We start from the raw sequence: 288,358 nt of genomic DNA on the forward strand, positions 1-288,358 counted from the left end.
AAATCAGCAGTGTAGAAAACCTCTGGTCAGACTTTCTTAACATCTCTTGGAAAACTGACAGCGATGTAAATATTTAGAAAACCAGATTTGCATGAAACACAAAGAAATATTTGAGACTGGATCTTTTTTAGGACATGAGAAATCCAATTAGTCACTAACCCAGCGTTGACTAGCTTTTAGTCAATCCCAACAGAACTAATCTCTATTTCTCCAAGCTGAGGTTGTTCAAACAGCTGTCTGGGGGTGGGGGGGTGGGGGTGGGGGTGGGGGGGGGGAGGTACTAATTGTTCATAACCTTGCTCCAGAAACCCACTTCAAAACTCTGAACTTTATTAATGTCACAAACAGCAGGAGAGTAACGGTCTGACGATTTATCACCTGTTGATGAATTTGGCTGATTTCCAGCTGCTGCCTTGTCTTTTAACTATTCAGCCAAGATGCAGCAGGTTAGTACTAAATTTAGCTGCTTAGTAAAAGTAATTCACATGCAACATTCAGAGCAAACAGAACTTGAAGCATATTTATCTTCCCAAACAGCTCATCACATCCTCCCACAGAGAATAAACACAACATGCAGGACGACAAAAAAAAAGCTTTGATGTTTGTGTGGACTGAGACTCGCAAACACACCTCTTCCAATTACCCAGAGCTCCTGCATCATGCAGGAGGCGTCTTAACGCCCGTGCTAAATGTCATCGCTGTGTGTGTGTGTAGGTTTGTTTCTGAATGTGTGAGAGGACATCGCCCCACCGCTCCGCTCCATGTTGGGGCCAAAATCACAAGCGACAGGCCACTTTTCCCAGGTGCGGGGTGCAAACCATCCTATCAGCACACACTGCGCCCATTTGATGATGACAGACCCCCCGTTCTCTCACAAACAAACACACACACACTCACTGGATTCATATATTTATGTGGAGAATGAGGCGACAGCACTGGAGAAAAAGGTGATGCAAATAAACCGTTATTGCTATTAATTGTGAAAGTCACCTTCATCCTGAGGCCCAACCTGCACTGTACACACACACACACACACACACACACACACACACACACACACACACACACACACAAACACACACACACACACACACACACACACACACACACACACACACACACACACACACACACACACACACACACACACACACACACAGAAGAGTGTTTTTGCTTTGAGAAGCTCTGATCAGAGCCTGTGAGTAGGCCTCAACATTTACCAGGACCTACCTTCATCCAAAGAGTAGAGAGAGCAAAATTACCAGCGTGAATGTTTACCTGGTGTTTTTCATCACTGTTATGTGGTGTGTGTCTCACCTATATTTTTACCCAGAATGTTTCAAAGCCCCTGGTAGGGTCTCCCATGACAAATTGGTCTTAGGTGAAGGGTGAGACAAAGAACGGTTCGAAGGATCTTTCATGGCGGTTAAAACGAAGAGTCGGAGTACCCGGCCCGGAGGGTTACCGGGGTCCCACCCTGGAGCCAGGCCTGGGGTTGGGGCCCGTGAGCGAGCGCCTGGTGGCCGGGCTTTCGCCCATGGGGCCCGGCCGGGCCCAGCCCGAACCGGATACATGGGCTCGTCCAACTGTGGACCCACCACCCGCAGGAGGAACATGAAGGGTCCGGTGCAATGCGAATCGGGTGGCAGACCAAGGCGGGAGCCTTGGCGGTCCAATCCCCGGACAAGAAAACTAGTTTTTGGGACATGGAACGTCACCTCGCTGGCGGGGAAGGAGCAGGAGCTTGTGGCAGAGGTTGAGCGGTACCGGCTAGATATAGTCGGACTCACCTCGACACATTGCATTGGCTCTGGAACCCGAGACCTGGAGAGGGGTTGGACACTCTACTTTGCTGGAGTTGCTCCGGGTGAGAGGCGGAGGGCTGGGGTTGGCTTTTTGTTAGCCCCGAGACTCTCTGCCTGTGTGTTGGGGTTTACCCCGGGGGACAAGAGGGTAGCTTCCTTGCGCCTTCGGGTCAGGGAACGGGTCCTGACTGTTGTTTGTGCTTATGGGCCAAATATCAGTTCAGAGTACCCACCCTTTTTGGAGTCCCTGGGACGAGTGCTAGATAGTGCTCCATCAGGGGACTCCATTGTCCTGCTGGGGGACTTCAATGCTCACGTGAGCAATGACAGCTTGACCTGGAGGGGTGTGATTGGGAGGAACGGCCCACCTAATCTGAACTCGAGCGGTGTTTTGTTATTGGACTTCTGTGCAAGCCGCAGTTTGGCCATAACGAACACCATGTTCGAACATAAGGATGCCCACCGGTACACTTGGTACCAGGGCAGCCTAGGTCACAGGTCGATGATAGATTTTGTAGTCGTATCATCTGACCTGCGGCCGTATGTTTTGGACACCCGAGTGAAGAGAGGGGCGGAGCTGTCAACTGATCACCACCTGGTGGTGAGTTGGATCAGATGGCAAGGGAACATGCCGCGTAGACCTGGCAGACCCAAACGCATAGTGAGGGTTTGCTGGGAACGCCTGGCAGAAGAACCTGTCAAGACGGTCTTCAACTCCCACCTCTGGCAGAGCTTTGACCACGTCCCGAGAGCAGTGGGGGACATTGAGTCCGAGTGGGCCTTGTTCCACTCTGCGATTGTCGAGGCGGCGGTTTCTAGCTGTGGTCGTAAGGTGGCCGGTGCCAGTCGTGGTGGCAACCCCCGTACCCGCTGGTGGACACCAGAGGTTCGGGGAGCCGTCAGGCTGAAGAAGGAGGCCTACAGGGCGTGGCTGGTCTGTGGGTCTCCGGAGGCAGCAGAAAGGTACCGGATAGCCAAGCGGGGTGCAGCAGTGGCAGTTGCCGAGGCAAAATCTCGGGCGTGGGAGGAGTTTGGTGAGGCCATGGAGAAAGACTATCGATCGGCTCCAAAGAGGTTCTGGCAAACTGTCCGGCGCCTCAGGAGAGGAAGGCAGCAACTCGCTCACACTGTTTACAGTGGGGATGGGGAGCTGCTGACGTCAACTGAGGCTATAGTCGGACGGTGGAAGGAATACTTTGAGGAGCTCCTCAATCCCACCAATGCGCATTCCGAGGAGGAACCAGAGCCGGGAGGCCTGGGGATGGACTGTCCGATCTCGGGGGCAGAAGTTGCTGAGGTAGTCAAACAACTACACAGCGGCGGAGCCCCGGGGGCGGATGAGGTTCGTCCTGGGTATCTCAAGGCTATGGATGTTGTAGGGCTGTCATGGTTGACACGTCTCTGCAACATTGCGTGGTCATCGGGGGCAGTTCCTAGGGAGTGGCAGACAGGGGTGGTGGTCCCCATCTTTAAGAAGGGTGACCTGAGGGTGTGTTCCAACTATAGGGGGATCACACTCCTCAGCCTCCCTGGAAAGGTCTACTCCAAGGCACTGGAGAGGAGGGTCCGATCGATAGTTGAATCTCAGATAGAGGAGGAGCAATGTGGTTTTCGTCCTGGCCGTGGAACTGTGGACCAGCTCTATACCCTTGCAAGGGTGATGGAGGGGGCATGGGAGTTTGCCCAACCAATCCACATGTGTTTTGTGGATTTGGAGAAGGCTTATGACCGTGTCCCCAGGGGCACCCTGTGGGGGACGCTCCAGGAGTATGGGGTGGGTGGCTTTCTGTTAAGGGCCATTCAGTCCCTTTACCAGAGGAGCGTGAGTTTGGTCCGCATAGCCGGTAGTAAGTCGGACCTGTTCCCAGTGAGGGTTGGACTCCGCCAGGGCTGCCCTTTGTCACCGGTTCTGTTCATCACTTTTATGGACAGAATTTCTAGATGCAGCCGTGGTGTGGAGTGTGTCGAGTTTGGTGGCAGGAGAATCTCGTCTCTGCTTTTTGCGGATGATGTGGTCCTCCTAGCTTCATCCAGCTCTGACCTTCAGCTCTTGCTGGGTAGGTTCGCGGCCGAGTGTGAAGCGGCTGGGATGAGGATCAGCACCTCCAAATCTGAGACCATGGTTCTCGACCGGGAAAGGGTGGCTTGCCAACTCCTCAAGTGGAGGAGTTTAAGTATCTCGGGGTCTTGTTCACGAGTGAGGGTAGGAGGGATCGGGAGATCGACAGGCGGATTGGTTCGGCGTCTGCAGTGATGCGGGCGCTGAGCCGATCTGTCGTGGGGAAGAGGGAGCTGAGCCAGAAAGCCAGGCTCTCGATTTACCGGTCGATCTACGTCCCAATCCTCACCTATGGTCATGAGATTTGGGTAATGACCGAAAGAACGAGATCGCAGATACAAGCGGCCGAAATGAGTTTCCTCCGTAGGGTGGCCGGGCTCAGCCTTAGAGATAGGGTGAGGAGCTCGGACAATCGGGAGGGACTCGGAGTAGAACCGCTGCTCCTCCGGATCGAAAGGAGCCAGTTGAGGTGGTTTGGGCATCTGGTCAGGATGCCTCCTGGACGCCTCCCCGGGGAGGTGTTTCGGGCATGTCCTGCCGGCAGAAGGCCCCCGGGTCGACCCAGGACACGTTGGAGAGGTTACATCTCCAATCTGGTCCGGGAACGCCTTGGGGTCCTGCCGGAGGAGCTGGTGGACAAGGCCGGGGAGAGGACGGCCTGGAGCTCCCTAGTTGGGATGCTGCCCCCGCGACCCGGACCCGGATAAGCGGAGGAAGACGAGACGAGACGAGACGAGACGAGACGAGATGTTTCAAAGCACGCCACACTAACACCTCCAAGATAACTCTGGAATCTAATCATCAGGCAACTTGAAACTATTAACGTCTACAGGTCACACATCCAAGACTTTAACCCCGGCATCTCCAAAGGGAAAGCTGCTATGTGGACTCCAGAAATGCAGAAGCAGATGGAAGATATGCACTACGAGGTATGGATAAAAGGAGTGTGATATTTAAATATGCGTCTGCACCGATGGGGGTTTTGGTGATTTAAAATGACAGAAAATAACAGTAAAACAGGAATATATTGGCTAAATGGGGGGAAGCAGCAGTAGCTCAGAATGTAGAGTGGGTTGCTCAGTAATCAGACGGTTGTAGAATCAATCCTGGCTCTGATGTTGTGCCTTTGGGCAGGACACTTAACCCACCTTGGCTGCTAGTGGTGATCGGAGGGACCGGTTGCGCCAGTGCTCTGCAGCCTCGCTTCTGTCAGTGCGCCCCATCGCAACTGTGGCTATGATGTAGTTCAACATCACCAGCTTGTGAATGTGTGTGTGCATGGGTGGATGACTGTGTTGTGAAGCACCTTAGGGGGTTGTAGAACCCTAGAAAGTGCTATACAAATACAGGCCACTTACCATTTACTGGCACAGTTAATAGCTATTGCTGTAATGAAGGTAGAACCCTCCCATTAGCGTTCCTACCTGAGCCACAAAACTGTTAGGTGCTGTTTCTGGTCAGCAGAGAAATGCAGAGTTCTGTCCCATGTGAAGTTGCTCAAGTTTATGGCTCAACAACCACTGAAACCAGTTTAAAAACAGTAGCTTAAGCGTTAAAACTCATTTAGAGATCACTCATTAAAACTTGATCTTCTACTCAATCAGCCTCATGAAAAAAACATGGACAGCCAGTTGCTATAAAAGCAGAGAAGAGCTTCTACTGAAGCCCAAATGTCCAAACAGGAAGTCAGGAAAAATGTGTCTTATTAGGAGTGGCGATGTATGGAAATGGAACCCTTGAAGTGGTGTCATAACTGAAAATAAAAGATGTGTGTATACCACCAGTGTGTTTTACCTTAGTTCTGCCACCCTTCACCGACTTTTTATAGGTTTAGACTTCAGACGGGACACAAATAAGCATCATTCTGACAAAAGAAAATATTTGCAAAACAGAATCAGACATATTTGATTAATTACATTTTTACAGTGTTTTAAATCCAACAAAAAAATCTTAATTTGATTAATCTTGCAGCCCTAACAAGCAGAAAGAGTTGTGAGAAGAAGCCACAACAGTGTACATAGATTTTACAGGTTGTCACAGAAAGACGGATGTTTCAGGAAATATTCAGTTTAAAAAAAATCTGCCTTTTTTTTTGCTCATTTTCTTGAACTAATTTAAATTGATTGTAAGTCCTTCAGTTACAGACGCACCGACAGCAGTCTGCAGGGAAGGAAATTGATTTTTTCTGCTCATCTTCGACCCAAGGCCGAGTGTGAAGGTCTGGGAGAGAAGCGCTGGAACAAAACGCGGAGCGGACATCGTCACTTGTGACTTTTACATTCTTACCCTCACTTTACTGCTTTTCCCTAAAAGCAACAACAGAAAGAAAATACGTTTTTTTTTTAATGCTGGAGGACACGTTGTCTCCTCACACCCTCAAACACAAAGAATCAGCTGCATAAAGCCCAGACTCAAACACACACCGGGTCACATTCCTTATCTGTCAGCTGCCCTGTCAACACATTCGCAGGCGGAAAATTGTAAATATTGAGCAAACGCCTCATCCCTGAAAGTTGAAGCACAATAGCCCGAGGCAATTCGTACCACTATAGCTTTTTTTCCCACAAACTAATATGTTCATAGTTGTTGCTTCTAAATTACTCAATAAATATCCAATACATCCTTAGAGAGGCGGCCTTGACCCCGTTTCGTCTGTGAGTTTTTCCCACCAACGCACCCCCATCCCACCAAACATGCTGCGAGCCGCTTCCTGAAGTGGCAATTACTGCTGCGACATCAATTCAGAGCCAAATCAAAACCTGTCGTGTTTTCAAAAAGCAAAAATGAACAATTACAGAGACAAATAAAGTGAGTCACCAAGACTTGAAAACAGAAGCACTCCTGCTGAATAATATTTCAGCACAATTAAAGGAGCAGTGCATGCAGATGGGTCATGTAAAGCCTCACCTCCAAGGGAGTTAAAAGCACGATGGAAGTCTTTAGACTGACCTCCAAAGCTTCTTCCTCCCCCCTCCTCCTCATCTATATTTATATGAAGGAGCAGCACTAATTTTGCTCGGTAAATCAGTCTGCACATTTCGTTCTGACCTCCAGCTTGACACTGAATTAAACAATATCAGGGCCCGAGAAGCCCGCTTTAACAAGCCTTAAATTCCTCCGCCCAATCCATCAGCGGGGATATTTCTGACACACGCAGGGAAGAGCATGAAATAAGGCAATTATTGAACCCTTCAGTCCATTCTTACGGCTTGGCTGGCAGGCACGGTGTGGTGCGGCGCGGGGCAATGGAGATGCCGCATTTTTTTTTTGTCTCAAGATGACTCCTGGTGATAAGAGTGGTAAAAATGAATTCATAGCAAATAAATCTGAGCACCGAATAATTCCCTTCATGTCATCCTGTTAATGCAGGTCACTTGTGACTGGAAGGAAAACAAAGAAAAATGACCAGAGGGCTCGTTTGGAGTCTCCTTGACTTTGTCTAGTGAAACAGAACAAGTTACTGGTGTTTGAGTTCCAGTTTGAAGCTCACTTTCCTCCCAGTCTTCCTCTCTGGTGGAAACAGAAGGGGAACTATGTGTGTGTGTTCCATTGAGGTGGCAGTCGATCCTGTGAGCCTGGGTGTCCTCTCAGATTGCCCGACAGATAATCCATCAGACAGTCAGAGTGTCTGACAGGAAGAGGTCTCGGTCTTTCTGTGCCGATCACACGGGGTCTATGAAGGACAGTCGCTCCCTTCAAGCTTCCCTCCAGACGACACACACTCGAGCTTCATTAGAGGGACTGAAGACGCTTGATCTGGGGAGATTAAGTGTTTGTTTACACCCAAATGGACAAAAACAATAAATAAATAAAATATAAAAACAGGCAGAAAGACTCAAAGGAAAAGTTAGTGATGGTTTGGAGCTTTAGAAGTTTGTTTCTGTGGAGAAGTTGTGACAAATTCATATCCTACCTGTTGTAGAGACCTGATGGATTTCAGTTCAGAGAAACAGAGATTAGATCTGGTCAGACTGATGAGTTGGAGCAAATCCTTACTCCTGATTGCCCTCTTAAAGCCATACTATGCAACGTTTTCATATTTTTAAATCGTTTTCTTGAGCCACTTTCTTAACCCTTTACAGGGTTATTGAAAAGTCACTCAGCCTCCTCCACCTCTGTGGCCAGAATTCTGCATTTGCAACTTCAGAGTATTCAGATCGCTCCCCAAAGTCACATATCTTGTGTGAAGCAGTAACACTTTACGACAATCTATGTTTACACCTTGAAACAGATGAGGTTAGCATTTGTCGTAGCATGTTTATCACGGCGGAGCCTCAGAAGAAACACAGAAAACCTTTGTCTTGTGGGGTTACAGAAAAAGAACATCCAACCACACTACGGATCAAACAAGAATCAACATCAAGAGTATTTTGAATCCCGAGAGCTCTGACACAAATGAGGATTCAATCTGAATGCAGACCTATCCTATTGTGCTTCTAAATACAACTTTAATGTTTTGTTTGTGCATGTTTGAGCTTGCCATGTCTTTGTAATTATTTCTAAACAAGTTTTTCAGGCGGTAGTGATCACGTCCTGTTCCGTCACCCTAAGACACAAACAGGATTTCTCAGTCACTGATGCTTTCTCAGCTCTAACCAAGGTCCCGGTTTCCTCACACAACATCGAAATGTCAGCGTGCCGCGCGGACCTCGGCTGAGCACCGCTGCCAGCTGGCGCTCCTGGCTAGCCACTATAGTAGCTTGTAGAGTAACTTGCTTTTCTGATCACCCAGCACACTGAATCTGCATTTGGGTTTGCCGAAACGCTACAACCTTTCCCTGTGGTCACATGATTTCTGCTTTCAGGATCTTTGTCATATTTACCAGGAACTCTGTTAGTCAATAGTAATGTGGCTAGCTGACGTGCTAGCTCTGCAGTCTGCTTCCAGCACATTTCCTGCATGTTTACGATCATAAACACAGCTGATTTATTTAACGTAGTGATGAATCGTTCCTGTAGACACTAATGAAGGCTGGGGAGACATTTAAACTGTTAGATTAAGATGTTGAAAATATACACAGTGAGGTGGAGAGTTTCACTTTCTTTTTAAAAAACAAAACATGTTTGACAAAACAAAGATCAGCTTCACAGACTCATTGTGGACTGCGGATATTCTTAAAAGTGGTAACGGCGTTTGAACATTTCTATGATGTTTTTTAAAAACAGAAAAGCAAAACAGTTTTAAAGCATTACTGAGAAATATAGACATTCCTTAAACAATCAGATGGAAATTTTAGAAAACCACAATAACAGAGATGTTTATATAAATATGGGAAGAGTTTGATCTGAACATTAGACACAGATGTTCTCCTGTAGCTCCCAGTGGGAGACTTCCACATGGAGATGTGAAGGAGGAAGTGTGAGGATGAGTTTTGAGCTGTATTGTTTTTAGCCCTTTGTTTCTAAGGTTTATTGAAGAAATGTACAAGCATTTTACAAGTCTCATTGGCATTTATTGAACATTTTAGTGATTGTCCTTTTCTTTTTCTAAGTTTTCTGCACATGCACCCTGGCATGCTGCAGACAGGGCTGGTTTGTTAACTCACCTCTTGATCAACCACAAATTCAGGTCTGGAGACTTTCCTGGACATGAATCTGGGGGTTTTGTTCTTTGAACCACTTAGCTCTGACTTTGGCCTTATAGCACATGCTTCATCATGATGGAGAAGATTTAGTTAATCACAAAACAGTTCTTGGATGGGTATGAGGAGTTCCACTGGGAGGATGTTTAAGTACCATTACATTTCATGTCTATGTACCGAGTCCCTTTCCTTGGCTGAACAGCACCCCACACATACATGTTCTCAGGATGAATTACTATTGGCAGGAAACAGGACTGATGGGAGCTCTCATCTGTTCTTCTCCAGACTAAACATTCCCAGAGTTCTAAGCAGTCCAATCTCTCCAATCTTTAGCAGAACATCGTTCTCTCCCTGATGGTTTTCTAGAACTAGCATCTTTGCTGTTCGTCGACACCAGAGCATCCTCCAAATATCTGTTGACTGTTCCAAAATCAGACTGCTGCAGGTTGTTCTTTCGGCGGCCCGATCACAGATAGATCAAGTTTAGGAGATTGTTCTGGTTCTTGCAGGACTTTCTTGGAAACCTTAACATTTCTAGAGTTTTTGCAAAATGCCACCATAAAAATCAAACACATTTTTGTCATTCTCAAATGCATTTGGCCACAAGTTTATAACATGACGCACATCTCTCCTTGTTGAGCTGATTTTATTACGTCAATCTGAACACATCTGACCTATCAAGGATCGAGTGGACATGCAGGTCAGCAGATGCCAGAGGTGGAAAGAGTAATAAAATGTTGTACTTAAGTACAAGTATAATTACTTTCATGGAATTTTACTCAATTACAAGTAAAATTACCTGCCTCAAAATGTACTCAAGTAAAAGTAAAAAGTAGCTTATTTCAAATGTAGTCAGAGTAAAAGTTACTTAGTTACTTTTTTGACTGTGCAAGGACGGGCTCTTCTGAATAGTTAAAAAAGGCAATGGGGTATAAATGTCAAAGTGGCCGTTTTTTTAAATTAAATGAACAAATATGCATATTGAAGTACAAAGGCAGTTACACTGCAAACTAGGTTATAGTCACAAGCCCATGACTTTTCCCTGAATGCTTATTTAGAGCAGCTGATTTTTAAAGTTAGCAGAGTTCATCTTTGGTAGTGGGTTCACTCACTCATTTAAAGATATCGGCCAGAGGCAAAATTCGTTTGAACAGCATGTGTAAATGTGTATTAAAATCTCAGATGAAAAAGGTTTTTGGATTTTGACGGCTGGAATTGTAAGAAAATCTGATGTTTGTGACTGGCGCAGGAAAAACAGAAACTAACTTCCGGTCTAAGCCCTGGGCAGCAGTTGACGTTTCACATGGAGCTCTGCTGAAACAGCTGTAGTAAACAATGCCTGGCTCCGGTGTTACAATGTGTCATCAATCAGATGTAGCTTCTGAAGCCTCTACTAATCCATCAGATTTGTTTTTCCTCTGGGATACGGCAACGAGAACGGATGTTAGATTACTGGAGAAGTTCAACCGAACTTCGACCCTGCCAGCTGGATATCACTACCAGAGGTGCAGACATGTTTTAGACCGTTTGACTCAGAAGACCTGCAACCTGATTTGGACATAGAGGAGGATTCTGTTCATCTTCAGAACCAAAATCGGTACAGTTTGTTTACTTTTCTTAAATATTTCATTTCTGTGCTCCACTGGGAGCTCTAAGCTGACGAGTTCTCAGCTGGTCTTAGCTCCATCATGTGTCCCAATATAGTTCAGTAATCTACAGTTTTACTGCTGTGTGTATTTATTGACATAACTCTGGACAATAATGAACCTACAATTTACCAGAATAAATCTTCCTGATGCTGGAGTAACTCCTTAGCTCAACTCGTTGTTTGCACTAATCCAGGATGTCATGGAGGTTCTAATGTTGAAATATAGAGATAATCTTTTAGATTATATCTCTCTGTGTGTGTGTGTGTGTGTGTGAGAGAGAGAGTGAGTGCATGCGTGTGTGTGTCGTAGCTTTCCCAAAGGACTTGTTCTTTCCTTACCGGAGCTAACACGGTTAGTTTTGCTGCAGTCATGCTAACGGGACTCGTCTGGAGTCCAGAAGTAGCGGTGCGGTTCTAGATGGATTTATAGATGTAGGTTATTTTTAGATCAGACCTGTTATTTAAAAACGCATGTAGGACACAGACACATGGCTCAGAACTTTTGCTGCAGCTGTAAACGCAATTTTACGTAATAATTAGGAGCATCAAAGTAAACAAATAACAGTGATTCACAATATTAGCATCAGCAGCTAGCTTGTTTTACGTGCTGGAGTGATGTATGCGAAACACAGTTCTTCACTGTCTGGAGGAGAGGATTTGGATTTTCTGTAATCATTTATGACAAAAGTCCTTAATAAAATAAAAAACTGGACCCAGTACATGTTTATATAGATGGTAAAGTGTAGTTATTTTGCATTTCTACAATTTTAATGCCGAGCCAATACCTTTAACACTTCACCACTGAAATCAGTTTGTTCATTCCAATCCTCCTAAATAATCCTCCAATCATCCAACTGGAATCCTTAAGGGTCCCGTAACGTCCATCCTGTCAGAACAGGCCGTGGGAGCCCAGGTGTTATTAGAACTAATGGTGTCTCCTCACCAGCGTGAGCCTCCAAACTGTGAAGGTTGGTCTCCAAACATGAACTTCAAATTCATGCATTTATCTCCTCTTGTAACACTTTAACATGTTTTAAAAGGCTTGTATCATGATATGTTACACCTCCCAGACCAAAGATAGGTCCAATATAAGATAAAACATTATCATAAACACTGCAGAGACATCATTGTTTATTAAATACAAGTTATTTTCCTGAGCCGTTACTTCAGCCAAGATATAGGATGCATGGATTTGATGAAACCATGCTGTCTTATGCAGTCCTACACACACACACACACACACACACACACACACACACACACACACACACACACACACACACACACACACACACACACACACACACACTGCAGCATGTTAGAATCATTTGAATGACTAATTTAACTACACTGAACTGCTTTTGTAATAATTTAATCTCTTCTTCTGGAGTAAAATAAAGAAACAAGCTAAATCATCACATCTGTGGCATCAAGAAGCATCTTCTGAGTTCAAACAGGGATGGAGCACAATGTTTACACCTGAACAGTATCAGGATTAACTCACAGAGGCCTGCAGGTCTTCTGTTTTATGAGCAGAGCGCTGAGAATCCGCTTCTTAGGAGCGCTAAAAGTTATTTTGCCGCTTCCGTGCACGGTAAGGAAACACATTTCAAACACGGAACCGAGTCTGGTTGCCGAACCGAGCAAAATTCAGATGACGTCACACCGGTGCGCGAAGGTGCAGGTTCCAACCCACAGGAGAGGAGGGAGAGAGGAGGTAAACAGCGAGTGGATCACAGAACTTTTGTTTTTGAGCAAAACTGTGGTAAAAATGGCTGTTTGTCCTCATCATAAAGCGTGTAGCCCCCCCTCCCCGGTTTAGACGTGGTGCTCATGCAGGTGTCTCTTTCTGTTCCGACGCTGCTGCACGTAAAATTTTTAATTTATTAAGCCTACAATTTATTTTTACTCAGTAACGGATATGATTTAAAATGTAGCGAATTACAATTCTTTTTTAAAAACTTACTCAAGTAAAAGTACAGATTTTAAAAACGACTTAAAAAGTATAAATTTACAAAAAAGCTACTCAATTACAGTAACGTGAGTAAATGTAATTCGTTACTTTCCACCTCTGGCAGATGCACACGCCAACAGTAAAAGCTCAGGGATATTGTTGCCTGCCATCCACCCACATGTTCCACTTTCTGACCTGGATGATTAAATGGCATTTCCAAGAACAGAAACTTCTGTAAGTGTGGAGAAAAAGCTGAACAGATTTGTGTTTTCATGTGCCACACACTCCAGAAGTTCTCTAAATTATCTTGGGACTATGAACTTACCCCTGCTTCACACTGGAAACATCAGCGGCGCAGAATGTTGCTGCTTCAAATAGAATCCGTTATAGTCTACGGGGGTGATTCACACCAGCTGCGATGCAGAAATTTTCCGGTGCGTTCCTGAAGCGGCGCGTTGCTTCGGATGGAGTAGAGCTCTATTTTTGCCATGAGCAACTTCTGCAATGCGTTCACTTCTAAAGTTAACATAGGGCTCGACAGGAAATCACAAATGGTGTCAGTGTAAAACATCTCGTAATTTTCAAAATAAAAGCCCATTGCAGTGATGCAATTTCATATTTATGTAGATTACGTCAATGAATGTGACTCCACGGCTTATTTACTCCTTGCATTGTTCCAGAAGTGCAGCGGTGTGTTTTTCATGTCTTTCATCCTGGCAGTGGATAGGAACAACTTCATATAACAATATCAAACATGATTTCCTTCTTTTTGGTTTAATGGCTGATGGCATAAACAAACTGTGACCTTTGAAGTCTCGAGGGATGTTGTGATCTCAAAAGTCCAGCGAGGAGCACGGCAGAGAACCCGCTCTGCAGCTCAGATTCTCTCGGTGAGTACTGGCACGCAGCGAAGCTCACGAGGAAAACCGCTCTGCAGCGCTTCCAGTGTGAAGTAGGCGGTACAGACAACTGCTGTTAAAGTCTTTGCAACCTGTTCCACAAATGATTACATGTTCCTGAATAATTCTGAAGACTCTTTCTTCTCCTAATAGAACTTAAAGGTTGTGCCAAGCTTTCTGCAGCTTTGGAAGTCAACAGGACTCGGGGACACACACGCATTGAGGATCTTTTCTCATCTCGTTTTTGTTCTTACCAGATTCATCAAATTAGCTTTCACCAGAGAAAGCACCGGAGTCTATTACATTTTCCTTTTGTTCCCAGGTGTCCATCTGCTTGAAGTTTGAACCGAGGACACTCTTTATGTCAAGAACACAAGTGAGTCACTTGGATAGTTCTGTTTTTAATCTCATAGATTATTCACACACGCACGCATGCCTCAAGGCTGCTATCGGCATACATTCATGATTTCTATAAAAGATCATTCGTTCTTTCCAACATCTGAGTAACAAAACGTATTAAAAATAAAGTTATCATGATGATAGTTTAGAAACCATTCAGTCTTCAAGTTTTACGTACAGAACGACAAGGGTCACAAATCAAATGATTTCTTTAGAAATACAACATGATGTATTTCAAAACAGACTGTATAGAACGAAAAAAATCACAACTGTCCAACAAACGGTGATTTAAGAGCAGAAAATGGCTTTTCATCTAAAATTCAATACAAACATTACAATATCAAGAGAAAACATAAGTTTTTGCTCTGAACGACGGAATGTAATAGGATTAAAGAGTAAAGGCCATGTCTAATTGCTGACAGAGATCATGAAAGCGCCCAAAAATGTAATGTATCTCCTCAATCAGCTTGGATCAAATGAATAAAGTCCATTTGCACTGAGCTGATTTTTGCACTGATTTAAAATGATACAAACTTGAGAAGTTTAGGAGGTTTGTGTGTATGAAAAGGCCAGTGTCTTTCTATTTCCTGATGGCAGCCACCGCCTTCTTTGCAGCGTCGTCTAAATCTTCTGCTGCTGTGATGGGCAGGCCGCTCTCAGTCAGAATCCTCTTGGCTTCGTGCACGTTGGTCCCTAACAGACAGAAAAACACGCTTACAACAGGTAATGACTAAAAAGTCTCAACAAGGTTGAACCCAACGTGCCATCTGCAGCCGTGTTAAAAACCAGGCTGTGTGAAAGAGGAGGAGCTCCTCAGGAGGAATCATTCCGCTCACAGACAGATGGATGGAGCCACAGGTCAGTGATGGCTGATCCGAGAGCAGTTTCTACACAGAACAACCAACTGAAGGGCAATTTGTGTGTGTGTCGATGCTCCCTGAGCTGCAGCGAGGTCGGTGGGAGAAGGGGATGGGTGGAGCGCTGTGATCACAGCCCGAATCAATGGAAGCAACTGGAGAAATTGTGCTCAGACCTGAGGGCTGGAACACTGAGCCGGCTCCCTCCTGGCGCTGCTCAGCGACATAGCTGTCACAGCACGGGGCGGGGGTGCTGCTGTTGCTAGAATGAATCCAGCTGTTTGTCTGGAAGTTACAAATTTTACTCATGAATGTGATCAAAAAGTGAAAAAACAGCCAGACAGTGTTCTGCTTTCATCATTTAACAATTCAGGAGGGTTAGGGGTTTCTTTCCACCATTTATGTTCAGCAGAATAACCAAATTTACAAATAAAATTTAACTGACAAGCTCTATACGAACAGTTTCATTCATCATTTATTCATTTCTATGATTTTAGGATTTGTCTGCACTTCAATCAATGACTCTGCAATCAATAATAAATAATCTATCTTATAGGTCTGGTAGTATTTCAATGTTAAAAAGTCAGTTAATTAAATAGAAAAATGTAAACGAGATACAAATTTAGACCGGGGATGATCACTAGCAACATTTTTTAAGTGATAACCAATTTTAGGTAGCTACCACCACATATCTCCTATCATGCATATTTTGCAAAAATTAGGTTTAATGTTTAAGTTAACCCAGTTGTGACAAACAGACAAAAATATCTCACAAACTAAACATTGGATCTGTCAGATTTCACAGTTTGAGTGAAAGGAGAGGTAGCTGAAGAGTTTGTTGTACAATTTGTACAAATCTGTTGGTACTATTTGGTCAATGAAAGGTGTTCTTCAAACCTGAGATAACTGGAGCAGTTTGCTCATGAAGAGTGGGCCAAAATACCTGCTGACAGAGGCAGAAGTCTCATTGACAGTTACAGGAATCAAATGATTCCAGGAATCAAATGATTCCTGTTTCATTAGTTAATTTTTTAATAATTCAGTTGAAGCATAATTGAAAAGCAATGTCTGGCTTTCACTGGTTAAATTTCACAGAATTATTTATTTATTATTCCTTTTGTTAAATTCAAGTTATTTCTGTGACCATTGTGTGTTTATTTTTTTTTCATTGACCAAAGGGTACCGACGGTTTTGTCCACATCTGCACGTAGTTTGTAAAAAATGTGTTATTAATAGAATAAGACCAATAATTTCCTATTTTAATGCCAGTATTGGCGAATAATATCAGTAGTTATAATAGATATAAATAAAAACATTGTAGTCATTAACTGATTTACTTTTGGAGAAAACCACATTTAGGATGATCCAGTCCATTTTACTGCCAAGTTAAAATCTGATGTTTCATTTGATTAAAACTGCTATACAGTAATTCCACCAGCTTCTACTATAATGAGATGGTTTGATGAGTGAGTATGAAAGGCATGTTAATACTAGGTCTTAAATGTTACTAGGTCTTTAGTTACTGGTATGTACTTTAACCCTTTAGTGCATAATGGTCACTACAGTGGACAGGTACTCAAAATTGTTATTTATTTGTTTTTGCTATTAAGCACAGCTGTTGAAGACTTTATTGCATTTGAGCCCCTCCATTTGGACTTCAGTAAGCCAAGCCAACATATTTCATGCTCAGAATGCACACTGTCCACTGAGGTGGACATGTAATAAATTATTTGTAAATTATAAAATTTTACAAAAAATATTTGTTGAAATTTGTTTCATTCACACCTAAAGATGAATAAAAAAATTGTTAAAAAATCATGGTTGAAGATTTCATAATTCATGCATCAAAGGGTTAAGCTTAAACATGTCCAATAAATACATTTAATTGCTGTCAACACTTCTGTTTTTCAATTGGTTAAAAAAAGGACAGAAATTTAAAAGTTTGTGTTTCAGCTCTGATAAACCTCCAAACATCAACTTAGACCTGTTAAAGCTACTAAGTGAGACTGGGGTTTTACTTTTTATTACCAAAAATGAATAAATAAATAAATAAAAATAAAAAATATGTCTTTACATATCTAAATAAAATACATTATGAACATTTTATATATTTTATACAACCAATCGTTCAAGAACAGTACTCGTCTCTGTGGTTATGAGGTCCTACTGAACCCAAAGCGCCAGAAAAAGTAAAAAAATAAAAATAAAACTCCCAATAAAAACTGGTGTCTCAGGAGGTTTCAGCCGTAAACCAACTCCAGAGGTCTGAACTGTCTAATGACCAAATTAAAAGACATTTTTTTCCACGACTGAGTACTTTACACCAAATCAATACCTGATGCAGTTCTTCCAAAGAGTTATTAATAAGATTCAGATGCATGTTTCAGAATTAAGCAGCATTCGTCGCGATCAAATCTAAATAGGTGAAAATCACTGAGCCACGTTTGAGAGCTCATACGCTCACGGGTTGACCTCAGCTCCCCTGGATGGCGTGTAATTAAAAACTGCACGATACATGAATTCTCTAGAGGCCTGGCCACCCTGATCAATAGACCTTTTATGAGGAATTCCATTACCAGCGCCACTTAACGCCTAATATTTCATCTCTTTTGTCCAGCCTTATAATAAGTCATTCCAAACACATTTTCTGCAGGTTCACAATCCAAGCAATCAATTCTGCAATGTAATTAATTAGAATAAGAGCAGGAAGAGGCCCTGCTCTGGAGCAGAAACGGGGGTAGAGTGTCTCATCGGATGGCAGAGACTGGTCTCGCTGTGTTTGTGTCGGGATTGCTGCTGCGGTAACTCACAGAGCAGTGTGTACGTTCACACTGACCTCTGACCTGCGTTCTGATTGATGGGTCTGTATGGTTATGCTGACAGCCTAATCTGTCAGCTGATTAAAACAAACAACACTGGAATAAACTCACAGAAAACAGGACAAACATATGGATCGTGCTTGTAGGAGAACAAACAAACAACACATCTCATTTTTGTCACGTTTTCTATAAATATTCAAGAGCAGCAATTTAGATTTGAATGAACCTGTGAACAGTGTGAAGGGAGGGAGTGACACATCTGTGGGCGTGAGGTGGAGAAGTCCTGCATGTCTTCTGTGAGCTCCGCAGCTGATTGCAGTTCCACAGTGGGCGGTAGGGAGCAGTGATAGCTCGCAGCAGCGTCCAGAAGGACCGAGCCCTGCTGAATGGGTGTGTGTGAGTGTGTGGAGCAGTTTATGCATATTTGTGTGTGTGTGTGTGTGTGTGTGCTCGCCTGCAGCCACTAGGTGCTGCCAGAGACCTGCTCACAGACAGGGTTAGGAGAAAACAGGAAGGTGCACAACAACAAAAAAGTAGAGTCAAATAAAAGAGATAAAACTCCAAATAACTAACTATAAAATTTAAATCTGCTGTAAAATACTTATTTCCCCTGTAATTCTTTAAAATCTCAAGTTTGTTAAACAGCTCATTAGTCTTTCATCGCGGCTAAATGAGTAATTAGTATAAGAGGATTGGTAAGCGACCAAACGGTTGTAGTTAGCGGTGTGATATATGCTTCCACTCCACAACACTTTTCTGTTGGAGCGCCGCTCCAATTAGCCAACTCACTGGCGACAATTGTGAAAATGCCACTTTAATCTATGAGTCAATTACAGGCCACAACATTTCAGCACAATTCTAAGATCTGGGCCAGCACCAGAACTGGGCCTGGAGGAGTTCTGTTGCAGCTGCACAGACTAAAACCGAGACCAAGTCAAACTAACCATCATATGGAATTTTTTGACAGATATATTGGAAAACCTTTAACTGTGCTTGTGTTCAGATGTAGAAAAAGAAAAAGTTGGAGGCTAGATATTTTATCTTCTCCAGTTTCTGAGTTTGCAGGAAAAAGAGAGAAATCTGGGCCTCAGAGGACTGATTTCACCTTTCAGTTCACCGGTTCTCAAGCCAATTAATGGTTCTGACTCTGTTCCATTCTTCTGTTCATTCTCACTGGTGAAATAATGTTGAATAGTAGCAACTGCAGCACACACATATGTTCAAACTGTCTGATATCTAGGAACATAATGTGATGATGTCCCCTTTAAGTGTAAACCACTCTCCTTGGGATACATCAGACAGCGTTCAGCTCTTCAACAGGAATACCTAGACAATACATTTCCTTTATTTCTCCTGTTAAAGCCATAAAATCACATTTAAAGGAGCCAACATGTTGCATTTTTAATCCAGAATCTGAAAACTCCAGTTTAGACGTTGAAGTCCTGCCTGCTCCCCAGCAAACAGTAATATTTAGGAACACTTCTTCACTACGTAGAGGAGATTACATGCATGACCATAATCTAATCTTTATCTAGATATGGAGGTCTCAAACGACTCTCACATGACCTGAAAACAAACATTGTTCACCTTCATGGTTTAGGGGAAGGATGCAGAAAGCTGTCTCAGAGATTTCAGCTTTTTCCACAGTTAGGAGCATATTGGAAATGGAAGACCACAGGCACAGTTCAAGTTGAAGCTCAAAGTGGCAGACCCAGAGACACCTGGGATAAACATAAGCAAAGAATGGTGAGAACAGTCAGAGTTAACACCCGAGGTGGACGCATCGCGTCACGCCCGAGATTTTTAGAAGTCAAGCGGTCACACACAGAGCGCTTCACGGAAAGTCACGCGATAGTCAAAACACCACGCAGGACTTGAGAACAAGAAGCGAGAAGTGACTATTGTTTATAGGTGGCCAGACTTGTCATCGTGTTTTGTGAGACTCTAATACATTAACAATGAGTAAGTACGCTATTTATTAGGCTATTTTAGGATCAATATTACTTTAAAGTTATCAAAACTCCAGCTGGGTTCGTACCGGTGGTTGTGTTAGTGCCGTAAGGCCGTTCCGTGTCTTAATGCCTGTTGTAAAGCACTCCATAATGTTGGAAACAGCCGCGCCGCGGCGCTTGAAATAGAAATGGCGCCTATCTTCAGCGCCTAGGCACAGTGCTCCCCATGTGCAAACTCTCATGAACCAAAATGGCTTCTATTTAAAATGACGGCGCAATGCAGCACGTCTGCCTCCGGTGTGCCCCAGGCTTCACACCAAAGGCCTACAACTTCATCTTGCTGCAGATAGAGTCACTGTGCATTTTCAACTATTTAGTGCACTTTACACAAGGAGATGCTGTATGTGAGAGTGATGCAGAGGAAGCCTTTTCTCCACCCACAGCACAAACAGAGATGCTTAAGATTTGCTATAGTACATTTGGACAAGCAAGCTTCATTTTGGAATAAGGTGAATTGATGACACTAAAATTGAGTTATTGGGGAATAACAAGGGAGGTTATGCATGGAGGAAAAGGAACACAGCATTCCAAGAAAAATACCTGCTACCTGCAGTAAAACATGGTGGTTATTCCATCATGCTGTGGGCGGTGTGGCCAGTGAAGGGACTAGAAATCTTGTTAAAGTTGAGGGATGCATGGATTCCACTCAATATCAGCAGATTCTGGAGACCAATGTCCAGCAATCAGTGACAAAGCTGAAGTTGCACCAGGGCTGGATCTTTCAACAGGACAACGACTCTAAACACTGCTCAACATCTACTAAGGCATTCATGCAGAGGAACAAGTACACCGTTCTGGAATTGCCATCTCTGTCAAATCAGTAAACATTCAGATAATTTATTGTGCAGGTATTGGGTTAGATTCTTGCAGCTGCCGAGACCTCAGTTTCATCCATCATGGAGTGATTATTGATGACTTTGATTGCTAACCCTCCTAATAATCAGCACCAAGCAGAAGGAGTATTCCCGTTACAGTGCAAAATGAAGGAATCTGCTCCTGTGGGTTAAACATCAAATGGCTCTCATTTGGAGTCAGAGCAGGGTGCTCCTCAACAGAGCACACACATTCTCCTTTGAAGTGCTAGTCAGCATTTAATAGAAGTTTTCATATCTCTTAAACTGTCTAGACTGTTGTTTAAGAAAGAGACGCCATTGCTAAGACTACCGGGTCAAAAAGACAAAAAGTTGGATGTTTGGAATAACGTTTTTAGGTTTGTGCACATTTCCCTGGGAAATCTGCCCAGTATTTTCTTTGAGGACCTAAAACCTAAAGGTGAAAAGTGTAAAACCCAGCCGCTGAGATTGCAGATTTACTCATCTGTATTTACGGTTTGTCTACAGCTGCAGCTGATGGTTTTTGAAAGCTTTAATGCTTCAAATGACTGATGGAGCCATAAAAACCTCTTCAGAATCTATTTTGAATTAAATGAGAGGGTAACTTTAAGACGGATGCTCGACAGACAGCTGGGGATTGGTTAGGTAAATCAATAGGTTTGGCAAAACAGATAAGTGAATGCAGTCACCCTTTTCAATGGACCCTTAGGACTATTTAAAGAGGATTTTCTTTTCTTGTGGTAGACAACAGGCTCACAGTATACTTAGGTCTATGTCCATCCTGTAGCCAAAGAGGGCAGTGCTGCACTTGATCAGGCACCTCCTCCCATCCATACCTTAATTATCGACATACATTTGTGTATTTCTGGATGGACTTTATTTTAGTTTAATACGTTAATTAAACAGCTAAGCAGAGGAGGGGCTGGATGATGGAGCAGTTAGCTGCACTGTTGCCTGGTAACAAGAAGGTTGCTGGTTCGAATCCTGCCTGTGTAGCCTTTTTGAACAGAGTTGGCATGTTTTCCAAATGCCTATGTGGGTTTTCTCTGTTTACTCTGATTTCTTTCCACAAACCAACATACTAATCAGGCTGTTTGGACACTCTAAATTGCCTCTAGGTGTGAGTGAAATTATGACTGTTTGATTTGTCTCTGTGCGTCCTCTGACAGACTAGAGACCTGTCCAGGGTGTCCCTGCCTCTCGCCCGTGACTGCTGGAGCTAGCCACTGGCTCCCCATGACCCTAGTGAGAATGAAGCGGATCAGACAATTGGATGGATAGATAAGAAAATATGCTGAAGCTTACAACCAGTTACAGATTCACACATCTACTAATGTATCCTTAATAGCATCTAGCCCGCACGACCGTTCTCAACATTTGGGAGTACAGGACCCTTCAACAGTGCAAAAAGCATTGGTCTTAAAACAGTCCCTCCAGTAAAAAGTGTGCCTGGTAATCCATTCTGATCCAGTTGAGGAGTGTCGAGCCGTTCTCACTGCTCTGCAATCAGCCCGGCAAGCTGAGCTGATTGATTCTAAACCAATCCTCTGCGCCAGACTGAAATGCAGGATGTAATGACCCACGACTAAAGCTCAGACTAGGCCTGCGCCAGGAAAAAAGCAGTCAAACCATCCAATAGTCTTGACCTTCTACATCATTTGGTAGTTGGGCTGAATTAAAGCATTCTAAGGTGAGAAGTGGGAGTCTGGTTTGGTTGGCAGGTCTACAAAACCGAAACAGAGAGTAGTTTTGGTCTCATGAAAAATTTTAACCAAATCCATGTTATGTTGTCCCTGTTATACTCGTGCATCGGTTCTGATTAGAGGTGCAACTAAGGACTTTGTTTGATTTTGTTTTGATCTATGTGAAGCACTTTGTGATTCTATGTCCGTGATAAGTTCTATATAAATAAAATGTACTTACTTACTTACTAATGACTATTTGGTAAACGGTAAATGGCCTGTATTCGTATAGCGCCTTCTTAGGGTTCTACAACCCTCCAAGGTGCTTTACAACACAATCAGTCATTTACCCATTCATACACACATTCACACGCTGGTGGGGATGAGCTACGATGTGGCTACAGCTGCCCTGGGGCGTGCTGACAGAGGCGAGGCCTCCGAGCACTGGCGCCACAGGACCCTCCGACCACCACCAGCAGGCGAGGTGAGTTAAGTGTCTTGCCCAGGGACACAACACACAACAATCTCTGGTCGGAGCCGGGATCGAACCTGCAACCTTCCGATTACTGGACAACCCGCTCTACCTCCTGAGCTACTGCTGTCTGACTATTTGATAACATCTTACAACCGGGTCCCTTTATTAAGCTTTATTAAGCATGAATAAATTCTTAAATAAAGTATTAACAACTGTATAACCATATTATGTAATGCATTACTAATCAGACACTGCCCTGGACCTTTGTCCAAACCTTAAGGACACTTAATATTTAACAATAATGATAGCGTTAATAAAGGGTCCCTTACCGACTATTTTTATATCAGCTAATTCAAAACATTTAATATTTCCGCTCAAAATAAAAATCAGCTTTTAACAACCAACTTTTAGATTTATTGTATATAATCAAAATAACACGCCTGAATAATCAATCAGGTTCACACTTCCCGACGTTTAGACATGAAATTTAAATTAAATAGTCAAAAAGACATATTGATGCAAAACACTGTATTATAACTTTTAATATTGTACATGAGTTTATCTTAATTTACACAAATTCAATGATCTTAAAACTGGAAGTTGTAAAACTTAGGGCTCCATAAACCACCTTTTATTGTTTGAAGTTCTTCCATACTTAGACCCAGTCTTTGAAAGCTTTTATAACTCAGCTGTTTCTTCACCAAGGCAGAAACACAATCAGCTGTATTAGGGCTGCGCGATCCGACGATATAAGATCGTTAAAGTGATGACGATCACCCAAAACTCGGAGATCGTAGAGCCGTCTATTTCCGTTCCATCACCTGTGCCATTACTTCTGGACGCGTCTACCGGCACTTTTTTTCTCAGCTGAGTCATGCTATTTGCTAGTCTGCTTCTGTCGGCACGACAGACACACCAAGAGCATTTTTAAGGCAGTGTGTTGGTTTGTTTAGCTGGGGTGCTAAGCTGAATCCACCACGATAGGTTTGAAAATACTTCGAGAGTGCAATGATGACTGGATCTGAACGTGTTTAACGTGTAGATTAGTGGTGGGAGGAGAACTGTTGCTTCTACTGAAACATTTAAGAAATTAAAGCTAAAGTCAGAAAAAAATATATGTTGGTGAAAAAATATTGACTGACTAGTCACCGTAGTCAGAGCATGGTAACTATTTGCAGCAGTCAAGTTCTGAATAAAAGCTACCGGAGCGTACACACATGCACACTTTGAACTCTCTAGACACACCACTCAACAGGAACTTGACAATTAAGCAAAGCACTAACCCCTTCCACACACACACACACGCACGCACGCACGCGCACACACACGCACGCGCGCGCACACACACACACACACACACACACACACACACACACACACACACACACACACACACACACACACACACACACACACACACACACACACACACACACACACACACACACACACACACACACACACACACACACACACACACGAATGAGGAACATTAGCATTTGAGGAACATTAGCATTTACAGGTGAAAGGTGAGCCAATCAGTGCTGTGTCAACTGTTCCACTGACTTCTGCTAATAAGTAGAGCTGAATATGATGTGTACGAAAAAATGCAATGCTGCTCTGACAGACGATGTATACAGGATTTTCAGGACTTAGTGGAAACAGCACTGAAACACTGGCTGTAAACTTTGAGACAAACTTAGAAGGGCCTTCCTTTTTATTAATATATCTATAGAACTTAAGACATCATGGTTTGGTCACACAAAGCTGGTTCATAAGGGTTGAAGGTTTCAGTAGAATAGAACAAAAATGTACAAATAATGACCTTGTTGGATATATTTAACCTTTAGCTGGAGACCTTCTGTGTCACACAATAGAGCAAGACAACTAAATCAGTGAATAGAAGAGGTGTAGGCCTGGTTACATTTAGTGGCATTTTAAACTATCATCCAGCAAGACACAATTCTTATTAAAAGTCGAGAGCTTTCATTCCAAGCAAGATGGAAATCGATGCTCAATTTATCTGAGGGAGGAGGAGAGTCAACAGCAGATTACCCAAAATAGGTAAAACACAGATCTATGAGTGTGTATAAGGTGCTGTTTTACCTTCAAGTCTCACCACTAGTGGCACCTTCAGTTCCAACTCTCGACAGGCTTTGGTAATACCATTGGCAATGATGGCGCAGTTGACGATGCCTCCAAAGATGTTGACCAGGATGGCTTCAACCTTTGGGGCAAGAACATAAACAAACAATATAATGGCATTTAGTACACACCGCCGCCTGGTAAAAATATAATTTTTGGGGAAAGGTACAAAGACAGTCAAACTGATTTTGTTATGTGGAGACACAAAATCACAATAAGAGGCATCTGATTCTGAAATAATCCGTGACAAGCAGTCTGACGGTAGCTAAAGGTGAAAGACAAAATATAAAAATGTGGACATATGCTCAATTTCAGTGGCTGAAAACAAAACCTCACCAAAAGAGAAGACAAATCAGAAACCAATACTTCAAACAAAAAGGGGGAAGCAACAATAATTAGTGGTCAGCGATTAAAAAGTCCTTACAGTGTCTATGATGATCTGAATATCTTAAGATGTTGTTCCAGTCACAATTCCCCATTTCCATGACAACTACCAAGGACAAATTGCTGCCAAACATCTCATGCTTTGTACTATATTTACTTCAGTCGTGTTTCAAGTTGTTTGGAAAAATGTCTAAAACTTTGTCACAAAACAAGCAACTGAAACTGATCTTGAGTTTTCTGAAAAAACAAGGCGGCTAGTGTGCGTTTTTACGTGTATGATTACACTGACAGTCTAGCACTTGGTAATTACCCTGGCTGGCTTGGTGGAAAAGTAGACTTCGAGCACACAGGATTAATCCTCCATGTTTGTTTATAATCACTGCTAATCTGTTTGCGCCGATTTGGATGAGCAGCTTGTGGGGGTGTGTGAGCGTGTGCTTGCCTGTTGTGAATGTGTATGTTTCCAGCGTATGGTAATGATGTTTACAGGGAGAGAAGATCAAGGACTTGGATAGCTATCAGAGAGGCAGCCATGGCATTGTCCTCGACATGATATCCAAATGAGCATCTCCTTGTGTGCAGCAGAGAGTGACACACAAGACCCGGCGAAAGCTCGAAAACAAACACAGATGTAGACAGTATCATAACGACTCGTGGAGCTAACCGAGTGAGAAGTTAGGACGCACGGTGAATGCTTTGATTAAATTTATCAAGCAGGGGCATGAGAAGGGATGCGTGGAAAAACAAGGGTGTAAAGCTGGGTAAAAAACCTCAAATTAAGAACAAATGTGGCCCAAATGCTTTGACGAACAATGGCAATTATGGCATTTGATGTTGAAGCAAATAGTGGAATAAAGTTTGCCCTCCCTTGACCAGAACCCCCAAATTGTCAAGATTTATTTTCAAAAGCTGAATAAAAAATTAGATACAAGTGTTGAAAAAAAATAAAGCAGTACATTTAAAACTAAAATCATCAAGCATTTGAAGGGAATGTGTTTCCGCAACTGAGCTAATGGAGAACTATAATGGGCCATTCCCATCCGTACCGGGTCGGCCCGGGCCCGGTAGCCCCAGTCGGCCCCAGCCTGGCCCGGTTGATTCCACGCATCCTTGTCTTAAGCCCATGTGGGCTGATTCTACCCACCAATCAGAGGCTTGCTCTAATGGAAGGTGTGAATTTGCTGTCAGCAGTGGGTGTGTTGGCCCTGGTTGGCCTGAAGCAGACCCCCTCGAGAAGAGGGCTGAGAATGAGCCTTGGTTGGCCCGGAAAAATACCAGGCCACCCAGATATGCAAACAACCTACGCTACCCGGCCCGGGCCGACCTGGTACAGATGGGAATGGCCCATTACATAAGCTTAAATATGATCCGTAAAGAAAGTTTAAATGAGCTCTTTCTCATACGGAACAGGAGCTTTTAAAATGTACTTTGTAAATATGACAATCAAAAATTAAATTTAGAAATACATTTTGCTCTGGTTTTATTTTCCAGCTCTACATCCATCCATATAACTCCGGTTCAGGGTCACAAGCTTTGTATGTAGCAGACAGTGAAAAAAAAAAAAAAAAGAAATTATTCATGAGGGCTAAATGATGCTAAATGGAAATTTTCTCAAGATGTGACCTGCAGTTCAAAGACTTCATGGGTGTCTTTATTATTTTAAAGTTTATTCTATCTAAAGTTCTAATATTTATTGATGAATCATCTCACAAGGCCTCCACTTGGAATGAGCAGTGCATTTTCAATGAGTATAAAAGACATCAAAGAAGACATTGTGACATGGGTGACCACTTTAAAATCTCAGCATTTCAATGTAAAGATGACACAGTAGACACACCTTCAAACCACTGTGCAGTGTCCCACTGGGGGGCAGCAGAGATTCAGATGCTGTTTGCAGGCTAACAAGTAGAGCTCTATTTTCACCCCATATACAGTCTATTTTTCAGCTGTGTCTCTATAGGGAAGAGCCATATTTCTTCCATTCATGCATCTCCTATTGACACCCATGTATATTAATGATACATGAGACGTGATTTATGTTTCCGGGTGTAAGCATAACCGTAGTTTATAGAAATACGGATGCGAGAAAGACTAAGTTGCACTTTGCTGCAAGTTTGGTTTATTCCCCTCCTGGATTTCAGTTTACAAGAAAGTACATGCAGAGGAACATTATTCTCCCAGAAGAAAGAGATGTCTACAAAGGGGCAAAGATTTGCTAAAATATGAAATAATTTGCCACTTCTGTAAAATATTGGAAGAGAAGTAACTGAGAATCATTCACAATCAGATGCTTTGATGTGTCCAGAGTAAAATACAGTGTCAAGCATTCTTAATAAATATGGTAGCAATTGGTAACAATTCTTTGCACCAGTGTAGGGCATTGTATGATGCAAAAAGCTTTAAGAATGCTTTAAGACCTAAATTTAGGGGCAAATTCTCAGTTTGATGCTTTCGTCAATCAAAATCTTGCATTTCTAAAATGTACGAGCCCTCAGTACCTCTGAAATCCAGCTTTAAGGTATGAAAAAGCACAGAACACTTCAATTCAACTAAAATTGTCAGCTTCACATACGTACTGCAGCGCTCTGCCTCATGTTACAGAACAGCCCCTTTCCTTAAAGGCGTTCTTTTCAGGTGAGCCGAGTAGGCAGCAAGGTAGATTTCTCTCATCAGAGCTCAGTAAAGGCATCAGGTACAGTATAATGTGCCAGCTCACTCTTTGTCACAGGATCTTTGTGTGCTCTTTCAGGCAGAGTTACAAAATGAGCTGGTGCAGTCTACCTGGGTTCCACTAAAAAGAATCAAATTTTGTAAAATAGGATCACTGCTGCCGGCATTTCGATGCTGTGCCAAGGCTTCTTTTGCATCAAAATGACAAAAAGTGCCTTCACAGGAGAAACTAGCTTTTCTGCCTGCTTTTATTCACCCCACTAACTGCATTCAGGACAAAAAGAAACGTAACCCTGACAATTTGACATGCTCATGCAAACCTATCCTACTGGTTGTGTGCTTTTGCGACGGGTTTAGATACGTGTTGTTTGACAGAACATGCTATGTGTGCTTGCCCTGTGTCATAATTATGCATCAGTGGCCATCTGTATTGACTGAAATGCAGAGACAACACTGCAAAGCAACATTGCATATTACAGGATGTCTTCATATTCACTTCTGTGAAGCTGATGCTGCAAAACGCAAAGAAACATGTTTTACTTTTCTCCTCCAAATTCTAACCCATGGGAAAAGTAATGCATTGTATTACTTCTTGTATTTGTCTGCAAGGCTCCATCTCATGAGTTGTGCATGATTTGCTGAATTATCACAAAAATACACATTTTCATGTCCATACTCCTGGTAAGCGTCACCAATCTCTGCAGGAAAGAAATACGGGAACATATTGTTTTCTTTGTTACCAGAAAGGAGATTGGAGTAAAAAAATATCAAAAGGCAGGGCTGGAGATGGGTGTGTGTCTCTCTGTGGTCTAATAAGGACTATTGTTTTGTCTTATCTGCTGGAGACAGCCTCTATAGTCACCGCCTGCTTTGGCGGACCTTGTTTATTCATCTTCGATCTGCTGGGGGCCCAGTGATCAGCCCTCAAGCCATAGGTAAACACGTGCAGCTTCCAAAATCAAGGCTGGCTCTAATTAGACATCTTGGTGTGGAAAGACTGATGTTGGCAACAAACAAATGTGTTGCTTGTAAGGATGAGCCGGACACTCGTTTCAGACTAGTAACCGGTACGGATAAAGCATTTTTGACGAGTACGAGAATGAAACGAGTAAAACTCGTAAATATCTGTAATCAGTAAAACTTGTAAATATCTGTAATCAGACTTAAAATAACGTATTGATGTAAACCACACCCACTTCCAGTTAAACTACACCCACTCCCGGGTTAGGCCACGCCCACTCCGAGTACAGATACAGATAGTGGTGTACTCGCTCATCCCTAGTTGCTTGCTTTCATGTTTGAAGAAAGACAGTATTGAGTAACTCTGAAGTATGAAGTATGTGCTACCTTAAAGATCCATTGGAATATGTAAGACACAAAACACAACGTAGGCTGCTTTTCTGTAAAAACAAATAATACTCTGCCTTAAAGACCCATTACGTGTGCTGTACTGTGACATTTGGCACTGGTGGTTATACGATCTCCATTGTCATACAGAAAATCACTCTAGATGTTCACTTTCCAAAGATCACATCCTAACGGAACAGCAGGTTGCAGGTTGGCCCTTTAGTGGTGATTAAGACTTATTACAGAATAAATTAGAAACCTAAAAAAAATTCTATTATCCTTGTAGCGTGAAATCGATAGACTACAACATAACAAACCTGATTTAGATCATAAACTTGTAAAATATTTTTTATAACATTCAGAAATTTGTTTAACACGCATGTAAACACCAAATAGGTTAAGTTTTCTACTTGATTGGTGAGTCTGTGAGAAGAAGAAAAAAAACAGCACTGCTATAAAGGTGGAGAAGAGGTGTGTGTGGATCATACGTAAACACAATGTTTGTGTACTGTGAAAAAGTAATTTAAATCATATTTTTGTCAATTACAAAGAGTTCTGAACCATCAGGATGTGAAAATCAGATTGGATTAATCACACAGCCCCATGCCAAATTTTTATGATTGTACACAAAGGTTTGTTAAGAACTCAGGGGTTTATTATTCCAAAAGAAAAAGACAAGACTAATCTGGCACAATGCTTTTCAGTTCTAAAAAAAACAAGGACTCAAACTCTTAGTGTTACATCAACAAATAATGAACAATATTAGTGGCACCCATTCTTCAACATAGTTGTACTGCAGTTTGGTAGCCTGGAAAGCCATCATATGTATTTGAATTGTCTGGCCACGACCCATAGAGAGAGCTCAGTCGTGGGGCGGAATCTATGGTTGTCTTTCAAATTGTCTCTGCATGCTATCTGACAGCGCTATGACAGTAAGAGCAATGAACAGTGTGATGTACTTACAGCTACAAATGTCATTCAACAAGGAAGTCTACCATACACTGTTGAAGATGCAAACACATTCTTTTTCTAAATAATGGACTCAAGTACCTCAATCTGTTCTTGACTCAAAGAAAAGCCCAAGCCTAAATAGTCCAACGTTGATGCCAAAGCTGTTTCAAGCAAGCCACTGCCATCTTTTTGTTTTGCTCAGTTGCAGTAACATCCCGCCCACCAAACAGACAGAGCACTGTGATTGGTGCACCAAACCGATAGAGTGCTGTGACTGGCAAGACACAAAACTGTTTGGACCTGCTGGGGCTTCAGTGGAGCGTGGCCAGACCAATCTACAGAGCTAAATCTTTTTGCTTCTGCTATGGTCTGTCAAGATTTTAGGCTACCGACTTCCCACCTGGCCGTTGATGGAGCGTGTCGAGTTATCTATTGTGCTACATATTTTTATGGATGTAGTTGGCTCTGGTGAGAAATCCATTCTTCCCAAAGTTTAGACACCTTTCAATGTATTGTAAGGATCACTTCACAAAGAAAAAAGCCTTTAGACAGTTGAAAAAAAGAGCTCCACCTATTCACTTGTCTTCAGTCGCTGGTGTATAAAGTTCATACAAGTTAATCAAGCAATAATAAATGTCTGAATGCTAAATATTAGACCACTTGTTGACTGCATGTTTCTAGCTATTTCTCAGAATTGAAGGTGGATTTGGAACCATCTCAACAAGAAAAGGTAACTTCTCAATGTCTCTGGAATGCATTGCTATCTCAATTTGATTTATTTTTACTTCTTCTAACTTCTATTTTCTCCCTTTCTGTCTTTTTGCTTATTTCCCACCAATCAGTCCTCGCACAGATATTGAGAAACAAAAGAAGTATGCAAACGCTAAACACAACATCACACAGCATTTAGGATAGTGAGAAGTTGTACAAACTCATTTTATTCCTCATAATACTTTTATTTGTTAATTGTGATGTGACATGTTGGAAGTGTTTGTCAAATGCTAGAGAAACATCAAAAAAGTATGTAGTAAAATGTATATATGATGATCCTCTGCAATTTTGCAGAATATTATTTCTCTTATATTGTGTTTTTTTTATTTTATTTTATTTTTTGCATGTGCAAATCGACTTTTGAAGAACATACAGACAAAACAAAAGGAAAAGGATGATACAGGAGAAAGTTGAGGGAACATAGGATCTTGAAGTCAGAGGGATGAGTGAAGTGAAACAGAGGAAGAAGAGAGATGGAAAAGAAAACGAACAGCGCAAAGTGATGGGAAGTGGTGTGGGCCCTGGCTTCTATTGAAGGGGTATAGGATAGCCCTGGCAAGGAAGGATAAGAGAAAAATAATTATCCAGCTTGCTGAAGCGTGACAGCCCCTCGGTGGGACAGCAGAGAGACAGACTGAGCATTATGTCAAAGACTGGCCATGTCACTGACAGAGACCACTTCTGACAGACAGTTGTGTCTGAAGTTTTACGTGCCAATAAGAAAAGTACCTTAACTGTTCGCTGCACGCCTGACTGATTGATGCACACTAGACATACGATTTCTTGTGGAGGACATTAAAGTAATCTGTAAATCTTGTCTATTTATTGACAGGCAAAGACACCCCCCCCCCCCCCACACACACACACACTAGCTGGTTTGAAAATACACTTTGATCTAATACATTCTCAGTACAATGAGAAGTGTATTTGAATGAAAAAATGCCACTTCCCCGCTAGTGAAGTAGAGTATACTGAGAAAGAACATACCAAACTGGGTATTTCTACTTAGATTTCATCTATTTTACATATAATTAAAGACACAAACTGTTCCATTACTGATGTTTCCTCTATAGGGCAAAATTAACTGTGGACATTTGCATAACAGGCAGCTGAATCACTGAAAATTCCTGGATTATGTTCAGCATTCAGCGAGGAACTCAGTGTGTTCTGAATATCTGAGAAAAAAGAAACTGCTGTTAATTTATGACTTAGTTTAAATTTTGCTACAAATCCACAGCAAAGTTGTTTCTTAAAGATCTTAATGCTGCCCTTTAACAACACAAAGTATTTCTAGGCACAAGAAAAAGCACTCGGTTGTAACAATTTCCTGTGCTACACAAGGTATGTCAAAAGACAAGGACCATTTGTAGAGATACTTTGAAGACACCGTTGTTGAAAAAAGAACTGAACCAACAAAAGAGAAATAATAAACTGTTGTTTTCAGAATACAAGGTTTTGTAAGTCTACTTGAAGGACAAAGAACTGGAATTTAAAATGCAATCACTCCATGTTTCAAATCTTATTGTGAGGAAATCACTGGAATGTACTTGTTCAAACATTTCCACAGCTATTTAACTGGAATGAGATACATCCTACATCCTTTCACTGAGGCATTGGATTTATTCTTCTTCCCAAATAAATAGAAGGTTTTATAATTTATTTGCGTTTATACTTTACTCACTTTTTGCACATGCACACATTTTCTCTATCACTTAAACCATATGATGGGCTAAATGGAGTTAAATATTGCATCAAGAGTTCTGGGTTGTTTCACCAAACTTCCAATTTGTGCACAATTACTCAAGCAACCAGGGCCATAAGTGATATTTCTTTTAGGTTGAAAATAATAACCTCAGAGCTCTCAGCAACACTATTTTATGTAGATAAGAATCAATAACCCAAGCTCTCATTCATTCACATCATTGAGTCTTCTCACATCAGCCTGCCTTCAAGTTTTTTATGAGCACTCAGCCACCTCTAGCTTTCAATCTATTGGGATTCCACCTTTCGCTTCATTCCCACCAACAGAACCCAATCAAGGCAACAAAAGCTTTTCTTTGACCCAAAAGAGGATTGTGGGACTATAGGGAGTAGAGAAAGGGAGGAGAGGCCTGGTGAAACCTAGAGAATAGATCCCAAAGACGGTCTTAACCCTGAAACATCTATTGGCTAAATAATGTCATAGACTGACATTTTCCTTGTGGCTATGATTACGCAACCACTCTAACCTTTTTTTAAACAATGTCTGTTTACCTTTTCAACAATGATTATTAGCAACAATTGTAAACATAATGAACAACCAAAAACAAAACCCCTTCTTACATCCTCACCACTAACAACCTCCTCTAACATTTGACAAACATTTCCAAAAAGGAAAGCAAACATAAAACAAGTGACAAAGTGACACTAAATCAAAAGACACATATGACTTTATAAAAAACAAAACAACCATCACAAATTGTGAAAAAATTTCAATAGAAACACTGTAAAAAAAAAAAGAGCACATATGAACCCATGCAACATTGAATGTATGTGTTGAGCCACTGAAGAAGCTTACTCACACTCGTAAATGCTGCCCTGGCTTGGGTCACCTTTGCCGTGTAGTCGGGGAAGATTGCAATCAATGCCCCGTTGTAGCATAGCTAGCCACAGAAACATGTGTGGGTAAGAATATCCGTGCGTTGTTGATAATAGTGTAGCTAAGCAACAATAGCTCCAGGTTTGTTACTCCCCTGTTGGATCAGTCTATTTCTTGGTTTTGACTCTAGATGCAGCATTTCTTTCAACATTTTAGCCACAGCTGTTGTTGAATCTGAACATTGCATCTTCTAGACTGACTTTTGAGATCCTCACATTTAGCTTGAACTTCCGCAATGTCTCTCCTCAGCTCCCTTACTGTGCTCCGCAGGGAAATAACTTCATCAGACCAGGTGGAGGGTCTGCGTTTCACCTCTTTTTATGCTCGACTTGACCTGCTCCATGTCCGACCAGAGCTCAGGAGAAGAATTTTGCACTCGGCTCTTAGCGTTTGCAGCTCTTTAATCAAAATGAGATCTTCCACCACGGTACCTCTCTGTTTAGTCAATTCAGAGAATTCCCTGATTGTGCTATTCTTCAGGTTCAACAGATCCAACTCATCAGGTCTAGAGTCTAGAGACTATTTCCTGGCTTGTAACATGAGCATTTTTGCTCATTTTAGCATTGGTCACCATCCTATTAATCTATCCAAGAACCACAACGAGTATGGGCCAAAATGAATTGTTCTGGCTAGAAACCACTTTTAAAAGGACTTCTGGTAAGGAGCTCCACCACGTGCGGTAAATGCAAAATCCTCATTCTAACCTTTTTTGACCGTCACAAACATAAAGAAGCATTTCTGCACATTCATCCAGTTATTGGGCCATTAAGTACTTAAGTACACATAGTTTATGTTTGATTGAGAAGCTTTTAAATACACCAAATAGCCAAATACACATGTCTGCACAAGTGGAATGGGTAGAAACAAAACTCTGAACTCCCAAACTGAAATTTAAATAAATCAATGAGGAGCTGAATGCACATTGTAATTTCTGAGCCACTAATGATTATGATTTTGTTATAATGACTCGTTTGGACCAAATGAGATTAGGGCTCTTCCAGTCGTGCCAGTTGGTGTTGACAGTCAAGAGATAAAAATCACACAGCTTGTGCTGTTTAATGTTTGTAATCATTCGCCTTCCGAATCAGTCACTGCCAGGCGTCCCAATTAAAATTATTTTAAACATGTTTGACAGGTGTGATAAGCACAAATAACACTAAATTAACAAACAGACAAGTCTAATACTAAAAGCAAACAAAAACACTGCAAGGTGTTGTGACTGAAATTATTGTTTGTTGTTCTTTTTCTCCATCCTAAGATTTTATTCTTTTAAAACAAATGGGAACAATATTAAGTTTATTTTTTTGCCATACTTGCAACAGCTTGTAATCGCTTGGGATGTTGCTTGTGAATGTTTTTACTCTTGTTTCCACAGTCATTAGACTTTTATATGATTTGATAAATAAAACGAAGTATTGGAGGGGTTGGACACTCTCCTTTGCTGGAGTTTCTCCGGGTGAGAGGCGGAGGGCTGGGGTTGGCTTTTTGTTAGCCCCAAGACTCTCTGCCTGTGTGTTGGGGTTGACCCCGGGGGACGAGACTGTAGCTTCCCTGCGCCTTCGGGTCGGGGAAACGGTCCTGACTGTTGTTTGTGCTTATGTGCCAAATATCAGTTCAGATTACCCACCCTTTTTGGAGTCCCTGGGAAGAGTGCTAGATAGTGCTCCATCAGGGGACTCTTGCTGGGTAGGTTCGCGGTCGAGTGTGAAGCAGCTGGGATGAGGATCAGCACCTCCAAATCTGAGACCATGGTTCTTGACCGGAAAAGGGTGGCTTGCCAACTCCGGGTCGGGAGAGAGGTCCTACCTCAAGTGGAGGAGTTTAATTATCTTGGGTTCTTGTTCATGAGTGAGGGTAGGAGGGATCGGGAAATAGACAGGCGAATTGGTTCGGCGTCTGCAGTGTTGCGGACGCTGAGCCGATCTGTTGTGGTGAAGAGGGAGCTGAGCCAGAAAGCCAGGCTCTCGATTTGCTGGTCGATCTACGTCCCAATCCTCACCTATGGTCATGAGCTTTGGGTAATGACCGAAAGAACGAGATTGCGAATACAAGCGGACCAAATGAGTAACCTCCGTAGGGTGGCCGGGCTCAGCCTTAGAGATAGGGTGAGGAGCTCAAACATTCGGGAGGGACTTGGAATAGAACCGCTGCTCCTCCGGACCGAAAGCAGTCAGTTGAGGTGGTTTGGGCATCTGGGCAGGATGCCTCCTGGAAGCCTCCCTGGGGAGGTGTTTTGGGCATGTCCTGCTGGCAGGAGGCCCCCGGGTCGACCCAGGACACGTTGGAGAGGTTACATCTCCAATCTGGTCCGGGAACGCCTTGGGGTCCTGCCGGAGGAACTGGTGGAGGTGGCTGGGGAGAGGACAGTCTGGAGCTCCCTAGTTGGGATGCTGCCCCCGCGCCCCCGACCCAGATAAGCGGAGGAAGACGACGAAGACGACAATGACGAAAAAGAAGTATTAATGTTGGTGGAATTAGGTTATTACTCTACACGTGACGAGTATAGTGAACGGTTTTGATTTTAAAAACAGTAAAATAAATATTTCAGCTGTTTCTAGGTTTTTCAATTCAAAACATTTACTTTGATCAATGCAAAACTCAAATAACCCTATAATGGGTTTTACAGAGCCCATCTTTTGTGTTCTTTTTGTCTGTTTGAATGTCTTTCACTTAACCTTGTAGTTTCTCAAACATAGCTAATTATACATGAAAGACTAAAAACAACCACCACCGTGTTTAAGGTTGCAGCTCTGCATACGTAATGGTGTCTGAGATGAGTTTTGTTTCAATTTCACATTCATGATTTTTTTCTTTTTATATCTAAGACATAGAATGAAGGCCCCATTACAAGATAAAAGCTAGAGTGTGAATGGTCTTTACAAGATCTTAGCAAGGTCTTTAGAAGAGCAATTAGCATGCTCAAATGCTTCAGAAAGAGATTATGGAGATTTATGAATGTGTTTTGCAGTGTATCGAGGTCCTGGGTGGAGTGTGGGGTAGACAGCATGCATTTGCATGGCCATGTTGGTCTCATACCTTCTCTAATACCTGTTCAGTATCATTTATCTAGCCAGTTGAAGCAGATTTCACATTTTTATATTTTAGTTTCATTGACTTTTTTCTGCAAAATATTTCGTGTCTCTTAACATTTTTGAATTTTGTCATTTCCAAGCAGCATTTTTGTTTAATTACTCACCTCATATGGACTCAAACTGGCTAAATAAACAAAAAAGTAAAACAAATCAATCAATCAATCAATCAATCAATCAATCAATCAAAGCTTTATTTATAAAGCGCCTTCCGCAACCCTGTCAGGAAGCCCAAAGCGCTGAACATGGCTACAGTTGTAAGTAATTATACTGAATAAATCAACAATAAAAGAAATTCAAATTACAAAATACAAAATGGAAATAACAAGATAGATGAAACATTCCGGTAAAGGACAAATGTGTGAAACACAATTGGATTGAGTGGAGGGATTGAGTGTACCAATGAAAACTGTGGAATGGATTCAACATAATAGAGGGCCATAATCAAACATGTTCTGGAAACGCCAAGCGGAGGAGGTGTGTTTTTAGGTGATTCTTAAAGACTGTCAGAGAAGGGGACAGCCTAACTGAGGGTGGCAACTGGTTCCAGAGTAACGGTGCTAGGACTGAGAAAGCCCGGTCCCCACGGGTACGACACCTAGACCGAGGGACAGCGAGCAGGCCTTGGTCAGAGGAGCGCAGAGCGCGTGATGGGGAATGTTTGTTCAGGAGTGTGGCCAGATAGGGGGGAGCACCACCCTGGAAGAAATGATAAACAAAGACGAGTATTTTGAATTGTGAGCGATAGGAAATCGGAAGCCAGTGCAGGGAGGCCAGAACTGGACTGATGTGGTCCCGTTTCCTGGTCCCAGTCAGGAACCTGGCAGCGCTGTTCTGCACAACCTGTAGGCGACGCAATGTTGACTGACACAACCCTGCGTAGAGAGAGTTGCAGTAGTCAAGCCGAGAAATTACAAAGGCATGCAGTACCCGCTCCAGGTGGGCTCTCGACAGCATAGGCTTGATTTTGGCAAGGCGTCTCAGGTGAAAGAAACTGGACCGGATCACAGAGTTGATGTAAGCATCAAATTTAAGTCCTACATCAAGTTTCACCCCCAAACTGGTAACAACTGGTTTTGAGTATGGAGAAAGAGGGCCAAGATCAGCATAACGATCCACATTCCTGCTGTTGGGGTGAAAAACAATGAGCTCTGTCTTTCCCTCATTCAGATGTAGATAGTTGGACATTAGCCAAGACTTCACCTCATTAACAGAGGAGTCAATGGATTGAATAGAGTGACCTTTCTCCTGACACAATGGAGAGTAAATCTGGCAATCGTCAGCATACAGATGGAATGATAGGCCATGTTTACGAAAGATTGACCCCAGAGGTAGCAGATAAATGGCAAACAAAAGTGGACCAAGGATCGACCCCTGCGGGACCCCCCACCGGAGCCCCTCCCAAGAAGAAAAAACATCACCCAGTTTAACACAGAATGTCCTGTTTTGGAGATACGATCTAAACCAGTCCAGAGCAGACCCTTTGATCCCAACCCATCGTTCCAAGCGATCAAGTAGAATCGCGTGGTCAACTGTGTCGAAGGCTGCTGTCAGGTCTAATAACAGAAGCAGCACAGATGTTCCGTGATCTAGTGATAGATAGATGTCATTTAGGACCCTCAGTAGAGCAGACTCTGTGCTATGGCCAGACCTGAACCCTGATTGGAAAACCTCAAACAGATCAGAGTCAGCTAAATGTGAGACCAGCTGCTGATAAACGACTTTCTCAAGCAGTTTAGATGTAAAGGGCAGGGTAGAGATAGGCCTGTAATTTTCGATCACAGAGACATCAGCACCAGGTTTCTTCAGGGTCGGCCGAATAACTGCTGCTTTCAAAGCAGCTGGGACAACACCTGTGCTGAGGCTCCCATTGATAATCTGACCAAGTGAGGGGCCAGGGCACGGAAAGGCAGCCTTCCAGAGACGAGGCGGTAGAACATCAAGTGGAGAGCCAGATGGCTTCTGCCTCGCAACTAGCTTATTCAGCTCAGAGTATGAAACAGTATTGAGGGAGCTCAGGGTGGGTGGTAATGGAGGAACTGGAACAGGGTCAATAGAGTTACCAGAAATAGCTGCTCTAATGCCTGATACTTTATCAACAAAGAATTTGTGAAAAGCTTCAGAGTTTCCAGCAGCTGTAGGAGACATGGAGCTAGGCTCCTGATACACCAGAACTGAGTTTAGCGTTTTGAAGAGAATCTTAGGATTATTGGAGTTAGTCTCAATGATGTCTGCAAAATAGGCAATTCTAGCGGCCCTCACTGCATCCTGATAAGCAACCAGAGATGCTCTGAACAACTCACGCGAGACCTGTAGGCCATCCTTTTTCCACTTTCTCTCAGAGGATCTACACGCCCGCCTACAAGCCCGTGTGACATCAGAGAGCCAAGGCTCCCTCCTAGGCCGAGACTTGCAAAGCTTGAGAGGGGCAACCACGTCCAGGACCTGATTACAAAGTACATCAAAGTGTTGTGAATAGTGATCAACGTTAGATGGATCTGGGTTAAAGGTCTCTAACCTTACAGACATACAGTCCACAAACTTTGAAATAGTTTCTGCATCCAGGGCTCTGAACCTAGTAGCTGGAGCTTCACACACAGGGACAGGACATGGCAACGTAACATCACAGAGTATTGGAGAATGGTCAGAGAACACAGGAGGCAAAGTCACAAGGTTCATGATGGGTAGACCATTAGAGATAACCAGGTCCAGGGTGTGACCCCTGGCATGAGTTGGGGATGATACCCATTGAGTTAGATTGAATGACTCTAGCAAATTAAAAAAACCTTTAGCAAGCACATTATCAGGACAGCAGATATGGATGTTAAAATCACCAAAAAATAGGACATAATCATATTTTAGGATGCAGTCTGCCACAAGATCACAGAAATCATTAAGGAAGTTAGAGTCAGTCTTTGGAGGCCGATAAATCAGCACAACGAGCAGGCGGGGGGAGATGCACAGTTCAAATAAGCACAGTTCAAAGGAAGAAAATGACATGGTGGGTGTAAGCTGTTTACAAGGAAAGCTGGATTTAAAAACAACAACCAGCCCTCCACCTCTGCCCCGTGACCTGGGGATATTAAAACACGAGCAGCCAGGTGGTATGAGCTCGAGTAGGGAACTTGTGTCACCAAACGGGATCCAGGACTCACAGATGCAGAGAAAACCCAGGTCATGCTGAATAAAAAAGTCACGAAGAATAAAAGTTTTGTTCAGCACAGACCTGGCATTGACCAGACCAAACCGGGTCTGCAGCGGGGCTGCAGCACAGAGATCGCGCACGGACCCAGTCCCCTCGAACTCTGTGCCCGTAACCGAGCGCAGATTCTCCCAGCAAACCCCAGTCTGGCGTGATCTTCGAGCCGATCGGCCGTGTCGCGGTGCCGATACACCATCAGAGCCGGCCGAGTTCCGTGGGCAGGGCACCGAGTAATCCAGGAGACATCTCGGAACCATCGGGTCAGAAGCTGTTCAGGGATCCAGGCCGACGTCTCACGCGCCGGCTACCTCTCTTTCCTCGTCTTCTCCGATGCTTCCTTCTCGAGCTGGGGTGGACAGAGGGCCGACACATCACGGCTTGGGTGGAGAGAGCACGCGGGCAGTTCAACCAGCAGCATCGTCCGTGAGGTTCATAGCTCGCACAGCCCGGTTCCCAGCGCGCGCTGCCGGCTACATCAACAGAAGGACGAAGCCTCAGCAGCGCAGCTCGATCATATGTCAGCAGAGGATCCACACCATTCAAAAAAGGGATCAGCGACAAGAAAAGTGCATAAAAGCCAATAAAACGCCAATAAAAACCGATAAAATGCAAGGCATCAGTGCGTAAAGAGGACGAGCAGCTCGCAGCGTGACCGTGCGCAAGCGCCATCTCTCTCAAACGATCTCTAGATAAATAAACATATTAGTCCCTATATTTTATCAATAAAGGATTGAAAACATTATACTGGCAAGTGCAGCTAAAAAAGAAGGAAAAGTGAGTGCTCACACTGGGATGTGAACCTACGCAAAAGTGCATACCAACCCAGCATACTAACCACTGGACTACCAAGGCTGTTAACAGTTGTCTAAGCTACATATCCTGTGCTGGCCAGGGGGGACAGGTTTCAGACCGGAGACTAGCTTCTGGGAGAAGAACATGGCCGGATGACAAGACTAGTTATGAATGCTTTATACGGGTTTCAAAGTAAAACTCAAAATTTGCAGCTGAAGCAGGAAAATGCATGAGGAAATAACAATATCACATAGTAAAAAGCTCCAAAAGGTGGATTGTCCACGATATGGCCCCTTTAATATTTACAGGCATTTTCAGTATGTGATAGAGAAAAGTGAAGCAATCTCTCCAGGTTTTTGCACCTCGACTTTGGAAACAACTTAATGTATTCTTACATGGTATTGTCAGTCTGGACACCTTTAAAATGCTGCTTATGACCTCATTTAAAATTTTTTACTGATATATTCATTTTTCTTCAATGATCTTTTATTCATTTAGTTTTGGTTATTTTATTTATGTTTTAATTTAGATGTTTTAGTGAAACAGATTATTTTCTGTTATTAGTTCTATATAAACATACTTTACTTACTAACAAAAACCAAGTAAAAATCTGTTGAACAGAACCTAAGGTTTGCTCTTTCTATTCCAAATCATAACTTGTTAATCTGTTCTTGAGTGTTCTTAATGCCAAGAGGTTAAAATGTTATTCTCCCTTGACCCCAGATCTCTGATGTGAAGGACACCTAACATTGGGTTCAATTCCACACGAAAGAGAGGCACGCACGGTATCTATTGTCACAGTTTGGATTAACAAATTAACATTTAGTGTCTCGGGTAGAAGAAATGTTGTATTCCGCTTTCAAACTTTATAATAAAAATTTTTATTAGTTCATACAAAATCTGTTGTAACCAAAATGCTGGTAACACCAAGACACCAATAAACTTCCTTTTCAGTAGCATCATTGCGTGCGACTGTTTACATTTGCCTTTTATCATATATTTGAGTTTCCTCCAAGTCTGCAAGGTGCCTCCGAAGGTCAGTGTTACAAAATTGGCTTTGCCACACTGCACATCTAGTTAGTCATAGAGATGGAGAACAGTCATGCACAGTGCTGTTTTGAAGCCACAGGATCAATTTGTTGTTGAAGGGTGTCAAGGATCTGTTAACATAGCTGGATGGAGTTTGATAATCACCGAAGCGGGTACTGAGCACACAAGTGGGATGTCTGGGAGTCTCAGTGGGGAGTTTCAAAAGCATACTAAAGGTTTATTTTATTTTTATCATGAAATAAACAGCATTGTAGAAAAGCTATCAGCCCTTGTGGCCCGTACACCGGGGTAATCTGTACAGCTACCAACATTATGGATTATCTTTTCACTGCATGTTAATGAAGTGATTTTTGAATATTTATAGAATCCGTGGAATAAACACAACTTTCCTTTACTTCGGTGAAGCACCTGTCCAACATCTATGTGTGAGCTGTGAGCTCAGGAAGCACAGGTGATCGAGGTGAATGTGACAATAGTTTAATTACCTGACAGTCTCTGATTAGGTTTAGTAGAAGAACTTAAACTGTGACAAAGAAAGAAATTAGAAACTCTGCAGGCATGAAATTGTGATTTTAGGATTCAGTATTTTCCTCTGAAATAATATTCCTAGTTTTTAACAGGCGTCCACAAGATGAAAACCCATCTTAGTTCACAGATTTCAGGAGATCTAACTACACTTACACTTTTGCACCCCTTTCCCAAAACATTTATTGCACATTAGGAAATATTAATAGTAAACATATTAACCTCAACAAACACAGAAATGTCATGCATGATGCAGAGTTAGGGAAAGAAAACAGTCTCTGGAGTGAGAAGAGGGGCTTTCACACATGTCAGGGAGGGATGTACAACTTGTCTCCTGCTGTTCACCTCGAGGTATCACAATGCCCCAAAACCTCCAGTCTGCACACTAACCAACACACACAAAGCAACAATACCTGCAGGTGCACACATCAGCATGCACACACAAGCCATCCAGTGGTGAATTGAACTCAACAATTGGAGCCAGCATAGTGCAGGCATATTATTCATTCCCGGAGGGTGTCATGTCTCGACTGACAGGCAGACATAAATATTCCTCAACCCCTTCGCCAAGGGTTAATGGCTGTCCATCAGACACAAATGGCACATATAGGGCTCCGTATGCCTGGTGTACACACACATAGTAGACCAAGGTTATTAATAAAGACAAGAAATATGGAACAGCAAGCAGGTAGAAAAAGAAAAAAAGGTCACATGGATAAATAGTAAAATCAACAAAACTGAAATATATATTCATATACAGATCAATATTTTAATAAAAGTTTCTCAGCAAGTCGGATTAAAGCTTTACCTGAAATGTTGAGTATGATTCAGTGCGTGCGTTGTGCGCTACTCTGCCCAAAGCGAGACTTATTTTTATTAGGCAGAAAAAATGCATGATACTTGGGAAATGGCATACCTAATCACCTCCGAGACAGGGTTACAACAAACCAGCAGCTGAATATGAAAGAGCCAACATTTCCCACTTTGTTCCTAATGCTGCATGGCCAATCAAAATTAATTTATTTTAATGTATGCACACAGAAGGTCAATTATCCAAATGATTCCAGTTCAGACTGCACCTGATCTTGGGAGCCAATGAGCCATAGAAAGGGCAGATGGGTGTGCTTTGCAAGGCAAATCCTCAACCCAACCTTTTTTTTTTTTTTAGTTTCACCTCCCTCTTATTACAAATCTAAATGTTTGCACTGTTTGAAACCATGGCATCTTACTGTTTTATTCTAATATCGGGTGAAGCAGACTAGAGGCTAATGCTGAGCTAACTATGCTAACAGTAAATCAGATGCAAAAAGTCAGCTCTAAAAATATATCAAGCCACTTTTTCGATGACCAACAACTTGATATTACAGTTAAATGTATGTGTGAAGTAAGTAATGAGTCATCCATGGTGTTTCACTGCTTTTAATGAGTCGTTCAGAACTATAACAGCAAGCTAACAAGATGTCAAACAACCACACTTCTAATGCCAGAGGCATACTACTGTAATAAATGTAGTAAGTGCTCCCTATCGTGAAAGACCCAGAAATGACAATGTAACTATCTACTGATCAACTTATTATGTATGACTCATCTTTGTTTGTCATCTTGAGTCTTCTCGTACTGATCTGTAACTGGCAAAAGCCAAAAAACTCACAGAACGGCAGCGAGAAAGTAACTTATTGTTTAAAAAAATGAGATGCAGCAACCAAATTCGACCACAGGGTGACATTAATCAATCTTACGTAGAGTATACTTTTCACCATAGTTGTACACTAAAAAAGGCAGCATTTAAAAACAAAACAGGGGAATTTTGTAGAAATATTAAAGAAAATGTGTATGTAGAGAACTTTCCCAGATTTACGTTCAAACATCAAACCCCTCTAATACTACTAAGTTGTTATAGGAGATCACAAATATGGTTTAAACGTATTATCAAAATATTAGTCGTACTTTTAAATCCAAACCTAGCCACTGAATTCTTGTTTATCTCATCACAACAATGACTTTCATGTACTGGTTTTCTTATACTCATTTCGTTCAGAATAACAAAATGGTCCTTTCAATTACTGTGTGGTTTGGCCACACAATTTAAAAAACAGAGGGCTATTGTGCAAAAATAATTACTACAACTGGCAATACAGCTTGTGTGTGTGTGTGTGTGTGTGTGTGTGTGTGTGTGTGTGTGTTTCAGGGGGAGAGGAAAACCTTCTGAACACTGTTCACAACAAGGCACTCAGATACAATTTTGCCTGAGGTTTCATGTTTTTTTGTTGTTCTAGACAAAACAAATCAAACAATGAACAAATCGTCTGCAGGTGTAATAATGATAAGGTATATAAGATATAGATTGTAGATAGTAAAAAACAGAAACTTTAGATAAGAACAAAAGATTGGCAGTTGATATCAGCATAACAAATGGAGGTACAAAGGCTAATGAAAGACATGCCTCCACATATAGCACTGATTTATTTTTTTATTCTCATCAGAGGCTGATTCAGGTCAGTTATTAAAGAGCAATGACTGTGTCTTGCGCCCATTGAGTTTTGGTTAATGAGTAATTTAGAGACCGATAGAACAAACACAACTATCTCATGATTGTGTTTTTTTGTGTCTTCCTCTGAAAACCCTGTGGATTTCACATGGTCTGGATGAGTGGGTGCTACATTGTCACAAACATATGAACCCAGTAAAAACAGATGGGCACAATCAGGGTTTAATTTTTCTAAAAGCCCAACATGGATACATGAATTGATGGCACATGCAGTGTGCACACATACTGCCTCATTTCTGCACTGAGAGCTGTTACATGAAACATTTCCATGGCCACAAGTTCCATCAAATGGAGAAGTGGACTGCACTCACATGCAAATGAGAGGGATTTAGTAGTTGTCTAAGAGGAGAGGGGGCAGCCATTGGCTCTATGGCTGACAATTTGCCCTGCTGACTTGATGGAGCTCAGGAGTACAGAGCAGCATATCAATTAGCCATTAAGGGTTTGCTCGGGTATTAGAGGGATCAGAGAAACCAATAAAAGTCTCTGGAGCAAAGGACTGACTAGATTCCAGATCGATGGAGGTCCAGAATAAAAACTCACTCCATGGCATGGAGGTTATATGGGTTCAAAAAAAAATAAAAAATAAAAAAGTGGCCTTTGAACTCTTAGCACAAGCTGGTGTCATTAAACTAATAAAGATGTCAGACTTTAAATTTGCTTAAGGGAAAATGAGCAATGCATTTAATCAGAGTGGCAACAATGCATTTCACAAAGGCTAAAATCATTCATTGTTTGAGAATGCATCAAAACAATGCATATTCAATATAGAAAGGCATACAATTTAAGATCATCAACACATTTGTATATTTGGGAAAGAAAAAAATGATACAAACACAAACTTCTCAAACTAACTCTTATTTTACAGTAAATTACTGCAATCCAAAACCTGCTGTGATATCACAACAAGGTCTGTAATATCACAGCGACACATTAAAAATAGTAGGACTTTACAGCAATAAACAATATTATAACAATATAATGTTGTATTTAAATATGCCCTGTGTATATGACAAGCCATAAATAAAATTGATTATGCAGATTGGATATGTTTTACAGATATCTAAAATTACCTTTTTCCCAGCAGAAATTAACATCACAGATATCAATAAGATTCCTACTATGCAGAATGACTATTTCAGATATCTGAAATGTAATTCTTCCTAGAACAAATAATGTCATATTTCCCATTTGTGTGTATTGGGTTTTAGTGCATCCTATCCATAATGTTCATTCTTCGTATCAAGAATGAACATCTTATTAAGCATTTGAAAATGCACATCAGGGGAGGGATGGAAACTAGATGTCCATTTAGACTTTGTGACTGCACGTTTACACACATGATGACTTTTGCTTCACATATTTCCAGAAAGCATAGACGTGCAGATTATTCAGTTTTGGATGACCTTGTTTTAGACAGGTCTATTGCTACAGAGCCACTGCCAGGACCCAGTCAGTCATAAGACTTGATGAGAGATGGATAGTGGCACAGATAATGATGCTTTAGTCTGAGAGGGGCATTGGGGAAAAGCCTTGTCCTGTTGTCTATGTACTCATTTATGAGGAGTACATAAATAAATTTAACAGTGTTGGTTTAAAACATTTCCAATTTATTTCTCTTCATGAGATGAATGTATTAGCAGGTTATTCTGTAACTCAACTTTATGTTGAATTATTGGATGGTTCTCTGTTATCATTAGTTCTGCTGAGCACCATGATTAACTTTTTTTCTGTGAATAATATATTCTTTAAAGCCCCTACAGTCCTTCACCATTTTTTAGTTTTATTTGAAAATGATCAGTCATTCTGAGTTTAGCATGCAGGCTGAACATGAAGATAGTCTCCTGCATTAGCTTTGTTAAAAAACAGATGGGGAAAATGTAGCATTTGCAAAGTCTGACAGATCTACGTCACACTTTCACTTAACATTCATGGACTCACCCATCTTGACTCTCGACGGTGAAGGCTGTTGTTGGTTTAATAAGAAACAGCAAAACTTGTCTAGGCTAGTAGAAGCTAACATTAGCATTAGCTACTCCACTAAATAGCTAACTCCTCTAGGATTTTGTTATTTGTGGAGATAAAACATCAACAATGCACAGCAAACAGGGTTAGTGGTAGAGCTGCATTGTTATTAGCCAATCAGACGTGAGATGTCCAAATATCAGGAAAGACGACTCCAAATCCTGCCATCTGAAGCAACTTTCTCCTCTGGCTGAATTCTCTGTGCTGATACAGGTGGACTGGAGCCTTTTTCCCCCTGAGTACGACTTACAAGGCATTCATTCCTACTAGAAACCACTGCTAATGTATTAAAATATGAGTGAGGGACCTCTTTAAACTTGTTTGAATTTAGATATTGAAAACCAACTCTCTATTTGAGGTTCATAGACATTTAAAAGAAAATGCATCACATTTGTTTTGTTCTAGTTCATGTAAAACTCATTAAGCAGGTTAGTGTACCTTATGAGCCAGACACAAAGATCACCATAACTTAGCAAAGGAAGGAAGAGACAGAATCAGTCTTGCTCTTATAGTTGCTATTTAACCTTTATTACTATTTCTACATGTGTGCATTAAAGTAGATTAGATATGAATTGGTAAACCTGTTAATGACTAGAGTGGTGCTCAAACACTAGAATGACAAAAGTGAAATCTTCCTAAAGTCTTAAGTAATTCCTATCTATAACTGCTGCCGCTGGCCGAAGGAATCAGCTTTGCGATTTTTCACAAGTATGTTTTACGTATGATGAACACAAACACTAGCACTGAAGTGAAAGAGTTAAAGGGTGTGTGTGTGTGTGTGTGTGTGTGTGTGTGTGTGTAAAGGGTCTACCACTCGATGGGATAAAACTCCAGCTAATTCGTCTCCCCCACTCCATAAATCGTCCCACTGTTGCTTTAAAATCCCAAGTGAGTCCCTCACTCTCACCTTCAGTGAGCGAGCAGTGCCACACTCATCTGCTGTCCCCACCTCTGCAGATAAAGTCATTCACTTTTTTAAGAATAAACAGGACCACTCCCGTCTTACCACTCTATCAACCCACTGTCTCTTATACCAGTCAACCACGGATGACTCCCACTTGCCTGCTTTCGCGTGTTTGTGTTTGTGTGTGTGTGTGTGTGTGTGTGTGTGGCAGAGAGCGAATAGAAGTCGTCTTCTGCAAGATGAGCTCCAGTGATTACAGTCTGAGACAGTTTTCTAATTATTCTGTCAAACATCAATCCTGTGAGCTGATGCAGGCTGTCCTGTGGCCTGATGGACAATGTAATCACTGCAAGGACCCCACCCCCCATCCACCCTCCACCTTGCTCCACTCTTCCACCCACTTTACGCCTCCTTCCACCCATTCCCTCCCTTTCTTCTCATCTTCTGAGCTCTCATTTTCTTCTCTGCACTGCTCTTCAACATAACTCTGACTTATCCTTTTTCAGGGAATCATCATTCTTCTCCAAACTCTAAATTAGCTATCCTGACACTTTTTCCAACTTTAGACAGTTTTTAACTTGTACCAATGATTGTTAGAGATGGTCCATCCTAATTAAGATGAAAGGAAACGAACATACAAGTGTGTGCTCACAAAAAGAGGGGAGCTATTTATTTAGTGATTTCTAAAAAATCTTGATGCCTTTATGACTACTCAAAGTCAACAAAATGTTTTAACCAGTGACAAAGACCTTGCAAGAAAAAATAAAACAATATTTTTTCCCCAAAGACATTAAAAAGCAATGTTGTGGAATTTTATTGATGGCTGTAATAAAAACAATGAAAACAGTCCAGAAATACCAATATTAAGAACTTCAAAAAACATCAAATAATGAAACTGAACTGTAACATAACTGCTACAAGAGATTCACTAAACACTGGTTATAGATGGGAAATAGAATAAAAATGTGTAAGTCGTTATTGTTTTTGACCTTTTTTATTTATTTTTTTTGCTTCTTAGCAATATTTTTTTACATTTCTGTCAAAAACACCTGGATGACAAGTCTTCATTACAGATGTGTCGCCGGGCAGAAGCACAAATGTTTGGTAATCAGTGCTATCAGCTAATCTGTCTGCTAAAAGTTTAACAGTAATTAGTAGGGATGCGCAACATATTGGCATCAGTATCAATGGCCAAAGTCATTTTTTTAACATATCAGTCTAAGTAAAACTGGGTTGATATTAACAACCAATATTTTTTCCATCTTGTTTCCATTTGTTTATCAGTTTCAGAGGGTGAGAGGGGGTGATGTGTATTTGTTTAGTCATGTGACAGTCAGTGACTGTAATCATCTCAGAAGCGTAAATGCATGTGTTGTTTGCACATAATAATGTAAATTCAGCTATAATAATGTTCATTCTATACAAAATCTGCTGATTTTAGAAGCATTAATGTGAGTATATCGGTACCGGCAAATATTGGTTATCGGCCATAACAGTGATATTAATATCGGACATCGGTACCGGCATCGGTGCATCACTAGTAATTAGTTCTGAGTAATTTACAGCAAGTTGCTCCTGTTGCTGGTGGGTAAAAAACATTTTTTCTAAATTGTATCATAACTGTCAAGTCTTTACATAACCATTAGTTATTATTCACACCTGTCAGTGCTTTTCAGATGAATGGTCAATAAAAAGTGTCAAAGGCGCTCTTAACCTGAAATAACGCAAATTAGAGGTGGGTTAAATAATCAGCAGATTTTTAGCAAACATTAATCAGCTATGCCCTTTTTTTATTTGATTATGGAAAGGAAATGAAAAGGCCTATTTTATTTTAGTTTTTCATGTACACTAAGAGTTGGTAAACATCTGATAGAAAAAAGCTCTGTCATAATGATTTACATTTTATAATAATGTTGTATAATGTATATTGCTGTATGATATGAGTTCAAGTCAGTAGTTGTGTACTTAAACTCTGTCAACATGGTGATGTTCTGAGAAAAGCTTTGAGGTGTGATGGCTTGGCCTGCAGAGCCTGTTCACAAGACGTTACTGAATCCATTCCAATGGTTTCACAATAAGCCAGTATTGATAATTAAAGGAATATGAATTAAAAAATAATAATAAAACACAGATATAGTTTCATACATGAAATTAAATAATAGGTTGTTTTGTCTCTGATTGCCATATAGAGTAGACAAATTATGTCACTGATGAGAGGACAATCGACTGAAAAGACACATCCTTGAAATGGTCGGCGTGCATTTAAAAACCTCACAAATAACTTCTTAATAACATCTGAACAACATAGCTCTATCTGTGTAATATCTATAGCATTAGCATGTTGAGTTGTCTAGATGTTTTTATTGTATTTGTTGACCAAATCCAGCAAATGCCATTCCCACTGGCCTATCAGTGAAACACAACAGCTTTCCTGTTCACATCCTACAGATTCTTCAGGGAACCGACTGAATCAATATTAGTTCCATTTTAATTAAATCTAACTGTATCAAAGACAACAGAGAGCATTACATGTAGCAAAATGGGACTGAAGTGGGGTACCATGAAGGAAACTTGAACTTCTTCAACAAAACCATCAACCAGGATCCATTAAGAATCCATTAGGGAGAAAGAACATTGGGTACACTGGTCCACATTTTGATCTACACAAATCTCTGGCAGCCCGTTTTCTTCATCAGGCATTTTGTGACATTTCAGAGTACTGACATTGTGTGCTTTAATGATTACAATAAATCAGACTAAAAGGCCTGCAAGGTTGCCATCTTGGCAACAAAACCTCCATAAATTGAATGACCTACCACCCATGGACTCACAAGAATGGAATGAATGAGAAAAGATATCAGGGACAAAAGAGGAAAATCTTTTAAAACTCAAGAGCAATGTGAATTTATTGTTTTCTGAATGAACGCTGTATTAGTTCTTACAATGAAAAAATAAAGACCAAAGGAAAATCCCTAAAAGTGCCAAGTCTGAAACAAATCCTGACTTTATAGTGAGCTTTTATTGTGTAGATAGTTTGAGATTTAGTACATTTGGATTGGCAATGAAAAACTATTTCCTGTTCCTTTACAGCACGTCTTGGTTTCCTCCAGTGCAAATCTCTTGTCCATCTGTATCTTTCTCTGGCAGAAGCTGATTGCAGCTGAGATGATAGTGTAGGAAAGTCGTGTTCTACATTGCCTCGACTGCCTGGTGAACAAGGCAGACTGCTGCAGCAGCAGACAATCGTGTCAGCTTGCATAAAAAACTAGGGATTGAACTACATCATGCAATCTGATAACATTTCTTTACCAAAAGGCTGACACTTAAAACGAATTTAGCAATAATATGATCTGAATAACTAGTAAACAGCTACGTATTAAAAGCTCAACATCCTGGTGAGTCTGTGCATACCATGAAAAGTGTAAATAAAGCAGGACAAGTGGTTATTCATAATTAATGTTTACATTTAAAATGTGAGCATATTTCTTAAGTATGTTTGCAAGTAAAACAAACAATGTTTCCAAGCTGGGTTCGAGAGCGAGTCTTGTGTTTCCACACAGATGCACTGCCATCCATTGTGACCCAAAGCATAACAACCCAACATGGGAGCCGATTTCTCTGGAGACATGACATGGGGAATGTTTTATGTCAGCCTCATTGTCTTTCCATTACACTCGATAATAAAGGAGCGTGTGGATCAGACAAGAGGCTTATATCAAATCGGGCCTGGAAAAGCCAATTATAGTGACAATAATCTTTTGCTGTTCTGCTGCCGGCATGTCCTTCTATACAAAACTACAAATACCTGAAACAAGATGAGCTGGGAGGAGGGGAAAAGAATTGAGACAGGAACAATTAAACAGATAGAATGTGCAGAAATGCTTTCTAATTAGGCTTCACAGCTGGTAGAAAATTTTAATTTTTCTGAAGTAAGGGCTTTGGGGTTTTGGGAATTTTGATTCCTTCCAGCTACTTATTAGAATAATTAAAGTGTTGTGTGAATTTAAAAGAGGGGAAAAGATCATTTTAGAATGTGTATTTTCAACTTTTTGTGCATATTGGAAGTGTCTGTTAAGATATAGCAGCAATACTATTATTTCTGTCTTATTGGAAGTTAGAAACTCATGCAAGTTGTATTAAGTTTTCAAGGTTTTATCCTACAGACATGAAAGGTCATGAGGTGTGGCTCATCAATGGGTTAAAACTTATTTAGAAAAAAGGAAACAGTTTGTTCAGATTAAGGACCATACATCAAAACTATGTGAAATTAATTGTGGAGTGCCACAAGGGTCGGTCCCCGGAACAAAACTGTTCATTTTGTTTATTAACGACTTGGTAAATGTATCTAAGACACTCGTACCATTCTATTTGCAGATGATACAACACTGTTTTACTCAGGATAAAATATTGAGGAGGTGGCTAAAGTGATAAATGATGAACTGATTAAAATAAAAAAAACTGGTTTGATATAAATAGATTGACACGGAATCTTAATAAAACAAATTTTACACTGTTTAATGATAAAAAGAACAGTGATGTGTCATTGGAAATAGATGGGATTGAAATTCTAAAAGTAAAAGAAACTAAATTCCTTGGAGTTCTTACTGAAGACATGACATGGAAATCCCATATTAGTTACACAAAAGGTAAAATAGCCAAATCCTTAGGAGTATTACATAGGGTCAAGTTTTTACTGACTAATTCTGGTTTGTTGGCATTGTACAATTCACTGATTGTTCCATACTTGACTTATTGTGTAGAAATCTAGGGAGCGACATACAAAACTATACACAACCCTTATTTATTCTACAGAAAAGAGCTCTGAGAATCATCAGTAATAGTGGCTGTAGAGATCCATCGAACCCATTGTTTATTAAATATAAATTACTGAAATTTCGTGATTTAAAAGACTGGAACATCTTACAAACCATGTATAAAGCCAATTTAGGTACTCTGCCAACAAACATTCAGGGGATATTTGAAAAGAGAACTAGTAATTACATGCTGAAAAAAACTGATGTGTTTACAAAACCTAGATTTAGAACTAAAATTAAGGAGTGGAATATATCCGTAAATGGTGTTAAATTATGGAATAACCATGGGGGGTGGGGGGTGGGGGGGGGGGGAACTGTCATTTAACATATTCAAAAAATGTACCAAATTGAGTGTACTGCATTATTATGAAAATGTAAATTAAATCAATGATCGTGATCGCACTGGAATTTAGAACAGGAAAAAAGTTTCAAATGAATCTTTATGTGTGTCTGACAAATGGTAATTATATATAAATTGATTATTTCTACTGGAAAAGGGGGCAGAAATTATAAGATGTTTTTCTTCATTCTGCTCCTTTTCATTCAAATTTGAATTTTTATGTATTTCTTATTGTTTATTTGTTTTATTTGTTTTTATTTTGAATGAAATAAATGAAAAACAAAAACAAAAAAACAACCAGGCACAGGATCTATTAACTACAGCATCTGTATAATCTCTATTTATTAAGGTTCAGATAATAGTTCTAACAGTGCTGAGATTATTCACCATAAACAGTCCACCTCTGAGGGGGGGGGGGGGGGGGTTGGACTGAATATGCTATCTGATTTTTAAAGCACTGAATATCTCTATTCTGTCTCTAGTGGAATTAGGCCATTATTTTTTCTCCCCTTTTGTCTCTCAATGTAGTGTCTATGAGTTTATTTGGTTTTATCATCAGAATTAAATTTGGCAAGGTAAATTAAAGCCATGCATTTCTTATTGCCTCCACACAGAAATATGTTCTACGTCCTCAATGACCTGTTAGAACATAGCTGGATTGCAGAGCTTCCCTTTCCCAAAGGCAATGTAGGCAAATGCTAATAGTGCTGTCTAGCGGAGGAGGAACTGAAACACAAACGGGAAAAGAGAGAAACAAACATGTATTTCTTACTATTCTTACACTAACTACTGTTATTTCTCAATATGGAAATATAAGACCCCATTAATTCAACTTAAGCAAGGCAAAAAAATAAATAAATAAAAATGATACTTTCCTAAGTCCTCCAAGACTAATTTAGAGTATACCTGCTCTCTAGGCAGGGACAGCAAGGTCGATTGACATGACTCCAGAAAACAATAACTCAAACTCTCTGGAGCTCGGGGAAAGAAGAATAAAAAAGTAAATAAATAAAAACAAAGTACAAAATGAGAGCATGAGAAATGCAAGACGAAAAGATGCAGCAAATAATTGTGAGGCCTTTCTTTGCTGCAATTAATTAGTTATAAAGCAGAGTTTACTTTCCAAGTAGATTTTGAACACGGATAGCAAAAATTGCATTGCTCATAATGCATGAACATTATAGTGAAGCTATCCAAAAGAAAATTCTTGCCCAGGGCATTTCATTGGTTCGGGTCTGGATTGCTGCATTGAGATCAATTTGGAAAATCACCTTCAGTAGGAGGGGAATCATGATGCAGCGACTCTTTTACTAGTCACAACATTTTTCCTGTGTTTTTTTGTGTCCATGCTTTATGGAAGTCTTGCCATGCTCTACATGTCAGTAACATATTTCCACAAGAACCCAACTACATATTCCCATGATTTTCCCATATCTCAAGTCCAATCCTGCCACTAGTTTGTCAGACTTTGTCAGAATGCGGTTGCTGATTAGAAGACAGAGTTACGCTAATTAGAGTGATGACGTGATAGAGTCATAGAGTAACCACAAGTGTTGCCACTCCACATTGACACTCTTTATGCCAAAACGACAACACTGCTTGCATGATGCACATTATAGATATGGTCCTCACATCGTTCACCTAGGACCTCAATATGACAACTTATCACAGTCTGTCACATGTAATGGGGCAGACCAAAGTGTTCCGACTGGAAGTCCTCACCAAGACCCTGCAAACACCAACTGGCTGATGTTAAACATCATTGGGATTGACGGCAACTTTTATTAACCTAGAAATTCATCTGAATTCACCTCTTTTCAACCCTAAACAGCAATAAACACCTGACATATAATTAATGAAACAAGTAAAGGCTGATTATAGCTTTCAGGATCAAAACAAGGTGCACCCAGCATAAAGCTTGTTGCATCCTTATGACCAGAGAGAAGATGCATTGTTGTAACAATCTTCAAATTTTAAGAGTTATTTATTTATTTATTTATTCGTTTATCTATTTTTATTTTATGTTACATATAGGATGGTTATATCTTTTTGCTGCGACTGACTCGCTTAGAAATCTTGACAGACAGTGGTCAAAGCCAAATGATTTAGCTCTGTGTGTCAGCCTAGCCACGCTCCAGAGGAGCCACAGAAGGCCTACCATTGGCTTGAGCAGTATTGTGTTATGCCAATCACAGCGCTCTATCAGTTTGGTGGGTGGGATGATGAAACAGAGTGGAACAACAGAGATGGCAGCAGCCATTTGAAATGGCTTTGGACTTTTTAGATTTGCTCTTTTCTTTGAGCTAACAGCAGATATAGATACTTAAGCCCTTTATTTAGAAAATGGGTGTATTTTTCTTCTTTGACAGTATATGGCAGACTGCCCTGTTGACTAACATTCACAGCGGTGAGTGCTTCACGTTTGTTGTCAGGTAGCATCTGGAGATGATTTGACAGACATTCATTACAGGTCATAGATTCTGTCATTCTACTAGGCTATGTTTATGGGTTGTGGCCAAATTACATATTCACATGCATAGGATGGCTTGCCAGGCTACCAAATGAAACCATCAAGATAGTAAATATGGTAGACTAAAGCATTAAATAAAACAGCATCCTATTTTAGGAGTTCTGTCAAGTACATCTGTAGTTACAATAGAAAAAAGAATCTTGGAAATGGGACACAAGTACAACGGCTAAAAACAGTTCATTTGAAGGACCACAGCAGACTAAAAAGTTAGCAAACTTTGCTATTGCAGCAAAGTAGTAAGCAGATGCAGACGATCCACATTTATCTGATGGCATCAATTCTGCCTTCAAAAAGGGCAGCTGGAGAGACTATTCAAAAATAACTTTCCCTCAAGACTTCCAAAGAATTTCAAATGCATTCAAATAACAAATTTGGTCTTTTTGGAGACTTAAAAGTCCCTAGTGCGCTCTTTGTGCTGTGTCCTCATATCTAGGACACTGCTTTTGTTGGCCAGTCAAAACCTCAGCATTGTTCTTACAGTTTTTTTTCAATTGCTAAAACTCAAAAAGCAAAAACGAGGCACACTTTTGACAACCTATACTTCTGTTCCCAATTGCTTGACTAAATTTATCACTACTTAAGATTTCCTTATCATATTAGAACTCTGATTTTCCTCCTTTACACTCTGATGTCAATTTCACATCACCTTGCTGTCAAAACACAGCACACAATTTTCAGGTTTACACACGCTTTCCACATAAATTCTCAAAGCTTCAATCAACAACACACACATATTCAAATCTCTAAACTTTCGGGTCTGGCGAGCAATTTGCAATCAGGGACTGCAGCATAAAAGTAAGTTTCCACAAGGCTACCCAGGTGTATGAGTGGTTTCAGGACCACCCACGGTTTTCCGTTTTATACCTTCCACCTTATTCCCCCTTCCTCAATCCCACTGAGGAGTTTTTCTCAGCCTGGAGGTGGAAGGTGTATGAAAGGAATCCACAGAGCACGGCCCCACTGCTTCAAGCCATGGAGGCGGCTTGTAGAGATGTGGCCTTTGAGGCCTGTCAGGGCTTCATGAGGCACTCGAGGCGGTACTTCCAGAGCTGTTTGGACCAGGAGGACATCGCCTGTGATGTTGATGAGGCCCTCTGGCCAGACAGAGACCGGCGGCATTATGCCCCATGATTATGCTTTTTCTTGGGGGGGGGGGGGGGGACTGTAAAAATGAAATGTTTTGTCTCAAGATTTGTGTGACGTCTGATGTTTGTCTCAGAGAAAAGTGGGCACATACATTCAGTGTATAATTCATTGTGTTCCCTTTCGACAATTGTGTTTTCAGTTTTGCTCTTCAGTGTTCTTTCCATGCTTGGTAGTGTTCACCCAAAGGCTACTTATGTTTAAGCAATGAATGGTATGTGTGTGTCATGTGAAAATGTGGCTGTGTTTACCAAATGAAAACACGTGTTCCATTTTGGGAACATGTTACGATATGTGGTGGCAGGGTTTTGTTGCAAAGGGAAGCCACGGTTTAGGAATTTGTGTTATGTTTGGGGTTTTGTGTGTGCAGTTTTGAAAGAAACGTACAGTTTTGAAAAGTGCGTTTTAGCAATCGAAACAAACTGTAAGTAGCAGATTCACTGAATATAGCTTTAAAAGTAAATTCATTTTGAAATGGTAATATCAACTGCTTGTAAATTTTCCCACACCAACCATTAAAAATGGTAAGAGTTACAGCCCTAAATGTGAGTGACAATTATAACAAGCTGTATTTCATTTCATAATAAGACATAAAAATGTAATAAAATTACATAAACCATTGTCTAGGCCGTTCTCTAGCTATAAATATTATGCAGAGAGCAGCAAATCAGCTGTGTTTACACTTCGCCCATGTTTCTAACATAGTCAAGGACCAATCAGTCACTATATTGCCTCATTAAAGTATCATATACATACTAGTGTTCCTGATGAACTGCTTTTCTCCACTGTTCTAGTGTTTGAGATTCCTTCCATCCTCCACCCTTTCCCACATGTTCATCCCTTCATCTACCAACTTTCCATTTTCGACAACTTGAAAAATCAAATTCACAAGACGCCCTATGTAGGGCTGAGAGTCTTAGCAACAGAAGTGCCTCTGTTAGATACTCCCCCTGGAGCTTATGTGTGCCATGTGCACTTATATGAGGCTACTCCACCACTCCCCTGATGAGATCATTTGTGCTCCTCGAGCTGCATACCGACACCACAAACACAACCTTCCATTGGTGTGCTCATGGGCTGTTAATGTAGGTGATAGGCTTCTAAATTTGCTTGTTAATGATTCAAACACAAGTTAATTGCTTTTTAATGTTGTTGTAAATTAATTAGCACAATAAAAAATAATGTTGTTAAGCTTAGCAGTGTGCCAAAGCCTTTCCTATTTGGCTGAATGTGGTCAAAGTGCATCTCACACAATTAGCTGGAGGATTAAACACTGTAAGAACATTCATGGGGACATACTAAGTATGGTGACAATAAACTAGAATCATTATCAGTCTAAGAGACTGAAATAAACTAACATAAAGCCCTGTTTAGTAAAATGTTTACTCCGATTGACTCAGCTGTTGGAAAATGATATAACTTGTGTATAATGAAGTGGAACTCAGGTCTATTTCTATCCATTATTTATATATATATATATATATATATATATATATATATATATATATATATGTAATTCTAGGTTATATCATTCTTAAAAGTAGATGATTACACAGAGTTGCTCAGTCACGTGCAGATACCCTTTCTGCGACATCCAAAGGCCCTGCAGGAGCACTCCCCTTGCCCCAATGGTGTGAACCAGGTGGTGCGATGACAAAATGCTCCTGGCAGCAATAAGAGAACAGAAAGAGCTGTGCTCAATTAGCCTGAGCTCCAATCCCGGATCCTCTATTGATTTCCCACGGATGAGGAATGGCAGACAGGAGAAAGTTCAATCAGACACAACTGTGGGACTTGTCTCTCTCCATGTCGATATGTGTGTGTGTGTGTGTGTGTGTGAGAATCAACAGGGGACACGTTGGTGCCAAGACACTGTGCAGAAGTGGGGTGAATACATTAGTAATCCATGCTCTTTATGCAAACATGATGATTAAGTAATAGTGCTATGTTCAAAAGATGTTGTGGAAAATGACATGAGCCTTTAATAGCAGGGGTGCGTTGTCTTGACACAGATCAAACAGAGAAGGCGACGGGCAAGGCTTTAGCTCCCTCAAGGGCAAATCAACCTGACAAGTCTTCAGCTCTCTGGTACATCTCTGGCTAGATCTCCTCAGCAGTGTGTGTGTGGAGCTTGACAACATTGTTTGTCCTTCACTTACAAGTGAAACCTTCCATCTTAGGTGAAAATGTAGATTAGGGTCCAAATTTATGACCATTAATCGTAATAAATGGGTGAGAGTAGCTGCTTCATGTCAATCTTTAATTTGCATTTTTAACAACCATATCTGAAAAGGCTGATGGATGTTCTGACATGGCAAACATTTAACTGAGCAAAATGGCCAATACTCAAAAACATGAATGACCAATTAGGTCACTACTCCCAAAGAATTGCCTACATGAAAAAAAAAAACATCCAGATTTGTTGGTGTATGTTAATGGTAATAGTGTTGGTTCGCTCATCACTGCACTGGTTTTAAAAGTGTGTTTCCATGCGAAGGTTATAAATATTTCTTAACTCACCCTTTGTGGATAGCCTACTGATAGGTCTCTGATGAGGTCCTGAAGGTCCAATGAACCAAAGGCAAGTAAGTTGAAATTCGGAGCATACGGGTTAGTTTGACGATCTAAAGTACCGTAAAATGATATATTAAATCCTGACAAAATCTTACTGCCTGTAACTCTGGTTTACCAGTAAATAAGATAATGCCAAAGTGAGAAATAGTATGCAAGAAATGCTGTGCTTCATTTAATAGCTTAGATCTTTAAGGAAAAATGACCAGTGCTTTGGTATTTCAGTCCATCATTTCAATTTCCTTTTTAATAGAGTTCCTGCTAAACCAGCTGGTGAATCAGGTCTTTTAACATGTATGATAAAGAGCTAATAAATAAGATTAGAAAAAAATGGTAACAACAGTGCAGAAGAATGGAAAGCAAAACTAAAACAAGACGGTCAAAAAGTTGAGGATCAAACACACCTCTGGAGGGAATGGCACTTGCCGGCACCAGTAGCCTCTGTGGCAGAACAAGGAACAGCATCTGTTTAAGGAATACTGTGCAATGACCCTTTACAGCATTAATGAAAGGCCTCCCAGCCCCATCGCCCCCTGTGGCCAGTACATCACACTTGCCGGTCCGGTCTGCTGGGACTTAGAAAAAAATTGAGCTGACCTACCTGGCACTGCTGTCTGGCTTCAGCCCACTTCCTGCAATTTTTGGATCATGAACACAGTTGATTTGTTTAATGTAGTGATGAATCACTCCTCTAAACATGTAGGAACGCTGGGAGACGTTTTAACTGTTAGATTAAGGTGTTAGGAGATAGGTTTTGGTTTAACTCCTACAAAAGGACACTAGGGAGTGCTAAAATAAATCAAAACTGCCTAGTAGGCTTGGGCGATAATACCTTTTTAAAAATGCAGCTTATAAAAAGATGTTAAAAAAGCCAGCATGTTTACCTTTTCTAGCTTCAACCTCTGACTGCTACAAACCCACTTCGATGAGCTTGTGGCACCGACATACGGGTACTTTGGTGCTAGATAGGACATCTGGGGAAAGCTGGTAGCTTATTTTTCGCCAGAAAAGCACGTTGTTGTCTTTTAATAACAGGCTCCAGACAGAAAGGTGCTATTTCAGCTACGGTTCGCTCCTCTGCAGTTCAGACGAAGCGTGCATCTTTCGTGGTCATCTTTTGTTTGCACAAAGTACCTCATCAGTGTTTACCAGCTCTCTTTTTAAGTTTACTTCAAACCAGCAGAATACTCCCAAACTGCAGAAGTTGTTTTTAGACACCAGTCAGCTGATGCGCGAGCTGCCATTTTTCTCTTGTCGCGCCATCCTCCTCACTGTCACGTGGTGATATCACATTCATAAAATTCAAGGCCAGTCTCCAAAAGTTGGAAACAACATTTTAAACAGTTGAAGTAAAACTGAAAATTCAACCACACTTCTGTTTTGTACATTAAATAACTTTTATTTATCTTTTCTATTTAATTTTGCTTTTTTTTTTAAATCCTCGTCGGTTATTTTTATGACGGCATTGGAACTGACACCCTTGTTATTTTTTAATACCGGGTGTATATGGTAATACTGTAATACCACCCAAGCCTACAGCCCGGTCTCCCTTTAAGGTTTATTTAAGTGGCAAAACAAATAGTCATGAACTTTTACCTAATCACCAATATCTCCAGGTGCAAGAGAAACTGTGCATTCACAGGAAACGCATTACCAAATATAAAACAATCAGGACCCACATACCATTTGACAACTTCTAATGCTCAGGGTTATAGTGATCACAAAGAAAAATGAAGCAATCTTCTAATGAAACTGTATGTATATATATATATATATATATATATATATATATATATATATATATATATATATATATATATATATATATATATATATAAAATGCCAGGTTTTTGGAAAAGTGTAGCTTTTCTGAAAATAGGACTATATAATTACTAGATATGCCCTTGAGTTTACAGTGCACAAGTTATATCATGTTGCACTAACTGAGAATGTGTGCTTCACTAAAACAACACAAATGAGATTTGAACCACCGACCTTTAATTTAGAAAGAAATAGCCTTGAAAACTGCAGATGTTAACAATTTACTTAATATGGTAAAGTCGAATAAATATGCGATGACTGGCCAACGGCATTTCGCCAGGCTCATGGTGAATACATTTGAAAGACTAACACAGGGGTTAGTGTACTCTGGGATTAGCCTAAATATAAGCCTCCCACATTGCTAAGGTTGTTTTAAAAATGTACAGACGCAGACAATAATGCATACAATCCTAACCTCTTATCTGTCACTGTATGATTTTACTGCACAGTAAGCAAATCTGCAGGAAAAACCATTATATTAGGTAGAGCCTTGCTCCAATAATGACAAACCAATACAGTGACCAACATAACACATAATTGAAAAAGGAGGGGGGGGGGGGGGGGGGGGGGCATCAACCAGAACCACTGCTCCCTCAGAGCACACAAACTGTCTGCTTGTCAAAAGCAATGTTCTCTTTTCTTGTAGTTTGTCCTCAATATGGCAGCCCCAGTGTGTTGGTTGGACTAAGTATGTGTCCATATATGGCTGGCCCCCATTTAGTACTTGTGTAATACTCTGCACACCGGGAATGAACCCCATTATCGGTGTAGTTTGCTTTCGTCTTCCTCTCCTCACTTCGCCTTGCTTTGTTCATATTTATTACACAGGGGACCACAATCTCCCATAGGCCTTCAGCTCCTGACGCAGAGGTGATTTCATTCACTCCAAAATAACACAGTGAGGGACTTTTACATCACATGTGACTCTTGTGATTAAAAGTTGTTAGCATCCCAGGGGGGCTTTGTGTATTTACAAACATGAGTATGGTGTTAATGCGGCAATATGAGCAATGTATCTGCACCTATTTGCAACTCCTTAGGGTGAAACAGAGAGCTGTATGATTTCTAAAACATTCATGTACTTTGAAACCCAAATGAAACAGCCCAGTAAGGCACTGCTCCTGCGCTCTCGAGTACACAGCGATGTACTTCCCATAACAAAATTCCCCAGCTCACCTGGCTTGGACTGACGTCTTAGCCTTTCTGGGACACTATACATGTTGAAGAACATTAGACACGGGATCAGGCATCTCCTCGCTGGGGGATGAGAATGGCAGCGCCTGAGCTTCTGCAGGATTTAACTAGCAGGCAAGAAACTAAGGGGAGCTTCTCACATTGACTTTAACAGGATTTAGTAAGATGAAAGGCTACTGGGAAGAAAGGAGAGCCACAGAGGAAGGAGGTCAGGAGACGTCAGAAAAAAAAAATCTGAAGAGGAAGAAAAACAGTGGTATGGCTAACAAGGTCACCCTGAATCTGTCTATAAAATATCTAGATGCGTAAAGAAACAACCAACAACTCAAAGACTTCCATAATACAATACTAGTAAATGTGGCCCTTTGCCCATAGAGGGGAAGATGGGCTCAGGAGTGTCACTGCGAGGAGGAAAGTGGTTAAAGCGGGACCACAGGTAAGTTAAAGCAGGTTCACTGAGCTGGAAAGAAATAAAACAGTGTGTCGTTTTCTTTGAGGGCAATGTGGGATGAAGCACAGTGGGATGCTACACAAACACAAAGAGAGGATGTAAAAAGTACAGAGGGGCTTCTAAAGGAAAAACTACTAAACCCCCCCCCCCCCACCCCCACCCCCACCCCACACACACACACACACACACACAGAGCTTCAACTTGAGACCACACATGAATGTCAGTGGGAAAAAGAACTAACTTCACTGTGAGATTGGGCAGAAATTAGAACAAATACATGTGAACACACCTCTGTGATCGTCTGGAAGGTAGGTAACTTGGCTAATCTAATGCTAATGTCTGTGCTTATTTTACCTCAGAAAAGAGCCACATATGCAAACAATATATTACATACTGTAGCAGCAAGAAACAATACTGTGTTACTATCACATGCAGTAATGGACTAAGGCCTAGTCCACACGTAGCCGGGGTTTTTTGAAAACGAATATCCGCCCCTCCAAAAACTTGCATCCACACCACCACGTTTTAAAAACAAACTCTGTCCACACGTACCCGGATAAATACGTTGTTAAGGACATGCCAGACCTGTAGGCGGCAGTACTTCCCCCGTTCTTAACCTCGTCCTTCGTCTGTGGTCTTCCGCAAGGAGCAGTAATTCCGCTTGCAAAAGCAAACAAGCAGAAATCGCTTGGACAATTGATGGATCGGGTAGTGACAGAGCGCAGCTCTGAAGGCTTCCATGATGCCGGCTAGTGTAAACACAGGTCGCACACGTGATGTCAGCATTTTTTGTCGCGGAAAGTGACGTTGCGGACCTTAAAACTCCGGTTTTGTCTGTCGACACGCAGACACCCAAAACGGAGAAAACGCAGATCTTCACTTTGGCCGGAGTTTTAAAAAAGATCCGTTTTCGTGTGAAAAAACTCCGTTTTCGTGTGGATGACAGGCCAAAACGTAGAAAAATATCTACGTTTTGGCAGATCCCCGGCTACGTGTGGACAGGGCCTAAGATGAATAGTATCAATTCAAGCAGTCTCAACATGATAGGTTCATAACTAATGCATTGAATTGATTGCTGAATTTGTTTCTAACTGAGCATATACAACACAAACATGTGCATCAACCTCTGCTGCCAACATCAGTGCACCAAAGGTTGCTAAAGAGTGGAGACTAAATGAATATTAAACACACTTGTAGTTATTTGGTCAAGTCTTGAGAATAAAGTTATATGTGATCTCATGCATGTTAAGAGGTCTTATATAATCTTTTAACACTCAAAATATTTCTTATGATTTTTTAATTATCACCAAAACAAACCTTTTCTCAATATCTGTAAAACTGCGTTGTGGATATTTTCTTCCTTGAGATGAATTCTGGCGGCCATCCAATAGAGCTCTTCACCCATTTGGCCAATCGGGTGGGTTCTTAAAGGTTAGATGCCCGCCCCCTAGGTAGACGGTACTTATTTAGGATGGTTAGCAAACACCTGAATTAGCTTCGGTATGCTCTTTCTGCTGATTCAGCATTTTTTCCCCCTTTCCTCACATCTTTTGATCACAGTTTTTGCTTTTCCATGTTTCTTTGTTTTTGATGTATTCATTCTTGAGCTAAGTATTTATTTTTTTCAGTCATATCGTCATTGTATTACTAAACACAGTTATCGCACATCGCAGGTTTTCCTAATATCGTGCAGCCCTAATAAGAAGGATAACATGTTTTTTATGTTATTGAACAGAAACAGTTGACAGAGAACAAAAATAAAGAACTGGTCATCCAACCCTACTGTAATGCTGTTGCTAGCATCTGACCAGACTATCTAAATTTAGCGAATATCTAATACACTGTTGTGCTATGGCAAGAAAATGACCATGCATTTGAATTTTTCCTTTGTGACATTTTTTTGTTTTTGTTTTACATTTCATCCAAACAAATTCACAAAAGCCTTTAGTTCTGACAGTTGTTTGATTTGTAGGCAAGCAGAGTGTTTTAGAGAAATGCCAGCACATATTTAAACCCATAAAAAACACAAACAGCCTTAGGCATTGAGAACAAAATAAATGTCAAGTTGGACAAAACATCCATCTGCCACTTCCTCGACGGCACAGGCACAAGGCAATAACAAGCTTATTTGGTTGTTGGTATAGCTGCCTACTCCTGCTTTGTGCCTACAGGTGATCTGAACAAAACCTCAATAAATTCTGCCATTCTGTCAACAAACTGTTTTATATGGGGATATGAGGAAAGTGCAGCTATTTATTTCAACATGAAAAATAAATATGGCTTCACTAGAAAAGCTAGAGGGTCTTAATTCACACCAAGCTCAGTGGGCTAGCACAGCTGAGCTCCAGAAAACTTCACATTTTTGAAGAACAAAAATAATTTTTCTTCCTTTTAACTTCATTTTACTTTTCAGTTTCATTTCTACAGATTTGCTTAGACACACATAGTGTGTTCATTGCACTAGTTCCATTTTCCATCAGAAAAGGAAATTATAAAGTAATGAATACTTTTTAGGATAGATAGAAAAACGAGGCGTTGCCGTCTTTTTTTCAGTTCCAGCTGTACACTCGTATCACTTTCACTCTTCTAAGCACAATGAGCCAGAGACATCAAAGTACAATCTGAGAATTAGAGGGATGGAAAACCAGCCAGTGAGACATAAACAGAAGAAGGACCGTAAGAAGGCAGACACCAGAATACCTGGCTCTACTGTAAATCCCCTCTATAACAGTGGGATATGTGCGGCCCACTTCTCAGTTAAAAGGAATTTTACCTGGACAAAAATGTTTTTGCACATTTTCAAAAATGCTAAACTTTAAAGGTTGAAAATGGAACAAGGGCACCATGGCACCATCTAGTGTGTAGAGGATGTAGTTGCAACTACAGAACAATGTTTCCAGCTGCCAGGATGCCAGGTTCACTGCCGATATGTGAAGTGACCAGCCAGCACCATGCCCGGAGATGAATCACATAGAATGGGAAATCATTTGAATTTACAACAGTATTTACAGTAGAACATCTTCTGGGCTCAGAAGCAGCAGCTTAACTTGTTGAGTCCGCCATTTTCCACAGTACCAGCCTCGCTGTGATGAGTTGACTTTTTAGCACAAAGGTGCCCTCTATTGGCTGGTAGATGTAAACATAAGCCCAGTGTCGTGCCCGTCAAAACAAATATTTGATTATTCTGTAATTAAACTGTAGATCTTAAAGGGAGTACTGCAGCTTATTCTGCACAACTCTAAATCCCTGTGGAGGTATTATTTTAAAACAAATATAGCTTTACAGCGAGGAACATAATTATTTGAACACCTTGTGATTTTGCAAGTTCTCCCACTTAGAAATCATGGAGGGGTCTGAAATTCACATTGTAGGTGCATTCCCACTGTGAGAGACAGAATGTAAAAAAAATAAATAAATAAATCAGGAAATCACATTGTAATATTTGTAAAGAATTTCTTTGTAATCACATTGTAATATTTGTAAAGAATTTCTTTGTTTTGCACTGCTACACATAAGTATTTGAACACCTGAGAAAATCAGTATTAATATTTGGTACAGAAGCCTTTGTTTGCAATTACAGAGATCAAACGTTTCCTGTAGTTCTTGAGTAGGTTTGCACATACTGCAACAGGGATTTTGGCTCACTCCTCCGCACAGATCTTCTCTAGATCTGTCAGGTTCTGGGGCTGGTGCTAAGCAACACAGAGTTTCAGGTCCCTCCAAAGATCTTCGATTGGATTTAGGTCTGGAGACTGGCTAGGCAACTCCAGAACCTTGATATGCTTCTTACGGAGCCACTCCTTGGTTATCCTGGCTGTGTGCTTTGGGTCATTGTCATGTTGGATGACCAGCCACGACCCATCTTCAATGCTCTGACTGAGGGAAGGAGGTTGTTGCTCAAAATGTCACAATACATGGCCCCTTTCATCCTCTCCTTAATACAGTGCAGTCGTCCTGTCCCCGTCGCGGAAACGCACCCCCAAAGCATGATATTTCCAACCCCATGCTTCACAGTAGAGAAGGTGTTCTTTGGATGCAACTCCTCCTTCTTTTTCCTCCAAATGGGGCGAGTGAAGTTTAGATCAAAAAGTTCTACTTTGGTCTCATCTGACCACATGACTTTCTCCCAACCCTCCTCTGGATCATCCAGATGGTCACTGGCAAACTGCAGACAGGCATAGACATGTGATGACTTGAGCAGGGGAACCTTTCGTGCAATGAAACCATGACGGCATAGTGTTCTACCAACAGTGACCTTTGAAACTGTGGTCCCAGCTCTCTTCAAGTCATTGACCAGCTCCTCCCGTGTAGTTCTGGGCTGATTACTCACTTTTCTTACCATCAGTGATACCCCATGTGATGAGATCTTGCATGGAGCCCCAGTCCAAGGGAGACTGGCAGTCGTCTTTAGCCTCTTCCATTTTCTGACAATTGCTCCAACAGTGGATCTATTTTCACTAAGCTGCTTGGCAATTTCCCCGTAGCCCTTTCCAGTTTTGTGGAGATCCACAATTTTGTCTCTGGTTTCTTTTGACAGCTCCTTGGTCTTGCCCATGGTAGTAGTTGGAGTCTGACTGACTGTGGGGTGGATAGGTGTCTTAAAGAGCTCAGACAGGTGCTACTAATTAAGACTACTAAGTGGAGTACAGGTGGACTTCTTAAAGGCAGAGTAACAGGTCTTTAAGAGCCAGAATTCTTGCTGATTGCCAGGTGTTCAAATACTTATGTGCAGCAGTGAAAAACAAATACATTCTTTACAAATCATACAATGTGATTTCCTAATTATTTATTTATTTTTTACATTCTGTCTCTCACAGTGAGAATGCACGTACAATGTGAATTTCAGACCCTTCCACGATTTCTAAGTGGGAGAACTTGCAAAATCACAAGGTGTTCAAATACTTATGTTCCTCACTGTATATTAAATTCTTTCATATTCAACCTTTAATACCAGTCTCACCATCAGCTACGTATGTTTTGCTTTCTGAATAAACCGTGAGTGATTATTTTTCCTTCAAAAGAAACAGACATTTTAAAGCTGTGTTTAATTATGAATTTAAATTTTTAGAACTGGGAGTGTTAATTTATGAATCAGAAAAATAAATAAATGCAAATGAGCAGCTTGCTCAAATTATAAAATGATTAAGATTCCCTCCACAGATCTGAGCAGGTTTCTCTGCTACCCCTAGTTGAAATGCTAATGGGCCTTCCAGCCCTCTTTAATGTCAATCCTATTGGACTTTTTCCGTTAGGGAGGAGCTTCTGGCTGATATTTCCATACACAACAGCAGGAGGGACAGGCAGCAGGCTTACTCCCCCATCTGGATTTGGGGAGACGGTCCAGGATGAGAAGAGAATGAGGAACAGGAGGGCTGGTCCTCTCCTCCATGGAGTTTCTTTCATTCTGTCTGAATTTGTCTCTGCAACCCATCCTATTTAAAAATGTATTATAATAGCCCTAATGGTTTCATTTGGGGGATGACGGAAGTTCTTCCCCCTCCTGTTGATTGCATTTAAATTTTTTAGCTGCCAGATTAATTTTCCTTACCAATTTTCTGGTTGTAATTTAAATGACAAAACCGATCAAAAAGTGGATGTTTGACTTCAATGGTAGATATCCAACCATGGTGTTAAAGTGAGCAATTTTTTTTTTCAATTTTATCTACAAAGGTGTCCAACACTGGCCTGCCTACATTGGTAATTTAAGTTTCCTCAGTGGGTTTTCTTTTACAGCTACACACACACACACACACACACACACACACACACACACACACACACACACACACACACACACACACACACACACACACACACACACACACACACATATATATATGTATATATATAATTTTTTTTTACATTGTATGTTTGGATAGTCATTGCAACATTTTATGGTGTTGGTATTCATTCAAGTAAAGACATCTTTCATTGAGTTTTGTCAGAAACATTTTCAACGGGGGTGTCATGGTCACTGCTATTATAGTAACTGGTCAAATTTAGCTCCAGATCTCTGTTGTTGACCTACTTTGTGATACGGCACCAACTCTTTGCTGGGCTATTTTTATCCAGTGACTATTTTATGAGAAGCTGATGCCTGGCTTAAGAGACCAACAATGAAAATCTTGTGAGCGCCATTTATATAATCCCTGAGTTAGTTTTACTTTGGTTAGTTTAAGACAATATATACATATTCAAGATCATTTAGAGCTCAAATTAACATTGGAATGCCATTATCTCATTATCGGTCAACTCGCTGCAGTTTGTGTTGTTTTGGTTCTTTCTTTCTCACCAGTGACCAGTACTGGAAGTAAATTGGATCCAATCACTTCATGGAGTTGCTGTTTTCATACAATATGCAACGTTAATTGGATCATACAGTGCAATGTTTGAAAAAGTTCAAAAAAACTTAAGCCATCTTAATAAAGTAATGGTATGGCCTAACGTGAGGAGATTTTTAGTGTTTTCAGCAGATATGTGTATTATGAATAACATGATTCCATGTTACTGCATAAAAATACTATTACAGCTAATTTCAAGATTATATATTTTCATTTGTACACTTTGAGCTGCTAAAGACCGAAACCAGAAGGAATCAGACACTAAAACTTTGTCTACTTTTACCCACTGTATTTTCTTACAAAGACAAATGTGAAGATAAGACATAAATCAACTTCTGAAAGAATCCCGAGTTTCTCCACCACCAGTCAGCGTGTCGACATTGAGACTTATAAATATTTGAGCAAAATGCGCGTCTGGTGCTCACGACTCACAGGTGCAGAGGGAGAATGGGGACAACAAACAACAGAACATATAGATACCCTGATCACAAAGGAAAGTTCTCATTTTACACCTAGCATATCTAACATACTGGTATTAGTACAAAAGTCAACATTTCACATCAAGTTCTGTGACTGCCTTTTATTTAAAGCTATTGAGTTACACATTAGGTTTCTCTGAGGATGTGTTTTGACAAGTTCACATGAGGTGAAAACAATATCAGATGAGCTACCACTGCTAGTAATTAGTATGAAACACAATCTGCAGATCACTTACAGTCAAGTCAAAAAAAGACACTTGTTATAGTGATGAATACATTTATAAAAATTTGGACAGAGAAGTTAACTTTCAGTTAGCTTTTCTCTGTTTTCTCACGTATTAAAGGCCTGCCCGAGATGCTAACACAAAGGCAACCATAGACCAGGGCAGGGATATGGGAACGACAGCAGTGAGGGAATTAGAAATGTGATGACTGTCAACACACCATCAGCCCAGCAGTATAATTACAAGGCTCAGGTTGTTTAGTCTGGATTTATTAGATTTCTGAACATAGAGTAGAATAATTTGTAAAACGCCCCCAGCTGTCACTCACACAGAGATAAGACTCTCAGACGCAGGCTTTGATTGACTATGTTGTGTGTTAATATGCACATGACGATCTTCATCAAAATAAGTCTATAAGACACAAATTCATTGCACGGTAATGATTCGTCCTTGCCTCTGTCAGTGTGCCCCAGGGCAGCTGTGGCTACATTGTAGCTCATTACCATCAGTGTGTGAATGTGTGTGTGAATGGATGAATGATACACTGTAGTGTAAAGCACTTTGGAGTCCTTTCTCTGAGAGGCGCTATACAAGTGCGGGCCATTTATCATTTATCATGATTGAGCTAGTCTAAGAAATGAAGGTTTATATCAACACAGTAGCCAAATGCCAAGGACCTTCTCTCTACTGAGAGCTTCTGTCTCAGAAGCAAGGAGAGAACCACAAAGAGAAAGACTTGTGAATTATAAAAGAAACCCTCACCAATAAATGCAAACAAGCAATGGACACAATGTAAATTTTTCAGGGAATGCCTAAGGATGAGTTTGGCTTATGTGATCTGTTATTATGGTAAAACTTGAGAAAAAATAAAAGCCAACATGTTTTTCAGAAGTCAGCACCTACCTTAGGGTCAGCAGTCAGCAGCTTAAAAGCCTCATACACCTGCCTCTCTTTGACTCCACCTCCAAGGTCCAGGAAGTTAGCCGGCTTTCCCCCATGCAGGTCTATGATGTCACATGTTGCCATGGCCAAACCAGCTCCATTCACTGTTTGGAAAGCAAACATCCCAAAAAGGCCATCATTTTGTATTCCTCCATGGAATTCCTTAATAAATGACCAACTGAATGAATGAAGGACATGTTTTCCAAGAGGAAGAGGGTTAAGAGATCTGAGATAAAACTGAGATAAGTGGGTGATGACTGCAAATATTGTTAATTAAAACATTACTGGATTTAAATAGTTTAAGAAAAAGCCACATTTAGATCTACTGCAAGTCATCTAATAAGGAAAACAGTTAAAGAAATCAAAGAAAATGATACGGAATCCACCAATAAACCTCAGAGACAAGATTTGACTAAATGAGAATGCACTGTGCTTTTGTGGCCTGTATCATTTAACCTACTGCCAGCACTACTACCCTGCTGGGTCATACGTCGTACCTCATTTAGTTTAGCCAAGCTGAACTTGTGTCCTGGCAAGCTCCCCGACTGAGGTCTCAATAAAAGGGAAATTTGCCTTAACAGCTGTCACTTTGGTGGCTTACAGAGCTCTCACAGAAGCTGCGGGGTCTTAAAAGCTGTTGTTACTCTAAGAGTGTGGGAGCGGTGGATGCAGAATCAGCTGCGAGCGTATGCACGGAGGGGGAGTAGCGCTAACAGACATCTAATGTGTTTATGAGGCTATGGGGTAAGGAGCGAGAGCACCTGTTAGTGCTGCTGTACACTGTAAAAGCTTTGATTTATGACAGGAGAGGAGCCCTTTAATGAGAATGCTAACAATCTGCCTCACTAGAGACTTTCTGGGTGGATTATAGCTATTTAGAATGCATTGGTTATGGCAGTGTTCATTCTAGTCTTCAGAAAGCTGCTTGTAACATTGACGGGAGGAGAACCCGGGCAGCCTTTAGTTTGTCTAAGTTTTAACTGTGTCAGAGCTTTTACTTAAGCAATTAAAGAGGGGCATTAAAGTCCTATGCCAGAAGGTGAATGCTTAAGGAGGAGGATGCATTTATTTGTTGGTGAGCGTGCGTTAAAGGGCTTTGCAGTCATACCGAAGCAGGCAATGTTTCCGTCCATTCCAATATATTTGAGGTCCCACTTGGCTGCCTCCATCTCTGTGGGGTCACTCTCAGACATGTCATCCATGGCAAACACAGACTTCTGACGAAACTCAGCGTTATCGTCAAAGTTGATCTTGGCATCAAAGCAAACCACTAGGAAAAATACACAAGTAGATAAAGAGCTGGTTTGCATAATGAACAACAGCAACAACAACAAAAAAAGAGAATACAAAGCTGGCAATCATGACAAAAAGTATTAAGATATGAAAAGATAGCCCTGCACCTAAAGGACCTTCAGGCATCCTTTAACTCTGTAGTCAGAGACGCGAGGGTTTCCTATTTTTCCAACCTGGTGTCCCAGAGCAAAGGGAACCCCAAGGTGCTGTTTAACACCATCAGCATCATTGTCTCTCCTGCCTCTCCGACAGCCTCCATCCACTCTGTTAAAGACTGTGAGAACTTTGTCTTTCTTTGTGGACAAAGTAAATAAGGTTAGATCTAGCATCTCTCCTTCAGCCTCTCTCGACGCCAACCAGGCCCATCATCCTAGATAGCTTTGCTCCTGTTTCTTTGCCTGAGTTAACCAAACTAGTTAACTCTATGAAGACCTCTGCATGCCCCCTCGACATTTTACCCTCATCTTTGTATAAAAGTGATTTTCAGTCCATCGGTCCCAGCGTGCTCTCCATTATTAATGATTCTCTGGTTTCTGTTCAGGTCCCTGCTTACTTTAAGAACGCTGTAATCCACCCGCTTAAAAAAAAAAAAAAAAAAACGAGACTTGACGCCTCTCTCCATAGCTGCTTCAGACCCATCTCTTAACTTCCGTTCATCTCCAAGATCTTGGAAAAGGTTATGGCTAAACAACTCACAGCTGATCTTGATGAACATAACATCTATGATAGCTTCCAGTCAGGTTTTTGCAGAGCTCATTCTACTGAAACAGCTCTTCTTAGGGTCTCTAATGACCTTCTGACTCAGTGATGCAGGGGACTGTTCTGTTCTGGTCCTGCTGGACCTGACTGCAGCTTTTGTCACTGTTGACCATCACCTGCTACTGGAGAGACTGAGAGACTGGGTAGGCCAATCAGGAACTGCTCTGGAGTGGTTCTCCTCTTATCTTTCTGAGCGCTTCTTTTCTGTGGCTGTCTCCAAGTTTAGGTCTTCCACCACCTCCCTTACCCATGGTGTCCCGCAAGGTTCTGTGCTGGGGCTTTTGCAATTCCTACTCTATCTGCTCCCTCTTCAGCACATCCTGAGCTCCTTCAAAGGAATCTCCTACCATCTTTATGCAGATGGCATCCAACTGTACATCTCCTTTAAGCCCCATGAGATGTCTAAGCTGCAGCTGTTACACACCTGCTTAGACTATCAAAACCTGGATGGCTGGGAGCTTTCTACAGCTGAATGAAGATAAGACTGAGACCCTCATCTGTACCCCAGACAAGCTGGTTCCCAAAGTCAGAGACTCTCTTAGTCAGCTTGCTTCTCACACCAAACCTTCTGTCAGGAATCTTGGCGTGACCTTTGACCCAGCTGTCACCCTGGTTTCTCATGTCAGTTCTCTTGTTCGCTGTTCCTTCTTCCATCGCAGGAACATTGCTAAGCTGAGCCCCATTCTGGCCCACTCTTATCCACACCTTCATCTCCTCACACTTAAGACTACTGTAACTCTCCTTTCACTCGTCTGCGCAAAACCTCCCTGAACCGTCTACAGGTGGTTCAGAATGCCTGTGCTCAGCTTCTGACCAAGTCCTCCAAACAAACCCACATCACCCCGCTTCTCCTTCAGCTTCATTGGCTGCCAGTCAACTTCAGGGTTCATTTCAAGATCCTGGTTCTGGTCTATAGGGCCTTACATGGACAAGCACCATCTTACATTGGTGATCTTCTTAGTCCCTACACCCCCCAGCAGGTCCTTGAGGTCCAGTGATCAAAGCCTACTGGTTGTGCAGCGCACCAGGCTAAAGACCAAAGGTAACAGATCATTTGCTGCTGTGGGCCCCAGACTCTGGAACTCTCTCCCCCTGAGCCTGAGATCAGTAGACTCAGTGGTCTCCTTTAAAAAGCAGCTGAAGACTCACTTGTTCAAGCTGGCTTTTGTATGACCTTCTTCACCACTCTCTCTTTATTATGTTCTCCCCACTTATTCCACCTTCCTCAGGATCCACTGATTTACCTCTTTCCTATTCACTTTCTCTCTTTCTTAACATTTTTTAGGCACAATTGTCTATTTTTTGCACATTTTAAATATATTTTTAACCATTTTCTAAATTCTTTTTTATAGTTTTACATTTTTTTGTTTTTGTGAAGCGCCTCGTGATTTTTATCTTGAGAGGCGCTATAGAATGATATTTTCTTCATTGGAGTCTCTCTCAGGTGGAGGGAGTCTACCCTATCCAAACCCAAAAACTCCTATTATCCTGTTACCACTCCTAGTTAAGGGATGGGATGACATCCCCTTGCAAAACGTGACCAGAGGAGGAGGAGCCAAACTGTTGCAGCCTAGCTGGAACCTATGTATTATCGCTGTGTTTCACAAAAACATGATCCGTACAATTAAATCAGACACTAAATGTAACTAATCTGGTTTTCAAATGAAATAAAGATATATCAAATCTTTTAAAACAAACCAAACATAATCTCTTTACTTTTGTGCCAGACCTTCAATTTCTTCATGTCTCACAAGAGGGAATGTTGCTTCACTAGTGAGCCAGTATCAAAATGGATTAGAGTGGATCAACCCAAATGCATGGGGATTCAAGAGAATTTTGTTTGTAGATAAGTAAAGGCAAGATCCAGTCTAATTTCAATAATAGGGAAGCCATTGCTCCACGTGCTATATTCAATCAGGTGTTTATATCAATGTCTTCATGGCTGATAAACGACACAAGACAAATACAAAGTCAAAACGATGAACATAAGACATTTGGGAATATGGTTTGTTAGTGACATGAAGACAAACACATGTAAATAAATGAAACACACAGACACAACACACAACAAGCAGCAGACTGCCTCTCTTGAAACAGAAGCAGATATACTGTCTTCTTCAGGTAAAGAAGTTTCCCCCGCAATGCAGCTCATTTTATGTTAAAACATCTATTATTGCTAGCTATCGACAATATAAATTCAGCTATTACAAAACAAGACAAAAAAGGGGAAAAAATTGAGAAACAAAAGTAGAAATTTCCTCCCTTTGTGGAAATCTACTTTTTGATGCATGTTTGTTGAATGCCTGCTGGAAAATAGCTGGGTTCCCAGGCGACTTGTGAACAAATTGAGCCATACACTGAGTTGAGATTCATGTGAAGTCTGCTTGCAAAGCCTGCTTAAATCACAACACCCCTGCAAAGTGAAAAAAGAAAAGAAAGCATACTTCACACAATGAATCCAGCTTTTGTGAAGAAATTGTGTTCTTCATAAATATTCATAAGAAATCATTTAATAGCAAACACATCCTGTCAGTGTTTGATATGGTATACTTTGAACAGGAATCTGTTTTTGAGGAGACTAAATTACATTAAAGAAGCGAGGAATCTTCAGATGGAGTACACCTCAGCAGGACACATCACGGTCAATATCTGTTCAGCGTCAAAGAAAATACAATAATTCTGCTCCTTTTTTTACTTATTGCTTTGAAATGAAGCAATAAAACAAAGTTCAGCACAAGTTCAGCTAAAGCAACACCGCAGCAGCAGGAGTAATCCTTAGCCTTGATGTATGATGACTTTACCATGAACACTGAAAACTGCTAATTTTTTAACTAGTCATGTTGTGCAAAATTACTACATAGAGCATCAACGACAAGGTTACAATTTAAGAAATTGTTCTTTATTTTTTTACTTTAGGAATTATACTTTATCTGCTTTTGATCAATACGGACACAAACAAGGGGGTATTGGTTCAAATTAGAATTAGGGATGTCCCGATAAAACTTTTTCACTTCCAATATGATACTGATATTGCACCCTTCAGTACTGACCGATACCGATAGGAATCCAATACGAAATCAGCACAAATCACACATACTTTAACCTATTTTGTAGTGCGGAATGTATGAAAGGCTTGATCAAGTGATATTACTCAATCGGAGAACAAGAGCCAATAACAGCAAGTATGAGGAAAAAAAAAGAAAAAAAAAATGTTTTAACGAATTGGATGCAAAATTGTGAACCTTAACGAATGTTTATACCGTAGATTTTTGATGCCGTCCGATATAATCCGATACACTGTTTTTGGGATGATATCGAATAACTTCCAATATCAATAACAGGATGGGATATCCCTAATTAGAATGTTAACTTTTCTCAGGCTAAAACGTGGAACTTTGTGTGAAAGTTAATTAGCTGGCATTGACTGAATTTCATTATACTTAAAAACACATTTAAAATCCCAAATACAAGTATAAAAAGAGTAGCCTGCCCACCGGCAGAATGCTGTGAGTGGACCGCTATGGAGCCATCGTCATCTTTGTTTTGCTCAGTCGCACTAACATCCCGCCCACCTGACAGATAGTGTCAGGTGTCACTGTGATTGGCCCACCAAGCCAGCAGAGCACCAAGGATGTCAGTGAATGTGGCAGTCCACCATTACATTGTAGAAAAATACAAAAATACATAGTTTTTATAAATAAATGTCCGGTGATTGGCAGGCCACAACATTGGCTGGGGCTGTGGAGGTTCCAATGGAGCGTTGCTAAACTATCCTTTAGCTTTGGCAAACTGATGGTCCAGACTCCTAGGGTATAAAAAGAGGGCAGTTTAGGACCAAAAACAGCTAATTTTCAAAACCATTTGGGTCAGTTTTATGTCTGGTCAAAAGAGAAGCACTGTGCTTATAGAATAGATTTTAAAGGAACTGCATCATGCCATTTTAAACCTTTAAGAGCAACGATAAGCCCAAATACGATTCAAATATTACTATTTGCATATGAAAACATCATTTGTTTTCAAATATAAGTTATATTCTTGAGATATTTTATCAATCTGATCAATCCCGGTGGATGCCTGGTGGGATGTTGGGTCCCCGGCGGGGCTGGTCGCCCCTGGGTCCCCGGTCGCTAGGTTCTGGGCTCGGCCAACTTGGGGGTGGGAGGCTGCGGGCGGGCCTGTGGGCTTGTCGCTGATATCTCCCGGGACTCTGCCTGCTGCTGGTTGTGACCCCCCTGGGGCGATCCTCTGCTCCTCTCGAGAGGGGGCTGGGGCTTTTCTGGTTCAAGTCTCCCTGGGGTCCCTGTGCTCTGGGACAGCTCCTGGATCTCTGGGATTTGGAGCTCCCTCCATCTCCAACACATCTTTGGGGGGCAGATCTGTGCCCCCTCACACTCTCTATTGGACGCTCCTATAGACAAACCTTACATATACAAGCATGTGTATACACACAGGTGTTCACATTGTGCTCTCATAAGTATGGACTTGGGCACCTTCAACACATGTCTTAAGGCTGTGGTTGGCACTAAATGCACTGTGAGTTATTATCATGTGATTGTTCAGTAAAACAATGTAGATTTTATAATTTCTTCATCAGATTGATGCAGTGATAGCTTGCTTTAGTTGTAATGTTGTGTTACCACCAGCACTTAAGCACTCCATGTCTAGGTGACCCGGTGGGAATCTGAGGGTGTGAAGATGGTCTCAAAATTCTGAATTCACATTCCAGTTGAGCTGTGCACAAATGTCACCTTATCAGTTTACCTTTTCTCTAATCTTCTATTGTCTAATTTTGGGGAACCTGTGTGAATTGTAGCCTCAGTTTCCTGTTCTTGACTGACAGGAGTGGAACCCGGTGTGGACTTCTGCTACCGCTGCCCATCTGCCTCAAGGTTTGATGTGTTGTGCATTCAAAGATGCTCTTCTGTATGCCTCTGTTGTAATGAGTGGTTATCGGAGTTACTGTTGCCTTTATATCAGTTTGCACCAGTCTGACCTTTGTCCTCTGACCTCTCAACAAGGCATTTTAACTCACAGAACCACCGCTCACTTGAGTTTTTTCCTTTTTCGGACCATTCTCTGTAAACCCTAGAGATGGTTGTGTATGACAATCCCAGAACATCAACAGTTCCTGAAATACTCAGACCAGACTGTCTGTCACTAACAACCATGCCACGTTCAAAGTCACTTAAATCACCTTTCTTCCCCATTCTGAAGCTCGGTTTGAACTGCAACAGGTCGCCTTGACCATGGCAATATGGCTAAATGCATTGAGAGGCCACCATCTGATTGGTTGATTACTAATTTATGTTAACGAGCAGCTGGACAGGTGTACCAAATAAAGTGGCCGGTGAGTGTAGATTCACATCCATACACACTCCTACACATTTACATGTTATGTTATGAAACATGGTACTACCCCATATAAAGTCACACTTTTGGAAGTTTAGACATTTTTCACATTTCGAACTGAGTTCACCATTCTGGGAGACCTAACAACAACTCCTGTAGAGGCCACCGACTGGCTAAGGGAGAAAATAGCAATATTTAGCATCAGCACAAATCTCTACTTTGAACAGAACACATTTTAGTGTGTTAAAAGGAGGAAATTCAAATACTTTAAAGAACATAAAAGAAATGTGGTAAAAAAGATCAGTTGTTGCACTACTTGTGAAATGCACATGGAGAAACTTGCACCACTGGGGAAATCTGATCAAGAGTTTTGCATCCAGGCCTCTACACTTACACTAATGAGAGATTTGAAGTGAAGTTTATTACAGAAGCTGTTCCTACAGCAGTAACAGACAATGTGCTTGCTCTTTAAACACCAAATCATTTTTACCTTATTGTACTGCAGCTGCCGTGTAAAACTTTGTACCAATTTATCTGAGAATCAGTAAAATCCATGACTTACAGTCTCTATTGAGAGCTTAATACTAAAAGATAAAACCCACCTGAGCTAAATCTGTTAAGCTTTCTTCTATTTTCTACAAAACATAAGGGGATTCTTTTACATGCAGATGCATTTGTGTTCTTTAATTAGTTTTCACATACATTTTACTCATTTAAAGCAGCAAGCAGGGGACTATGCTTTACATTTTATTGTAGTTACACCAAATTATGATAATGACACGGATCCTGAATGTCCAGTAAATGGATCAAATTTCTAATTAGCTGAAGTTAATGTCAGTGGATTGAAACAGTAACAGGCTATTCGGTGAATTCAGAACTTCTTAACCTTTTAATTTGCTCAAATCTCCCTTTGATCCTTTCAAAAGGACCTATGCATTGGGAATAAGGGAGATTTCCAACAGAGGATTCACGGAGACGTTCCTTTTATCACAGACTGAAGTGATTGAATTTTAAATATAATAATCATGGAGTCCTGAATGAGGCTGTAAGGGCAAGAACTAGAAATTGTATGACTCCTAAATACAATTCAATTAACCTGGCTTAGGGTTTTAAAAGCTTAACATTTGCATAAATTTTACAGTTTTTCAAGAAAAAAGAAGAACATTATCAAAGACTGACATGAAGAAAAATCCACCTTAAAACAACCTGATTGGTTTAACGGTCTGGCATAAATATTGATTCTATTTCAGATAGTTTTGGGACCTAAACGCTCTTGTATTAATCTCATGAGTGTATTGAGAGGTTAATTTATCCAACGTGATGGATATCTGGGAGATATACTTTTTTTTTTAATGGTGGTGGATTTGTTCTTCATTCCTGCTTTCAGAGGAATTTCATATCTCCCTAAAAAAGATGAAACATCTCCCCTCCTTTTCTTTTCCTTTCTTTTTCACATCTGTCTCCGTGTCTGGTCGGAGTTACAAAGCATTCAAAAATAATAACAATAAAGTTTTAAGTATCAGGCGTGACATTAAAAGCAGACGCTTTAATGCTCCACCTGAGAGTAAATCTGTAAGGCTTGTTTCCAGCATGCAGACATCAATTCTGCTTGCTTCACAGCCAGACAGGACATGGTAAAAAAAAAAAAAAAAAAAAGATGAAACATTGACAAACATCAACAGGCTGTGAATGTAGAAAACTCTGCTCCCTGAAGCCATCTGTGTTTTGATCCAGACAAAGTGACGCTGACAAGAGGCTGATGTCGCCGTGTTACAATTATGGTACACTTACCAGTTCAGACCAAACAAGACTATCCTGTGCCTCACAATGTTTAATAGATGGCTGATTCTTCAGGCAAAATGAAATAAAATGTAATAATATAACACAGTAAATCACACAGGGCAGTAAACAACCACACACACACACACACACACACACACACACACACACACACACACACACACACACACACACACACACACACACACACACACACACACACACACACACACACACACACACACACACACACAAAGACAAAGACAAAGACAAAGACAACCATTTTCTGTGAAACAGTACCTTGTCCTTCGGGAGTCTCTCCGAAAGGATTGACTTCGACTTGAGTAGCGTCGACTTTCAGGAACAGATCATAGAGCCTCTTAATCTGATCTGCTGCCTGTAAAGTCCACAGACGACAGTAATTACCTGAGGGTTTGACTCTGAGCTCTCGGCCCCACTGAGGCCACTCAGCTCCACTTGCAAGCTGCATAAAACATCACACAAATCACAGTCAACAGCAGGCTGTCAGAGCTGGCTTAGTGTACCAATCCTGGGGAAATGTTATTTTACAATTATAACAAGGTGTGTCAATGACTAAAAAAGACGAGCATCGAAACAAACCGTGAACGGATTTTAGCAGCTGCAAGACAATTCTTGATTTTACACTGAATTACTTTATCCAGTATTATTTTCTTATTTGAAAACTATAATTCACATCTGCACTACAATAGGTATACCACAACAGGAATAATAAAAATAAGGGTTCCAGTTCATTTCTGTGAAACTTTTAAATGTTTATGTATATATATATATATTTTTTTTTTTTTTGCCCTTTCTGAAGTATTTTTGTGATAAATGTATTAGCAGGGATTCAGTAATGCTACACCTGAATCAAGATGCTCCACAAGTTTGGTGCAAAAGCAAAAAACATACAAATGCCAACTTTTTAAATTTTTTTCTTGCTTCGCTTTTTTGTTTTAGCAGTTATTTTAACAAAGTTTTGTTTTGTAAACTTTACGTTTCCTAAGTTTAAAATATTTCTTAAATAGAATTACCTTCCTTAGATTGAATGTAATCAGCTTTGACTTATGTAACCACTGTGTACCTCAATGTGCCAAAACATTAGTATCATGATGACTAATGTACCCAATGTAAAATAGCTTCCTGAATAATGTCTTCTAGGTTAAAGAAAACCGTTGTTAGTGTCCACTCATCACACACTTGAGTCTCAAAAAGAAACACACCATTTGAAATCACGGACAACAAGACGTTTGGACCTATGAAACGGCGACTGGTGTTTAGCACTATCTTGTTTCCTCTTGAAATGTGGGTGTCTGGTTCCAGCAGAAGCGTCTCAGGGAAAATACCTGAGAGGAGGGCGAGTGTTCCCTGACCATGCTTGCGTTACAAACCTTACAGATTGATTCATTACATTATGATTACTGTAACTATTTATTAGCCATTTAAATAGTTACAGTAGTTACAGTTTATTAGCCATAAGAGCCATTTTGTAAAGTTGTAACTATTTATACACTGTGCATGTCAAACAGCAATTATATCACATTTAATGACCACTAAACTCACTGTATATTTTAATTTAACAACTTCAAAAATGCCCAAACATTTTAGCAGGAACACACATAATAACTCATGCCATCAGACAGCCTAATAGAAACAGAAAAGGGTATTTTAAGTGCATCTTAATTAAATCGAACCGTCTGGCAGCTGACTCACAGCAACCAGGGGAAAGCACACCAACAATGCAAACACTTCACCAATCATTTTCCGTTTTTCCCCCTGCCCGTTTCAAATCAATGCCCTTTCAACATCCTGCGAACGGAACGATAACAAAATAATGGAATGCGACCAAAGCCAACTTGTCTTCAGCCCAAGTTTGCAGATTTATTTCTCTGATTTATACGTATTCCATGTGTTACAGTTTCCAGCTAATCTGATTTCTCATGCCAGGGCGCCCAAGGAAAAGAAAACAAATTAGTGATTTAATGCCAAGAGACAAAGAGGCTTTTGAAATCGACTCATCCAAGCACACAGACCCATTTGGACTGTGAAACCTGAGGTGCTTCTGTGCCGTGCTTCCCCAGCCTCATTTTATGAGCAAATGATGCTTGAACATGATTTTCACAACTTGAGGTGAGGAAGGAAATAAAGCATGTTTAGCTCACTGTGTAAAACAACAACAGCAATATTTAGTGCTTGTGTAATGCAAGATCAAAAAATACATTGATCACTAAATCTGTGTGGGGTCAAATCCCAGTGTCATTAGTGATGTCAGCTCCCAGAAACTGGCGCAAGGCCATGCAGCACTGCCAGCTACAACAATTCACCTCCTGGCAGGTGAGCCCTGTGTAATGACACTTACTTGCCTCTGGAAAACTAATAATAGCCAAAGTATGGTAGCTTTGTTAATGCACACGCTTCTGTCGGTGTGTGTGAATTGTAGAGCTTGCAGCTTAAAAGCCTTCGCTGCACCCATTACCTGTCTTTGCAGAGGTCCTTTGAAACCCAAATTAGCTGCCATGCGAAGCGCCTGGTCATCCTGCACACCTTTGAATATATCTATGACTTCCTGGAAGAATAACAGAGAAGAAGAGAGGACGACAGATAAAGTAAAAGAAGTGAGAGTAAAAAGAAGAATAACGATATGACAAAAACAGCTGATTTTACTTTTGTATTAACCTGGATCACAAGTAGCGACAAGCAGTCATACGTGCAGAAAGGGGAGTGTTGGGACTGGAATAAAGGATTCAAGATGACCAAGCCTCATCTTTAATTTCTGATGAAAACAAGCTGATTTATGATCCTTTAACAAGGATTTTAAAATGGCTGATGTCATTGTATGAAGTTGTCACCTTGGTGTGTGTCTCTCTCTGTGTGTGTGTGTGTGTGTGTGTGTGTTCAGGTTTTAATGTACACGATGGAGTTTGTTGTCAGTTGTTTATGCCATGATGATTGACAGTTTGAGGACTCGTACTTCATATACTCTCTTCAATAATGAATGACGTACAGAACTAACTCAAAGTTTGCAGAAGCTTTCAAGCATTTTGTTATGTTTCATATCCATCTTGAAACAAATGAACTAAGGCTGCTACAGCGAGCCATATCTGAGGTGGATTTATATTTTATCAAGGTCGCAAACACTCACGCAACGAGCGTTAGACACACATCTGACTGTCTCATGTGCTCGTTAATCAGGTTTGTTTATTAGTTGTTTTTAAAGGGGCCATTTCATAGAAAATCCACTTATTGGGATCTTTTTACCATGTGATATTATTTCCTTGTGAAAAAATAAAATAAAATAAAAAACAAAAAGCCATTTTTGGCTGCATTCAAGCATTTTCCTTTTCTAGCAGGAAGTTTAGAGTTTTACTTAGAAAATCCTGTAAAGTCTCAATGGGAACTAAGTGTGTCATCAGGCCCTGCTCGTCTCATGTAAGCTAGTCTCAAATCTGACACCTGCCTTCCCTGACCAGCACAGGATATGTAGCATAGGCGTCTGTTGTAATGTAGCAGACTTGGTAGTCCAGTGGTTAAAGTGCTAAGCTGGCATGTAGTTTTGCGCAGGTTTGCATCTCGGTCGCGGCAGTAACCTTTTTCTTAATTTTTTTAGCTATACTTGCCAGTATTGTTTTCAACCCTTTATTGGGAAACTGTTTAAAAAGTAAGAATCAATATTTCTTTTTTTATTTTGTTTTTTACTTTCTATGTTTATTTAGCCGGTGTGAGTCCATGTGAGGTGAGCAGAGTAAATGAAAAAATCAAAAAATCAAATAGAAAATCAACTTCTTGGAAATGACCAAATTCATAGATCTTTAGAGACAGAAAATATTTAGCAGAAAATCATCAATGCAACTAACATTTTAAAGAAATGAAATCAGCTTCAGCTGGCTATAACCGGGAATGACAAGAGAAGATGACAGTCAAATGTCTTAACCACTGGATTACCAAGGCCAAAACAACAGAAGAATGGCCTAAGACACTGTTGTCAGCTGGATTAATTCATTCATGTTTGTCCAGAAAGTAGACACAGCTAAGTAGAAAAATAATTTTTTTCTCAGCAATATTTGTTTTTGGTGTTTTCTGTCAGGCATCAATTTTTTTTTACTCAAATTTATCAATTGTCCACAGTTTCCTATTTATTATAACTAACTTTTATATTTGTCATTTGGGCAAATACGTCACAAGTGAGAACACAAGTGTTTCAGTCAAAAAAGGCAAAAATGGAAATTTGTTAAGTCGTCGTCGTCTTCCTCCGCTTATCTGGGTCTGGGTCACGGGGGCAGAATCCCAACTAGGGCGCACCAGACCGTCCTCTCCCCGGCCACCTCCACCAGCTCCTCCGGCAGGACCCCAAGGCGTTCCCGGACCAGATTGGAGATGTAACCTCTCCAACGTGTCCTGGGTTGACCCGGGGGCCTCCTGCCGGCAGGACATGCCCGAAACACCTCCCCAGGGAGGCGTCCAGGAGGCATCCTGACCAGATGCCCAAACCACCTCAACTGGCTCCTTTCGATCCAGAGGAGCAGTGGTTCTACTCTGAGTGCCTCCCGAATGTCCGAGCTCCTCACCCTATCTCTAAGGCTGAGCCCGGCCACCCTACGGAGGAAACTCATTTTGGCCGCTTGTATTCGCCATCTCGTTCTTTCGGTCATTACCCAAAGCTCATGACCATAGGTGTGAAATTTGTTAAGAGTGTGAAAAATAAAAGAGCATGGCAAAATAAACCAGTCATAAAAAAAAAAAATTTAAATATGGCTAAATAAAGGCTCCCTCCCACACTGGTTACTTGAAAGTGGGCATTTAGTTCAACACACCTGGTTTACACTCCACTCACTCAAATTAAACACACCAGTCAGATACTTTTATTTCTGAGTCATGCTAGTTTTATTAGTTTGTTTGTTTTGTAATATGTCCTCATGTTTAAAGAATCCTTTCTCTATCATTGGAGACACAAACTCCAAAATGCATATCAGAAATGATCAAAACTAATATTCTCCTTCTAAAAAGGTTTAGTTTGAACATTTCAGCTATGACAATTCGGGGGAAAAACTCTGAGAAGCCAAACTAAAAGTGTCCCAAACTTGTAATGAACCTCGTGTGGATAATCAACTAAATGGAATATTTCTGTTTGTTTTAGATAAATGAGTACTCCAAAACTAGTTTTTTACTGTGCCATTGTTAATAATGAGTAGACTGATGTGAAAATGAAATCTATTTAAAGGCCAGTCTAAAACCAAAGCTGTGAAAAACTGGAAAAGGTTCCATCAGCAGTGTGCGAGATCTATGCGGGAGCTTTATAACACACTGATCTATTCCCCTGCAAATGACTGAATTATAGAGTGGCACAATGGAAACATATGTGGTGTTTAAAGTGCACATCTGGTGACAATGACAGGAACATGCCAGGACGGTGAAATTTAATTAACAGAAACCTAAAACATAAGCAGATTACTTTGTATTTGCTCATGTTATGTTACAACATGAAGCTGTACACAAACCCAGTTTAATTATTCTCTACAAAAGGGATTAAAAAAAAGATCACATGAAGAAGATGAAGAAAATTTTAAAGAAGCAATGTGTGGTTTTTACCACTAATCACTGGAATCAGAATGTTACTGAAAGCAAATTAAATGATGCCCAAATATGGGCAGCTTCGTAACATAACGTGGAAGTGAGTCTAAGTTTCTTGGTGATGCCATATTAGATGCCATGTTTCCTTCTACGTGAGCCTGTGAGGACAAAATGCATTCACTGGTTTGTAACAAGTGGTTACTAAACTTTCACCATTCATAAACACATTTACCTCTTCATTGGTGCTCCCAAAGATTTTTGACCCTAATGGCCATCCACTGGTAAGGTCTTAAATCAAACTTGTACGTACTACCTTCTACACTGTAGATTTTATGCAACTAAGCTAAATAGCAAGTGAAAGAACACATTTGTTTTACTTTAAAAGGACAATAACCCAAGTCATTTCATCAGCTATCTCTTTGAAGTAAGTTACATGTTCATTATCCCAGTTTTCATTGTAAATATTTCATATTAAATTGATACTTGGTCGGAAAAATGAGTAAACATGCCTTAAAGATGAGTTCTGGGTTGCTGGCAGCCACCTCCTCAATATCCATACCGCCCTGGGGGCTTCCCACCATGACAGGTCCATTACAAGCACGATCCATCAGGATGGCAAAGTAAGTTTCTCTGCTTATGTCCAGAGCTTCAGCAACCATCACCTGGACATGTCACAGCAAGACAAAAGACATTTAAAACTAAGGATCAGTGTGTATGTGTCTGTTAATTTATTTTTGTTATTTGATCACAAAGAGAATATAAAGAACCATCCTTCGTCAAGCTTTTTGACAGGTCTATTGTTCTTTGACCTCAATGACCTTTTCCCCAAACCACATTACTTCAAACTTGACAGGTGATTGTTTTATGACCTTTAGTGATATGACCTTTAATGACCCGATATGTCAAGAAATACTTTGCTGTACTCGAGCCATTGACTGTGTTCAAGATAAGCCAGTTCTGCGCAGATTAGACCAGCAGTGATCGGCGAGCAGTGCATGCCAGTTAGATTTGTGTCCGACTTGACGCCGACTTGCTCTGACGTCATGCATACGTAGGCAACGATAACCTCGTGAGATCAAGGCGGCCGCAGATTTTGGAGCAAGGTGCTGCAGTTGCTCTCCCTCGGCTGCAAAACCTAGGGGATGACGGGAAACGCCTGGCTCTCACCTGATCTAAGATCTGAGTGGTTCATATTTTGATCCAAACATCCGGTGGTAGAACATGAAATGTTAGTTGGTCACATGTGTTCTGTAAATCATGTTATGTTGATGATGACAACTATATAGGCCATAAAGAGAACTGTTTTGTTTTCTTTTGTCACGTTTCCTATGAGCACACTGAAGCTACAGCTGATAACCTTTACTTATTATTACAGTCATGTTTTCATATAGAATATATGATATCCACAAGCACATGAGGATGTGTTTCAGCTGCTAACAGGCACCAGAATTAAAACTGAAAATTGAACAAGAGTGAACGCTAACGCGATATCTTCAGCCATCGTCACCCCCGAGCTACACATGTAGGGAAATCTGTCTGACTTGAAACTTTCTAATGCAAAACCTTCCTTTCAGTGCTTTTTAAATGAAACCAGACAATATAGAAAAACCATACAACATTCTCAAAATTTGAAAGCTGTCAAAACCATAAACTTATGTTCCCTGTTCAATATCATGTGATTCTTTGTTAGACTGTTTTGTTTTCCCACAGAAACCCCCTGACATTGTGCTTGTTATTTCTTTGTAATTGTATTATGTGCTTTGTCAATAAAGCATATTCAAGGGGAAAAAAAAACAAAAACAAAAAACAAAAATAAATCTGTCCGACTTAAACGCCGGCTTTAAGCCACTCCCCCTGCTGCTTCCGTCTGCTCTCGTCTGTTTTCCAGGCGAGGCGCTGCTCAACTCGAACACGGCCATTCTCTGCGCCTCCCGTCTTCTTTAAACCGCCAAGAATCATTCCACCTACGCACACGCTTCTCTGCTTCATACCGTTTCGAACTGTCTCGCTTCTCCTCACCAGTTTTAAAGCGTTTTGCCGGAGATTTCATCAAGAAATCCTATCCCTGTGGTGGCACCATCTTCCTGTGTGCTTGTGTGTTTCTAGCGTGGTTCCACTCTGTCTTTTAATAGTGAACTTATAGTTCACGTGACTATAACTAGAATCGTGCAGTACGTGCACGAATCGTACAAGTGCAGTACGTGGCTAGAGGTGCGCAGGTTCACGCGCGCGAAACGAAAACGGCGGCTTCCTACAGGGCGCGGCCATGATGTAGGTGAAAGCCGGTGTGTAAATGACAAACAAGGCTTGGGCGCCACCCGGGCGGTAAGTCATCAAGTATTTACCACCCGACGAGAAAATTTAGCGCCATTGGCGCTCGGGCGCTTTAAAGGTCCACCCCTGTAGATATAACCTGTGACAATGTAAAGCCATAGTTTTGTTCAACATATGTTTCTATGGTTTAGTGAAAAATAATATGCCATACATTTCAATGGTTTTTATTCCTTTATGCAAAAAGACTATTTTTTTACAGTGTTAGTACTTCTTTATGGAAACATTTAAAGTTCACACTACTGCCGTTACCTGAGCAAGCTTGACACTGGTGGGGCCTTGGTCCCACAACTGGATTATTTTTAGGACATTGTCCTGGTGCTTGCTTTTTCTTGGCAAAGAAGAACTTCGTAATTCATCATAAAAAGTCAATGATGCAAATTTTGCAGATACGATTGTCCGTTCCAAACATTTGTCCACATCTGCTTGTTGCAAGATTTAACTTTATGTTGGACCGTAGGAGTTACTACTGTAACAGACTCAACTCAGAGACGTACACCACGAAGACCAAACATACTGGTAAACAGTTGTGCCGATAACGTTACACACCCTGGTGGATTTAAAAAAAAACTTTGGTGGTGGTGGTGGTGGTGGTGGCAGTGGGGTGGGGGGTCAAAGAATATGAACAAAAACAATTTTTTTGTCCTACTCATTTACTCATCCATATCTTGGACATCTTTTTATATCAATTTCCTGTTTTATATAGATCAGTCATCTTTTCTCATAGATCCTGTGACAAATCTTGTGCTTTACTCCATGACTCAGAAAGTGGAAACCACAGTGCAGCGGTGGATGGAAGACATAAGTCTTCATTTAAGAGCCCAAAAACTCACACACCTTTTCTAATCACACGCTGATCGCAAGGAAACAGATCAGAGGTAAAGATGGTTACATATTGAAGCCATTCTAACCTATTTGTGTCGAGCTGTGTGCACGTTTCAGGCCAAAATCACATGGATATTTACATTTTGATGGGGTAATTTTGGTATTTTATTTTATTATGCTGATTTTAAATGAGTTCACACACTTTTTTTTTTATTTAAATGGCTTCACAGCATCACTGACCAACAGGTTTTTGTGTTTTCATTCACATTCTTAGAGAAATGAAAATGAAAATCAAAGCATCCACCAGGGTGTGTAAAAGTATTGGTACAAATGTAACATTAAAGGGAGAACAGGTAGCATGATTAATGCAATCACAATTGGAATAGAGGTAATGGATTCTACTCTGATTAAACTCATGGTTAGCGAAAAGATGATCGAAATAGACTATTTCAGACTCAAAAGGTATGAACCTGACGTGGGAGATTATAGGACAACTAATTTGCTGTGAGGAATGAATGAATGAATGAATGAATGAATGAATGAACGAACGAACGAACGAACGAAAAGTAAAGGTTTACCTTGTCAGAGACAAGAAGATCATTTGTAAGGGAGAACCCCTACAGGAGGCTAGCTCTGTGGTAGTTAAGGTTCAACAGGTTTTCTAGCTACAACATTTATGTGAACATGCACAAGTCCTTCGGCCCATCACCCATCTATTTTGAATGAGAACAGATCACCCTCTCTATCTATTACTTCTCGTCCAAACATTGCTTTCTCCTGTCTCAAAAGTCTCACATTCCATTTCAAATCTGATGTGTTTCTTTGAAACTAAACACCAGCTTAGTCCTTTCTTTTATTCCCCTTAAAGCCTGACTTTGTGCCATCCCGTCATTTTCTTTAGCCTTCGTCTATCCTCCTTGTCTCGTCTTCCCCGTCTTCTCTTGTCATCCATCTATCAGGGCTAGAATCACAAATCCATGTGGATGCTGAGGTGTTGGCCCTTTGTTTATGTTTTTTTTTTTTTTTTTTCTCGATCTAAGTGCCAGTTGAGCATGAGCTCCACTGAGTGCAATAACAAAACTTTTATGCCATTTGAAGTAGCTGGATAAGGTTGTTCTTGTATTCAATCCTTCAGGTCAGTCAATGGCTGCTCTTGTCAGGTCTAAATCCTGCAACATAGGCAATGTACTTGGTGAATGTCCAGATAAAGGGCATTTCTCCTCTAATTCAACTAATTAAAATTTTGTCCGGCTTGTTTGCCTTTGAAACGGTTAACGCTGAGCTTGTTTGAATGACTTCTCCTGCTGGTGCTTTCTGAAACGCACACAAATCTCCCTAAACTCTGCAGTAAGAGTGTGAGCAGGAGTTGTGTGGGTAGCATGGGAGGGAGAGATGTCAGAAACAAGGGCAAGCAGGACGTAAAAGACAAAGAAGAGGAGCGCAGAAACCACACACACTGCGAAGGCTTCATCACCTGGAAACGTCTGTTTTGAGCAGGTGCTGCATGCGGGCAGAGAAAATAATATGCCTGCTTGTTAGCGGCTCAGAGAAACAGTTGTTTACCAAACACTTTAAATTCACACTGGGCATGGCTCAATTTATGCAACAAGCCACAACACCAGCCAGCGCAAAACCCACAGTGAAAAACCACGGACAGCTTCTGTTTCAATGCAGCAAAAAATAAGAAAGAGCCCGACTGCCTCCACAGAGCAGTGATACTGGACTCAAAATGCCTTGAAATGAGGTCAGAGAAAGATGAGGAAAAGACTGAAACATTTTTGAAAACCTGAAGCAAAAGGAAAACAAAAGTTCTTCTAATTTTACTCACCGTTTTCACTTTCACTCCTTCTTTAGGCGTCTGCTTAGTAGTCAGGTTGAAACCAAGCATCTTTTTAGCCAGCTCACCGACCACTGCGGGGCTGAAACAGAGGTTAAATGTCAATCAATAGGATTACTGCTCTTTTATTGATCATATATATTTGAAAACCCACAAAAACAACATACACTATAATATCACCATATTTTAAAAAGTACTGAAAATGTGTAAAAAGCACTCTAAAGAACAAAAGGACTGCACCAACAGCAGAGCTAGCAGCATTACAGGGTTTTCTAGCTGTTCAAATGTTATTTATAATACACAAATCGACAAATAAAAATGTTTTTCAGTAAACAACTCTAACAGAGACCATAACCTGCTACATAAATAAATATACAACAGGCTAATTTCCATTAGCGGGAAAAAAACATGATGATCCGAGCAGGAGTTATGTTGCTCCAATTACCTCCAAATGCTAAATGCTTAAAAGGCACACAGCTTTGGCTTGCTTTGAGCACCCCCTAGTGTCTGTCTAGTAAAACCAACCGCAAACACCAAATATGATTTTCAAACTTTCTTTTTAAAACATTAACGTCCGTATGAAATTTTTACTCGATTATCATTACAACAGATTACTGCATCATCCCAAAATCTCACCTGGTTTACGAGCACGGTGAATGACTCACTTATATTGTCACATGAAATTCTAGCTCAATATTTGTAAAATTGACTGAAGTCTGAAGCCAGTTTAGTGCAGACTCATGTAAAAGGCCATTTCTCAATACCAGAGTGCACAAGTACATTAGAAACTTTATTCTATCGACTGTGGGAGTACGAGCACAGCATTTAGAACAGAACCATATTTGTTATGTTATGGCAACAAGTGCAGCTTTATGCTACTGAAATAAAAATAAAGGCAACACTGGTGTTATATCCATATCAAGTTAGCTAATTACCATTTTGTGGTTGTGAAGAGTCCACAAATATACAAGGTTACACACAACTATCTACAATAACAGACAAAGTTTTATTTATTTTCTCATACTTATTTGTACTTTTGATTTAAAAACACAACAGTTTTGAGCTTTCTCCTCTGCCATTCTTCCATTTGAGGTAAAACCGTTTGTTATGTAATGAATTATGGGAAACCTTTAAGGATGAAGTCTGCAGAAGGATGCACTGGTGCATCCTCGATACAATCGGACAGAGCAAGAATACGTTTGAGATCTTTGAGCGTACTTGCCAATGATATGTACTGAGGATTGTAACAGTCCTTGGGCCAATGTCGATGAAGCTTCACAAGTACGTGAAAACACATGTTCAGAGAAGTACGCATATTGAGAAACAGCCAATTAGTTGTGGCAGCCATCTTGAATTGGACAGGTTCCAAAGATTAATCGGGTGTAAGTGAGCATCCAGTTGTTATTTATGTTAAGCAACGAGAAATTTTACATTTTTATAAATTACTCGTCCAGATACGTGCAGTTCGTTTGGTAGCCATTCCCATCAGTACCTATTTGCACGCTCAGAGAGCAGAAATGCTGCTTTTTTCACTCACAAGTTTATAATCTCACTCGTATCACATTGGCACGCTCAGTGTTTATGTGTGTGCAGAAAGCGTGTTTTTTTAATTGTTAAACAGGAGTATGCGCGTAAAGGACTTGAAAAAAATGCGTTAGCATGCAATATGATATTTGTCAGCATTAAATAATGAATGTGTTATCGCAATAATAGCACAATTAGTTTGACAGCTGTAATATAATAATATATATACTGCCCTTTTTCGTTTTCCAACAGTGGACAACGATAAAAGATTGGTATTTTTTTCCTTAGTTTCTCATGATATTTGTATTTGTATTACATATATCACAGCACTGAGCATAGCTGCATCAGATTCTAGCTTTACACTGCTTTTCTGGGACTTCTTGGTCCTACTGCTGCGTGAACCTCTGCCTATTCTCTCCATCTGAAAGCAATCAGCATGCTGGAGCTGCCTTTGTAAGCCTGCTCTTGTTTAGTAAAAGAATACAAATGAAGCTGAGGGGGGGGCACTCTTTGATGAATCACAGTGAGGTGAACTGCACTGTTGTTTCACTGTCTGGGGAAAATGAACTTCAGCAGCTCACTTAAAGAAAACAAAGTTTGCGGACGATTTAAGCTAAGAGTGGTGATGCTCATACACGTCTGTGACAAATGTCATGAATCCCCGTTTTGCCTTTAAGGCTGCATTAGGTGGTAGGAGACTGCATTTCTTGTTGCATTTAAAGATGTTGGAGAGAAATGGAGCACCTGAGTAAAGAAAAGCTTTTTAAATTTGTTGTTTAACTCTTCTATTCGCAGTGTAAACTTGCCTTCAAAATTCCCTGTTTCAACATTTGAGAGCAGCTGTTAAAGACAAAAACTAAAGAAAACAAAATATGTATTTGCAGTACTTGAAACCTTTACGGTGTCTGTGCTTCAGGGGCATCTTCAGAGAACTCTTTACCCCTCTTCGCCATCAAAAGCTGCTGTCACTCTGGAAAATAACATGAATCTATCTCCTACAGTAACTCACAGTGTGAAATGCACATGAGGGAACACTTACTCCTTAATTAAATGCACTCCACCTTTAAGACCGCTGTCGAACACACCCTTGCCCCTGCCACCGGCCAGGATCTGAGCTTTCAGCACGATTTCCTTGGCTTCTGAAAGGTCGAGATGGAGAGGAAATCAGGAGAAAATCAAGAAAAGCTAGACAGAACACTTAAACACACCCTCGAGTCCAGCACTTATTTGTCCATATGACTAAAAGCAGAAGTGAAGAGGAAAGTAAATATGTGAAGAGAATAGAAATCACATCAGAGTATAATGTAGAAACTCTTGTGCAGAAATATTGTGACCACAAATAAAAATGTATCATAAACTGAGTTTTATGCTAAATTTGACACAAAACAAGCAGCTTTGTTTGAACTGAAATCAAGTTTACCAAATAACCCAGCAGGAAAAACATATGAGCATACAAATATATAATGTTTATCACCCAATATTAATGGGATTTCCTTACAATTTTGAGTTATTTAGCAGTAAAAAATAAAAAATAAAAAACACCTAACCTGGAAATGATCACAGGGTAAATATTAGGGCTCTTTTATGTCCATGACGTTTTAGTTTACAGTTTATATGAAACGTAAAAACATGGGCAATGAAACATTTCACTGTCAGTTTTCATATCATTATTATACAGGCCTATGAAACATTTATTACAAAGGTAACAAAATGTGCACAAGCTTAAAAGTCTACAGTAAAAAATTTCATAGAATTAATTTGAGTATGAAAATGAAGATAAGGTCTGTCCTTAACGGTTTTTAAACAGAAATACTGAGTATCAATGCTAACAAATGCTACAGACAAAATGGCTGAGTTGGCCATACTTTTTGAAAATAATTATTAATGAATAAAATTGTAGCAGGATGGATTGTTCTTGAAATATGCCGTCATCAAATAGTGAGACAGGCTGATAATATGCCAACTAGTTCACTGTGACCCCTTCATTTATGTGGGTTAAATGGCGGCCATGCTTTAAAGAGCAAGTCTGGTAGAGGGGCTACCAGAGTCTTAAGCCTGCATCCAAAAATAATGGTGCCACTTTTGTCGCAAAGCAAAGGCAGCATCAGGGAGCCAATGGTCACTCATAAGTGTCTAGTCTGTGGTGGTAATGTGGTGTGATCATGGATTTTTCACAAAACACTACGCAATGGCGGTATAAAGGGGGTGAAGGAGTGGTGTCCACGCTGTCGACACACTGTCACGAACATCCTTTTTCTCACAAGCTGCTCATAGTCAGGCCTCCATCTCTAGACCACATGGTCCAGAATGTCGCAGCTAGATTTTTAATAGGTAAAAGAAGGAAAAAGCCCATCAACCCAGGCTTGGCCATGTTGCACTGGCTCCTGGTCAAGTACAGAAGCGATTTTAAAACTCTTATCAACTTTGAAAGCACTTCATGCAATGGCTCCGTCATATTTGTCTGAGCTGCTTTGCTGTTACAAGCCTCCTTGTGTACTTTGATCGACCAGTTAGCTCCTGCTGGTCGCTCCGACAGCAAAAATGAAATCAAGAAGGGACAGAGCTTTTGCAGTTGCGGGCCCAAGACTGTGGAATGCTTTGCCGCTGACCATCAGAATGGCGCACTCAGCGGAAGTGTTTTAGAAAAAGGCTTATGACGCATTTTTACACACTAGCATTAATGTGCATTGCACTGTAAACAGTGTTCCCATTTCATGTTTTAGTGACTTTATTGTTTTAGTAGTTCAGTTTGTAGAGGTTTTGTTTTAGCGACCACTCCTAACTACTGTCATAGTGATTGTAAATGTTTTTATGTGTGTGGTGTCCTTTGGATTGTTAAAAGTTATATACAAATAAAACTGCTGCTGCTGATGATAATGATGATGATAATGATGATGTCAGTAAGACTCACAGTTATTGTCATTTTTGTAATTGTTGTGTTTTCTGTTGGCTAACGGTGGAGGCCATCACAAACTGGATTACGTTTACAAATAAATCAGCAGTAGATTTATATCAAATAAAGACTTTCTGAAAGTTTTATTAAAAACCGTCCAGCAGTTTATGAGGTAAGTTGCTAACAGATACAGGCTAAAAACATTATTGACCATTTTTCGCCTTTTGGCAGCAGCTGAAATTGATTAGTCCTACATGTTTTCTTAGAGCTCATATCCAGAAACAATGCCAGTGGAAGATAAACGGTAAGCAGCAGCTCAACAGCTAGATGTCTTTGCCTTGCCCTAGTTATAATGATGACCAAACTTCAACCCTTTGTTTTCTCTGTGCAAACATTCCCATAACAGGAGCAGGCCCCTCAGTCATCTTCTGTATCCAGCCCAAAATCCCATTTAATTTTAATGAAGCAAGGGCTGTCGGTCAAAGATAGTGTTTGACTAGGTTATTATTATCTGGGAGAGGAAGATCAACCACTGACAGATGGTTGCCTTCGTTGTGGGAAGTTGCTGTTAGGTCTGATCTGCTCCAGACAAGAAGACATCTTGACCTTGTTGTAAATACAAGCTCCTTCGTTGACTTTGTGGTAAAGAAAGAAAAAAAATGAGCACAGTGAAGACTTTCTGGGAGCTGGTGAGCAAAGAGAGCTGCAGAGACATTGTCTGTGCTCAAAGCTGTGGTAGTGTGAAAAGAAACCAGAGAAAATAATCTGAGACAGGGCGACAGGGATTTAACTAACGCTGTATAAGTGAGGCCTGCACTATGTGGTAAGTTAAGGGCTGAGGGGAGTGAAAAATACGACTGAAAAAACTGAAAAAATGAGAATATAGGTGTGCTCGGATGTAAAATAGTTATAATTGAATAAATATGTTAGAAGAGAAACTGCTACAGCGCAAAATTAAAGAGTTCAAAGCAAGCTGAGAAAATGTGTGCTGCGGGCATGAGAAGAAGAAGAAGACAGGGACAGCAGAGAGGAAATGACTTCCGCTAAAAAAAAAAAAAGAAAAAAAAGTGTGGGCCAGTAGGGAGATTGCACTGTTGGGATGAGGGAAAATATTTGACATGCTGACACAGACCTTAAAAAAAAGCAAGATAAGGGTTTTAAAGGAAAGAAGAACGGAATATATTACAAAGGCATGTAGCATCGTAAGGAAGGCAATGGGGTGAGAACGAGACAGGTGCTCATATCTGCTGCACCAGTGTTTGATAGCAACTCCGCTTATTACAAGGGTTATAACAATATACTACGGCAACATCAGCAATTATGAATGGGTGCAGGAAGAATCTATCTGCTGGTAATCAGAGAAGAAATGCATAAAGAAGAAACAAATGAAGAGGAGAAGGAATTACGAGAGTAAAATGTTCATGAAAATGTTCACACACCTGCAAACTTCTGCAAAAACAAGACCAAATTATGTGGTTCAACAAACGGCACTCTGGGTTGCAATGCGTGGAGACAATAATGATGTCCTCAAAGATCACAATGAACCCGGTGCATGGTAAAAGAGCAAGTTGACCATTATCTGCTGGTATGACAGACGGGAGATGGCCTCGAACGCTCACACAAAGGTTGGTCCGTAATGAGCACGGAGCAAAGTGAGGGATAGCTGCACAAAAAGGAGCCGCAGTATGTAAAAATCAGAAACGAGTCCCACTTTTATATTCGACCCAGACATGGTCGTAAAGTACAAGAGGAGAGAAGGTCACATGTCTGAGTTTAATCGTGGAAGACACCAGCGAGGGGTGTTGGAGTCAGAGCTGAGGGTGTTCAAGCGGTGGAAACAAGCAATATAAAATCTGTAAACTAGGAGGTCAGAATTAATGAAGGGTGACGCAGACGCGTGTCGTATCGTGCGGCAATGTGTTGTACATTCTGTCCGAGATGCTTCCTTGAGTGCATGCTCTCATTCCAGAGGGTGTGTGCACTGCGCAGACGCACGACGTAAGTGAATAGTTTTACTTGATGGAGCCACAACAAATACAAATACCTCCTCCAGAAAGTGGCCTGCTCATTAGTCAAGTGAGAACCCTTTTCTTGTGGAGATGGGAATGGAGGTGGGTAGTGGACAGACAATCTTGCATAATCAGTTCTCTACTTCCATTTGTTTCATGCATGGCCTACTATGAAGATGTAGAACAAGATTTTCATCTCCATTTATTTTCTATTTCTTGGGGACACAGGGGAGGAGATTAAACATTGCACAACATCTCCAATCACATCACACGCATTGTGAGTAATGCAGTCATCATCCTCGGGCCTTACTCATTTCCCAGTAATGAGTGCAAATCGACTTGCAGTCTGCTTGCCTGTGACAGCAGCTGGCAAGGAGGATGTTACTTCTACAAGAAGTACCTTTCTCCCCGTTTATTCCAGCGTGCTACTGAAGGATGTGCTCCCTTCTTCTCCCTCCTCCCTTCTCCCTCCTCCCCTGTCTGCGAAGCTCATTGGTGGCCGGCAGCACAGTTAGCTTTGGTCTGATATTTAACTAAGCCTTCGAGGCTGTGCCATGAGGGGAATGCTGGCTGGTAAGGGACAAATGCCGGCTATGTGCCAATCTGGAGTGAGTAAGATGATACTACCATCTGCAAGGAGAGAGAAATAGATCAGGGTAGGCCTCTACCGGTCTCTGTTTGTGCTGCAATAAAAGTAAAATTATGTAGGGGTAAAAAAAATATATATTATTATGACTACACTCTTGGAAGAAAGAAGAAAAAAAATGGGAGACTTCTAATGGATAAATCCCATTTAGATCAGTGGACAGGGAAAGAGAGGTAACTCTCCTTATCTTTCATTTAAATTCCTTTAACATGTTTTAAGTCTGTTCCTGAACATTTTAAATCTCAAATTTGTAACATTTGAACATGAACTCAGTTTTGAGAAATGGTGTTGCTTTTTGTTAGGACTAATGAGCTAACAGCTAGTTTTAAAAGGACATACATGTATTGCTGCAGTCCCAAAACAGCTCGAAACTCCAAAACCTCACAGCAATAATTGGGAATGTTATTTTAAAGTAGACTGGCAAGCCATCCTTTATATGTGAATATATAGTCCGGTTACGGTCCATTGGCGGCTCTCAGTCGTGGGGTGGGATCTACGGTTGTCTTTAAAACAGTCTACACATACAATTGAACAGCGTGACTTACTCATCGTTACAGCTGTCAATCAATGAGGCAGGCCGCCTTGCTCTGTCAAAGATGCAAATTCATCCTTTGTCTAAATAAAATTAGGTACCCCTTTCTGTTCTTGAGTCAAAGAAAAGACCAAGTCAAAATAGTCCAAAGCAAACGAGCTGTCCCCATCCTTGCTTTTTCAGTAACATCCCGTCAACAAACAGAGTGCTGTGATTGGCCCACCAAACCAACACACCGCCACAGACATCAGTCAATGGAGCAGTCCGCTATTGCAGTGTCATCAAACACTTACCTTTGATACAATTGATCATACAGTATTAATAAATAAACTTCAAAAACATGGTATTAGGGGAGTTGTTCTCAGTTGGGTTAGAAGTTTCTAGCCAATAGAAATCAATTTGTGCAAATAAATAATTATAAGTCAGAATAGCTTGGTATCAGCTGTGGGGTGCCACAGGGGTCAGATTTGGGTCCAAAGTTATTTATTTTATATGTTAATGATTTGTGTGAGGTTTTCAGAGCAATAAAATATGTTTTATTTGCAGATGATACAAATGTTTTTGTTTCGGGAGAGAATTTGCAAGATCTTTGTAAGTTGGTAACAACAGAAATGGCTAAACTGAAACTACGGTTTGATTTGAATAGATAATCATTAAACTTAAACAAAACTAAAGTTATGTTGTTTGGAAAACGTAAAATAAACACACATATGGCAATAACTACAAATGATGTTATTATAGAAAGAGTGTAAAAAAATAAATTTCTGGGTGCAATCCTTGATCGCAAATTATGTTGGAAACCTACATAAAATATGTTTAAGGAAAGGTAGCACGAAGTATTGGGGTGTTGGGAAAAGTAAGACATTTTGTGAATCAAAAGGCATTGTGTATACTGTACTTCACAATGATAGTACCATACCTAACTTACTGTGTTGAAGTGTGGAGAAACATCTATAAAACCACCCTATATGCACTTTGTACGTTACAAAAACGAGCCATAAGGTTGGTCAGCCATGTGGGATATAATGAACACACAAACAGCTTGTTTGTAAAAGTACAAACCTTAAAGTTCAAAGATTTGATAGAATTTAGGACTGCATTATTTATGTACAAAGCAAATTAAAAATAAAACACTGCCTGAAAATATTCAAAACTCTTTGCAGAAAGACAAGGTGGATATAAGTTGAGAAGAGAATTAAATTTGAAGCAGCATTATGCTCAAACAAAATTGAAAAGTATGTGTATTTCAATTAGTGGAGTTATGTTACGGAATAGTCTTGAGGAAAGTTTAAATATAGTGCAATTTATGAAATTATATTAAGAATACATTTTTTCAAGATATAGACAAGAGGATCATTGACTTCTATATGTATTGTAGTGATCATTTATATTAACGTCGTGGTAATTGATGTTGATACTTTTGAGTTGTTGTATTGTGATGTTGTGTTCAAAAGTTGCTGTACTGTGATATTTAAAAATGTTTTAGTATGAGTAAATTGATTTAGGGATAGGTGAGAAAAGCTATGCTTCTTCCTATTACTTTTCGAACAATTATGGTTGTGATAAGTTATCAAAGTTGGAAATTATTATATGTATCACTTGTAAGTTGCTTTGGACAAAAGTGTCTGCTAAATACATAAACATAAACATACATTGTTTTATTTGTTTGAAAGAAATAAAGAAGTCAACATTACATTTTAATTGCACTCAAGCACAGTTAAGGCCAACATTAAGAATGTGTCAGGGCCTAATGGCAAGGCAGCTTACGAGTTTATTTCATTAAAGAAGAACTGTAAAACTAATATTATCTTGGATAAGTTCAACTTTCCATAAACCTTTCCCATTTCCAATTCTACCAGACTGTGAAAAGGTCAGCAGGAGATGTCTCTAACTGTGCAGTGATCGGATGCGAAGCAAAAGGAAAATAAAAACTGTTTTGCATCTATCTTGACATATAACGACCTTGAATTTTTAAGCAAAGTGCATCTGCTGCTTGTTTGGTTGAGGTTGAAAGGTCAGTCGACACTGAAAGTTCTCTTCTTGCTACTGGTGTGCCATTCATTGCACACGGGTGGGTATAACGAGAGACCAACAAACACATTTGGACACCCAAAACGTCAAAGGCAACAACAATTTTGCCAGCCATAACTAAACGCATCATTACCTTCACACCATCTCATCTAGTTAAATCCACTGCCCCTTTGTATGACTCTGTATCTACAGTAATGATGGCATCTTAGTGCTACTCAAAGAGAGAGAATCAGTGTCCCAAACCGACAGTGACACCTTTATGTTACACCTCCTCCACTCACTGCTTGCATGACAGCTGAGTCCTCATTAGAGGATAAGTCCACCCGGATTTCAGACATAGAAAGCACCTCTAATGACAACCTGAGATGTCCTAGGTCTCAGACAGAGAGCAGCAGTTCAAACCCATGACTGAGAGATTGTCACTGCAATGCAACCAGAGGGGTGACAGTAATGATGATAGTGTGGTGGAAGGTGGGTGCTAAATGACCACACGGATGTCTGCAGGGACGATCGTTTGTGTCACAAGAAAAACCTGCACAAAAATGTGCACTTCTATCAAGCTACAATGTGAGACATTTAACCAGAAAAAGCCCAGTTTTACACTAAAACTTAACTAAAGCGGAAACCAGGAGTCCACACAAAATGAGCTGCTCATTTCTCATTATTGGGTGGACAGTTTTCATCAGTTCAGCATGAACAATAGAAGAAAGAAAAAAAAGTGATCAGAAAAAAGAAAGTACCAACATCTGCTGCAGGATTCTGCTGATGCATCAGAGGGCAGGAGGACTACACTTTGCAACTTCCATGGATGAGTAATGAAGTGTTGCTAATGGTCGGAGCTCCTTACAACAGAGCACAGTTTTTGTTCTACTAATGTTAATTCTACATGTCCCCCAACTTTACTGTTAATTTCTATGAGAAGAAAAACTATCACATTAGAGACGAACCAACAAATAAACTTCTGCCAGCATATAAGCATCATTAAGAAGCGGCGGAGGGGATGTGAGAGGAATAATTCAGAGTCTTACCCTGAAAGTGAATAGGTTAGGGTGTGTAATGAGGAGGTGGAAACACTAAGCTGCTTACAGAAATCAGCTCTTTGAGAGACAGGCTGCTTAACCCAGCAAAGCCTACTTACAACTGTTAAGACAATTTCAGACGCGCTGCCTTCTCATAACAATGCAAGACTGAAGAACCTGCTAATGTAAGGGATAACGACAAGTCTACAGAGAGGTCAATGTGTCTCTGGGCAGCTGCACTTGTCCTGTGTGATCTATGTTTGTAGATTTTTATAAGTCTACAATACAAGGATGTGCAGTAGCAGTTCTCCACACTGCAAGGGGTATCTACTCAGCCTGTATGTCGACCAGGCACGGGGTCTGTGTCAATAATTTTTTTGTTACACAACAGCCCCTCCCCTGTACTCTCCTCGCTGCGTGATATGGATGTTATCTTGGCAGGTAGCACAGGCTGAAAAACTGCAGGCGAACATCTGTCTTCCAGTGTGACATGCCAACCCCTACGGAGGGATGAGAGCTCTTCTGTCTATCAGAGGAGGCCTTGCAGGGAGTGGGAGGGTGAGAGATGCAAGCAGGTCACTCTGCTAAAACACAGCACTTGTTTTTACATCCTACAGTGTCATCAGACCAGCTAATGAGCACTATAATTATTATTACCCACTGTTTCTCTTTCAGCAGAGGGCAAAATAAATCATGAACCACAAGGTACACGCTACTTGCGAAACTACAATTAACTTCTAATGAGAATTCAATTCAAGATGGCTGCCACAACCAGTAAAATTAGCAAACCTCACAATGCCCATAACTTTCATTATAGATTAGATTCGGAGTTTATTTTGGTGTGGTAGTTCCTCAGAGTCAATTCCAACAAGAAAACTCACAAGTGCTCACAGATTTGGAAAGATCCAAGCCCCTTTTAGAGGACACACCATACCATCAAATCAGCGTAATACTGCCACCACGGCGTGTCTTAAGAATGTGCCATGGCAGCATGGCGATGCGGGAATTTTGCAGCATTGCGCTGGACTTGTGAATGCATTTAAGCCTTGGCGCAACAGAGGGAGGTGTCATGATAACGTGGCGAGTTACTGCCGAGCTCCGGAAGGAAAATATATTAAAAATGAATGTACACACAGGTTGTAAGTTTTGCTTTTGTAATCAGAATCAGCTGATAGGAGCAAAATGGAGCAATACAGATCTGCAGGAACTTTCCTCTGTTATAGCTGGAGCTCAGAGACTGCACAGAGACTTTGGAGGACAGACACCTTGAAGAGCTGCTTGTTAAATAAACTAAATGAGCGCAGCTTCAATGGTAATAAAAAGCAAGTGATGTTAAAGATGAACGGGAGTCTGAGGCATCACCGCCACCACCACCATACCAGTTATACCGCCATCACCTAATCATTTGTCAAAAGGACACACGGTTCACTGACGCCGCCATGGCGTTGCGCCAAATTGGCAACATTGTTTTCTAAAATATGCTTACGAAACTTTGCCAGTGCCCATCTAAGTCAACCCAGTTCAAGATAGCTAAACTATGCCAAAAACGGTCATACCCAAATCAGTTTTACATATATTATGATTGTTAACTCTGGTACTAGCACAGTCACCACTTTCACATATTTTGAGTGGTAAATATTCACACAAGATCTTATGATATTCCATAAGGACCTGCATAATTCTGTTTTAAAGATTTTACCAAAAACATATTTTTTCCAACATCATTTTGGCTTACATCTTTGGCATATAAGTGATATGCTAACCTTCAAGAAATGCTACAAAGTTGGTCCATGATGTTATTAAATCAAGAGAAAATTGGAGGAGCCTGCTGGAAATGTAAACAAAAGCAAAAATGAGTTATGGAATGAAAAAAATGAAAAAAATAAAATAAAAAAGAAAACAGTAAGGTTTAGAAAATCCTAAAGAAAGAAAGGCCAGAGTGTGTGGGTAAGAGCAAGAACAAAAAGCAATGTTGTGTTGACTTGACATTACCAGTTAATAGTTATGGAAATGAACCTCAACCCATTTAAAACATTATTACCATAATACTTGTTCCAAACCCTGGCCACGTAAACAGCAGCAAGGTGCCTAACAGGAGAACATTTGTCAAATGAATTTCTTTTAGAGTGCACACGACCAACAAAAATTCATATGACTGATACTTCAGTAAACACAGAGCTGACTGTACACAACAGGAGAATATAACACCTAAAAGTTAAATGGGAACATGTCAGAGGCATTGAAGGAAGTTGTGTTGCAGTAAGTGGAAGCTCGGTACGTGAACATAAACATAAATTCAATCTAAGTGAAACAACAGTTTTGATGCGGAAGTTCAAGTGTTTAAAGGCAGAAATGTATCTCCTCTTGAATATCTTTTCTTTCAACATGACATTTTCTTCTTAAATCCCTGATCTTATCACCATCAGGAAGCCGAAAATAACCACTCTGATGAAAATGAAATCGAAGGAGGAGAAGGGAGCAAAGATGCCAGCAATAGGAGTGCAATCTCTTGCAAATGACTAAAGCTGCATAATCCTTTGAAGTTTAAGAACCCGATGTAAGATCAGTCGCTTTGATAGCCAAGAAGCAGGCTGAATGTCCTTTTGTCCAGTGGACCAATAACAGGGAAAACTGCTAGAGGCCCCAGCTGGCATACAGATGCATACAAACATAAATCCAAATGAGTTGTAATGACTCGTGATACTTCAGTCAAAGACAGCAGTGAAAAGGATGTAGTGCCGCTTACGCTACCCAACGTTAACTGCTACTGTCAGCGCTTTCCACCAGAGACTTGGTCTAATTTTCTGAAGGGGGAGGAGATGAAAGCGGCCTTAAAAGTGCTTGAAATGTTGAAGTGCACAAGAAGCCTCCAGTGGGGATGGTGTGAATGAGATGGGAGGGGATTCACAGATGAGAGTTCTGGCCATGTTCTACACTTTCAATAAGTTTGACAGTAAAATATATTTGTTTGTCCCCGTCTGCCATGGAAGTGGGCCACACATGCACATACTGTGATCAAACCTGCTGTGAATGATTTATTTATTTTCCCAATTTTCAGTAATCACACTGTTCTATCGCTAGATCTGTCCAAACATGCATAATTGGTGAGATAAGATCAGTGTTACACAAAAGAATGAAGGATAATAGAATTCAAAGTCAAAAGACGTTGGTTTCATAAAACAGTGTTATCCAAATAAACGTACGGAAAAAAATATGGAAATGAACTGAAGAGGGCACAAAAAGAACGCAGAGAATAAGGAGAAAATAATCTTCATTACTTTTCCCAAATTCACTGGTCACTGAAGGATAAATACTGTTAATGAAACATGCAATGAAATAATATGTAGATAAAAGCTCCATCAGGGAATGAGTGTAGGGGAATTTTAAAAATAAAAACTGGGTCATGGGTAGTGCTAATGTGCAATGAAGGCGTATCAATAACCAATTAATTATATGATCTCTAAGGTAGTGAGCTTTACATACTATATGCAAAAGAAGTCAAGAGTTTTAATATGTGAGGAGTTCCTCAATGGACTCTTTTCATGACATAGTTTTAAACTAAGATCGTTTTATTTGGCAAAGCAAGAGGTTTGGTTATTTTAGATAACTCCTGTTCAGTAATGTCAAGCAACATCACCAGATCTCACACAATTCTTGTCATGTGTCTTGCCCATGTATGTCTGACCTCTGAATTGTGTGTACTGAAACTCTAATTTCCCTCTGGGATTAATAAAGTATCTTTGATTTGATTTATTTGATCTATAGCCCTCGGTTTTTGTTGTCAGAGATTCTCAGCTACAATGTTACAGCATTCTGGCTCAATATATCCCAAAATATCCGGGGTATCTATGTATTAAAGGTGCAGTGTATAGAAAGAAAGTAAAAATGACATTGTGTGGTAATATTTTGTTACTGCAACCACTTTAAACAACTTTGAAGCTTTTTGCTGGCCGTTGTCAAATTACAATTGTCGGAGCTGTAGTATTAGCTCGCAGTAGACGCAGCACCCCCACATTCACTGATAGTAAACAGTTAGGTCCCTTCTTCCTTTGTTTTGAAAGGAGAAAAGCTGACAATCCCCGCAGCCAGCTGGTTATGAAACATGTTTCGGTATAACTTTCTTCAAAATGAAACGATACTCTTTTTGGAATTTTCCCTGTAAAATTCTCACTATGTTCTTACACACTGCACCTTTAATTACACTTGAATAGCTGTGGAAGATAGTGGATGGATGGATGGCAAAAACAGGCAACAACTACACAAGAGTACAGCTCCCTAACCCTATTATGCTTTCTTTTAGAAAGTCAAGTTTGAAGTCACATGGTAAGATGTTTTTTGTTGTCGTTCCCATTTTAGCATCTCGAGCAGGATGTAGTTCCACAGCTCAATTATAGATCCAGAATCTCTAAAGGGGCTAGAACGAGTAGATGTTCCTCTTTTGTGCATTTATTTATTTATGCTATTTCTGTTGAAAACATTGCTAGAACATTAGTCATACCAGAGAGGAATCATATTAAGAGCAAAGATGAGCTGCACCTCTTTGTTAAGGCATTGGCTGAAGTGGTCCATGTGTCCATTAGTGATCCAGGAAAGACTCATCCATCTTCTCCATCAGTAATCACACTTATTTTATCAGTCTATAAAACCTTTAAGAAAAACATTTCAATGCTATTTCTTGCTCCACCGATGACTCTGTGTATTCATTAAATTGATCATTGTGTTTTGGCCTGTTTTATATTGAAGATGCTTTGGAGCGCTCACATGTATGTGAGTTGCAGAAACACAGGAGGAAATTGTTGCACCAGTGGACAAAGCATCACTGATGGATAAGGAAGTCATCTGAACAGTTTTTGGTAATGCCCCTACATGGGTAGGGGAGGGGCATTGCTGTGACAGATGGCACGTGCTAGACAGACTGTTGGGTAAAGAAACATATGGCACCTTAGGCACCGTTAGTCCTCGTCAGAGGTATAAATGCTTTTCTGCGACAAGCCAAGAAGACCTGGACCATTGTTCTCAGGTGCTAAACTGAATGTGGCACTAACATTTTATTGTAGAACAATCGCTCGTGTAACTACATAGTATAATTTAGGGTAGTTTATTGACTGCTTATGAGATAAATCACAGGTTGGAAGTCCATCAGTAATATTTTGCTCAGAGGTCAGTACTTTGAATCTGTCCTTGAAATGTTTATGTTCATGTATTTTGCAAACACTTATCTAAAGCCACTTACACAGAAAATAGGCGGTAAGGCAGGAGAGGTGTCTTGCCTAAGGATGCAATGGCAGAGACTGGGATTGAACCAGCAACCCTCCAATTGGTGTACTAATCAGTGTACTTCCTAAACAACTAAAAGTGAAACTCAAAGGACAGCTTGGATGTGTTTTTTTCTTGTTTTGATGCTTTCCTGAACATTTTGACCTTTTGTCTTTTTACTTTAATGCCTTCCTAAAAATATCAGATCAGGACTTGGTATCAGAAGATAATCAAAATCAGATGACTCGGAATCAGATGGGGAGCAAAAAACCGTTATGGGAACATCTCAAATTTTTATTTCAGTGAAGAGAGAAGATATTTGAATATTTTATGCTCCGTCATTGCAGAAATCATAAACATTTCCAAATCGGCAAGCTTGCATCCACATGGAGACACACTCATTCATACCTGCCTAATCACAGAGTCAACTAATGTCAAGGTAGCTTGCTATTATTCAGTGTGCCGACATATCAAATTAACCATCCTTCTAATAAGCACACATGAGATTAGACAGTCATGCATTAAAGCTGTTTATAATGAGTATTCTTGGCAAAGTGAAATAAATTTAAATGTTTTCATCTTCTGGTAATTGTCATTCTGGCAGCAAGGCTACAAGGAAGTAAAACCAGAAGCTTTGGTTTACAGAGATTAAAACTAAGGTAGTTTAAAGTAGATTTGCTGAAAAAATAAACCAAGAATTCAATTTTAGTAAAAGATGTCAACAGAAGACATGAAGGCGAAGAACAATGGGATTCCTTCCACCTCATCTCATTTGATAGCAAGCGTACGCGTATGAGAGTATGTTTTGCTCTCGTTCCTCAAAGAGGCTCATCATCCAGCAAAGGTGTCTTCAAAGCCAAGAATCCCTCAATCACCATTTTGTCAATGAACGATTTCAGTGGGAGGCAAGCAGGTACGTCAGACATGAGGGGCTATACTGCAGGGGGGAGAGGGGAAATGTGGTTCTGATTTAGAATTGATTTAGAATTCAGTCTGAAAATTCATCAAGATTTGCTCAACAGATGAATCTGTCATGTGAGTGGAGACACACAAAGTGGACTGCATAATCACATTCTTTTTTGCTGTGTTGGAGCTCAACTTTATATGCATGTCTGTTTGTGTGAGGCTGTGCAACGCTGCTTTGAAACAAGCACAAAATCTATATTCATTACTGCAGCTACTGAGGTATCTTAAACCTGTTACATAGCAACATGTGTGTAATGGGGTGGGGGTGGGGGGTGGGGCGTCAGGACCCACACACACACACACACACACACACACACACACACACACACACACACACACACACACACACACACACACACACACACACACTTTTCACAAGGCAGTTTGGATCCATTCATAGCTTCAACTAGTTTTACAGAAAAGCAGTAGAATGTTCGTGAGATCTAGCGACTATGCATTCCAAAAATGAGAACCGCTCAGGTCATTTATGGCCCCACACTTTTCAAATCAAAATTGCTTCCTTTCATGGCCACATGGGTACAACCTTGTCAAGATCCCAGAGAATGTAACTTGAATGAAAAAGTTCACATTAAGAGGTACAATTTCAATTTCAAAACAGTCTGAATTAACCACATGGTCAGCAAGCATACATAGTTGGGATTTCCCTAATAAACAAACCTAAAAAACAATTATGTTATGCCAAAGAAGTTTAAAGGTGCAATATGCAAGAATCAAGTTAAAAAACTACACACTGTGGTCAAATGTAGGTACCGCAGTTTATTTTTCTAAACAAAAACTCACGTTCCCACTACTGTTTTGTTAGTTTTACGGTTGTTGCCAGTTAAGCATCAGCGCCAGAAAACCCTAGATGACGAGCAAAAATAAGTCATACATATTAAGTTCATAAGAAGATACTACATTGTCAAATCTGGCGTTAGCACTCTTGGATGTTCTACGGTTGGGAGCACTTACTACACTTATGGTAGTATGCCTCCGTGATTAGAGGAAGTGTGTTTGTTTGCGGTCTTGCTGTTAGCTTGCTAAGAAATTAATTGTAATTTCTTTTCATATTGCTCAGTGGCGACGCCGGGGAGCGGGGGGGGGGGGGGGGGGGCCTAGGGGGCGCTATATCTACCCCTGGATTAGTCATTGAACCCCCATAGCACCCCCAAGTAAATATTAGACTTTTTTTTTTAATTTAATTTTAATTTAACATGTGGATGTGATAATATTTAACATACAAAACAAAAATCATCAGTAAATTATCATGTAGATAGTAAAAACTTAAACCAAAACAGGAAATTGATGTTAACCTTTGACCTCATTTTCCACCTGCGAACAAGTGAAAGGTAGAGCTAGTGGTAAAATGGATCGGTTTTTGTTGCCCAAATTTCCACGGGTTCAGTCAGAAACGAATGAATCTTTGGAAGTGATCTCAGACCCACAAAAACCCACGGATCTGGATGAAGAGAATCATCAAACTTCGCTGCGGCAGTCGAGGGTTGATTGTTTCAGGTGCAGGGGTTTTGTGCACGCATGTGTATCTGCTAGTGTTGAAGGTGTTTTAGAGAATAATAGGTACGCATGACCACTTCCTTCATTGCACCCTCAATAAAAAGACTAGCTCCTTCATAGCACCTGCAGAAAAAATATGTCTGGAGCCGCCACTGAGAGTGCTATATTAACTTGTTAGCATGTTACGAGAAGACAAGTTTATTAAAATAATTTTACCTGTAAATGCTTTGCTTTTAGCAGCTTGGTTCAATTTCTGGAGTAGCATTTGTTTTTAAAATGCTTCATTTAAATTGTATAACCAACAAGTTATTTCCAAAATAATTCGTAAACCCTATTTAAAAAAAAGATTTAGCTATGTTTTAGGCCCCGTAGTTTCCACGAGATTTCCACAAAGTTCCTTTGTTGCGTGCCGCTGTCCTTGGTCCTGATAAGACGGGAGCAGGTACTGTCCACAGTGCTGAACAGAAAGGGACAAAGTGCAGCAGAAACAGGCATTGTGCAAGGTGCTGAACTCCAACCTAAGGGATGGACAGGCGGAGGCCATAACACAATGACAGAGTTGGACCAATAAATTTAAATTCACTGGAAAATTGAGAGATAATTTGTTATCCAAAACATCTGGAACTAACCAAATTACCAATGAATGAGAAAAGCCAGGTAAAAAAAGTTGTAACATTATAAAAAAGTATTAAAAATAGAAAAAATGTAATTGAAGAAAAAAATCTGGATAATTTTTCTAATGGATTTGCTGGACCCATAGGTCCCACAGATAGATCCTTGAATAAATAAAGCAAATGCAGTGTAGCCATTTCAGAATACGAGTAAGAAACAGCCCTATAAAAAGTTAATGACCGAATTTCACACCATAGCTCCAGTGAAGCAGCTGCCCCTGAAGCCACATTTTAAGTCAATACAACATAAACTACTATTAGGAAAATGTTTTTCAACCAACCAAATGTTTTTAAATAGAGATGTCTTTAAGAAAATCAAAGGCAAACGAACAATATTGAAAAAGCTATGATGTATTTGTAATAATTTTGTAAGTGATATCAATGTGTTCTTCAGCCCTTAATCCACTGGGTCTGCATTGTGACTAAACTGTTCTTGAAGAATAACAGTTATCTGCTTTGAACTCCTGGTTTACCAGAGATCAAATTAAATTATGAAAACAAATGACTCAAAAAGTACTCCTCTTCCAGAACAGATTTCATTTTAATTTATTTACAAATAAATAAATTACAGGTATTTAATTATTAATTTATTTATTAAATTTTTTTTCACGTTTACTTGAGGGGAAAAAAGAGAAGAAAAAGAAAATAAATGTTTGGGCTCAAAACAGAACACTCTGGATAGGCCATACAATAATAATAATAATAATAATAATAATAATAATAATAATAATAATAATAAAATAATAATAATAATAATAATAATAACTCAGTGGGCTAAATTATTATCCATCTAACTTTATTATAAAACATTGTGCAGTGAAACTATATTAAAATCTTTCATGTAAAACCAAAGATAAAATAAGAACAGCATGAGTAATGAGAAAATGAATATTAAAAGAATGACTAATTGATATTTAAATGCAGTCCTAAATGGTCAGAGGTTATGCGTTATTAAACCAGAGAGGAAATGAACAACAAATCACATAAAAACTAAATATGACATGCTGCTGCTCAAACAGCACTGGATGTGAGGGTAGCTAATCTCAGTACTCATAAGGACATCTTCAAATAATTAGAACAAAGTAGCAGCAATTTGGATGATGAAAAGCAAGAAGAGGTATCCCTGTAACCATAGTAACTCACTGCTGCCTGTTGAGAGTGGATGGTGGAAAAACATTTATAAACCACAGACAACCTTGATCTGAAGAAACTGAATATGATGTAGAACCTGGAACAAAAAGCCATCACATACTTTGGGTGGAAATGGCTGCATTTTTTTTTTATACGCAGACTTCAAACTATTTTTTTTTCTAAAAAAAGTAAAAACATGTATGTCAGACATACAGGATAACGTCAGATTTTGGAGCTGTGCTGTAATAATAAAAAAGCTTCAAATGTGCTCAGCAAGTTTTGTATCCAAGTAAGAGACAGGAATGATGTGGTTTTACCAACACAGCCTGTGGACCAAAATAAGGGTGTCATTACCAAAAGAGCTGCCGAAATGCACTGCTGTTGTGAAAACAAAGAGCAGAAATATTTTATGGTGACTCTGACACATGTCCAAGGAAAACATCTGAAAAGTAGACTTTTAGCTGTCTGGAGAATTTTCTGTTATTTTATTGATTTCAAATGTCAAACTAATAAATTTAAACTAAACAAGTAGATGAAGCAGTTATAAATTAGTTATTTGCTTGGAAAACAAATTAATAATAACTCAAATGTAATAGTTGTAAACCTGACTGAAAAATGTCATGGATGCCATCAAACTTCTTCCATTTAAATGAAGACAAGACAAAGCACTGTCTTTGGAAATCAGAAGGATAGAGTGGAGGTTATTGCTTGTTTTGGCTCCAGAGGAATAAAGACAAAGACCCCGATTAGAAATCTTGATGTCATAATTTATTCAGACCCAAGCTTCACTTGTCACATTAAAGCTATAACTAGATCAGTGTTTTATCACCTTCTTCAAATAGCGAGACTCAGAGGTCTCATGTCCAGACAGATCTAGAGAAACTCATTCATGTGTTCAGCGCTGTGGAGTCCTTACTCTGAGAGACGCTATACAAGTGCGGGTCATTTATCATAAGGTCGGCTGGACTAGAAAAGATGAAGTAGTTAATAAGGAAGGGAAGTAATAATTCATCATTTCTGTTGATATGTTGATTTGGGGGCAGCAATAGCTCAACAGGTTGAGTGGGTTGTCCAGTAATCGGAATGTTGCAGGTTCGATCCCGGTTCCGGACAGAGAATTCTGCTGCTGTATCCTTGGGCAAGATACTTAACCCACCTTGCCTGCTGGCGGTGGTCAGAGGGACTGGTGGCGCCAGTGCTCGGCAGCCTCGCCTCTGTCAGTGCGCCCCAGGGCAGCTGTGGCTACATGGTACCTCATCACAATTAGTGAGTGAATGTGTGTGTGAATGGATGAATGATACACTGTAGTGTAAAGCGCTTTGGAGTCCTTACTCTGAGAGGTGCTATACAAGTGCGGGTCATTTATCATTTATCTACAGCAGGCTGGACTATTGCAATGGCCTTTTGACTGGTCTTCCCAAAAATCCCGTGAAGCAACTAAAGCTTATTCAGAATGCTGCTGCTAGAGTCTTAACAAGAACCGAGCACATCACTCCTGTTCTTAAATCTTTACACTGGTGATCAGTAAAGTACAGAATCGATTTTAAAGTGCCTCTATTAGTTTATAAATCACTCCGTGTCATGAGGCCAAAATACATGTAGGATCTCCCTACAGTTTATACACCCAGCAAGGCTCTGAGATCCTTTAGAAAGTCAGCTGGTAGAACCTCGGTTCCGAACCAAACAGGGTGAAGCCCCGTCTTTTTCTTTTTATATTTTAAATCTAAATTGAATTTGTGTGTATTTTTATTGTGCTGTTACATTGATTTGAATGTTCTTGCTTTTCTTACTAATTGGAAAGCACATTGGATTGCCTCTATGTATAAAATGAGCTATATAAATAAAGCTGCCTTGCTTTTGCCTTACCTTGCCTTGCCTAAACTTCTATGTAAATGTAAATAGCAAAACCTTGATTTAGCTATGCTTAATCGAGGCTCGATCAATCACAAACTGAACACTTCAAATATTTATAAATGATTGATGTCTACTGTACAGATCTTTATGAAACAGTTATGCAAAAAAAACTGTATAGAATCACATTCACATCAATGAAATTACTAATAATTTGAAAGTATTAATACCCAATGATAAGGAACATTTGAGATTTTTTTGTGTTCATTTTCTCAAGAGCATGCCAACACTACAATCCAAAGTTTAATTTCTTGAGCGTGGTATTGGTGAATGTGGGTTACTGACTCTGATGGACAGCTGTGGTAAATTTCCCACCCATTCAGTGTCCCAGCAGAGCACATTTTACAGAAGCTTTGAACTTGGTGATAACTCCCTGCTGGATTCACTCAGTGTGGCACCACAGAAATCAAACGCTTTTTTCCACGAGCCATTAGCTGGTTGTGCATCACCCATCTGCCACACTGTAAACTCTCCTCTTAGACTTGTCATTCAAGCAAAAAGGGACTCAATGATCCATGTCGGGCATGTTTTTTTAAAGAATGTTTTGATAGAAAAGGTGTTTGTCCTTTGCAGCAATAGAACAAATAAATTTGCGTCCACTTCAGCAAAGCTAGGCCATTTACAGAGCATAACAGTAAGGGGTGCTTCTATAGCGCAAAGCGGCAATTTAACTGACAACTTAACCAATCCATGGTTAAGTGAGTGTACAAGGAGTATGCTGGTTGGTGTGTGTGTGTGTGTGTGTGTGTGTGTGCGTGTGCGTGTGCGTGTGCGTGTGCGTGTGCGTGTGCGTGTGTGGCCATATAGGCAAGCACTGAATGCCATTCATCTGTGTCTGTGCTTCTGTGCTTGACTAGCTCTCTCCACTGTGTGCAAAAGGAACCAGGGGCTCACAGCAGGAGGCCTGCACCACACAGAAATCTGTTTGAGCTGTTCCCAGTCAGCTCAGATACACTAACCATGCACATCGCATGCACAGGGCAACACCATGTGTCCTCTACAGTGTAAAGTCATTAAACAGAGCTCCATCCCGGGCTGGCTCCACACCCCGGCTTCCCTTCACACCCTGGGAGTCAAAGCTTGGCATTCTCACTCTGCTTATTAGCTCAACTGATCTTGACTAAAAAGGTTGTTTATCTGCCTCTTTTTTCTTCACCCTCTATAGCATTCATGTATGACCTAACACGGCCCAAGAGAAAGCCATTCACAGACACAGCGTGAATCCGAACAAGTGGAGCATCCAAAGATGCTCACTTGCATGCTTTATTAGCGAGCCAGTGTTAAACACGGGACACAAAAGTGTGAGGCACAAACATGAACACCAACCAAAGCCTGGTGCACTGAGAGGAACAAAGCAGCAGGAACCGAGCTTCATTTACCAAGGTGGCCAAACATTACTGTGAATTTTAAGATTGTTATGCTTTAAGTTTGGCTGGGAAAAAACAAAAAGTCAAATTATCTCCAGTCCCAGAAGAGGAGGGTTAACTCGAGTGTGTTGTCCTAAGAGCGAACATGGTTCCACTTAAAGTGACAGTGTGTATTTTTTCTAGCAATTGGGGGCAGTAGATATCTAAATCGTTGCAAGCAAGCTGTGTTTTTGTGTTGGAGTAAGACCTTACCAACGGATGCCCATTGGGGTCAAAAAGCCCAGGGGGGTGCAAACTTCAACAATATGACAAGCAACAAGGCATTCCAAAGCCAGTATAGAAATGTAATCCCTCCAAATGTTCCTAGGTAAACAGGGTCTTATCCCAAATCCCCTCCACCAGGAGACGTCTAGGGGTGCATCCTTACCACATGCCCAAACTGCCTCTGTTGGCTTCTCTTGACATGTAGGAGCCACAGCTGTGTGCCTCCCAGAAGTCCGAACTCTTCCCCATACCTCTAAGACTGAGCCCCTTTGTTGAAGAAATTCATTTTGGCCACTTGCATTTGCAATCTTGTTCTTTTGATCATTGCCTAAAGTTCACCACAGGGGACTGCTGGAACATAGAACAACATATCTACCTTCCTGTTTAGCACAATCTCCCTTTTATTTAACCAGGAAAGAGTCTTGAGATTAAAAATCTAGTTTACAAGAGTGTCCTGAACAAGACAGGCAGCAGCTCAGCTCAGCTTTACTTGAGGTACGAACTCTCCCTCAATCTAAAGTCTAAAGGCAATCAACGCTTTCCGGTTAAGAACCGTAGCTTCAGACTGGGCGGCACCGATCTATCCCAGTAAACAAGAATAATTTTTTAATTTCATATATTTGATTTAGTGTGCATTATGACAACCTGAATCTATTACGAAAATCGTACAAACAAAATTGTGTCGCCTGATAAATAAATAAAGTGAAAGGATTATATCATGCAAAATCCTTTTTTTGGAGCTTTGGATCATGTTACATTGAGTGGGATGTGACAGTGAATCTTGTCTTTTGAGACTATAGGCTTAAAACTTTCTAATTTGATACGTCTCATGGATACATTTTGAGTGATGTCAGTCTAGGTTTGGGTGAGTGGGGGAGTAGAGGGCGGTAGAGTGTGTAGCAGGGAATACAGTAAAGATGTTTCTCTCTAGCCCTGCCTCACACATGTCTCCTAAAAGTTTAGATGATCCTGCATTCTCTCTATCTTTGTAGTTATGCTGCTATAGGCTTAAGAGTACTGGAGGACATACTGACCACTTTCCACACTCAGCTACTTTCCTCCAACTGCGTCTACTAGTCGAGAAGTTCTCTGCTGTTTCCTGGATGCTAAACCAACCGCCTCTCCCGTCACAAGCCAAGTTGGGTGAGTCCATGAATGTTAAGTAACAGTGTGATGTAGCTCTGTCAGGCTTTTCAAATCCTAGATTTTCACCGTTTCTATCAGAAGCTAATGCAGAAGATAAGACACAATTTTCATGTTCAACCTGCATGTTAAACTCAGAGTGACCAATCATTTTCAAAAATATATAATAAAAATGGTTTCTCAGTGAAAATCCTCTTTCATATAAAATCTTAAAAGTTGCAAGATCTTGTGCTATCTGTTAGCACCTAACGGTGAGCACTGAACAACTTTGAACATCCTCTAAAGTTGACAGGGTATAGTGATAAATCATATATAATCATTTATATTTGTTACATCAACATCAGCATGTACACTCCATCTGTGCCACTTTAATTCAGCTTTATAACTTTGTTATGAACATGCAGAGGTGTTGACTGAAGTCACATGACTTGGACTCGAGTCATTATTTTAATAGCTTCTGACTTGACTTGATAAAAACCTGTTAAGAGTAACGACTTGACTCGGATTTGAACGCCAATGACTTGCGACTTCAATCGACTTGCATCTGTTGGCTTGATGACTTGAGCATGTTTGATATTTTAGCACAAAAGTGGCACGACATGGACAAAAATCAAATCATTCTTAGTTCTGGGTTTGATCTTGTTCTTCTAAATGCAGCAGCACTTTGTTTATGATCAGCTTCAGTTGCACTTTCTGCTTGTTAGAGCAAATAAATGAAGCTTTAAGAAGCTTTATTTCTGGAATTTATTTATCATCATTGTCATTGAATTGAAGTTGGACAGATGACTTGATTATGACTTGAAAATTCAAAGTTAAGGACTTGGACTTGACTTGGACTTCCACATCATTGACTTTGGACTCGACTTGGACTTGGTTGTCTTGGACTTGGACTTGACTCAAGACTTGACTAGAAAGACTTGTGACTTACTTGTGACTTGCAAAGCAGTGACTTGGTCACACCTATGTGAATATGGACAGAAGATTAATGTCTTGCTAAAATCTAAAAAAAAAAAAAAATCCTAAGAGGTTCCCATAGGTTACCTGACCTGAGCTGCACTAAACTGTCTGTTGACTAGCAATTGCTCTGTCTTGGATTTTGGTTTCTCCATTTTGCCCCTTACACAGGGTATATACAGCAATCCTTAAGTAAAATTTACTACTTTTTAATACTTTTTTTTACTACCTTCAGAATTTTTTTAAAACCATCACAACACTAAATTGCAAGTGTTAATCAGCGACCTATTTACACATATTTTAACATATATAACATACAAAAAGAATAGACTTAGAGACTCACTGATGTTGACAACGTATTTATTTTACTTAGAAAATAAGCCAGGCACTTCTGTTCAGCGGTTCAGACAGTTGACCACGAGGCCTGAAATGATGCAGAACGACCACTGAATATGACGTCATCATTATGTGACCGGATATGCTAAAGTAGGGCTGCTCGATTATGGCATTAACAATATTCACGATTATTATGACTGAAATTGAGATTGATTATTTAAGACGATTTTTCAATTTATGTAGATTTTTTTATTTAGTCATAAAACTGCTCAGGGCACAATCAGGACAAAAATAAATAGGAAACAAGATGATCACTAAAATAACTCCTGGTTCCCAGTATAAAAAGACCAATATACTTATAGCTCATAGTTTATGATCCAAGGGCTATAGACCTTGGTTTACTAGTACAGACCCAAATACCAATATCTTGCAAATACTGACAGCAAGAATTATACAGTGGCATTTATAACAAATACATGCAAATAAATTGATGTTCACAAAATGTTGCATAACATTTATTTAGTCGTGTCAAGGTGCTGTAGGAGAGTGCACTAGCACTGTGTCCTCAGAGAGATTAGTTATCAGCGTGAGGAACTTATTTCTACCTTATTTATAAACTATTTACAGGTAGATCAGTTAATGTAATAATTGTCTCAACCACAGCTGCACCCCCCACCCCCCAACCCGGTCTCACAGCAATCAGGGGCAAGCTGCACGTGTTTAGTGCGCCGCACGCGCACATTTAGCTGTTTTTATCCGCTCAGGTGTCCGCAGGTACGGTGTGTGTCACTCACTCTGGTTAATCCAACATGGAGCCGGCTCCGAGAGCCGTTTCTTTAGCGACCAACGCATCACTACATCATTCCCTTTCCTAATGTCCTGAAGAACGGTCCGGAGCACAGGCGGAGTGTTTAGCTAACCTGCAGGAAATGTCAGCGACAGTTATCCAGAAAGTAGCTAAGGGTTACCAGAGATGTTTCTGAGGTGTTCGCTAGGTACTTTTAGATTTAAAAAGTCAAGAAGGGGGTCTGCAAAGCTGCTAGAAATAGCGTCAAAGTCGCCAAGTTGGCAACACTGTGGAGGAGCGCTTCATTTGCAACTCAGGGCAGCGCAAGTGGGAGGAGCAAATAATCGGCTTGATTTGTTTGTATAATCGTTCAAAACATTTCATTCGGAATATATTTCTATGTCGATGTTCAGAATACGACACCTGATAGTCTGAAAAAAATAATACCTAATTTGTAAAAAATAATACCTCTGAGACCAAATTTAACACTTTTAATGGCCTTAAATTTGACTATTTGTATTTATCACTTTTTAATACTTTTTAAAACCCCGCGGACACCCTGTTACAGCAATATAGGTACTGTCAGAAAAATATATCTCCTCTTTTTCCTATTCAGTTTATCATTTTCTGCATCATATCCGGAGCCAGTGAAAGCAGAACCCCAGGGTCTTGAGCCTCAAGACGTCGATTAGAGTGGCACCTTGCTGGCTGAAAACACACCTGGATGCATCATCAAAAAGCTGTTGCTGTATTTGGAGAGCACACTGAATAAAAAATAAATCTGAGTGGGACTATGTGCTGTAGGTGCTTGATAGTGGGGTGTGGTGAGGAAAAGAAGAAAACAGAAGAGAAAGTGCATACAAATAGACGTTAAACCATCTTTGTTCATGCAATGCATCCTCGAGGAATTGTAGAACAAGCAGAATTTCATCCCCCCCCCCCCCCCCCCCCCCCCCATTGACAGCTCGGCATGAGCATGAGCAGGCAAGAATCCAAACGGCACACAATAATAAACACTAAATAATGAAAACAAGAAAACAAATATTTTTTAAAAGCATGCAAAGCGTGAGAAACTCAAAGCGAGAGGTTGTGAAACGAATTAGTGCAGATGACTGCCGAGATGAAAAACAGAGCCGGCACAGCCACTAAGGTCAAAAATCCCTGGCTCATGCACAGAAGTAAACAGCATTAAGATGCGATTAAACTTGATAAAACTTCAGCCCTTATTAACCACAGCTACTTGCACATCCTGCAGTAGAGACAAGCTGCACTGCAAATAGGACTGTTATCATTTCAATGTAAACAGCAGTGTGCAAAAAGTCTACTATAAAAATAGCTCATTACTGGAGTACATAAATAATAAAGAGCTGTCTAAAGTCTGAGTACACGTGGTTTCAATGGAACTACAGAGACAATCAACTGACATTCAGTGTGAAAATTAGCACCTACACTAGAAAAATCCATCAGACACGAAGACTAATGTGGTTCTGCTGTATAAATAAAAACAAAACTGAATAAAAGTGCTGCTGATGGGCCTAAAAACAGAACACTACAAACTCATGCATGTCTGTTTTCTCATCTCATCTCTAATCTGAACTGAACACAGCACAGGGTGGAACCTCAAGTTGCTCCTTGTGTTAACCTAAATGTGTCAGCAGCATTAACAAGGTCTGAGTCAGATGTTACAGAAAAGGACATTCTGATGAGAAACGGGCGACTGGGACAAGAAACCACTGGATGAAAAGAGGGAACTTTAATCTGTTGGAATGCTAATGTGCGAGGCCATCTGGACATTCAGGCATTGTTGACAATTAAATCTGAGAAGAGTTGCTGCAGAATGTTCAATAAGGGAGCTGTCGTCAAAAAATGTGTTTTCAATGTACAAATAGAATTCTATGAAAAAACACTGAGACGTCACCACAGAGCAGCAACCAGCATTTAGAGCCTAAATCCAAACCAATGTGTCTTTCTGTGTGTGCTGTGTGTGTGGTCCACTTACTGAGTCTCTTTGCAGCCTCCAGAGCCTCAGAAGCTGTATGAGCCACGTAGAAACGTTGGACAGCCACACCACTGTCTTGCATCAGCTTCTTGCTCTGATATTCTTGTAGATTCAGCCATCTCCTGGGATTCAGCCAGGTGCACTAAAGCGAAAAGCAGAGCAATGGTACAATGTGTGAGAAAAAGATGATCAGCATGATGTGATCTTTGTTAGGACGTCCATCATAACTAATGACAACAAATTTTCCTTTATAACTTAACTTCTCTCTGCACCTGTATGTTGACATATTTCACATTATACAGCACAAAAACATGTCTTGCACCTGCCTCAGAGCTGAATTACAGTTAAGGAGCTGTTTGCTCCATCAGCAGACACGAGTCCTGTCAGCTCCAGCTGTTGTTGCTATTAAAGAGAAATTGGCTTTTTAATGGGAAGGCAAGACAAAGGCTGCATTTAGAGATGGAATCCCTTTGCAACAGCGTACTAGGTGCACAGGTGTGTGAGCACATAGCCATGTGTGCACGCATGCAAATGTTTCAAAGGCACAAAGTTCAAGGAGTCATTAACAAGAGAAAGGACAATAAATTAAAAAAGAAAACCCTTTTGACACGAATTAGGGTTTGATGTGTAGATGTTGCTAAAGTGTTTCTGTGTCATGAATCTGCAAAGAATTTACAGAAAAAAAACTGTTCAATACTTAATGCTAAATCTAGGGGAGCAGATATAAAATGATGCCTCCTGTTGCACCTGTTTTTGGCTTCGCAAGAAATATGCATGGAAATGGCTGGCACAAACACACAATACACCGCATAAGGCAAAAGCAATCAAGCCACACCATATCTGCATTCCTGTAAATTACCCCACAAAAACATAACCTGTAGATGCCATTTTAGCAGTATTGGAGATATCCTGGCTCAGCTGCCATAAGACCCTGTACTGTGCAGCTCAGAAAGGATTAAAGTTAAATTTTACTCCAACATAAAGTGAAAGCAAAAAGGAGAGTGCACACAATGATATTCTCTAAAACTCGCCTGTCTCAGCAAGCTAGAAACCAGTTGTCTTTTTCAAGGACCCCTTTTATATTGGATGACAAACCCGTTATGACGTAAAAAAGAAATAAAAAGAAAATCATAAAAAAAATCAACCAGGATGTAGACGGTCTTTGGAGAGTCTACTAAGAATGCAGTGGGCTTTTATGTGTCACGGATCCATGATAGCAAACACAAAACTTCTATAGTGAGGTTGTTGTGGTTTGAGGTCGTGGTGACAGTGAATTGGAACCTGGGGAAGCATGGAACCCCTGTATACATGACATGAGGCCCATGAGCACCAACATGGCTTTGTCTTCAAGGTGTTTAAGCAGGACTCAAACATGTTGTAGGCATCAAAGGAACTGCAAAAATGAATACACCCCACAACTAAAACTACTACATCTAGTATTTTGTATGACCACTGCGATTTTCAAGGATAGCACCAAGTCTTCTAGACATGGAATGACCAAGTGGAGACATGTTGCAACATCTGTATTTTTCCATTCTTCAAGAATAACTTCTTTTAGAGCCTGGATGCTGGATGGAGAGTGAGGCTCAACTTGTCGCTTCAGAATTCCCCACAGGTGTTCGATTGGGTTCAGATCAGAACACATACTTGGCCTACATACCCGGTCGTCTCTGTAAGATGGTTGCACTTCCACTTACTTAAAAATTAGGATCACTTTTGCTACAGTATTCTGACTGATATGTAAAGCTTTGCTGATTTTCTTGTAGCCCTCACCTTTTTTGTGTAAAAAAATTATTTCTTTCTCAGATTTTGTGACATTTCCCTTCCATGTGGAGCCATTGTTAACAGAATGAAATGGGAAGGGCTTTCTTTGTTAAGTAACACCCTTTTATAGTCACCTGTCTGCTGGACACTTCCTAAATAATCATTAGACTCAACTGTGGCTGCTAATTTGAATTTTGTGGCTTTTCTCCTAGGACTATAATTGGGCTTTACTCATTTTGCAACATGGGCTTGAATGGATTTGTTAGGAAAATCACTTTTTGGGTGTGGAAATTAAAAACTCTTGTTTGCAATCAAAGGCCCACATTTGTGGGAATATTTTATATTATGATATCATCTCACGGTTTCTTCCTGAAGAACAACAAGAAGAAGTGTTTTATTTAGCACCTCAAGATTAAAATCACGAGGCACTTCACAAGAACAAAAACTTAATAACAATTTTTTTTGGAAAATATTTAATAATATAAAATTGGGAAAAGTAAAAATTGTGATAAAAAAGTGAGGAAAGGGAAAGAGAAAATGAATAAGAAAGAGGTAATCAGTGGACCCCAGAAAATGCAGAATTGGCATAAAGAGCTGATTGAGGATAAGGTATTGAAGAAAAGGGAGTTTTCCTCTCCATGCTTGTTTAGTATGAGGATTGCTGTAAAGTCTCTGACACAAGTTAGTGACTCAATGCAATGTGCTGGGTTTCCTTACATAGGAAACTTTTCATTAATTGGCATAATTAATTCACTGCCAGCCGTTTCCTGATGGGTAAAGCCCTTCGCTGCCAGCGTTTCTCACCATTGTTACCGTTTTTCTAAGAGTCACAGAACATTGCACGCTAGGATGATGTTGATGCCAAAACAACCAAAACAAAGCGGAGACTCACCTCTTACATTAGGAAGAATCCGCGCATTTCGAGTATTATGCATTCTTTCACAATCCGTTGTTGAATTGTGATCAGCAGAAGCTTTTCCGGTTTGCGCCTCACTTTTTTTTACAGCAGCGGCCCAAAACGATCTCCAAACACATGGATTTTCTGCTTCCTGATCACGTGACGTGTGACATATGCGGATGAAGATCAGCTTTAGAGCTGAGATGTTTGTTCTCAGGGTGCAGGGGCTCGTTCCGATGCCCACAAGGTAAAAAAAAAACTGCAAATGACGACTATAATCGTCATTGGCAGTGAATGAGTTAAAGAATTATTTAATAATATTAATTTAATTTAATTTAATATTATAAAATAATGAACTGAACTCAATTGGTATGTTTACTTTGTGAAGTGCCTTAAGAAGACTCGTGTCATGATTTAGCACTATCCAAATTAAACTGAATAGCACCGACTGGTTGCAATGGCCATACACATAGACTACAACTCCATCACATAATCTTTGCGGGGTGATCTTGAAGCATGTAGCTTCATCTTGACCAGCACACACCTGTAGGGCAATGGTAGCTTAGGAGTTAGTAGTTCACCCTGCAGGTGAGTTGACATCTTAGGTGTGTTCTTGCTGTAACGTATCTCTAAATCCATGTTGTAGTTCTTTTTTAAAACAGAGCAGTTTTGTTCACCTGTTTTCCCGCTACGTTTCCTTTGCGGCTTCAAACTTCCTCAGGCTGTCGCACTTCTATTTAGAAACTAATCAGAACACAAAGACTTCATGTGTATCATTGATGCCGAAACAGTCACACTCCAATGACTTTTTCATGGCTGAAATAATTGCTTAAAACTTTCCTCCATTTAAAATAAAACAAAAACATACAGACTAGTGTATGTAGTTGTATGTGTGTGTGTGTGTGTGTGTGTGTGTGTGTGTGTGTGTGTGTGTGTGTGTGTGTGTGTGTGTGTGTGTGTGTGTGTGTGTGTGTGTGTACGCTTAATCGATAGAAGTAATTAAATAACTCGGAAATGAAGAATCACACCAACTTACAACAGGACACTAAATATAAACCAAAACAGCTAAATTAGCCTTCAACATGGTTGATCTTACTCTTTGGCCAAACTTTTTCGTTTTCTGAAGCAACAATAAAAGTGAATCAAAAGTCAAATTCACTTACTGTCTTAACAGAGTTACAAAACAGGTCTAGATTCTATTTTGAAAAAAAGGCACCAACCAAGAAGCAACACTGCCCAAAGAGTGTGAAATTGATGTACTCAAATAGCACAGGATCTCACACCTCCAGAGTGATGTGCACTGCGATAGTTTATGTACGATCTGACCGGTTTTTGACCCGACAGTTCTTCGACAACAACAAAACATTGTATGAGTCATAACCTACAAAAAGGTTGGACACTGTTCTTTGAGAATTGTTGTATTTGCTTTTTAATATTCTCTCTTTGATAAAAAATATTGTTTTAGCTGAAAGCAGAGTAGTCCTCAAATTTAAACTCTGCAATCCTCTGATTTTAGAAAAATCACTGCAGTTAAGTGGAAAAGGGGAAATATATTATTTTTAAAGAATGGAAAAGGAAACATTTTCCTTTTTCAAGCTTCCCTTATACAAAAACTGAGTTTGAGGCTTACATAGGTATTTCAAATGCATCATTTAGTCTTACAACCTTTACAAAACAAAGTGAGTTGCATTTTTTTTTGTAGAAAAATTTTCACTGACAGTTTGACTATAGTTCACAAATGATTAATGGCTAATGCGTTGAGACCATTAAAATCTAAAATACTGCAATAAGTCTATAGAAATTACTTTGATCTTACCTAATAGGACAACACATTCTCACACTCAAAGCATCAAAATGTGACTTGTGTGACCAAGCCTCAATATTTGACGATTCGAGAAGCCCCAGTGCGTAAGGAGAGGACGATCAGGGACCCGCAGGGACACGTGGCAGGGCTGGTGTCCGTATTTGACGCTCGCGGTCACACGGACATTATTCCACGATCTAACCTTCCCCCACCCCAATTCTAACCTCAACTCAGCTGAGTTAAGGTCAGAATGGGGATGAGGGGAAGGTTAAGTAGCTCACAAGTCGGTCTAATGTCCGTCTCACCATGGGCGTCGGACACCGACGCTCTGGGACAGTGCGTCCTCAATGCGTCCTCTCCTGACGCACTGGGGCACCCCGAATCGTCATATATTGAGGCTTGGTCACAAGCATCACATTTTGACGCTTTGGTTGTGAGAATGTGTTGAATAGGATGCTATCAGAACCTTCTCTCCACACCCTAATTTTGAAAAAGGGTGCTATTGTGAGAAACAACAGCTAATAAAGGCTATATGACCCCTAAGCAGGGTCCTGGAGGTTGAGTGGAAGTGTGCCCAACCAATCTGCATGCGCTTTGTGGACTTGGAGAAGGCGTTTGAACATGTAACACAGAGAGTCCTGTCAGAGGTACTCTGGGGGCGTATGGGGTATCTGAAATTAGTTTTCTTCACAGGGTGTCTGGGCTCTCAGAGAAAGAGTGAGAAGCTTGGTGATGCGAGAGGGGCTCGGAGTAGATCTACTGTTCCTCCACATCGAGAGGAGCCAGTTGAGGTGGCTGGAGCATCTGGTTAGGATGCCTCATGGACACCCCCCTGGGGGGGGGGGGGGGGGGGGGATGGGAGGGAGGGAGGGAGGGAGGGAAGGAAGGAAGGAAGGAAGGAAGGAAGGAAGGAAGGAAGGAAGGAAGGAAGGAAGGAAGGAAGGATGGATGGATGGATGGATGGATGGATGGATGGATGGATGGATGGATGGACAGACAATGAACATCTTCTGAATTTGCCTGCATCCAATTAAGTTCTAATGAGTCATTAATACCCTAGCAAGGCATGGTAACCCAGTGGGAAGGGGGTCTTAGTGGAGATATACAGCAATATAGTTATCACAGTGTTATATTACTTAATTTGTTTGATTTTCTTTGCTTCATGCCAAAATGAGAACCTACAGTCAGTATAAGTGCCTCTTACAGTGAGCAAACACAGCTCTGCCAAAGAAAACAAAACCAAAGGACAGCAAACCAGATCAAGTTGATCTGCTCTCTAGTTGCAAGCATGGAGCTGATATTAAAAGAGCTTCAAGTCAGAACAGCCTGCTGAAAAAAGGGGGGGGGGGGAAAGCAAAGGAATTGTCTACTATTGTAGATTTCCTGTGCATCTCCAAAAGAAAACATGTATATTTATGATCTTGAAGTAAAAATTTTACTAGTTTTTTTTCCTTTAACTTCTTCCTTCTTAAACTCCACTTAAACATACATAAAGTTTGTCCACAAAAATAAACAATCAATGATGAACAAAGTCTGCTTCTAGACCTGCAAAAGGAGAAGGGAAAAATAAGAAAAGGGACACAACAATACAACAGGAGCAAACTATCACTGCGTCAACCTGATGAGAAAATATTAAATCAACATTGTTTTACTGAACAATCACAATAATAAATCACAGTGCAATAAGTGCCCACCACAGCCTTAAGACGTGTTGAACGTGCCCAAGTCCATACTTATGAGAGCACCATGTGAGCATCTGTGTGTATACACACGCTTGTATATGTAAGGTTTCTCTATAGGAGTGTCATAGAGAGTGTGAGGGGCCACAGATCTGCCGCCCCCCCCCAAAAAAAAAAGATGTGTAGGAGATGGAAGGAGCTCCAAGTCTCAGAGATCCAGGATCTGCCCCAGAGCGCAGGGACCCCAGGGAGACTGCAACCAGGAAAGCCCCTGCCCCCCTTGAGAGGCGCAGAAGATTGCCTTCGGGGGCCACAACCAGCAGCCGGCAGAGTCCCGGGGGATATCAGCGGCAAGCCTACAGGCCCGTCCGCAGCCTCCCACCCCCTAGCCGGCCGAGCCCGGGACCCAGGGGCGACCAGACCCGCTGGAGACCCAACAGAGCCCAGGGACTCAGATCCCACCAGGCAGCCACTGGGATCGATCAGGCAGACTCCAAAAATCTTAAACCCACTGACCCGGGAGCCGCGAACACTCAGGCAGACCAAGGCACCACACTCCACACCAGGTGTGGTAGGGGGAGAGAGGCGAAAATGTATAGCAGCAAAAGAAGTCCCAGGAGAGGGGAGGAGTCAAAGGCCCCACCTGACATATACAGTCATACACAAACACAGTCACACACTCCCTCCCTCATGCTCACACATGCACATACAACCTAGGACTTACAAAAATGAATGCCAGACACCCACTCATGCTCCCCATACACACCCTATTCACTCTGGTCTCGGTACTGCTACACAAAAGGTACAACCATTACCGGTTCCCAGAGTTCGACTCTTTCTGCTGGGGTACTGATGAGCAGACTCCCCCGCCCAACGCTGAGCAAAGCAATCCATCACCCCAGACCCCAGCTAGATGTATGCCTAATCCAAACCCCTACCCTAACCCTAACCAATGTATCCCTAAACCTAACTGTAATAAAAACTCATTTCTCATCTTACCTCTACATCTCAGTCCTAAGCCTAAAACAGGGGCTCCATCACATTAGGACCGGGTTTTGGTTCTAATAAGGCCCATCGGTCTTCAGAAGATTAGTGAATATGCCAGTTTTGGTCTTAAATCGGATAGTTAAACAAGTACACACAAGTTTGCACGCACGCACGCATGCACGCACGCACGCACGCACGCACACACACACACACACACACACACACACACACACACACACACACACACACACACACACACACACACACGATGAAATAAAACCAAAGGAAAACTGAAGCAGAATTTAGGGAGAGCTAAACCAAATTTGGGTAAAATATAGCTGCCTGCATTTGTCACAGAGAAGAGAAATACTGGTTTGTATAAATAATAGAATTCATTCTTTCTCTGTCACTTTTTCGTGCAGGTTCACTTGAGTGGAACATATTCACATGGCCCTAACAAGCCAAGTTACAAAACAGGTTTTTCCTGTTGTGTCGCAGTCAGGAACCTGCAGGGTCTTCTCTCTCTAACAACATTTACCTCAGTCTTCCAAATGTTTGGCTCTGCTGCCTGGATGAACATTTCTTTCCACCATCACTTTGGTTCTTTCAAAATTATAGATGAAACAAATTTATCATAATTTCGACATGACAAGGAATAAAAGTAAAAAGGTTGTTGGTTGTGAAATTAAACAATTACTGCACATGAAATAATAAAACTTCAGCATAGCTTTTGAAATGTGGCAGTAGCAGTAGTATACGGTTTGCATTGAGGGTCATGAAGAAACTAAATTAATCACTTGATCAATCCTGAAATTTCTTCCAAATAGTCGTTCTGCTTTAGATCAGAAATACGTATCATCCAATGGAACACTTGTATCTTCATTTAAACTGACATTTAAAAGTGACAAGAGCTTTTAAAGGAATTATTGATGATAAAATATATAATTGTCGACTAGGGCTGCAACTAACGATTATTTTCATAATCGATTAATCTGTCGATTATTTTTCGATTAATCGATTAATCGGTTTGTTATTGTTTAGCTATTTAACCTATACAAGTGATGAATACATTTCAGTTAAGAAAAAGAAAAACATAATAGAACTGTGCAGTTGACTGCAATCTATTTTATTGCACATGAACACAGTCAGTGGTGTAAAATGAGCTAAACAGTGCAGAATATCAGTCCAGAATAATTTTTGGCATCAAAACATAGGAGGGAAATTCCATAAAAAATAATGTAGAATTGCTGGAGGGTGAGTGTCTTGTTCCCCATGTAGTTGTCCATCGTTGCTTGTTTTTTTCTGCATAAGAAACACAAATAGACTGAAATAAGTGCACATATAAAATAAAGCAGCACACACACTACAACACTAAATCAATATTATATTATTTGAATTAATTAACAATATACAGTGATCATTTATTTAGACAAAAATGTGTTGTGAGGCGTTTTACAGCGTTAGATAGTAAAACAGCCTTTTAATAGTAAAAAAAATTACTTTCTGAGTTTCTTCTGTATTTAAAAATTGAAAGCGTACAACTATGCCGCGTTATATTCACCTGGACACAGCTCGTCTGTATATTTTTCTCCGCGGAGTTGTCCTTTTTTGAATGAGGAACATAGTTATGGGTTTGTGCCGTTTTTCTCTTAACGAGAACATTCTTATAAACAGACGTGCTAAATTTGGCAAGCGCATGACACACAACACGGAGGAGATTCACGATTGCATCTAGTCAATCAGAAGTAGAACACCGTAGACTGACGCGGCAAAAAAACATGTTTAACATTCACTATAACGAACTCAGCTAAAACACTAAGTCTCAAATTTGATCTGCGTGTAGTGATGGACCACTATATTTAGCTTGTGTATTTTCTGTTACTTACCGGGCTGGCTCTTCCTCTGCTGTATCTGCCCCCACATGTTTTCGTCTCAAACGTTCACTTAGGGACGTCGTGCTTCCGTGCCATGCTAGATGGTTTTTGCATATTTTGCAGGTCACCCGTCTTTTCATGGCATCTAGAGTGAAGTGCTCCCATACTCATGAGGTTTTTGTCTGGGGTTTCTCTTCAGTTTTGTCGCTTCTATTTTTCTTCCGTATTTCTTCTTGTTCCGCCATCTCTCACAGCAAGATGCACGTCAGTAACGTGTTACGTCATGAAAACCAAGGCCACTTATTGGCTCGTTTCTTTTTCTACGGCTCCACTGGTAGATCAGTGGCTCATTACTGCCACACACTGGCGGCAAATTTAACAGCTTGTAACCGATGTCAGATTGTGGTAAAAATAGACTATATGCGGTAAAATGTGATTATTAAACAACTAATCGATGACTAAAAAAGTTGTTAACTATTTTAATAATCGATTATAATCGATTAAATCGATTAGCTGTTTCAGCTCTATTGTCGACATTATTGAAACCAAAATAAGCACTTATGTGATATCAATATCATAATAATGCATGTACACCCTTTAAAAAGCAACACTTAAACCTTTAACATTGGAATGTCCAGAACTTCTAAATAAATAAACCAACAAGAAAATAAATTAAAAAAGGGCTTTCACTCCGTTAGAAAATATTGCACCAAAAACAATAAAAAAGTAATAAATACAATGGCCTATCCAGTGTCAACAACCAAAACCGCACTTGAATAATGATAAGAAATAATACTAATAGAGTTGTACATTTCTTAACCTCAATATATTGAGGCTGGAAAAATTACTGAGTTAATTTTCATCTATCGTACCATTAACTGATTTATTGATTATCGTCCCAGCCCTACTGGACGGAGATCTGATTTCAAGCCCTCCATCACTGAAACTTTAGAATAAGATGGAAAACACATTCAGTCCTGATTATATTAGATGATTGCAGTACACATCCCAAAAATGTTAGATTCCTAAAACAATAATAGGGTGACTTCATGGCAGGAGGCTCTCAGCTAAATTACCTTAAAGTCCCAAGCATTCCTATAAAGATTAAAATCACTTGCAATAATTTCTGCTAAAATTGGGACAATCATGTGTGTCTGAAACTCAAGCCACTGCTAACTTCTATTGCTTCTCTGTCATCTGAAAGTGACAAAAGAGGAGCAAAAAGTGAAGCAGACATCCCAAAAAAACAGCAGCTTATTGGAAAGGTCAGGTGGGCTTGAGGTAACCCCCCAGGCAGCAACAATTACCTGGGGCAAGACACCAGAGAATGGAAAGGAACCTAGGGCACTGTATGTACCACAGCTAAAGAAAGGCAGCTTGGATCAAAGAGCAGGTTGTATGAACGCCAATAAAATGTGTCTTTAGATTCAGTCAGAAAAGGACTTCTCACAAGCACTTTTCACTTACAACTGCTACATGTCTATATATTATCATCAATGTTCTAAAGCATTGAAACTATAATTTATTATTAGTAAACCTTATTCATGCCCTTGCATATGTTACTAATGCAAGTGCAATGATTACAATGGCACATCTGCAAAAAATGCTAGCTTAAAAAATATTTCCCTGCCTCTTTACAACGTTTTAACATAGTACAGCCATTAACATTTTTTGGAGATTAAAAAAATAATAAGAAAATAATAATAAGAAAATAATGAAGTTATTCTCTTGAATTCGTCTAAAATCTTCAGCTCATGGCTCAGTCCAAAACCTACGACTGGACCATGTGGTTGTCGGTCTCAGCGAACCACCGCACACCTGCAATGGTGTTTAAGTGTGTGTTGCCAAATTTAGGTTGGGCATATGTAAGCATATGTAAAGATAAGCCATCAATTTGATTATCTAAAAGTGGCTTGAAATTATGTGATATTTTTTATGCGTGAGAAGTATTTTAATGTGTTTGAGTGAAATTATCTAAAGTTACGATCCTATTAGGTAAATATGCTTTATTGAAGAATATGCATGAAAATATGGTGAACATTGGATTTCTTCAAGTCTTTTACTGTTTTTTCTACTCAACAAATGCATTAAAATGGTCCATTCCTGCAACGTAAAATTACAATATTGACCATTATTCTGAGACCATGTTGTCTCAGTTAGCATAGTTAGCAATGCTCAGTTTATCTTCATTAAAACTCTAGATAGCACACCTTGTCTTGGATCTGCAGCTGATGTCTAAAGCACCTGGATGCCTTGTGCTGAGATTCTGGGATGTGACAGACATGCTGTTCCTAACTGTTAGCTTAAAGCTACACTAGCTTAGCGCTAAGCTAGCAGTCTTTTCTTTCGGCTTCAGTCTGAAATATTCCCACACGTGGGAACTTTTTGCCGTTTTCTCTGTGTCGTCATCCATTTTGCGTTCACCCTGCTGCTCGCTCTGGTAGCTGTACGACCTGCTGGAGTTGCAGAGCAAGTGCACTTGTTGTGTCACGTAACTGGAAGGTCACACCGAAAGGAGATTAAATAACCCAGAAGTAATAAAAAAAAAAACAATGTGTTGGTATAAAAAATATAAATCAAACATTTTTTCTAATCGATTTAATGGAATTACTTGAGTATTCATTTCAGCACTAATTGCACATATAATCCGACAAGATGAAACAGACCACTACTTAGTTCCTGTTTCTCTTGCATTCAGTGTTATCAGATAGGAATGTCATAATACCTTTGAGGTTTTGAATGAAGAACAATAATCTGAGTGCTCCATGTTTGCCCTGGAAGAAAACGGTAAGTGGTAGCTGACAGATTGGCAGAAAGGCAGGCAGCTCGCCTGCTGTCCCATGAGACTCTCTCTCTACAGTAATTATCATCACCAGCACTCCAGAGACAATCGTGCACAGTACACCTAGCTATTGCTCCACTTACTCTCATGCACACGCATGAAGACCAAAAGGAAATACGCACAGAATCTGCTTTACACAGGCACAACAGAGCTGTGTGCCAAGGGCCTGAGATGGGATGAAGTATTCACAGCCAATTCTTATACACACAAAAGCACTTAAAATCGCTCTGATGAATGCATCCCAGTGAAGAGAAGTGGGACACAAAAGGCAAGAGAGACGTAAAGAAGTGACAATGACAAATACGTCTTTGTCATGTTATTTAGGTAAGAAGGAAGGAGAACTAATAGTGCTCAAGGTAAAAAGCTACCTTCTGACCATTCTAGGTGACAAGTTGCTAATTTGAGTATTTTCTTTCACCTTCTCTGTTTTGGCCCCAAAAATGGCCTCATAGAAATACCTCCAAATGTTTTAAGTAACAAAACATATTTTCATTCATAGCCATTGATAATCTATTTATCTAAATGTAGTTGTGATTACCATTACAGTTAGCTGAAAGGCATGAACTACACCTCACTACAAAGTTCAAATAAGGTCAAAACAAGGAAGATAAAGTTATTCCTAGGAAGCCCCTAATCCATGAAAGACTACCATTAGCAAGCTCGCGGCAATTCTCTTCATTGACGTTCAGCAAGTGATCACACAACTCTGTACAAAGCAGCAGAAATGCATTACCTTCATATTTTTATTTTCATAAAAAGTTTTGTAAGAGCCTTTTAAAGCCCAAAACAAAAATCTTTCTAATGCTTAAATATTAATGAAGCTTTTCATTCTTGTTTCTAATCAAAATTGCTAAATCTGACACAACAAAAACAGCCTTGCTCTGAATAAAAGTCAACCACAGTTAAACATACTGGTGTTTGAGGTTATTTCAGTTAACCTGAGGAGAATGTGAGATAAACAGAGCATAAGGGTTATTGGGAAGGAGGTAGGAAATGTTTTCATTTGGCTGGAGATGAATTGATTGATGAATAGTCAACATCAAATTAAAAGCGGGGTTCAGTGATTGTGTTGGTAGAACTTTACCAACTTGACAGACAGCCCTCTGCAGCCCTCTGTTGACCAGAAACAGTACTTATTAGTTTTGAGGAGCGGGTAGGTGCCCTGCTTAAGTGCCATTGGCTATTTTCTGGTAGCTAATAAAAGGCAAGCAGTTAGATATTTCAGTTCGCCCAATGACAATAAAAAAGACAAGGAGAAGAGTGCTTATTTCTTGGCATCACGGTGGAGCCGTGGAAGTAAAAGTCAGAGAGTACTGTTTTTGGAGGCAAAGCAAAGAGCTAAAACCAGAGTGAAAATCGGCACAGCCTACACTGTTATGAGAAAGCTAAGGGAGGCCATGAAGTCACGAAATGACGGTGACCTGGCTTTGTTGCTGCTGGACTTGTAAGTAATAATATTTTTGTCCAACAGTGTGGATCTTTTGACTTTGTGGCTTATTTAGTAAGACTTGTCTTATGATAGTGCTCGCTATAGCAGGCTGCTGCAGCGTTGTAATTCCACTTTCATCCAATAGAGCTGAAAAGCTGGAAACGGTTTAGTGTTACCTTAAGTTTAACTTTAATACATTTTTCAGACTTTAAATATGAATCGAGTGTTTGATAGTTAACATTTCACAGCCATGTGTAAACATCCGCAAAACATTATTATAAAGAGGCTATCTGATTTTTATTGCTTTGCATTTGTTTGCTAGCTGTACACAGTTTTGAATAACAAGCCTCTTGCTTAAAGGTAGAATGGCATTCTGGGTAGGTGTTTTTGGAAAGTTTGTGGTTTGGTGAAAGAAAAGAGGTGAAACACATTGCTGTGCAAGTCAATCTGTTTTTATTTTCTTCCTGATGTGGGAGGAAGTACTCTGTCTCCTTCTGAATTCATAATGAATGAGTGAGTTGTCACATGAAGAGCAAGATGCAAACTTAACACCTGAGAGAGGGAGCTCAAGAGGAGAAAATGAAACAACGTTGTGTACAAGAAAAACATGCAAAGCAACCAACATGTAGCTTAGCTCTTTCACAGAAAATTACTATTAAACTACATATTTCCTAAGTCACTAAAACATGAGCTTTTAAAGCTTCAAGACCCAACTAGATCTATGAGATCAAATAATCAAACATTTCTTGTAGTCCTTAGAACTAAAGTCCCAGGGTGGTGGTCTTTTTCAGTAGCAGGTTCCAGATTGTGGAATAGTCTTCCAACAAATTTTAGAGTGGCTCAGACTCTTGAGTAATTTTTTTCATTTCACTAAAGACATTTCTATGAGCCGGCTTTTAACTACTAAACATGTTTTACTTAGTTCACTTTGCTTTTGTATCTTATTTTACTCATTCTGGTTTATTGTTGTATTTTAACCAGCTTTACCCACCCTGGTAAGTACTTAGGTCAGCAGCTGTTTTAGCAGTTTTTTTTAATTTGACATCAGTTTTTTGCTCTTGTGAAGCGCCTCGTGATTTTTATCTTGAAGGGCGCTATATAAAGGATTGGTTCTTCTCCTCCTCCTCCTCTTCTTCATTTGGCTGGGAAACAACCATATTTTCCCACTGTTTCATTCTTTGCTTGCAACTGCTGGACTTGATGCATCCTGGAAGGCTAGCACATAAAAATCTATCAGAGCAACGCTTCTGGGACATGTTGAAAATGCGATGCTTAGCTGTGTATTATGCTTCACGGGCATTATGTGACAATTACTGTACATATCCGGTGGAAAGCAGAAGTTATTCTAAAAGACTATTGAGGAGTTTTACCAAGAACCATATGATATTAAGAAGCCTTCATTGTACTTTAGAAAACCTTGGTCAAGCGGGGTGTATTGTAAAAACAGAAGATTGGATTTCTAAAATATTTGAATCATTCTGTAATCAACTGACCAGTTTTTATATGGAACTAGGATTGGGACAATATTACATGTAACTTGTACAAAGTTTTGTATCTTTCAGTTGTTGTAGTGTTATAATAGGTGTAACTAAAGAGGCTTTGGGAGGTGAAACTTAAGAGTGGATTTGCCCGTTCCAAAGCAGGAACCAGAAATTGGAACCGAAATCAGCTTCTTAAGAACTTGACCGAGTTAGGTTGTTGTGAGCAGAACAGTGGCCAACACCCATTGACCTTTGCCCACCTCTAAACCCACTATGACTGGACAGAAATCTGAGTCATATTATTGGCTGATAAGCCAAAGCCTTTGCAACTTGTACATTGATTCTTTTCTGCAAATTACAAAATTAAAGTTTCCCGTTATGTACCAAAGTTACATGTTACAAAATGAGAATTACATGCTACAAAACAAAATTTATGTGTTACAAAACAAACGTAATGTGTTACAAAACACAAGTTACAAGTTACAAAACAAAAGTTAAGCCTAATTTATACTTCTCCATCAGCTCCATGAGGGAAAGACATGCATGTACGGAAGAAGACAATTTTTGCCCTCATATTTCTCATTTCGTCTTCTGAGTGTTTCAAAGCAATTCCCTGCCAGGACAACAGAGGGCGTAACGTTGTTCTGTGGTATCCAGTCATGTATGCGGTCCAAGATAGTGGATTTATATTGTGTATTTTTTTTATTTAAGAGACTTTTTAACAGGGACAAATTCGTCCCTCATCCTCCTCCACCTCTTCATGCACTCGCCACCTCTAAACCCACGTATCCCGTCATTTCCATCTAGGGATGAGTACCGAATTCGGTACTTTTTAAGGTACCGACCGAATTCCATAGTACCGACCGAGCACCGATTCACGTCATTTCAAACGGTGCCTCGTTTCGGTACCCGTCCTTCTTAACGAGAACTTGCCAAGACAGTAGCGCATGCGCAAGAGCGTTATGTCGCCGGTCCCTGCGAGCTAGTTGTAAACAGAGCAGCATGGTAGAAAGAACGCACGCTAAAGCTTGGGTCCACTTCACTAAATGTGATGGGTAACTGGATGAAACCAGCGACAGACAATGATCTAAGTGAGACATCCTCATCTTAATCTTCTCCGGTAGGTAAATAAAATGTTTAAGATAACGTTACCTTGATATGTTAGCTTCCGTTTCGCTAATGGTGCGTTCGCTTTCTCCTCGGAACTCCGAATTTCCGACTAGATGAACATGAACGCGATCTAAAGTTTGGCTTTACTTTACTAAATGCGACGGGTGATTGGGTGAAGGTAAAACCAGTGACAACGATCTAAGTGTGAGGCATCATCGTTTTAATCTGCTCCAGCAGCTAAATAAACTGTTAAAGATAACGTTAGCTTGATATGTTAGCTTCCATTGCCACCGTTATCAGCTAATGGTGCGTTCGCTTTCTCCTCGGAAATTCTAACTTCCCAGTAGGAAAAATCAAATGAAAAAGGACGGTAAAAGGAATGAAGATACACAGTAAATTTAGTTCACAGTAAAGATGTTTGCTTCAGTTTAATTATCAGCTTATAAAACTACAAGGATGATGCTAAAATACAAACAGTTGTATGTTATTTATTGTGATATTTATCAAATATGGTTATATATTGAGAAAAATAAATATTTAATTATAAAAGAGAATTAAAATAATAAACACTCAAAAGTATCGAAAATTAGTACCGTTAAGTACCGGTATCGACTCGTAGGTACCGGGAATTAGTACCGGATCGATTCAAATGTCAAAGGTACCCATCCCTATTTCCATCCATGAAGTCTTTTCACTTCTCCAATCACAGGTGAATAAAACATACATGTTTTTAAGAGTTTTTCCACAAGGTATTCTTCAAGCTTCTCCGAGTCTGCCGCTAGATATCCTCAGCTCTATTTATGTTTTTGAGGGCACAATTGCGGCGCCGTAGACGACAGCGGCGTCCTGACCAATCACAAGCTTGCATTCTCTGTCTCGACGGACAGATGTTTAGAAAAGAGAGCTCTACTTCATCTGTCCTTGCAAGGGCTCTCCAGCAGGCTCGCAAGGATGGATAAAGGCATTGCGTGTGTCTGTCCCGCAGCAGGTGGAGAAAAATAAATTTGACTTTACAAAACTAAAGTTACGTGTTACAAAATGTGAGTTACGTGATACAAAATGAAAGTCACAGTTACAAAACATGTTACAAGTTACAAAACTAGGGCTGCAACGATTCGTCTACGTTGTCGACAATGAATTTCACTGTCCACATTGTCGCCAGACGTGTTTTTTCCGATTGAGTGAGGCATCTCACTTCATTAAAATCTCTGCCGAGAGTCGCACATAAGCAATAGCTTCTCTGCTGAGCGTAAACTAACAGAAATGGAGGCGTCCAACACCACAGCTACGCATACCAAAACATCAAAAGTTTGGGAGCATTCTAGCCTGGATTTGGCGAATAACAAGATTACCTGCATTATTTGCAAAGTAGTCCTTGCATATCCCGGCAGCACCTCGGTGATGAATGAACACTTAGAGAGAAAGCACGTCGGACAGTTGAATGAAACAGAGTCTGACTCACCTCGGTAAGACTTAAATAACACGAAAGCTAATACATTTTGTTTTGGATGTACATTGTACATTTTTTAAACATATTTTCACTTTTAAAAAAGAGGGCTTTAATGTTATGCCTGACTGTGCCTGACAAAAGTATTTTAATTTTATTTATGCATTTGTGTCTATACTGACAGAGCACTAAGCCTAATTGGTGTTAGACAGGGCATTTTTATTTACTTTTAGTATGAATTGGCCTATCAGTAGCAAAGTTCAATAAAATATGCATTTTCCATTGAAGTACCCATCTTTCTTTTGTTTACTATAATTTTTCACATAATTAAAGCAATCTAATGCTACATTTATGAAAAATTTAATAATTATCTGATTAGTCGACTAATCGTTTCAATAGTCGGTGACTAGTCGACTAGTAAAATAGTCGTTAATTGCAGCCCTGTACAAAACTTGGTTCAAGTTCCATGTAATAGTGTCCCAATCCTACTTCCATATTTTTAACGTTGTAAAAGTGTACTTCACAGCTGACTATGTACAGCTGCTGTATTTTCAGAGCAGCAGATGCATCAGATTGCCATGTCCTTGTCATAAGTAAACTGATGTACAAGTAGCATTGAAGGACAAACTCATGGTATACGCTGCTACTCTCAAAACACTCCTCTGGCTGGACCATATGGTATTCAGCACAGCATCGTGCAACATCAGGACTTCTCTTCCTCCTAAGAGGTTTGAAATTGTGCAGTGTCCTGTTTGGTTGAGAGCAGAATGCACAATGTCAAACTACACTTGGCTTTGAGAGGTGTCATCACAGCGAGGCAATGTCCGATCTTGGCACTTTGCAAAGTCATTTCATGACATGTCACTACTTTATCACTTGCCCTTCTCTTAAACGCAAAGAGTCAATATCCTCTGGCTAAATTAAAGCTGTTGTCTTTATCACTATGAGGGAGTGAAACAATGTCAAAAAGTGTCTGCCTGACAGGGAAAGGCTGCCTGCCTAGAAAATGTATTAGAGCTGTAATTTTTGTTGGAAGGTCACAAAGCAGACAATCACCTTTGATCAGGTCCATAAAGAGCAGTCAGTGCTACACTCTGTGTCAATCTATCACCAAAAACCAAAAGGGGTTGCCACCGCAGGAAAAAAAGAAGAGCCTGTATTAGATATCTAAGTATAACAGGGAAAAAAAACAATGAACCACACACAAGCTGACATGTCAAGAGCATGTATATATAAATAAAATAAAAATCTAGTTTTAAATAGCTGATGATTTTTAAATCAATATGCTTTTCTGATGATTTTAGCAATTTTGATTCTATAAAGCTTTCCAGTTAGTTCCGCAAAACATTGGTGTAACTCTTTTTTTCACTTCACAATACTGTGGTTGAATATTGTTTAATCTGTAGCAATAAGCATCTTGAACATATGCAGTATCTCTTGTTTTTATACATTGTAGATCAGGTAGGGGGTAGGTTTAATTGAATTATTAAGGCTTAATGTAGATACCTTGAACTAGGGCTGCAACAACAAATCAATAAAATCGATAGAATTCGATGAAGAAATGCATTGGCAAAGCTTTTTGTCATCGATTCGTTGTGTTGTACAACAGTACCATAGGTCATTCATCCCCTCTGCAGTAAGTGTATAACTCCGCAGTTTAAATGGTATTATGGCATTATCCTGCTACGCAATAACACCAATGCAATATTAGGTATGTGTTTTACACTTGTGTTATATACTTGTGCAATACCAGATATACATTAGTACGTTTGTTTCTCTTATGCTGTATAGTTCTAGAAACCCAAGTTTCATTTTTAATCATTGTTTTTAGTGGTTGAAAGTTACAATAATAGCTTCCTGCCTTTGTGCGGGCTGTTTGCCAGTAATTTTTTTAATAATTTTCTACTTCATTTTTCTCCAAGTGTATGTGCTGCTGTAGCAAGTGAATTTCCCCACTGTGGGATTAATGTCTATTCTATTCCATTCCATTTTATCACCACCAGTGTGTGAACGATGAACATATTTATACTAGAGACCACTGCAGATGCATTGAAAAAGCAAGTGAACTTGGTCTCTGCAACACAGAAAGAAATGTACTTATAAAACATTTTGAGTATAAACTGGACTGACAAAATAAATTGACTAAAATGAAACATATTTTGAATGGGCAGAAAACTAGGTACATCTTCAATTTCATGAGGATATGGAGAAGCTTTCAATAACCCCAAAGCCCAAATAACAGCATTATCTTCATTGCTACGTATATAAGGGTTAACAAAAACCAGTTGTGACTAGATGTGATTCATGTGTTTGAGCAAAAGATGGCAGTTTGGCAGAAGATCAGTAAACAGTGGTGCCTATTTACATTGCCATATGCAGTGAAATATTTATTTAAGTGTAGTAATTCGTCTGTGATATAAAACCTTGTTTAAAACGTTTGGATTTATATATGATGAATGCAGATAATAACATACAAATGAAGAACATGGTTTGGGTTGAAGGGAAATATTGATTTGCATTTTTTGTTGGCAACCAGCAATCACTGCAGAAAACAAATACACACTCAAAAGCAACTCCAGGCAAAGGACACTAAGAGAATAATTTGCCCTTAGTTGAAAATAGGTTTAATGATTATGTTCTATTTTGTTCTATGTTCTATTCTATGAGCAGTACATTACCAACACTTTTTATAGTGGGGACCGTGTGCTGCTGACCTCTACTCAGGACGTTGTGGATCGGTGGGCAGAATACTTCGATTCAACCGACACGTGTTCCATTGAGGAAGCAGAGTCTGGGGACTTTGGGTTGGGCTCTCAAATCTCTGGTGCTGAGGTCACTGAGGTGGTTAAAAAGCTCCTCTGTGGCAAGGCTCCAGGGGTGGATGAGATCTGCCCAGAGTATTTTTAAGACTCTGGATGTTGTGGGGCTGTGCTGGCTCTGCAATATCGCGTGGACATCGGGGGCAGTCCCACTGGACTGGCAGACCGGGGTGGTGGTCCCCTTATTTAAAAGGGGGGACTGCAGGGTGTGTTCCAACTACAGAGGATCACACTTCTGAGCCTTCCTGGTAAGGTCCATTCAGGGGTTCTGGAGAGGAGGGTCCGTCGGATTGTTGAACCTCAGATTCAGGAGGAGCAATGTGGTTTTCCTCCTGGCCGTGGAACACTGGACCAGCTCTATACCCTTAGGGGGATCCTGAAGGGTGAGTGGGAATTCGCCCAACCAATCTACATGTGTTTTGTGGATTTGAAGAAGGAGTTTGACCGCATCCCTCGGGGGGCCTTGTGGGGGGTACTCCGGGAGTATAGGGTACCAGGCCCTTTGATATGGGCTGTTAGGTCCCTGTATGACCGGTGTCAGAGCTTGGTCCGCATTGCCGACAGTAAGTCAGTTGGGAGGGCGGGCACGCACGCACGCGGTCAGCAGCACACGGTCCTCCCTCCCTCCTTCCCTCACTCACTCACTCACACAGAAGTCTTCAAAACGACTATCTGAATCATTGCTGTCCTGATTGCAGCTGATTGTCTCACTGTTAATGAGGTGGCACTTTACTACTTAGTGACATTTCATAAATTAGACACGCACAGAGTGTTAGTGTGTAAGTTGTAACAGAGGTGACATAAAATCAAGGAAATAAAGAGAAGACAAAAAAAGGCAGTGCTTCCAGATAAACGTGTCAGCACAATTCACTGAGATGTGCCCACCTAAAACCAGACATGTAGCAAAGGGACTTCTCATGAGGCATCACTTTTTTGTACCACCAAAGTACTTGTGTTGACGGTGGTAAAGATACTTCCAAATATTAGTCAGGTCATATTAGCTGCTTTTAAACTGTTTTGTGCATGACATAACTTGGGCCAATTGGGCAAAATTTTTTGTGTTTGCTCCTAAAAGGGTCTAGGTCTAGGATATATTTTCATAAAGCTTGTGTTATACATCTTAGGGTTGTCACGATACTAAAATTTCAAACTCGATTCGATACAGGGGGGGGGGGGGGGGGACTCGATACTCGATTTCGATACTATTTAAAAACACCAATTTACTGAACAAGTTTATTCAAAAAACAAGGCCTTGTTTGGTTGTAATGCCTTGTTGAATGTGCTTTATAAATAAAATGGTATGGTAAAAAATAACATTCCTCAATTCATATTGCAAAAATTAAATGTTAAGAATTAAGTGTATTAAGTGCTTAAACCTTTCAAGTATCAGCATTTTTTAAAACGTGCATACAAAAACTGGCAAAAGTTAACACTTTAAATCATGAATTGTCTCACTATATAATGGCAGAGTGATGTTTTGCTGCTTAAACTCTGTTTAAGGTGCATTTTTGTCATAAGCTGTAATGCCATATGTTTTGTTCTGTACTTTTGAACAACTCTGTTGGTCAATAAAGGGAGAAAACGAATTTCTCCACAGTAGGACAAAGGTATATCTAATCTTAATGAAAACAGATTGGTACACGGCAGTGACGTCATTAAAAGCGCTGGTTAGATTAGCCGCGGCTAGTCTATTTACGCCTGGAAATCTCAGACCCGCTCCAAATGAACAGGGGAATCAAACCTTTCGGCATTGAGATGTTTTGGTGCAGATAATGTCTTATTCGAGACTGCACCATGGGTGCCCGTCCGCACCCGTTATATAGATATACACTGACGGCGATTCGCCAATGGATCTAAATACCCCGGGGAATCCAAGTAGCACCAAAGTTGTCAGCGTGAGTAAACAAACGTACTGCATGCTAGAAATTAAGTCCGGGTTGCAATAAACAGGAGTTTCCTTTAAGCATATAAGCGTGAATATACAACTACGTGTCGGACTTGGTATGCTAATTAAGTTGGGCTGTGAAGCGCCTCCCAAATTCTCTGTTGCCATTATTAACAGAACTTGGATCGGAGACAACTCGCGCGAGAAATTGCAATGTAGCCATGCGGCGTCATCTTCTTCTGTTTGTCCGGGAGGCGGAGGCTGCTTTAAGGCATCTGGCTGTTGTGCGTGTCGTTGTACTTGAAGAAGGCTGTGTATATGTTAGACTCCATAATATCGATACCACAGGGATGGAATATCTAATTTAGATACCACTTTTAGTATCGATTTATATCTAGGTATTGATTTTTTTGACAACACTAATACATTTACATACACTCAGTCACATTTTCAGTTGCTTGTTAAAGGTGCAATATTTAGAAATGAAGTAAAAATTACATCCTGTGGTAAAATTTGGTTACCGCAACTACTTTAACCCTCCAGCTGTCTTTATGGGTGACCCCGTGAGGAAAGTTGACCATTGAGCAGGATTGATGGTTTATCCCTTGAGGTCCATGTGGCAGGGGTGAGGTGGTGCTCACTCCTCAACCCTGCCACGTGGACCCAAGGGATAAACCAGCAACCCTCCTCACTGGTCAAATTTCCTCATGGGGTCACACCCATTAGGACAGTGGGAGGGTTAAAGAACTCTGGAGCTTTGTGCCGGCCGTTGTTAAATGATAATGATAAATGACCTGCACTTGTATAGTGCCTCTCAGAGTAAGGACTCCAAAGCGCTTTACACTACAGTGTATCATTCATTAATTCACACACATTCACACACTGATGGTGATGAGCTACAATGTAGCCACAGCTGCCCTGGGGCACACTGACACAGGCGAGGCCGCCGAGCACAGGCGCCACCAGTGCCTCCAACCACCACCAGCAGACAAGGTGAGTTAAGTGTCTTGCCCAAGGACACAACAGCAGAATTCTCTGTCCGGAGCCGGGAACGAACCTGCAACGTTCCGATTACTGGACAACCCGCTCAACCCGTTGAGCTACTGTTGCCCTGTTAAATTACAATGGTCGGTGCTGCAGTATTAGCTCGCAGGAAAAACGGCAACCCCACACTCACTGATGGTAAACAGTAGTTAATAGGGATGCTACAATCCAATCATGAGATCGGAAATCAGGCCCAATCACAAGACTTTCAGAAAATCAGAATTGGTAAAAAAAAAAAGATCGGATTTACCCATACAAAACAACAAATATGACTTAAAATTCATGCTGAGAAAGAGATTTTCAAACAGAACAACAATGGCTTCGTTTTAATCTCAACAAGTTCCTCTATATCCGTTTCTTGGAATAAAACAACACCATTACCTCACACAATTGACGGCAGGCGAGGATTCAGGTAGGTATGGTGTTCTTGGGATGCAACTCAGTATTCTTCTTCTTCCAAACACGAGTTGAGTTTATACCATAAAGTTCTACTTTGGTTTCATCTGACCACATGACATTCTCCTAATCCTCTGCTGTATCATCCATGTGCTCTCTGGCAAACTTCAGACGGGCCTGGACATGCACTGGCTTCAGCAGCGGAACACATCTGGCACTGCAGGATTTGAGTCCCTGCTGTTGTAGTGTGTTACTGATGGTGACCTTTGTTACTGTGGTCCCAGCTCTCTGCAGGTCATTCACCAGGTCCCCCGTGTGGTTCTGGGATTCTTGCTCACCGTTCTCATGATCATTTTGACCCCACGAGGTGAGATCTTGCGTGGAGCCCCAGATCGAGGGAGATTATCAGTGGTCTTGTATGTCTTCCATTTTCTGATAACTGCTCCCACAGTTGATTTTTTTCACACCAAGCTGCTTGCCTATTGTAGATTCACTCTTCCCAGTCTGGTGCAGGTCTACATTTCTTTTCCTGGTGTCCTTCGAAAGCTCTTTGGTCTGGGCCATAGTTGAGTTTGGAGTCTGACTGTTTGAGGCTGTGGACAGGTGTCTTTTATAAAGATCAGATAATGAGTTCAAACAGGTGCCATTAATACAGGTAACGAGTGGAGGACAGAAAAGCTTCTTAAAGAAGACGTTACAGGTCTGTGAGAGCCAGAGATTCTCCTTGTTTGAAGTGACCAAATACTTTTCCACCCTGACTTACAAATACATTCTTTAACAATCCTGCCATGTGAATTCATGGATTTTTTTTTTCATATTCTGTCTCTCACAGTTGAAGTGTACCTATGATGTAAATTACTGACCTCTGTCATCATTTTAAGTGGGAGAACTTGCACAATCGGTGGCTGACTAAATACTTTTTTTGCCCCACTGTGAGTTGCCTTCAAAACAAACAACTTTGTCTTGCGGGTCTCCTTTGGCTTATTTCTCTGGCGTCGCCACAGTGAACCACCAGTCTTCGTTAAGTCCCAGTTCACAGTGACATCTCTAACAGAAACATGGAGCCAGCCAACAGTGAAAGATGTGTTAATAAACACAGAAAAATTGCAGATGGACAGCTAAACCTCATGGTTTCTCATTCTGCAGCACCAGAGCTGACTGCACCAATCACAGACATGAATACGTAGATGTGCCATTAAAGGGACTGTACGTGCACACTCCTTAACGAAAATAACAGCTGAGGCGAAGCTCTGTGAAGCTGACGGGGGTCAGTTTCACAGAGCTCTGAGAGCTGACAGTCCCTTGTGGGGTGGAGAACGCGCAGGTAATTAATTAAATAATTTGGTTCTGTACCTTTTCTCTTCAGCACAGCTGACAAAGGTTTATGATGGGTCAGTCTTCCTGCATGCTCAGATCATGCCCTTCCCTTGCTTGAAAATTTGTTCCAAAATGAAAGTTGAACCCATATTTTTTTTATCTGTGAATTCAATGCCGTTCTGCAAGTCTCAAATAAAAACTTGGGCATCTTACTGTAAAAAAAATATACCATTAATGTAAAAAAGAAACTAAAAAAACTGTGTTCTCACCCAGAATCGAACCCGGGTCTCCAGCACAAGAGTCCGACATTTAACTAGATGAGCTAAACCACCACTGACATTTTGGGTATCTGTAATATTTATATCCTTGATTACGGCTAAAACAACGTTCAAACAACGGTGCAGAGCGAAAATGGCTATTTTGTTGCTAATTTGCAGGAAATATCTAGAAGAAAGTAGCTAAGGGTCCTCAGAAATGTAGCTAGGTTCATCACTAGGCATTAGAAACAGCGACAAAGTCGCTGAGTCGGCACTACCTCACTCTCTGCTGCTAAAGCTACTGATAGCAAATGCTATGGGCTATGCCTGAGCGTGAACGTGCATGAAGCAGCCTGCTCGACCCAAGTAGCTCAGCTCAACTCTCTTTTTCTGTGATTTTACAGAAAAACAGGCAATCACAGTAAAAATGCCAGGGCTCATTCTACAGGAGCAGGGCATTGCAGGAGAATGTATGTAGGGCTGGGGGTAAACGATTATTTTTAAAACGATTATTCTGACGATTATTTTATCGAATAGTCGACTATTCTAATGACTATTTAGACAATTAATCTAATGATTATTTTTCTATTGCACAGTTAATAAAAACCAAAAAATCTCTAATAAATTCCTCAAAAAAATTGATAAATTGTTACTGTAAGAGAATAAACACTACAGGCCTTCCATTTTGTAAAACACTGCTTTTATTGTGTTGCGGTTGGTTATGTTCTGGTGACGTGTAGAACTTGGGAGTGCAGGCTGCTGCCTGAGAGGTGGTAGAAGATGGAGTGTCTCCATGCTGCTTGTTTTGGTCAGTAATGTGCGTTAGGCGAGTGGTGTTACGACCCTTCCTGGGGAGTTTGGCTCATGTGCAAAAAGGAAGGGACAATAACGGGATTTAAAAGTTAAAATGATGATCAGGTTTATTTACAACTACAAAAAAACATAAACCTTTCCATCCACAGGTTGGGAATAATAAAACTAATTCTGCCTGTGGGGAATTAAAACAAAAGTACAAATAACTAGGGATGTCCCACTGGGCAAAGATTACAGGGTTCTGGACCAAAATAAGAATCTCCAAAGGTCCAACTCTAAACTGGGTGGTTAAACCAAACTGAAGGTGACATCTTAAACGAAACCAAAACCCCACAACACTCTAAATGTAATAAAAGGGAGATCTACGCCACAAAAAAAGATGAACTCTAAACCAAAACGTAACAGCTTATCCAAACGCAAGAAGCTGTTAGCGAATATGCTAACAGTGGCTTTACCAACGTTAAGTTCAAGTTACCAAGTTTAAATAAACCTAAAACGCCCAGCAGCAAACAGACCAGCACGGAGGAGAGACTGCTACCACCAAAACAGCTCTCCTAATGTCTGAAAGAAGCTCCTTTATGAAGGGAGAAACGTTCCCGGTGATTTTCTACATCTGCGGTAGGGACGGAGCAGCGCATCTGACCCCGGAAGTTGTTGTCCGTTGCCGGGAGATGAAGGCGGGCAAAACAGGAAAGGAATCTAGTAGCGGACGGACATTGTTCCGGGTCTTCGGCATTTGGCGGAGATGTTAGTGAAGGTGGAGAAGAGGGCGAACTAGAGGAAAAACAGGCAGATTCCTCCTCTATTTACAAACTCCTGTGGATGCAACAAGTGGGCGCGGTGCGTCGACTACCGGATCTGACGTCGACAAATTTTTAGAATCGAGCCGTCGACGTCATTGAGGCGTCGCTACAGCCCTAAACGTATGAAGAAGAAATGTATTATTTCTATACATGTTTTGGCTGTCAAACTTCCATAATGCGCCTTTAAGCTTGGTTTATGCTTGACACATTCACTTTCCGCTTGGTGATGCGGCTCACGGATGGAACAAGCTTCACATCTCGCAGCGTTTATTGTTCATGCGCCTTGTCTCTGCAGTGAGCCAATATTCTCCCAAACTGAACGGGGCAGCATGGAGCTCTACAGCATGCATCCAACACTACACCACAGTAAAGTAGAAATTACTGTTGTTTACAACATGGCATTCCAGCATTTTTAACAGCGTCCTCGTCTTTTCCGACAGTGCGAGCTATTTCTCTCCAAGAATTATTAACATCATGTTGATCCCTCCCCCAATTTATCCTCATGTAATCCCCTTTTCATCTAATTGAAATGAGCACCGTTATGGCTGCTCTCGTGGTCTGCCTGTATCTGTTTTGTCTACGTGTGTGTGTAATCTTGGTCAGGCTGTGCTGCGGAGTCAAGTTCCTATGCTCTGGGTCGCTGGAGCGCTGGCAATAAAGCTTTTTCTGATTCTGATTCTGATCACGGTGATCTTTGAGAGCTGAATCATACAAATGTCTGTATTTACAAACCTCTGCCATACTAGTTCTTGCCGGTCCGCCATGTTTTTCTGCGTCCAACCGTCCACGTGGTTAGAAAATTTCCTAGGTGCGCGTTGCGGAAATTTTGGGCCGTGCGGAGGCGTGGTGGAGGGGCGTGGTTGTTAAAATGACGCAATTTCGCCGCGCGGACCTCGCGGACGCGTCAAGCATAAACCAACCTTTAGGCACTGGATAGCGTAACATGTATGTATGTATATGATATTTGTGGTGCCCATAGCTACTGGTGTTATGCAGATAAAAGTTAGCCTGCTGGCTGTGGCGCCGTGTGCCATGCTAACAGTCCAAAACAGCATTTCAATATGGGCCAGAACCAATAAGGAATCTTTCCAACGCCTTGTTGGATCTATGACGTAACTTATTAAGGCAGTTTCTAGTGCAAAAGTTGACCCATTCTGATAGTAGCTAATAAAGTGCCCAGTGAGTGAGTGCAAAAAAACACCTATTTATTCTTACTTGGGCTGTACAAAGCAAAATTTGCAATGCATGCTTATTCATTAGTTCCCTCATTTGTAAAGTACCACAATTTTCTTACAGCTCTGTGCACGACATAAAAGATGCTCTCATTTCTGCTAATATGCACTTGTACTTTTGCCTTTTAAGCTAAAGGTCATGCCCAGACTATGACTGGAGAGAAGGATGTGACATGTGCCTGTTACAGAGTCAGGGACGGAAAAAGAGCAGAGGAAGATGAGGCGAAAGCACTAGAGCATGGCTCCAGGATTTAGATCAGTGAGATTTGCATCACTGGAAGGTCTTTAAGCAGGGCGCGGCTAATCTCTTGCAGACAGGCTTAAGAAAGGAAAACCTCACTGTTGTGTCTCTACAGATGGGGATTTTAGTAATTAGCATAGGTAATCAGACACAGGTGGAAACAGTCAAATTTAAAGGTGTTATGTGTAGAGTAAAGATAGTGAAGTCATAAGTAGGTAATCCAGGATGCAAAACTGTGTCAAACTTAAGTCCTATAAAGTAGACTTTGCCACAGGAAAACACCTAAGTACTTTTGACTTTTCTCGACTTTGTGTTTTTTGTCTCTTTTGTCATATTTGTTGGTAAGAGTTGTCTGAGGGACTGAGAAATGACGTTGTAGATATTGTGCAAAAGGTGAAGCCTGCATAACCAGGTTGATGGGACTGTAGCCACATCATTTCACATATAAGGAAATACAACTGTAACTCCACAAAAAAGATCCAACAGAAGACATTAAAACATGAAAAAAGTACAGAAACCACTACAAGAAAAAGGCAAAATAACAGAAAAAATGTACAAACACTGGACTCCAACAGCAAACATAATCCCAAGAATCTACGGAACCCCAAAAATACGTAAACAGAATACCCCACTAAGACCAATAGTGGACAGCCAAGATACACTGACATACATAACGGGAAAAGAAATCAGCTAAATCATCATCTAACTATTAGGTAATGCAGACCAACATTGAAAAAACAGCACAGAACTGGCAAAAGAACTAAAAAAAGATTATATACGACATACTAATCTCACACAACGTTACATCCCTGTTCACAAAAACACCAACTCAAAAAACCATTCAAGATTCAAGAAGAATTTATTAATCCACGACGGGCAATTAACAACATAGTTAACAAAATCAGATAGCACAAAACCTTACACAAAAGAACAAACCTCACAGTAGACGACATAGCACAACTGGTAGAACTGGTAGCAAACTCCACATTCGATGGAACAATATACAAACAAGTGAAAGGCTTCGCCATAGGTAACATTATCAGCCACCCTTTGAGAGTTCTTCATGGAGAACCTAAAACAAAAATCCATAGCCACTGCAAAACAAAATTATGGAAACCCTATGTGGACGACATATTAGAAAATAGAGGCCGACCGATATATTGGCTCGTGATATATCGGTGGCACAGTGCCAAGCCAGAGCCTATGTGGTGGGAACACTTCATGAACTTATAAATTATTTGAAGCCTAAAGGTGTCACAGAGCATTACGCATTCATGACAGAAGATTATATATATATATATATATATATATATATATATATATATATATATATATATATATATATATATATATATATATATATATATATAATTTTTATTTTTTTGTCATTTTTATGAGGGGGGACCATCATATATCGGTATCGGAAATGATAAGTTAGACAACAATAGATATTGGTAAAAAAGCCAATATAAAGCATCTCTAATATATACGTAATGAAACTTTAATATGTTTTCACTAAGCACAGAGGACACACAAACTCGAGCAATAAACTTAATGTAAGTGAAACATCAATTACCTCTTGGGGCTTGTGAAGATCATATGGAAAGACCTATAGTCTAAAATGATGACTTAACTGAAAGCAAAAAATGTTGGCAACATTTCCGAAGTAGACATTAAAACCCTAAATATTAGGTATTTTAATAGAAGCGCTAATTGTTTCATTTTAATTTTGAATGGCAGTATTGATCCCATCCATTGTGGCTAGTTTACTAGAAAATTATTTGATGCATCACAACACTCCCAGCTTTCCTTAAGTAGTTTGCAGGTGCACACACTAACACACCACTGTTGTGCAAATAAAAAGTGTATAGAAAAAGCAAAAGGCTTGATATAGCTGTTGATATGTTGAGTGTATAATTATAAAAATGTTGAGCATAGACGTTTTAGCTTCATCTTCGGACCTTGTATAGTTGTTGTATAATTTCCAAAACAGAACAATAGCCGAAATTAAGCTGCTGGTAGCTCTGCCACATTCAATCACTGCATTCCTCATTTTAGATGCTGGGAACATTTCCTAATGACTGCAGCCATTCTAAATTATTGAAAAAGCCAAAGAACCACATCAGCTACAGAAATGGCTATTAACCTTGGAGAGTGATATTCAAATCCAGTAAGATCGAACTCCGTCCTCCAGTGTCCCTTGCGGGGAGGAAATGTAAATGTGTTCTAGCTGAAACAGATGGGAAAACCTTCCATCGTTTGAAGTTCCAGCAAAAGAAGTCGCTGCAAGCAGAGGGCTCTCCACCCCCTCAATAAAATATTCAGCACCAAGTCTCACGAGCCACCTTTCCCAGTGTGACTTCGCAAGACAATGGACTTCCACACTGCTGGATTATTACTAAATATGGGCAACTTGCAAGACATTAACTCTTTTAAATGTTTACAAATTCACCACTATACAGAGAGTGAAAAACAGCCTGAGGATTATCTCACTGTGCACAAAGAACTCTAGAGATCTGATTTACGAGTGAGAGAAAGAAACATCATCCCATGACTCCTTGAGGAGCATTTTGGAGCCTAAATATGTGAAAATTGTGATGTCCTCTGTATTGCTGTTTACACACCACCTCAAATAGAATTTCTCAGCTGAGCTGACACACTGTCAGACCTGATTTGATTCTATTGTGGCGATACCTTGCTGTCAATCATTTCCTTCTCCGATACTGTGCTGTGGACCAGAGAGAATCCTTGATTATTACTCTTATCACTTTACTCAAGAGAGACCACGAGACCGAGAAAGGGAAAATGAGTGGGTGATGAGTTGAAGAAGAAGACCAGAAGGTACAAAAGCCTGAAGTGAGATTATAAGTATGTAAGAATTACTTTTGAAGACCTTTGAATGGATCAAACCACTAAAACAGAGTGATTCTACCAGATTCTTCTGAAGCACAGTAGAACCAGGATTTTCAATGGAACCAGCAAGACTCCAAAATCTATTTTATGACCAGAAATTCCAGCTGAGATTCACTACGTTTTTATATGGTTTCTAAACATAGAACAAATCAGTTTTAACTAATTATTTTTGGAAAGCTGGGCTTTTTTAATGCAAAGAGGGGGTAGACCGATTTATCAGTCGGCCAATGTGTCCGGCCGGTATTTACCTTTTTTTTTATGTATTGGCATTGGCCAATTATCTACTTGGTTGAGCCAACTTAAAGTGACGTGTGTATTTTCCCCAGCGATAGGGGGCAATATTTACCTAAATCATTGCAAGTAAGCACACACACACACACACACACACACACACACACACACACACACACACACACACACACACACACACACACACACACACACGACGACCCTGCATGGATAAAGTGGGTTCAGAAAATGGGTGGATGGATGGATGGATGGATCTCTATAGTGATTGCTATTAATGATTCTCAATGCTCTTCTGTAGAATAAACAGTGATTGTGTACGAGTTTTACATGTGGATCCCCATATTTCTACACAGTAAGTCAAGTATGGAACAATTAGTGAGTTATACAATGTCAGCAATCCAGAACTATTCAGTAAAAACTTAACTTTATGTAGTACTGCAATGGCTTTGGCAATTTTACCTCTGATATAACCTATGTGTGACTTCCAGGTGATAGCTTCATCAATCATGACTCCTAAAAATTTCGTTTCTTTCACCTTTTGAATGTCCATTCCATTTATTTTTATTGTTACATCTTTGTTGTCTCTGTCATTAAACAATATAAAACTTGTTTTATTAAGAGTTAAATCCTGCTGGAATATTTTGACAAATGAAAACGGTAATCCAATATGGCAGATAGCCGTTATTAACACCTCATAGATATTAGATCATAGGGCAAGAGTTAACCTTTGTACTGTGCTTATCTAAATGAGGTTATAGTGCAAAACGCAGAGCTGCAGTGTGTTCTAGGAACAGGGTACAACGTATCATTTGTCAGATCTAAAGCTGTCTTTAACTGCAGGTATTATTTACGACAGATTATAAAAGTAAATGTAACACGTAATATACTCAATTTTGATATTTTAACCGACAAACACACAAAGTTAACACGTTGTAGTATGGGCAGAAACTCTACAAAGGTTAAGCTCCACTTAACCTTTGCAGTCTGATTAAGACCAAAGCTAATCAAGACTTTAGTGAACGATTTTTCAGAAAAACTCCAGCTGAAAAGGTATAATTTCTAGGAAAACACTTGTTGTAAGGTGTTTTCAATTGCAGTGATTAATACTGACCCAGCGTGTCACCACGGAGCTGTCACATTGCTGAACTGTGATCCCTAACTCTTCTCTCACACATGCTAACACGCTAGCTCTACAACTACTGCAACCACGGTGACAGCGGTCCAACACCGCCATAACCCGCCGGAGAGGGTAAAAAGCGTCTGTGTAGAGACACGAGCAGTACCGGTACCTTTAGTTTGTCCAGAAGAATGTGTTTTGATGTAGCTGCCCTCAGTCTTCTAGCTGCAGCCTGGGATGCCATGGATGCCGCCATGTTGACACGCAAAACGAGATGACGTAGTGGCCAGTGAGAAGAAAATGTTCATTGATTGACAGCAGGATGGAGGCGGTCCTTAAGGTGGAAACACCCACATCCACTCATCTAGAAAGATGTGTGAAAATGTTTGTTCCTAATCTTTGTAGCTCTGAATTTAGTAAAAAAAAAGTGTGTGTGTGTGTATATATACATATATATATATATATATATATATATATATATATATATATATATATATATATAGATAGATAGATAGATAGATAGATAGATAGATAGATAGATAGATAGATATGTATGTATATATATATATATATATATATATATATATATATATATATATAGATAGATAGATAGATAGATAGATAGATATATATATATATATATATATATATATATATATATATATAGATAGATATATATATATAGATATAGATATATATATATATAGATAGATTTAGATAGATATATATATGTGTGTGTGTGTGTGTGTGTGTGTGTGTGTGTGTGTGTGTGTGTGTGTGTGTGTATGTGTGTGTGTGTGTGTGTGTGTGTGTGTGTGTACATATGTATATGTATGTAACTTTTTGTATTAATAAAGTATTAACGTAAAAGTTTTCAGAACTGTGTTACATTTTAGATATTCATGGTAAGTCTCTGATTATGGAGTTTATACAAAGGTTTCCAAGCATCTTAGCTGAATTTATTCTAATTCCACACTGATGCAGGCATTAGATCTACATAGGTTAAACATTTCAAATGCTTTGCTGTAGATTTACACACCTAACACTTTATTACATACACCTATTCAATTATTACCCATTCAATTGCTACTGGAAATACATCATCAGGAAATGGTAGCATTGCAGCAACTTGCAGAATTTTTACTATCAGAATGAGGACAATGGAGTATTAAAGTTGTTGTTGTTGGGTTTGTTTATTTGTTTGTCTGTTTGTTTGTCTGTTTGTCTGTTTGTTTGTTTGTTTGTTTGTTTGTTTGTTTGTTTGTTTGTTTGTTTGTTTGTTTGTTTGTTTGTTTGCAATGGCATGGTTAATGGTACCAGAAGGATGGTCTGAGTATTTCTGAAACACTGATCTATTGGGATTTGTACCTACAGACATGTCTTAGATTTTAAAAAGGATGGTCAAAATAAGATAAAATTTTCAAGCGAGCTGCAATTGCAAAGATATAAATATCTTGTTGAAATAAGAGGTCAAAGGAGCAGACTATTTTGAGATGAGAAAAACATAAGAGTAGCTCTAATAATCACCCCAAGGTCTGTCGATCTCAGAACACACATCAAAGCAGATGGGCTGCGGCAGCAGTAGGTGTCACTCCTGTCAGCAAAGAACAGGAAACTGAGGCTAGCAACCAAGCATCATTTAAACACCACAGCCTCCCTGAGAATTGTTGCTTCCAGCAGGAAAATGGCCAGTGTCATAAAGCTCAGATCAACTCAACCTGCTTGTTTGAACATGATGATGTGTTCACTGGACTCCAGCAGGCTCTACAGTCACCAGAACTCAATACAGTCCAGAACCTTTGCAATGTGGTGGAAAGGGAGATTCACATCATGTTTGGTGCTGTCATGTAAACGAGGACCAGAACCTCTGGATAATAAATGAAGAATTAAGCAGTTCTGGTGGTAGAAGAGGGTCCAACCCAAAAATACTTGGGGTTTCCACAGGTGTACCCAATAAAGTTGTTGGTGAGTTGATTTGCACTTAAAGTCCTCACAGTCAGTCAGTGACAACTGCTAAACTGAAAATAAAAAAGTGCTAATAATAAACACTTAATAGAACTTTGAAGTAATTTCTTCCTATTTTCTCTGGTAAATATCTTGTGAAAAAACATAAAGCTGCACACAAAGACACACATGCAAACGTTTTTACACTTGGCCATTAGAAACTGGGAATTAGACTGTAATTAGCACTCTAATAACAATCAGCCAGAAAACACCCATGTTCCTAGAGCTATCCCTTCATTTTAGCTGCAAACCTTTACATAACAAAAATTAGAAGTCCTAATTGCACTTGGCAGTCTATTCTAAGAATGTGCCACACTTTGCAACTTGTGAAAAAGCTACCTTCTTTTTTTATTTATTTTTTTCTAATATTTTAGCATTTTATGTGTGCATATAAGATGCTTGCAGTTTAATAATTACATTGTGGACGAGAGATTAAAGGTTTTGCTAAGTTCGATATGAAAGCAAGTTCTTTGTGGGTGTAAAACACACAAAGTTATGATTTATTTTCTCAAAAGAAAAATGGAACAATTTACTTAAAAACGCACCAGTCAATTCTTTTTTATCATAAAAATGCACGAGTATAACATTTATAAAATAGTTATTGGGCCGAGACTTATTTATTCTTTGCATTGTTCTGTCGTTTTTACCTTCCTATTGTGTCTGCAGCAGCATATTAAATTTCCATATTAGTCAGGAGAATCTGAATTATATTCATTTTGATCATGTAATCAATTTACATGAGGTAAGTCAACACTAAACGGCCCGTCATAGATGTTGGATGATGGAGCCACCCTGGCTCCATCCAGCACCTGTCACGTTGAGAGCCAGGGGAGTTGGACCCAAAGTGCAGATACCCAGAAAAACACAAAGCAGGAGCAGATGTGAAAGAAAGCATTCCTTTATTAGGATGAAAAATAAATAAATAAAATCCAAGCAGGGCACGAAGCCTAATAACCTAGAGACCTGGAGACCTAGAAGGGCAAGAAGCCAAAACCTAGAGACCAAGAAGGAGGAGGGGGGACAAAACAACGCTGACACAAACAATGGACCAACAAACACAGAAAGAAGACAGGACAGGGTTTTATACTCAGGGGCTGGGTGATTAGGAGGATTGGGCACATGTGATACCAATAACCAAGAGGAGCAGCGCAGGGCAGGTGAGGAAAACCCTAACTAAAACCTGTTAAACAAAGCTACTGAACTGAATAACTTCAAACACTTGTAGAAATAAGACACTGGAGAACTAAAGATAATAAAACTAATGGTCTAGAAGTAAGAGAACGAAAAACACCAGAAGACAGGGGAGGATGATACCTAAAGAGAGAAACGAACTAAACAATCTACAATGACAGAAAACTAATGAAGAAAAGTGGGGAAACCTGGAGAGAACCTGGATGGGGTTGGGGACCACAGGGAGGCACCTGAGGGGGGATGCAGACAAGGAGACACATGAGGAACACAAGGAGACACATAAGGGGAACCTAGAGAGGGATGGGGAACACAAGGAGACACATGAGGGAGATGCAGAACGCAGACCATGACAGCACCGTGACCTTGTGTCCCGGACAAATAACCACTGTGCTCAGCTGAAAGGTGTTAGTCGGGAGTCGACTTAGAGAGCGTGGGATGTGTGAGCTGGTCTTGTCTGAATAGCTAAATAGCCCTCTCACGTAGTCCTCCAAAGCCCTCATTACATGCCACATCTTGAAAGGGCAAAGAGGGCAAACCGATCATAAAGAGCCGTGATTATGACAGAAGGAGAAAGATACTTGCTTAGAAACCATAAGTGTCAGCAGGCTGCAGTGGACAAGACAAGAGGGGAGGAGATGATGATGAACGGCCACAGCCAAGAGAGCTTTTTTCTGAATCCTAATATGCTCAAATAACTATAAGTCCACATGAGAAAACCTTGGCCAAGTTTGAGCAAGAAGACCCCACTCTGATGTCGACTGCTTCATGTTTATTTGATCCTTTTACTCTTAGCTTCCTTCTTCTGGGTGAGAGCTTCTGATAGTCACTGATCCATATTCCACACAGCAAAAATATTCTTTGGATGTAGCCAGTTTAACATAATCACAGTAAGAGCACAAATGAAGTGAAGAGGGCTACACTGGCTTAACATTTCAGCATGTTAACAAATCCTGTTGAATGTATAAACTGCCTGCCCTGCCTCAGAAGCAGCACGCTCGACTTAAGAATAAAAAAATCACCACGAGCCTGAGCCGAGCAGAGTCACCAGCGGATGATTCATTCCAGCATTCCTAAGGTTTTGTTTCCTTTATTGTTTTTCTCACAGTATATATCTACTCTTTTACTCTGTCTCTGTTGTTAGGTTGTTCGATTTCAGGAGGAACACATTCTGCAGTCAAGTGAATGTAGAACTGTTTAAGTAACTAAAACCCCCGTCAAAGGAAAAAATGGGTAGAAAAAAGAAAAATGCAATAACTGATATTTTTTATTTGCAAAACCATGTTCCATCCATCCATTCATACATTATCTGAACCCGCTTGTCCATGCCATGCAGGGTCACAGCGGGCTGGTGCCTATCTCCAGCGGTCAATGGGCAAACTAGCAGGGTACACCCTGGACAGGTTGCCAGGGTAACACAGAAACAAACAGGACAAACAATCATCCACACACACACTCACACATAAGGATAATTTAGACAGACCAAATAACCTGACAGTCATGTGTTTGGACTGTGGGAGGAAGCCGGAGTACCTGGAGAGAACCCACGCATGCACAAGGAGAACATGCAAACTCCATGCAGAAAGATCCCAGACTGGGATGTGAACCCAGGACCTTCTTGCTGCAAGGCAACAGCGCTAACCACTGTTATTGATTGCTAATTTGAACTAGTACTTTACCCATATTTCTAATACTTCTGCAGTGGTCTGTAGTGAGAACTATTGCTTTACAAGTCGTACAGTGTAGCTGTTTCAGGAACTAGAAGTGAGCCAGATCAAAGTTGAGCTTCACACGACAGGGTTTGGAGTCTTAATTCCTGATATTTGGACATCTTGCCTCTGATTTGTTAACAGCAATGCAACTCTACCACTGACTCTGCAACATATATCCACAAATAACACAAGCCTGAAGGAGTTCTGCTATGTGGTGGAGTTGCTAAGGCGATCGGTTAGCTTCTACTAGTCGATATGTTCTCTGCTCTTTCAAGGATGCTAAACCAACAACAGCATTCCCCATCGTGAGACAAGAAGTGAATGTTAAGTGACAGTGTGACTTAGATCTGTAGATCTCACCCTAATCCTTTTCAAATCCGAGAGGCGGATTGGTGATGCTTCTGCAGTGATGCGGGCATTCTCATGTATCATGTGAATTTCAGCAGAACAAATACTTCTAAAAATAATGAAGAACGTTTAACATTCAAAACTTATTAAAAAAAACTTTCAAGTCATTTTCATGTTGTGTTCTGATTCTTTCTTCAAACAACACAAAAATCCTCAAAAAATTAATAAAGATGAAGATATTTAAAATAAATACAGGCTAAATGTGATGAAAACATAATATTATAAATTATTTAAACTGAAGCAAAAAAAAATTCAAACAGAAACAACATTTCTTCCACCTTTGCTGATTCATTTAATCACTTCATGTTTTTCATTTTATCATTGAAGTTAAGTGTTACTTCAGTAGTGAATAACTGCAGGTAAAATGATGCTAGGCTGCACTTTTTAGCTGACAATATTAAATAAGGTTGGAGGTTTATTCTTTTTCCCTGCCTCTGGTTGAGCGACACTCTGATCAGCGGGTCTGGGGTTATTAGAGGTCAGATCCACAGTGCATGGGGTGAGAGAAGCTGCCGAGCTCCATGAAACCTTGGCGTTTTAACGAGAGAAACAGCTGCAAATGGATTTTTTTTCAAACTAAATCACAGGACATGCCCAAAGTTTGGAAGCCTGTGTGTACGTATATCGTGAGTTAAAAACAAATGGCATTTCAGAAATTAGTGTTAACGAGCAATTAACGCAGATACAACTTTACTCTTGCCAGGTTTATTTACTAATGGTGTTTCTCTGTTCATCATCAACCCCTGGAATCCAAATTAGGTCTGTATAACCAACGTTACTACATCTTCAGCACTTCACTCACTCTGCGCTGCAGCAGCTTCCAAAAGTTGTGATTGGCCTGAATTGATAATATAACATTAACCATATATTACCATACATTATTTTATTTGAGTATTCATTAAGCACAACACATCCCAGCCCAATTTTTGTCATTATATAATAATAATTTTCCGCGTACCCCCGTAATGCGCTCATGGAGGCATGTACGTGGTTGGCAATCCCTGGTGTAGGAGACTATTTTCATGACACACTTGAATTATAATCAGAAATAATATTTAAAAGATGCTTTTCAGTGAAGTACCACTTTAACAATGTGATGTGCAATTGACTAGCTTTCCTGAGTGTTTCCCCTCCTATTTTCTATCAGCGCCACAGATAATATAGGAAATAGGGGTAGAAGACTTTTCACATTTAGCCCGCATGTTAAACTCAGTGTGAATGGTCATATTAAAAAAAAGAACTTGTAAAAAATGGGCTCTCTTCTCCATAAACTTAGCCTTTAAGGAAACACCTAGGAAAGATGTTGATTGGGGAAATTTAATTCAGCGGACTTCAGTGATAACCTTGCTTGTTGTGACAGTTTTAGTGGCCCTGTGGGTTTGAATTGCGTAAGTAGCTTCCTCTTGTCCTGTCTTGTCCTTTCTTCTGCTTCCTTCCCCACAGGAACATGAGCTAATGTGGTGGCAGAGCAACTAATTTGTGGTTTCCCCTTCAATAATCTACTGAGTCTCAGTGAAGCTGCGAGTCATCAGAGCACCAGAGATGAAGAGCCACAGATCCCAGCAGACTGTGTGGTGAACTCCCATCTCTGTGTGTGGTGAGTTCTGTCTTTTACTTTTCATCTTTACATCAGGTGTGTATTGTTCCATGTGCCAATCAGGTTTTGTTAAAAAAAAAATTTAAGTTTACATATTTTTTTTGTCTTTTCCCTTTTTTGGTGTCCTACCTGAAGACTACATATGAGTCTAATTGTCATTCATGATTCAAGGGACTCTTTCAAATGTCACTGAGAGTAAATAAAAGGCTTTACACATTTCAGGAATTCAAAATCTGAATATTTCTAAGATTGCTTCTCTGCATGAATGCAGAAACATCCAGTTTATTTTATTCATCCTGCATCACTCAGCCTTTAAGGAAAGGCGGGGGGCCAGGCACTAACGTATCCGGTTTGACCTCGGTGAATATATGTACATAATGCACCGGCCACAGGAACCATAGGAGCAAAAGGCCAATAAGCTGAAAGAACAGGCAGTGAATGCACGAGTGAGGGTACATATGTATGCACGAGTCCTAAAAATGTGTATTCAGACAGAGGATTGGATCCCTGTGAAATAGGGTTTAGGCTTTTTTTGAATTTGCAAACGGATTTATGTGGATTTAGCTAGCCAGAGGATGGTTATAATTTCTAACAAATAAATAGAAGAGATGGGGAATTACTGTACTTAACTGCTGAGTCAACAAGCAAGAAATGTGGCAGCTTACAGAGACGGAGAGCAGACAGCATGGCAAGGAAATTAGAACAGGCAAGAAGGATGTTACCGGGAGCTGAGAAGAGATCGGACAAAACGAGAAAGGGGGATGAGGGGGTGACGTTGCCACCCTGCGCTCAGCACATCTTAACAAATGACAGATGGTGAATGCAATTAGTCATCGTTTTTCCGTGCTAAACCTTGGAGTTCACAATGTCATCCCAATGCATATGTATAAGTCTAAATCCTGCCTTCATTGGCTCCTAAAAAGTTTTTAAAGACCTCAAAATGGAAACATATTCTCCTCCAGAAGGACAGGGCAAACCTCCTGCAGTGTTAGCTGCCATGCCTCTGCGTTATCCACCACAACTTTTGCTGTTCTACCCTAAAATCCATACAGGCAAATACAAAAACAAATATGCATAACACAACGTTGCCCATAAGCTTGGTTTGTGTCTGCTCTGAATGTCAGTGGTGGAGACTGAATCAATACGGTGACAGAAGCTGTCGCATCTTAGCTATCTCGCTCCCACCAGATGCCTGTCAGCCTCACGCAGCTGGAGGCCTCATATTAACGTGCTGTGGAACAACACAGTCAGAACCATGCTTGGAGACAGACGTTTCAAACATCGCTTGCAAAGAATTGGGTCTGTGACTGTGTGATGTTCCTGTAGGTTTTGCAGGGGGTTCCCTAGATGGAAATTACCAACTCAGATCAAAGCAGGGGTGATATAATATTGTGATATCACACGAAAGCTGCATTAATGGAGGTGACCGATCTGTTAATCAGATATAAGTGTGAGTTAACACATCTGGCATTGAAGGTGGGCCCTCAGAACCTATGTAAAGCTGCAGCACCATGCAGATCCAGCGCTTTAAGGGGGTTTCACTGCACTGCAGTGGGAGGGAGGTTAGAGAGGCTTTCTTGTATTCTCACAAAGGAAAACAAATGCTGACAAACTCTCAACTTCAACAACACAAGGAGAGGTGACATCTGAAATGCCGGCTTCAATATCGGCTCTGCTTTATTTACACTTTCTCTTTTCTTCAGGTATCTGTATCAAACACTGCATGACTCATTGCACAGGTGAGTGCTGAATTTAAAACTCTTCCCTCAAAAAAAAAAGTACTCATATCTTCCTACAAACAGAAGTGAAAGGTAAGTGAAGGCTTGGAAACTGCTTAGATGTGTAGATGAGAGTGAGCCAGATTCCTCCACAGGCTGGAGTCACCTTTGTCACTAAAGAAAAGGACTGGGTCATGCTTTAAAATAAATTAGCCTCTCCTTGACTTTTTCTTACTAAAAAAAAAAAAAGACAAAAAAAACCTCAGGTATAGGACTTCTGAAAGTGCAACAAGATGCCTCTGGTCCCTTCCCTTTGATGGCTGAGTCTTCAGACAAGATGTGCAGCCAGAGCAGCACTGGCCACTTTCTAAGTCCACAAAATAAACACAGATGCAGCCCACGGAACACCAGGCATGCAGCGGCAGATAAGGCATGTTCTTTCCGAGTGTGCTCTTGATGCTAACATCTGTGGATGTATTCCCTCCATGCCGGGACAAGCATGAAAAATGCATGCCGCAAGAATGGTGGGAAATGTCAATAAAGAAATCAAAGCAATCAGGATGGTACCAAAGGGGATATTGGTGTGATAAATCATGTTCTTCCTGACGAAGGTCGCAGAGGTGGAGAGAAGGAAGGAGTAGAAAGTGGGGCACCAAAGGCAAGGTGTGGCGTGCTCAGACGCGCCTCGGGGAGTGACTCGGAGACACTTTTTTCAAGGGTGCGATACAGAGTGTGAATCCTGATGCAAAGTCATTTGTGACACCATGACCTTCGGAGGAGCCCCATTCACTCTGTGTGCTATTTCTTTGATTTAAGCCGTGTGCTGCTGTCTCTTTCTCTTGGGGAATGATGACAGATACACCCGTGGGCCTCAGATTAGCTCAATAGAACATTATTGGCCATATCAGAAAAAGGTGCTATGCTGCGAGATCATTGATGGATGATGGTTCCTAAAATGGTTTTCTGGGCAAAATGATATCCAGATGCATTTTTCAGTTGCGAGAATGTTTTCTGCACACCAGCACACAATGATTCCACATCTTAGCTCTCCTCATGCAATGAAAGAAAAAAAAGCAGGTACTTGTTTACAGTTCTGCCGTTTCCCATCATCATCTACTGTATTACTTAAATAACGCATTGACATCAGGTTGATGCAAATGTCTTCTTAATGGCTAATATATACAGTTTATACTCCCAAACAGCCCTTCCATCTCAAAGGCTGACACATAACTTAGGCTCAAAGAGGTATGGATGTGTAGAGGTGATGGAGCAGGACGGAGGGAGTTATCCAAGGCTCCATTAACCTTGTTTTGTGGAGGCACCTCCACTATCCTGAGCACACATTGAGTGGGAAACCCCAGGAGACCCTCCACTAATTAACCTTGTGGAAATACCCTCAGTGAAGGGAGGTTGGCACCGGAATAATAAGGAAGCCTTTGCCAGGCCATTAGTGGGAAGATTAACACATTCAACTTTCAAGTAGCTTTTTGACACAAAACCAATATTTGTCCGGACCGGTTTGGACTGTGGCGTGACAGGGCTGAATCCAAAGTGGCAGCTGTGATTCAATCTTTTGTAAATCCTATTCATCACAGTGTTTGTCTTTGATGGACGCTTCATGAAGAGATCTGAGATCATCTAAAGCATTTTTAAATCAATGCAACATTGGTGATGTGTTCACCAGCAAACAGATTGAAGCGGAAAGATTACAGTTCACCCCATGTTTATTGGAGCTGACAAATTGTACAGAGGTATGGTGTACAGCACCGCAAAGCAAACTGGAAAAAGGTTTTTCCCGAGCGGCTGCAAAAGTGGAAAGACATCAATGACATCATGCCAAAGTTGCACACATGTGCAGTGGGCATTGCTTCACCTCAAGAATCTGAATGAGTGTGGATGTCAATCGGAATGATGATCGGACAAAACTACCTCTCTCAATCGGAATGGACTTTCGTGCCGTATCGGATCAGAATATTCTGACTGACATGCTTACACAAAGAATTTTTGATCTGATAGGGCATTCATTCCAATTACTTTTCCCCATGTAAACATAGCTAGTGTATGAAACTTGAATCCTTGTATTTCCTGTTAAAGGAGAATAAACTGTAAATGTAAATAACAGTCAATTTCAGTGACCATTCATTCACTCAGCTTTTCAACTGCTTATGTTCCACCTTAAAACTCTCCAGTCATCATTACCTTTTCCATCTTTACTCCTCAGTATGATGGAGACAGTTTTACAGGTTAATATTCTCATTTTTGCACCGGGCTTTAGTTCAACAGGTCATCACTGTACTATATCCACACATTTAAATGTTGGTTAAATACTCAAAATATGTTTTTTTATTTTTAAGTGTTTTTGACAATGCATATTTTTATATTTTTGGATACTTTCACTTTCACTAAAGTCATTTGTTTTACCCCTTTTTCATAACTCTTACTCAAAGATAGGATATGGAACATGAACTCCAAAGCAAAATCTAGTGTGTGGAGGTTGTAGTTGCAACAATAGAACACGGTTTCCAGCCACTGGATTATCAGGTTCGCTGCCGATACGTGAAATGTTTTATTTGGATCCATATGTTGTGGGCTTCACCTAAACTCACTCTGTTTCAGATCTTTTATGGTAGCTCCCCTTCTTTGAAGGATAACATCTTTTGGGCTCAGAAGCAGCTGCTTGACTTGCCGAGTCTGCATTTTTCCACAGTTCCAGTCTTGCTGGGAGCAGACTCTTTGGCAACCTGCAACGTTGCCCTCTATTGGCTGGTAGCTGTAAACGTAAACCCAGTGGCATGCCGATCAAAATAAATATTTGATTTTTTAAAATTAAAATCTAGCTTTTAAAGGTAATACTGGACCTTCACTCTGCAAATCTCTAAATGTCCCATGGAAGTATTTAAAAAAATTAGATTTTTTGTTCCATGTTCGATCAATCAAATAAATCCAGTAGTTCTTCCAGCACCACTGCATTTACTCTCCCTTGGCAGTGGAACCTCTAGACCTTTATGTTGGCCGGCTTTTTTTAGTTTTTAGGGAAACGTGTAGATCATCATCATCATCATCATCATCATCATCATCATCATCATCATCATCATCTTCATCATTTATTTATAAAGCACCTTCTTGCACTTATCATGCCCAAAGTGCTTTACATGATACAATTAAAAACACATCAACTTTATATCATTTCATTAAAAATAAGTTAAATAGAATAAAATGAAATAAAAAGATAAAAAACAGTAAAATCTAAGAAATTATAAAACCATCTCATACAATAGCAGTAATGACAATAAAATACAGAGAATAAAACCAGACTCACCCCAACTCCTATAAGAAAGCCATAATTTATTCCATTCCATAATTTAGGTCCAAGAAAAGAAAAAGCCCGCTCTCCTCTGGTGACCCGATTTACCTTTGGAACTTCCAAAAGGCCCATTGTATTAGATCTAAGTGACCATGATGGAACATGATGGAACGTATCAGGGTAGAACATTACGCAGATGTGGTGGTGCAGTTCCCAGCAGTGATTTAAAAACAAAAACAAGAATCTTAAAGTAAATTCTAAAACGAATAGGGAGCCAGTGCAGTGATTTCAGTATGGGAGTGACATGATCTTTTATTGACTCGCTCTTTTAAAAAGATGTTCATTCAAATAAAGTGACTATAAAAATATATGATATTTTGACCTTTTATGAAACTAAAACTTTCAGATTTAACTAAATAAAAATATTCTCTGAAAAATAAGTTGTTTTTGATGATCATGTGAAACGTTTAGGTCTGGCTGAATTAAAAACCTTTCTCTCAGGGCTAGGGTTATGTCTGCGATGCATAACAACAGTTCTGTTGTTTTTTGAATGTTTGCATTTTTGAATTTAGAAGGAAAAGCGTTATGGAAATTTTATGTTCCAATATTTCTTGATCATCATTCCTAGAAGCATTCTCACACTCAGACACACCCACACATTCTTGTTCTTCCCATACACACACACGGTCTCCCTACACTGTGACCTCACTCACTCACACACACACACACACACACACACACACACACACACACACACGCACACGCACACGCACACGCACACGCACACGCACACACACACGCACACGCACACACACACACACACGCACACACACACACACACACACACACACACACACACACACACACACACACACACACTGTCTCTCCCATGTCTTATCTTTTGTTCTTGTATAAATAAATTCTGGGAGCAGAAGTTCTGCGCAGTTACCTGTGACCTTTTGCCCCTGATTGCAATCTGGTGACTGTCTGCGTATTTGTTATGCTGATGCATAGCAACAGTTATGTTGTTTTTTGAATGTGTGTATTTTTGAATTTAGAATGAACTGGAATGGAATTAATTCTCGTTCTTCAAATTTCTGCTGAGAATGTTCAAAACACATGTTCTTGGGTTTTCTAATGTACGTCAAAATGAAAGACCTTCCAGCCCGTGGGACCATTAGGGTTCGTCCTGGGCCCAACACGGTCATCTTCAGGACCATCCATTGTCCAAAAGTCTGCTGGAGTGATGCTGGAAAAGAATTCAAGCAGAAAGATGAGGTGATAGAAGATGAAACTGTGGTTGTTTTTCTAAAAGAAGAAAAGGCAGAAAATGAAGCCCATGTTGAGCTTTCAGAAAAACAGAAGAATCAGCCGAACTCAGTTGGAGAAAAAATCCCAACCAAGGAGTTTCTAAATCTACAGCTCACCTCAGCCACGGTAGGAGAACCTGCAAACCCAAAAGAGAAACCCATTCATAGAAGGTTCCTGACCTGGATTGATGGTGTCGTCCATGACCACTACTGCAAGAAGATCAGGAGAACCTATGTGAGAGAGCAGGAGGAGCGTGGCCAGCTTTATCCACGTAAGAATTCAGAAAACATCTTCATCGTTTGGAGATGACACCACACGGCTGGAACATGCTGATCTTCTTTCTTCTTTTTACTCCCACAGCCAACTTTTACATCTTCTATCAGGAAACCCGAGGTCAGAGAGAGAGGCAGAAGAGAGAGATTTGGCTCAGCCGTGACAAACAGAGGCAGAACATTAAGAACTGGCTGGATGCCCACTGGGAGAAGAAGCGTGAAGCGACGGAGGCTCTCAGACAGAAAGAGGAGGAGCGTTATGAGAGATGGGTGGCCCAAAACAACACCAGCATCCCTGACTCCTCACAAGGAGGCCCAAAGAAGAGGATGGGCCTGTGGCAGAAAAAATCCCTCTGGTGAATAATCATGAGACACAGTTTATGAACAGATCTGCTCTGAAGTCTGATCACTAACTTCTAAAATGTTTCTGTTTTTCAGAGCACAAGAGTTCCTCTTCCACTGATGGAGCTCACTCCACCAACAATGCTGCTTCCTCTCCTGGCGTAAAGTTTAAAAACAACTGATTTTTGCATTTTATGTACATCACTTTTGTTTGTGTATTTCTCTAATAAAAATGAGTTTCTTCAAATTGTTTTATTTATAATTTTTAAAAATCATCTATGGAAGAAATCTGATGAAATAATAACTTTTGTTTGAACATCTCAGATTTTTTTTAGTTCCACTAATAGTCATAATTTGTTGAGTGACTGTGATGTGAAGAACGGCAGAGGTTTAAATATAAAAGATGTTAAATGATAAAAATAGATAATATTTAAAATAGATCAAATTAAAAATTATTAAGAAAGAGAACCTTAAAAAAAGCTTCACCGTTTTCTCTTGGCTACCTGCCGTCTGAGCCAAATATTTTAGATGGTTACTCATTAGTTCAGACGACTGTTTCTGGTGTTTTCATACACCATTCCCCAGCGAGTCACCTGGCTGTATCTGCTTAATGGATGAACGACCATCTGAGCAGATGTGTGCAGGAGTTAAAGGTTCCAATGCAGAAGCAGATCAGGGAATACATGGAGTTTAGGGAGCTGCTGGACTCCAGCTGGAGTCCTAAAGGAGACCTGCTTTTTCTATGTTTAATAGGTAAATGTATATATTTAAATATATATACTCATTACTTTCTGAACATCCACATTGAATTAACTCCTGACACGACTGCCCAAAACATGGGAGGAAGCTGGGATAAACAGACAAACAGCAGGTTTACATAATCTGAGAAATAAACTGGGGAAAAATATGAATCAACAGAAAACAGAGAGACTTTTGTAAAAATTGAGAAAAAAATCTGTCACAAATTGTCCAAATGTCTGTCATTTGATTCATTCAAGTGTGGGAGTTAGGATCACAGGAGTCAGACAACAGCTGTGCAGCAACTATCCATTATGGAAGCATAAATGTATGCATTTATTAAATTGCAGTTTGTGTAATAATGTAAATTTCTATGGTTGCATTAACAAACAGGTATTGGGATTAGGTCCAGCCACACAGAGCTACAGCAAACCAGGTATTAAAGAAAAGTTGCTAGAAGACAGAAAGCTTGGACCACATGGTGCATTTTTCAGCAGGACTGCTTCGTGCCACACTGTACAGACTCTGGAGAGGTGGCACACTGTTTGGTCCAAAATTTCAGCAAGCCAAACTGCACATCTCGTGTTAGCAGGACATGCTAACGTCACGAGCGTACTCACTGAAAAGCACAAGTTACTTAAAGCCGACAGACACCCAAGACAACAATGATGAGAAGAGAACAAAACGCCACTTTCTGAACCAAATTCCAAAAAGGGATGGTCCACATGTTCTTACAATTAGCATCAGCAGATGCTAATGTTGCTAATGCTATTCTCGCATTGTGTTCTCATCAATAGTTTTTCATGTGAATCCCTGGGTGTGTTCTCATTGGTCGGTTGCTGAATGGAGTTGTAGATATTCTGACATTACTCGAAGGCTGTTGGAAGCTGAATTTGTGCTCAGAAAGCTGTCGCTGGGCAGATCACACTGGATGGCCACAGACCTGCAAACCACCCTCACGTTCTCACATTTTTGTCACAATTCTGTTCATTACAAGGGATTTATCTAGAATGGCTGAAAATCGCACAGTTCGGCCTGGAGCAGACCACTCCTCAACCATGCCTCTAATCACCTGGCGAGCCTATTTGAAGTTGTCCAACGTTTTTATAACAGAGAATTTTGTACTCTACCCCGTCCTCTCTTTTCTATTGTCTTCACTCCTGCTCCTTTCATCTCATTCATCTCTACACCTTCACGCCTTTTCATCCCTCTCATCCTTCATCCCTCACCCTTCACCCTTTCCTCATCCCATTTCTTCTCCTTCTTCCTTTTCATTACATTCATTCTTCTTGCCTTATCTTAACCCACCTGCTGAAATAAACCACAAACCCTCAGCTGAACACTCATGTCTCCTGGTCTTCTCTGATGTTCACAGATTTGCTCTCAGAATATGAATAGAAGAGTTCTTGGGGTCCTCTTAACCCTTTAAGACCTGCCACAGAACAATATATTTAGATTTTTACATGCTGCGGGGCCATTTTTTGGAGTTTTTCAACTTTCTATACATTGATACAACCCTTACATTCTAAATTTTAATTATATGAATGTAAAATGTTAATAGCAACAAACCATTTTACTAAAAGTGCAATTATCTATACAGAAATTGAAAATCGTTCTTTGTTTTTACACATATCTTTCATTATACAGAAATGCCACAGCTTTATTCCTCAAAATTGTCAATGGAAAAAAGTTTCACACAATCCTTTCAAACAATCACAAATTCATTTGAAGTGCTTCCATAAAATTGTTTCTGAGATACACTCATTTATATAAACTGTAACAAAAACAAAAACATAAAAAATAATAATCTACAGGAGTTTAACATAATAATGTTGAATATTTGTAGGTAATGTTTCAATAGTATATAGTTTTCCTTTTCTCTCTCACTAATAATAATAACAATAATGAAGAATATTGCATGAATATATACGTGAGGAAACTGAAAGTGAAACTTAAACATCCTCCGTCACTCTAAGGGCGTCAACTACTTTGAGGAGGGAAGATGCACCGTTTGGCGGGTCCGTGAGTCATCAAAACATTCGTAGTGGTGTGTGAGTGTGTCGGAAGTTTGTAGTAGTGTGTGATGTGTGTAGGATGTGTTTGTCTAAACGTATTATTGCGAAAAAGCACAAGAAAAAGCAGAAAGACTGGGACTACAAAGAACTACAATTCGCAGGAAAATTACGTCAAAGCAGGTGATTGGGTGAGTGATAATCATGTGACAGTACACGTTGCCAATGTGATGATGTTTATTCTAGCGTGTGAAGCCCTGTGAGCTGCAGATCAGAACAAAAGTGAGTGCGTTTACATGCAGCCAGTAACCCTTTTAAAACCCGAATACTCACAATAACCCGGTTCCGCACGGCCATGTAAACACCGCCAAAAACCTGAGTATGCTCATAACCGGGTTTTTTAAAACCCGGTTACTACACCTGGGGTAACCCTTTTTTAACCCGAATGTTTGGTCGTGTAAACGCATATTGGGATATCCCCATCAAAGCGTGCGTTCTGCGCATGCTCTGTTCGCAAGGAATCTTGGCCTTTTGAGTAGCCAGACGTCTTGTATGCGCCAGAACACCGGAAGTAAACAACAAGTTGGGAGCAACATGGCGAGTCGCTGCACAGCACCAAACTTTTGGAGTGACGAGGAAACTAAAGCGCAAACAAACGCAGTCGCTATCTCTTCCGAACTGGGAAACATGTTGTTGTTTACATGGATACCAAAGCAAGAAGAACCGGAAATGACGCATTTTGCGTCTGGACGTAGTCCACACGTCCTGATGCTACCCCAACGTCCGCATTTAAATCGGGTTGTGCAAGTTAGAGGTAACTCTCTATTTATGCTTGTAAACAGGTTATTCTGATCAACTCAGAAACCCGAATGCCAACCTTAACCCGATCATAACCCGGATATTGGCTGCATGTAAACGTAGTCACTGTCTGTGTCTGAATGAAAACTTTTCTTGTTTGCGCATTTTGGTTGTTTTTTGCAAGCTCTTTAGCGGAAATACGCAGCGCTCTGGGACATGTTCAGTGTGTGAGATTTAAGTGTAACTCCTCTGGTTTAATATGCAAAAAACCCATTTTTGTTCTATCTTATATAGTTTCAGTTCTACAAGCAGATATGCAAATGGAAGCGCCGGCACTCCCTCCGGTCTTACGGGGTTAAAACTATCTGGGGGTCCCTAATGTAGTCTCTGTGAGTCTGAAAGACCAAGAAATGTGAAACAACTTTGGGAGGAGTTGGCAGCCAAATTGCAAATAATGTGAGGTTAAAAAGCCCCTTCCAGACTTCCAGGGCCACTTCCACTCCACTCTGCGCAGTCAGTCCCAGACCACCCCAACCTGGTTGGGTTGTTTACACACATCCTTCCACACATTATTAGGAATGCAGACGTGACTGAGCATATGGGTGGTCTCTAAAAATGGCACGAAAAACTGGCACATGTCCAAGAACATGGGTGGGACTAAAGATGTGCGGAGAAGTCTGTGGTGCCGCCCTTAAATTGAACAAAGGTGGCTGTGAGCAGTGTTGCTTTTGGAGAATCTGACTCTGATACTGCATCCTGCTCTGCATTGTTGGTCCTGGTGCAGCTCAGGCCTAGCAACACTATCTGTGTGTGTGGATTTGTGCCTCAGAGATAGACAGAAAAAAGAGACGGACAATCAGAAGCGTTGTTTACTCCTCAGTATCCAGAATGCTAATGGATTATGCATGCGGGAAGCTCCCCGTCAACCAACGGCTCCCCCTAATGGTAGGTGGGAATTTGAGACGGCAAATCAATCGGCAGTAGAAGCAGACTGCCTTGGGAAGAGGGCTGAAAAAACGACCGGTTTGTGAGCGGAACAAAACAAAAACTCCAGGCTATGTGGTTGTAAACACTCCCTACCCTGTAGGCAGAGTAGAGCCAGTGCTCGTGTGGAAGCCCTAAGTATGAACAAACTGAGACCTAACTGAGATCAAGGCCGGATTATAATGCGGGCAAACTGGACACAGGCCCAGGGGCCCACAGCCACAAGGGGGCCCACGCAAGCAGCAGTCTTTTTTTGTGTGCAGCAGTCTTAACGTTGGAGAAAAATGTTGACTAGTAATTAAAATTGTGCCCACATTTTCTAAGTTAACACACATTTCTTTTAACAATGGTAGTTTTTGCATCTTTACTGCCTGCTTCAGCTCTCTCCCCGCTCCCCCTGCGCAGCGGCCGCAAACTCACTGATGCGCCTGCAGCCTCTAAAAGTTCCTGCTGATCTAAACATTGAAAGAATAATTAAATTTTCTGTTCCTCACTTCTGATTACCTTCAATGGTGTCTGTTGAAACCACCAGGTACAAAAACAAACTTGTTTTTATTTGACTATTTTTCTGTCCTGTCTGTTTATTATCTTCCTGCATCGCCTCTCAATCCTCCCTTCATATATATTCACCTTATAAGTTACCTTTTAACTGCAGTTAAAAAAGATCTACGGACCGCAAATATAGGGGAGTGTGCACTGCGCGCCGGCTTTACCGGTGAGGTGAAGTCACTGGGGGACGAAACAGGTTATCCGCTCCGCAGCAGTAAAACGCATCAGGCACAAATAAAGACAGAATGCATGAAAGGATATGAGCCGACATAAACGATCGCATGTTAAATTTGTTTATGAGGTGGCGACACTTTAAGAATGTTACTGTGGCCGTGCTCAGGACGCACCTGTCTGGAGCGCATCAACGATCAGAGCTCTGCACCTCTCAGCTCTAAATAATCCCAGCAGAGTCTACATGAATAGTGTAATACAAATATAACCATGATCGTTTACGGGCTAAAATATAGTCTACAGTCCATCTTCCCTAAAGTGTTTGTGGCCCTGTGGATTTTTCTAACTCTACCTGCACTTCTTATATATACCCCTCAACGTAGGTCTCTTTCATAAGGGTACCGCACCATCAGTTACGTCAGCCCAGACAAGAGCAGAGAAAATAGAGACAGAATAGAGGATAATTCTGTCAGGATGTGGATGGAGATTACATTTTACAGCAGCCTGATCATCATTTAATTACATAAACTATGACCTGGCTTCTAGTCCACGCTATCAGCATTATTTTAATTGGTGTGTGAGCGTTTGTGTGTGTGTGTGTGTGTGTGTGTGTGTGTGTGTGTTTTCTTCTTCAAACACTGGTCTAACCAACCAGACCAGCGTGTGCAGTAACATTAATGTTACAATTAAACAATTTCACTCCATGTAGGCTAGGAACATTTCACCTGCCGTGGCCCGACCGCTTCTGCTCCACATAAACTTTGTGCGTGATCAAATGTCTCTACAGGTGCTTTCTCAGCTGAAGAGGCTATTCTGCCTCAGTCTGGATGCGTCATGGATCTCCATATTGGAGATGGGAAAAAGCGCTATTCAGCCAAAGTTTCATAATCAGCAAACATTTTTCCAAGTGACAGATCTCTCAGAGGGACAGGGTTTCCAGACCGCTTCAGTGGGAGGAAATCTTATCGCATGCGCCGTGGTTCTGTGCTGCGAACCCCTCTACAGATCTTCAGCTCACTGTCCACTGTGTGCGCTGCAAGCTGAGCTGAACACAGTGTCCAGTATAAAGCTCTGATGTTGTGATGGGAATCTTGTCTTGATTGATTTAGTTACCTCCGTGATGTGCGTAACAATTTAAATGTCAGCTCATCTGTGTGTGCATCAGAGTGCGTCGGGGTAATTCTTTCATAACAACCAGCATCCTTGAGTTTATCCGTCAAAATAAACTGTCAAATGGAAATATCTGTAGCCTACCATTTAACTGTTTTGCCTTCTTGTGAAGATTGTTGCAAAGAGAAACAATTAAACTTCATTAACCCCAGAGCCATGCGCACTGCGCTGTACTCTGTGACTGTAAAGGAGGGAAAAATATGACTTCATCGGATCCTTTTCTTACCTTTTCAATGTGATTTAATGTAAAGTTTCATTCAGTACAAACTTTAGTCGCACCAATCTAACGAGACAGAGCCTGGATTTGTATTCTGAACAGTTTAAACATGTTTAAAATGGAGACATGCGTCTAAAATTCACACCTGCTCAACTATTATGGAAACTAAACTAACAAGATGAATAACATAATTATTTTAGACAAAGACAACATCCCCCACACTTTTGAAAAGCTTGCAACGCGCCTGCTACCAGTTACAAATTGTGAAGGGGAACAATTTTCACAAAAGGCAAGAATAAAAATGAACTGAGAAAAACACAAACTCAACAGCTCATCAGTGCACTGTCACTGATGGTAATTGAGTCTCAGCTTTTCAGGAATCTGGACTTTGATGACACTGTAAATGAATTTACTGATGGAAAGGCCAGAAAGCAGTTTTTCTGAAGGCAAGAGAGGAGACCAACAAGAGGAAACAAAAAGAAGAGGAAGGAGCCAAGAGTCAAGATGAGGAAGGAAACAGGAGACAAGAGGAGGAAGGTGACAGGAGACAAGAGGAGGACGGAGACAGAGGACAAGAGTAGGAAGGAAACAGGAGACAAGAGGAGGAAGGAGACAGCAGACAAGAGGAGGAAGGAGACAGCAGACAAGAGGAGGAAGAAAACAGGAGACAAGAGGAGGAAGGAGACAGGAGACAAGATGAGGAAGGAGACAGAGGACAAGAGGAGGAAGGAAACAGGAGACAAGAGGAGGAAGGAGACAGGAGACAAGAGGAGGAAGGAGACAGGAGACAAGAGGAGGAAGGAAACAGGAGACAAGAAGAGGAAGGAGACAGGAGACAAGAGGAGGAAGGACACAGGAGACAAGAAGAGGAAGGAGACAGGAGACAAGAGGAGGAAGGAAACAGGACAAGAGGAGGAAGGAGACAGGAGACAAGAGGAGGAAGGAAACAGGAGACAAGAGGAGGAAGGAGACAGAGGAAAAGAGGAGGAAGGAAACAGGAGACAAGAGGAGGAAGGAGACAGCAGACAAGAGGAGGAAGGAGACAGCAGACAAGAGGAGGAAGAAAACAGGAGACAAGAGGAGGAAGGTGACAGGAGACAAGAGGAGGAAGGAGACAGAGGACAAGAGGAGGAAGGAAACAGGAGACAAGAGGAGGAAGGAGACAGGAGACAAGAGGAGGAAGGAGACAAGAGGAGGAAGGAAACAGGAGACAAGAAGAGGAAGGAGACAGGAGACAAACAAAAAACATGCAGATATTTCATCTTTGCAAACTTTTCAATAACTGTATAATCTTTTAAATAATCTGCATTACTTTCTGTTGTAGTGTGACAGTGGGCTCTCTTTTACAGCAGACTCACTTGCCCCCACTGTCCCACACATTGACAACATTTTTGTTATTACAGACAGAAGAGAAGACAGGAGCACTGTGAGGAAGAGAGAGACAGAAAACGAGGAGAAAAGAGAGAGGACAGAAAAAGAAAGACATATAAGTGAGGCACAACAGGAAAATCCTCAGGTATGAGTGTTTGTGATTAGGTTATAAGACAATTTTGACCTGGAGGTAAATGCTTTTGTATCAACAAAAGTAAGCAATTTTTAATATTGACAATGTTATGAAATCTTTAAAAAGTGTTTCTCCCTGACTGAGATGCTTAGGGATCTGCAATGTTGCAGTTAATTCACTTACCCCTCAAACCATGTATAGAACCTTTAACCATCTGGAGGCAGGCGTTTTAGATTTGCAACGTTAAAACCTACCTACCTGGTTACTCCACATACGTATTTAATGAGCATTTTTTTACCCAGAAGTACCCCTGAAGGACTTAGTTGTTCATCCTTTTATCAAAACTTATTTTGAGCCTGAAAGGGTTAATGAGAATATCATATGTGTCAAATTTATTTGATTATTCAGAAAATGAATATATTCTCACAATTTGTCTCCAAATTGTCACCAGCAAATCGCGCCTGAAAAGACACTTTTTCTCCCTGGCCTTTAACTCCTAAACCATAAAGCATTAAGTTGCACTTTGTCATCCTCCTTTCCACCTTTAGATGAAATCTGTGGATTAGTATATTGTAGTTCCACCTTGTTAGTTTTTTTTTTTTATTATTTCTTCCTATGTTGTTATATTATGTGGTACGGTACGGTACGGTACGGCACGACACGGCACGGTAAGGTAAGGTATGGTATGGTACCAGCAGTCAGTTCAGTGAGGCACTTCATCACCAAATGGTAATGTTGACAACTAAATCCCAGATGGAACAGATCACATTTTGCTGGCCCCTAACAGACCAAGAGCTCTTTAATGCAGCCAGAAGGTGCGTTTTTATGCATCAGACCAAACTGCTGGAAGGAATTACTTTTTCTTTTAGTTCATGTCGATTTTTGCACTGAAATGTTTTGCTTCAAAATATTCCTTCTTTTTATATTTGCTGAGTCATCCCCACTGAAACTCCTTTTTGGGGAATATAGGTTGGTACAGTATGTGCAAGTCATTTGTAAAACTCAATCCTAAGAAAAGAAATGACTGGACCTGAAAATGAATCATTTTTCATTTTGCATATCTTTAAAAAAAGGAGACAAAATACAATCCGCAAGGATTTTAAACTGCCAGCATGAGAAACGGCTGGATCGTTGACTGATTATTTTTTATGTATTGGGATTTCTACAAAATACTGTGTTACAAAAACGGCAACAAAAGGTAAGCGTGGCTTCGTCTCACTACTATTCAGATGCACCATCACATAACTTGTTCTCTGTGTGATCTGGCTTTACCTTTGTCGTTTTTATTTTTAGTTGCCCTCCCTGCTGTGTGTTTTACTCCATCTGCATGTTTGGGTGCTTGCCACATCCTTATCGTGTTCCTCTTTACTAAACTTTACAGCAGAATAAGGAGGTTTTGCACTTCTCCCAAACAGAAAATCCACATTAAAAAAATGCAAGACAGCACTTTAAGACTTCAAAAGAAAAGAACACAGTGCATTTGAATATCTTTTATAATCCTCCCCATGCCATTTAAAATTTCAATATTTACCCAGAGTAAAAGTATCTAAAGGGTGACACTTTAATATGTGTGCTGAAGATGTGGCCGGGTCTGAAAGCCACCTTGTAACCTGCCACTGATTTGAATGTGTTCAATTGTTTTATGCAGCTCTGTGTGCAGCTGGAGGAATCGCGTTGTGGCAGCATCGTAAGGTAAAGCTGCGCGACAGCATGGTGCGTGTTCGGAGACCTTCTGGGCCTCATGCATAATGCTCTTTGTGTTTCCTGTGAAAGATGGACGAGTGACAGGGCGGACTGACTCCTTCCAGAATATCAAATGGATCACTTTCTCCCTGTTGCCGTCCACGTTTCCAAACCCTCTCTTTCTTTTTTATGCTGTTTATTGGAAACATCCAGCATCCTTGATGTGGCCCTTTCCTGTGTGTGGCACAAGAACAAAGAAGCGGCACTTCCTTAGCATGCTCCTGTCTTCTATTTCTCCAATTCTTTTTTGGTTTTTATCTTCCTTCCTCCCTCTCCCTCTCTCCAATCGCTCCCTCTACCTTCCTTTTATCTCTTGGTTTTAATGATTTATTTTGCTAGAGCGTCTGACCAGTGGCGAACCGAGTCTTAAGTGTCACTTCAAAAGAGTGTTTCATGTCATTTATTTCCATCGCAAAAACTGATGGACACAAGTTGAGATGGAATATTTCTTGAGGTGAATGCTCCTTCTTGAGAAACACTTTTCTACAAACATAATTGCCTCTGCTATTACAGTTCATCATGGTGAATTTAAATAAACTTGACACGAGTTGGCTTGCTTCCATATTCATTAGATACCCTCTCTTTTACTACAAGGGTCACATCATATTCCTAAATTTTATTATGCTTTGCTTCATTACATAACAGCACACTGCCCATTAGCCCGCTGCTCCCACATACACAGCTTTATGAATTATGAATCAGTCTCCTTTCATCGCAGCTGGAACTTTCACCCTGATGTGCAAATTACATGGAGGCAAACAATTACATCCCAAGGAATGTTAGTCCACTTCAAGCCATATTCCCTTCAAACGCAACATGAAAATGAAAGAAAAATAACATTAATGTGATGCAATGTGCTTCACTGGGCACCATCACATTCAGTCCACTGGACATATTCAAGACAACACCTGTTTTTAAAAGTCTGAACGTTTGCTCTATCACTGACAGTAAGTTAGAGTTAATAGATTAACGCAGTCCCCAATGTGCCCTTAGAGGTGGCTCTCAGGGCAGAAGACGTATTAACATTAGATGTATACTCGCAGCGCTGCCCTGTTCGTACCATTTCTCAAAAACTCAGACTCCCTGTGGTGCTTTATAATGCTCGCAGACAACTGGGTCAGCCACGAGCAGCTTCCACACTCACTCCATGCGAGGCCACTAAAAGAGATTAGTGAAACATAAATCAGAAAAGTGAGAAAGGAAAAAGGGCCCCTGGTGGAATGCAGAGGTAATTATGAACTGAAATGGGCACTCTTTTCAATAAAAACATGAAATATGAGCTGGCTTCATGATAGCTGAAAGCTGCTTACAAGAAAGTTAATAAGAAGTGTTCTCTGAAGTGAAGGTGCCATTATAGGTTCAACTTTTGAATGAAATAAGTTCAAGACTATGAAAGATGGACACATCAAACACAGTTTTTTCTTAATTATCCTGAAGCATCTATTAATAAATAATGGTTGATTGGTGATTAAAATTATGTGGGCATCAACAGTAAAAAAAACAAACAAAAAAATCTAATGTTATTTACTTAGCTCAATGTAAAAAATATAAACTATATAGGTAGAAGGTTTTAGAATCAAAAACTGGTTCTTGTAGAGAACCGGTTCCCATTATTTAAATTCCTAGGAGTGGTTTGTCACTTTTGCAAATGATTCCCCTTATCAATTCCAGTCAGCAGAAATGACATCACCACACACGTCGCGTAGCTTACAGAAGCAGGAAACATGGCGTCTAAGTGGTACAAAAGCTTGAAACTTTGGTTATACTTTACAAGAAAGGATGACAACAATCTTGAAAAGTAGATATTTCATCAAAGGGAGGAAACACTACAAACAAGCAAAAGCATTTTGGCACAAAATACGGAACAAAGTTTTTGACGCGTTTCGACCCACTCCGGCACCCAAACTGATTCCAAATGAGCCCTTGACAGCGTTGGCTTAATCTTAACAATACAAAACAGGAGCACACCACCGCTGAAACTTGGACATCAAAGCTCAACAGGTTTCAGATACTGAGACTCTACTAGGCACTCCGACGTAGTGAGAAGTCTGGCTGACAGATTAGTTTTATTTTCATCAGCTCATTTTGGAGATTTTTGTTCTTTATTCAGTTGAAGGAAAAATTTGTCTCCAGTCAAGTTTAGGACACTGAGTCCAGAAATGGCATTTTTTCCTTCAAAGACCCTTCCACTTTAAACCAAATTTCTGACACAACCAAAGCACCCCAGATCACCACACAGCAACACGATTGTCAAATCATCATCATCATCATCATCATCATCATCATCATCATCATCATCATCATCATCATCATCATCATCATCATCATCATCATCATCGTCATCATCATCATCATCATCATCATCATCAATTAGCTTTATTAAATGACTGATTGGGTGAACAGCTCAACCGGGAGATCGATGAAAATAGAAATCTTTGCAAAAACGTAGATCTTCTGATTAATTGCAGTCGTTAGTAAAATGTGCTAATGTGTGTTTTTCATTTAGAAACAGAATTTCCTGATTACACCAGATATGACATGTCAGACACCAAGTTCAACCTGTGCACCAAGAACTGATTTTTGATGAAGGAAAACTGAACTCATACAGGTCAGACGGTTATATTTTACTGTGCAACACATACACAAACACAGCTGGTAAAAATAAAAGATAATTTGCAATGGCAGGCAGATAATGGTCCCCCTTCAGACTTGAATGCATACATTTTATTAGCTGTTCAAGTACAGTGGGGCTTTCAGTCCAGATTTGTTTCATTTCATACTGAACTTATGGGAATGCAGGTGGTACTTGCCGGCAAAGTAGCCCAGCACTTCAGAGACCTTATTATTGGGGAGAAGTGCTTCAGGGGTGACATGAATAAGGTTCTTGGTGTCAGTGATCAAGACAACAAACTTTGGTAAACATATAACACAGAGAGGAAAATACATATTTTTATTACTCCGTCCATCCATCGGTCTGCCTGTCTGTCAGTTCATCCATCCATCCATTTTCTACTGTGTCTCCAATGTCGAGTCATGGTGGCAACAGATCCAGGACGGAAGTCCGGGCAGCACTGACACTCTCCATCAGGTTAAGATATATAATATCTTCAGTGAATTCTAGGTCTGCCCTGCGGTTTCCCCCGACAGGCCCAGGACAACCTCCAGAGAGGAACGTCAAGAAGCATCGTAACAATAATAATAGGTTTAATTTGTATTTGTCTTTCAGGACTCAAGTTCACCGAACAAAAACATGATAAAACTACTAATAAAATAATGATAAGGTCAGCTATTAGGAATGACAGAGCAGAGAGTTTGTAGACTACAGAGTGTAAGCCAGTTTGAACAGGTGGGTTTTGAGATTTGATTTGAATGTTGAATAGAACAAGACTGAAGGAAATCATGACATCTGGGTTGAAATCCTTCTGTTAATTTTGTCTTGTTCTAAATTCGATCACCATAGATCACACTACAACTTAGACTGATCAATAAAATGAGAGGTTCACCATTTGACTCTGCTCCTTCTCCATTACTGGCCATCAAATGTTTTAATCGAAGATAAAGCCCCAATCCTTTTGTCTATCTCTTGCCATCACTAAGGCACCTAAACTCTAGATGAGACAGACTCCCTCCCAAATCAGAGGGACTACTTCACTTTTTTTGACGAGCCGGCTCTTGTCTTGGCTGCTACAAACAAATGTTATCCCATCCAGTGCATATCTGAAGGTTGTGGCTAGAAGACACCAACAGAACCACCATATCTGCAAAAAGCAAGTCTTCTAATGCTCTTCTCTCCATTGCCATAGTCCATGAACCCCAAAAACCACAAATGAGACAAGGGGTGGTCCAGCCTGCAAAGTCAACAAGCCTAAAGCTTCTCTTTGATTGTACAGGGACAGGATGAGCCTTGAGACTAACCCTGGCACCATTTTCCAATGTGAACATCACATATTCTTGCCAACTGCATGACTCTTAAGCAGTACATGTTGATTCACCAGCCATGACACATACACCCATATATGTGCCTATTACTGAAGGGAGGCCAATGTAAGCCACACAACTGCTGAAAGAACCAATAGATCTGAGGAGCAAATTTTAATAAATACAACAAACAAAAAATATGCTAAGAAAAAAAAGAAAGTGTGACTTATGGTGAATGAATGGAGGAGAACGATGAAATAAAAAATACTTCCCTAAATAGCACATAAAATACTAAATAGCTATTAAGGTGCAATCATTCAGCATGAGCAGTAAGTCTTGTTATACTGATCTAAAGGACAGAGAAGGAAGCAAAAACAGAAGGATCCCTCTGTCTTGTTTTACATGTATATACATATATTTTGTGGTGAGGGAACTTTTCTCTGGAATAAGATTTAGGTTAAAATGAAAACAGCAACTTGTATTGGATCAAATGATCCAGTGATGCAGAGATCAAACAGGAAATATGTCCTTGTTTGACGTTAAGTTGGTTTATTTAAGGCATCGAAATGAATCAGCTCTATTTTCTTTAGATTTATTTCTTTTTACTTGTCATACAGAAGGAGACGAAGTTGAGATCTGAATCTGTTGCGGCTCCTCCTTGGTTGGACTCGGACTCAGTGAAACTGAGCACAGAGACAGACACACAATGAAAGCACTTCACACTGGACAAGCAGGCACCTGCTGACTGTGGCTTGGAGCTCTCTGTGTAGATCTGCAGAAACAGACAAAAATCACTGATGTTGATAACACCTGGTGATGAAATCCAGCCAACGGCGGAACAGCCGGTCACTGCAGAATGAAAGATCACTTCCCACCATTTAAGTAGAACACCATTTTCAACCAGAGTGTGTTTGTCACTCATCAAAACAACTTCAAATTGGACTCTTGTTTCATTTTGGTCCCTCAGTTAGATTGATAGATATGAAATCTTGGTGAGAAAAGCAACACACATGCACATGCACATCTGAATTTTCCTGTGATTAAGGGTGCAAGTGCATTGAAGTACCCATACTATTCAATTTGCAGTTCTGTGAAAATTTTGGTCCAGTTTTAGTCACTTCAGCTTATTAAAATTAAGAATAATGTAAATCTTGAGTGGTATGCAATGGGTTTTGGTTGCATTTCATTTTGTTTGCGATATAAACAAAATTTATAAAATATTCTTATCTAAAAATAATAGAAAATTGCTATGTGCTTTTCTGATGTCAGTAGTAAAGTCAAATTGCTATTAGCCAATCAGAGGTCCAAATTTCAGGAAATAAGACTCAGTTCCTGCTGTCTGAAGCTACTTTCTCCTTTGGTTGAATTTTCCATGCATAAACAGGCAAACAAGAGCTTTCTTTCTCCAGTGTATGACTTACAAGGCATTTAGTCTTGCTATGGACCACTGCAAATGTATAAAAATATGTGTGAAGGAGCTCTTTGAGTATCTTGAGGTCTTGTTTATGAAGGAGGAAAAGATAGGGCGGGAGATCGATAGGCAGATTGGTGCTGCATCTATGGTGATGCGGGCATTTTTCCAGTCATGGTGAAAAGAGAGAGAGAGAGAGATTTACCAGTTGATCTACATGCCAACCCACATTTATGGTCACGAGCTTTGGGTAGTGACTGAAAGAATGAGATCACGGATACAAGCGGCTGAAAATAGCTTTCTCTAAAGGGTGTCTGGGCTCTCCCTTAGAGACAGTGATAAGCTCAGTCATTGGGAGGGGCTTGGAGTAGATTTGATGCTCCTCCACATCACGAGGAGCTAGTTGGGGTGGTTCAGGCATCCAGCTAGAAGGCCTCCTAGACACCTCCCTGGTGAGGTGTTCCAGGCATGTCAAACCAGCAGGAGACCCAAGGGAAGACACAGGGTATGCTGGAGGAACTGGCCTTGGAATTTCTCCAGAGGAGCTGGCCAAAGTTGCTGGGGAAAGGGAAGTCTGGACCTCTTTACATTTATAGATTCTGATTCTTTCAAGAGGTAGGGTCAAAAAACTTTACAGGTTATAAATGAGCCATCTACCCATGACTCTTAGTTGATGAAGTAGTCTAAACTTCTCCATGAATTCTAATTGTATGAACTTTCTAAATCAAAGCTACTAGGGACAGTCAAAACTGTTTTTAATTAATTCATCTATTTTTTGCTTTCAGTCACTGATACCAGTCAAATGGCTTGGCCCTAAATATTCTCTGTAGTTTTAATGAGTGCTTGTTACAGCCACTGTCCATTGATAAGTGGGTCATCAGCACCATGGACAGCACCTGCTGAAGCTGTTTGTCTACTGCTCCAGCATTACAGACAGTGATAGTTCCTGCTTCCACACACAGCTCAGGACCTTGGAGAGAGGCACTAAATTTGAGTCCAATGTATGGAAATTGTGTAGAAGCTGTAGTTTCATGTTTGTACCTCCACCCTCTTCAGCTCCCACTATGTCTACAGGATTTTTTTGTATTGTTTCTTATCTTCGCCAGAGTTTCACAGAAGGGCCCACTGTATTTACATGCCACAGCAGTACTGATAAAGTGATGACACACCGATTTTCTCCACCATTGTATGATAATGTGAAAAGGTGTCCTCCTCTTCTGCTTCTTCTAAAAATAACAGCTAAAATGATTGAACAATTATCTGTATAAAAACCAATAACTTTGCTGAATGGACTCCTTGTAATTTATTTAAACATCAAACCAAACTAAACAGACTGAAGTTCTTTGTGTCAACAACTCCAACTTCTTCCTGGTGCTGTCTTGTGTGTTTGCCAATGTTCTATGCATGGTCTCTTCTTTACATCTTATTTTTTCTTCCTATTTGTCGCATCAACTGCAGTTATGGACTAAACATTGATTGCAGCACAGGGTATATCGAAATCTAATCTTCATAATTTATAACAAAATAATGGTTATATATCAGGCACAATCTGAACACATATCCTTGGCAGCACTTTGGTAATTGTCATGGGAAACATTGGTAATGCTACCAGAGATCTGCTTTTTTTAAACTTTATTTTAAGAGCTATTCCCCTATTGTTCTTTCCAAAAATAAATGTGCTAATGGTTGATTAAAGGGTCTAATCCCTATGATAATGTGTAATATGGCTGAAATTGCCCCTCATATAAACACCTCCAGTTTCTCCGCAGCCTTCCACGATGCTAAATCTGGCATTTCTGCTTTTATTTTGGCTAAACTCACCAGCTATCCCACATACTAAAACCAGATATTGTTTGGACAGCTGCCAATCCACACAGCCCACTGCTTCTAGAGGCTGAGTTACAGATACTATTGTTTTTCAAGGAGGAAGAGCCTGGAGCTAGGTGATGAGCAGGGTCAGCAGCTGAACCAGCCAAGCGTGCTGTCATGTTGGCCTCTCCACCACCACTCAGCTTCAGCTGCAGCACAGGCCGATAAATGGGCACATATTTGTCTTCAGGCTTCTGTCAAGAGTTGTATGATTCTCTACTTCACCTAACAACATTTAATCATGAGGGCGTAAAACTTAAAATGAGATAAAATAATATATTGTGCATGAATAAAAATGTTTAAATATGAACATAATATCATAAGATGCCCTGGAATAACATTAAATGACAGAAAAACATCAAAGCATATTAAGAGCAGAGGTCATTTAGAAGCAGAAGATGAGTGGCTTGAATTTAATCTAAGCTGCTGTGTCATGATCGCAGGAAGCTTCCTGACCCACATGAAAGAATCACAACAGGCAGGAGGTAAAAAATAAGAATATTGTTTTATTAAAAGGAAACGTAATAAACTGAGGACGCAGCTCCAAACGGTGCTGGAAAAACAAACGGGAACTATGGGTGCAACTTCAACGAAGCGAGAACCGGGCCGGGGTCTAAAAATAGAAAACACATGGAGGTCAAAACCAGGAACGAGAGAACCAGATGATAACAGAGGGAAGGGGAATCTTACTGAGCCAGAACTGAGGATGGATGTGAGGAGAGGCTAGGTCAGGTCTGGTCGATGGACAAGTGGGATGAGGCAGGAGGGATGTGGCTGACGGGTATCCAGGGCAGGTGGCCAGGGCAGATGAGTGACGATGTACATATACACACTCCAGGGAAGCAGAAAACTCAGGCAGAGATCCGGTGGTTGATCTGGAGGCAGGACAGGCAGTTTAAAACAGGACAAGAATGCAGAATTTCACGAGAGTTCGGGACGAGGCTGGAAGCTACCCAGGTGAGAGTGTCAACCGGCGCTGGAGTGTGGATAAGCCACTCCTTTAATCCTCTGGCCTTGCTGATGGGAAATCAGCAGCAGCTGAGGCTCTCCGACACGCCCACCTACAAAGAGACTCAGAGGGAAAAACAGTAGAATCATGACATACTGACTCCAAGGACCGTTTTCTATGTAAGGTTCTTCAAGTGATTTGTATGTCTGATCTCAGAATTGAGTGTACTGAAACTCTAATTTCCCTCTGGGATTAATAAATTATCTGAATTTGATTTGAATTTGTTAGGAGAAAAGATTTTCAATCTGTAGATGTCAAAGATGGTAGCAAGGGTGCAGAGCTTTTGTTCTCAAAAATATCCACTAGCAATACTTGAAGTGCTGCCCCAATACCTACATCAGACGGAGAGAAATAGGGAATAATAAAAAAAACTGTTTAAACATTGATTTGAGTTCATTTATGAGGTGTCATGTCTCAGGCAGATAAATGTGTGTCTGAATCTGTGAACAACCAGAAAAGTCTACCTTCTCAGCGTGTTTCAGGATGGAATGTTAACACTTTCCTTCAAAATTTATTTTCTTTATCTTTTCATTCAATATTTTTTAGTAAATGTTCACTCTCATTCTTTCAGACAGAGACTGAGCATTTTTAAAGTCCAAACAAGGTGGAGTATCTGATTCTTTACAAACCGATGTTAGAAAGAAAATGATCATTTGTATAGTGCCTCAAGATAAAAATCACGAGACACTTCACAAAGACAAAAAATTAAAAATATAAAAATTATTTCAAGAAATGATCAAAAACATGTTTAAAATAAGCAAAAATAGGCGATTGGATTAAAAATGCAAAGAGAGAGAGAAAGAGAGAGAGAGAGAGAGAGAGAGAGAGAGAGAGAGAGAGAGAGAGAGAGAGAGAGAGAGAGAGAGAGAATAGGAAAGAAGGAAATCAGTGAATCCTGGTTAAAAGACTCATGAACTCTGACTCTTCAGATGCTTCTTACATGTTTACTTTCTGATCTCATATATTCATTAATGACTTAAGTTTGCATATTTATTAGATTATCTAGTTGATTTATTTTAGCCTGGTCTGAGTAACACATCTTGTTCTCCTGGAACTCCAACACATTTTTCACTGACAATAAAAGTTGAAATTGAATCTGAATTTAAAGAGACGAGATTAAAATGAGTGTTTCTCACAAATGCAAACATTCCCTAAGGGTTTGCAATGTAATTTTGCAACACTTGCCTTTATGCATATGTATGTGTATTTGTGTGTGTGTGTGTGTGTGTGTGTATATATATATATATATATATATATATATATATATATATATATATATATATATATATATATATATATATATATATATATATATGTCCATTGTCTGAACCCGCTTGTCCATGTAGGGTCGCGAGGAGGCTGGTGCCTTTCTCCAGCGGTCAATGGATCATCAGGCAGGGTACACCCTGGACAGAGTGCCAGTCCATCGCAGCATATATATATATATATATATATATATATATATATATATATATATATATATATATATATATATATATATATATATATATATATACAGGTGCTGGCCAGTAAATTAGAATATCATCAAAAGGTTGAGAATATTTCAGTAATTCCATTCAAAACGTGAAACTTGTACATTATATTCATGCAATGCACACAGACCAATGTATTTCCGATGTTTATTACGTTTAATTTTGATATTTATAGGTGACAACCAATGAAAACATCAAATCTGGTATCTCAGAAAATTAGAATATTCTAAAGGCCAATGAAAAAATGTTTGTTTCTCTAATGTTGGCCAACTGAAAAGAATGAACATGAAAAGAATGTGCATGTATAGCACTCAATACTTAGTCGGGGCTCCTTTTGCCTCAATAACTGCAGTAATGCGGCGTGGCATGGACTCGATCAGTCTGTGGCACTGCTCAGGTGTTATGAGAGCCCAGGTTGCTCTGATAGTCGTCTTCAGCTCCTCTGCATTGTTGGGTCTAGCGTATTGCATCCTCCGCTTCACAATACCCCATAGATTTTCTATGGGGTTAAGGTCAGGCGAGTTTGCTGGCCAATCAAGGACAGGGATACCATGGTCCTTGAACCAGGTGCTGGTGGTTTTGGCACTGTGTGCAGGTGCCAAGTCCTGTTGAAAGGTGAAGTCTGCATCCCCATAAAGTTGGTCAGCAGCAGGAAGCATGAAGTGCTCTAAAACTTCCTGGTAGACGGCTGCATTGACCCTGGACCTCAGGAAACAGAGTGGGCCAACACCGGCAGATGACATGGCACCCCACACCATCACTGACGGTGGAAACTTTACACTGGACCTCATGCAACGTGGATTCTGTGCTTCTCCGCTCTTCCTCCAGACTCTGGGTCCTTGATTTCCAAAGGAAATGCAGAACTTGCTTTCATCAGAAAACATAACTTTGGACCACTCAGCATCAGTCCAGTCCTTTTTGTCCTTGGCCCAGGCGAGACGCTTCTTGCGCTGTTTCTTGTTCAAGAGTGGCTTGACACACGGAATGCGACACCTGAATCCCATGTCTTTCATGAGTCTCCTCGTGGTGGTTCTTGAAGCGCTGACTCCAGCTGCAGTCCACTCTTTGTGGATCTCCCCCACATTTTTGAATGGGTTTGTCGTCACAATTCTCTGCAGGGTGCGGTTATCCCTAGAGCTTGTACACTTTTTTCTACCACATTTTTTCCGTCCCTTCGCCTGTCTGTTAATGTGCTTGGACACAGAGCTCTGCGAACAGCCAGCTTCTTTAGCAATCACCTTTTGTGTCTTGCCCTCCTTGTGCAAGGTGTCAATGATTGTCTTTTGGACAGCTGTTAAGTCAGAAGTCTTCCCCATGATTGTGGTGCCTTCAAAACAAGACTGAGGGACCTTTTAAAGGCCTTTGCAGGTGTTTTGAGTAAATCAGCTGATTAGAGTGGCAGCAGGTGTCTTCTATATTCAGCCTTTTCAGAATATTCTAATTTTTTGAGATACCAAATTTGGAGTTTTCATTAGTTGTCACTTATGAATATCAAATTTAAATGTAATGAACATTGGAAATACATTGGTCTGTGTGCATTGCATGAATATAATGTACAAGTTTCACGTTTTGAATGGAATTACTGAAATATTTTCAACCTTTTGATGATATTCTAATTTACTGGCCAGCACCTGTATGTATATATATATATATATATATATATATATATATATATATATATATATATATATATATATATATATATATATATATATATATATATATATATATATATATATATATATATATATATATATACACATATGGCAAAATGTATCTTGTACATGCCACAAAAATGTTTTTGTTGCTTTTAATTTGTGATTATTGTTTTTAGATTTTTTCTGCTGTCTCTCTATATTTGCTGCAATGTAGGAGGACCTGACAGAAAACAAGATGGCTCATCTCAAGTGTTTTTTATGCTTGTAAAATTTAAGTTAACTAAATAAAGAAATGTGTAACTATTTCAGTGCAATGAAAATAAATCAAATACAATTTCTTTAATTGACTGTTTTTATTTCCGCGCACACACACACACACACACACACACACACACACACACACACACACACACACACACACACACACACACACACACACACACACACACACACAGGCGCAAAATAAAAACTGTTATTTCAGAGACTGATGCTATTATTTTGCTCGTTTGATTAATAAAATACTTCTGAAAGAGAATCAAATTTTGAAACTGAGAACTGAATTTAAATCCGTAATGGTTCTGGTGAAACGAGTTCTGCAGTTTTGTGGTGTGTCTTGAGAATCCTGTAATGTTTGCCTGAGGCGGTGGAACTGAAACTGATGGAAAGTGTAGGAAAATCTTTTAGGATGTTTGATATTTTTCTCAGTCGGGGGGAAGAGTTTTTTCCAGGGCAGGCAGGAATGTGTTTGGGACATTTTTGTCGGCTGCTGAGCTGTTCCCAGACATGCCAAGATGTCGCAACACCCTCAGCGGAGCAGGTGGTGAAAGAGCTCTTGTATTTGCTGGGAGACGCTTACCTTCCAGACATTTCTCCATCAGTAGAGATGCAGTTGTGTCTTTTTGACAAGATGGTGATGTTCGGGGTTTCCTTGAGCTATGATAATATTTGTACACCCTAGAACTTTCTGCACCATATTTCTCTTTATTTAGGTGATGGTTTTTCCTCTTTTCTAGGCAAAATCATTTCAAATGATAGCAAAGGCACACACACACACAGACACACACACAGACACACACACACACACACACACACACACACACACACACACACACACACACACACACACACACACACACACACACACACACACACACACACACACACACACACACTCACAAATCTATTTAAAGAAGACACATTAGGAGTTTTTTTTAAGCTATATTAGTTCTTTGGTTGATAGGAAACATGTTCATGAAGTTTTTTTTTAACTAAATCCTTCTCACATAAATCAATTTCAGCTGTTTTATTCTTGGCAATTTCAGTACCTTTCAGAATGAGCTGTTTCAGGGCTCTGCCACTTTAAGATAACAAGCTGGAGCTGGCCACGCCCATTCATCCCCTGCTCAGGCTGCTATAAGCTGAGAAGCTCTGATACCTGGGAAGGGCTCAGAGTAGAGCCACCACTCCTCCTGTTTCTGCTTTTTTTATCATTAAACTTTTATTGAGTTCACTTTCCTGCATACTGCTCCATCACCTGCACTTCAGGTCCAAAACTAACCAAATCATGACAACCAAATCATTGCAGTAAATTAGAATTAAATATGAAATGTCAAACCTAAAAAAATAAAAAAGAAAAACACTGAAGGTCCAAGCAAAAGCAACAAAGTAAAAGTAATACAGTTTACATTGTATTCAAAAATGCTCATTGCACATGTATAAAAGCCCATGCTTGCAACTCCTTTCCTACTTACAGATTTTTCAACAGATTACATGCGATGCATCACATAATTTTACCACAGAACTTCTTAACAGCCCTGAAGTCATTACTTTTCCTCCTGAATTGCTAACTTCTTTTCATTTCTCCTCAAGTCTATCAGCTACTGACCATTAAAAGTGGCCAGTGTGGTTACTGCGACTCCTTCCTCTCAGCACAATCCCTGCTCGCAACAGCTTCCCTCTGGGAAGTCACATTCATCCTGCTCTGGTGGAATGAGAAAAGAAACCAGAAAACACTTCCCACACAGCAGTAGACTATCCACCAGGGCCGAAGAGACTAGTGTGTTACCTTTACTTGACCTGCTGTGGACCAAACTTGCTCTCAGCAGGCATGGGTCAGGCCCTGCTGCTAGAAGAAAAGGAAATACTCATTCTTGCGGCATAGCCTCTAAAAGCCCAGAGCAGCACACTGTCAACAGTGGGAAGACAGTCAGTCATTTCCTCAGGTTTACTGAGTGGTCATACAGGACTGTACAGGAATTAATGATTGAGATGTATTAGCTGTGTTAGCATCTTGTAGACCGGAATATTTCATCAAGCATGAAAGGGAATTAAATCATTCATTAACTACTTGCATCCCACTGGACGGAATCTTCTGGTGACAAATTTCCAAAACATCTTAAAATGTTCACGAGTGTTCTCAAATGTCTGTAGTGAGTCGCTTGTTTTGAGAATTTTTCAACAACAACAAAAAAAGGCAAGACAAATTTTGTTTTGAATTAGTGTCAGAGTTGTTATAAGCATCTGTAACCTTTATATATATATATATATATATATATATATATATATATATATATATATATATTAGGGGTGTGCCAGTATGCCTGACATCCCGGTTCGGTACATACCATGGCTTAATATTACGGTTCGGTACATTTTCGGTACAGTAAAAAAATTTAAAACGCTTTTCTTTTGTGTAAACAGTAAATTCTTTATTTACATTTAAGTTGAACATTTACTTGCATTACATTCTGCGAGCTATTTCCAGTAAATGAAAATTAACATATATAATGTTTAACATAAAAATAAATACTGGTTTCAATATTTTATTATTGGAAAAATGCAGCATCAACATTTGACTTGCTCTTTTTTATTTTTTATTTTTTACCGTGTCCTGTCTGGCTGTGAAGCAAGCAGAATTGATGTCTGAATGCTGGTAACAAGCCTTACAGATTTACTCTCAGGTGGAGCATCAAAGCGTCTGCTTTTAATGTCACGCCTGATACTTAAAACTTTATTGTTGTTGTTTTTGAATGCTTTGTGACCAGACACGGAGTCAGAGGTGAAAGAGAAAGGAAAAGACAAAAGGTGGTGGTGGTGTTGGGGGGGGGGGGTCCACAAAAATAAACAATAGTGAACAAGACAAAAAATAGAAGAAAAAAATGGGACACACAACAATACATCAGGAGTAAGCTGTCACCCCGTCAACCTGATGGTGAAATATAAAATCAACATTGTTTAACTGAACAATCACACGATAATACATCATAGTGCATGTAGAGGCAACGACAGCCTTAAGACATTTGTTGAACGTGCCCAAGTCCATACTTTTGAGAGCACCATGTGAGCACCTGTGTGTGTACACGCGCTTGTATATGTAAGGTTTCTCTATAAAAGTGTCCAATAGAGAGTGTGAGGGGCCACAGATCTGCCCCCCAAAGATGTGTAGGAGACGGAGGGAGCTCCAAGTCCCAGAGATCCAGGCGCTGCCCCAGAACACAGGAACCCCAAGGGGACTGCAACCAGAAAGGCCCCTGCCCCCCTCAAGAGGCGCAGAGGATCGCCCCGGGGGGCCACAACCAGCAGCCGGCAGAGCCCCGGAAGATATCAGCGGCAAGCCCACAGGCCCGCCCGCAGCCTCCCACTCCAGGCCTAGGGCTTCAGTGCAGGGCTCTACAAGTTTTACATCTAAGCTGCTTAATGTGAAGCTTGTCCAAAACTCAGAAATCTTTCTGGACACTTGACATGAATAAGTTATCTGAGACATAAATGAATGAATGGCTGAAGCACATTAATTTTAATTTTGGTGACTTACCACTTGTAATTAAGAAAAGAAAAGTTGCACAATAGTCAGAATTTGCAACAAAATCCAACTGATGATGCTGGGGATCATCATGTCCAAGCCTCTGTCCTTGATAACCAATAACATCCATTACACCTGATCATGACTCTTCTCCCTGTAGGTGACTGGTCCACTTACAGGTGGCTTCCTAGCCTAGAAGTCTAGACAGATGGTAGCTGAAGCAAAATGGGTGTGCTCTGTATGCTGGTCATGCCATACACCATAGGAGCCTCTGCAGGTCTACCATTGGCCTGAGCAATATTGTGTTATGCCAATCACAGCTCTTTATCTATTTGGTGGGTGGGGTCATGCGACAAAGAGGTACAACAACGATGGAAGCGGGTCATTTGAAACGGCTTTGGCATCTACTTTGGACCATTAACATTTGGGCTTTTCTTTAAGTCAGGAGCATGTATGAGTATGTGAGTCCCTTTTTAGTGTTTGTGTCTTCTTCGACGGTGTATGGCAGACTGCCCCTTTGACTGACATCTGTAGTGTTGAGTTTGTCATCCAATAGTTTGCAGAGACAGTTTGAAACGGTTCCATCCCATGACTGAGCTCTGTCTATGGGTCGTGGCCATACTATATATTCACATGTATTTGATGGCTTGCCGAGCTGCTTATTTTGTTCAACCACGAGATAATCATTGACAATTTCCCTTACCAGAACAGATCTACCAGTTTCTCTTTAAATGTGCTGTGTCCTGTTTTCATGGTCTTTGAATACCTCTTTCTCTGAGAAGTCCTGTCCTTAGATCAGTCTGCTATGGGAGACCCTACCAGGGACCAGCATCCCAGCCAACACAACCCCAAATCATGGCATCACAAACCCCTCCAATCACAATAAAGTCATTCAGGTGTCTCATTTGGATGCTGCCACATATACAATGCACCAATAAAATGTCACATACCTGTTTAGTGTGATTTTAACAGAAATAAACTGATTTTCCACATATTTTTGTGTCTCCAACTGTAACTTCTGTGAGTATCTGGCTCAGTGGAAGCCAAATACACAACCTGCAAAACAAATCACTCCAAACATGGCCAAAGATCAAAGTCACTAAAGACTATATTTCACATTAAAAATGTAAAAGATGAGTTTCTGCGTGCCTCATAAATGCCCTTTTTGACTTTCAAACGAGACTGCTCCAGGCAAAGGTAATTTATGCCAGAGAAGAACAGAAAGACACTTTTGTGTAGGAAGGAGTGCTGTGTGACTCACTCTCTGCTTTTCACACACAGACACACACACATGCACATATAGACACTTTTTAACTGGGGCACATATCACTCATGCATAGCTCTATATCCCATAATTTCATCTGCACTGGATTGATATGAACAGCCTTGACTGATTGGGTAAAATGCTCAGCACCAAGTTTCATTCATTCAGCTTTTGTCTTCATTCATAACCGTTATTACAAGCTCCACAGCAGAAAGGACTTTGAAGGCTTTAACGTTTTTACATTTAAGTTCAAATCTATATTTTTAATGCATAAATATATACCGTAAATGAGGAACGAAAATAAAACTATGAGCCTTAAGCACATTCATGGAGCCGCCAACCCAGTTTCTGCACAACTTTTTTGTGCTTTAAAGAAAACATGCACATAGACACATTAATGCAAGCTTTTTGTTGAGAATTATCCCAGGAAAATTATGCAACATTTGCCCTGACAATTTCATTGTCACAGAAAAGAAACACGACTGTCTCCGAGCTCCGGATCTTCTGCTGCTGCGAGGTTCTTATGCTTTCAGTGAAAGAGAGAAAGCTTCCTTCACTTTTGGCTTCTTGTTATTTTTAAAGGTGAAACTCTCTTTTACTTGCCTGAGGCATTGAACAGGGAATTAAAATGTTCAGAGTAAAAAGGGATACAGAGATGGAACTTTACACAAGGTTGTAGAAAAGAGTCAGGATCCTCCAGGCGCTCGGTAATGTTCTGACCTCGGTGTAAATCCATCACTGCCATTTTGTTAATGAACTGATCTATGATTTAAGCCGTCAGCGCGGCTCAGTTCCTGCTGTCGCCTCCTGCAAATTGCTGACGGAGCCTCCCTGTGTTCAGTGGGCCTTTGTGTTACTGTGAGTAAGCTGATTTGTGTTATTCATCTTTAATCCCCAACCCAATCTGTTTGTTGGTTGATAACACGGGGTCACTGCATACATAAAGGAGAAGAAATACTTTTCGGGAAAAGTTTTTTTTCAGTACATAAAGCCAATTAATGAACCACTCTGGTTGGAGGGTGTTTACACACAGGTCTTCCATACATAATTAATTATGAGTGATTAAACTGCTTTGTGCAGCAAACCGAATATTTACGACAGTTACTTAGCATGCAGAATTAAAGTTTGAAAATAATCCGTGTCAAAAAGGACTTTATTTATTTATTTTTTGGTAGAATCAAATTCTGCATGGTTTGCTGAGAAAAAGGTAAACGCTCATGCGCAGCACAAATATGCTAAAGTTTTAATGAGGTTTATTGTTGAGAAAGTTGATCCTGTTTGTGTGTAAATAAAACCCACCCTCACATGTTTTAGTAAAACAAGATTAAAAAGAGTAGAAAAATAAGATTCTAAATAGAAATGGTGAATAGGTCATGAATGGTTAATGAATTTTGTAGAAAGGTTTTCCGTTTCCTGTCCTGATAAATCTTAAACCGAGAAAGAGAAGCACTCAGTAAATTAAGCAAGTACACAATAGACACAAAACATTAACTCAGGAGTTTATGTAACATGGGTTGAATATGAACATTTAGGTCCTGACGTTGCATGTGTCAGGATATCATAAAACTACTTCTGACTACATTATCAGACTTAGATACAAGTAATTACAAGTAATTAGAACAAATTACTTTGCAACAGTCATCCAAATCATGGTTAGTCTGAAGCAAAGGTAACTAGACTTCCCCTCCAGGGTAGAAAGTTTTGTGTTATGGCGGGTGACGACGGGTTGCCTTGGGAAAACCTGTGGTGGTGGTGGGGGTACCACAGGGTTCTGTCCTGGGCCTGCTCCTCTTTGCAATCTATTTACTCCCCTTGGGTACGTTCTTGCGCAACATGGTGTTAAGTTTTATCTATACGCAGATTACTGCAAGATTTACTTTCTCCTGTGTCTGGGGGCGGGAGGCTCCATTTCTAATCCCCTGATTTGTTTGGATGAAGTAAAGTTCTGGCTTGCAGCTAATTACTTCCATGTGAATGAGAGCAAGACTGAAATTATCACTTTGCTTCCTACAAACAAGGTGGGTGTGAGTTCTGCACTTGATTTGGATGATCTGTCACTTCACCGGAGGTCAGTAGTCAGCAGCCTTGGGGAGAGACTGGACTCAGAACTCAGATCAATATGGTTGTGAGAGCCTGCTTCCACTTGCGACTCCTAGATAAAATCAAGAATATTGTCTACAGCACATCTTGAGTCTGCTGATTGCATTTGTTTCATCCTGGCTTTTATTGTAATGCATTATACTGTGCTGGACTGAGTTAGACAGCTCTCAGATGGTTACAACTGGTTCAGAATTTGGCAGCTAGATTCCTGACAGGCACTTGGGAAATGGCACACATCACACTTGTGCTGGCTTCATCCCACTGGCTCCCTGTAGGTTATCGGGCTAATGTTGAGATTGTGTTATATGTCTTCCGGCCTCTTCCTGGTAGTGCACCACCATACTTGGCTGCATTACTACAATGGCATACACCTTCATGATCTCTTCACTCAGCTGAGCAGGAGATGCTGATTGTCCCATGTTGTAGGTACAGGTCTAGAGGTGACTGGGCTTTTTCTGACTCAGCTCCTACTCTCTGGAATGAGCTCTCACTTGTCATCAAACAGTCACCATCACTGCAGGTCTTCAAGACTCACTTGAAGACTCATTTTTATTGTTTGGCTTTTATGTAATATGTTTTTTGTGTTTTCATTGTCTGTGTTTATCTTGTTAAGTACTTTGTAAATGCTGCTTTTATTGTTTTATTGCTCTCTGTTTTTAATGATTTTAGAGTACCGTAATTTCTGGACTATAGAGCGCACCTCAATATAAGCCGCACCGGGCTAAAAGCCGCAGATATGTACTGAATTGAAAACGTAGTTTAACTGAATGTAACTGAACTGATCAGTATCAAACAAAACAGAAAAGTTATTGATTAGTTTATTCATCGTCCTCCTGCGCACTGAAACCACTGAAGTCATCTTCTTCAGTGTCGGAGTTGAACAGCCTCAGAAGAGCTTCGTCACATACCTTTCTGTGGCGATGGCAGTGTCGCTGTCCGTGTTGCTGTCATCATCCCGGGGTGAAGCTGGGAAAACAAACAGCGCAGTTTTACTGTGAAAAAAATCCTCCTGGGTGCTTTCCGTAGCACTCCTTTAACCATTCCTTCATTAGACTTTCCAGCATCCATCCTTTCTGGTTGACTAACGCCGCACCTCATTATAAGCTGCATGGTTCAAAGCATGGGAAAAAGGGGCTTATAGTCCGGAAAATACGGTATGTCATGTTAGGTGCCTTGGGCTAATGCAAAGGCGGTGGAAGGTGCTATATAAATTAAATTTGATTGATTGACTTTTTCTTAATTTGTGAAAACTTTTTACAAATATCCCAATCAAGCAAAATAAATAAATAAATAAATAAATAAATAAATAAATAAAATAAAAATAAAAGATCCTAAATTTCAGACTGTAGGGAATGCCCTATCAATCTCATGTCTGAGGATCAAACCTTCTCTTCTGGTTTTGTAGAGTGTAGCCTTTTCTACTCCTCTTTCAAACCACCAAAAAAGAAATATCTTGTAACCTGTTTATCTTTTCTTTTTTATTCAGTGCTGTTGAACTTTTTATATTAATTAAACAAAGTCTCAGTTACTGTGGGTCTGAAGGCAGCCTTTATGTGTTTCTGGTTCTGTTCCTTTTCATTTTCCTCTGTTTTGCTGAGTATGTGAAGCAAAATGTCTTTACAATTACTAGAAAGTCAAGTTTTCTTCTAAAGAAAATGGCATGTAAAATAAAATGTAAACAGTAAATTGCCTAGCCTTGAATAGTACTATGGTAAATCCAAGGACTATAAAGTGCCGTCACACACACACACACACACACACACACACACACACACACACACACACACACACACACACACACACACACACACACACACACACACACACACACACACACACACACAGAGCGAGAGCAGCCATCTAAGGCGCTCATCTACTGTACAGTCACAGGTGGGATGGGGATCTTGGGAGAAGCGAAGAGCACATTGACTCCTCCAGGTGATGACCTCGCCAGGCCGAAGTACACCAATCAGAAGGTGTGTGTGTGTGTGTGTGTGTGTGTGTGTGGGGGGGGGGGTGTTAGGTCGGGTTTTCACAGCATCTGTCTGCTTTCCTTCGTGGGGGTTTTAGTTGCTTGCAGCTCAAGGCTACCAGGACATCAGATTCAGATAACAAGCGTTTGATTGGGTCAGGCTGAGATAATTTTCCTCTCTACCTTCAGTCTTTAAACTGATCATTTCCAGTCCTTCAGTGAAGCCAATTTTGGGTTTAAACTTGTCCATACCATCCGGTGACCCTCTCTGAGATGACACACATTTTGCGCACTAATACCGGTATCGCAGCTAGAACATTGTTCAGCTTACGATTCACCTCGAGTAACATCCCAGTCTCCACACGGACGGTGCTTTCCGTGGGTGCGGGTCACCCTCCAATCGCTCCCGTCTTCCCAAATTTCAAGAAAACCAGATATCCTCCCACTCCAATCAGGAGAAATCCAGTGATCATCAAACCAAACCCACACGTCTTCGGTCTCCTCAATGGACAGCTGGGAGAGGCATATGATCTTCCACTCCTTTCAGGAATCCAAAATATATCCCACCGGGTGCGTCCCCTGTGGACATGAGGGAGCCCCATGCTCCGTTCTCATAGTTGAAAAAATCTTATCGATGTTATAACAACATCGGTGCTTTTCCAGATCACAGCTATTAATTTGATAAGTAGATGAAAAAGTAGACTCAGTGCTGCAGGATTTTGCAAATGACAGCAAGCGTGCAGGTTTTAATTTCTAAGATCAGTTGTTCTGAATATGAATTTGCCTCAGAGTATGGAAGCTGAATGCTGCTATTTTGTTAGAACAGAGACAAACCATGTCCATACTCGAGGGAAGGATTCAATGAAACAACAGAAAAAATGGATTAAAAATCAAACATATGAATGCAGGGCATTCAAGTTTGCGAGTTTGTGCCTGATTGTTCAAACAAAGTGCCAAAATCCCACAGACTTGTTCCATTTTTCCAACCTGAGGCCAGCTTTCTGAATGGCAAGCACAAGCTCAGGGCCAATATCAATAATTCCAATCCCCTCGTCACATGAGGCGGAGACAGAGATTTGTGTGTTTTCATATAATCTTGTCCTAGGGTCTGATTTCATGAGGTTTATTTCATTGATTGTTTCGTTTTCACCCACAGAAAGCCTGTGATAAAAGTTAATAATATGTGCCCTGTCTTCCCACAACACTATTAATTATTTTCCCACCGTGGGTGGGGAGGTCACGGTGTGATATGGCGCCATTCCAGCTTGTTTGATGGATTTTCTTAATAGACAGACGTTGTAGATGATGCATTTGTGATGCGGTGATTGCATAACCACTTCATGATCAGCTCTTATGATATAATGACAGGAGCTCCGTGAGTATTGAGACATGGCATCGACTCGGAGGAATGGCGATGGTGATCCAGAAACCTTTGTTGCTGCTTGTTGTCGTGTCCCTTTCAGCCTTTGCTGCACTACCTTCACACTCACAGCCAGACGCAGTCAGACTCGTGTTGCTTGTATGTGAACCTCGAGGATGAATGGTCCTGAGCGTTCACAATAGCTATAATTTTATGACGAGGGAGAGGAGCTGTGTGTCTTTACCCAGCGAACCTGATTACAGGCATTTCCTTTGCCTTTGTGAACACACAGTGTAATCTAACAGCAACACCTGGGCTGCTAGGCAATGCAAAACAGACAACATGCCATGGTTCTGGCACACCCTCGAAATGAATTAAGGTGGACTATTCAGGTCTGGCTTGACCTTGGGGATGTGTACATTTTTTTGCTTTTGGACTGACAAACTGAATGTGGTCTTTTATTACTGAGGCACTGTGAGATGTGTAATGTATGTTAATCCATCTTGGGGCAGAGAAGCAGACTCTGAGGAGACAGAAAGATGGCATTGGGAGAGAAGGTGAGAGCAGAGAAGAGAAGGATGCTGGTTCAAACGGGACAGTGAAGGGAAGCAGCCGAGTGGAGGTAAAGTTACAGAAAGGCGACAGAATCATACCCCAACAACAGCATACAGAGTGAGGAAATACAGATGGAAAGACAAGGGCTCATTCACACTGCAGCTGAAATTCTCATTTGGATTTTTGTCACATGTCATGTGTGACACACGTCAGAATTTTTTTTTCTGAATCAATGTGATGCGAAGTACAGCATCACTTTTTTTTTGGCTGTGTGTGTGTGTGTCCTGAACCCCTGCAGTACAGAAAATTCAGGTAGAAATGTTCAAGCTTTGATTCAGGCTCAGCTTGACACTGCTTTAAGAAGACAACAAGAGGAGGAGAAACAATCTTTTACACAACAGCTCTCAAGATAATAATCACGAGGCGTTTCACAAGAACAAAAATTAAAAAGTTAAAAAGACATTAAAAATTATTAACAAACAAGACAACTGACATGAGAATCCAAGGTAAAGCTGGGTCAAAGGTCACACCAAGATTCCTGACAAGGGGGTTTGGTGTGAGAAGCAAGCTGACCAAGAGAGTCTCTGACTTTGGGAACCAGCTTGTCTGGAGTACAGATGAGGATCTCAGTCATCTTCATTCAGCTGTAGAAAGTTCCCAGCCTTCTAAGCAGAAGTGTAAAAGCTGCGACATTGCATGGTGCTTAAAGGAGATGTACAGTTGGATGTCATCTCCATAAAAATGGTAGGAAATTCCTTTAAATGAGCTCAGGATGTGCTGAAGATGGAGCAGATAGAGGAGGAAGAGTAGAGGTCCCAGCACAGAACCTTGTTGGACACCATGGGTAAAGGAGGTGGTAGAAGATCAAAACTTGGAGACAGCCACAGAGAAGGAGCGCTCAGACAGATAATAGGGGAACCACACCAGAGCAGTTCCTGATAGGCCTGCCCAGTCTCTCAGCCTATCAGTAGTAGGGGACAGTTAACAGTGTCAAAGGCTGCAGTCAGGTCCAGCAGAACCAGAACAGAACAGTCCCCTGCATCACTGTCGATCAGAAGGTCATTAGAGACATTAAAAAGAGATGTTTCAGTAGAATGAGCTCTACAATGTAAATAAGTGAAGAACATCAGCGACACCAGACTGTATGTCTGTATGTTCTGTCTGCTTCGCTTAGTTGACATTAAAGTAAATACAGTATATGTACGGTTTGAGTTAATTTGTGGCATCTTTTGTACTCATACATGTAGCTCCATGACAGGCAACACATTCTCACACCCAAGGTGTCAAAATATGACACCTGTGACCAAGCGTCAATATATGATGATTCGGGATGCCCCAGCATGTCAGGAGACGACAATCAGGGACAAACAGCTGATGCAGCGTCCCAGAGCGTTGGTATCCGACGCAGGTGTGGAGACGGACATTAGAACTACTTGTGAACTACTTAACCTTCCCATCACCCCAATCCTAACCTTAAGGTCACAATTTATGGACCTTCAAATAATGTCCGTGTGACCGCGCGCGTTAAATAGTGACGCCAGCGGAGCCACGTGATCCAGCGTGTCCCTGATTTTCGTCTCCTGACGTGCTGGGGCGTCCCGAATCGTCATATGTTGACGCTTGGTCACACGCGTCATATTTTGACACCTTGGGTGTGAGAATGTGTTGTGACAGGATATGCACTCTTCAAACAGAATGAAGACAAAAATCACCCAGAATGCAGCTGGTTTTGCAGAACTCAGTGGGCTCCTCATTTAGTTTGGTAGAGTGGGTGACTATTTTGACAATGCACCAATCATTCGCAGTAAGAGTGTGGTAGAATACTACAATCTTGTAGTGTTTAACTACATCCCAACATGGTCGAAGCACCTGGGTGGGGACCAGGATGCCATGAAGACTTCTTCCATGTAGGAAGTGGTATGCAATGAGCTTGCTAAAGCAGTTAATCCCAGGGGTTGAAAAGAGGGAAACCACACCTAGAGCACTCAGCTGTGATTGCTAGGAGACCAAATACATCTAAAAAGTTTGTATTCTTTCTATCTGAATGCAGTTAGAGAACAGCGCTGGGAAAAGGTTTATCAACAGTAGAAGGGTAGAAAAAGGGTGAGGGTTTAGAGTAAGCTGCAGTCTTCATCAGATAAATGGCTCCTTCAGCTGCAGTCCATGCACCAGTTGGCTCCACTTTTGTTTCACTCCAGGGTAAAGAGCACCATCATGTTGAGGTGTTTGGGAAGAGTCAAACCAACACATCATAAACAGAGAGACACTATCTGGTTTCTTTGTGTTTTCTAAACAAAGTTTCCTCTGAACCCAACTGGATGCCTCTGTCAGTGCGCCCCAGGGCAGCTGTGGCTACATCGTAGCTCATCACCACCAGTGTGTGAATGTGTGTGTGAATGGATGAATGAGACACTGTAGTGTAAAGCGCTTTGGAGTCCTTACTCTGAGAGGCGCTATACAAGTGCGGGTCATTTATCATTATCATTTATGCTCGGTTTCTGAGTTAATTATGCAGTACTACTGATGCCTGTTACCAAGCTCTGTTTCTGCCCCACAAGTCCCATGAATGGGCATATTGTTCACATTGTGTCAGCTCTGTTTCTGCTTTGGTTACTTGAAATTAAAACTTTTTAGCATTTCCCTGCACCCTCCACCCCCCCCCACCCCCCCACCCCCCCAACCCCACCCCACCATCCCCTCCCCACATACATCTGAACTGAGAAGCTGCCTCACATGGTGGCATCTTCATGAGAAGTACTGCTGATTTGTAGAGCATAGTGAGAGTGTACAACACATTAACCCAACTGGGAGAGTAGCAGAATCATGAAGATTTTTCTTATACTAATAATTTGATGGAGTGTATAGCATCTGGTCCAGACTTGGTTGTAACAACAGTAACAGCAGTGACGAGAACATTGAGCTGCTGGTGGTAAGCTGCCGTCCCTACTACCTCCCGAGGGAGATCTCCCACATAATTGTAACTGTTGTTTATATCCCACCGTCGGCCAACGGAAAGCGAGCTATAGAGACAGTTTCTAAAGTGACACATAAGTTACAAAGCTCTTCCCCGGATGCACTGTTCATTAGTACAGGGGATTTTAATCACTGTTCTCTCTCCTCTACGCTCCTGTCCTTCAGACAAATGGTTAAATGTCCCACGCGGGGGAAGCGGATCATTGACTTATTTTATACGAACATTAAGGATGGTTTTTATTCGTCAGCCCCACCCCCACTTGGTAACTCTGATCATAATCTTGTGTTACTGAGGTCCAGGTATACACCCGCTGTACAGAAACAGCCGGTTACGTTTAGGGCGATGCGCGTGTGGACGGAGGAGGCGTGTGAAACTCTGAGGGGATGCTTCGAATGTACAGACTGGTCTGTTTTTACTGAAGGATGTGACTGTGATGATGTTGATGACATTGCAGACAAAGTGACTTGCTATGTTAATTTCTGTACTGATTTGGTGCTGCCTTGTAAACAAGTTAAGGTTTTTGTTAATAATAAACCATGGGTGACTAGAGAGGTTAAGGCAGCAATTAACAGGAAGAAGTTTGCTTTTTACAGTGGGGACCCAATGCAAATTAAGGTGGCACAAAAGGAGCTTAAGACACTGATCCGACGAAGTAAGCAGCAATATAAAGATAAAATGGAAACCTCTATTGATGGTTCTAATTCGAAGTGTCTTTGGGACAGGATGAAAACCATGACTGGCTATGGGGGTAAAACAGGTTTACACAGCACCGGGATGGATGTGAATGAGATGAACCAGTTTTTTGCCAGATTTGATGATTGTGATTTTACACATGAACACGACAAACTTAAATCAGCACTTGCCACGGATCAGGTTGAGAATGCATGCTCAGAGATTAGCTTTAGTGTTGAGGATGTCCAGCAGCAGTTTAGTCAGCTTAAGCCTAACAAGGCAGCAGGCCCTGATGGTGTCCATCCATGCATCCTTAAAGTTTGTGCAGAGCAGCTTGCAGCTGTCTTCCACTACATTTTCATGTTGTCCTTGTCTGCTGCCAAAATACCTGTAATGTGGAAAACCTCTTGTCTTGTGCCGATCCCTAAGAAAACAGGTGTCAGCTGTACGTTGTCCAATCTTAGGCCTATTGCGTTGACATCACATTTAATGAAATGTTTTGAGAGAATTGTCCTTAAATGCCTAAGAGAACAAGTTGTTTCCTTCCAAGGCCCCTTGCAATTTGCATATAGGAAGGCTGTGAGTGTGGATGATGCCCTTCTGTATCTGCTGGACATTATTTATAAACACCTTGAAAAAGCCAGCAGTTCAGTGCGACTTATGTTCTTTGATTTTTCTAGTGCTTTTAATACCATTCAGCCCCATATTTTAGGAAATAAGTTATTGGATTTTAAGCTGCACAATTCCACCACTGCCTGGATTTTAGACTATCTCTTAAATAGGCCTCAGTTTGTGAGGGTTGGGGGTAAGTGCTCGGACTTGATTTTTACGAACTCTGGTGCACCACAGGGGGCAGTTTTATCTCCTTTTTTATTTACATTGTACACAGCTGACTATAGGCACAGTTTACCATCTTGTCACTTACAGAAGTTCTCTGATGACACTGCCCTACTGGGCCTGATCTCCCGGGGTGACGACCTGGCTTACAGGGAGGAAGTTAACTCCTTTGTTGGATGGTGTGATGCAAATTTTCTACAGCTCAATGTTGGCAAAACACAGGAGCTGGTTATTGATTTTAGAAAGAAAAAACAAACATTCTCTCCAGTGGTCATCAAAGGCCAACCTATAGAAACTGTGGAGACATATAAATATCTCGGGGTGTACCTCGACGATAAGTTAAACTGGAAAAGGAACAGTGATGCTGTTGTTAAAAAGGCCCAGTCCAGATTGTTTTTTCTTAGGAAGCTAAGATCTTTTGATATAAGTAGGAGGCTCTTGAATGTGTTTTGTCAGGGGATTATGACCAGTGTGTTGTTTTATGCTGTGTTGTGTTGGGGCAGGAGCCTCACTGCTGAGGACAAAAACAGGATCAACAAAATGATCAAGAAATCTGGCCCAGTGGTTGGGCAACACTTGGACTCATTTGACATGATCATCGACAAAAAGATGAAGCGTAAACTTAAGACAGTTATGACTCTGGAGGATCACCCCCTTCACCACATTTTTAAGGATCTCAGGAGCTCTTTCAGTGGGCGAATGTTAATGCCCCGGTGCTCCACTGAACGTTTTAGGAACTCTTTTATTCCAGCTGCAGTGCATTTTTACAATGACCATTTCGTATGATTGTATATTTGATATTTTCATATTTTATCAGGACCAGTGAATGTTTTATTGTGTGGATATGCATGTTGTGTTTACTTGTCCAAGGCAATTCAATTTCCCCCTTGGGGATTAATAAAGACAACCTTGAACCTTGAACCTTGAACTCTGTATGGTGATCCCATTGTAATTGTAAACAGAAGCTATACAAGATTAGACAGTGTTGTTGTCCAGCAACAGTAAACAATGTTCACTTTTCTCATTAGTGAAGCAAACCAAAAAAATGTTTCTTGGGATGCTGTTACAGTTTAGCTTTGCCTAAATCAGTGACAGTTAAGCGTAATTTCACACAAACACAATGATCAATTATACATTTCTCTGGTCTAATTAAGGCTAATATATTGCCTAATTAACACTAATAGATCAAATCTTACATCGTTTGTTTACAGCCGTGCACCAGTTCCATCTGCTTTTTGACACATCGGTAGATCAGTAGATCTCAGTGACGGATGTTCAGAAATTAAAACATTTTAATACAATGAGGGATGTGTTCTTGTCTTGAAGTTATGCTTTTATATAGCTTAGGTTCAGTTCAGACAGAATAAAAGGTAACACGTTATAATAAAAGTTATTTGATGCCTCAGTAAGCATTAGTAAACTATTCAATACAGTATTAACAACTAAGCAGACCCCCCCCCCCCCCCCCGCCCCACAGCCTTTTTTGTCTGAATCTTGCAGACACTTTAGTAAAGGGACTCTTTGTTTATTAATGCATAATAATGCGCTAAATGATGTTAGTAATGGGTTCATTCATCCATTGTCTATTCCCACTTGTCCATGCAGGGTCTCAGGGGCCTGGTGCCTATCTCCACAAATCTCTGGGCAAACAGGAGGGGGCACAGTCTTGACAGGTTGCCAATCCATGAAGGGCAATGCAGACACACACACACACACACACACACACACACACACACACACACACACACACACACACACACACACACACACACACACACACACACACACACACACACACACACCGAAGGACAATTTAGAGAAACAATTCAACCTGGCAGTCATATTTTAAGACTGTGGGAGGAAAACATGAGTACCTAGAGAGAACTCATGCATGCACAAGGAGAACATGCAAACTCCATGCAGAAAGACCCCAGGTTGAGATGTGAATGCAGGACCTTCTTGCTGCAAGGCAACAGCACTAGCCACTGTCCCACCTTGCAGTCCTAATAAAGAGCCCCTAACTGTATAGTGTTACTGAATTAGATAGAGTTTATACTGACAGATTGTTTTTACCAGGTAGGAAATTTGGACCTTTTGACTCTAAAAACAGCTGGTACACTGTGAAATAAAAAAGCCACAAAAAAAAACACACCCAGAACTGCTGACCAAATCATTTAAAAAAGGACTGAACTTGGATGACTCGCATACAGAATTCTTGCAAATAGATGATGCAACATGAGGGTAAAACAACCTCAGACTCTGATATATGAAACCTGTTTTGAATACACATTTGAAAAGTTCTCATATTTTTCAAAAGTCCAAAATAAAGCAATATAATTTCTATCCAAATTAGCTAAAATGATATGTGTTAACATTTTTATATAACCGGAATGAATCCCAACTCTCTTGAATCATGTTTGCATCTCACATCCTTCTCAGGTTTGTGACGAATTGCCTCTGAAAACGGGTCTGACCAACCCAGACTATGAACAAACACCCAACTGACTGATGCAGTCACATGACTCACACCAGCCCTTCCTGTCTCCACCTATTGAGTGGGACAGTGAGAGGCGCCTGGGCAGAACCAGCAGCTGTGGGATCAGGTGACTTCTCTTCCTTGGACCTAAAGCAATACGATCCAGTCCCCTCGTCCTTCCGTCCTCGTTTTTCTAACAACTTATCGGCACACATGCTGTTTCACACCCTGGCTGGCCTGCCAGGTAGGGTGAGTGAGAGGATACTCTGTAATCTACGACTGTCATGATGACTTTGAGGAACCCAGTTGTCACCTCCCATTTCCACCCGCCTCCCCCTCTTCCCCACACATAATCCAGGAGCTGTCAGCGAGCTGAGACTTATTCTCTGAGCAGAGAGAGGGCATTTTGTCACAGAAATGAAAAGTGGGGGGGAAAGAATGTGGGCCACTGAGACCCATAAACCTGTTTTATTGCATTGCAGAGAGGTGCTTCAATTGAGCACATGCTTTTAATTAATGATGGCCCCACCTGACACTGGCACCGCTTTGTGCCAGGCATCTCTCGAGCAGCACGGACGTCGTGCATTCAAACTGAGGAGCAGGCACAAATATAGCAGTAATGGGAGAAAGTTGGCTCACATTTGCAAGACTAAAAGGATTTCAAAGCAGGAAAAATGGTGTTTTATTCAAAATATCATTTTCAAAAACATTTCTGATGAAACCTTGTCCAGTTTACTCCCTCTCTCAGCTCCTGCTTTCTTCACTTGGCACTGTCATTTTTCACATGGACAGTCCTCGATTATCATAAACTAATACTTTTGACAGCACGGTGTTTGAATACAATGTGAATGCAGCTTGTCAGAGAAAGTATGAAAAATACATTGCATTCAGGTAAGAGGGAGAAGCACAGGCTAACATCAAAGCCATCGTGCAACCGTCAAGAGGACCAGCTGCATGAAATATTGATGAGGCACTCAAGACTAAGATTAAAAAAGTACAGAGGAAAACAAAAGGAATCCCATATAAGTCATCATGAAAAAACAAATGGGAGCCTCACTTCCACAAGGTAACTCTTAAAAAATAGATTGGTGCATTTGTGACCCAGAATGACCATGCTGCGCTGTTCAACGTCTGTTTGCTCTCAGCCTCGATATTAAGTCATGTATTATGCATTTGACAGTGCAAGGAAGTAGGAAGAGCTCCCTGCCTTCAGCTGTTTTATTAATCAACCCCATTTGATCTCTGACCTCTGATCAGGAATCTTTTTGGGAAACACCAGTTTGGTGACTTGCAAACAAAAAAAAAGAGCATGAACAAAGGTTGTTGGTGCAGAAACAAAAAGACTCTTCACACTATTAGAAAGGTGAGTCCCTGATAGGATGTATGGAAGTCTCTGATGGCATAAGAGTGAGGATTTATTGCTGCAAGGGGCTTCTTTGAAAGTGTTCAGACAGTTTGGTGCCTGGTGAGTGATATCTGTGATATCAATACTGAAATTAGACCCCACACTCTCTTTGCAGCCCACACACACACACACACACACACACACACACACACACACACACACACACACACACACACACACACACACACACACACACACACATACACACACACACACACACACACACACACACACACACACACACACACACACTGACATGTACCTAGAGCTTGAATCATTGGCTCACCAGGTAAATGTATCTGCTGCTAAAATACGAACACAGCCTGGATGGATTTCAACCATCGCTACAGAAAAATCTTTCTGGGGACGGCAATGTTTGTCACCCAGTCAGGACAACATGCCTGGGATGTCGCAGCACACACTGAGTTCCACTTTGGTGAAAAAAAAGTTTTATGAGGGTTTGTTGCATTGTATTTATGAAATCAGATCAGTTCAAAACTCATTAAATAAAGTTTCAATACCAAAACATTAAATCTATTTTTTGTCAAAACAGTCCAGAGTTGCCATGGCTTTCCACTGGACGTGAACATGTTGGGAAAAGGCCGCAAAACATGCTTTGTTGCAATTAGCTGGGTTCCTTTCCACCGGCAACAAAGTACAATTTCAAAAGTGTCCCAGAAGTGAAGCGACGCTGTCAGAATTTTGTGAGTCAAATTTTTACATGCTAAATTTCCAAACATGTCAAACTCCACAGTTTAGATGGGGCTAGATAGGAAGTCAAACACAAAAGCAGTATAAAACATCCAGAAACTGTCAAAATAAAAGTCACGTCTAGACAAACGTAAGTCATTTCTTGTGAAACACCGTAGCCAATGTAAACAAAACAGAACATAAACCGCAGAACTGTTCGGATGCGTGCAGCTGTCTTTCTCCTTGCTTGTTACTGAGCAAACTTCTGAAATCATCCATAGGTTTGCAATTTTCCCGTGATTTGGTCACTTTGCGGGACCAGCGGATTGGAACGCTTTTGCTCCTGTTTTGTGAAAGCTCAATGGTAAAACGGTTCTATTTTGTTCACACACCGCTGTCACGTCTGGTGGGAAGCCGGGGTGAAAGCCGTTTGCGTACATTTGGCTAATATAAAAAAATCTGTATGTAACAAAGTTATCTCCAATTAAACCAGCAAATTACATCAAGATTGCTCCCATAAAATCCCCCATGCTGAGCAAGCACTATATGATGGGAGACGGTGGAAAGGGACACAGAAAGAAACTTCTAACAGAACCAGAACCAGGCTAAAAAAGGGCCCCTGTTTGAGAAGAAGGCTTTATCTAGTAGATGCCACTTCTATGAACAAAAAACTGAGAAGACAGAGTTTATGGCACAAATGACAAGAACACTTGATGAAGACATCTCTACAACATAAACATTCAGTCAGAACTTGGATGGACCTTACAGAGGCTTGGTGAGGTTAGGTGTGTATTAGGAAACACGGTATAAGCTTTCAGATCTACTAGTCATAGATCTACAACGGTTTAAAGGAGACATATTATGCCTTAAAACCTTTTAAAAGGTTTATGGTCTGCACTAAATCCCTCCCACAGAAAGCACTTTCAGCTGTTTTATTCGTGCCATTTTCAGTACCTTCCAGAATGAGCTGTTTAGGGCTCAGCCACTTTAAGAAAACAAGCTGGAGCTGGTCACTTCCACCCATCCATCATCCACCCAGGCTGCTACAAGAGGAGCAGCTCTAAACATCTGGGAGAGGTAGAGCTTCTGCTCCTACAGCCTGTACCCATTTGTGACATCACACACCTCAGTAGAGATCTATATGGCGGCGCAAAAGATGCAAAAGGTGAGTTTTGAATAAAATGTATTCTTTAAAGCAAGCACAGCATTTCTGTGGCAAGGTCAGTGAGGGCTATTCTCCTTTATTTTTTAATGCTTCTGTGTGGACTCAGAGAACCAAGGTGACAGTGGGTGTCTAATAAGGGCATTGAATGCAGGTTCAAATTATGATTCTAGACCTCCTTTAGATTCCCTATGACCAGTCCATTCCAGAGCATGTGGGCCTTTTGTCATTCCCCCTCAGACCTTATTATAGAAGGTTTAGTGAATGCCTAAAACCATTATGGATGTATCAGATGCTATGATGTGTAATGGACAGCCAACTCTTTTATAAGTGCTTCCAACTTTGCCAATAACCTGCAAAGGTCTTCATATCTTAGTAGATTTTTTTTGTTACACCATAGGAGGTTCTCATCCAATGCAAAGCAGACAGCAGTGCCACTCATGCTGGCCTCACATCTGAGCCACAGCCCCATCACGCAATCAGCATCATGTCATTAAGGTCTTGATCATAGCTGCATCCTGGCACAGGCTGAGTGATGCCAGAATGGGCCCTGGACAGGGTGAGATCATGGTGTTGTGTGGGAATGTGCTGCTGACATACGGAGTTTGGAGATTCAGGAGAGCATCTCAGAGACATGGAGAAGCAGGACAAAGTGCACAGGGTCATGATCACAGTGAAGGAAGTTTTCCAGTATTTTTCCGAGACAGCCATATTCTAATAAACCATAAAGAGCTTAGCTGAGACTTAATCCAGCGTGATGTAGCCTTCACATGGAGAGTAAAGAAAGTAAAGGCAGCAGAGTGAGGGAATGTGGTCAATATGTCCTCCCGCAGTTGAAGTTGACAGCAGCATAACTAAAAGGATGATGCGGGATAACCCAGGCAAATTCTAAGTATCAAAAATAAATGTTTTAGTTAGAAAAAGCATCAAGGGTCTCTGCCTGGCAATTTGGAACCTGGACTAAAGCTCTGGCAGGTTTTGTTTCCATTAAACGGTGGTTTCCTAACTATTAAAATACTATAGTCAAAGACATGTGATACCAACACTTTTGCATTTATATATATATATATATATATAATTTCTAAGAAAGCAAAAAACAAAAAGCATCATTTTTAGAGCTTTGATCATATTTTCTGTCCAACTTTTACAACTCTTTTTCTAATTTTAAGAATTCTAGCCAAGCAAGTTTTGCTTACCCCACTGGCAGATTTTTTTACTCAAACCCAAAAATTTGGATCATATTTAAGAATATTAACATTTTTTAAATACTATTTTTCTTGAGAAGTTTTGTTTCATTTTGGACTAAAATAAGATAGACTTTATAAAACTGAGACTTTTAAAAAAGCTTTCTTTAAAATATTTTTTTGCAGTGCAATCAAAAGGGCTCCAATGCAAAGTTTGGTAGGCATGGCTATAGCTGCAGCAGCTGGTGGAACTAATTAGACTATTGTTTCTCAGTGTGAAATGCATATTTTAGGTTTGACACATTAAAAGGGACTTCCTGTATGCAGTTCACATTATTGATGATGTCCATCACGTGAGGCATCTTTTCAACTCCCAATTAAATTTTAATAATAAAAGAAGCAATTCTGGAATCGTTTGACCTCTGAAAACAGCTTTACAAAGCAGTCAGATTATGTGAATCCTTCATTATCTGTCAGATCCTCTTCTCCTTTTCCCATTTTACCTCTTTCATCTAAACACTCCCCTCAGAAGCTTCCCTACGGTAAACAGAACTCACAAACAGCTTTAATTTTGTTCATCATCAAACTCGGTCTCAGCGCTATCACCTACATTTATTTCCCGTTTCCCTGTGAAGTATTATTTAGGGAGAAATAAAAATAAAAGTTTGCTAACATTGACTGTTAAATCAAAATCCTTGCCAGCTTGGTTTTATGTTGCACCAAAGGGGGGGGGGGGGGGGGGGGGGAACTGTCTGTAAATGGAAGTATTGACACACAAGAAATGTGCAAAACTCCCTTTTATCCTTCATGTGTGGAGTTTAAGGTGAATCTCATCAAACTACATAAAAATGCATAAAAGTGACCAATTTTATTCTAATTGAATTGATCACCTTGCTAAAGTGCAATTGTTGTTCACACATCCAAAAAATTTTTCAACTAAAATCATCAACCGTTTATTGTATTACCAGCGTTTCCCTTGGTCTCTGTCAGAAAAGAATTATCAATGTTTTACCTTCAGGTGAGCGGATCTCTTCAGTGCACACGGCCCTTGACCACCTCTGGAAATTGGGTTTAATTCCTTTAAAAGAGGCAGAGAAAAAAATAATTATTCTCACGAGTCTCCACAATGCCACAGGAGAGTGAACCACTGAAGGACTGAGTGTGCTGGAGGTGAGCCCAATCAGAGAAAACACATGCACATGAATGAATATTAATCATTCCTCTGTTTTGTTCACAGCTGGAGACTGACCTCAGTCAGGTCCAACAAGTCTAATTGATCAGGATCTCAATCAACACATTTTCCTTTTCCACCAAATTCGGATTTTGGTTCAAACAGGCAGCAGTGCCCAAGCGTCCTACAATGCTAACATGATCCTTGCATGCCAACCCTGTAAAGGCTTAATTCCCTCAGATCATAGCAGATAGGAAAACGGTTATCCAGCCGCCGAAGCTGGAATGAAACTCATGTATTTTTAATGAGCTTGTGGTGAGATCAGACATCAAGAAGAAATAAAACGTCTCTGGGATATTTAGTTCCTCTTGAAGCCATAAATGAAACGAACAAGTGTTTTGGGTTGAGAAGTAAACAGCAGCTGTGGGAATGGGGGAGTCTTTGGGGGATCTTGGGGAGCTGATGGTGACCTTTAGATGGTTTCTATAAGACAACAGGGGAGCTGCTGCTGTCTCCAGGTTGCCTTTTGTAGTAGAAAGTGTGTAAAAACACAAAAACGCAACTGATGAACAAGTTTTAATCTTCTTTAGTAAACAGATGGGTGACGCATACTGCTTTGGGTGAATATGAAGGGTATTATGTTGGTTTAAAATTTGCACCAGTGTTGGACTTGGAAGCATGAAATAAAAGGAAAACACATTTCTTTATATGTTTTTGGCTGTAGTTTTGTGAAGACTGCAATAAAGAAGAGCATCAGGAAAAAAACTCTCTGACCCTGGTTCTCTGGTTTTTGTAACTGTTTGTTTGTTTTTGTTTGTTTGTTTGTTTGTTTGTTTATTAAGATCCCCATTAGATGCTGACAAACAGTGGCTATTCTTCCTGGGGTCTCATCTCATACAGTCATTACATTTTATGTATATACACATATTGTGCACATCATTCATTCATGACCATACACACACACACACACGCACACACGCACACACACACACACACGCACACACGCACACACACACACACACACACACACACACACACACACACACACACACACACACACACACACACACACACACACACACACACACACACACACACACACACCCACACACATACACACACCTAATTTCGACATAATATTGCAGTGTAGAAAAAAATCACAATTCAATTCTCAAAAACCCAAACATAACAGAATACATTCTTAAAATTTAAACACAGCTCACTTCAGAAGATGTTTAGCTTGACATTATCTTCGGGAAAATGAAAGTATTTGGAGTTTTTTTCTGAAAACATTTTTATCAATTTCCCTCAACAGAAATCCTGGTAGTGCATTCCATAGCACCGTTGCACGATAGACCACAATTCTTTGCATTTGATTTGTTCTGCACGTAGGTAACACACATTGTTAAACAATAATAGTTGTACATTGGGTGCTAAGTATAAAATAGTGCATCAAAAACTGTTCGATTGGACCCATTTAGTGTTAAATAATCGGGTTAGAGATAAATGTTTATAACTAAGTGTTTAAATTTAGATAAAAATATTTAGAATCAGATAAAAATGTACATTTTTCACATAAACCGTTACAAAATGCAAATAGTCTACCACATTAAAAGCAAAGTGATGAGATCCATTATCTAAAGCTTCAAAGGTTTATTTGATGGCAAAATAACACAAATTGGTTAAAAAGTGGATCATTTAATCACCAAAATGACTCCAAAACCTTAGACGGGATCTCATCGCCCCACTTTTATTGTGGCAGACTACTTGTTTTTATCAGCAGTCTGTGTTTGCACTCTTTATTTGTTTAAAACTACCAGAATTTAAATATTAGCCTTTTTTTTTTACAAAAACAATGTCATCAATTTGACACAACACCATGGCGGCATCAGCGAGCCTTAGGTTGTTTATAAGTCAGACCAGGGCAGTAATGTTGTGCAATCGTGTCCTTTTTACAAAAGATTGCACGATGGCAGCATAAAGGGGGTATGGGGGTATAACTTGCTTTTCATTGCTATCAAAGCCGCACTCGTTAAGTTTTTTAACAAGCCGCCAGTAAAGGTGCCTGTCCTCTACAGTCCCTGTGCAGTCTCTGGTGATCTGACCTCCAGCTCTAATGGATTCTCAGCTGAATCTGTTTACAAATGCTAAACTTACGGCCAGTTTTTACTTTAATTTTCAATATTTCAGCCGGAGCTCTGCAGTAACTCCCCACGTGATCATGACACCACCCTCTGATGCTCCAAGGAGCAATCTCCGTTACAAGGCAGACAATTACCGCAATATTACTACCAAGCAAGGTGGAACAAATGCAGCAAAATGTGTGCATAGCAATGCTGGCATGGCGCGTTTATAAGACACACCATTGCAGTAATATTACGCCAGTTTGCAGACATGGTGTGTCTCGTAAAAAGGGCTAAAGATTTCCAAATTCAGGAGAATTTTAGCTGGATTTGTGTTTTACGAAACATTACTTTACAATTATGTGCAAAGTTGCTTCGAGATCCAAAAATACCAAGATTAAATTTGAAGAATCTGTCGGGTTTCTTGAAGATTAACTTCACTGAAAAAAATTTATTTAGCCAATCAGATGTGAGATGTATCGGTTTACAGGTGTTATAGAAACAAGACTCCATGTTCTGCCACTTTTTCCCCCTGTTGGACTATATGTCCTCAAACACGAGCACCAGAGTTTTCTTGCCCAATGACTTACAACACATTCATTTCTTCCAGAGACCACTGCAAATGTATTAAACATATGAGTAAAGTTGACATTTCATGGTAGAATAGAAATGCAAATGTTTAGTTTTGTAATAGAAGATGCAAAATTTCCATGAACATTTAAGTGCAAACTGATTATAATAATTTAGTGTCTTTGCAGATGACAATAACCTGTGCGATTGTTGTTCTGCATGCAGCATCCACAGAAAAAACCTAATGTTTAAATGCACAATTGCTGTTCTTCAAACGGCCACTTTGGGCTTGATTCTAAACCATGGAGCATTGGGTGTCTGCTGGTAACCTTGGTTACAGCTGTAAAATAGCAGGAAATTAACTTTAAATTATTACTGTTAAATTAATTATTAATAATTCAATCTGGAACCCATTTGCTTACAGCAATATTTAAAAGCTATGTCAAGTTTTTGAAGTCAGGGCAGTGAGAGAGCTATAGCATAATGAATAACATACATATCTAACACACGTCTGCTTGTAAAAACACAAAAAGACAAAGCACTTCATGCTGGGGAGGTCATGTTTTATCATGGAAACTATCACCAGCCCAATACATATTTGTGAACGTCTTAATAATAATAGTATTAGAATGTTTCAGACTTTATTCTGACTCGATCCACCACTCTCACTTCTAAACAAGTATTTTGTGCTGGTTTCCATGTCAGAGCGACCTCGTTGTCTTCCTGTGGTCAAGAGCAGCATGGGAATAAGAAAAATAAGAGATATTTTATAATAAAACATTACACAGATCAACAGTTGACAAGTCAAAAGTAGTATTTTTTAATGCTAAATGTAAAAGTGACAGATACAGTGGGGCAAAAAAGTATTTAGTCAGCCACCGATTGTGCAGGTTCTCCCACTTAAAATGATGACAGAGGTCAGTAATTTACATCATAGGTACACTTCAACTGTGAGAGACAGAAAGTGAAAAAAAATCCATGAAATTACATGGCAGGATTTTTAAAGAATTTATTTGTAAATCAGGGTGGAAAATAAGTATTTGGTCACTTCAAACAAGGAAAATCTCTGGCTCTCACAGACCTGTAACGTCTTCTTTAAGAAGCTTTTCTGTCCTTCTCTCGTTACCTGTATTAATGGCACCTGTTTGAACTCATTATCTGTATAAAAGACACCTGTCCACAGCCTCAAACAGTCAGACTCCAAACTCCACTATGGCCAAGACCAAAGAGCTTTCGAAGGACACCAGGAAAAGAATTGTAGACCTGCACCAGACTGGGAAGAGTGAATCTACAATAGGCAAGCAGCTTGGTGTGAAAAAATCAACTGTGGGAGCAATTATCAGAAAATGGAAGACATACAAGACCACTGATAATCTCCCTCAACCTGGGGCTCCACGCAAGATCTCATCCCGTGGGGTCAAAATGATAATGAGAACGGTGAGCAAGAATCCCAGAACCACACGGGGGGACCTGGTGAATGACCTGCAGAGAGCTGGGACCACAGTAACAAAGGTCACCATCAGTAACACACTACAACGGCAAGGAATCAAATCCTGCAGTGCCAGACGTGTTCCGCTGCTGAAGCAAGTGCATGTCCAGGCCCGTCTGAAGTTTGCCAGAGAGCACATGGATGATACAGCAGAGGACTGGGAGAATGTCATGTGGTCAGATGAAACCAAAGTAGAACTTTTTGGTATAAACTCAACTCGTCGTGTTTGGAGGAAGAAGAATACTGAGTTTCATCCCAAGAACACCATACCTACTGTGAAGCATGGGGGTGGGAACATCTTGCTTTGGGGCTGTTTTTCTGCTAAGGGGACAGGACGACTGATCTGTGTTGAGGACAGAATGAATGGGGCCATGTATCGTGAGATTCTGAGCCAAAACCTCCTTCCATCAGTGAAAGCTTTGAAGATGAAACGTGGCTGGGTCTTCCAACACGGCAATGATCCCAAACACACCGCCCGGGCAACAAAGGAGTGGCTCCATAAGAAGCATTTGAAAGTCCTGGAGTGGCCTAGCCAGTCGCCAGACCTCAACCCCATAGAAAATCTGTGGAGGGAGTTGAAAGTCCGTGTTGCTCGGCGACAGCCCCAAAACATCACTGCTCTCGAGAAGATCTGCATGGAGGAATGGGCCAAAATACCAGCTACTGTATGTGCAAACCTGGTAAAGACCTATAGTAATCATTTGACCTCTGTTATTGCCAACAAAGGTTATGTTACAAAGTATTGAGTTGAATTTTTGTTATTGACCAAATACTTATTTTCCACCCTGATTTACAAATAAATTCTTTAAAAATCCTGCCATGTGAATTCATGGATTCCTTCTCACATTCTGTCTCTCACAGTTGAAGTGTACCTATGATGAAAATTACTGACCTCTGTCATCATTTTAAGTGGGAGAACTTGCACAATCGGTGGCTGACTAAATACTTTTTTGCCCCACTGTATGTGGTGCATTTATGTATTTGTTCTGTTTTGTGTGTAAAATTTAAAATCTTACTTTCTAGTATTACATTCCTAGTTTTGTCTCTGCAAACACACACTGATTTGATCAACGATTAGTCGTCTATCAGGATGTTTTAGGTTCCCACAAACATGAATAAAAACAAAACACTGAGTGTCTCAGGTGAAGGACCCTGCCGTTTCCATTGTCTACACTCAGAGATGTACTTGTGATGACTTTCTTTTCTAGATAAAACAGTTGAAACAGTTCCAATGCCGCTGGGCTTGTAAATTCTCCATCAGTATGAGCGCAAAACGTGTTACCTTTTAAGCAAAGGCTTTCTTGCTCTGCCCCAGGCTACACTTGCCACTTTGCTTTCTTGTCAAGACAGAAAGGAAATACACATAAGAAAAAAAATGCGCGCTGAGATGAAGATGAAGGAAAGACGAACGTTGATGACAAGTTTAAACTCTGACAAGTCGCACGTGGAGCAGCTGATAGCGTTTTTATTTACATCTCTGGGATGTGTATCTACATCTAACATTTTGCATGGATTACTTAAAAATAATAATTTATTCATATAAAATGTCATCAGTTGCATATGGGAATATAAGTAAAACATAAGTAATGTGTTATTTGTTTATTGGCTTTTACGACATGTAGACATGCATGAGCACAACGAAGGATCAACATGACTGTTAGATGTGTCTCCACGATTGGAACCTCACAACATGCAAGTGGGTCCACCTTTTTTTTTAATTTCAGGAACCAGCGGAGTACCCGAACAGGGGTGGGTACTCAGAACGGCTCAGTAAAGTTGCTGAGCTGAACTTCTGCTCAATTTGCGCTGATTAGTTGTAACTCAGTAGGACATCAGCATACATTTGTTATGGTTGGCAGTTGTATCAGGAACTGGCACAACTAGGCAAGAATTCCCTTTCAAACCTTTATTCCCCTGGTAGGGTCTCCCATGACAAATTGGTCTTAGGTGAAGGGTGAGACAAAGAACGGTTCGAAGGATCTTTCATGGCGGTTAAAACGAAGAGTCGGAGTACCCGGCCCGGAGGGTTACCGGGGTCCCACCCTGGAGCCAGGCCTGGGGTTGGGGCCCGTGAGCGAGCGCCTGGTGGCCGGGCTTTCGCCCATGGGGCCCGGCCGGGCCCAGCCCGAACCGGATACATGGGCTCGTCCAACTGTGGACCCACCACCCGCAGGAGGAACATGAAGGGTCCGGTGCAATGCGAATCGGGTGGCAGACCAAGGCGGGAGCCTTGGCGGTCCAATCCCCGGACAAGAAAACTAGTTTTTGGGACATGGAACGTCACCTCGCTGGCGGGGAAGGAGCCGGAGCTTGTGGCAGAGGTTGAGCGGTACCGGCTAGATATAGTCGGACTCACCTCGACACATTGCATTGGCTCTGGAACCCGAGACCTGGAGAGGGGTTGGACACTCTACTTTGCTGGAGTTGCTCCGGGTGAGAGGCGGAGGGCTGGGGTTGGCTTTTTGTTAGCCCCGAGACTCTCTGCCTGTGTGTTGGGGTTTACCCCGGGGGACAAGAGGGTAGCTTCCTTGCGCCTTCGGGTCAGGGAACGGGTCCTGACTGTTGTTTGTGCTTATGGGCCAAATATCAGTTCAGAGTACCCACCCTTTTTGGAGTCCCTGGGACGAGTGCTAGATAGTGCTCCATCAGGGGACTCCATTGTCCTGCTGGGGGACTTCAATGCTCACGTGGGCAATGACAGCTTGACCTGGAGGGGTGTGATTGGGAGGAACGGCCCACCTAATCTGAACTCGAGCGGTGTTTTGTTATTGGACTTCTGTGCAAGCCGCAGTTTGGCCATAACGAACACCATGTTCGAACATAAGGATGCCCACCGGTACACTTGGTACCAGGGCAGCCTAGGTCACAGGTCGATGATAGATTTTGTAGTCGTATCATCTGACCTGTGGCCGTATGTTTTGGACACCCGAGTGAAGAGAGGGGCGGAGCTGTCAACTGATCACCACCTGGTGGTGAGTTGGATCAGATGGCAAGGGAACATGCCGCGTAGACCTGGCAGACCCAAACGCATAGTGAGGGTCTGCTGGGAACGCCTGGCAGAAGAACCTGTCAAGACGGTCTTCAACTCCCACCTCCGGCAGAGCTTTGACCACGTCCCGAGAGCAGTGGGGGACATTGAGTCCGAGTGGGCCTTGTTCCACTCTGCGATTGTCGAGGCGGCTGTTGCTAGCTGTGGTCGTAAGGTGGCCGGTGCCAGTCGTGGGGGCAACCCCCGTACCCGCTGGTGGACACCAGAGGTTCGGGGAGCCGTCAGGCTGAAGAAGGAGGCCTACAGGGCGTGGCTGGTCTGTGGGTCTCCGGAGGCAGCAGACAGGTACCGGATAGCCAAGCGGGGTGCAGCAGTGGCAGTTGCCGAGGCAAAATCTCGGGCGTGGGAGGAGTTTGGTGAGGCCATGGAGAAAGACTATCGATCGGCTCCAAAGAGGTTCTGGCAAACTGTCCGGCGCCTCAGGAGAGGAAGGCAGCAACTCGCTCACACTGTTTACAGTGGGGATGGGGAGCTGCTGACGTCAACTGAGGCTATAGTCGGACGGTGGAAGGAATACTTTGAGGAGCTCCTCAATCCCACCAATGCGCATTCCGAGGAGGAACCAGAGCTGGGAGGCCTGGGGATGGACTGTCCGATCTCGGGGGCAGAAGTTGCTGAGGTAGTCAAACAACTACACAGCGGCGGAGCCCCGGGGGCGGATGAGGTTCGTCCTGGGTATCTCAAGGCTATGGATGTTGTAGGGCTGTCATGGTTGACACGTCTCTACAAAATTGCGTGGTCATCGGGGGCAGTTCCTAGGGAGTGGCAGACCGGGGTGGTGGTCCCCATCTTTAAGAAGGGTGACCTGAGGGTGTGTTCCAACTATAGGGGGATCACACTCCTCAGCCTCCCTGGAAAGGTCTACGCCAAGGTACTGGAGAGGAGGGTCCGATCCATAGTTGAATCTCAGATAGAGGAGGAGCAATGTGGTTTTCGTCCTGGCCGTGGAACTGTGGACCAGCTCTATACCCTTGCAAGGGTGATGGAGGGGGCATGGGAGTTTGCCCAACCAATCCACATGTGCTTTGTGGATTTGGAGAAGGCTTATGACCGTGTCCCCAGGGGCACCCTGTGGGGGACGCTCCAGGAGTATGGGGTGGGTGGCTTTCTGTTAAGGGCCATTCAGTCCCTTTACCAGAGGAGTGTGAGTTTGGTCCGCATAGCCGATAGTAAGTCGGACCTGTTCCCAGTGAGGGTTGGACTCCGCCAGGGCTGCCCTTTGTCACCGGTTCTGTTCATCACTTTTATGGACAGAATTTCTAGACGCAGCCGTGGTGTGGAGTGTGTCGAGTTTGGTGGCAGGAGAATCTCGTCTCTGCTTTTTGCGGATGATGTGGTCCTCCTAGCTTCATCCAGCTCTGACCTTCAGCTCTTGCTGGGTAGGTTCGCGGCCGAATGTGAAGCGGCTGGGATGAGGATCAGCACCTCCAAATCTGAGACCATGGTTCTCGACCGGAAAAGGGTGGCTTGCCACCTCCGGGTCGGGGGAGAGGTCCTACCTCAAGTGGAGGAGTTTAAGTATCTCGGGGTCTTGTTCACGAGTGAGGGTAGGAGGGATCGGGAGATCGACAGGCGGATTGGTTCGGCGTCTGCAGTGATGTGGACGCTGAGCCGATCTGTCGTGGGGAAGAGGGAGCTGAGCCAGAAAGCCAGGCTCTCGATTTACCGGTCGATCTACGTCCCAATCCTCACCTATGGTCATGAGCTTTGGGTAATGACCGAAAGAACGAGATTGCGGATACAAGCGGCCAAAATGAGTTTCCTCCGTAGGGTGGCCGTAGGGTGAGGAGCTCGGACATTTGGGAGGGACTCGGAGTAGAACCGCTGCTCCTCCGGATCGAAAGGAGCCAGTTGAAGTGGTTTGGGCATCTGGTCAGGATGCCTCCTGGACGCCTCCCCGGGGAGGTGTTTCGGGCATGTCCTGCCAGCAGAAGGCCCCCGGGTCGACCCAGGACACGTTGGAGAGGTTACATCTCCAATCTGGTCCAGGAACGCCTTGGGGTCCTGCCGGAGGAGCTGGTGGACAAGGCCGGGGAGAGGACGTCCTGGAGCTCCCTAATTGGGATGCTGCCCCCGCGACCCGGACCCGGATAAGCGGAGGAAGACGAAGACGAAGAAGAAACCTTTATTCAAACCTGCGTCACATGTAGCATTATCAGGCATCCATGCTTATGTTCATTTATTTGGCAGACGCTTTTATCCAAAGCGAGGTAGAATTGTTAACCTATAGGGCGTGTTGTGATCTGTGGGTGAAACCGGAGTACCCGGAGAAAACCCAACCCAACCATGGGGAGAACATGCAACTCCACGCAGAAAAACCACAGTCGGATTTTGAACCTGCAACCTTATTGCTGCGAGGCAACAGTACTAACAACTTTGCCACCATGCAGCCCAATAGGGTTTCCTGCAGTGAGCTGGGATTGATCCTGCAACCCTTCAACTACTGGACAACCCCCTCTACCTCCGGAGCTACTGCTGCTCGTTAACTCCTCTAAGCTCTTCTTCTCCCCTTACCTACGTTCTCTTATCCAATGCAACCCCCTATTGGTAGACACAACCACATTGTCCAAAAAATCACAAGAGTTTTTTGTGAAGCAGAATGGAAGCACAAGCAAATAAACACGGTTTGTACTGCTTTAAATTCACAACAATGTAATTCACAGGGTTGTCTGGTTTTACAGGACAACGTAAAAAAAGACACTTCTTTTGGTCCTTGAACGCCACATTTGCATTACCCAGCAGCTCCCCTGGTCCTCTGAATTATTCTGTATTTCGACAGAATAAAACATTTAATGTTATTAATGTTACTGTGGATGCTTTTTGGCGCTGATCAGTGACATCGCTCACTGCAGAAGCAGTCGTGATATGCTGATGTCTGTGCAAAGTCCTGAAGGGGCTGAATTTGAAAGGAGACCCATCAGCTGAAAGGACCGTGCCATCGTATCTCCTAGTCAACTTTCCCCATCCCAGAATTTATCCTGAAGTTCCAAAAATGGAATCGTGCCCATTCTGCTCAAGACTGACCAAAAACCATGCGCAAAAACTCTACAGAAATACAAAGAAGCAGCTTTCATATCAAACTTTGTGTGTGTTTCCACACATTTTCAACGAAGAACATTATTTAGAGCACGATTTATTTAATTTTTGGTTTTAAAAATTTCCCCAGAATATCTATCCCCATATTTAGATGCTCACTGCATACAGATTTTTTGGTCCTTTTTTAGTGACATTATTCTATAAACATATACGTATGAATGAAACTGGCTGGAGGGACACAATCAGGCTGTTACATTCCTCTGTTTCTGGAGGATGCTTGTACATACTGGAATGTGAATAAGTCAAGCAGATTTAGTGAAAAGTGAAATTTTCTGATGGTTATGATGAAACATTCATGATACATTTCCTGTGAGTTGCATTATGTTCATGTTGGGTGAAGCTACAGGTCAACAACACTGAAATCTGCTGAGTTATAGTTGTTTTGCTGTGTTCTCTCGATGAGGTGTTTTGTTCTTACTTGTAACGTTGCTATAATGTATCCATGATGTACACAGGATGGGATGAAGGGAAGATCTACAAAGCTGTTTAAGGGAGGCTTAAGTGTTTTGAATCTTTAAATGCTAAATGGATGTTTTAAAGAATAATGTGGAATTCTGAAGGGTGCTATGTGAGTCCTTGTTGCATTGATGCTGCTGAGGTGGTGACCAGAGAGTAACGTGTTACTAATTTGTTATTTACCCAGTATGAGAGTACCCAGAAGCAGTGGCTGCAGATGTTCCATACACAACACCAGTTTGGCCAACGACTCCAAAGAGAAATGAGCCACTGGCTGTCCTAAAATTCGCAAAAAGATTAAGTGATGAAATCTTCTAATGCATGATTGAATTCCATTTATCGTCTTGGCTTGGGATTAGCAAAAGCGACCCAAAAGAGACTCTGGTGAATTTACTGACATTTTATTACTGAGTTTATTTTTCTGTTTTTTTTAAGTGTAGTTTGGTTTCCTGATGGTCCACTTAGGAGCCAACAAAAACTCAATGAAACCTGAACATGCACACATTTATAGACTCAGATAATGATTACAGCCACAAAAGGACTAGACCATTTGTGAGTGTTTTGGGAAGGGGGTGGGATCCATGGCAGCTTCTGATGCTTTTTGAAAATAATATATTATTTCTCAACAGTCTTGATAACACCAGTAAACATTGCAAAATTGCAAGAAGGGACTAGAATATGGCAAAAACCACTATGTTGGCTCTGATCAGAACATTACAACAGATACCATCTGTGTATTTCACCAGCTGCATGATTGTAAAATAGACAGATGTTATGTGTTTATTAAAATGTGCAGAAGCTAGGCTACTGCATCAGAAATATGTGACTAGAGTTAAGAAAGCTCCTTGTTGACTGCTGGTACAGCTAAACATTTAATCCAACTGCAGCATCAACTATGTATCCTTTTCATATGTATGTGATCTATATGTAGATATCACAAAGGATCAACCTCTAATCTGGTAATGAAGATATAACATTAGCACAGCCATGCATCAGATTGTGGGGGTCAGGTTAAAGACATTTTTTTAAACCTGGTTTGTAATTGTGTAATTGTGACATTTATGCTATGAAGTTCTGTAACTTAAAGCATGTATATTGCTGACTTCAGAAGTGCTCCCTTACCATCATTTTCATTCAGTTTGTGGCAGAAAAAGTATAATTGTGCATTTAAGTCTTTCAAATTTCTACTTGTGTAGAAAACATGAGATTTATCTTTAAAGCTGGGGAACTATAAAATCATTTGTAAAATTAAAAGAAAATGCATATTTTTATAATTAAAAATCAAAGTAATTTTTCTGATTATAATTAATCACAATGAGTTTTTCATGCAGGCTGAATGAGAAAACGGTCTCCTACACCTATCTCCTGTATCATCTTCTGATAGAAAATAGATGTTGAAACTCTAGGATTTGAAAATCCTGACAGATCTACGTCACACCGTCACTTAACATTCACAGACTCACCCATCTTTGCTCACGACGGGGAAGGCTATTGTTGTTTTAGCATCCAGGAAACAGCTGAGAATGCCTTTGCTAGTACAAGCTAACAGTTTGCATTAGTAACTTCACCACACAGCAGAAGCTACTCCAGGCTTGTGTTATTTGTAGAGACAAAGCATCAGTGTTGAAAGTCAGTGGCAGAGTCCAATCCGAGGCACTCTGGTGTGCTCAGCTGTAATGTGGCTCACTTCTAGTTCCTGGAAATTGTGCACCAGTGTTTTTTTGCCTCCCTGAGTATGACTTACAAAGCATTCATTCCTTTTAGAGTCACTGCAAATGTATGGATTAAACGAGTGTTCCACACCTTTAAAGTATTGGGTTGAACCAATTAGCACCAATACATATTTAGCATATTCTTCCACTAGTTGAGTGTACAAAGTCTAAAGTTGTGGCTTATGTGTATCATCAAGTATATCATCAACAGTTAACACAAGGAAACAGCTTATACATACATATATATATATATATATATATATATATATATATATATATATATATATATATATATATATATATATATATATATATACCTTAACTTCCGGACCATTGAGCGCACCTCAATATAAGCCGCACCAACAAAAATAAAAGGTTTTCTACACACACACACGCCGCACTCGAATACAAGCCGCGGCGCAGCAGCCACATGCAGGTCTCCGGTGCACAGCGCATGTACGGCCATAACATAAGATAATTAGACAGAAAGATGCTACACGGACGTTTTTTGTTGTTGTTTTAATTTAACAAAATGAATTTTAAACACGGGTGAGCACTGATAGCATTCATATTTCTGGATGGTTATAAAATAAAAACAGAACTGACACGTTATTACCGGTAATTTGCATGCATGTTTAGAAGAAAAGAACAGCGCTGACACAGCATTAATAAGCCCTGGATGATTATAAAATAAAAACTGCACACAAAACATGCCTGGTTAGTAAATAAAACACACCTGCCTACCAGAAAAAGTCATTCGCTCTCATCTTCCTCTTGCGCACTAAAGCCATTAAAGTCCTCTTCTTCAGTGTCGGAGTTGAACAGCCTCAGAAGAGCTTCGTCACATACCTTTTCTGTGGCGATGTCAGTGTCGCTGTCTGTGTTGCTGTCATCATCCCCGGGATGAAGCTGGCTTGAATGAGTTCTTCCCACTGCCGTCTCCAGCACCGAACCATGGATTCATTCATGCCAAGCTTACGTGCGGCAGCACTGTTTCCCTCCTTTACTGCCAGATTGATGGCCTTCAACTTAAATGCGGCAACATATGAACTGATACGTGTAGTTTCCATGATGAGGGGGTATGGATTTGAAAAAAATTCTTCGTCATGCCGGCTGCTTGCATGTGCTAAAATAAAATGAGCACTTTCTTCGATTTCCACTTTTGACTTCCACCTGTTTCACTTTCTGCTAAAGCGCCCCCTGGCAGGTGAAGACAACTCCTCAGTAAAGCCGCACCTCATTATAAGCCGCATGGTTCAGAGCGCGGGAAAAAAGTAGCAGCTTATAGTCCGGAAAATACGGTATATATGTGTGTGTGTGTGTGTGTGTGTGTGTGTGTTGTATTTATTTATTTTTATTTCGGCCATTGTTGGCTTTAGTCTGAAGAGTTTTGGTCTCAGCTTGAAGCAACAATCTGATGGGGATTTGAGCACATCAACCAAAGTGCCAAGCTGTTTAATACAACTAATATTGGATGATTTAAAGAATAAAACTCTGTTAGCATTTAACATTGTCAGATACCGCTGCTGGTATGGATAACACAGAATGTATCTAGAGATTCGAAGACTTAAAGATGGAAAAACTTCATGTTTACAGTCCTGAGTCAGAGAGCACTGTGTGTGTGTGTGTGTGCGTGCGTGCGTGCATGCGTGCGTGCGTGTGTGTGTGTGTGTGTGTGTGTGTGTGTGTGCGTGCGTGCGTGCGTGCGTGTGTGTGTGTGTGTGTGTGTGTGTGTGTGTGTGTGTGTGTGTGTGTGTGTGTGTGTGTGTGTGTGTGTGTGTGTGTGTGTATGAGCTTTTTTGTTGGGTTGCAGAGAGATCAATCAGGTTCTTTGTTGAGCCATAGCAGCAAATATCAATAATAGTTCTCCTACAGCAAACAAAAATGATCCCAAACAATGTGAGTCAAGAGTACAACAGCATGTTTTTGACATCTTGGCCCTAATTCAAAGCTTTATTGAGGATAAAACGAGAAGAACAAAGATTGGTAAGTTCATCACCTGCGTAATTGGTCTCAAATTATAAGAGACAAAAAATCTTTAAGACCACCACAGATCCGTCTTCTGATTGCATTCATGTATGTTAGTTACAGGGAAACATGCTTGGCGGTGATCGATCCAGATCCTAGCGGGCCCGGAGGCAGAAATGTCGTTATTGTATTTCACCTAAACAGCCCCTTTCATCTTACTTTACAGTATTGACACAGGAAGGCTGAGAGAACAAGACAAAAAGAGAGAGAGTCAGTAAACCTCTTTCTCTGACCTCATTTTTCTCCTGATCACTTTATTTAGATTCTTCTTACCAGCATTTGAGGGCTACAATCTGCTCCTGCCCACATGCTAGAAATAAAAACTTATTACACAACCAAATTCATTTAGAAGGATTTGTACATAAGGAGAACAAAAAACGAGAGGAAGAGGGAAAAGGGCAGCTATTAGAGATTTTATTGCAACACGTCCAAATATATCCTAGCGATGTGTTGCCAAATATGGAGGACCTATTTATGTCAGTTGGCATCAGTGCGTCCTGCTCGTAGAATAAAAGTGCTGCTTCGGCTCCAAAGCGCAGCCTGCAGAGAGAGGAAACTGTCAAGAGAGCTGCATCCACCTTTTAACCCGTGTTTTAGGGCCACATTAATCCCATAAGACGATTGCTTTCATTAATCTTAAAGATGTGATACGTCCTTTTTCAAGCGACCCATGGCTTAAGCTTCAGAGCAGACAAGGATCGCCCGAGTACTGACTCAATGAAAAGGGAAACTTTTAGTCAAAGTTTAGAGTTCTCTCTTTGGCAAAGAGATAGGGAGGTAGTTGCTCAGGGAGGCATATTGTGAGACTGGAAGAGAGAGCATGAAGAGAGTGGAGTCTTTGTTCCTAACAGGTGTTAAAGCGACATGGAGACTTCAGCGTGTGATGCTCGATGCTAACAACTGCTGACAAAGACGGGGCATAACTCCTCCCATTTAGGCTCTGGAGCTGGGGGCTTCCCAGGAGGCACCAGCTGATTGAATTGGAAAGTCAGACGATAAAGTTGCAGAAGTAGCAAGTATTTCACTTTGACTCCCAGTTGGTTTGTTGGCTTGTCTCCTTGTGCTTTATTACTGGTGATTTCTGTTCACATTGACAGATCATCCTTCCTGCTGCGTGTTTATTTTATGCAGCTCTGAAATCAAGAAGCAAGTTAGAAACAAGAGTTGCAGAGAAGTTTCCTAAGTTTTGGTTTGCTGAGTTCAGCTAAAACTACTTTGAAAGATCCAACATCTAACTTCAATCTAATACATAAAAGTTTTTAACCACAAAGAGTAAAGTCACCCATCCATCCTTTCTTGATTTAGTAACTTGTATCCAGGTGAGGGTTGGAGAAAGCTTTCGTTTTTAGCTCAGATCTTTCATCACCTATTTTTTTAATCAGGTTGATTCTTGAGAGATCTAAATATGGGAGAAATGCAGTCTCACTAGAATCATTTTAATTCTGTGGAATTATGTATTCAATTGTTTTGACCTAAAATACACCAGCAAAGAATTAATCCGTAAAAATTCAACATCAAAAATTCTACCGCAAATGAGGTGACCCGAGCTAAAGGAATCGTGACTTGATCGAGTCAACGCCTCATTGGCTTCACACGATCAGAGAAGCGTAATTTGATGGGCTGAAAGCTTCTCGACTGCATCGAGTGAGCATGACTTTGGCTTGGGTCACCGGGAGATCACTTCATCTGCTGTTGAATTTTTGAAGATGAAGTTTTTGCTGGAGTATTTTAGTTAACACTTTTTTTCAAATATATAATTCCACAGAATAAAAATTGAATGTCATAAAATCAATTACTAAATAAGGTCGTTCTGGTGAGACTGCAATCCTCTCATTTGAAAGCATTAAAAACATAAAGATAAATACTGTTTAATCATATCGAAAACCCATTCTAACACTATTTATCCTGGTTGACGGGCCCTTCTGGTTCTCTTAACTGATTTTCCTCTCTCTGGAATCCATCCTACATCAGTGGGCGTAAAAACCTGGCACACTGCAGCTGACAGTTAAAACGTACCAAGTAAACATATTTTTTTTCCCTTCACTTTTTGGGACAAAATATACAACAATTATTTCAAAATTCTAATTTTACATTCATTTTTATGAATAAAACTATGTTTTGCAGCTATAAAAAGGCTAATTGAAACTCTGGAAGCTGTGAATGATGAAGAGAATAACCTTTATTGTAACAAAACGTGCTGCTATGAGGTAAAACAGGAACTGAACAACCAGTTCTTCAATTTCATATGAAAAAATGGGCTAGAACAAGAATATCAATGGTAAAAAGCAGATTGTTGATGAAACCTGATGACTGAGCAGTATCAGGTGTGGATGCAGTTTTAAGCACTTGCCAAATGTGGTCTAAAGACGAAATGGTCCCAAACTCTGATTAAAAGTGATTCCAGAGCCGATGCTTTTAAACGCTCAGGAATGGTTTGGTGAACTTAACATGTTTAAGGTACACGCTTCCCAATTCTGCACATGTATTGAGTTCAGCAGATGTATGATGGCTCACTGCATCATGAAACCTTCAGAGCTGTGTGTTTTGTTCATGAATCCAACCAGCTAGCGCCGCTTTATGGAGCCTGCTTTAATGTCACAGGCTGATTGGTGTAAATCAGAATATGCAAATCTGTGATTTATTCAGCCTGAACTCTCAGCAGAACAAAGCTGCTGTTGGAGCGAACAGGAGATTTGACAGTGCAACCTCAATACAACACATTCCCTCCATGTGTTTGAAAAGGTCATTTATGATGGGCACAGGCCCCTTTTGGTCAAAACGCCAATATCTCTTTATAGGGCAAGCTGTTTTGAGCCGGTCCCCGCAGTGCCTCGCCATCAAAAACCTCTGTGTGTTTCATTATGCGCACAATGCCAAACAAAAACTTCACACATCAGCCTGCTTCTGCTCTGACAAAACACACCAGATGCTGCAGAAAGCAGAGGAAAGGGGCATGTCTTATGCGAAGTGAAAGGGTGTTCGGTTAATCTGCAAACTCATTTCCATTCCAAACCACAAAATTTCCTGTCCTGAGGTGAGCCAAGTTACTGCAATTTTTAAATCATTTATAGGTATTTAAACATGACACAGAAGGCAGGCTACAGAATTTCTGTGCTGATCTGTGCATCAGAACGTTCAGATATGTTTGACAGAAATGTTTTTCCTTCAAGGAGAAAGCGCAGGACAAAGACTTGACTTGAATTGTTTCAGTCAAAGATGTTTTATTTGTCTGATTCATGATCCTTTTGGGTATTCTGGACAAACTGAGTCATCGTTTACACGATTTTGGTTTGGCGTTGTCATGACAATAAGTGCTACCAACGTTCTACTGCTATGTTTGATGGAGAAAAAACTAATGCATTGTGACCAAATGTAGTCATGTTGGTGTGATACTGAACAGTATGTCACAGTAAACAAAGACTCAGTGTTTCATTTTAGCATTTAGATCATTTTTGTTCATTTTTCACCAACTCTATAGTGCTTTTGATGGTTTCTGCTGGCATTTAAATTACTTGAATCATTTGAATTGATACATTTTATTGAAATTTAGCTTTTGGTGGGTGAAAGAAGCTTAAACATCAGTAACAGTGAAGGGGCACCCTGGACATTGCAGTTCCTCCAAATCCTTTGTCCCCTGCTAGTCTTGTCTCTCCACGAGATGCCATCATAGTTGGAACTGGTCCAGTTGTTTTGTAGGACATGTTTACATTTCTAGTAGGTTCAGAAAAATGACAGCTGGACTTTATTTTCATAAAGTTGTTTTACTTCTTATCCAAAAATCATGATTTATTTAAAAACTAAAAATATGGAGGGAATTCTAAGTAGCTTACATTAGCAAAGTTCTCATTACAATTTAAAATCTTTGTACTTAGAGAGCTCCTGGGATTAGGATGGAGAAAACAATGAAGGGAAGGAATCCTGCCAGATGTCTGAAAGTTCATCATGCTGTGGATGACTGAAACAATTCATCATAAAGATTTTTCATTGTGGCTTTTCTGTGCTTTTGAGTCTGTCAAAAGCAGAACTGACAGCCAATCTGTGATTTTGTTCTCTATCATACTGTTTGGGCTCAGAAAACTTCCCAAAGTACTTCAATATCTGTTGTAGAAGAACATCACTAACAGTTATTTGGGTTTGAAGGAGTGTGGAATGGTCTGGGTAGAACGAATACACACATACATTTAACTATGTGAAAATTAGGATCATGTCTTAAATCACTAACAGAATTACCCAATTATTCTGCTTTCATTATCTAAATACACATTTAAGCTTCCAATCCAACAACCTTAGAAAGATTTGTTTTTCAAATCTGAAGCTGCATCAGTTCGATTAGCATGCAGTCTTTGGCAACTTGAGACATTTCTGATATTGCTGCAGGGAAACTTTAAAAAGAAAAGGAAAGCACAGAAAAATCCCATCAAAACGATTACATTTCAGACGGAAGAGAAAATGAATGTAAACAGTAAAGTTTGTAATGAGCACCAGGAGAGGCTGTACCATTACAAAACTGTGGGTGATCATGTTGGAGCGATGAATGCGAGCTAGTTTTAGTTCAGTAGTTATACTAAATAGCAGCTTTCACAGAGTGGCTACACAGGAGTCTGGTAATTAGACAAGAACATATGTAAAAGTAAAACCTAAAGGTTTTTTGTCTCAAAGAGCTGAATTTTGAGAATAATTCATCATGCGGTTTGGTCCTTCTGCATGCCTAAGAGCAGATTAAAATGCTGCTGGTGTGATTTCAAAAACATAAAAAAAAGTCTTGCCTTTCAAGAATTGCATCATGGAGGAATGGATCGGAACCTCCTGCCAGAGATGTCGAGGGTGACATGGGAAAGCCGTGATCAGACCTGCATGCCTCAATGTCCTGGAGGTGTGCAGGTCCTGTATGGAGGGGAGTTTGCAGCCAGTGACCTTTGCAGCAGAGCACACAAAGCGCTGCAGCTTCTTCTTATCCCAGGTGGTAGCTCCAGCATACCACACAGTGATTGAGAAGGTGAGTATTTCCCCTCAACTTTCTCCCTCATTTTTAGTCCCTGCTTTGCTGAGGTACCTGGCAAGGCTAAGTCGGGCCGTCATCAGCATTGTAGCTGCTGATTGACCAGGGGGCGGAGTCACTGGTTGGTTCGGAACTTTTTGCCTTTTGTTTCAATGCCTGCTGTCATTTTCTGGTTCAGAGTCTGACATAAAGCTGTAACAGTGAACAAAATGTCAAGCAACATCAACGTTTTCCAGCTGAGTTGTGTTTCTGTGGAGGATACAAGTTAACTTACACTGTTTACTGATAACCTCGCGATTTTTTTTCCTGAGTAAAAATCGATTTGTGACTCATGCGGAAGCTGTATGAAACCCGGACCAAATCCATTCTGCATTTGGTGTAAACAAGGCTTTGTGTTCGCTTCAAACTCCTCCAATAATGTTTCTTGAGTCTGATCAAAAAAACCTTCTGGCTTTCTTGTTGGATTGTAGTTTTGGCTGAATTGTCAGGATTTAATTTTGGAGGGAATATAATGTGTCATTAAGGGGACACCAGCCGCTGTGGCACTGTTTATTTATTTATTTATTTTTGCACTTGTTGAAACCTTTTCTGTTTTCATTCATTACACAATAATCCTACTGTTGATAAAAGGTAGAGATGAGAATGAAATTACTGAAAAATGATCTAATATCACAACAATGGGACTGCTGATCCCGGAAGCATTCTTTTGCTAAAAGAAAGACAATCAAAAGTGGGGAAAAGAAAAGAAACATCTTAGAAAAACACATCAGCTTTGCCAACATAACCAACACTTTTTCTTTCCCAGTAGTGGTGAGAAATACACACAAATGTGTGTCTGTTTGACCAAACCTGGCACTAATAGGTAGTGTTTGTGTGTTGTTGCAGACTAACACATGGTTTCATTTATGGTTTTCTGAAACTGCCAAAAGCACTGAAGGAAATGTGCCACTTTCACAAACCAGAGCAGTTTTCATGGGAGTTTACAAAACTGGTGAAGTGTGTGAGTGTGACTAAATTAATTAGCAAAATGGCTGAAAATGCGGAGAGGGTGAGCCTGAACTACAAATAGAGAGCGAGAGAGAGAGAGAGAGAGAGAGAGAGAGAGAGAGAGAGAGAGAGAGAGAGAGAGAGAGAGAGAGAGATTGTGTGTGTGTGTGTGTGTGTGTGTGTGTGTGTGTGTGTTACAGAGACACAGAGAAGAATGAGATGAAAGAGGTGAGGGATAAAAAAATCAGGATTTCAATTACACAAGGGCAATTGTTTTTTATCTTGAGTGCAAGTTAATGAAACTAATTAGTCTTTGCAGCATGAAACCTCGGGCACGTCAGATAATCGCCAGGGGCCCAGATAGTGCCAGTCAATTTTTAGCTTACTGCAGGGAAGGGGACAAATCAAACAGGCTCTTATCTCCCCTGCAGGTATTACACTTGATTTCACATCAACTCCACGACCTTTTTCCACCCTCTCAGGTAATTTATTGGTTATTTCCATGTAGTTGCTAAAGCTATTCAAGGGTGTGGGCACCACAACTGGCATGTGTCCTGTCCAGGTGTGAAGCTATCAGAGTTGATGTCTGAATGCTGAAGACAAGCCTGTTCTCTCACAGGAGGAGCGTTCTAGCTTCTGCTATAAAGCCATGCCTGATACCAAAACTTTATTAGAAACATTTTCAGTGGTTTTAAATCGAAATGGACACGGAGACAGAAGTGAAAGAGATAGGTGGAGAGAAAGGAAGGGCGAGAAGGGGGAGTTCAACAAAAAATAAATAAATGATGAACAAAATGTGCTTCTAGACCTGCATATATATATATATATATATATATATATATATATATATATATATACACACACACACATACATACAGAGAGAGAGAGAGAGAGAGAGAGAGAGAGAGAGAGAGAGAGAGAGAGAGAGAGAGAGAAATCAAAACCAAAATATCACTGCACCCACAACATGAGGATATATGACAGTAACAATTTTTACTGAAAAGCACATGGTGAAAATTCATAGTGCATTAAGTGCCAACCACAGCCTTAGGTCATGTGTTCAAAGTCCATACTTGTAAGAGCACTAGCTGAGCACTTGTGTGTACATGCACTTGTGTATGTAAAGTTTCTCTACTGGAGTGTTCAATAGTGAGTGTGAGGGACCCCAGGAATGCCACCAATGACATGTGGTTTCTGGAGGGGTTCCAAGCCTCAGAGATCCAGAAGTCTCCCTGGAGCATGGGGACCCCAGGGAGACTGCCGTGGTGCCATGAATGACTTTTATCTGCTAAAACATCACATTTTAGCTTAATAAGTGTAAAACTTACCAAGTTGTAGCCATCTACTTTGTGGCAGTTTGTTTAGCTGTGGAGGCCATCTTAATTGAGATTGACCCCAAATATTAATCAGCTGTAGATGATAACTTTCTTTAACATCTGCCCAGTTGTCTAAAACGACACAACCACAACACCCCGGTGCTAAACAAACAAAAAAATTAAAGCTGACTGCAACAGAGTTAAAACATTAAGCTCCACATTTTGGCGTCTGCAGATAGAAAATTTGTGTTTTTTTATTTTCTTTGGTCAGAAAATGATGAAATGCCTTCTCTGTCAGGGACAAAGGTGAAGCTCTCAATTTACTGGTTGGTCTACATTCCAACCCTCATCTATGGTTAATATGATGATGGAGGTTCTCAGTTATCAAGGTCATGGTATTCTAAAGAGGGTTTGAATAAAGGCAAATTGACTTATTTTGGTTTCTTAAATCAAAAAAGCTCATCTGTGGTAAATGAGCTTTGGGTAGTGACCGAAAGTACGAGACTGTGGATAAAGAGTTTTCTTTGTAGGGTGTCTGGGCTCTCCCTTAGCGATAGAGTGAGAAGCTCGGTCATCTGGGAGGGGCATGGAGTAGATCTGCTGCTCTTCCACATCAAGAGGAGCCAGTTGAGGTGGCTCAGGCATCTGGTTATGATGCCTCCAAGAAGCCTCCCTGGTGAGGTTTTCTGGGCAAGTCCAACTGTGAGAAGACCTAATGGAAGACCCAGGACACGCTAAAGGGACTACGTTTCTCGGCTGGCCAGGGAACGCTTTGGGATTCCCTTGAAGTAGCTGGCATAAGTGGCTGGGAAAGGGAAGTCTGGGCCTCCCTGCTTAGACTGCTACCCCCCTCGACTCAATCCTGGATAACAGGAGAATAATGTATGGATGAATGATAAAGGTGAAAATGTGTGTGTGTGTGTGTGTGTGTGTGTGTGTGTGTGTGTGTGTGTGTGTGTGTGTGTGTGTGTGTGTGTGTGTGTGTGTGTGTGTGTGTGTGTGTGTGTGAAGTTTGAGCTCTTATATAACTTCGACCAAAGTCTTAGACCTGAGTCTGACTATTAGGGAAATCATTCATTCAATCAAAATCAGGGAAAAACACAGACATGGGAATTACATAGCACTCCATCATGATCGTTAAACCTCAAACAAACAATCAGAGAACAAAGACATCAGCTGGCAAAACATTCAAATCAGTGGTGACACAAAAAGCAGAAGACCATGATAAACAGAAAGCTTATGTTGCCGTTTCATGTGTTCAGGTAGTGATTTGGAAGATAGAGTCATTTTAAAGATTTGTTAGAGAAAATGCTGTGAATATAATACTCAGCATCTGAAGTCTTCAATTAAATATATAATAGAACCCAATGAGTTTATTTCAATAAACAAAAGAATACCAGGGGAGCCAGAGAATTTCAGAAAAATAACAGTTCTAAGTACAGTCTGTACCAGACCCTCTTCCTGGACTTAACTGAATAAGATCAAAAAGCTTTGTCTGCCAGGCAGACTTTAAAAAAACTTGAATTTGAATTAATTTGATGGTCAAACTGAAACACAACTCACCATCTATAACAAACATCACATCCACAGGCTGATGGTTTTGTCTGGGCCCTCACAGTCCCTTAACAACAACATGATTAAAGACCCATGGACAAGTCTCAGAAGACGAACATGCCAGATGGCTCCAGCATTTCAAGGAATCAAAAGCCTTTTGCAGGAGGAATTGGTGCAAACTCCCAAAGCTAAAACTGACAGACTTTTAGCTGGCCGTGAAACACACTAAGGAGCTGTAATTCCTGCCAAAAAGGAGGTTGGGGCTTAAAGTTAAATATTGATCATGTAAATCAGGATGTCTACTTTTATTGTTTATTTGAAATACTGCAATCATATTCCTCTATCCGTGAGCTACTCACAAGAAATTCTCATTAGAAGTAAACAAACTCCTGCAGGTTGCCATTCTGTGAGCCTCAGGGGTTTTAGAACAATTTAAATGGCATCTGAAAATACTGCTAGTTAAAGCATCTCTATTGAACTGTGCAGAGCCTGCTAGGGATTCCAGGCTTTTCTTTACTTTAAAAACATATTTTCTGAGTATGCTCGAGAATAGATGGACACTGACACACATGTTGACATACTGTTTAATTTTTCTTCTATAAATGAGTGACTCCATAACGTCTGTAAAGATTCAGATTCACATTTCAGTCACGGAGAGACATGTTATTGCTCAGGATATATCTCAGAATCCTCTCAAATTTGATGTCAGACACTTGTCAATTTAACCCCTTAAACTACTCTTTTAAAAGGAGATGATCTGCAGCCACTCAAGATAAAAGGATAAATTCACTGGATTCCACATTCTGTGGATAAAGTCTATGAATTTCAGCCTAACATAAGCATATCAAGTTGTTTTAGCACGACGCATTCTGACAGGAAAAATAACACACACACACACACACACACACACACACACACACACACACACACACACACACACACACACACACACACACACACACACACACACACGCGCACGACAAGGAGCTGCTCCTCTCATTTAGGACAGAGTGGGCCGTGGGAGCTCTCCATGGTGCTGACCTGTAAAACTCACTGTGCTTCAGACTGCAGCTGCAACCTAACTGCTTCCCCATTCACAACTATACCTGTGTGTTTGAAGTTACCCACAAAGCCTTCTAGCTGCAAGTTTCTGCAGTTTCCTTATGAGTTAGGTGTTATACCTTCAAAACAAGCTTGATCAGTCCCAAATCCAAATGGCCGTGTTAGGTTATTATAGATAATCTGCCCTCTTTGTTCAGCGATTCATCTTTTATGACCCGATCAGACAAAAATCAATGAGTACAACTACAAACCACAGAGAAGCTAAGCTGTCCCAATTTCCTGAGTACGCAAACTCATCCCCACCACTGTGTATCTGCTATAATTTATTCATCTCTTGAATGCAACAAAACGTTTCTCACCAGAAACACACAAAATCAGACCAACCTCATGTCACCTCCATCAAATTAGCACATGTTTGATATCCGTTTGAAAATCTGCAGGTAGTAGTTGGAATTATTGTCAAAGTGAATCACATATCATCCTTGATATTGCTTTTACATATATATTAGTTTTCTTGCTGTGCAGACACCATTGTCTCTGCAGCTAGCTTTTAAGACTGGATTTCCTGGTCTTTTCCTCTCTCTCCATTATTGTTTAAGCAAGTTTCATGGTGAACTGTGATGCTTCTGTCTCCTAACTTTACTTTGCATGTCAGAAAACAAGTAAAATGCAACTGTGTCTGACTGGGACCACCTAACCACATCCTGTACGGTGCAGGCTACAGCTGTTAACCCTTCCTCTGAATACCATCACAAGTCTCCACATTCAAAAACTCACAGAGATGGTATGACATTAGCCCCTTATGATTTAGCCATATATAATCTTTGTCATCCCAGTTCTCACTGATACCCACTACTGAGTACTGAGTGCCCAGTTCTTGAGGACCTTAACCTGATATTTAAACATAACCATTTTTGTCTCCTCATAACTTAAATCATTGTTGAAATACTGCATTTTGCATTTCCTCTTTATCTGATGTTGAAATGTGTTCCCTGAGCTGAAACATTCAAGTTAAAAGTAAAAAACTAACTAAATAAATAAAAAACTGAGCAAAAAATGTAAATGCAAGCTATGCTAAATCCTTTTTCACAGCAAGTTCATTTTTGGTCCCAATAAATAGAAACGTGTAAACCATTATTCTGTGTAGTGACATAACCTTTAATTTACAGTCTAAATATCAAACTCATGGAAAATTCATGAATAGGAAACCTCTAAATCATTATCAGTGTGTTCGGATGTGCACATCCAAAAAATAGTGCTTTTCAGGAAATGTAAAAAAAAAGTTAATAAACTGTATGGGTACAAGTCATACAGGTGAAACTAGAAAAGTTAGAATATGGTGGAAAAAGTTACTTTATTTCAGTAATTAAGCTTAGACTGAGAGACCATGTAAAGGCTCAGGTCTGCAGGGATTTTGGATTCATTAGCTGATTAGTGTGACACTTTGAGCTTAGAATTTATAACCTATTCTGATTGAGATTTTTAAATGTGGGGTTTTCATAAGCTGTAAGAAATAATCACTGCAATCATAACAATCTATATCATATTAGTTTCACCATTCAAGTTGAATTAGTAACATAAGTGAACTTTTGCACCGTATTCTAATTGTTAAAGTTTCACCTGTAAGCTGTTTTTAACACATTTCATTGATAAATCACCCATAAAACTACTGATCAATGTGGCAAATGCCAGAAAAGCTTATTTATGTAAAAGCACAGCTATTCTTTTTTAGAGGCACACAGATGTAGCCCAACAGTTACAACATCTAGGCATCTTTACAATAAAAGCTGCACATAGTTTATTCTTTCATGTAGAAACTGGCGCTGGCAAAGAACTGATAAAACAAAAACATGCTCAAAAAAGAGCTGAGCGATCCTTGGAGGTTTAGAACTGTAAAGGTCAAAACTTTATGGAGCTGCGGCGACGGATTGCTCACACATCGATTTGACAAAGCATCACCTTGTGTTTCTTGTTTTAATACTAAGCATCGATTGACTGACCTTCGTGTACATAAATGGACACCATCGCTAATGTGGCCAGAAATGGATTAATCCCACTTGTGTCTGTTTGTCAAAGCTCTGAGAACTCCCGGCTTGTTAATCAATAGTCAGAACTGCATGGGGATATTTCGATCTTCACCAGAAAGGAATGAAAAGAAAAATAATTTACAAAAAACAATATTTGCTGCATTAACTTCAGGCAGTGAGTGATGTGCCAGGGTAAAACAATAGAGCCTGTTGAGGCTTCTCATATGTCAAAAAGAAAAAAGAAAAAATTGTTTTCTGAAATTGGATTTCTGAATTGGTGTTTCAGACTTGCTAAATGCAACACTGGAACACAAAAGCTGGAATAAAAGTGAAAAATATGAAACAGAAATTGGATTGAAACTGAACAAACCTAAGAACACAAACACAACAACACAGAAGTTGGAATAAAACCAAAAACTCAATCATTTTTTGCAATATTTACAACTTTGTGTTTCGAAAAAAAAAGCTTTTCTATGCAGAGTTTGTTTTATGCACTAAAAATGTGTTTTATTTATATTTGGATTTCACAAATAATCTTTGATGTTTTTACATGATGGAGCATAAATAAAGACATACTAAACCTTAGCAGTCATTGCATCTCCTGTTCTGTACACAATATGTCATGATGTAGAGTTGGTTGCAATAGGACACAAGTGAGCAGGAACAGGAAGCAGAGTGCCAGGCAAAATAACTGTTTAATATGAATAATAGGTAGGCCTGTACAGCAGGTCAATAAGACAAGGGCCTGACAAAGATGAGCACAAACAGAGGGTTTAAATACATGAGGGTGATCAGGAATCAGGTGGGGAGGATAACAAGGGGCAGGTGAGTCCAATAAACACTTAACAAGAGGAAACAGGACAACAAGTCAGAGGGAGCAGGAGCAGATCCTGACACAATAACTGACTTGATTAGATGGAATTAGTCAAGAAATGGCTTAAATGAAGGCTAAGGCCATAATCTGAACCCAAACCTGTTTACATATGGAAATCATTCAAGAGCAAAGGCATAAATAAACATATATTTTGTGTCTTTGAGTCAAACTTAGCTCACACATTCAGTTCATTATTCAGGAGTGTGTCTGTACGTTTCTGTGATTAAAGATGGTCCCTTCATAATTAATCATCAACATAAAAATAATCCTGTTCCTCTCTGCTTTTCCATATCTGTCCAGCATCTTTAATGAAGTCTGTGGTGTCAGGAGGGGGTTCCCATATTACTCGAATGACATTTCAGAAGAACACAGCTTCCATTAAGTGTGCTTGACGCTTGAACACTGGCCACCAGCGGGTATCCTTAAGTGCTGTTTCCTTGTCCTGTCGTTTCTTATCTGTGAGCAATGAAATCAGTTTGCTGAGTCCTGGTAAGCGACTCACAGAAGGGAGAAAATCCTATTTATGATGTGCTGCAGGTACAGAAACAAATTTAATTGTCTATGCAGCTGTACTTGAACTAAATCACTCCTATTCTAAATACCATGATTAGCTAAAGGATTTAACAATCATCTATTAAAATCAGTTATTTCCACCAATTTCCTTCAAATTATCTTTCTAATCATTTTTACGGTCGTATCGTCATACAACACAATGTTCAAAGGACTTCTAATCAGACTCTCACAATGTTTGGCACCTGACTGAGCACTCCATCATTCCTTTTTTCCTGCTTCATTACAGAGACGCTTTCCCCGCAGCTTACATTAAAGGAAAACATGCTCTGACTTCAGCTTAATTTGGAAAACGTTGCATCGTCACAGCAGGTGTTCTCAGCATTTTCACAGAAGAAATACTCAGAAGTTATGAAACGAAATGATGCTCTGAAGTGGGAAGAGTGAAATGAACACGTTCAAAAATGGCTTCACTGTAATATTTTTACTTTCATTTTTGAGCCTCTTTAGGTTTGTGGGTTTATTTATCAAATATGAGTTAATGTCAGTGAAAACAAATCACCTGTGCACTGGTTCTAACTTTTGAGACTCCCTCAACAATAAATCTCCAAACTTTTAGAGCAAACCTGTGGTCCTACAAGCCTCATCCTGGAAGAGTTAGACCAAGTTGTCTGCTGTGTGTGAGTGAGAAGCTGGTGAGCTCTCTTGCCCCTGAGCTGTTTGGCCATCTCTTCAGCAAGAACAAAAAAATAAATAAAAATAACTCGAGTGGCTTCAGGCCTATTTCACAGGATGAAAATCTTACTTCCCAAAAAAAATAAAAAAATACATTCAGAATGTAGATGGTTTTGGCTCGCTCTTGGCAAAGACTTTAGGTGTGAATTAAGAACACAGCACCTTCTGAAGGTGAACCCTCCTTGGAGGCTGGTTCAAGTAAGAGATTTAGATTGACATTCCATGTCAATGAATGAGAGGCTGTCCTGTGTAATAAAATCGAAAATACACCTCAGATATTGTATTTCTGGGTCTTGACTCCCCATATACATCTGATGCTGAATAATCCTAACAATCAACATTTATTTAGGGCAAAAAGCAAGACTTTCAGATTCACATAGAGGGTTAACGCATCTTACATGGCAGCTCTTGTAAATAGGATATTGTGATTTCACTTTTTTAACTAAAAGAAGGTCAAGATGCTTGATTTGTCTCTATGAAAGCTTTCTGTAGCAAGGTTGTGGTGGTTAGTTGCCACAGAAGAAGCTTATTGAGGTTCTGGGTAGAATATGTGACTTGATGAAGACTGGCTGTGCTATAGCCACGTTTTGTCTGCATTTTTGCATAAATCTGCTCTCAATATGTTTTTACGGGCCACTCCAAAAGGTGTCTGTCTGTCACGGTCCCAATGAACTGTCTGGGGATCTATGCTTCAGCTCTAAAGGCCAGAAGCTCCTGGATCTGTGCCTCGTTCCAGTGTGCTGCCTCAGATGAGGCAGTTTACAAATGAAAAACAGACTCCTTGTGTTTACAAGCATTTTCTAAATTGTTGGCTCGGCAACCATTGTGCACATCATCAAAACAGCTCTCTCTGTTACACGGAGATGTGATCTTCATTCAGAAGTCTGCTGTTGTGGTATTATTACTATCAAGCTTGGAGGCACAAATGCTGCTCTTACCATGGTGCATTCAAAAGACTCACCATAGAGCAGGGGCGCAGATAGGATTTTCAAACTGGGGGGGGGGGGGGGGGGGGGAACTTCCAATGTACCCTCCCCCAAACACGCTCACACACACACACACACACACACACACACACACACACACACACACACACACACACACACACACACACACACACACACACACGTGCACGTACACAAACTATTGCAAGCGCCTTAACTAAGCTCAGTCAGTTTGTGTAATTTCATCCAATGGTTTGCGTAAAAACTAACTATTGTATACGTGTTTGAAGCCATTATGCAGTGGAACGCTGGCAACAAAGCTCTGCCTGATCAACACTATAAATGATAAATGATTCGCACTTGTATAGCGTCTCTCAGAGTAAGGACTCCAAAGTGCTTTACACTACAGTGTATCATTCATCCATTCACACACACATTCACACACTGATGGTGATGAGCTACGATGTAGCCACAGCTGCCCTGGGGCACACTGACAGAGGTGCCCCACTATTTAATTCAGTCATTTGTTATTCCCCCAATCAATTACTAACCAAAACCTCATGCTTTGTGCAAAACATTAAATGATTTTCAGCATACCAATCTTCACAGAAAACATAAAAGCCCTAAAAAACTGCACATAAAATATAATAAGAAACGAAATTCACTTTTCACTTAGAGCAGTGGTTCCCAAACTTTTCAGCCTGACCAACAGATGCTCCTTTGTATTTTTTACGTTATTTAGAAATTTTCGTTATTTGGAAAGTTTTTATTTATATATAAATATATAAATCTCTTTTAAAATTTTATATTTAACTTTTTTTATGATTATGGCACACACTTTGACTTCCATACAGAATGCATCGGCATCTGCCTCTGTTTACGGCTTTTCTTTTTTACATTGTCGCTACGTCTATCGCGTTAGCGGCGTTTTTACCATCATTTCTACACCCATCACATCTCAGAGAAGGTTAAACAAACATCAAACCCAACATTTGGAGCTTGTAAGCTCCACACACCTCTCGTGCAGCACCAGCTGTCTGATGCTGCAGCAGCGTCAATCTTCCCGGCTGGATGAGTGAATTTCTTCATCAGAGTCAATATTCTGCTTCATAATCAGTCAGTCATTACCAGACAAAGTGATCAGTCAACAAAGACCGGACCTGCCGGCAATTGTTTTATTTGCGCTCTTCATGTTGTGCGCATCTCCTCCTCTCCCAGACTGGGAGCCTCTCGGCAGGAGGCGTTTTTCAACCTCTAAAAACCCCTAAACATTGCTCAGCCTGAAGGTTCCACATCTCCACTATCTTCTGGTGCAAAGTAGTAACTTCATGAGGGATCATATTTGTAGATGAGACTTGTTAAAGTTGTCATGGTCTGCGTCTGCGTCTTCCTTCATGTGTCTCCAGATGTTTCTCCATCCCTCTCTAGATTCCCTTTTGTGTCTCATAGCACCCTCATGTGTCCTTTGTCTGCGTCTCAGTTATGTCTTATGTTGTAGCCTTTTTAAAAGCATTTCCTCCCAGGTCCTGTGTCATTCATTCCCCTGCTCAAGAGTTTGTGTGTGTGTGTGTGTGTGTGTGTGTGTGTGTGTGTGTGTGTGTGTGTGTGTGTGTGTGTGTGTGTGTGTGTGTGTGTGCGCGCGCGCGTGTCCTGCCCCAGTGACAAAAGTCAGTAATGAGGCTTTGGTGATTTTAACGAGTAAGTCCCAACACTGACAACAATGTACTGAATCTATCACCAACATGCATAAACAGACAGATCGGTCCCGCCTACTTACATTGTTGGTCTTTTTAAAATACGCAGCAATCATTGCTTGCCTTTTTTGCTTCATCCTGCATCCTAGCAGCAACCAATTTGGCGCCTCTGGAGTCGGTGATTGTTTACGTCATGCTGCATTCAATGTAATTGGAAAAAAGGAGCTTCAAGCGCTTAACCTCCAATTTTGTTCTCTTTCTGGCCTTAGTTGGGGGGGGGGGGGGGGGGGGGGGTCAATCAGAATCTGGGGGAGCAGATCCCCCCCGTCTCCCACCCTGTCTGCGCGCCTGCCGTAGAGGCAATATTACCCTGCTTTGCTGCTACGGTGTGTCTTTTGAAAGTGGCTAAGGCAGTCTTGTAGTGCCACTGGATGCCCAAGATTTAAAGGTGTGGTTCATTAAAAGAAACATTTGTCAGTTATCATTTCTGATTATGTTCAGTCACTCTGTGTTTTTCATGCATGTTGAACATGAAAACGGTCTCCTACACCTATCTCCTGCATTAGCTTCTGAGAGAAAATTGGCGTTGAAATGCTAGGACTTAAAATCTTGACAAATCTACGTCACACTGTCACTTAAAATTCATGGACTCACCCATCTTGACCTGCAGCAGGGAAAGCTGTTATTGTTTTAGCGTCTAGGAAACAGCAGGGGGCAACTCGGCAAGTAGAAGCTAACCGTTAGCATTAGCAACTCCACCACATGACAGAAGCTCTTTCAGGTTTGGGTCATTTGTGGAGATAAAACAACAACATGGCAAAGTAAACAGAGTCAGTGGTAGAGTTGTGTTACTGTTAGCCAATCAGAGGTGACATGTCCAAATGTCAGGAAGTAAGACTCTAAATCCTGCTGTCTGAAGTCCTTCTCTGATCTGACAATCTTCTAGATGCTGAAACAGGTGCACCAGAGCTTTGTTTCCACAGAGAACAACTTCCAAAGCGTTCATTCCGACTAGACACCACTACAAATGTGTTGAGTAAAGAAGTCTCTGACACCTTTAATCTAAAACAATCAAGATATTCTGTCAGTTCTAGCTCTAACTCATGTCTCTTTGTGTCCGTTGCAACTAGAAACAGAACCAAAAACACAAGTGCTAAGGTGCATTTGATTTAAATGATTTTGTCTGCTGATGCTGTTCCTAAAAATATTCAGAAATTCATTTGAAAAGTCCAGAAACCTCACAGGTTTTTAAATGACTGCACAGAGCATTTTCAGTTCAGTTTTCAGATGTATCATGTTGTCTGACAACAGAAACGAAAACATATGCAAAAGAGAGCAGCTTTATTGGGAATTTGGCTGTATTAAGAAACAATGTGTGAACACAGAGAGCAGGGTAGAGTCAAACAGACGTAAAGGGATGGCACAAAGCAGAATGCAAATAGCATGTGATGGTGTCATGAATATGATAATTAGTGAACGAAGCCAACTAGCCTCATTTAGCAACTTTTAGCTACAGTCCACTAGCCTCAGTAAACAAGGAAAGTACAACCACACAAAAACAATGTTAGGCTCGCTGAACAAAATATAAATGCAGATTTTTTCTGAAAGACCCTAAACCAAAATTATTCTCAAGATGCTGTTAAACAAAAGCAGTCTATGTCCTTTAATACGTCTAATCAGAGTTTATGCGGTTGCTTCTCATAAGCTTCAGGCAGCAGCTGTCTGGATGTTGAACCGTTTTATCACTTATTAGAATCTCCTGCTCATTAGTGATGCTTTCATTTATTTATGCATTTGATTTCATCACTTAGAAGGAAAAAAAAGGCTTCCAAGAACGTTTGCAGTGAGGCCAAAATTGTCTCTAACTGGAACAATTTTAACTAGCATACATTTTTACAATGATTACAATTACATGATTACAAAATTACAAATGACCCTACTTGAGAAATCCAAGTTTCTGTCTACTTTTTGCCCACCTTATTAGGTATATTATTTTAAATTGTTGATTCAACTTGAAAAGGTCTGATTTTTTCACATTTTAAGATGTAATTTGTTTATATGAACATAATAATAAGGGTGCCAATGTATCAGCATTAAAGACCATGCTCACATGTGTGTTCAGTACATTTTCTGTGGTCTTTAGGATAAATTAATAGCTTGTGAGTTGATCTCTGTGGAAAAAAAAGTTCTGGAACTCCTGTTACAGGAAGTGGAAGTTAGCCAGAGGATCAGGGAATAATAAGTAAACAATTATTTCTCAGTGACCTTGAAAATAACCCCTATGCTGACAGAGAAATGAATCCTGCACAATTTTAGCTTTTTCTTACATCCTACAGCTTGCCAAATGAACAACTTGTATTAGTCCACATTCCTGTCTTCTCATTAATTTGATGTCAGGGAATGATATACACAGGTGAGTGGTTACAATGGTGATCCACAGGTGATGATTGTAAAATTAGAATATCATGACAAAGTTGGTCAGGACTAGGAAACATCAAAGGCTCTAAAACTTCCAGGTAGACAGTTGCATTGACCTTGGGCCTCACAAAACACAATGGACCAACACCAGCAGATGACATGGCACACCAAACCATCACTGACTGTGGAAACTTTCCACTGGACCTACAGCAATGTGGATTATGTTCCTCTCCTCTCTTTCTCAAGACTCTGGCACCTTTATTTCTAAAGGAAATGCAATATACTTTCATCAGAGAACATGACTTTGTACCACTCAGCTGCAAGTCCACTCATTTTTTGTCTTTTTCCCAGGTGAGACACTTCTGATGATGTCTCTTCTTCAAGAGTGGCTTGACACAAGGAAAGCAACATCTGAAACCCATGTCTTGCATGTGTCTGAGTGTGGTGGTTCTTGAAGCGCTGACTCTAGCTGCAGTCCACTCTTTGTGAATCTCCTCCACATTTATGAATGGGTTTTGTTTCCCAATCCTCTCCAGGGTGCGGTTGTCAATGTCAGCAGTGTGGTAAAAATTTAAATACACAATAAATGTCCAATTGTTTACCCAATCCTCATTTTTAAAAATATTTCACGTTAAACGTTACAAGATTGTTCCACCATGACATCAGAGGATTGCATCAATCCCTAAAAATATCTTTCTCGTTTTTTCTCTTTTTTTCTCTTTATTTGTTTCATTCAAAGTGTTAAAAAAAGAATAAAATATATATTCAATTCAATTCACAAATACTTTATTAATCCCAGAGGGAAATTGATTGCTGTAGTAGCTCAGAATAATAATAATCAAGTCATCAAAGAGTTATTGCATATTACAATGGCTGTTGGCAGGAAGGATCTCCAGTAGTGGTCAGTGTTGCAGCGAAACTGAAGAAGCCTCTGACTGAAGACACTCTTCCGTTGTCGGACAGTCTTGTGAAGAGAATGCTCAGGGTTGTCCATAATTTTCTTGATTCTCTGGAAAATCTTTCTTTGCATTATCTCCTCCAGTGGTTCCACAGTCGTCCCCAGAACAGAACCAGCCTTTTTTTATTGGCTGTTGAGCCTTTTCAGGTCCCTGCTTCTGATGCTGCTACTCCAACAGATGATGGCTGAAGAGATTACACTTTCAACAACAGACTTGTAGAAGATCTGCAGCATCTTGCTGCAGACATTGAAGGGCCTAAGCGTCCTCAAGAAGTGCAGTCTGCTGTGTCCCTTCTTGTAAACGGCTTCACTGTTCTTTCTCCAGTCCAGTCTGTTGTCCAGGTGAACTCCAATGTACTTGCATTCCTCAACCACCTCCACTTCTTCTCCCATGATGGAAACAGTGTTTGAATCCACCCTGTTTCTTCTGAAGTCTAAAATCATCTCCTTTGTTTTGTTCACGTTCAAGGTCAGATGATTGTTTCCACACCATGCCACAAAGCGCTCCACCAGCTCTCTGTACTCAGCTTCATGTCCATCTCTGATACACCCGACAACTGCAGAGTCATCTGAGTATTTCTGTAGATGGCAGGTCTCTGATTTGTACTGGAAGTCTGAGGTGTACAGGGTGAAAAGGAATGGTGATAGTACAGTCCCCTGTGGTGCTCCAATGTCACTGATCACCTGGTTTGATGTGCAGTTCTTCAGCCTCACAAACTGTGGTCTGTTTGTCAGGTAGTCTTTAATCCAGGCGACAGTTGAGGCCCCACCTGTGTCTTCTGGAGTTTCTGGCAAAGTACATCAGGCTGGATTGTGTTAAATGCACTGGAGAAATCAAAGAACATGACCCTCACAGTGCTGCCTGCTTTGTCCAACTGACTGTGGGTTGGCTGAAGCAGCTGGAAGATGGCATCTTCAACTCCAACTCCATGGCGATAAGCAAACTGCAGCAGGTCCTGATATGTCCTAGTTTGCTTATTCAGGTGGACCAACAGGAGTCTCTCCAGGACCTTCATGATGTGGGATGTGAGGGCAACCGGTCTCTAGTCGTCATTGACTGGTGGGCGAGTTTTCTTTGTAACTGGAACAAGGCAGGATGTCTTCCACAGGACTGGAACCTTCTCCTGGGCCAAGCTGAGGTTGAAGAGGTGCTGCATAATCCCACATATATATATAAACAACAAAACAAAAAAGCATACATAAACAACAAACAATTTGAATGAAAAGGGACAGAAGGAAGAAATATCTCATATTATCTGCCCCTATTTACAAACCAAACGTTTTAATAATGCTTCCATACAATTCGCAATAAACAACAAAACAAAACAAAACAAAACAAAGGTTCATTTTATATTCTTTGTAACTTACAGACCTAATCAGACACCATCTGAATTTAGGTTATTGTAATTCTGTAAAACACTTGATTTTATACATTTTTTAAATATATTTAATGACTTTGATTTTTTTATGTCTTTGCTAAGGTTGTTCCACATTCTCACACAATTTACAGATAGTCATCTCCTTCACTCTGGCGCTAAATTTAGTTTTTTAAATACTTCAGTTCCTTTTAAGAAATAATTACCGACTCTTTTTTCAAACATTATGCCATTGATGCTAACAATGAGTGTTCATAAACCTCTTGCCTCAACCATACAGCTGGATGTACCTCAAGCATGTCTGAATCCATCATCTGCTCTGTGTTTACATGAAAATGCTTCTGCCTGATAAAAGGCAAAAAAAAAAAAAAGAGGCTGCCAACACCGTGTTCTAAATTTCACCGGGCCTTGACAGGTTGATGTTGTATTTACTGTGTGAAATATAATGCAATGAGATGTGGCTATTAGAATGGCTGTAGCTCTTTTTGATCAGGGCCCTCTGCAGCACAGAGCTGTCAACAGACTTCCACCTGTTTTTTTATTGGCTGGGAGATGCACAGCTCATTCGGGAGCTGGAGTAACGGAGAGATGGATGCTGTGGGACTTGTGCACACCGACCCAACGCAGACAGGTTCAATAGTTCCAAATGTTTCTGCTGTTTTGCTTTAGCTCAAGTTTGACAAAGCAGCGGTGGGTGTAAACGGTGATGAGTGCACTCTAAACCTGTTCCCAGATCATTCGAAGGGCTTATATCAGGTGGTATAAAATGTGAAACAATATATGATTTTCATTTGTATTTGATGAAACAGCAAATATATTAAATTTTGTGGAAAAAAATATTGCACAGATTGAAGGGATGAACCGATCACTGCATTTCCCCTAGTTTTTGCATTGTCTGTTTTTCTTACTGCCCTTCAGATATTTTTTACACTCCTTCAGAATTTGTCACAGCTTCTCCACATGGCGAGCTGACAGCACAGAGGAGGCCCATGCAGTGCTTTAACAGTCTGCACAGTGTTGAGGGTCTGACCTCATGAGGAAATTACTATGCAGTGATTTTCTCCAAAATGACTGTGCTTAAATTGCTCTGAAAAGCAAATAATCACATCAGCGCCAAGAAACTTCATTTCCCATGATGCTTTGCACACGGAAGCATTGTGATGACGTCACCGCCTAATACCAGAAACACGTTCTGCGCATGTGCGGGAGGCCGTGGAGCTTTTCCCGCGAACTAAGACCATAAATCTTCAGCAGAGACAAAGAAACCTCGTTCTTTTGCCCAGGATACCTGGCGGTAAGGACACACTTGTCGAACGCTCCGACAACTTGAGCACGCGGAAGCTCTAAGTGCCCAAGATTGAGCCACGCAACCGCTGGAAACCACTCCAACTCCATCGGGACCTGACTGGGAACGAGCGGAGCTCCATCCAGCTCTCAGAGACGCTGAAAGTTGTCAAACTCAGCACAAAAGATACTTCGTTCTCTTTGTGTCCAGCCCGTGGAGAAACACTCGTGGAGGTAAACAACGGAGAAAGCATCAAACCGACGGATGACGCCAAACTGCGGAGAAACACGGAGAACCGTCAAATCAAAACAGTGAGGGACGCTTCACTGTTCTGGTGATCAGAAAACTCATTTCTCTCTCTCCTTTTCTTCTCCCGTTTCCTCTATAGTCCAGAATAAGCAATAAAACCGCGCTATTGCTTTAAAAGTAGCTTCGTGTCTTCCTCTTTCGTTCCCAAACACGTCCGTCAGGTCATTTTGAAAGAATAAACTGCTTATTTATCATTGTTTGAATATCTTTAAATGTTTCGGCCATGGCCAGGCTGATAAACTAAAAGATATTAACCGTGATTCATCTTTTGTGTTGTTTCATGATCCTTTGAAATGTTTTGAGTGAATTTGAGGTTAAGTTACTTATGATTCTAAGTGCCTTGGAAGTTAAAGTGCAAGTTGCCACTCACACTTTAGCCAGACAAAGGGGTCAGCCATCTTGCATACAGACTCCATTTTAGAAACACACACACATACATACACACAAAACACCTTGAACATTATTTTGAATATACATATATCACATGGTTATTATTCATTTATGCCACTGTTTATTAATTTGACAAATTGTTAATTAAACGTTATAAAATTCAGATTTTCGTCTCCAGTAGCTTTGTTGTGTCGAAGAGAAGTCTCTGCTCCGAGGATTCTATGAACTTCAAGAAAGACTGATAAGAGTTTTGGATTCAATTTTTCCCCGGTTAAAGGGGAATGGTGCCCCGTATATCTAAGAATATCTTAATTAATTAATAAATCAGTAAATATTCCCATATTTACAGAATTTATTGAAGAATCCAAAAGTAAGTTAAAGCTTACGAATTGTTCGCTCCTAATAACCCCAACATTAATTGGTGCAGCCCGTGTGAGGCTTGGATACACAGAGATTTCTATCCGGCACAAACAAACAAATAAATCCAAAGAGCTTGAATTAAAAATAATCAGTTGTTCAGCCTTGAACCAGCAACAGAGTGGTGCTGATTTCGCTGAGCAGGAAGCTGCATCGAACTCTCACCAGTAACTCAGTGCTTCTTTAAAGGTGCAACGTGTAAATTAATTCTGGTTGACTTTTAGGTTAAAATTCAGTTTTTCCTTAAAGGTGCAACGTGTAATTAATTCTGGTTAACCTTTTAGGTTAAAATTCAGTTCTTCATTATAGGTGCAGTGTGTAAGTAATTCTGACTAACCCTTTTAGGATAAAATTAACTGCTAATTTAGCAACTTTAACTCACAGTGGCTATTGTAACTAACTGAAACCTTCACTCAAAGACTGATAACACCCTGTTTGCTAATATTCTGAAAGGAATTACTTGCACATTTAACACTGCAAGTGTTGTAAGACGTTGCTACGGCAACGCACCAGCTTTTGCTAAAATACTGAAAGGAATAGTATTTTAGGCGTTAGTCACGGCATTCCGTGCAATCTTAAAACGCTAAAACCTGTGCGCACAAAGGTTAATTTTGTGTTTTCTGCTACAAAGCTAGCAGTTGCTGCCCAAAAGGTGCAGCTTGAGCTATCTGCAGAAGCTCTACTAGGCTATTTTTGGTTCGGTTGTTAAAATGGAGGGACACAGTAGTGAACTGACCAACTCCCAGCAACCAGGTGGCGCTGCGGCCCACGACTATGAACCTGGCCTACTTTCTGGACAAATATTGTCCAAACTGGTCGCGGTGGCTCGAGAACCCGACTACCCTTCTAGGGATTTCACTGAAGAACAGCGTAGCGATGAGCTAGAAGCTGTAATTGATCAAATAGAAAACCCGGATGGTACAAAACCAATCCAGGTTCACTTAGCTAAGTTAGCCCTGATCCTCTATCAGAGAGGACTCCAACGTGGTCAGAAGATCATGAACCTCCAGAGTATGCTAGCTGAAAAACAGCGAAATGGAAGGCTGATCGAGGAAGACAACACCAGCACCGATTCTGGGGAAGATGGGGAGAAGACCCCGCCCCCTTCTGCTGATGACAACAGACAGTGGGAAGGGGGGAAACATCATGACTCTCTGGACGGACGCACGCCTCAGGGGAGAGATGAAGCTTATCCGTCCCAACCTTCGGCCCCGTTCCCTACACACACTCTAGGGCATTCAGGACCACCTAGGGGCCGAGGGCAGTTCGCCCTCGAACCCCAGGTTGGACCACCACCCTCATCTTCACGGCCTTCTCAATCAGTGAGAAGTCAACCAGCTGAGCGGCACCTCTATTTAGACCGCTCCCCCAGTCCACAAAGGGTGCAAGGTGCCGATTGGGGTTATGCACCCCAAGCTGCACCTCAACCATCCACCCATCCTAGCTACTCCGGTATTCGGCATGCCGGTAACCAGCTGCATGACCAAGCATCCTACGCTAGTCCGTACCCGGACAGAGCGTATTACGCAGAAGCCCCAGTTGAAAGACGCAGGCTGCACTACGCAGACGTGCTCCGGGAGGAGGACCTCCCAAGACACCCACGTGACGTGCCAGCAGCCCGCCACAGCATGCCGGAACCCGATTTGGGCCCCAGGAGTCAACATTGGGAGCCCAGAGCACACCAGCGATATCCAGCTCCCTCTGAGACAGACCGTGGGTCAGAGTCAGAGGATGACGCGCCGTACCGCGAGTCAGGGCTCCGTGTACGTCAAATTGAATCGCTAGCTAAAGACATAGAACGCTTTGATCCTAACACCGGTGAATCCAATGTCGACGATTATCTCAGGGAGATAGAACGTTGTCTGCTTGATCTTCCAGCACCCTCTTCAAGGGAAAAGCTCAAGCTAATTTGGAAAACCACATCTAGAACGGTGCATGCTTTCATGGAAACTCTACCACCTGACATTCGAGATCGGTACTCCTCGCTCTGCCGAGCGTTGAGGGATGAATACGCCACGTATGCAGACTCCGCGTCAGCTACAATGGGGGCCTTCTCCATCAAACACGGGAGAAACGAACCCCCCAGAGAGTATTATCGCCGACTCAAAAGTGCTTATTTCCAAGGTCGAAACGGCCCTGGGCTCGAGGAAGACCCTGCCTTCAGATCCCGGTTCATTCACAAACTGCACGAGTGTGTTCGCTCCGAAGTCTCAATGTATTGTCGGATGAAAAAACTGACAACTCAGGAGGTTAGGAGATACGCCCAACAGGCTTGGGAAGCTGGCGGAAAGCCCCAAAAGCCTGACGCACATCACCGCGTCATGCACCTAGCTCCCGACGCCGAGCCGCGTTTGGAGCTCGAAGGCACAGAAGCTCCACCCACTAAGCCAAAATCTGCTAAACCTAGACCTGTTAAACCACGAGAGCAGTCCCAATCTCCTCAACAGGGGAAGGGGGGTCCTGATTGGCCGCCTAGGTCTGGACAATCAGACAGGAAGTGGCCCAACCAAAACCAACGGCAGGCAGGTCGGAACAATGGAAGGTTTAAGGAGCGCCGCCCACAGGTAGGTCCCGAACGCAAGTCCGCAGGTGAGTACTTGACCAAAGCCGACCTCCAGGAGATGCTTCAGCAGTTCCTAGCTAAACAGAAGGAACAGCTGAGATCTGCAGATGAGACCCCTGCACCAAAGTCTTCTTCTAAGAAGCCAGACCCAGAGCCAACGTCCGCATGACTAGGCGTGGCTCAACCCCCCAGCGTGGCCAGGACCTACCTGATCAGCTGGGGGAACACTACTGGTAGATCACAGGAGTCTCCTGAAATCTACCCCCCAGAGAAACCTGATACTAAATTTCTGAAGTTCCTTGGTGACTTAACAAACCTTGATCATGCTCGCCGTTTGTACTGTAGCACCAACGTAGGTGGATGCATACAGGTTGATGCTCTGCTGGATACCGGCTCAGAAATCACCCTGATGTGCTCCACACTGTTCCATCGCGTGTCTGACACCATGTGGTCGCTCGGGAAACCAGTCCAGGTTGAACCTTGTGACCTGAAAATCACCAGCTACACCCAGACCCGGGAGTGTATCACTCACCGGGCGTGGCTGGACATCACCTTCCAAGACATGACTCTGGTTCACCCGTTTTATGTCTGCCAGCTAGACACTGAACCACTTCTCATTGGTCAGGACCTGCTTGAACGTCTAGCTCCCCTCATCGACTGCCAGAAGGGTCAACTGTGGGCCCAGGTGGACACACCAAAGCCCTGGAACCCAGATAGCAGCCGACCATCCTCCATTCTTGAAGTCAGCCTAAGTGAGCCGCAAAACCCTTGTTCCAAGGTCATGCCCCTCCCTACAGCTCCCACAGACGAAGTCCGCCTGCAAAGGCACGAAACCGCTCCTGGAACTCCGCTCCGCACACATTCATCTTTTCTCTGCTCGCTGAAGAACGTCAGCCTGCAGCCATATGCACCACACATAGTTGGTGGTCTTACCATCGACTGCACCCACATCTCAGATGCTCGCCTTGCTCTTTGGTCAGAAAAGTCAGCCATCAGCCAGCAGACGTTTGAACACCTGCGTCAGAAGGACCCCCTTCTGGTCAGTGTGACATGTAGCCATCGGCTCTTGTCAGCTACTTGGCCGCAGAGGCTCCTGAAAGCGCCAGAGGTCTGCTCTCTGACTATCCAGCTTGGAGCAAGACAGCTCACACATACATTCAGCATCATACCACAGCTTGATCCACCTGCACTCATTGGAGCAGATCTGCTGGTTCGACTAGGTGCCCAGCTGGACACTTGCAATCAAGTCCTTTGGGCCCGGGCCACACCATCCTCTGAGCCTCGCTCAGAAGGCCCTGAACACTTGCTGTCCGGTCAGACCATTCCACAGGCCTGCCGTGCAGTGGTTGAGGCCAGCACGGTTCTGCCCCCACTGGTCGAAGGAGTGCCTGTTCGTCTGACTCTGATGAAGCATTAGAAGCTGCCAGGCACACAGGCCTTCTTCCAGCCATCACCACACTTCTTGGAGCTCAACTTAGCCGTCTGTGGCACGCCACTCTTGGAGCTGAACAATCGTTCTGCGTACTTGTTGGTCGAAAATCCGACCCAGAGTCCTATCCACATGCCGGCAGGAAAGCCCTTGGGCATGCTGATAGATAGCTCATTCCATGACTTCGAACTTTCAGTTCCCGTGATTGGACAACTTCAGTTGTTCTTGAACGACAGACAGGTTGGTGCAGACACATTCAGTACCTTCCCCTCACAAATGATTACCATCAAGCGGCATGAAGCCCTTCCTGAGGAACCCATTTGCAGTGCAACCTTAGATGCTGACGGTGGTCAGTGTCTAACGGTTTTTGCAATAAATACTCAAACCTCTGAGTCACCGGTTGAAAGCCTGGAACACCAGAGACCCTCCTCCTCTGAACCTTATGACGGCTTCGAGGCCGAAGTCAGCCAGCAGCTTGACAAAGCAGATGCGCTGGAGTCAGAGGAGCAGAGAGCAGCGCTTAGAAGCCTGTTCTATGAGTTTCAGTCCATCTTATCCAGGAACTCCCTGGACTGTGGACTCACAAACCTGCACACGGTTCGCATTCCGACGAACCCGAATGCCCCTCCTACTTTTGTACGTCAGTACAAGATTCCCCTCGCTGCTTATGAGTCGATCCAGGAGATCCTCGATCAGCTGAAGGAGAAAAACATCATCAGAGAGTGTAACTCCACTTACAACTCTCCCATCTGGCCGGTTCTGAAACCGACTGGGAAATGGCATCTCACCATAGACTATCGTGTACTGAACAAACAAGTACCTCTCTCCAGGTGGCCTATGATCCATTTAGATCAGGAGCTAGCCAGAGTCAGAGATGCTCGTTTCTTCTCTACGGTTGACGTAGCCAACGGCTTCTGGACCATGAAGGCTGAGCCGGCGGACCAGTATAAACTGGCTTTCTCCTTTGGAAATCGCCAATATACTTGGAACCGCTGCCCCTTTGGCTACTCTAACTCACCTGCCGAGTTCAACATCTTCCTCCACAAAGCCATGTCAGATGCTGCTTCCAGAGGGAACCTCATATATGTCGATGACATCTTGATGAGGAGTCGAACCTTCGAGGAGCACCTGGCCGAACTCCGTCACGTGCTGCAACAGCTTGCTGACGCCGGAGCTAAATTGGCAATTCTCAAGGGACAGTGGTGTCGAACCAAAGTGGAGTATGTTGGACTGCTGGTGGGCCCTAATGGAGTCGAGCCCCAAGAAGGACGCATTAGGGCCATTCAGGACATCAAAGCCCCAGCTAATCTGACTGAACTCAGGAGCTTCCTCGGAGTCTGCAACTACTCCAGGCAGTTCATTGAGGAGTACGCTGAAATAGCAAGGCCCCTCACTGAGCTGCTTCGGAACGACACACCTTTCGTGTGGGACAGACCCCAAGAACTCTCCTTCCAGTTTCTAAAACAGAAGTTGGCGTCCGCACCCTGTCTGGCTTACCCAGACAAGGATAAAGAGTTCTACATAGAGGCTACTTTCTCCTCTCACTGCCTGAGCGCTGCTTTGAAGCAGAAACACGATCAGGACATGAGAGTTGTGGCATACGCCAGCAAGCCTCTGAGCAAGGTGGAACTCCAGTTCTCAGACTGCGAGAGAGCTCTCCTCTCTACAGTCTGGGCCGTCGAACACTTTCGTAGTTACATCGGTGGACAGAAAGTGATCATTGAAACGTGTCATCAGCCTGTCACCTTCCTAAACAGCCAGCGTCTGCGCGAAGGAAGAGTGTCAAACAGCCGCATTGCGACGTGGATGATGGTCCTCCAAGGATACAACATTGAGGTCAAGTATGGTCAGAACACCAAGCTAGCGCTAGGACAAGGGCTAGCAAGCTGCCAGCACTGTGACTTTGACTCCGTCATGGGCCCCCTGGACACACCTGCCGCAGTCTACCCAACCGCATCCAATCATCGCTACTTTGATGAGAATGTTTGCCAAGGGCTTCTGAAGGTTTACACTGACAGATGTGCCTACCTTCACGAAGGCCAGCTCCGTGCCGGGGTTGGAGTCGTTTGGGTGGACTGGGACACTAAGCAACCAAATCACTACCGGTTGGGCCAAAAGTCTAGTCAGTACGCCGAAATTGCTGCAGTGTTGATAACCCTCCAGCAGGCGGCAGCCTTGGACATCACTCAAATCGTCCTTTGCTCTGATTCAAACTACGCTAGACACAGCTTAATTTCTCACTTCCCCATGTGGAAGGAGAACCACATGAAAAACGCCAGGAACAGAGACGTGAAACACTCGGAGTTATTCCTAGCGTGTGATCTGCTCACCACTGAGAAAGGCATAATGGTCTACTGGAAAAAGGTCAAAGGTCACTCCAGGACCCTAGGTCCGGAGAAAGATGGTAATGACGAAGCGGACCGCCTTGCTAAGCTCGGTGCTGACCAGGGAACCTGTTGGGAATTCAAAGACGAGTGGCTTCCACCCAAGGCCGTTCACGAGGTCTGCGCGATAACTCGTTGCCATGCTAAACAGGCAGACGAACCTCGGACCGTTGAGGTACCCGTGTTTCTAGGCAGACAACCACATGACGCGGACCTAGTCACCATGCAGGAACAGGATCCTGACCTGAAGCTCATCCGCGAGCTCCTCCAAAAGGGCCCGATGCCTGAACAACCGTCACCACCTACTGGTGCAAGCCGAGATTTGGTAACCCTGCATCGTCAACTCACGCACCTGAAACTACAAAACGATTTGTTAGTTTACATGCGTGACGATCACAGCCCGCCTCGCTGGGTTGTTCCACTCGACCACAGAGGAGTGATGCTTGCCTACGCCCACGACACTCCGGTTGGAGGTCACCGCGGAGCAAAAGCTACCCTCGCGTCACTGACAGAAGTAGCATATTGGTCGACGATGTCCAAGGACGTACACAGCTATGTCCAAGGCTGCCTCATCTGTGCCCAGTTTCAACCCTCCCAGCCGCTTGCTAGAGCACCACTGCAACGCAGGGGAATAACCTTCCCTTGGTCCCACCTGCAGATCGACTGAGTTGGACCAGTTCCCAAATCGGCAAGAGGAAACAAATATATGCTAACTGTAACTTGCAGTTTCACAAAGTGGGTGGAATGCCTTCCAGCACCAAACGATACAGCCGTCACAACCGCTGTACTGCTGATTAACCACATTTTCAGTCGATGGTGACTTCCACTCTGCATTGACTCTGACCGGGGAACTCATTTCACATCCAGTGTAATGACGTCCCTGTGTGAACTTCTGGGAGTGGAAGTGAGATTCCACCTCCCCTATCACCCACAGTCATCCGGACAGGTCGAACGGATGAACCGCACGGTCGTCTCTATGCTCAAAAAGTACATCTGCTCCACTGGGAAGGACTGGGACGTTAAGCTCCCTCTGGTCCTGATGGCCATACGGTCCACTCCCCAGAGATCCACGGGGGTTACGCCCTTTGAGATGATGACCGGCAGACTGATGACTCTACCACTGCACCTCCTGTATCACCCAGAGGATGTCAGTGTTGCCACTGCCTATACCGCTCATCAGTATGTGGCAGACTTGAAAACACACCTCAGAGCTACGTTCGCGCATGCTCAGAAGAAACTGGAGACCAACGTAGAAGGCGCTAAAGCCTACTACGACCAAAAGACAACCAGCCGCGAATATGAGGTGGGTGACAAAGTATTCTACTTTCGGTTCGCCCAACCGGCACGCAAAGCTAAGAAGTTCCTGCCCTGCTGGTCAGGACCATTTGAGATCGTGGCAAAACTCTCTCCAGTTGCATACAGGTTACGCATCACCAAAGCGAGACAGGAGCCTGTCTACAAATGGGTGCATGCAAACCAAATCAAACCCTACGTCAAACCATCCCCGCGGGTACAGAGACCAGACTCCCCGCAGGAGGTCGACGTAGTCTCCACATAGTTCTATGCATGGAAATGGAAAGGGGGGGAAGTGCACGTTTAACCCACTAACATGTACTAACCGACAAAGAACAAGCCCCCCCCCCTCCCCCCCCCCCCCCCCGCCGTCACTTTCACTAACCAAGAGAAACTCCTCCTAGACCTCTAACAGGATGTACTCACTAAAACCTTACAGGGTACTCATGTTACTGTCAACCTACATTAGGCTCTGATTAATGAATCTCTACGTGCAATCAAGACTTTGTCTGAAACCATACCTCAGGATATTGTGTACACACGAGTGGTGAGAGATTTGATGTAGGACCTGCTCAGGGAAGTAAGTTCCACGCTGGACAGCTTGGTTGAAAGTCGTATTTCCCCGTACTTGGTACCACTGGACCTGCTCAAAGTTAGCTTGACAGCTGCTACCCCTCTACTGTGCACCTTTCACAAATCCACCTAGCGTACAGCCTAGGTAGTGCAATTCCCATTCACGTTGATGCAGAAAATTAGAACTCGGTTTCCTGTTACATGTTCCCATAATTGTGACACCTCACATCTATAGGTTTAAGTCGATGCTGAACTTTGGTATTTGAAAGGACGGTAGGCATTTCCACTTTGAACTAGAAACCTGGCACTCCATCACCGCAACCTCGAACAGCATGATTCGGAGATTGAGATCATGGACGCTTTCCAGGGTTATAACTTTGCCTTCGATTTGGAAATTGACCAACAATTACTGATTGAAGGAACCAAATTTGTTAAGTTCACACAAACCCCGCGTGAACTTACTTTGACGCCCAAGACGCTACATTGACACAGATTATACCACCTTAATCTGCACATTGGTCGCCCTGGGGATGGGATGGCTCATCACGGCCGTGATTGCTTATTCCGCCTACAGGCGTGTTAAGAAACTCCAAGATAAGATGTACTTGCTCACCTACGGTGTGCCTCGTAACTGCGTTCGGGGAGACTCCAAGCGCGAATGTACCACACCTGTCTAAAGGGGGTGAGCAACATTTTCTTTGTTATTCTGTAACCCTAACAGTAGTTCTCATTTTAGTCTACCTCACATATTTATCTGAGTGTTGCAGTATGTCACATTCTTTATAAGCTACACACTGAATGTATGACCTAAGAATGTATTGTATGAGACCTCAAGGTTGCTATGAATTTTCTTGGATGTTATATGTTTTTTTTTTTTTGGGTTTTCTGTATTTTTGTTTCGTACTTGGTCACATATTAACTAGTGGTTATGTGCCGGCCCAGCTCAGTCTGTCAATGACTCTGTCTGACGCACCAGCACATTGTAGTACCGCTTAGTTTTATGGTCCTTGTTTTAGCCCAAAGACTGTCCTGATCCACCCTTTGGACCAAAAAGGGGGGAATCTTGGGACCACATAGGTCAACGCGCGTTTGCGAACTATGGACCTCGTACATCACCGCGTGCTCCATAAACTGAACTGTATGGCCGGCGGTGAGATGCCTTTGTGTCCCCTCGTGGAGTTAACCGCCCACCGACCTTCCTCCTTCTACACTACTACCTCTCGCATGGACGACATCATCATTGCGTACCACCTGCGTGAGTGGCTTCTTCTCGTTATGCGCGTTGGGGACTATCCCATTTCCTATCCTCTTTTGTTTTGTGCCTGACCAGGATCCAAGACAAAGACAAAGACCAAAGGCGCCAGGATCCAAGACAAAGAACAAAGACAAAGGCGTCCAAGGAGACCAATGTCCTAAGGGACAAACCCACCTGTGCTTCCGACAATCAAGTCGACCTACGTTCATGAGGAACAAACACATCTGTGCTTCCGACGATCGAGCTTTGGGCGCGATCCCCGAAACCAAAAGGGGGAATGTTGAGGGTCTGACCTCATGAGGAAATTACTATGCAGTGATTTTCTCCAAAATGACTGTGCTTAAATTGCTCTGAAAAGCAAATAATCACATCAGCGCCAAGAAACTTCATTTCCCATGATGCTTTGCACACGGAAGCATTGTGATGACGTCACCGCCTAATACCAGAAACACGTTCTGCGCATGTGCGGGAGGCCGTGGAGCTTTTCCCGCGAACTAAGACCATAAATCTTCAGCAGAGACAAAGAAACCTCGTTCTTTTGCCCAGGATACCTGGCGGTAAGGACACGCTTGTCGAACGCTCCGACAACTTGAGCACGCGGAAGCTCTAAGTGCCCAAGATTGAGCCACGCAACCGCTGGAAACCACTCCAACTCCATCGGGACCTGACTGGGAACGAGCGGAGCTCCATCCAGCTCTCAGAGACGCTGTAAGTTGTCAAACTCAGCACAAAAGAAACTTCATTCTCTTTGTGTCCAGCCCGTGGAGAAACACTCGTGGAGGTAAACAACGGAGAAAGCATCAAACCGACGGATGACGCCAAACTGCGGAGAAACACGGAGAACCGTCAAATCAAAACAGTGAGGGACGCTTCACTGTTCTGGTGATCAGAAAACTCATTTCTCTCTCTCCTTTTCTTCTCCCGTTTCCTCTATAGTCCAGAATAAGCAATAAAACCGCGCTATTGCTTAAAAAGTAGCTTCGTGTCTTCCTCTTTCGTTCCCAAACACGTCCGTCAGGTCATTTTGAAAGAATAAACTGCTTATTTATCATTGTTTGAATATCTTTAAATGTTTCGGCCATGGCCAGGCTGATAAACTAAAAGATATTAACCGTGATTAATCTTTTGTGTTGTTTCATGATCCTTTGAAATGTTTTGAGTGAATTTGAGGTTAAGTTACTTATGATTCTAAGTGCCTTGGAAGTTAAAGTGCAAGTTGCCACTCACACTTTAGCCAGACAAAGGGGTCAGCCATCTTGCATACAGACTCCATTTTAGAAACACACACACATACATACACACAAAACACCTTGAACATTATTTTGAATATACATCCTTTTATTATATCACATGGTTATTATTCATTTATGCCACTGTTTATTAATTTGACAAATTGTTAATTAAACGTTATAAAATTCAGATTTTCGTCTCCAGTAGCTTTGTTGTGTCGAAGAGAAGTCTCTGCTCCGAGGATTCTATGAACTTCAAGAAAGACTGATAAGAGTTTTGGATTCAATTTTTCCCCGGTTAAAGGGGAATGGTGCCCCGTATATCTAAGAATATCTTAATTAATTAATAAATCAGTAAATATTCCCATATTTACAGAATTTATTGAAGAATCCAAAAGTAAGTTAAAGCTTACGAATTGTTCGCTCCTAATAACCCCAACAACAGCTAAAATCACCCTTACTGAGCATCAAGGACTTTTTGATTGATGATTCTGTGCTTTTCATGGATGTGGTCTTTCACAGGCAGAATATGAGAAAAAAAAATCCTGGGCCAGAACCCAAATCTAAAACTTGACTTCCAGGTGTTATGTCAGACTTTTCACTTTTATGTTAGAAAAAGTTGCTTCTGATGTTTGAATATATATATATATATATATATATATATATATATATATATATATATATATATATATATATATATATATATATATATATATATATATATATATATATATAGCCACAGCCGCCCTGGAGCGGTCTAACAGATGCGAGGCTGCCATTCTGTGCCATGGCCCCTCTGACCACCACCAACAGAGGCAAGTTGGGTGAAGTGTCTTGCCCACACAACAACACAATACCTCTGGCAGGAACTGGAATTGGAACTGCAATTCTCCAATCACAAGGAAACCTGTTCTAACTCCTGAGCAACTGCTGCCCCAGTGTTGCAACTTTCTCCTCAAAACTGGAAAAGGAACCAAAAAATCATCGTCCTAATGCACTTTTGTGTAACTAATGTGGCCTTTAAAAAAATCTAAACAACTTAAAACAGTTTGGACCTTCTTATATGCACATGAAATTCCATTGGATGTAGTGAATAAAGTTTATTTTAAAAAATTACTGTAATTAGTAGATTAAGTACATTTTAGTAGATTAGATTAGTAGATTAAGATGATTTTCTGTAACAATGTTGTGTTCTGTTGAACAAACCCCATTGTAAACACTTTGAAGCTTTTTCCCCCATTTGTCCAAATATTGCATTTGTAAGCATGTCGCAACATAACAGACAGTGGCAACAAAGCTGCACCTTCCGTTTCCTTTAGGATATTGGCCAGAGAAAAATGAGAACATAGGTTGAACCAAATAACAATGAAATAACTGACAATTTCTCCAGGCCGGATCTGGCCCCATTGTGCCAGCTGACATTGACGAAAGTCCCCAAGCCTTCCTATAAGAGGAGCCTCTAATACCTTACAGCCTGCTGATGACTGTGCCCTTTCTTCCCCTTTTCCCCATTGTGTCCAATCACACAGATTCGATTTACAGACCTTTTAAAATGCTTCAAACTTTTATTGCACTGCTCACTGAACAGAACACCACTGAAATGAAATATTGGAGGAGCAAGCTAGATGTATTTTATTTGAAAGTTTTATTCACTTTTAAGGCTTTAGCTGGTGCTTCTTGTGTGAGCTTAGCTTCTTTGTTTTTATTCTAGGATCTTTTTTCCACTGCAGTCAAAAGGTGTGAAGGTAAAATGGAGGCACCAATGAAGAACACACTGTGATTATTTCATCGGTTATTTCTTTTTGCATTTCATAGTTAAAAGCAACAGTCACTTTTTCTTAGAGGAAAACATTTGTTGACAGATTTAGGAATATTCACTTCTATTCTGTTTCATTTATGCTTTGTAGCAGTTCTTTTGTTGTTCCTCAGGTCCTTTCTAGGCACCTTATTAAAACACAAGTCCAATTACAATCCATTTCTGTCCAAAATACTTCAATAATGTCCTAAGAAGTTCAACTCAGTATATTAATATTTTTTAAAACTCTATTAAAGCACGAACTTTGGTCTTGAAAACCCTGACAGATTTACATCAAGCTTAGACTCAGCCATACTGGCTCCCACCACGGAAGGCTGTCGTTGTGTTAGCATCCAGAATCAGTAGAGAAAATTTTGTCTAGATGAGGCTAACCAATAGTAAATCAACCAAACGGTGGAATCTCCACCAGGCTTGTGTTATTTGTAGAGATAAAACGTCCATGTCGAAGAACAGAGTTAGTGGTAGAGTTCCTTTACTGTTGTCCAATCCGAGACAAAAATCCTGCTGTGTTAAGCTCTGTTCTGTGGCAGACATGCCCATGCAGATGCAGGTTTATTTGGGCTTTTTTTTTTTGCCCTGAGTATGGCTTGCAAGGCATTCATTGCTATCAGAGACCACTGCAAATTTATGAGTTTTTCCACACTTTTAAAGGAGTAAAATGTAAGAATGAAGTAAGATTGACATCCTGTGATAAAATTTTGGATACTGCAGCCCATCACTGCCGTTTCGTGAGCTTCGTGGCTGTTTTCCAGTTACAGATCAGCACAGGAAGGTTCTGGATGACAAGCAAAGACGAGTCACAGTAAGTTGATGTAGCCCACCTTTACCCTCTGGAATAGGTAAGGGCTCCCTAGATTCTATAATGTAGCATTAAAGATTAGAATTTCGCTTTAAAACACTACCTCAAGCCCTTCGTATTTCTACATACTTTGAGTACAAGTTCCCTTTAACTCACAACATTTTTCTCTTAACACAATGACCAAACACAGTTAAATTTAAACTAGTAATTTACCTAATTATTTGTTTTGAGCAACATTCATAAAAAGAAATACATCAATCAGTAAACTCAAACTTCAGTTATAACTCAAATATGTGAGGGGCCCACTCACCAATCACACACACAAGCACACTAGCCGGCTTCCACAACTATAGAAAACCTCAAAGTTGCAGGCCTGAGTGAAGCCAGGGAGCAGTGAGGCCCAAAACACAATGGCCACTTCACTCTCAATAGAGCATTTAAACAAAAAAAGGTACCTGATTTGGTAGCTCAACGTTCTCAAACTCACAACCAAATCCTTGGGAAACTGGCACCAAACCATGTCCTGTCTGATGGTCCTGGTACAGGCTCACACTCCCAACGAGCGCTGTCCTGGCAAAAAGCACAAAAAATATTAAAACGTAATCCAAAGGCAGTCTCTAGCAGTCAGTTAACATTCCACTCACGACTTTTCTTCACCTCCAGGCCAGAAGAGTGAAGCGGTCGTCTCCACAGCTAGCTGAATTTGCTTAACAATGCTCCGAGTGCTACTTTCACTTAGCCAGTGAAAGCTAACTGTGAAAGCAAACTTCAGGACAAACTTCGAACTAAAGTGTCCACTGGTAGTCCAGGAACCATTAAACAAGCGTACATTACCGGCCATTAAGTCAACAATCCGGAAACTTGTTTAATTACTATGCTTCAGACATGCTCGTCTTATTTCTCCCATCATCCTCGCCAAGCTCTCACCTCCTCCTCCCTCGATTGCATCTTAGCACTTCCTTTTTCACAACAAACCCAAAATAAAGTACATTAAAACATGTTAAACATTGCTTGCTTGTAACTTATACTTAGGTACTTCTTAACAGTTTTAAACTTGACCACATACATGAAATACAATATTAATAACACTTTTAACATTTAGTGAACTTTAGCTTTTATCTCCCTTTTAAACTGGAATATGCTTTATGAACTACATTAATGCACTAACACGTTTGTCCGGGTTATATCTTCCCCCTTCTAAATGTCCAATGTCCTCAGTGGACTAACAACCATTACCATGTGAAAAGTGAGATTAAGTTTTACAAATGTGTATGGTGATGCCTCTATGTACTATAGTGAGAGGTTGATCTCTAGGTTTGCCTGGTTGATCGTAAGTCAGTTTGACAACAGGCTTAACTTGTCGTCTGGGTCTAGAATGTGCTTGTGTCAGTATTGTGTTGCCAGGATTTGGTTGCTGTGTCTCTTCTTCACTTGAAGCAGGTTCAGATTCTGACTCTGTGTCAGGGGTACTATCTTGTCCATGGTCCTCTTCAACTCGATAATCTCCTTCAGAGACATGTTCAGTTCTGAACATTCCATTTTGTCTCTGTTCAGGTGTATCCTGACAGGCGTCATTTCTCTCCTTGAGTTTCTGTTCCAGGTAAGCTCTATAGGATCTTTGTGGTCACATATACTCAAACTCAGAAGACAGAAGACAGCTCACTCTCCAAATCTGCTGCAGTATAAGCAAGAGTATGCTTTTTGTGACGACCACTGCGGGTTAGAGGCTTTGGTTGTACTTCTTCCACTTCATCAGGCATTAATCCCCGATAGGTAAGAGGTTTTCTCGGTGTAGGGTTTTCACTTTTCCCTTGCCATCTTGGGGTTTTAACTTGTCCACTGGTAGGTTGGGCAGTTGTTCAAGTATGACATAGGGAACATCATTCCATTGATTTTCCAGTTTGTGTTTGCCTTTAAGACCCAGGTTCTTCACCAAGACTCTGTCTCCTGGTTGCAGGTTCTGGAATCCTAATCTTTTATCATAGGCTTTCTTGTTGCAAATGTGAGTCTTGTTAGAAGCATCAACAGCCATTTTGTAGGCCTTTTGTAAGTCTTCTTTCAGCTTTGTGACATAAGCTGAATGCTGTGTCACTCCTTTGTCATCCGGGCCAGTACCAAAGAAGAGATAAACAGGGAGTTTGGCTTCCCTTCCAAACATAAGAAAATATGATGAGTAACCAGTGGCGTTGCATTTAGTGCTATTGTAAGCATGTACAAGATGGACAACATGCTGGCTCCACTGACGTTTCTTTTCCTGACTCAAGGTGCCTAGCATTGACAACAGGGTTCTGCTAAACTGTTTGGGTTGTGGATTGCCCTGTGGATGATATGGTGTTATCTGAGATTTCCGTACTCCCAGCATCTTCAAAAGCTCTTTAATGAGTTTGGACTCAAAATCTCGGCCTTGATCCGAATGTATGCGTGTAGGTAAACCGTAATGAATGAAATACTTTTCCACAAGAGTTTTAGTAACTGTGAGAGCTGTTTGATTCTGGGTGGGAAAAGCTTGGGCATATCTCGTAAAATAATCTGTCACCACTAGCACGTTACTTATTCCCTATGAGTCAGGTTCCATAGAGAGGAAATCTATGCAGACCAGGTCCATGGGGCCTGTGCTCACAATCTGGTGTAAGGGTGCAGCTCTTTTGCATGGGGCTTTCCGTAGAATGCACTCTCCACAGTTTTTTATTATTGCTCCACGTGCATGGCCATTCGTGGCCAGAATAATCTGCCCCTGAGCATATCAATGGTTCTCTCCACTCCTAAGTGGCCAAGATCACCATGCATTGACTGAAGCACGACTGACCTGAACTCCGTTGGCAATACGAGTTGGTTTGTCTGTTCTCTTGTGTGGCTAGTACTCACACGGTGTAGTAATCCATCTTTCATGAATAGTTTTGCAATGTCTCTTTTCATAGCATTCATTTCAGGGTTTGACTTCAATCTTTGGGCCACTTGCCAGAGTTCATAGTATGTATGGTAGTCTTTATTACTGTGTCTTGACTATGGGCTGTGATAAGCTCTTGTTTGGACATTTGGCTTAATGTGTTGGTTAATTATGCATAAATAATTCCAGAAAAAAGACTCAAATCAAATGTGAGGGGTGTTGAGCTGGTTAGGAATGAGAATACCCTTTTTAAATAGCATTTTACCATTTTGATGCGCACTCAGACAAAGATGTGTTAAAAAAGCAGACTTGATTTATCGGTCTAAAATTTCACCAGTATGTTCCTCCGTGTAAAAAATGCAGGAAAATGAAGACAGCCTTGAGAGGATTGTCAGGACGGATTTCCTGGATTAGTGTTTGGGGGCGATGGTGCAGAGTGACTGAAACTGTGTTCGCGGTCATGGGAGGCAATTAATTAAAACCTCGTATAACGTTCCCCGCACATCTCCTAATGCCTATGCCGATGCTGCGTTGAGGAGGTGGAGGTTGTCTGAACAAACCAAGTCTGTAAGCTTATTTTTTATTAATCTGGTGCTGTAAAAATGTCTCTAACATCTGCTCTGTCTTGTCCAAGAACCTCTGGACCTTTTTTATTTGTACTTTTTTACTGGGCCTAACCGTAAGATTCATCCCATTAAAGTCTGGAGCAGTCAATTTACCAGCATGCTTTAATGGATGAGTCAGGAGGCAGGACTTGGCGGGATATTGGAGCTGATTACACTCTTGTTCTATTCATTTGCACAGACCCTAGTTAATTGACTCCAGAGCAGTGATGCATTGGACACATACTGTCTGCTGCCAGAATAATCTTGACCCCTCTCATGGCAGGGAACACCAGAGCAGCTCTTGTTTAAGTAAACTGTTTGTTTTGTGGCATTTCTGTGTCAAACAGGCACAGAAAGGTGGTTATGATGTCATTCTGCAGTGGGGCCCAACTTCTTCCAGATCAGCACATTTGAAACAGCAAACCCTGTTTCATTTTGTGTGGCAATAGTCTAACCCTCGACATACAGAATCAGTCCACTGACAAAGGTAAGAGTTCAAACAATAATTTATTATAAGGAGAACTAAAGGAGCAGCATAAAAACAGACTGAGTTTTTGGGTGGGATTCTGGTGTGGAGATCTAGAGACAGAGGGAGTTTAGGTCCGGTATATGAGAACTGAATAGATTGTGGGGTTATTAACCACTGTACTAACTAATGTTACCTTTGATATTATGTGAGACAGCAGGAGGGAGAATAGGCTGAATATTGAAAGGAAACACACAGCAGTAGCAACATGAAGCTACTCAGTCACAGAGCGAGGTGGGACATTTTGGTGGGTTCTGGAAAATCCAACGGTGCATCTCTGCTCTTTGTGTTAGAGGAGTTTAGGAAAATTAAATCCCGTGGCTATAATTCTAGCTAACTTGAACAGGGATTTCAAAAAGGTCATTGTGTTACCAAAACAGGATTACTATTTAATTCAATAAGGCAGTGAAATGTAGGAGTGGGAATCTTCAGGAACATCACAATTCGATTCGATTACGATTCAGGGAGCTCCGATTATTGATGCATCTTTCTCCTCCCTCACCTGGCTGCCAATTGATTATGTGGTACTTAAGAAAAAACATTTGGAATGATGGCAGAATACTTTATTTACAATATATTTTATCAACATGAGTATCAGTGCAATGTTTTAAAGAAAAGAAGTACTGTCATTAACAGCTTCTAAACAAAATAATGCTGGATGTCCAGTTCATTTGAACATTAATAACTGTTCTTTTTTTCAAAAATACATTTGATTAGACAACAAAATTTTGAGTATAAATACCCTTGACAAGAACTTCAAATAAATAAAAGCATAAAACAGGAAAAAATATTGTGTACGGACGCAAATCTTTTGCGATAAAACTTGCTATGGGCTTTGTGTGTGTGTGTGTGTGTGTGTGTGTGTGTGTGTGTGTGTGTGTGTGTGTGTGTGTGTGTGTGTGTGTGTGTGTGTGTGTGTGTGTGTCAATGGACTATAAAACTCACATAAGTAACCATTGCATGGTAATCTGATTACCTTTTATTTTCAGCCAGTACAACCAATGGATTTCAGAACACATAAAATGACTACAGCATTCTTATCACAATCACTGCTGCAAATGAGCTGAAGTTCACTGTGTCTGAGACCCATCTCAGCACCAACTGTTAGCACAAGAGCTCAGTTTCATATTGTAGCATTGACCCTTGGAGTCAATCTGTTTGTTAACAAAACATCCACCACTGGGTGAAATTAAACAAAAGACATAGAAAGTCCTCACCCAATAAGCTAGTCAAAAACAGAAAAAGCTCAAATGAAATCAATATGATTGAGATCCAGCATTAATTTCACATCTTAATAGCTGAGAGTCATCCCTAACATAGAATCCAGTAACTGCTTGCAGTATCAGTTTGATCATACATTTAATCACATAGATCATATTTTCACTAAATAAGATGATCTTTGTTTAAGTGGTGATCGATTAGCACTCCTTCAAGAATTCATTCATGTTTGCTTTACTTTTCAAAAACATCTTTCATTATTGAGTAACAAATTGGTGATTTTAGGATTCAAACCAAACATGCTGCATTTTTCTTTTTGTTGTGTTGTTCATGAGGTAGAGGACATCTGAGACAGGCTCCAACGTAGCTTGATCAGGTGAGCTGAGGAGATGCAGGAGTTCTCAGCATCAATGTTAAACTGTAAATGTGTAATAAAGGAAATGGAAGATTGAAGCAGATGATACGATAGATTTTTGGAATTACAATCTAAATATCAGTTTTCCAATTATACCTATCTGACTACACACTTAACAAGACAATGCAAATCATTGATTGGAATGTTTGTCCGGCCGTGAGCGTGCACCATCAGTTTCACGTGGACCCACCACCCTGTGAAAATACTCATTAGGCTCACTGTTTAAACGTTGTTATGGTTGCCCTGTCACACACAAAATATGACTCACAGAACACAGTTTTTCCTCTACTATACTGTGCTCTCTGAAGTAAAAAAAGAATCCTACCAGGTTTCATGAAATGCACTTGTACTTAAGAAGAAGAAGAAATCACCACAACTCCTGCAGCCCTTTAGTCCAGCATTAGAGCAGATTTATGTTCAGTACTGTTTGCAGACATTAACACACACTCAGAACAAAACTACACTGCACCTGCCTAGCTCACGAGGTTAATAGCTCAGCAGTCTTTAACAGAGCTATATTAAGATTATTCTTATTGTATTTTAATAAGCTTTTAACAAGGAACAAATGCGCTATGTAATGGCTGAACACAATGTGGTCAGCAGTCGGAGGAGCGACACAGCACAGCTGAATGGCTCAAGGAAAACCACAAATCAAGAGTTTTAAAGAAATGAACAAATTTAATGAAGAGCAAATGCACAAGACTGATTTAATACAGTTGGATCTCTGTACAGAGGATGTAAGACTCAAAGATCTTGTAGGGCCAGGTGAGGTTTGTGGCAATGTGTAAAGAACAATGTTCTCCTGAGATTTCATTTGGCGTCATAGATCCATCATGGTTTTGAGAAATGCACAAAATTATCAGTAGAATAGAATAGAATAGAATAGAATAGAATAGAATAGAATAGAATGTATTGATTCCACAGTTGGGAAATTCACTTGCTGCAGCAGCAAACACTTAGAGAAAAGTAAAAGAAAGATAACAAGATTACAGGTAAACACACATAGACCATTTGTAACCTTTAACCACTAAAAACAACAAATAAAATGTTTCCAGAACTATGCAGCATAAGGGACACAGACATACTCATGTAAATCCAGATTTTCACAAGCGTTGAACACATACTGAATATTGCATTGAGGTGTATTGACATGTATTGTGTAACAGGATAATGCCAGTACCAATTAAACTGAGGAGTTTAGCTGGAGTCAAGCTGATAGTTATCTTTCCAAACATCAATATTACTGAGAAAAAAATAAAAAGTAAAAAAGCAAGACTTATTTTCACTGATTTCTTGTTTTTTTTTCCATATCTGTCATGAACCAGCCATGTCCTAGTACAGCGGTATTCAATTTCAGGCCTGGAGGGCTGGTATCCAGCAAGTTTTAGTGGTTTCTCTGCTCCAACACACTTGATTCAGTGGTTGAATTACTTGTGCAAATCTCATCAGGCTCTGCAGAAGCCTGTTAATCACCTGCTGATTGGAATCTGGTGTGTTGAAACAGGGTCAAAACAAAAATGCGGTGGATAGGTCCAGGCCTGCAATTGAATATCCATGTCAGGGAGCTGGATGTGAAGGAGACCTTGGATTTGATTCATCTGGGTGCAGACTGATCAGGTCTCACCTACAGTAACCTTTTTCAAACAGTTATTTGAGGATTTTTTTTGTTCTGACAGCTACCACATCATGTCATCCTTCAAGGTTCACTCTTGTCATCAATGAGAATTTGTATAACTGTGACAGCTGTGTGTGTTCCTGGCATTTCACTGATATTTCACCATCCTTCTGTTTTAGGTTTTTGCTGTGGGTGGGGGTGGGGAGTGGGGGTGGGGAGTGGGGGTGGGTGCTTGTCAGCAGCTGTGACACAGATGCAGAAGCAACCAATGCAGTTAGATATGAGCAACACCAACCTCCCGGCAGCCCGCCATTCCTCCTCGTTTATCACTGAGCTGTACAAACTCCGGCTGATGGAAGTGCACTGCAGCAACAAAAATATCAACACGTCTTGCATGCTGGAGTCGCTATAATTATGCTGATTTCAAATATTATGCATTACTTCTTTTAACAACGAGGCATACATCTGAGTCCAACTGTGCTTTTCACAATTTTGGAAGCAGGGCATTGACTTTCACTCATAAATGTTTTAAATTCCAGCAATATTTATGATCATCCACTTTATGGCTAATCTATAGCAGAACCATTAGGCATGCATTAGTGAGTGAAGTATATTTGACCTAATCCTGGTCCTCGCCAAGAAGTCAATAGCCTGCATTAAGCCTTCCTAAATAAAAACACGACTGAGCAATGTTTTTTTTTTTGCAGTAGTCACTTGAGAACTACTTAAAAAAATGCCTCTCCACCCTCCTCCTACAATTGGGACATTCATAAATTGAACCTGATCCCTCTATACCTGTTCTAAACCTCAGGGACAAGGAGGATTGGAGTCCAGGAGACTGACTTACAAAGAAATACAACAAAGACAAAGAAAGATAAAAACAGAAAGTCACAGTAGTAACAGATGTATAGTTACACGCACAATAAATGATGCAGTTACAGCCTCTATGACCACAGCAGTTCCTGGAGTATAAATGTGAATGTATCTTTTTTTATGTTACCTGTGTGCGTTGGTGTCATGTCTCAGAATAATGTTACAGTGACCTCACTGCCGGACTCTTGAAATACCCCAAATAGGCTTATCAGATTTGTGTTTTGATAATCACATCAAAGCGAGGAGCAAATGTACAAAAACGGGATCAGTGGCGCCACGACTGTTTCTACAAAAACAGCCTAATAGGCAATTTGGCATCTTGAGTGCACTTCTAAGGTATGAATCCAATTGTTTCCAATCCAATTGTTTCCAAATGCTACGGTGTCTCTTTGTGCTTCTGACTCACACAGAGTACAACAAAAGGTCCACTCGCAGAATTCACCAACATAAGGATGAATAATTTTCTATTAGATTGTGATTTTTGGTCTGGTGAAGAAAGAGGAGTTTATCAGCACGGTTTCCAAAGATACAGCTTTCACAGCTGGCTATATCAAACCAAGTCAGCTGTAACTGTGTTGCCTTGGGTGCATACTGCACATGTGAGATAAATGGCAACATGAGGAAGACCCTCAACAGCACTCCACCTCTTTTGTCACCTAGTCAACTCCAGGACTGCTGTGGATCAGCTGCTTGGCTGAGGTGAACCACGATGGGAAACGTTCCCTTCAGCCTTCGGCCACGGTGGCTAATCACGCCCTCGAGTGTGTTCTATCTGCTGCTCCCATCGTGCTTAGAGATCTACTGAGGAGTACAAAGAGGAGCTTTCAGTAAAGTGACTGCGTTGGTTCAAGTGTGATTTGTCACGTGGCCATCTGCACACCCCCCCCCCCCCCCCCCCCCTCCTTCCCATGAAACGAAAATAAAAGCTATTTGGTCTTGGCACCATTTCAACTAAAGCTAATGTGATAAGACATAAAGAGCTACTCAGATTGTGTGTTTTTAAACTTTTTTCTGCAGAATATTTAAATAATTTTCTTCCATTGCTCTTAACCCTGAAGCAATGGCAAGTCTGCAAAATAAGCTAGTTTTTAAACACAAACATGGTCACTGAACTCTCACCCTTGTTGATTTTATTTATTTTTTTTATCGTTGATGATTGAAAAATGCCTTAACCAGAACCCTGATCCATGACATGAGATCAAACCAGAGCATCCCAAATATCGACTCGTGACAATGACATGGAAATGGGTTGAGTTTTGGCCAAGTTGAGCGAGTGATCCTGATGGAGGCTAAGAACTTTATGACTTGCAAAGAGCAAGATGCAAAGACATGCATCAGTCTCTTTTTCTTTTATTCTCCACTTCCTCCAATCCCCTCCTTCAATAACTCAAACCTGGCATGAATATAAATGGAGACTGGTGACGAGCATGGGACTGGGTGCCAGTGAATGGTTTTCTGCTGGGCTCTGACAGCAGCGCACCCCTAATGGGTTCAGCCTGGCTGGATTCAATCATGTTCCCCGATACCCTCTGAAGGGGATGCAAATTGTCAATCAGCTCTTTCTCTTTCTTGCTCCCTCTTCCCTTCATACCTCTCCATCTTCTGCTGCTGTGTTCATCTCATTCCCCGCGATCGTCTATCCGTCATTCACCTTGCTCTTACTCCCCATTCCATCTTCTTTACAGCCTCTTTACGTATTAACTCTCCATCATGCATTGCTGTTAGCTTTGTCTAAATCTCTCCAAACAAACTGATATGAAGTTCCTCTGGGGTCACGTCATTCTCCATAATGATGGCAGACAAAGTCACAAGGGTCATCAGTTCATATAAATGCGTGTTGTATAAAAAGAATTGCTCATTTGCGATGTGTTCATGGGGCATGTAAGTGTCTGTGGCATTATGATAACAAAATCACCTTTTGTCTAATAATAAGAACATGAGCGTTTTTTACTCCACAGATGGAACGTATTGCTTCAATAAACACTAAGCAAGTAAACAAAAGGTTTAAAATAGGATAATGGTGTTTTTGTTCAATCTGGCCATTTTTAGACAAATGGCAACTGCATACAGAAGATGACATGTTTTGATTTGTAAAAGGTTAATGTATTTATTGGATCAACTCTGAATGTAATCTTATTTCATTAGCTTTGTGTAAAAGCAATCAGATTATAAAAAAAACTCTTGCTAGAGGGCAGGCACGCCGAGAAGAAAATTAAACATATTTCTACATTTGATGACAACTTAATTTACCCTGTGGGCTGCAGGTGCACTGAGCATCTTTTCAAAATGAAAAAACTTCTTCATGAGTCTCATCAGCGTGCACAATAAAGAAATGATGAGACATAAAAGGAGAAGCATGCTGGGGTGAGCTTCCCTAATGGTCCACGATGATTACCATGTGACACAACATGATTGGATTCTAACTTTTATAAATAATCTAATGCAATTTTCCGCCCATGAGTTCATTTTCGGTAAAGTTGGAACAAGATAAGGCTGCTAATATTCATGTTCCTGCCGGGTAATGGCTTATTTTCTTCAATGGGTATCAGAGGTCTGAGAACAGTTTTCATTTCCGTTTTATTTGATTTGAGGTGAATTCAGTCTAATGAATTTAATTCACAATGAAGCACGTCAAGGTACAGAACCATGCAAAAGATAAACAAAACTAAAGATGGAAATGTTTGTCTACAAAACTGAGTCCATTAGATAGAAGAGGAAGAGTAGCAGACAAGTAATTAACAGCTCTTGGCTAGCTGGTCTTCATCAGTCTGATTATCTCATTTTGTGTTGCCAAAGATGTAGAAATATTAACCTGAGAGGAACAACTGTTGCTGCTCATCTATCTGGCAAGCAATTAGGAGTTCAATGTTCTAAAGAAAAAATACAATTGTTTATTTTAAAGGAGTCGTACACTCGTTATTTAAAAAAATGTGCCTCGGTCTCTAGTATGAATCATTTTCTATGAAAAAACAAGCTCTGGCACCCCTAGATCAAGAAGTAGAAGTTAGTTTGAGGAATGTGTGTGTGTTCGTGTGTGTGTGTGTGTGTGTGTGTGTGTGTGTGTGTGTGTGTGTGTGTGTGTGTGTGTGTGTGTGTGTGTGTGTGTGTGTGTGTGTGTGTGTGTGTGTGTGTGTGTGTGTGTGTGTGTGTTGTTAATTGTCATGATATGCAAACATCTTATGTCTGATGGGTTAGGGTTGTTGTCATCATGTGGTGAAGTTACTAATGCTAACAGTTAGCGTCTACTTGTTGAGACGTTCTCAGCTGTTTTCTGGACACTAAAATAACAACAGATGGGTGAGTCCATGAATGCAATTTTTTCAGGATGGTGTAGACCTGCGTGGCTTTTTCTGACCCAATCTTTTCGCTGTATATTTCCTTTTGACAACTAACACAGGAAATAGTGGTTCAGGATGAACGTGAGACTCACATTGACCGATCTTATTTTTAAAAAAAGCATAGGTTTTGTACATTCAAAGGTTATCCATTACTTCCAGTGAACCTCAACTTGAAGACAACTTCCAGTCTTCTGTTTAGTGGACATCCCTGCACACTTTTTTTTCTAAGGTCAGCCTGTGCAATGCTAGGAGAACATACAAATAAAATCAAAAGGTTAAAGTTCATAACAGGAATATCAGAAAAATACTGAAAAAGTTTGGCTTGTTTCAAAGGATTGCTGGAGAAAACCTTTCCATCTAAAGAAAAAGATGGTAGCATTCCATTTATGATCTTTGGACAGATGAGACCAATTGTGAGATGTTTACCCATCATGCACTGCTCAATGTTTGGAGCAAACAAAGCTCAGCATATGAGCAGCATGGTGGTGGGGGGTTGATGATTTGTAGTCATTGAGTTGACTAAGAACCCTTCTGTATTTCAAACTGTTCTAGATTCAATTATGAGGCCATCAGTCTAATGGCTGAAGCTTGAAGCTTGGATCAAAACGGATTGTGGAATAGGAAAATGATTCCAAACAGCAGAGCATTTACAGCTAACTAGACCAAAAGACAGCAAAAGTGAAGGTTTTTACAGATCCTGTCAAAGACCAGACCTCAGCCTTAATCAAGTAGAAACAAATGTACTGATGATGGACCAAAGTCCTACGCAATGAAAATGAGTTCTTTCTGCTGAAAGACACAGAACACTCCAGCCCTTCAGAAGTAGAAACAGAACATGCTCCATGACAAATTAGCTGAGATGAACTGCAAGAACTCCAGGACACTCTGTAAATAATTGATTTTAAAAAGAAACATCAGATGCAGGCATTCCAAAACTCTGAGCATCAGTGTCAGCAGGTGATGTATGGAAGCCCAGTTAAGAGCCCATTTCCCTCCCCGTTCCACTGGGAGAGGAAAGGCTGCAGTAAATAAGCGCTGTAATGCCAGAGGGGAACAGGATGAGAATAAAGAGAATTGAAGAGAAGAAAAATCCTCCTTTTCTTTTTTTTATTCCCTTCATCTCTTCTTCTTTCCGCCTCTCGCTTACAATACCTCACGTATTCATCCCTGCCTGCTATCTTCTCGTGCCCCGCCATCGTTCCACTATACATCTCAATTTCTTTGGCTTTCTCCTCCCCTCAGTCCTGCTTCTTTCATTCCTGTATGCCTCACGGATGATAGCTGAAAGGAAGGCAGAATTGGATGCCTCCGTCGCAGAGCTTTCCTTTGAGACTTGTAGGAGATTGTGTTTTGCTGGAGTGAGTTGTTACAGCTCACTGGCTCCCCGTCATCCAAAGCATCAGCTGTCAGTCATGACCAGCCATGGGCATGGGCCTTAAAAGTGGGAAATTTTTAGAGCAACAAAAATAAATAAATAAATAAATAAATAAATAAATAAATAAATAAAAAATCCTTGAATTCAGTAAACAAGCCCTATTACACGATGTTTTTTATTTCCTAGTCAGGGAGGTATATTTTTTACCCTAATCTATAGCTATTACAAATATCCTGAGATCATATATTTTGTCTGGTTTGGTGTAAAATCAAATTTGAATTGAATAAAAGATGTAGAAAGATGTCCCCGTGTGCTGCTCCAAGGCTATACTCACTCCTCACATTAAAGTGCAGTTGTCATCTCGATCCTGTGAGTCACCCAGCAGATGTGTGTGCTAATGATGCTCTCAAATATGTCTGTGTCATCCCTTGTACCTTTCAATGAGGACCTGGAAGGTCCCTTTTCAGTTTGTTTTCAGCTCTAAATTTAGTCCTTTGTGGGTGGAGAGCTGGGTGTTTGGCATTCACTGGCTTTTCATGCAACCTCACCGGCACTTTTGACAGATTATAATTGTCAGCAGGGAGAAAACGTTAAAAGCCTTGTGTGTTGTGGCAGAAGAACGAGGTCACTTTTGTTACTTGGTATCACACCAATCTAGAGAGTCATGAGCACAGACAGTAGCAGCTACAGTCTCTGACATATGGGGCACCAGTTAAAAATGAATTATATAAAAAAATGACAGCCTGATGTTAGCATATTTAGCTTTAAAGGGACTATAAGGAAGTTTGACAGCCAAAACTTGTATAGAAATAATAAATTTCTTCTTCATACATTCTCCTACAATACCCTGGTCCTGTAGAATGAGTCCTGGCATTTTTACTGTGATTTTCTGTTTTTCTGTAAAATCACAGAAAAAGAGAGCTGCTCGGGTCGAGCAGGCTGCTTCATGCGCGTTCATGCTCAGGCATCGCCCGTAGCATTTGCTATCAGTAGCTTTAGCAGCAGAGAGAGCGGCAGTGCCAACTCAGTGACTTTGTTGCTGTTCCTAACGCCTAGTGAGAAACCTAGCTACATTTCTGAGGACCCTTAGCTACGTTCTGTCGAAATTTCTTCTAGATATTTCCTGCAAATTAGCAACAAAATAGCCATTTTCGCTCCGAACCGCTTTTTGGATTGACGTTGTTTCAGCTGTCATCATATAAATGTTACAGATACAGCGAATGGTACTGGCATTTTAGCTCAGCTAGTAAGATTTTCTGACTCTCATGCTGAGGACCTGGGTTCGATTACGGGAGTGTAAATAGTTTATTCGTAGTTTCTTTTTTACATTTATTGTATATGCTTTTACAGTAATAAGACGCCCACATTTTTATTTGAGACTCGCGGAAAGGCATTGAATTCACGGATAAAAAAGATGTGGGTTCAACTTTCATTTTGGAACAATTTTTCAAGCAAGGGAAGGGAATGATATGAGCATGCAGGAGGACTGACCCATCATAAACCTTTGTCGGCTGTGCTGAAGAGAAAGGTACAGAACCAAATTATTTAGTTAATTAGCTGCGTGTTCTGCTGTCCTCTTTCCTCCAGGCCACACATACACACACACACTGGACGTTCAGCCGGCTGACGAGAAAGTGCAGCTGCAGAGACAGAGGCACATTATTTAATTAATTTGCTGTGTTCTTCTGTTCTCCGGGCCACACACACACACACACGGGACGCTCTCAGAGCTCTGTGCTCTGTCTCAGCTGTTCTTTTCGCTAAGGAGTGTGCACGTACAGCATGCACGACTCGTGCACAAGCCTACTATTGAAGCTGCTGTTACGCTTTTGGCCTGAGGGGGCAATCACGAGCATAAAAATTCAAAAGTCCGAAAAGTCCCTTTAACTTGTCTTTAAAAAATCAGCATAGAATTACTTGTAAATAGATTTTTGTTGTTGTGGGTGACGGTGGCACAGGAGTTAAGTGCTCGCCCCGTAATCGGAAGGTTGCAGGTTCCAGCCCCGCTCAGTCTGTCGCTGTCGTTGTGTCCTTGGGCAAGAGACTCAACCCACGTTGCCTGCTGGTCGGAGGGACTGGTGGCACCAGCGCTTGGCAGCCTCACCTCTGTCAGTGTGCCCCAGGGCAGCTGTGGCTACATCGTAGCTCATCCCCACCAGTGTGTGCATGAATGGTTGATTGACTGGTTGTGTTGTAAAGCGCTTTGGGAGGTTCCAGGACTTTAGAAGGTGCTCTATCAAATACAGGGCATTTACCATTTTAAAGCTAAATATTTAATGTTAGGAAGTTCTGCTTGGCCTTTATCTATAGAAACAAATATCTGGCTAATTAATCACCAGGTAAAAAAAATTTTGGGATACATAAACAGTTCTAAAACAGGAAAACTGATCCACGCACATTTAGAAAAATCAAACATAGGTTATGGACATAATTTAGACCTCTACAGTCTTGTTAGGCTAATTCAGTTTAAAGGTACACTTAGCAGTTTTGCTTGATTTTAGCACCCTCCAGTGTCTGTTATTAATTATCTGTGGTCAAAGAAAAAGGGAAACATATCTCCTCACTGTGCGTTTGTCTTTTTAACTGCTTAATTTAGCAGCTGAAAGGTCTCTCCAGCCTTCATTGGTGTCTACAGGAGTGATTCATCCCTAAATTAAGCAAATCAGGTGTGTTCATGATCTGAAACATGCAGCAAATGTGCTGAAAGCAGACTGCAGTGCCAGGCATGCCAGCTCAATTTTTTTAAGTGTAACAGGTGCCGAACCGGCACTCTGAAGTTGCAAATGCTGTTTTCTGGTGACAGAGGGCGGTGGGGGTCTGAGTGACATTTCATTAAGCCTGTAAGGGGTAATTTGAGCACAAACTGACTCAAGAAAATGATTTAAAAATATGAAAAGGTTGCAAAGTATTCCTTTAATGTATTAATCTAGATTTGACTGGATAGACCGCCACATTCATATTAATATCACATTGCATTTTGTTGTGACTTTATACAATTTGGCTTTTAATATAAACACAAAAATTGTACCCTTTTATTTTCAGGTTTAAATATAGATAAAAAAAAAAAGCAAAAGTAATGTGGTGAAAAAGCAAGTTTAAATTGAATTATAAGCCTAGTTTTCAGTGTTATGAGAAACAGTCTGACTAAATGTAAACGTTCGATTTTGAAAGAATTACTTTACAATCGACACCCTATACTGGCAACCCTGCTGCGATTCCCTTATATTTCCTCCATCTCTGCAGCAAAGCAACAGAAGGCCTAATCTGCCACTACAGGCATACGAATCACCTCCACTCTTATCCCTTTCCACTCCCTAGAAGTGATGGACAGGCTGCTGTTGAAAGCAGCCAGAAAGGTCAAAGGTGACTGAGGAGAATAATCCATTTATGAAAGACTCCTCTCCTGTTGACGTAAAGCTGGTGTTAGGAAGATCAGCTTGTAGGCTCTGCCCTTCCTCCGGTTCAGCCAGAGGTTATGCTCCTCCATTCACTGTCACCCTGAGAGGTACACAGCTGGATTATCGCCAAAGAATTGGCAGGAATGCCAGAATTTGGCAAAGAGAAGCCAGATGAATGTTTAAAGATAGTTGGAGTGTTTTTTTATTGTTATCTTCACAAAGTTTTGCTCTGTTCTTTATCTCCTGTTCTTGTCCCTTTTATCTCAGGCTGTTCTTTCACAAATTTAACCCAGAAGATAAAATCACCTACTATCAATGATCTGTGTACTTGAGATGGCCTTTTCTTAGAACTACGCTCAAATGAATACATTAAAGTATTGATAAAGTTCCACAAGGACGCTGAATTATGTTGGAAACACCAATCAGATCAGTTTTGGCTTTGATGCAGATTTCATCTGCCATGGATCATTGACCAACTTAAGGTCTCTTAAGTACCTCTGCCGATAAGTGGGCACTGTTTTCCTTAAAAATGGTTGTTTCTTCATTTTTCCTTTTTATTTTGAGCTCTAGTGAATCCTCCAATTGAAACTTGACAGCTGTGATATTAATTAAGTCAGAGAGGTTTTAGTGGTTCGTTACCTGGCAATGCAGCTGGATTTGTGGAGGATTTGCGAGATAACGATGAAACCTTTTTGTTTGCCAGATTCCTATCGCAGCATTTTAAACATTCAGACAGATCGGGGATCAGCAACAAGCACATCTAGAGTATGATTCCTGTTCCACGTGTTACAGCTGGCGCACCTGATTTATTTAGTCATTATTAATGTGTTCATACATTTGATTTATTCATTTCAAACCATTCAAACAAATTTAAAACAAATACAAAATAAAAAAAATTCTTATTTTGAGGATTTAGAGATTGTTCTTTGGTCCTTAAAGGGGAATAGGGAGAAGTTCAAGAAGCTTTTCATTGCCCTATCCCTCAACATCTTTCCATTTCCAAAATCCAAATAAACATCTCTAAACATACATCATAAACAAAATCAATAAGCAAAATTAGAATTTTCACATTAGCAAGAAATCATATAAACACTTATACTTTTACATCTTAAATGAAATCCAAAATCAAAATTCAAAATTAGATCTTATTGACTTTAATTGCTTTACCAAGTCCTTAATGTCTATCATAATTCAATAGCAAATTAGTAATTTTCCAAAAGTTTTCTTCTATATAATTATTTGAATTGTACAACAGTTTTACATTTTTTTTTTTTTTATGTTTTCATCTATGCTATTCCACCATACCACTCCTCGGACAGAAATGGTCATACTTTTTTGTGTGGTACGTACACATGATTATCTCATGTTATTTTGGCCTCTGAGCACATGATCAAATTCTCTCTAAAAACCTAGACTTGCTGTTTCTGACTGAAGTTTGGCAGCACACATCTGATTATTCTGGTCTGATTGAACTTTGCCCGAGTGGTTATTCTTTTCTTAGCCAGCCCCAGGGTTCTGGTCGTGGTGGAGGCCTAGCTGTTGTTTTCAGAGACCATCTTCCATGTGGCTCTACAACCTCCGGTCACTTTGCTTCCTTTGAACTGCAGCTGATTAAAGTCGGGCGTAAGGACCCGTTCTACTGTGCTGTGGTCTATCGTCCACCTGGTCCAAACAGTTCTTTCCTTCAGGAGTTTAGTGATTTTCTATCCTCCACTGTGAAGCTGTCCAGACTGGTGATTGTTGGTGATTTTAACATCCACGTTGATGATCCCTCAGACCACTTTGCCATGAATTTCTCCAGCCTTATGGACACCTTCAGCGTTACCCAGCATGTTTCTGGCCCCACACACACCAGGGGGCACACTCTGGACCTTGTTTTTACCCTGAGTCTAAATGCTGACAGTGTTTGTCCTGAGGACGTTTATATTTCAGATCACCATTGCATTTTCTTTAACTTGTCACTTTGTGCGTCCCCACCTCCTGCTCGCCGTCTGGTAAGTTCTCGTTTTCTTAATGAGAGCACTGCTAGCAATTTTTCTGCTGCTTTTGATCCACCCTGTTCTTCTGATAACAACCCAGATTCCTTCACTTCTCAGTTTAACAAGCACTGCCTCTCCATTCTGGACAACATCTGTCCTGTCAGAACCAGATCAGTTCCTGTAGTGAACCCTACTCCCTGGTTTAATGACAGCTGTCGCAGCCTAAAGCGCCAATGCAGAAAAATTAAGCGTTTGTGGAAGAAAACCCATCTCCACGTCCATCTGCTGCACCTAAAGGATCTTCTGACATCCTTTAACTCCGCAGTCAGAGATGCTAGGGTTTCCTATTTTTCCAACCTGGTGTCCCAGAGCAAAGGGAACCCCAAGGTGCTGTTTAACACCATCAGCAGCATCTCCTGCCTGTCCTACACCCTCCATCCACTCTGTTGCAGACTGTGAGAACTTTCTGTCTTTCTTTGTGGACAAAGTCAATAAGGTTAGATCTAGCACCTCTCCTTCAGCCTTATCGCTGCCTCTCTCGACTCCAACCAGGCCCATCATCCTAGATAGCTTTGCTCCTGTTTCTTTGCCTGAGTTAACCAAACTAGTTAACTCTTTGGAGACCTCTGCATGCCCCCTCGACATCTTACCCTCATCTTTATTTAAAAGTGATTTTCAGTCCATCGGTCCCAGCATGCTCTCTATAATTAATGCTTCTCTGGTTTCTGGTCAGGTCCCTGCTTACTTTAAGAACGCTGTAATCCACCCGCTTCTTAAAAAACTGAGTTTTGGCCCCTCTCTCCATAGCAGCTTCAGACCCATCTCTAAACTTCCGTTCATCTCCAAGATCTTGGAAAAGGTTGTGGCTAAACAACTCACAGCTGCTCTTGATAAACATAACATCTATGATAGCTTCCAGTCAGGTTTTCGTAGAGCTCATTCTACTGAAACAGCTCTTCTTAGGGTCTCTAATGACCTTCTGACTCAGTGATGCATGGGGACTGTTCTGTTCTGGTCCTGCTGGACCTGACTGCAGCTTTTGACACTGTTGACCATCACCTGCTACTGGAGAGGCTGAGAGACTGGGTAGACCTATCAGGAACTGCTGTGGAGTGGTTCTCCTCTTATCTCTCTGAGCGCTCCTTTTCTGTGGTCGTCTCCAAGTTTAGGTCCTCCACCACCTCTCTTACCCATGGTGTCTCACACGGTTCTGTGCTGGGGGCCTCTGCTCTTCCTCCTCTATCTGCTCCCTCTTCAGCACATCCTGAGCTCATTCAAAGGAATCACTTACCATCTTTATGCAGATGACATCCAACTGTACATCTCCTTTAAGCCCCATGAGATGTCTAAGCTGCAGCTGTTACACACCTGCTTAGACTCTATCAAAACCTGGATGGCTGGGAGCTTTCTAAAGTTGAATGAAGATAAGACTGAGATCCTCATCTGTGCCCTGGACAAGCTGGTTCCCAAAGTCAGAGGCTCTCTTGGTCAGCTTGCTTCTCACATCAAACCTTCTGTCAGGAATCTTGGTGTGACCTTTGACCCGGCTCTCACCCTGGATTCTCATGTCAGTTCTCTTGTTCGCTGTTCCTTCTTCCATCTCAGGAACATTGCTAAGCTGAGTCCCATTCTGTCATGCTCTGAACTTGAGACAGTTGTCCACACCTTCATCTCCTCACACTTAGACTACTGGCTTCTGACCAAGTCTTCCAAATACACCCACATCACCCCACTTGTCCTCCAGCTTCACTGGCTGCCAGTCAACTTCAGGGTTCATTTCAAGATCCTGGTTCTGGTCTATAGGGCCTTACATGGACAAGCACCATCATACATTGGTGATCTTCTTAGTCCCTACACCCCCAGCAGGTCCCTGAGGTCCAGTGATCAAAGCCTACTGGTTGTGCAGCACACCAGGCTAAAGACCAAAGGTGACAGATCATTTGCTGCTGTGGCCCCCAGACTCTGGAACTCTCTCCCCCTGAGCCTGAGATCAGTGGACTCAGTGGTCTCCTTCAAAAAGCAGCTGAGAACTCACCTGTTCAGGCTGGCTTTTGTGTGACGTTCATCACCCTCTCCTTGTTCTGCTCCCCCTACCTATTCCACCTTCCTCAGGATCCACTGATTTCCCTCTTTCCAATTCACTCACTCTTTCTTTACATTTTTGATCGGAATTGTCAAATTTTTGCTCACTTTAAATCTATTTTAATCATTTTCTAAAGTCTATTTTAGATTTTTACATTTTTTTGTTTTTGTGAAGCGCCACGTGCTTTTTATCTTGAGAGTCGTTATAGAAATGATATTTTCTTCTTCTTCTTCTTCTTCTTCTTCTTCTTCTTCTTCTTCTTCTTCTTCTTCTTCTTCTTCCTTCTCTCGCCCTAAAATGTTTTTGTAGGTTTATTGGAAGAAGTTGATTTTTCGCTTTATGCGTTATTTTCACTGCGTTAAATTTAACAATATCGTTGACCTTAAGCAGATTAGATTTTAAAAATAGATCACTGGTATGCTTATAGAATCCTACATTATGTATTATCTTATTGCTTTTTTTGAAGATTAAATAACAGCTGTGAGGTGGTTTTCTAAGTATTTCTCCACACCTCTATACAATAATTGAGGTATGGCAGAATACGTGAACAGTACAATGTATGCAACACTGCTTTTTTGGAGATATTTATCTTTGGGTAGTATTCCTATAATTTTGCAGTAACCTTTCTGATTTGTGGTTTCCAACATAGGTTGTGGTCAATTATGACATCTAAAAATGTTCATTTCCAAACTCTATCCATCATTGTATTATTAAATTGATTGACAGATGAGTCTTTCAATTATCCAACACTATTAACAAGGGCTACAATCCATGTCCTTGATGATCGTTCTGTGAAAAATGCTTAAAGATCAATAATATTACTGCCAAATCATTATTAACAGCTTTCATTCAACAGATCCGGTCACAGGTAACTGCAACACGCTTGCACACAACCCCACCAGACAAGGAGAAAGTCAGTGCAAAAAGTAAACCTGTACATGGGGGCGATGGAGAAGAGGAGGGTGGAAGTGATGCAAAGATAAAAAAAATAGCCATATTTTTAAAGCAATGGGTGCAAACAAAAAGTGAAAGATGTGATTCACTTGTTTATTCAATACAATTTCTGGGGCCTCTAGCAGGAATGAATGCCTTACCCCTATTTCACACTGGAAGCATCAGTGACGCAGAACGGCAGAAGAACATCGCTGCTTCAAAGAGAATCCCAGTCTGTGGGGGTGTTTCAAATCAGCCACGACGCAGCAATTTTCAGGTGTGTCACAGATGTGGCACGCTGCACAGTGCCACTACAGATAGGATTGTCATGTTCCTGAGCTGAGGTGAGCACTCTCTCCACACTAACAATCTCTGAGGCAATCTTCCACAGGTGAGGAGCGGAGGGAGCTGCGGGTGCGCCGAATCTCCAATCTGGAGGTCGGGTATAAAGGGAGGATGGAGACAACACACTACGCCGGATAACTGCACCTTTTAGGTAACCCCAGCCTCTTGACTTTGCTTGCTCGTTTCGCTCGTTTGAATTTGATATTGGATCATTTGGCTCTGAACCTTGGACTGTTTTTTCTGGATTAAGCTTTTGGATTCTCCTCTGAACCCTGTTTGTTACTCTGTTCAGGAAACATCACTCTGCACAATTCTCTCGCCGCTCAAACCCCGGTTTTCTTGAACCATGTCCCATCCTCCTCTACAACTCCTGCCTGTTCATCTCCGCTGCCTCACCCGCCTCAGCCCGCTGAAGCTCCACCAGCACTCACCTTGGCAACCCACCTTTCCTGCACATATTGGACTATTACATGGACTAAAGCCGAACGGCACATCCTCACTGGACTTTCCAGTGCGCCTTATGTTCCTGTTTTAAAAATAAAAGAACTTTTCTTTTACTCACCCATTGAATTCGTGTTGATTCTGCATGTTTTGGGTTAAACACCTCCCTCGAGTCATGACAGCATCATCCGGCCATAACGTTAACCCAGCGGAATCAGCCCTCGCCGATCTGGCTAACAGGATGTCCCAGCAGGAGCAGACTCTTCCGGTGCTCATGGAGCAGCTGACGATCGCAAACCAGCGTCACCAGCAATTGGAGGCTATGGTCCAACAGCTTCACGAGCGTTTTCCAGCTCCAGCGCCGGCCCCAGCATCAGCTCCAGTCTCTACTTCTGCTTCAAGCCCGGAACCTACGTTATGAACAGTGAGTCCGCCCGGACCGGAGACGATCGGACCTACGGAAGTTGCCCACTTCCGTCCAGCTCCACCTCTGCCATGTCCTAGGTTCTCGGGTGAGTTTGAGGATTGTTATGGGTTTTTACTACAGTGCCCTCTGGCGTTCGAGCGTTCACCACATGCTTTTATGACTGACTCTTCTAGGATCTTGTTTATTGTTGGACTTTTGAGGGGAAAGGCTCTTAGGTGGGCAGAAGCAAAAAGCAGAAACGCTGAATTTTTGTCTGGTCCCTATGCCGACTTTTTGGAGGATTTTAAACAGACTTTCTGCAGTTCTGAGACCACAACTGACATAAGGAAGGAGATTTTGCATCTATCTCAGGGGAGGAGAACGGTGGCAGAGTTATCTCTGGAGTTCAGGACTTTGGCGGTCATGACGTTGTGGAATGGCGACGCCTTAAAGGCAGCTTTTATTGAGGCCCTGAGTGACAGAATAAAGAATCAGCTGGCTCTGTGTCCCGAACCATCCACCCTGGATGGATTAATCTCTCTATCCATCTCAATCGATGAGATATCGTGAGCTTCAGAGGACGTCAGCGGTGGAGTTTCCACTGTCTCCAACACCTCGCCATCCGACCTCTAGACCTTCTCCTGCGGAGTCATCGGAGGACCCTATGCAGTTGAGAAGAGCCCATCTAATCCCCGAGGAACAACAACAGCGCATCAGCAAGGGCCTCTGTCTGTACTATGGACTTCCAGGACATTTCGTTCAGACATGCCCGGCGTTGCTAAAAGGTCGAGCCCACCAGTAGAACTGGGAGTCCTGGTGGGTAGTAACACTGGAAATAAAACCTCCCAGTTCCTCATCGAGTGTACTGTAACTTGGAATAATCAACGCCACCTGACTACTGCCCTAATAGACTCGGGTTGCGAGCAGTCTCTGGTTGATTCCTAACTGGTCTGTGAATGGGGTATCTCCTCTGAACTTCTCCCCGAACTAGTGTCGGTTACCTCACTGGACAGCAGAGTACTGTCTACCATCACCCACAGGACCCTGCCACTCCAGCTCCAGGTTTCAGGTAACCACACAGAGACACTCTCACTGTTTGTTTTCCCATCCCCGCAGAACCCTGTGGTGCTTGGACATTCTTGGCTCAATAAACACAACCCGCTTCTGGACTGGTGAGCCAGCAGAGTTGAATCCTGGAGTCCGGAGTGTCATCTCACATGCCTCAACTCAGCACCTACCGTGTCTAGGGACTCCGGCTTGGCGCCTACTGAGCAAAATGATCTTTCCCAGGTACCCCCTGTTTATCACGACCTTCAACAGGTGTTAAGCAGGGACCGGGCTGCCACGCTACCTCTTCATCACCCTTTTGATTGTGAAATAGACCTGTTACCGGGAGCTCCGTTGCCATCCAGTTGTCTTTACAGCCTCTCAAAACCTGAACGGGACAGCATGCATACCTACATAACTGAGGCTTTGGCAAACGGGACCATTAGACCATCTACCTCACCCCTGAGGGTGGGTTTCTTTATTGTCGCCAAGAAGGATGGGTCTCTCCGCCCTTGCATTGACTACCAGGGTCTGAATCAGATAACTGTCAAGGACAAGTACTCCCTACCCCTACTGTCTTCCACTTTCGAACCAGTCCAAGACGCCACAATCTTCACATGGTTGGATCTCCGTAACGCCTATCACTTGGTTAGGATCCGCCAAGGGGATGAGTGGAAGACGGCTTTCAAAACACCTTTGGGGCACTTCGAATACCTGGTGATGCCTTTTGGTCTCACCAATGCTCCAGCGGTGTTCCAGAGACTGGTGAACTCTGTTCTGGGTGATTATTTGAATGACTTTGTGACTTTCTATCTGGATGACATTTTGATTTTTTCCAGGTCCATCACTCAGCACCAGAGACATGTTCGAACACTTCCCTTGAGTCATGACAATGACTGGGTTCTAATTTTGCCACGAGCAAGGGTTAACATAGGTCTAGGAAATCACATACGGTTTCAGTGTAAAATTCCCGGTAACTTCCAAAACAAAAGTACTGCAGCGATGTGATTTCTTATTTATGTAGCTTACGTGTGAACTAAAGACTTATGCACTCCCAGCATCGTTCAAGAAGTGCAGCAGCGTGTTTTTCATGGCTGTTACACCCCTACTGTGGGCTCATTTATGAAGGTGAGGAGGGGATAGCATAAAATGGACGAGTCTAATGTAAGGTCACCCTAAAAGGGAAAAGACCTATAAACAATAATTCTGGCAGTGGAGAGGAACAACATCATATATCACATAATTATCAAACGTGATTTCCTTTTTTTGAGTTTAACAAACCATGAACGTGGAAGTCTCTAGGGATCTTATGATCTTGTGAATCCAGCGAGGAGCACAGCAAGGAAGCCGTTCTGCATTGAAGCTCATTTGCAAAACATTCCGCTGCCGGTCTGCACCAATGTTGCTGCCAGTGTGAAATAGGGATTCTTCTAAGTTGTACTGGATATAAAAAGCTCTGATGCACCTGCTTCAGGAGGTGCAAGTCAGCCGGAGAAGAAAGTAGCTTCAGATGGCAGAATTTGGAGTCTTATTTCCTGATATTTGGACACCTCGCCTGATTGGCTAACTGCGACATGACTCTACCAATGACTGCATTTGCATTTGCATTTGCTTTGCAACGTTGATGTTTTTTCTCCTCAAATAACGCAAACCTGAAGGAATATACTGTGTGGTGGAGCTGCTAATGCTAACTGTTAGCTTTTACTAGTCAACCAACACATTCTCACTCCCAGCGCGTCAAAAACAAACGCTTGGTCAGCCACCCTCCACGTCAGACCCCTGATGCCAAAAGTGCCCTTTTTCATTACTTATGTGCAAAAGGGGTTTTTTCCCTTATTTGACTGCAGATCCCAATGCAGCGTAAAACTGACGTGATGGGATGTCCGCTACTGTTGCATCCCAATGCAGCATTACACTGACGTGATGGGATGCCCGCAGCCAGGGCACCAAACAAGCTCATTGTACCTCACCTTAACCATATCCTCTTATTTAACCTTCTCCTCACCCCTATCCTAACCTTAACCATCTTGCTAGCGAACACGTTAGTGATGTGTGGATCACTCTAAAAGCCAGCTCTATGAAGTGAACGGCGGGAGCTGCCTCGTCATTGGTCGAGTTTGGACAGAGCCAACGCGAGGGGGAGGTTTCAACTACCACGGTGGAGGTTAAAAGTAGAGGGTATTTGTAACCTCCCCCTTGCCAGATGGTATGTTCTAACGTTCCCCTTGGGCGGCAAATACGAATATTCAGAGTCAGAATGCATGGGAAACAAACGCTTGATCACAGTGAAAGTAACGTTTTAGGTAGCAAGAGGGTTAAGGTTAGGATGAGGGAGAGGGGAAGGTTATAAATAGTGAAACGTTAAGGTTTAGGTGCGGTTAAATGAGCTGGTTCGCTGCCG

At 41.1% G+C, this 288,358-nt stretch overlaps 2 protein-coding genes across 3 annotated transcripts; one reads left to right on the plus strand and one right to left on the minus strand.

Annotated features, from left to right (window-relative positions):
• Positions 1 to 14,328: 14,328 nt before the first annotated feature.
• Positions 14,329 to 152,340, minus strand: suclg2 (succinate-CoA ligase GDP-forming subunit beta). Of its 2 annotated transcripts, none has more exons than XM_015959295.3 (11): positions 152,206 to 152,340; positions 119,633 to 119,774; positions 93,242 to 93,341; positions 90,670 to 90,760; positions 86,195 to 86,347; positions 82,594 to 82,683; positions 80,397 to 80,493; positions 72,025 to 72,186; positions 70,878 to 71,020; positions 25,131 to 25,251; positions 14,329 to 15,039 (listed from the first exon to the last, which is right to left on the minus strand). In XM_015959295.3, the coding sequence occupies exons 1-11, from the start codon at positions 152,287 to 152,289 to the stop codon at positions 14,927 to 14,929; spliced, it is 1,296 nt and encodes a 431-aa protein (XP_015814781.3). In that variant the 5' UTR covers positions 152,290 to 152,340; the 3' UTR covers positions 14,329 to 14,926. The 2 variants fall into 2 exon arrangements, with proteins under 2 accessions (XP_015814781.3, XP_054607600.2); XM_054751625.2 differs by having other exon boundaries at positions 82,594 to 82,679; positions 86,191 to 86,347.
• Positions 152,341 to 165,044: 12,704 nt separating this feature from the next.
• LOC107385949 (uncharacterized) lies at positions 165,045 to 166,088 on the plus strand. Its single transcript, XM_015960095.3, has 3 exons — positions 165,045 to 165,546; positions 165,636 to 165,903; positions 165,986 to 166,088. Coding segments are annotated over exons 1-3 (732 nt in total). The 5' UTR covers positions 165,045 to 165,083; the 3' UTR covers positions 165,987 to 166,088.
• Positions 166,089 to 288,358: the final 122,270 nt, after the last annotated feature.

The sequence above is a fragment of the Nothobranchius furzeri genome, chromosome 3, assembly GCF_043380555.1.
Source record: "Nothobranchius furzeri strain GRZ-AD chromosome 3, NfurGRZ-RIMD1, whole genome shotgun sequence".
NCBI classification, from domain to species: domain Eukaryota; kingdom Metazoa; phylum Chordata; class Actinopteri; order Cyprinodontiformes; family Nothobranchiidae; genus Nothobranchius; species Nothobranchius furzeri.

Bases quoted from the DNA above. Each gene is read 5' to 3' on its own strand.
- LOC107385949 (XM_015960095.3), top strand. From the start codon at position 165,084: ATGTTCTTGGGTTTTCTAATGTACGTCAAAATGAAAGACCTTCCAGCC. The intron at 165,547-165,635 runs GTAAGAATTCAG...TTACTCCCACAG, and splicing joins GCGTGGCCAGCTTTATCCAC to CCAACTTTTACATCTTCTAT.
- suclg2 (XM_015959295.3), bottom strand. From the start codon at position 152,289: ATGGCGGCATCCATGGCATCCCAGGCTGCAGCTAGAAGACTGAGGGCA. The intron at 93,342-119,632 runs GTAAGTGGACCA...TCGACCTTTCAG, and splicing joins GGAGGCTGCAAAGAGACTCA to AAGCCAAGGAAATCGTGCTG. The intron at 25,252-70,877 runs GTAGGTGCTGAC...CTTGCCCCAAAG, and splicing joins TGCTGACTGCTGACCCTAAG to GTTGAAGCCATCCTGGTCAA.